The following is a 288,358-nucleotide window of genomic DNA, read 5'->3' on the forward strand; positions in this document are numbered from 1 at the left end:
AAGGGCCCAGAAGCCCCCAGAGAAGTAGACTCACCTTCCTCTCCAGGCTCATCTCTAAGTGGGAAGTTTCTCCTGGAGTCTAACCCAGTGTTTCCCAAACTTGCCTTATTATAAGAGTAACAGATTACTATACCCGTTCCCTATAGATTCTGGTTCAGGAGGCCTGAGGGAGGGCCTATCTGTATTTTAACAAGTTCCTCAGGTGACGCTTTTGACCAGGTGAGTATGGGGAGTATGGGCCTCACTTAAATCCCTGTTGCTATACCTGCGTGCCTCTCCTCCTCCCGCTGTCTCCTGAACCCCCAGCACCCTTTCTCCAGAGGAGAGTGGGGTTACTGGGGGAAGCTGAGGTCCAAAGAGGGGAGGAAGGAAGTTCTTTGGAGGGACTGGTCTGTGTCCTTGGTGGCAGAGGCCACTAGGGGTGAGGTGGGGCAGAGAGGGCTGAGGGGAGAGCCAGAGCACAGCCCGTCACATTGCCCACCCTCCTGAGATTGGACAGGAAGCTTCTGGGAAATTAAGCTTGTTCTGATCGGTTTAAAAAAGGATGTGTGTGTGGAGATGGCAGGGAAAATGGGTCTCCTCATTTTACAGAGGAGAAACAGACCCCGGGCAGGACAGAGGGGAGGGGGCTGGCCTGGGTGGGGTGAGGAGTCCCAACGTGGACCCCACGAGGCCGCACAGTGAGTGGGGCACAGTGAGTGGGGCTCCCCTTCCAGTGCTCTCCCCTGGAGGGCCCCGTGGCAGCCTCCTCACGAGTCCCTCCTCAAGGATGGGTGAGCGCTGGGGCCGGGGCCGGGTGTGGAGGGGAACCCCAGGCCCCCTCCTCCTTGCACCCCGCGCAGCCAGGGCTTTGGGCGCTCAGCGGTGGAGGAAGCCCCGCTCTCGGCCAGTCTCCCGGGTGGCGCCGCCCCACTCAGCACCCTGGACAGCGCCTCCTCGGGGCCTCACTTTGGCTTCTCTAGGGTGGCCTCTGTTAATAAAGCTGCACTTCTGTTGACTTCCTTGCCTCCCTACTTAACTCTCCCTCTAAAGTCAGCCCCCAGTCCAGATCTTTTCAGTCACCACTTGTCTCGCTCCTGGAGCCAGGGCAAGGGAACATGGAAAGAAGCAAGGTGGCTGGCTGCTGTAGGCCTGGTGTTTTGTTCCCTTCTCTCACCAGCGGGAGAGGAAGTGGCCTTGGAGGAGTCCTGGACCCTTCCCTAGTACCTGCCAAACTGGATCTTCCTCGGAGGGTTTTGATGAATTCTGAAGGGCACAACAGAGATATATTAGAGTTAACGGGGAAGGTAGGACTGGGGCACACCAGTGGCTGGGGGTCCGGGGAGAGGTGAGTGGTGCTGGCCTGAGCAAGGCAGTGCAGAGGCCACAGCCTGAACCCAGACTCCAGCTGAGAGGTCCTGAGAAGATCATCTGGGCCATCCTCTTGTCTTCAGGCAGGCTGCCTGCTGCTGGTTCTGCTGGGCTTTGGACTCCCAGCACCTGCTCTTTCTGATCCACCCCTTTCTCTCTCCATCCACTGCCAGGTCAAGTTGGGTCCCAAAAGCAGCCAGCACGGGGTAGAAGCAGTGGCTGCCATGGATGAGGATAAGCTTCTATCTGCACTGCCTGGGGAAGATGGTGCCACCTGCGACCCCAGCCTGGAGCCTGAGGAGGAGCCTGGGGTCCAGAATGGAATGGCATCCAGTGAGGACCTGAACAGTGGCCACACCAGCCCAGGGCATGAGATGAGGGGCACCCTGGTGCACACTGAGGGGCATACAAAGGGCCTGGACATGGCCCTGCACGGCCTCAGCCTTGGCCTCTCCCTCACCAATGGCCTAGCCCTGGGGCCAGACTCAAACATTCTGGAAGACTCTACAGAGTCCAGGCCCTGGAGGGCTGGTGGGCTGGCGGAGGGGGACGATGCCTCCAGGAGCCTCTGTCCAGACACTGAGGATCCTCCACTGGGGTAAGTGGGTGTCTCGGGATGGGGGCTCACCACATTTGCTCCAATGCTGCGTGGCCTGGGCCTAGCCACTTACCCTTTCTGGTTCTTGTTTTTCCTCATACATGAAATGGGAATTTTGTGTCCCTGTTTTGGGAGGATAGGGCCATAAGAGATATTTCAAAGGCCAGCAGGGCTGTTGTGCCCCCACGCCCACCCAGCCCTCCTATTCACCATGGGCTGTTTCTTTTTAAAAAATTTTTTTCTCTTCCATTGTGGTTTATTACAGGATATTGAATATAGTTCCCTGTGCTATACAATAGGACCTTGTTGTTTACCCATTCTATATATAATAGTTTGCATCTGCTAATCCCAAACTCCCAATCCATCCCTCCCCCACCTCCCCTTCCACCGTAGGCTGTTTCTATGTGGGGTTGGAGGGCCACACTCCCTCCATCCCAGGCTGGACATCAGAGTTCCAAAATGCCTTGATGTGGGAGGTCATCTGGCCTATCCCTCTGCTTCTTGGAGATGAGAATGTCCCAATTCTGCAACTCACCTCAAGAGAGTAGGCTTATGTGGATTAATCTTTGTCAGCTACTCCTCCCTGAGTGCCATCTGGGAGTTCGACCAGGAGCTCCTACTTATTGGAATAAGTCCTACTTCCTGGAGTTACAGCCCCATTTCTGTTATCCTCAGCTGGAGGTGGAGAGGCCCGGCGTCTTAAAGGTGCCAGTTGCACAAGGAGGCGAGGATGGGGCAGGGGAATGACTAGAAACCTCCAGTGTGGGCTGAGAAAAGAAAGCATATAGAAGGCTTACTGTGTACCACTGCAGGCACTGGCCCGGGCACACAAGGGTGTAGGAGGTGTGCGAGCATGTGCTTGTGGGGCATGCACGTGTGTGTATACTGGTGTGTGCACGGGGATGTGTGAGCATGTCAGTGTGCCTGGCCTGTGCATTTGAGTTGCACGTTTGGGTCTGCACGGGGATGTGTGGGGCTGAGTGTGTCTAGATCTCCAAGGGCAGGAATGTGAGTACGTGGGGTCAGATGCCAGTGTGTGCCGGGTGTGCCAAGAGAGAGTTTCCATCTGGGCCTATGGGGGGCAGGGCCTATGGGGGCGGGCCGGAGGCTGGGGCTTCTTGGAGCACGCTGTTTGTATTTAGGTTGGTATAATTTTGGAGGATGGCTGAAGGTGGAGGCAGATGGAAGTTTGGAGATTAAGCTGATGGTCTTCAAGCCCCTGTCAAAACTACCCCTCAGGTTTGCTCAGGTACATGAGAGGGTGGTAGATATGGGGACCGTTCTTGGCTCTGACATGAGATGAGAGCCCCCAAGGGCAGGACTCTGTTTTGTTGTTCCAGGACCCAGCATGGGCCTGGCAGAGAGAGCTGCTGGGCAGATTTTGGGTGTCTGCTCTGGCAGCCAGGGCAGTGGCCCTTCTCTTCCCTCCCCTCCTCCTGGAGGTCAGTAAAGGCAACTTCCATCCCAGCCCCCTGCTGGGCATCCTACCGCCTTTTCGGTTTCTGCCCTTTCCCCACTTCCTTCTCCAAATGAGTCTGCCGTCTCAACTCCTGGTGGGACAGGGGTGGCCGATGGCTGTGGCCTCAGCTTTTCTCTCTCAGGTCAGCATTTCTCCAGGAAGCACTCAGGGATCAAACTTAGGCACTGGGGGTCCAAGGAGGGGTTTGAGGGGGTGGGGCACTTCCCAGTCCTCCAAATATGGCTCAGTCTCTGCTAAGCCCCAGGCACTAGGGGCTAAGCAGGGCATAGCTAGATCCTCAAGGTTACCAGGGGTGTGCTTCTTTGCAAATGGTGGGCCTTGGTTTATCTGAAATGGGCTGGGCTCAGCCTGCTTCTTTCTTTTTCTGTGTCTCTTGCTTTTGCTGTCTCTATGTTTCTCTCTCTCTCTCTCTCTCTCTCTCTCTCTCTCTCTCTCTCTCTCTCTCCGTGTGTCTCTTTATCTCTGTTACTTTCTGTCTCTCTGTCTTTGTTTTTCGTGCTCTCTGTATCTCTTTTCTCTGTTTCTTTCTTATCTCTCTCTTATTTCTCTTCTTCTCTCTCGTTTTCTCTATTTTTATCTCTTTTAGTCCTCTTCCTTGCCTGTTTTCCCTGCTTACTTGTGCATCTCCCCAGTGGATAAGAGGCCTCGGTTCATCTATGTGTGATGCTCGATTTTAGGTGCTGGGGCTACATCAGTGAACAGAATATACAAAAATTCCTACTTTCATGGAGCTTATGGTCTAGTGAGGAGACAGATAATGTGTCATAAAAATAATAGATAATTACATAGTATGTTGGAAGGCAACAAGTGCCTTGGAAAAAATAAAGCAAGAAAAAGGGGCTGGGGTGTTTGGGGGCAGGTCCTAGTTATAAATAGGGCAGTCAGGGTGAGAAAGGGATGCGAAAGGAAGACTTCAGCCTGAGGAAAGAGCACTCTGGGCAGAGGGAACCACTGGTGCAAAGGCCTTTTTTGGGGGCAGCACAGGGCTCTGCAAGGGCTTAGGCAGTGTAGTGGGCTGTGGGGCTGGTAGGCATCTGTCCATTCACCCAGTGCACCACTCAGCAGGGTTTAGAGGACTTACTGTGTGCTGGGTGCTTCCTGGCCTTGTGTGTGGGGGGGGGTAAACAGGTGTAAACAGGGGAACAAACAGAATACTACATGCTGAGAGGGGCTGGGAGGAAATGAAGAGGTACCCTGAGGATGGACACTACTGAGGGGCCAGTGTGTTGGGTGGTGTGGGCCTGCCTCCTGCAGTCTCTCTGAGGAGGTGACATTAAAGTCAAGCCCTGAGAGCTAGAATGTGGCAGCCAGGCTAAGAACCACCCAGGTTGTGGGGACAGCAAAATTATGACCCTGTGTAACACTAGCTGTGATGGGGAGCCTGGAGGAAGCAGGCCCCCACCCCCTTCCCAGGCCAGGCTGAGGGAGAGTCTCACATTCATTCATTTAGCTCAGTGATGCCCACTGTGGGCCAGGCACGGTGGGCAGGGGCGCCAGGACCACGCCTGTCCTTTCACTGCTGTGCCCCGGTACCCAGACCAGCATCTGGCACCTAGTGCTCAGCAAGCGTTGGCAGAAAGAACAAACAGGACACGGTCCGTGCCCACTCCCTGCCCCCAGGGAGCTCCCAGACATGGATTGGTGTCATCCTAGCACCTGTAAGGGGGACACCTGGCAGGATGGTGACTGGTCCTCGCATCCCACAGGCCAGGAGAACCAGATGTGCGGGACGGCTTCAGCGCCACATTTGAGAAGATTGTGGAGTCAGAGCTGCTGCGGAGCACACAGTACAGCAGCCTGGACTCCCTCGATGTGCTGAGCCTCACAGATGAGAGCGACAGCTGCGTCAGCTTCGAGGCCCCCCTCACGCCCCTCATCCAGCAGCGGGCCCGGGATAGCCCTGAGCCAGGGGCTGGCTTGGGCACTGGGGACATGGGGTCTGAGGGGAACATGGGGGCAGCTGGCGGTGATGGGGAGCTGGGCAGCCCCCTGCGGCGCTCCATCTCTGGCAGCCGCTCCGAGAATGTCCTGAGCCACCTGTCTCTCACGGCCGTGCCCAATGGCTTCCATGAAGATGGACCCCCGGGCCCAGGTGGGGATGAGGAAGACGAGGAGGAAGACATGGACAAGTTGCTGAACTCGGCCAGGTGAGGCAGGGCCCAGGCTGGGAGCCAAGAGAACCATTGAGCAGATGGGGAAACTGAGACCCAGAGGAGGCACAGCAAGTTAGGACATCCGGGGGTCTGGAGTGAACAGCCCTCTGCAAGGTCATCGTGCCTACCCTCTGCACCCCTAGCCTGAGGTTCCATTCTGCCCTTCCAGGCCTTTCTAGCCAAGGTGGGGTCAGGGAGCTGATCATCTAATTATATCCTTTGAGGACTTTTCTAAAAGTCTGACTTGATTCTGTCCCGATGCAGTGGAGCTTCTTTCCCTGGTCTGACCCCTGGATTTTCAGAGGCCTGGGGAGACCTTCCAGCCCCCAACCATGGCTTCTGACCCCCTCCTCCCCAACCCCACCTTCCCTCCGCAGCGACCCCAGCCTGAAGGACGGCCTTTCGGACTCAGACTCAGAGCTGAGCAGCTCGGAGGGGCTGGAGCCTGGCAGTGCAGACCCACTGGCCAACGGGGGCCAGGGCGTGAGTGAAGCTGCCCGCCGGCTGGCACGCCGCCTCTACCACCTGGAGGGCTTCCAGCGTTGCGATGTTGCCCGGCAGCTGGGCAAGAAGTGAGCTCATCTCCGCACCCCCACCCCAGGCAAACCCGGTGTCTTCCTCGGCCCAGGGCGGGGTGTGGGTGGCTGCTGTCCGGGGGGCCTGGTTCTAGGGGCTCCCAACAGTCCCCAAGAACTTTTCCTCCTGCCACTGACCTCATTCCGGGCCTTGCCCTAAATCTATTTCCTTTCTGGGCTGCCTGGGCGAGGGCGCCCCCGGCTCTGAGGGAGGAGAGGTGTGGCAGGGCGGCCCCTCGGGGCTGGGGGAGTGGCATGTGGCACGTGGTTATGGGGCCGTGGTGGATGGTAGTGAGGACAGAGCAGCCGGGCAGAGGCTGGTGGGCCACCTAATGGGGCCAAGGAGGGAGGGGAACCTGGGCCTGGCTGGGACCTTGGAGGACCCAGGAGCTGGGGAAGGGGATCCTGGCCCTCATTAAGCCCCATTCACTGTGTGTCTGTTGGGACCAGCTGAAGGGGTGGGAGCCACCAAAGCACAAGCCCCGGTCTTTGGACTTGGGGGAAGGGAACTAGCCAGGTTGAAGTCCTGAGGGGTAGGGGACAGTCAGCTGTGAAGTCAGCTGGTGTGTCCTGAGCAGGTCCGGCCAGCAGCATGTCCACCTGCCTTGTCCTTCCTGCCTGGCCATCCAAAGGACCCCCAACACCCACATAAGCCTTCAAGATGCACAGAAGCAGGCCGGGCCTCTGGAGAGAGCTGCTCCCAGGCTAAGAGAGGCAGCCCAGACTCTAGATCCCAAGTCAGAGCTGACTGGGGCTTAGGCCACAGGGAAGTCCTGAGGAACCCCCCTTCTCCCTCCCTCCTGACTCCTCCACCCTCCGTTGCCTCCAGGGCACTCCTGCCCTGGGCCTCCCCCAAAATTGCATCACCCACACCCTTACCTCTCCCACTGGGCTATAGTCCCCGAACCTAATGACATCCTCCTTCATCACGGTTGATCCCCACCCTCCCCTGTCTTTTCAGTCACTCCCTCTACAAGAGTTTTCCCATCAGCATTTAATTGTGCTTAACTCTTTCCCATCTGAAACAAAAATCCTTCCTCAAATCGTACTTCCTCCCCCAGCCTCTTCACAGCCAAAATTCTATTCTCTGCTCTGGATGGCCTCTGTCCCCTCCCCTTCTGCACATTCAGTTCCTCCACGTTGGCTTCTTCCCCTGGAGGGGCCCTTCACAAGCCCCTCTTACTAGAGTCAGTGGCGGCCTGGTGTCTTTGAATCCGGTGTCTGCTACTGGGCCTCAACTTTCTCCCCTTCAACAGCCTTGACACACCGGTCACTGCTTTCTTTTTCTTTTCTTTTTTTTTTCTTTTTTGTGGTACGCGGGCCTCTCACTGTTGTGGCCTCTCGCGTTGCGGAGCACAGGCTCCGGACGCGCAGGCTCAGCGGCCATGGCTCACAGGCCCAGCTGCTCCGTGGCATGTAGGATCTTCCCAGACCGGGGCGCGAACCCACTGCCCCCGCATCGGCAGGTGGACTCTCAACCACTGCGCCACCAGGGAAGCCCCTTTCTTTTTCTTTAATTAAGCTTTTTATTATGAAAATTTCAAGCATACACAAAGGCAGAGAAAGTAACTTCTTAAACTTCCATGTACCCATTACTCAGCTTCAAAGTTATCAATATTTTTCTATTCTTGTTTGATCTATTTCCCCCACAGCTTCTTCCCCTCACATTTGCTAGAATATTTTAAAGCATATTTCAGACTCTCTATCATATGATCCATAAATATTTAGTATGTGTCTCTGACTAGGGTATTTTTTTAGACAGTCATAATTCCATTATAATTTCTGACAAAGTTAACAAAAATTCCTTAGTATCTCTAACATTTGGTCTATGCTTAGTTTTCTCTGGTTATCTCAAAAATGTTTGTTCAAATCAGGATGCAAATAAGGTACATACATTACATTTGGCCAATATATCTCTTAGGCCTCTTGTAGCCAACAGCAGTTGCCAGTCCCCCTCCTTTCTGTAATGCCATGTATTTGTTGAAGAAACGGAGTCATTTGTCCGGAAGAACTTTCCACGTTTTGGATTTGGTGTCCTCATGGTGTTACTTCACTTGTTTCTGTAAACAGGAGGGAGAGCTCGGGGCTTGATTGTATTCAGGTGGAAATAAGCTCTGTTTTTTGGCAAGAATTCATCACTCCAGTTTTGAAACACTCTCTTCCTTGGCCCTCAGGACAGCATACCCCTACCTCTCGGGCTGCTGTTTGTCTGTCTCCTTCTCTGGCTATCTCTTCCCTCAGCTCACCCTGACAGGGGTTCTCCTCAGATCTCTGACCTGGATCTGCTGGCCTGTCTGTGCCCCCTCCTCTCACATGTGCTCGTCCCCCTTCCTACTGAGTTGTTAGTCACCAGTTAAGGGCTGATGACTCTCACATGGGTGCTTCTAGCTCTACCTGTTGTCCTGGGCTCTGGGCATCACCCCAGGGGCCACCCTCTCTGTCATGCCCCACACCCACTCCATCCCTCTCCACGTCCTGTGGATTCTGCCACCCAAACATCCCTCCCCCCCACCCCTTCCATGTCTCTCGTGGACAGCTCCTACCCCCATGGGCCTCCACTCCACAGGCAGTGTTCCAAATACAGATCTGGCCATCTCACTCACCCCTTCCCTGCTTCAAACTCTTCCAGATCAAGTCCCAGTCCTTGCCTCGGCCCTCAGGCCCGGTTCCCTGCCTTATCTCTTGCTGCCCCCATTCCTGCTCTCCAGCCCCGGCCACATGGCCCTGCTGGTAGCTTCTTGGACAGTTTCCCCTACTGCGGACACTGTGTATCATCTCACCTCCTACTTCCTTCACGTGGGTGGCTCTTCCTTTCCTGAAGGTATTGGATGAGACATCACCTCCTCTAGGAAGCTTTCCTGACTCCCCCACCTCCTGGCCCAAGGTTGAACTGTCAGAGCCCAACCGGCCAGCAAGGGAGACAGCAGAGGAACGGGCAGGTCTGGGTGGGTGGGTCAGCATCCCCAGGGGCCCACTGCCACGAACCCCCGCTGCTTGCTATGCCCTGCTTCTAATGGATAACCCCTGCTCTCCTGGCAGCAACGAGTTCAGCAGGCTGGTGGCCGGGGAGTACCTCAGCTTCTTTGACTTCTCGGGCCTGACTCTGGACCGAGCACTCAGGTCAGTGGGGCTGGGATGGGATAGTGCCCACAGGCGATACAGCCACACATCTGGATTCTCCTGCAACTCCACTGTAAACTCGTTGTGCAAGACCTTGGACAAGTCTCTTGACCCCTCTGGGGAGGCTGAGGGGAAGGGGTCATGAGAGCAGCAGCAATGCAGAGACTCAGTGAGTGCTGGCTCTGCGGTGGGCGCTGAAAATATGAAGGTGGGAATGCAGTCGTGACTCTTCAGGAGGGGAAAGGGCCAAAAGGCTTGCCTGTACTGAGCACTTCCTGTCTGCAAGATGTACCCTTTACACACCCTGCTGACTGCATCTTAGCAACCCCCCTGTAAGGTAGGCGGTATCATCCCATTTACTTGTGGAGAAGCTGTGGGCCAGTTCCCCACAGTCACTGAGGGAGGAGATAGCCAAAATGGAATTTGCCCTCAGGTCCTGTTGGTATTTGGACCTGGGGAGTGGCCCTCAGGAGGGGCAGGTGCAGGCCCCAGGGAGCAGAGGGCGGGAATGGGAAGATGCAGCCCAGTGTCCAGCGGACCCGGCGGCACGGCCAGTAGGGAGACCCTAGGCCAGAGCCCTCCTGGGGAAGGGCAGCGGTCTCTGAGCTGAGGTGTGGGTGGTCCCATGTATGTTAGATCTGTTCACCTCCTACGTGCCTCTCACACTTTTAAAAACGTTATTTCCCCTTCTTTTTTCTCTGTTTCAGTTGGGATATTTTCTATTGACCTGCTTCCAGTTCACTTACCCTTTCTCTGTGTCTCATATGCTGTTAGCCCCATTTACTGAGTTTTCACTTTCTATTGTTTTATTTTTCAGTTCTGGAAATTTCATTTTATTAAACATTTTTTTGGGTAGGTTTTAATTCTCTGGGGGGAATTCTTCATCTTTTGATTTATTTTCTACTTACTTTCCCCATCTTTCCCTCTCTTTCTTTGAACATATTAGTCGCAGTTATTTGAAAGTCCTTGTCTGCTTTTACCCCGATATCTGCATCACCTGTGTCTGTTTCTATTGTTTCTCTCTTGGCTTTCCATCTTATATCCTATTTCTCTGTGTGCTTAGTAATTTTTTTATTAGATGCTGTACGTTTTGTATAGAATTACAGTGGCTCTAGATCATTATGTGTTCCTCCAGAGAGGGTTTACCTTGTCCCTTGCTAGGCAGTTAGAGGAGGGCAGGGAGGCGCAGTCCTAATCCATCCAGGGCTGAGCTGAGGAGAGGCAGCCCTGAAGTTTGGTAAGGCTCAGGATTCACCCCGATCACAGGGTGAAGGCCGCAGGGCTTTCCACTGAGAGCGTGGTGTGTTCACTGGGGCCTCTCCCTTTGGTTGGTTCTAAATCCTAATTTTGTCTCCTCGTTGCGGCGAGACTGTCAAAAAACCAAATCCCTCTACTTCTCAGAGAGGCCTTCCTACCCATTACATCTTTAGGTTTTGGTAGATATCTCACAGGGAGAACTGGCCACATGTTTACAGCCCCTCAAGTCTCCCAGTTTGTCTCTCCAGCTCCGTGAAGCGACTAATTGTTCTGCCTCTTGTCTGTGCCCGTGATTGGCAGTGTCCCCGGGGAGAAAGCAGCTGCAGATCAGCCCACCTCTCCCCAGTTCTCTCCTCTCCAGAATCTTGGTCCTATTGGTGTTTGCTGCGTCAGCAGTTTTCTGATAGCGTAAGAGAGATGTATTTTGTCTGGCTTTTCTCATTGTTCTCAGCGGAAGTGTTGGTCGACTGCAAGCTACTCTATCCTGAGCTGAGTCTGAATTTTCACACTGGGTGATCGGGTGGAGAAGGTGTTCGGTGGGTTGGGCTCGCAATCAGAGGCATGAGTGCTGGGTGGGAGGGAGGACCTTGTATATCCAGCCCAATAGATTGAGGCTCGACTCTGCAGGCCCTGGGGAGCCCCAGAAGGTACTGGGTGTGAAGCAGTATTCTGGGAGGCAGTGCTGGCAGCAGTGTGCTGGTATGGCCTTTGATCCAGAGGCTTCTGAAGAGGGTCAGGTGGGAGAGGATGAGGCCTGAAGTTGGGCTGTGAGGCAGAGGAATGATTGGTGTGAGAAGCACAGAGGATACAGCAGACAGGCCCGTGGTTCCAAGATGCAGGGGAGAGGGTGGGCAGTAATGAGGCTGATCCTGGGGGGAAACCTGAGTTTAACTGGAGCTTGGTGAAGACCCCTGAGGAAGGGGTGTTTGGGCTGGGGAGCCGGAGCTGGGATGGATGACTCCCAGGTAGGATAGGCTACGGTTGGGATGGGGGATGGGTTTTAGAAAGTCCTAGTGGAGTATGAGGAGACGAGGGAGGGGCCAGATGCAGGGAAGAGAACGCGGAACAGGAGAAGCAGGGAAAGGAGGAAGCCTAGATGGCGGATGGAGTGTTTTTATACAGCAGTTGATTGATCGGGATTGAATTAGAGAGTGGTCTGCAGTTTTGGAAGCCTCCAAGGGTAAAGATTGGCCAGAATGGGGCTCACAGGTCCCAGGGTGCCTTAGAAGTGCTTGAGAGAGGATAAAGCAAAGTGAGCATTACAGAAGCCAAGTGAACTGTGGCAAAATCAGGGACAAATTAGTCTCATTGAACCCAGGATGGATAGAGGCCCACAATGTCTCAGCTTGCTGTTTCCCTTCCCAAGAAGGGGTGTGCCTATGCCGCAGGTGAGGGACCCCAGCCCCATCTCCCAGCCCCTCTGGTTTTGGCATACTCTGCCAGGGACTTCTGAGAGCTGGTGACCTTTGAATTTGGCCTTGAGAGGGACTCAGAGCTGCCCAGCAGAGGAGGCTCAGACTTGGGGTGGGGGGAGTGAGGGAGGCCAAGGTTGGGCCTGGGGCTCAGCTGGTAGCGCCTCAAGTGAGGAGTGGGAATGGCTGAGGGAGAGCGGTCTGAGGAGCGGCGTGGATGGCCCAACCATGGAGGAGGGAGCCAGGAGTGGAGCGGATGCTGGCACTGAGGTGTTCGTCTGCCTTTGCTCTTCACAATCTGGCCCCTGCATCCTTCCAGAAGGGCCCTGGAGGGTGATGAGGGCTGAAACTCCACACTCCAGAGGCCATTATGGGGGTCAGGGTGCCTCCCTGGGCTCAGATGCTGGGGCTCTGGGGCCTCAGCCCCCTTGGGCAGGTTTGGGTGGTGTGTGTGTGTGGGGGTCCTACCCTGAGTGAGGATTCAGACTGACTCAGGGGCTCTTGGAGGCCCTCAGCATCCTTGCATTACCCTCCAGAACCTTCCTGAAGGCCTTTCCGCTGATGGGGGAGACACAGGAGCGTGAGCGGGTCCTTACGCACTTCTCCCGCCGGTACTGCCAGTGCAACCCTGACGACAGCACTTCGGAAGGTACGCCTCGCCCCACTCCCTTGCCCCCCACCCGGGCCCTGGCTTCTTCCTACCTCTGGTCCACCTGCCACTTCTGTCCCGCTCAAGAAGCATCAGTGAATGAACAATGGCAGGTGGCATGGGGACTGTCTGCTGGAAAAGGAACCTCCCAGCTGCCCCGCCTGTTGTCACTCCCTGTGCCTGAAAGTCCTCCATCCTGGAGTCAGTCCTTTGGGTCCTCATTCTCGGTGGTGCCCTGTTGCAATGCTGATTGTTGGTGTGGTGGGAGTCCTGGTGTGGAAGTCTGGGTTGGGGTCCTCTTAAGTGCAGGACTTGTCCTGTGGATGGACCTGAGTCCCAGGAACTGGGGAACTAGGCTGGTTATTAGAGGAGACACGGGCCATGGAAGGGATATAGCCCAGGACCCAGAGCCATTCCTGGGTCTGAGATTCAAGGTGAGTTTGGCCACAGCAGGCAGGAATCTGGGCTAGAACAGGCCCAGGGTGGTCTGGTCACCTCTGAGGGAGGGGTTGGTCCTGACCTGGGGCGAGTGAGTGACTCTGATGCTGTAATGGGGGTGGGACACAGAGCATCACGCAGGCCCTGGGCCCTGATGTATGGTTGGCAGGTGGCTGGCTTCTTCTTGTCTCCAAGGCCTCCAGGCTGGCTCTGACAGGAGGCAGGTGGGAGCCTGGGGTTGGGAAAGAGCTGGGTGCTCATGCTGAGGGTGCCACCATCTCTGATTTAGATGGGATCCACACACTCACCTGTGCCCTGATGCTTCTCAACACGGACCTGCACGGACATGTGAGTTGGGGAGGCAGGGAGTGGGTGTGTCCTCTCACTGATTCATCCCGAGTTATCCAAGGGCCGGTCCTTTCTCCAGCCCCCTTCCCGAGACCTCCTGCTCACTGGCCAGTGTTTCTTTAACAGACCTGGGAGTTGGGCAGCTTGGCTTCTAGACTTGGCTCTGCCCTAGTTTTATCCACTTGAGATCTGCCTGGGTCCCTGCCCCCAAGCAGGGCAGTAAGAACAGCTGAGGAACATGGGAATTTAGGATGTGCTAAATAAGATATGTGCCCCTAGCCGTGTCCATGCCAGACATTGCTAAAAGATCACATGTTCTTCCTACCCCTTGTGCTGTAAGCCTGAGTGCAGCCCTGTTGAAGTGCCATGCCCCAGGCAGCCCCTTCGGTCAACTGGTAGATTGCCCTCAAGAGGCATTCTCGTCATGCACCCCTCACCTCCCCGCCCCGACTAGGCAAACAGAGAAGTGATAGGTGGGTGCCCCGGGCTGTGAGCCTGTGTCTGGTCTGGGATCTGGGCATCTCAGTGCTGCTCGTGGCTCAATAATTCCTTCTTCTTTCCTTTCTCTGCTCCGGGGACCCCCCCCGCCCCCTTTGGGCTCTCTTGCCCTCTCTCAGGTGGTAAGTGTAGCTGGTGGTCTGCATGCCCTGTCAGCCTAGACCCCATCTCCATGTTCCCCTTCTGTGTCCCCCATCACCCCATCTGGCCCACTGATCACTGCCCTGTCATTGCTCACCCCATGGTGGTCAGAGCCCCTCTGTTGGGTTGGGGATATTTCAGTGACTCATGGGAAAAACAGCCCAGCACATCTGGTTCCAAAGTTAACCAGGAAAGTCCAGGACATGTAGGGTGGAAGAAAGACCTGGGATAGGTCCAACTTCAGATCCTACTCTTGCCTCCGGGTGGTACCTCTGTGACCCTGGGCAAGACACTAGCCTTCTCTGCGTCTCAGGTTCTACATCTGTGAGGTGGAAATAATGATTTCGCCCATAGCGTCCTGGGGAGGCCTGAGGGAGGGAGGTATCACCAAGTGTCAGGGTCTGGTGCTTAGTAAGGATTTATTATTTAATATTATTATGAATAATATTATGATATGATATTATACATTATAACAATATATTATAACAATATATTATAATAATAGTATAATGTATTATTTTATACAATGTATTATAGCAATATATTACACTAATATTATAATATTATTGCACAGTAATAATAATAATCATATGTATTATTAATATTAAAATTTAAATAATGGAGAGCCCAAAGCCCCAGCCTGTAGATCCCTGGAAGATCAAGAAGGTGAAGTGCCCCGCCTCATGGCAGCCTGAGCAAGCGTGGGCACACTGGGGTACCTGGCCTGGGGAGGGTGAGAGCCTCGCTGACCTTGGCACGAAGAGTAGTTGTGTGACAACTTTGGTTATGTCCGCCTGGGCTGTCAGCCTGGGTGTGGAACAGGAGAGAAGATGTGTGTATTCCATGGGAATATCACCAGAGCAAATGCCCATTAACGGGTTGACGTTCTCCCAAGACTGCTTACTGTTTGTTTACGGAGAGCAGGTGTTGCTGGCTTACCTTAAAAGGAGCTTTAAGCACACTCCTCGTCTCCCCATCCCCACCCTTGGCGGGGCCGAGGGCCATCTCAGGACCCAGTCACTCCTTTGCCAGCCCTGGATGCCTCTCCCCCTGGTTGAGAGCTGCTAACAAGGGCAGCAGTCAGTGAACCCCGGGTCGAGAATACTCTCGAGCTTGGTGGGACTTAGCTGCCCGTGGCACCACCTTAATGCCCACAGCTGAAGAGAAACATCACCACCTTCGTAGCTCAAAAGCGGGTGGGGCAGGATTGTTCATATTTGCAGCCAACAGACATTGAGGATGCTGTCTCTCTCTTGAGGCAGCATTGCAAAACATCAAAAGCAAGCGTTCTGGGTTGGAGTCCTCTGTATTTCTCCACACAGTAGCTTGTGACCTGGAGTGAGTTATTTACTTCCCTAAACCTCAGTTTCCCCATCAGAAAGTCCCTGTAAGACTTAAGGAGACAGCACTTGGAAAGTGCTTAGCCCGGGGCCGGGTTGTTGCAGTTACTGTGAGCTTTCCAAAGGACCCCAACGGAAGTGGCATCACCTGCTTTGTTCTTTTCCCCCTCCCTTCCCGCTCTCATTCTTCTGCTCTTTGACAGAGACTGAGTGTCTGGTGGAAGGTGGGGATCTCAGGAATGTGGGGCCTGCTAGGGCCCCCAGAAATAGCTCTGGTCAGAGCAGGAGGCAATACAGGGGCTGGCAGATGGAGTAGGTACACCCTCTTCAGATAGACACAGCCTGGTGGAGGAATCTGGAGGACTTTCTGTAGGAGGGGCGTTTGGACTCTAGGGGCTCAGCACCTTCTGTGTTCCATAAAAAGCAGGAAAGAGAACCCCTGCCTCAGGATGCCTACCTTCTAGTTAGAGGAGATAGAAAATAAAGAAGTAAACAAGTGATTAAAGTAGTGATAGGTCTGTGAAGGGAATAAGCAGGAGGGTGTGTTGGGGCTGGACTGGGGGTCAGGGAAGGTGTCTCAGAGGAGGCACGGTTGGGGCAGAGACCTGGAGGGTGAGCAGCAGCCAGCCATGGAAAGACCAGGGACAAAGCCTTCCAGGCAGAAGGACCAGTGGGGCTGGTTTCCACCTTTTGGCTATTGTGAACAGTGCTATGAACATATATGTACAGGTTTTTAAAAATCTAAAAATTAAAATTTTTATTTTAATTTTTTAATTGAATGAAAAATTCTTTAAGTTCTATAGTACTTTACAATTTTCAAAAGTTTCACACACATGATTTCATATAATCTCATAATAACCCTTTTTCTTCCTACCGTATATTACCCCTTGCCCTTCCTGGTAATCACTGGTTTGTTCTCTATATCTGTGAGTCTGCTTCTTTTTTGTTTTATTCACTGATTTGTTGTATTGTTTAGATTCCACATATAAGTGATATTATATAGCATTTGTCTTTCTCTGTCTGACTGGTTTTACTTAGCATAAGTATTTGTTTGAGCACCTGTTTTTAATTCTTTTGAGTGTGTACCTAAGTAGTGGATTGCTGGGTCTGATGGTAATTCTATGTTTAACTTTTGGTGGACAGTAAAACTGTCCATAGTGGCTGTTGTTGGAGTCCAGGTGGGAGATGATGGTGGCTGGGGCAGACAGGGCAGTGAACATGGAGAGAAGGGACAGATGACGGAGACCAGTTGAGGGTGAGCCTGACAGGACGCGCTGATGGGGCTGATCAGGGAAAGAGAGGAGTAAGGATGGCTTCAGCATCTGGCTGGATGGGGGTGCTGTTTCCTGAGATGTAGAAGGAGCTTCCGTGGGTGGGTGGAGGGCGTGGTGAGTGGGAGAGCTGGGGCTCAAGTCCCATTTGTGACATATTGTGTTTGAGATGCCTACTGGACATGAACATGGGGATGCCAAGGAGCTGGTGGGATAAACGAATCTGGGATGCAAGAGAGAGATGGGGTGAGGAGGTCATTGTCATCCTGGTAGAATGAAAGCCACGGGACTGGCTGAGTGCCTCAGGGAGAGAGGCAGGCTGGTGACCTCGTCCCAGGGCATGGCCTTATTTAAAGGTCAAGCAGAGCAGCAGGAGAGGCTTTGAAAGCAGCCATGGAGATGAGAGGAAAACCAGGAATGTGCAGTGTCTCAGAGGCCAAGAGAAGAAAGTGTCTCAAGGAGAAAGGAGTGGCCAACTGCATAAAAGGCTGCCATGAGGTCAAGAAAGATGTCAACAGAAAAATGACCATTGAGGTTGGAATGCCCATCGGTGGGTCATTATCACTGGATGGTCAAGGTCATTGGAGACCTTCACAACAGCACTTTAGGTGGAGTGGAGAGGACAAATGCCAGGCTGGAGTGGGTGGAGATGAGGATAGGAGGGGAGGAAGTGGAGGATGTGGAGAATTCTTTTGTGATATTTGGCTTTGAGTGGGCTCCTGAAATGAGCCACTGGCTGGAGGGGTCTAGGAGGAACTCTTTCAAATCTGACAAGGGCATGTGTGTATGTCAGTAGTATGCACTAAGCAGGCAAGGAGAAACTGATGATGCAAGAGAGAGAAGGGAAATTCGAAGCGTTCCTTGAGATGAGCAACAGAGCATAGGTGGAGAGTGGCCTTAGCTGGGAGTAGGGATATCTCGTTCCCCATGACAGAGTGAGCTGGAAGGGGAGGATGTCAGAGGAGGGTGATTTTTTTTTTTTTTTGTGGTACGCGGGCCTCTCACTGTTGTGGCCTGTCCTGTTGTGGAGCACAGGCTCCGGACGCGCAGGCTCAGCGGCCATGGCTCACGGGCCCAGCCTCTCCGCGGCATGTGGGATCTTCCCGGACTGGGGCACGAACCTGTGTCCCCTTCATCGGCAGGCGGACTCTCAACCACCGTGCCACCAGGGAAGCCCAGAGGAGGGTGATTTTAACCTCCAGACAAGAGAAGGTGGGAGCTTGGGTTAGAATTGGAGATGGAGACAAGGAGAGTTATTAAAAATGTATTTTGGATGTGCAGTCACTAGCACTGGTTAATGGAGTGAACGCTGGGGTGAGGGAGGGAGAAGCATCTAGGCTGAGGCCAGTAGAGGGGGTAGGAGATGGATGGAAGAAGCTGTGCCATGAGCTTTCAAGCTGAAACAAAGATAAGTTGTTTTTCAAGAAAAGCTTAATTTCTCTCAAACTTGGGTTACCTGAAGGTTAGCAGTGGGAGTGCTGGGGAGGTGGGCTGGTGCTGGATGGTGGAGGACTGGACAAATGCAGGGGTTGGGATAGTATTCTGAAGACTGGGGGCAGGGGGTCCTGCCCATTCTCAGATGGCATCTGAGAGCCATCTGAGCATCATAGAAAAACTTTAAAGGAGCACTGAGTACAACTCAGGTTTAGTCTAGATTTGCAAATAGTGATGAGGGTTTCCCTGCCCATGGGACTTTCAGTTGGCCCCTCTCCTTGCCCTGAAGGATGACATCTACTTTCTTTCTTCTTGGCCTGTCTGATTCTGCTCTTGGGGGGAGACTTAAAGACAGGCTGGGATTGTTCTGACCCCAGGGCTGTGCAGGCAGGTCACGCCAGACCAGTGGAAAAGGCCTTGGAATGGGGCTGTGTCCAGGCCAACCATAACTCTTTTCTGATTGGAGACAGAAGCTGTGGGAACAGTTTTGAGGGTCAAGGCAGCAGGGAGGCCCTTTTGATCCAAATGGTAGTGGGAGGAAGGGAGGAACTGGGAACTTGGAGGCCCCAAATCATCCATGTCAGTTCGCCTTTGGAGTTTCTGGACACACGTCTTTTCCTTCTCTCTTTCCCTTTTTCTCTCCCTCCCTCCCTTCCTTCCTTCGTTCCTTCCTCTTTCTTTCTTTTTCTTTCTTTCTTTCTTTCTTTCTTTCTTTCTTTCTTTCTTTCTTTCTTTCTTTCTCTTTCTTTCTTTCTTTCTTTCTTTCTTTCTTTCTTTCTCTTTCTTTCTTTCTTTCTTTCTTTCTTTCTTTCTTTCTTTCTTTCTTTCTTTCTTCCTTCCTTCCTTCCTTCCTTCCTTCCTTTCTTTCTTTTCCCTTCCTTCCTTCCTTTCTCTTTCTCTCTCCTTTTCTTCCTTCCCTTCCCTTCCTTTCCCTTCTCTCTTTCTTTTTCTTTTCTGATACATGTCTTTTTGCCTGGTTATTGTTGTTATTTTATTTTAAATCAGGTAATTTACCCAATATGATTTTACTTTTTTGCAGTTGATTATCTTACTTTCCCATCCAGAGAGAGATTAATTTTAGTAGATGAAAGTGTATTCTGCAGTTGTTGGTTGTAATGTTCTATGTGTTGATAAGGTCAAGTCTTTTAACTGTGTTGTAAAAATCTTGTATATCCTTAATGCTTTTTTTATTATGGTAAAATATACAAGACATAAATTTACCATTTTATCCAGCTTGAGGTGTACAATTCAGTGGAATTAAGTACATTCACACGGTGTGCAACCATCACCACTCTCTTGTTCCAGAACTTTTTCATCACCCCAAGAGGAAACCCCATACCCATTCGCAGTCACTCCCCATTCTCTCCTTCCTCCAGCCCCTGGCAACCACTAATTTGTTTTCTGTCTCTATGGATTTGCCTATTCTGGATATTTAATGTGGATGGAATCATATAGTATGTAGCCTTTTGTATCTGGCTTCTTTCACTCAGTGTAATGTTTCCAAGGTTCATCCATGTCATAGCATGTGTCATAATTTCATTTATTTTTATGGCTGAATAATATTCCATTGAATGGATATACCACATTTTGTGTATCCATTTGTCTTTTAGTAAATGTTTGGATTGTTTCTACCATTTCGATATTGTGAATAGTGTTACTCTGAACATTTGTGTACAAGTTTTTGTTTGAACACCTGTTTTCAATTCCTAGGAGTAGACCAGCTGCATCTTGTGGTAATTCTATGTTTAACTTTTTGAGAAACTGTGAAACTATTTTCCATAGTGGCTAAACCATTTAAAATTCCCGCTAGTAATGTATAACGGTTTCAATTTATTCACCTCCTTGCCAACACTTCTTTTCTTTTCTTTCTTTGTTTTCTTTTTTAATGATAGCTGTTCTAGTGGGTATGAAGTGGTATCTCATTTTGGTTTTAATCTGTATCTCCCTAGTGACTAATGATATTGAGCATATTTTCATGTGCTTGTGGCCATTTGTATATCTTCTCTGGTGAAATGTCTATTCAGGTGTTGATACTTTGCCCATTTTGGGGGGTTTTATAATTTTTATTTAAAGTTGAAAAAAAAGTTAAAAATTGTGGTAAAATATGCATTACGTAAAATTTACCATCCTCACCATTTTTATATATATAGGTCAGTAGTATTAAGTCTATTCACATTGTTGTGCAACCAGTCTTCAGAACGTTTTCATCTTCTCAAACTGAAACTCTGTATCCATCGAACAACTCCCCATTCCCTGCCCCCCAGCCCTTGGCAACCACCATTCTACTTTTTCTCTTTGTGAATTTTACTACTCTATATACCTCATATAAGTGGAATCACACAGAATTTGTTTCTGTGGCTGGCTTATGTCACTTAGCATAATATCCTCAAGGTTCATCCATGTTGTAGCATGCATCAGAATTTCCTTCCTTTTTAAGGCTGAATACTATTACACTGTATGTATATACCACATGTTGTGTATCCTTTCATCTGCTCATGGGCATTTGGGCTGCATGCATCATTTGGCTACTGTGAATAGTGCTGCTATGAACATGGGTGTGCAAATATTTCTTTGAGACTCTGCTTTTAATTCTTTTGGGCATATACCCAGAAGTAGTATTGCTGGATCATATGGTGATGTTATTTTTCACTTTTTGAGAAACAACCATGCTGTTTTCCATAATGATTGCACCATTTTACATTCACACCAGCAGTGCACAAAGTTTCCAGTTTCTCTACCTCCTTACCAACATTTGTTATTTTCTGCTTTTTGATAATAGCCAAGTTATATCTTATTATAGTTTTAATCTGCATTTACCTAATGATTAGTAATCTTGAGCATCTTTTCATATGCTTATTGATCATTTGTATATCTTCTTTGGAGAAATGTCTATTTAAATCTTTTGCTTTTCTTTAATTGGGTTGCTTCTGTTTTTGTTGTTGAGTTGTAAGAGTTCTTTATTTATTCTAAATACTATACTCTTATCAGGTATATGGTTAGAAAAAATTTTCCCTTTTTATAGATTGTCTTTTCATTCTCTCAATAGTGTCTTTTGGGGCACAAAAGTTTTATATTTTGATGCAATCCAGTTTATCTATTTTTTCTTTTGTTGCTTTTGCTTTTGGTGCCATATCTAAGAAACCATTGCTAAATACAAGGTCATGAAGATTTAGCCCTATGTTTTCTTCTAAGAGTTTTATAGTGTTGGCTCTTACGTTAGATCTTTGATCCATTTTGAGTTACTTTTTGTATATGGTGTGAGATAAGGGTCCAACTTCATTCTTTTGCTGTGGATATTCAAATTTCCCAGCACATTTGTCCCAGCACCATTTGTTGAAGACACTATTCTTTCCCCATTGGATGGTCTTGGTACACTTGCCAAAAATCAGGTGATCATAGCATTACAATTTATAAATGTATCGAAGTAACACAGTGTAGGGACTTCCCTGGTGGTCCAGTGATTAAGACTCCATGCTCCCAATCCTGGGGACATGGGTTTGATCCTTGGTCGGGGAACTAAGATCTGACGTGCTGTATGGTGCGGCCCCGCCGCAAAAAACAGCAACAACAGAAAAACAAAGTAACACAGTGTACACCTTAAACTTACACAATGTTACATGTCAGATTTACTCAATTAAAAAATTCAATTGACCATAGATGTATGGGTTTATTTCTGGAGTCTTAATTCTATGCCACTGATGTATATATCTATTCTCATGCCAGTGTCCCACTGTTTTGATTAGTCTAGCTCTGTAGTAAGTTTTGAAATCAGAAAGTGTTCTTTTCCAAGATTGTTTTGGCTCTTGGGATCCCTTACAATTCCATATGGATTTGAGGATAAGCTTTTACATTTCTGCAAAAAAGGCCATTGGGATTTTAATAGAAATTGTATTGAATCTGTAGATCAATTTGTGAAGTATTACCATCCTAACTATATTAAGTCTTCCAGTCCATGAACACAGGATGTTTTTATATTTATTTATGTCATTAATTTCTTTCAGCAACCTTTTTTAGTTCTCAATGTACAAGTCTTTCACCTCTTTGGTTAAATTTGTTTCTGAGTACTTTATTCCTTTTGATGCTACTGTAAATGGGATTGTTTTCTTAATTTCATTTTATGATTGTTCATTACTAACATATAGAAATGTAATTGATTTTATATGTTGATCTTATATCTTGCAACTTTACTGAATTTGTGTATTAGCTCTAATAGTTTTTTGGTGGGTTCTTTAGGATTTTCTGTATATGAGATCATTTCATCTGTGAATAGAGATAATTTCACTTCTTTCTTTCTAATTTGGGGGACTTTTATTTTTCTTGTCTAATTGCTCTGGCTAGAACTTCTAGTACAATGTTGAATAGAAATGGGGGAAATGGATATTCTTGCCTTTTCCTGATCTTAGGGGGAAAGCTTTCAGTCTTTCACCAGAGTGTGTGATGTTAGCTGTGGGTTTTTCATAAATGCCTTTTATCACGTTGAGGAAGTTCTCTTCTATTCCTAGTTTGTTGAGTGTTTTTTCCATGAAAGAAGTGTTGAATCTTGCCAAATGCTTTTTCTGCACCAATTGAAATGATCATGTGTTTTACCCCCCTTCTTTCTATTAATGTGCTGTATTATGTTAATAGATTTTTAAAAAATACTTATTTATTTTTGGCTGCATTGGGTCTTTGTTGCTACGTGTGGGCTTTCTTTCGTTGAGGTGAGTGGGCTTATTGCGGTGGCTTCACTTGTTGGGGAGCACGGACTCTAGGCGGACGGGCTTCAGTACTTGTGGCTCACGGGCTCTAGAGCGCAGGCCCAGTAATTGTGGCGCACGGGCTTAGTTACTCCATGGCATGTGGGATCCTCCCAGACCAGGGCCTGAACCCATGTCCCCTGCATTGGCAGGAGGACTCCCAACCACTGCGCCACCAGGGAAACCCCTGTTAATAGATTTTTATATGTTGAACTACCCTTGCATTCCTGGGATGCATTCCACTTGGTCATGATATATAATCCTTTTTTAAAAAATAAATAAATTTATTTATTTATTTACTTTTGGCTGCATTGGGTCTTCGTTGCTGTGCGCAGGCTTTCTCTAGTCGTGGCGAGTGGGGGCTGCTCTTCGTTGCGGTGTGCAGGCTTCTCATTGTGGTGGCTTCTCTTGTTGTGGAACATGCGCTCTAGGCGCACAGGCTTCAATAGTTGTGGCACGTGGGCTCAGTATTTGTGCCTTGCGGGCTCTAGAGTGCAGGCTCAGTAGTTGTGGTGCACAGGCTTAGTTGCTCCACGGTATGTGGGATCTTCCTGGACCAGGGCTTGAACCCGTGTTCCCTGCATTGGCAGGTGGATTCTTAACCACTGGGCCACCAGGGAAGTCCATAATCCTTTTAGTATGCTGCTGTTTGCTAGTATTTTGTTGAGGGTTTTTACATTTATATTTATAGGGGATACTGTTCTATAGTTTTATTTTCTTGTGATTTTTTTGTCTGGTTTTGGTATCAAGGTAATGCTGGCCTTATAGAATGAGTTAGGAAGTGTTCCCTCTTTTTCAAGTTTTGGATAGAGCTTAAGAAGTATTGGTGTTGGGGATTCCCTGGTGGCGCAGCGGTTGGGAGTCCGCCTGCTGATGCAGGGGTACGCGGGTTCGTGACCCGGTCCGGGAAGATCCCATATGCCACGGAGCAGATGGGCCCGTGAGCCATGGCCACTGGGCCGGCGCGTTCGGAGCCTGTGCTCCACAGGAGGCCCACATACTGCAAAAAAAAAAAAAGAAGTATTGGTGTTAATTTTTCTTTAAATGTTTGATAAACTTCCCTGGTGAAGCCATCTGGTCTTAGACTTTTCTTTTGTGTAGTTTTTGATTACTGATTGAATCTCTACTTCTTTTTAGGTGTATTCAGATTTCCTATTTTTGCTTGAGCCAGTTTTGGTAGTTTCTGTGTTTCTAGGAATTTGTTTATTTTATCTAGGTTTTCTAATTTGTTGGCATTAATTAATTGATTGCTATTAACAAATTAATTGCTTAGTATTTTTGTTCTTGTTACTGAGAAAGCAGTGTTAAAATCTCCAACCAAGATTGTGAATGTCTTTCTCTTTTTAGTTCTGTCAATTTTTGTCTTTTATTTTTGTTTTTTTGCGGTACGCGGGCCTCTCACTGCCGTGGCCTCTCCCGTTGTGGAGCACAGGCTCCGGACACGCAGGCTCAGCGGCCATGGCTCACGGGCCCAGCTGCTCCGTGGCATGTGGGATCTTCCCAGACCGGGGCACGAACCCGTGTCCCCTGCATCGGCAGGCGGACTCTCAACCACTGCGCCACCAGGGAAGCCCCTGTCTTTTATTTTTTGAGACTGTGTTATTAGGTGCATACAAATTTAGGATGCTTATATCTTCTGGTAGATTGACCCTTTTATCATTATGAGATGTCTCTGTTTCTAGTAATGCTTCTTGCCTTTAAGTCTATTTTGTCAGTTATTAGTGTAGTTATACTGGAGTTCTTTTGCTAGTGTTTGCATGTATATCTTTTTTCTGTCCTTTTTCCAAGATTTCTGTCCCTTTATATTTAAGAGGTGTCTATTCATCTTTGCCTTTTAATTGTACCATTTAATGAATTACTAATATATTTGAGTTCAAACATACCAGGTTACTCTTTGTTTTCTCTTTGACTCATCTGGTCTATATTGCTTTTTTTTTTTCTCCTTTCTTGCCTACTTTTGGATTATTTAAGTATTTTTTTAGAATTCCGTTTCTCCCTGTTAGCTTGTTAGTTGTGAATTCTTTTTGTGGTTTGCAATATGCATCCCTGACTTATTAAAGTATTTTTTACCACATCCTGGGAAATGAAATAACCTTAAAATGCCTCAACTTAATTTATTTGTCTTCTCAACTTACATACTACTGTTATCATCCTTTTAAATATTATATCTCTTTCTATATTTTATTCCCTAGAAAACTTTATTATTTTGCACAGGCAATATTCATTTAGACTTAGCCACCCTTTTTGTTGCTCTTCATTCCTTTCTGCTTCTCCATGCTTCCATCTGAGATAACTTTCCTTCTGTCTGAAGAATTTCCTTCCTTTCTTAATTTCAGATGTTTTGCTGAAGTATGACCAGAGTGTTTCCCAGGGCCCCTTGTCCTTGGTGGGCCCTGAATTCCAATTTTTGTTCTCTAGTCCTATTGACCACTCAGTTGCTCACCCTTTTGGCCACTGCTTGAGAATTGACAAATGCTTCAAAGAGGAAAGCTGCTCCTAGTCAGCCTCACCACCTCTGTGTTTCCCTTATTTGCAGGATCTTTAGCCTTGAAGTCCTCATTGCTCTTATATTTCTCCAGTGTCTTCACATAGATGTTTTATTAATATTTTGACCAGCAATTGTTTCTGATGGGAAGGTTCATCTGCAATAAGACAGTCTGTCATTACTAGGATTGGAAATCTTGCCTGGTTATTTTTTGATTTTGCACCCCTGACTGATGGCTGGGGAATGTTCAGCGTGTGTGGAACTCAGGCAATATTATCAACGTTACCCTCATACTCCTCAATTACGAATGTACACATAAATGACCATATACACGTATACATAATACATATATGTACATGTAAAATATACACATAGACTTATGAAACATACTATATTAAGGCACACATAGGTCATTTCTCCTTAACCCTTTGGGAAAGGTATAGAAAATTCTTGCTTGCCAGCTACTTATAAAGCTTTCTATCATTGTTTTCTGAATTATTTTCTGTGGTGTGTGAATGTCCCACATGATGTTAATAGAATCTTTGCTAAAATGGTGCCAAGGTCAATAAATTTGAGACACTGTACGTGGAATCCTCTCCTTGGAGGCTCTTAACACACAGAAGCACATTAAAAACTCTGAAATATATAAACTTATTTGATTATGAAATCCTTTCCTGGGGGGAATTCCTATTCCCATCTGTAGGTGAATCTTGGGAAACACTGCCTTATAGCAAACCTAAATCCACAAAATCCTACACCAGTAAATATCTAGTGTTCAAGGGTCTTTGTCTTCTCAAAGGTGAAGCGCCACCAGCGTTTCCTCAAATGTGGACACTGCAGGTCTGAAAGTATGCACATCAGCTGTTGGGTTTGGAGGGCTGGAGCCCCTCTTCTAATCATTTGTTAAAAAATGAAGGCAGAACTTTGGGGTACACTCATTCCCAGCTCTTTGTCTGTGCCTCCTGGAGTGAGACCATCTGCTTGGGCTCCCTTGGTCCCAGTACAGCTCAGCGTGGGGTACCCATGTGTGTTGGTGGAAATTGATTTTTGATTCTCTTAAGACCAAACTCTCCCTCACTTCACCTACCTCTTGGAGGTCTTGCCACCCCTCTGTACAGGTGAGAGGGTGAGACAGTTGTGACGGAATACACAGAGCTTCTGCTCAGGAGCCAAGAGGCCTGGGTTCAAGTCCTGGTGCTGTGTGACCTTGGGAGAGTTAACCATGGAGTAGCGGGTGAGAGCATGGGCTTTGGTGTCAGACACACTCAGCCCTTCTACTTCCTTGCTGTGTGATCATGGGCACGTCACTTCACCTTCCTGCACCTCAGTTTCCTTACCTGTCAAGTGGGGATAATAACAACACCCACCTCACCTTCTCTTTGTTGTGAGAAGGAAATAAGATAATGCATGTTGAGTACCATACCTGGAACATGCTAGGCACCCAGCAAATGTCAGCTATTACAATACATCATCTAACCTGACTCCTTCATCCGGGTTTGAGGAGAACCCCGACCTCTCATGACGCTTGAGGATCAAATAGAATCTTGAATGTGAAAAAGAGTTTTGTAAACTCTTGGGAGACAAAGGAAATCCAGGCAGTCTTTTTTCATTACTGCCCTTGATGCTGCCTCATCCCTTCTGGCCGGGCAGGGCAGGGCAGGGTGTGGGGACCACACCAACCACCATCCCTACTCTCAGGCAGAACCATTTCTCCATTATAGAACATTGGCAAGAAGATGTCCTGCCAGCAATTCATTGCCAACTTGGACCAGCTGAATGACGGACAAGACTTTGCCAAAGACCTGCTGAAGGTATAAGTTGCTAAGGGTCCCCATGGCCCCAGCTGTGTCCAGGGTGGGTGGAGAGGAGAGAGGTTTCTGCCCACTAAATCCTGATGGTCCAGATTCCTAATTCTGGGGTCAGGGTCGTGATGACTTTGGGACAGAGGTAGAGACCATCCAGCTCAACATGTGACTGTTATGTGTTCCCTGAGTTAGGCAGAGGGGTAGGCTCTGTGAGATTTGTTTTTAGTGCTCCACTATCATTATTGCTGTCATGGTAATCCTCAAACTTGCCACCCATTGTCACAGCTGCCGCCACCATCACCACCACCTTTATCACCACTACCACCTTCGCCACCACCATCATTATCATTACCACAGGGAAAAGCCCACTCATTCTTTCAACATCACCAGGAATCTAATTTTCTTTTGAGGCTGAAGCCCAAGGTGGAACTCTGGCCTTTCAAGCCCTGTCAGTTCTCCACCTTGGAGGAAGAGGAGCAGGTTTCTGGGGGGTAGATGATGAGTTCAGTTTTAGACAGTGAGTTAGGGGGACCTGATGATATCAGGGTGGGCAGTTGAATAGTGAGTCCGGAGGTCAAAAAATAAACATTGTTCTTACCATAATTATGTTCTTCACTGTCAGGAAGCACTTAAGAGTGTTTTTGTAAGTAAGATCAAATAATCCCAGTCCCTTCACCCACCTACTCCCTGTCTACTCATCCACCCATCTACCCATCCTCCCATCCACCCACCCACCCTGCAACTCAATCATTCACCTGCCCATACACCCACCCATTCACCCATCACCCACACATACACTCCTACACAGTCCCCTATATACACTCCACATCCACTCACCCATTTCCCTGCCCATTCACCTACCTACCAACCCATCCACCCACTCATCCTCAAGTCTATCCAATCATCTAAAAACGAATCCACCCCCCCCCCATTTATTCACCCATCCAATAAATAAGTGTGAATCAAACAGCTACTTTGTTCCACTGGCTGAAAAGATGCTCCCTCACTGCATCCACATTGCTAGATGGAGATTTCTTTGACTGTTCATTGAACTCTCTCTCTTTTCTCCCCCTCTTCCAGACCCTTTACAACTCCATCAAGAATGAAAAGCTGGAATGGGCCATGTGAGTAGTGCCCATGGGCACAGGTATGGGGAGACTGAATTACGGGGAGGGGGGAGGGGGAGTGGCTGGGGGTACTGGGAAGTCACGCCGGTTACTCTCCATGGTGCTGATTTCTCCCACCCCGGGCCCTGGTGCCCCCTGGCCAGCTGGCCAGCTCCTGGTGTTGAGTTCCCCTTTGGGTTTGTTTCCTGTCTTGATAAAAAGTGTGCAATGTTTACAGCTCTGGAGTAGATGGAACTGTGAGTTTAGTTTCATGATGTTCACAACAGGTTTTCTGTTCAGGGGATTTTGCCACTACTCCCAATGACAGCTCTTTCCCCTCGGGGAGGTAGGCAGGCATGAGCTATGAGTCCCTTTACAACTCCAGTAATCTGACCATGTAGAGGTGGTGATGCTGTTGCCAATGGGGAGAGGTGAATGCCCCCTAACTTCCTCCCCTGTGAGGGCAGTGAGACCTGGAGGTGCCCAGCCATCTGGAAAGAGGTGTGGTGACCTTGCTGACTGGGGAGACACAACAGCCTCCTGAGGAAAGTTGCCACTCCACTGGGGAGTTGCTGTACTCCCCAGGGCAGCCTGGGTCTTTGGCTCCATGAAGAGGTCCCAGGCAGGGATTGTTAGGAACCCCAACCCAGCTGGGGAGAGCTGGCATTCTCATACCAGGGCTCCTAGGCTGGGGAACCGAGACTTTAGAGGCCTCATCTACTGACCTTCCCTCCCTCACCATGTCCCTGGGGCTTGGGCAAGCTGGCCATGGGTTACTGCTCCCTGGGGCTGGGCTTTCAGAGAGGAGAAGGAAGACGAGGAAGGAAGCCTGAAGGTAGTAAGGTCTCCAGCTTTGTGATCAAGGGTGAAGATTGGAGCTTGGAGGCCAAAAATCAAAGCTCAGAGGAGAGATGTCAGAATTGAAGACTCAGGGGAGGGGACAAAGGTCTGGACCTGTGGTCTGGAACTGAAATCTCGTTATCTCTGCTCTTTACCTCTAACTGGCTTCCAAAGGAGCGTTTTGTGGGGAGAGGGCATGTTGACGTGGGGATGAGGCCTCCGTGGAGGTGGTACTCAGGCCTAGTACTTTCCTAGTGATGAAGATGAGCTGAGGAAATCACTGTCTGAGCTGGTGGATGACAAGTTTGGGACAGGCACAAAGAAGGTGACACGGATCCTGGATGGTAGCAACCCCTTCCTGGATGTCCCACAGGCTCTCAGCGCCACCACCTACAAGCATGGTGTGCTGACCCGGAAGACTCACGCCGACATGGATGGCAAGAGGAGTGGGTGTCAGGCGGGGAAGGGGCATGGGGAGGGATGCTAGTCCAGAGGGGGTCCACAGCCCCTTGGCCACTCCTCTGGTAATGCCCATGCAGGCAGACATGTAGGGGACACAAGGGAAGAGATATCGGGGTGGTTGGTTGTGGCCACACTACCTGTGCCCCCCTCCCCAGCGCCCCGTGGGAGGCGTGGCTGGAAGAAATTCTACGCGGTGCTCAAAGGGACCATCCTGTACCTGCAGAAGGTGAGAGACTACCCCAGAGTCCTTACCCAGAAAGGGCCAGCTCAGCCCCTGCCTTATGGTGTCCAGAGGGTCCCGGGCAGGACCTAGGGCTTAGGCAGATTCTGGGTCCTCCCCCATCAAAGGCCTTACTTGGGCTCACGAAGGGCTTTGGTGGTTTCAGGGAGGGGTCTTTTGAATGTTCAGGGGTTCAGAGGATACACAGTGTAAGGCCTGTTCAGGCTTCTGAGACCAACTGGGGAGGAGTGCCTGGTGAGTCTTGTTGGGGTGGGCATGGCATCAGAGTGGCAGCAGCTTGAATAATGGTGGGATGTACAGGGACAGAGAGGAGAGCAAAAGGGAGGGACAGTGAGGGTGGAGGAAGTACGGGTCGGTAAGCCAGAGCCTGGTGATGACAGAGGCTTGCCCAACCCCTGCCTGGCCTGTCCAGGATGAGTACAGGCCTGACAAATCCCTGTCTGAGGGCGACTTGAAGAACGCCATTCGTGTGCACCATGCTCTGGCCACCAGGGCCTCCGACTACAGCAAGAAGTCCAATGTGCTGAAGCTGAAGACAGCCGACTGGAGGGTCTTCCTCTTCCAGGCACCGTAAGTAGGAGTGGGAGCACCCTCGCTCCCACCCTGGGCTCAGGACCGCCCCATCCCCTTGCCTCGTCCACCTCAGGGGAGGCGCCCTTAGCTTCCCCTGCACAGCAGCCATGAGGGTGAGTGTATCCATAAACAGCTTGGGTCCCTCCCCATGAGCACTGGTTCTCAAGTGTGGTCCCCTCAGCATCGCCTGAAAAACCTGTTAGAAATGCAGTTTCTCTGGTCCCACCTTAGACCTCCTGAATCAAAAATGCTGGGAATGGGCCAGCAATTGTGTTTTAACAAGCCCTCTAGGTGATTCTGATGTGCACTGAAGTCCCTAAATACAGGGCAGATGGGATCTTTATCATCCTCCACTTAAAGTCGGGGGGATGGGTGCAGAAGACTGACCCTACAGTTTCTCCGTAAGACCTTCTTTCCACTCCCCTGCACTCCATCCTCCTGTGACTTGAGATTGGGGTTTCATGTGTCAGATGAGCTTAGAGGGGTGGGGGCTGGTAAGTGAGCTCTCTGGACAGGAGTGGACGTGCCGGGCCAGGTAGTGGGGCAGGGACGAGATGGCCGAGTGGGGGTGACCAGTTGCCCAGCTGCCTCTAACAGTCCCCTGCTGGTCTCTCACACTCATTAGCTCCAGGCTGTTAGCTCTGAACCTGGCTGGGCAGCTTTATTTTCACATGAAAATCCAGGTCTTGCCTGGGAGCTGGGACAGAAGGGGAGCTCCCTACACAGATGTGACCAGGCCCATCCAGCCCCCATCCTGCCATCCTCCCTCACTCCTTTGCCCACTTACACGGAGGTCTTCATGCCCTCTCTGTGCCAGGCTGGTGCTGGGTACTGGGTGCTGGGTACTGGGCGCTGGGTGTGGGATAGGGAGTCCTATTGTGAGAAGCCAGTGCGCTCTCCCCTCCCATCCTGTCCCCAGGAGCAAGGAAGAAATGCTGTCCTGGATCCTTAGGATCAACCTGGTGGCTGCCATCTTCTCGGCGCCCGCCTTCCCAGCTGCTGTCAGCTCCATGAAGAAGTTCTGCCGGCCCCTGCTGCCCTCCTGCACCACTCGCCTCTGCCAGGTACGAGCTCCTGGGGTCACAACACCACCTCCCGAGGCTGCCTCTGCGGTGCCAGGCCCCCATTCAGCAGCCCTCCCCTCAGCGCCTATCCGGCGCCTGGTCCTGGGCTAAGAGACAAGCCGAAGGGGTAGATGTTCTCCTCCATCTGCACCGCACCCCACCCCTGTTTACAGATGGGGAGACTGAGGCCACACGCCACCCAGTGGCCTGGGTGTGCCAGTGGCAGTGTGTCCTGTGGATGTGGTTGTGGTCTGTGGGCATAATGTGTGTCTGGGACGAATGGGAGAGAATGTGTGTGTCACAGGGAGCGAGCGACAGGTGAGACTTGGCTGCCCCTTCATCCAGGGCTCTTTTGCTGCCCTCACCTACCCTTAAATATTTTATTTGTAATCCTTAAAAAACTCCTACTCATTAATACTCCATTTTTCGGAGTCTTTTTTTGAGAGGGGAGGATAAATGGTGGGCCACTACTTGTGAGGTGGAGGGCAGGGGCAGCGCCATACTTCCCTTCCTGTCAGGGCCCTTGTCCGGGGTCTTCTCCACAGAGCCCCTGGGGCTGTGCAAGCGGTGCACACTTCCCCCACGTGCACACATGCCATTCAAGCACACGCATGTTTATACACACGTGTTGTTAACCCACACCTACACCATACTTGTGTCTGTGTGCGTGCACACACACACACACACACACACACACACACCACACAAATGCGTGCAACCCAGTGCCTGCATGGCACAAAGGGGTCTGGCTGTGCTTTGATGGCTGGGGTGTGCTGTGCACTTGTCTGTGAGTGACAGTGTCTTTGGGTGTGATCCTGGGTCTGTGGCCATCTGACGTGTCCGGGCATGAATGTGAGAGACTGTATGCGTCGTATGAAGCCAGGGGGTGCCGAGGCCGGGCTGCCCCTTGGTCCAGTGGGTTTGTGTGCATGTGAGGGTTCATAGGAGCCAGGGGCTGTGTCTGGGTGACTGTGTGTTTGTGTAAGGGAGTGTCTGCGTCCACACACAGTGTGAGGGTCTCTCATCTCCTGAGCCTGCTGGGGAGGCTCTAGGAGAGCTGATGCCAATGGCAGGAGGGGAGGAAGGAAGGCAGCGGCGGAACGCTCCCTTGGGCCTAGACCCGGCTCTGCCCCTGTGTATTTGACGACCCTGGCCAGGCCTCAGTTTCCCTTTGGTGAAGCAGCTCCTGGTGGGACAGCCCTGTGACCTCCTGAGAGTGGGACCTCACAGTCCATGACTTGTCCTTGCAGGAGGAGCAGCTGCGTTCTCATGAGAATAAACTGAGGCAGGTGACTGCAGAGCTGGCTGAGCACAGGTGTCACCCGGTCGAGCGGGGCATCAAGTCCAAGGAGGCTGAGGAGAACCGGCTGAAGGAGCATTATCTCACGTTTGAGGTGGGCCCTTCAAAGGAGGGGTTTTGAAGGACAGGGCTAGAGCAGGAGGAAGGGGCCGGCTCCTGCATTCCACATCGTTCCCCGACCAGGGGCTCCTGCTTTGGGGGCTCCCCTGAGGTAGTCATGGACCGTGGTCTCCTGTGGGCCAATCTCTGCACAGTCCAGCTGCACAAACAATTGTGCCCTCACTTACGTCTCTCAAAGGGCACCAGACGGGTTCTACCAGAGACCCCTGTCACCCCTCTACATCTTTCTCCAAGCCCCATCCTCACCTCCCCTTTCCCCATAGGCCCAGCTTCTCGGGAAGTTTTTACGGCCAAACCACAGAACTCATAAGCCCGCTCCACGTGACTTTCCCCCCTTGTGTCTCATGTGCCTCTTTCACATAGGTTTATCAAGCAGAGCGCCTTGGTCTCTCCTTCTGAGCTCTCCCTGCTTTCCATCTTGTCTCTAACCCCTCCCCTGGTTCTGCCCCACCATGGGGTGAAGGATGGCGGGGTGGACTTGGGGGAGGAAGGCAGGGACCACGTGTCCATTTTGGACCGACCTGCACCAGGGGGGTGGACAGACACAAGAGAGGCTGAGACCAAGTCAGGAAGCCCCTGGAGCAGGAAGGGTGGGAAGTCGCCCCTCTCAGTGTCTAGATTTCCACTCTGATTTTCTACTGCAGCACAGAGGAGAGAGCAGAGCTCCCAGGATAGAGCCTGACCTTTTGAAAAACATAACACTTTATAGCTTTCGGAAGTCTTCTCAATTTCACTCTCTCTGTGATGTAAAAAAAGCCACACTGATTGGCAGGTGTGATTCTCTTCACTCCCCTTGTATTGATTGATTTGATCCTCATATGAACTCTGTGACGTGGGTTTTGTTATTATCCCCATTTTACAGGTGGGGACATTGAGGCTTGGAGAGGTTGGATCACGTGCTTGAGGTGACACAGGAAGTGCAGGAGCCAGGATCCTAACCCAGGGAATTGACTGTGGCTCCAGAGCCCTGGTCTTTCTCACCCCCTGCCTGGCTTAACTGGGGGTGGTGGGGAGTGGTGGGGAGAATGAAGGGTAGGGGAGGTGAAGCCCCAAATGAAGGGTCTTTCAGCTCCTGTGGCAGAGCTGGGTGAGAACAGGGTCTCGTGACCCTTAGTCCCTGCCTCCCCTGGGACTGCAGTGAGGACCTGAAGCTCAGAGTCAAGGCCTCAGACAAATCTCCCTCCTAAATGTTTACCAATTTACAGCCCCTTTAATAGCTCATGAATGTGCCTGTCTCTCCAAGCCCTCACCAACACTGGACATAGTCTTCATTGATCTGATAGGTTTAACAAGTGGTGTCTTATTGCTGTTTTAATTTGGATTAATTTTTTTAAAAAAAATTGTGGTTAAAAAGCATAGCATAAAATCGATCATCTTAACGTCATCTTATCATCATTTTAAAGTATATAGTTCAGTAATGTAAAGGCTGTTCACATTCTTGGGCAACCAATCTCCAGAACCTTTTCACCTTCCCAAACTGAAACTCTATAACTATTAAACAAAGACTCCTCAGCACCCTCCTCCCAGCCTCAGCCCCTGACAACCACAGTTCTACTTTCTGTCTCTATGAATGTGACTACTCTCTAGGTACTTCATATAAATGGAATCATACAGAATTTATGTTTTTGTGACTGACCTGTGTCACTCAGCACAATGTCCTCAAGGTTCATCCGTGTTGTAGCAGATGTTAGAATTTCCTTCCTTTTTAAGGCTGAATACTATTCTGTTGTATTTGTATACCACGTTTTGGCTGTCCTTTCATCGACTGATGGACATTTGGGTTGCTTCCATCTTTTGGCTACTGTGAATAATGCTGCCATGAACATGGGTGTGCAAGTGTTTCTTTGAGATCCTGCTTTCAGTCCTGCTTTTATATCCAGAAGTGGAATTGTTGAATTGCATGGTAATATTATTTTTCACTTTTTGTGGAATAGCCGCACTGTTTTCCATGGTAGCTGTACCATTTTACATTCCACCAATAGTGTACTTGGGTTCCAATTCTTCCACATCCTTACCAACACACTTCAACACACTTGTTACTTTCTGTTTTTTGGGTTTTTTTTTTATAAATTTATTTGTTAGTTTGTTTTTATTTTTGGCTGTATTGGGTCTTTGTTGCTGCTCATGGGCTTTCTCTAGTTGAGGCAAGCGGGGGCTACTCTTCGCTGCGATACGTGGGCCTCTCACTGTCTTGGCCTCTCTTGTTGCAGAGCACAGGCTCTAGAGCGCAGGCTCTAGAGTGCAGGCTCAGTTGCTCCGTGGCATGTGGGAACCCCCCGGGCCAGGGCTCGAACCCGTGTCCCCTGCATTGGCAGGCGGACTCTCAACCACTGCGCCACCAGGGAAGCCCTGTTTTTGTTTTGATAGTAGTTATCTTAATGTGTTTGAGGTGATAACTCATTGTGGTTTGGATCTGCATTTTCCTGATGAATAGTGATGTTGAGCATCCTTTTGTGTGCTTATTGGTCATTAGTATATCTTTTGTGGAGAAATGTCTATTGGAGTCCTTTGCCCATCCTGAAATTGGGCTGTTTTTGTTGTTGAGTTGTAGGAGGTTTTTTTTTCCCTTTAATATTCTGGATACTAGACCCTTACCAGATTTATGATTTGCAAATATTTTTTTTCCCATTCTGTAGATTGCCTTTTCACTCTGTTGACTGTGTCCTTTGATACAGAGAAGTTTTAAATTTTGATAAAATCCCATTTGTCTATTTTCACTCTTGTCTGTGCTTTTGGTATCATATCCAATAAGTCATTGCCAATTAATTTGGATTTTTAAAAATTATGAGTGAAATTTCTGTGCATGCCCCTTGCCTGATATTTTTATCGGGTTGTTTATCTCCTTTTTATTGATGTATGAGAGCTCTCTAAATATTACGGAAATTAGTCTTTTGTTATATAAGATACATTTTTTCTCATTTTGTTGTTTGTCTTTTGACTTTGTTTTTGGCCTTTCTCTGCCCTTTCCCCAGAAAAGCCGTTATGAGACCTACATCCACCTCCTGGCTGTGAAAATCAAAGTGGGCTCAGATGATCTGGAGCGGATTGAGGCCCGGCTGGCCACCCTGGAGGGGGATGACCCTTCTCTCCGCAAGACACACTCGAGCCCTGCCCTCAGCCAGGGCCATGGAACTGTGACTGGCAGCAAAGCCACGAGGGATAACACTGGGCCTGATACTTAGCTGGCATGGATGGGCAGGTCCCAGAGGCAGGCAATGCCCCCAGAGGGGTCAGTGAGCACAATTCCAGCCAGGGGCCACTCGGATCAGCTCCAGGCAGTTGTTGGGCAGCCAGGGGAGTGTGGAGAGCCCTGTGGGCCGAGGAGATGGAGATGCTATTCATGGTGTCGATCTTGCATCCTGGGGCTGCTCTGGGCCTCCGACCCTCTCCCCAGCTCTCACATCCCTCTTCACCCCAGAGCCTCATTTTCTAGGCCAGTTGTGTGCATGCTCTAGACATCATCTCAAGAAGTGGGAAGGGTGGTTGACTTCCCAGGCTCTCCTCTTCTCACAAGTTCCTCCCTTCGTCTCCCTTGTTTCCGAGGGCAGGTCTTGACCCCAGGTCTCAGCTTGGACTTCCCACCCTTTCTCCTCCTCCTTCCTCTGAGTTGACCAGCAGCAGGTCTGCAGACCACCAGCACTATCCTCTCCTCCTCCACTCAGCAGCCTTGGGAACCACACCCCATTCTCCTGCCTCACCTGGCAATAACCCAGGACCCAGGCCTTTCCCTCAGTGCCAAGCTCTCTCCACTCAAGTGTGTGTCCACCTCATCTTCCATCCATCGAGGCCACTACTGCTTTCTTTTATATGGATATAAATGTATATATATAAGAATTATTTATATATATATATAAGGAACCCCTTTAGAGATGGTTTTGGAACTGCTATCAGTTAGAGGATGAAATAAGAGGTAGGAAAAGCCTATTTCAGAATGCACTTGTTAGCAAGGAGGGCTGCTCTCTGGACCCTGGAGGCCCTGACACTCTGGGAGGGAAGGTAGAGATAGTATGACCTCCTCTCACCCTATTTCCCCCCCTTCCGGCTGACCTGTGACTTAAACTGCTCTTACAGTTAATGCTTTGGAATAAATAGTGTGTGTGCGTGCTGCCCCGTCTGTCCCACAGGCATCCTGGGGTGTGAGTGGGATGGGACCGTGGCCCTGTTTATATTTTGGTCTTTATGTTGGTGCTGCCGGGTCTCTGAGCTCCAGAGGTGGCCTCTTGTACAAATCTACTGCTACAGGAATAAAAGACACTCTGCCTTGCAAATAGCCATTTGTCAACAAGCCCAAAGATGTTTGGTGGGGGAAGGTTATGGAAGCCATTAATTCTTGGTCTTGGGAAAAGGTGGAATGACAAGTTGTTGCTTGTTTTTTAGGTTGCTATTTCTCGTACTCTTCTAGTGACTCAGAAACGCTAGTGAAGGACATGTCTGGGAAGAATAATTTTCCATGTGATGATCACAGACTAGCATCCTTTAAACCCTGCAATCCTCAGACTGACAGTGGTGGGGGTGATGGCACCTGCAATACAGCTGTGATGAGCAAATCCTTTCTATTTTTAAAATAGATTACTGTAGTTTGGCCAGCAATTTGACCTCAGTGGTAACATATTTAGTTAATAAGCCAACCTTGCAACTAAGCAGCCAACGTTTACAAGCCCACTCACATTTGATACAAGGGACCTGTGAGCCTGTGGAGAGATGTAGTGATTTAAATCCAGGTTATTTAATTTGGATCAGCTGAGTGTATTTTATAACCAAACCATCTGGCACCTTCATTTTGCTGAGTGGAAGTAAATGTTCATTTAAGTGAAATTGAAAGAGCAATGTGGCAACATAAAAAAGCTCTCTGTACTTTTTTCTCTGTCCTTTTCTCAAAGGTCCTTTGAGTTTGGGGTCAGCTTCCCACCCTCTACCTCATGAGGGTGGGTGAGTGAAAGCAGAGGAGCAGGCTCCATCCGCTGCAGACACGTGTGCTTCCCTGAGCACTAGCTGTGCCTCCCATCAGTAAAAAAACTTTTAGTTCACTTTCTTAATTGTATAATTATTTATTGTAAATTATATACGTGTACTACTGTACTAAAATATTATGTACATTATAAAACATACACAAAAGTAGAAATTTTAAAAAGATGAGTTGAAAATAAATCTAAAGCAAAGTTCTTTCTTTTTCTGCATTCTAATGGACCATCATATTCCCTCCACAACCTCTGCCCCTAATATGTCCATTTTCCAGGACTGTCCAAATCCAGAGACTTGGAGGACTGCAGGTGAGATGTGATAAGTGGTTTGCGCCACCTGGTGGTCCTGGGAAGTGTCCGTGGGCTCAGGGACTCCTGGGGGCCGACCCTTGAGGACAGCGTCTCTTGAGCCTCCATCCTCTCATTCAGTGAAGGTGAACAGTGCTGCACACTGTGCTGGGTGCTGGGGATACTGTGGTGAGAAAAGGATTGACCAGGTCCCTGTCCACACGGGGCTCACAGTCTAGTGGGGAGGGGGACAGACAGTCACCATTTCCATTTGGGACTCTGGAAGGGCTGGGGAGACAAGCCAAAAATGACCTGGCAGAGAGAAGAAAAAAGAACTGGAGAAGTGGGGAAGACTGACTCAGGAAGCCACCCGAATGTCCTAAGTGCTCCTGGGGGACAGGGTAGTAGTAGGAAAGTCACTTAACAGGGCTATACCTCTTCCTGACAGGCCATACTAAAGATGCCGCAAAGGCAGAATTTGAGAGGTGAGTAGAAAAGGGGCCTCTCTGGCCACACCTGCTCCTAGGTTCCACTCACACCTGTGAATGAATAGGTGGCTGATATGATGGAGAGTCAAGGAAACGGATTAGGCTCTGGCCTTAGACTCTCAGCAGGTAACTTAGAATCCAGAGCAGATAATGAAGGTACCAAATGGGGTCATGTGAAAGTCAATGAGTTAATCAAGGGGCCATTCAGAATTACTTGGGGTTACATAGAGGTAGATGGGCTCCCTGGGGGTCATGGAGGTGGTTTCTGACTAAAAATTTTGAAGGTAAAAACTTAGGGCCCTCAGAAGGGTCAAATGAGGATACTAAACTGGGTCATGAAGAGGTCAGTGGGTTCACCAAGAGGTCATTCAGAATTACTTGGGGGTCACATAGAGGTCAATAGGTTCACCAAGAGGTCATCCAGAATTACTTTGGGTTACATAGAGGTCGGTGTGCTCATTGGAGTCATGGAAGTGGTTTGAGTGAAAATTTAGAAGGTATTAGCAACTCAGGCCCTCAGAAGGGTCAAATGAGGACAATAAACTGGGTCATGGAAAGGTCGGTGGGTTCACCAAAAGGTCATTCAGAATTACTCAGGGTCGTACAGAGATCATAAATCACATAGAGGAATTACTGGCTCTCAGAAAATTTTAGAGGCAATTTAGAGGCAATAGCAAACTCAGAGCCGGCACAGGGATCTGGATGAGATCGTCACGGGCTAGAGAAGTCAGTGATTTGCAGGTTTGTGTAGCATTTAGTTCATTAATTTCCTTTTTTTCTTTGTAACAGGTACTTTTTCTCCCAGCGTCCCCACATGAATATGTGTCTAGTTCTTTACTTTTCTCCATCACTTCCCTTTCATCCAGTTTTTGCCACTCTATGTGTGACTCAAGAATGCAAGGCACAGGATATGGTCATCATCATCATCATCAAATTAGCCATTAATAGACATCTATCATGTGCCAGAAGCAATCCTGGGCGCTCTATATAATCTCCACGGCAACCCTTTGAGGTAGGTATTAGCATCACCATTTCCCAGCTGAGCCAAGTGCAGCCTAGAGAAGTCACACAGCTAGTGAGGGGCAGAGCTGGAATTTGAACTAAGGCCCTGTTGATACCTAAGCCCTTTCAACCCTAAGCCTCTCTGTCCTTCCCATGTGTAGGTCTCTGAGCTGACTACACACATTCCGGGCTCATTTGTGCACACACCCACACGTCAACCACGGGAGCTCTTTGGATAGCTGACTCCTTTGTGTCTGGTTGGAACCTAGTGGTTCCTGGTGCTGGGCATTGGCTTAGTAACATTAATCAATGAGGGGAAAGGCTCACCCTGGACACTATCTGCCTTCTCCATGCCTGAAATCATGTACCCTTCATCAGGGACTGCAAGTTTAGACAGGCCCTGGCTTTGAGGGGATATAAAAAAAAAACCCAGCACCCTGTGGGCTTACAAGCTGCAGCAGCTGTGGTCCTCTTGGCAGCTGAGGGTACCCATTATGCCACTTTTCATGTCCACACATTGCCTGTGACACGCCTGAGGCCCCAAGGGTCATCTTGCCTCAGCTGCTTCAGTGCCAACCTCACAACCCTTCCCTCCTCACCCACCTAGGCCCAGAAACTCTTGCCTCATTCTGGCCCCTGTAGCTCCAGGGCAGGAACTGGGCCAGGGCTCTGAGGCTGAGCTCGAAGCAGAGTAATCTGCGTCAGCCCCTTGGCCAGGTTCCCCAGCAGCGGGGGGTGGTGGGTGGGGAGCTGGGGGACACCTTGTGAACGTTCTTAGAACAGGGAGGAGGGCTGGAGCCTGTCCTGGGAGTCGAAGGCAGGGAGACTGAAGGGAGGGTCTCTTCTCCCAGGGACTGCTCTGGCCCTCTCCAACCTCCACACCAACATCCATCCATCTCTATCACAGGTCTTCATCCTCTGTCTCCCTCCTCACCTGGGGGCTAGGCACACGCAGTCAAACATTAGTTATTACTGATTTTATTTATAATATAAAAATGTTCAAGTGTCAACAGTCAGGTGTTTGGACATTTCAAGGGGCAGGTTTCCCATTTGCTTAGGACTTTTTTTTTGTTTTTAAACAATTACCTTTTTGACAAATTAGCAGTGGACCCAGTTTTGGAGGGTGGTGAGGTCAGGGCTGGAGAGGGAGTGGAAGTCATGGGTGGGCTAGAGGCTGGGAGTTGGGCTGTAAGAAGGAAATGGTGTTACTTTATTGCTAAGAGGGGAATCAGATACACTGTCGAGTGGCTCTTCTCGGTCCCAGCGTGACCATGCATCCAATCTAAAGAATCTGAAATGCAAAGGACATGCAGGCATAAAATAGAAAAGACGACCTGTAAACGAAGGTGCTGCAGAGGACGGAGGGGCGTCCTGGAGGCCATAGGGGAGGAGGAGCCACGAACATTGGGGCCCTGGCAGAGCTGCCCCCTCCCAGGGCCGAGGCTGTTGGGAAGACCTCTTTCTCAGTGCGCCCCTCCCTTAGCAGCTGTGAGGAGTGGGGAGGCCCCCTCCCCATTCTGGTTGCTGTCGCTGGGCCTTAGTCTCCCCCTGGACGTTACCTGACCCCAACTCTAGCTCCAAACCTAGGATCCCCGCCCTCTCCTCAAGGGGCCCAGGACTTCAGATCTTGCACTGGGGCAAAGCTACTGCGGACCTCATGTCGTTCGTTGGGGCCCCCAGCCTCACGCCCACCCGAACCCAATCCCGCAGCCTCCTCTCTCCTGCTTTCTCTCACCACCACCTCCCACGACCCCAGCCAGCTTGGGATCCTACATTCCCCCACCCCGCAACCCAGACTTCTCTCCAGGAGCTCCAGATTAGCGTACAGCAAAAGGCACCACAATATAGGTTTCTATTAAAGAGTCAAAAAATTGGCCCATCTCTCTTTTTTTTTGTTGTTTCTTTTTTTTTTCCGAAGCTGTAAATCAGGATGTCACATATAAATAGTTTCCCTATAAAAACGTCTTTGCCGTTAGCTAGTATTATAAGACAATTTTTGCTAAAATGAAAATAAAACATTTTGTTATACCTTTTTCCTTTTATAGAAAATAAAAATATTTTTATTTCTTTTTTTCCCTCCTTTCTCTCTCCAGTCGGCGGTCTCTGTTCTCCTTAAAGACAGTGGGGCGGGCGAGGCGGAGGGGGCAGCGGGGGCCCTAGAGGGGCCCCGAGTCCTGCTTGGCCCGCGGGGGCGGCCCGCGGCTGTGTCTGCTGCTGGCCCGCGTGCTGTGGCTGTCCAGGGAGTAGTAAGTCCTGCTGTCGGCCGCCGGGCAGAGCGGCGGCGAGTCCGAGCGCAGCGCGTCGTGCGCCGCACGCAGGCCGAGGAAAGGCGTGCTCTCGGCCGCCAGCGCCCCGTCCGCGTCGTCCGCTTCGTCGTCCGAGGCGGAAGCCGAGCCGCCTCCCGAGCCGCTGCTCAGCGACAGCGAGTCCCGCGCCGCGCGTGCGCGCTGCGCCGCCAGCCCGTTGAGGCGCGAGCGGCGCCAGCGCCGGGGTCCAGCAGACGTCCTACGGGACGCGCCACGGGCGCGCGGCCGCGGCGGCGGCGGCGGGGGCGCGCACTCCTGCGTGGTCTCGTACTCGTCGTCCTCGGGGATGCGGAAAGGGCTGGCGGGCAGACTGCCCAGGCTGCCGCCTAGGGCGCAGGCCCCGCGCCGCGGCCCCGGTCCCGCCGCGGGGTAGTAGTAGCTGTCGTAGCTGCGCTGCATGTCCGCACCGGTCCCGGGCCCTGGACCGGGGCCGGGGGGCGCCGGGTGCCGCAGGAGCGGCTGCTGCTCCGCCAGGCGGTAGCTGATGGGCGCGGCCGGCGGCAGCGACACGGCGTGCGCCGAGTTGGGGGACGTGATCTCGAAAGTCGGCACCTGCGTGGCCAGCGAGTAATGGAAGTCCACGGGAGACAGGCGCGCGGGCGTGGTCAGGGCCGACACATACCTGCGGGGAGAGGCAGAGACGTGGGCCGGTGGCCAGGGGATGGGGCGGACCTGATGCAAAGCAGTGGTCTTGCCCAGGATCCCTCTTGCAAGAACCATGCTGGTATTCCTCAGTGACCGTAATAAATTTCCTTAATTTCTCTGAGCCTCAGTTTGCTTATCTGTGAAACGGGAGTAACCACAGTGCTCATTCCGTAGCGTTGTTGGATGATTCCATAAACGTATCAGTGGTCCTTGGCTGTGGGGATGCTCACAGTCACCAGTGTTCCTGAATGGTTACTTCGGGTGAGGCTAAGGCTGGGGCATTTTACATGTGTGATCTCATCTAATACAGTAATTCTATAAGAGGCTTCTGTTAGTCCCGTACTACACACGTGAGGAAACAGACTCAGAACATTTAATTGACTTACTCAAGGTTCACACAGCCAGGAAGTGGTTGAGCTGGGATGTGAACCCAGGCCAGGCGGGAACCAGAACTCATACTGCCCAATTCCTCATTCTAGTCCCTGCATTCAGCCACCCCTGTGACTTGGACTTACCTCCCCTCCGGGACAGTTCATCCCATGGCTGATGGCTACAGTGGGGAAATATTTTCCTTTTTAAGTTGAAGCTAGAAGCTGCCTCAGGGAAGTGACTGCTCCCACCTCAGTTAGGGTCCTCAGCCCAGAGCTCACAGTTACCAAGACCTCACTGAAGTGTCTCTGCTTGGGGCTAAGATCACCAGTTCCTTCAAAAGTTTGCCCTTGCTAATATCTCCCACTCTGGGTCCCAGGCACCTGTCCCTTTTCTTTCTCCACATTTCCCTTTCTGAGTCAACTGGCCTCTTGCCCAACCATTATCCACCTCAGGACAGGGACCACCCACCTCCCTGCCTCTCTTCCCAACTGTAAAGCTGGGCACCTCATTGCTCTCCAGAGTCCCCATTACTGTTTTTCAGAATCATCTGACTCCTCTCTCTTCCCTCTCCCACATGCACATCCATCACGTCCTACCCATTCCCTTTCTCCTGGAATACCCTCCACCCTGCTCCACTCCATCCTGGGACTAGATGTTCACTCTGGTCATTCCCCCACCCCAGTGTCTTTCCTCCTCCAGAACAATCTTTTTTTGGCCACGTGGCATGTGGGATCCTAGTCCCCCTACGAACCTGCGCCCCCTGCAGTGGAAGCATGGAGCCTCAAACCACTGGACTGCCAGGGAATTCCCTCCCAGAGCAATCTTTTAAAGTCATATCTCTGCTTTAGGAGGCCCTTCCTGCTTACCCACCCAGGGCCACTGGCCATCTATCTGGCCCCAGCCCACCTGTTCAGGCCCAGCTCCACTCTCCTCACAGCCCACCCTGCTCTAGGTACCTCACCAGCCATGTCCTTAGTGCCTCTGCTGGAACAGCTCAAGTTGTTCCCCTTGCCTGGAAGTCTTTCCCTGCCTTGCCTCTCTACCTCCCATCCATTAAGGCAGGGGTCCCCAACCCCCAGGCTGCGGACCAGTACCCGTCTGTGGCCTGTTAGGAACCGGGCCGCACAGCAGGAGGTGTGTGGCCGGAGCGACTGAAGCTTCATCTGTATTTATAGCCACTCCCCATGGCTTGCATTACCACCTGAGCTCTGCCTCCTGTCAGCATTATGGTGAGTTGTATAATTATTTCATTATATATTACAATGTAATAATAATAGAAATAAAGTGCACAATAAATGAATCACCCCGAAACCATCCCCCCACCCCCGTCTGTGGAAAAACTGTCTTCCACAAAACCGGTCCCTGGTGCCAAAAACGTTGGGGGCTGCTGCATTCAGAAGTCCTATTGCTCCTGTTACTACTAACCATAGCTCCACCTAGTGAGCACCAGCGCCATGTCAGGTAAAAGGCGAAGAGCTTTGCGCGTGATCTTAGGGTGGCCTTCGTAAGAACCATGCACTATAGGTGTAATGCTCCCTGTTCTATAGCTGAGGAAACAGGCGCAGAGGTGATCAACCTGCCCCAAGTCACACAGGTGGTGGGGCTGAGCTTGGAAAGGTTGGTCTTGGAAAACTAGCTGCTTCCCAGGGCCTGCCGTCAGACTGGGTTTCTCTGCCCTGGTGGGGTGTCCTATGCTTAGCACTTTCCATAGGCAGCTGTGAGCTTCAGCGGTTTTGTGTCCACGACCGGCACGGAGTAGGCTGAATTGAAGCCTTCTCCACCCCAGCCTGGAGTTCCTAGTACCATGCCCCTTTTTCTGCTCTCCTCCCACAGATCCCAGTTGCCAAGGGGAGAGCAAGATGGAGGCTGGCCCCCTGCAACTCCTGGCTCGGAGTCAGGGAAGAAGGGAAGGTTCCGGGTTCTCACTGCATTCATTGCTCAGGAACCCAATGGCATCTTGATCCATGGGGGCCTAGTTGCTGATACTTCCAGGGCCTTCAGGCATTCTTGGCTCATTCCCATCCTGCACTCATCGGTTTACTCACAGACAGCCTCCCCTCCCATTCTTCAGTCTGCTCAATCTTGGTGTCTGTTTCTCCCGGGACATGGGTCCTCTAGGTGACACCAGGGTAGGGCAACTGTGTGTTCTGGTTTGTCCAGGCCAGACCCTGTTTGTTCCTGATGTTCTACCGCAATTATTAATAACATCCCCTTCTACTCTGAAAAGTGTCCTAGTAGAACAATTAAATTAAATGGTCATAACACACCAGGGTCTACTGGCTGTAGTCCCAGCCTGTCATTAACATGTTGATGACCCCGAGCAGACCATTTAACTTTTCAGGGACCTTGCTTACGCATCTGGAAAATGGGGATGAGGCTCTTTGGAGTGTTTCTGAGGTGACCTAAGGGTCAGCCCTGGGTCAGTGGTGCCAGCTCTCTGGCTACAGTGGGGCACAGGTCACGGGGTAGGAACTGACCTCTCGCTGTGTGGGGAGTCACGCAGGGAGTCTATGGAGTCGTGGTAAGGTGGCACAGCAGCCCTGCGCTGCTCCTCTAGGCTGTAGGCTGCCGCCCGCCGTGCCCGCGCCTCCACACATGCTGGGCTGTTGCACTTGCTGGTGCCCACTGATGACAGCATGATGCCCGATTGGGAGTCGGAGGTCAGGCTCTCAGAATGTTCCAGGCTCCACGTGTGGCTCTCATGCCTGGAGAAGCCAGGTGGAAGTGAGGTGAGGTCAGGAAGGGGCCGGGCAGCCCAGCACGTGTGGTCCCAGGCCCACCCCTTCCCTGGTTCTTCATTCCATCTCAGGCTCCCTCAGCTCACTGCCCTTCACTCTGGGCTGATGTGTAACATCATAAATGCCAAACCCCGATTTTGGGAAGAGGAGAGCTGGAGGCCTGTGGATGGGTGAGCTGCAATGTGCAGAGGTCTCGTCCTTTCCTCTCTGCAACCAACCTCTCCTTAGCCTCCCTGTCTGGGACCCTTCCACTCCCACGGTCCTTAGCCACTTGCCTTAAGAGCCCAGCCCCAGTGGCCAATATATGGGGACCCTCCCTATTCTGTGCTGTTCCCCAGGGAAGAAAGGGGCCAACCACGTTCTTTCTTGAGCTGTCTGAGCCTGCGTGCTTGTGTGGAGAGAGGAGGCTAAGGTGGACTAGGCTCACGTGGGAAACCCAGGAGAGGGCGTCAAATGGCTGTGGGTATCCGAGTGAGCAGGTGCTTTATGCCAGTGAAGTGGTGCCGATGAGGCCCAAACAAAACCAAACGTCAGGCGGGAGCACAGTGATGCTGCTGTTCCTCTGGGGCTGGTTTAGACTAGAAAAGGGAATCCGGTCTGTGAGGACCTGGATGTACGTTTGGTGGCGGGCTCTGGTTTAAAGCCCCCCACCTCCACCCTCCTGCTCACAGGGACCCTCAATACAGAGCCCAGCCTGGCTGGGGAGTTTGGTGTGTGTCCCCAGGCAGGTGTGTGGTGCGCATGTGCACGCCCTGAGGGTGTGCATACAGGAGTCTGCAAGGCTGCGTGGGCCTTGGTGGTGCCCACCTGTGGCTGGAGGTGGGCGTGGCTGTGGAGCAGTGGTGAGAAGGAGAACAGGAGTGGCTCCCAGAGAAGGTAGTCTCCGTTTCCCTCCGGATGACATGGTCTGTGGCTGGCACATTCTTGGAGATATACTGGAACAGACAGAGGGTTTTTTGGCAGGGGGGCAGTTAGTGACAGATGACCAAGTTGACCCTCCTTCCTGGTGGGCAGGGGAAGTGAGGCAGTAAGCTCCAGGTTGCAGGGGCGGTGGTGGTCCACTGGATAAGCAACTCGGTGTTAGGGCAGCAATGGCCCCTGGAAATCAATCCCCCGACCTCCCTTAAGGAAGTGGGCCAAGCGAGTCTAAGTCATCCTGGTGAGGCGAGGCTAGGCTAGCAGGCAAGGCTGAGCACAGGATGGGCCGGCCGCCTCCCTGGCCCATTCTTGCAGGGGGCATAAGAAGGCGGGCTACACAGCAAGGGGTCAGAGTGGGGCCTGGGAACACCACTCACGTCTGCCATCTGGATCTCCTCGGGGTCCAGCCGGGGGTGGCTGGGCCCATTGGCCAAGCTCCGGTTCTGGTGGGCTGGACACATGTTCTGTCGAAGGTGGTTATGCATCTGCTTCCGCTGTTTTCTGCACAGGGGAAGGTGCATTAGCCTGACACCCCCTCCCTGCCTCCCCTGGCACACACGAAGTATGAGCTTCCCTAGCTGTTACTCCAGGGAACTAGTCTACGTGTGCCGGGACTGGACTGCCGTGGCAGTCTCCTGCTACTGCTCTTTCCTGTGCTCAGGCTGCCTTCAGCCAGGACCCCTTCAATCAACCCCCTACATCATCACTACCAGCCGGAATTCAGCAGGACCTGAGCGTAGTGGTAATGAGCTTTGGCTCTGCTGAGAGAGCAGAACTCTACTACTTTCTAGCTGTGTAACTCTGGGCAAATTACTTAAACTACCCATGTTTCACTTTCCTCATCTGTAAAACGGACTGATATCTACGCATTCCAGAGACCATCGAGGATTAAGGGTAGATAAAGTATTCAAGCACAGTGCTGGCCCACTTCATGCATTCATTTATTTGGTATCTACTGGGTTTTTACTATGTGCCAGATGCTCTTTTGGAGCAGAGGAGACAGATATGGTTCCTGCCCTCATGGAGCTTGCAGGCCAGTAGGAGAGGCAGATGATAAACACAAAAACAAATAAACAAACAAGATACTTTCAGCAAAGTGCTATGGAGAAAATAAAACAGGACGCTGTGGTCAGGGAGTCAAGAGCTGTGGGGCTACTTCACTTCGGCACCTATTAAGCGCTCAGTACATTTGTTTTGTAATCAATAAGTTTAATCAATGTCACTCCCCTGTTAAAGCCCCTTCATTGGGCTTCAGAATCCTGTTTCCTCTCCCCAGCCCTGTCTCTCACTGCCCTTTCCCCACCCCAGCTTGCTGCATCCTTGGAGGGCTTGTTTCTGATCCTACACTGTGCCTCTCTGGCCTCTGGGCCTTTGCATCCAATTGCAGCACATTCTCTGCCTCTTCACCTGCTAACTCCTGCTCATCTCTCAGGCCCGGCCTAAACTGTACCTTTCTCAGGGAAACCCTCCCTGCCCTCTAGCTGAAGTTAGGCACCCCTGAAATACACCCTGTAACACTGGACCTCTTGCTTAGAGCACTGGCCATGTGCCTGGTACAGGGCCTGGTGTCCAGCAGGCATTGAATGAAAGTTTGTTGAAGAAATAAGTAAATATAGTAGGGGTTGGAACATGAGGCTTGCTTCTCCCCCCAGTTCTTGGCCTCAATTTTCCTGTGTGGGCCCAGTCTCCTCCTGTGGGCTCCCTGAACCCTAAAACCGAAGGCTGGCAGGGCCTTAGATCTCATAGATAGGGGCAGCAGGAGTCAAGACCCAGGGGCTCAGTCCCCCACATGGTGGCTATGCCCAGACTCTTGCTTTCCGCATAAGAACAGATATGACAAACTCTTTCTGTACCACATCACTCTACAACCTGCAATGGCTCCCTATCATCTGTAGGATAAACCCAGGTCCCCAAGCTTGACATTCAAGGCCCTGTGGTGCCATGCAGGTTCCGGCTGTTCTTTTAGACTCGTGTACCTTTTTAAAATTGACCCCAGCCCTTTGCTCCAGCTAGCCTCGGCTGCTCAAGCTCCATGAACACAGCTGACCCTCTCCTGCATTTGTCCTTTAGCTTGTACTCTTCTACTGGAATTGTCCAGCCCCTTTCCTTGCTCCAAGGTTCTGATGCCACCTTTCCTTTGCCCAGGGGTGGCCCAACCCCATCTTCTCTGTATTCCTGCTTGGACTGCTCCTAGGTGGGATTAGGCAGTGCCCTGTGAGGTCTCTTTTTCCCCTGAGAAGGTGCCTCCCTCTCTGTGCTTGCCCACCCCCAACACTGCCCCAGTGCCTGCCTACTTGACGGGGCAGATCCTCCCTCACAGGATACTCTGAGGTACTAGAGGATCACACTCATTTTATAGATGAGAACTCAGAGAAGCTCATCCGTTTCCTCGGGGTCACAGGAAATGCCCGAGCTGAATTAGAACCCAGATCTATCTTCTTCCACCGCCTGGGCTTATGACCGTTCTTGTGCAGTCCTCTGGGGCCTGTCTACCCCACCCTCTGCTCCTGCTTCTTGGCCCAGCCCTTTGGCCCCTCACCAGCTGCAGATGGGGGCAGAGGGGCATAGGAATGGGGGAGGCTCCGCCAGGCATGGTGCGGTGGAGAGGAGAGCCTGTCCCTACAAAAGCAGTCCCTGGTTGCTCTGAGTGCCCGACAACTCACTTGGTCTTGCAGTAGGCGACCACGCAGACGATGCCCACGACCAGCAGAGCCACGCAAATGCCGGTGATAGTCAGGACCCTTTTCTGGTACAGCTCCTCGGCTTCTGCAGAGGTAGAGGGCGTGAGGGGGCAGGGTGGGAGGCAGACCCGTAGAGACAGTGCTGCAGACCGTCCCCCTGCCCCGCAAACCCCGGGCTCTCTCCAGCTCGGGTGCTGCCCGGCTCCTATCCATCTCACCCCTCCCCAGCCAGTTCCCTCCTTCCTGCTTTCCTGAACTCCACCCACCTGTGGATCTCATCACAATTGACTACACCTGAGTTCACCTTCCCAAACCCGTGCTCTGCCTGGAGCATGTGAGTGGAAAATGCAGGGGGATGGGTGGAGGAGGTGGGATGGAGGTGAAGTTCCCAAGGTCATAGGGGAGGGCAACCCACTATGGCCTGGTGGCTGCAAAGAGCCTTGATGGGCTGGGGGAAGCCGGTCTTCATGGTGGTGAACATGCTGACCCTGGGCAAAGGCCTGGCTGGCCACTTTGGCTTCCTTAAGAAGGTGGAGAGTGGCTTGTTCTGGGCTGGAGACAGGACATGAGGCCCAGAGGCTGGACTTAGGAAGGATGCCAGGACCAAGAGCAGGAACAGAGCAGACCAGGCCCACAGAGGCGGGAGAGGGGAGAAAGGCCTTGGTTTATCCCAGCAGCTTGGTCAGGGTTGTGGCCCTGGCCCACTCCAGCTCTCCCCGTCTCTGCTTGTCAGAGACCCACGAGTGGCAGCACGGCCCCCTGGCGCCTAGGACAGCCCTTGTGCTCAAGGAGCAGCCTCCACCCTTCTGAAGGAGCTGAGCTAGGCTGGGCCTCAAAGCCCTCAAAAAGACCCAACTATCCCCTCTACCTCTACTCCCACTTTTTGGCGGGGCAACCCCTACGCTTCTAGAACAGTGAAAGCCTGGAGGAAGCAAAGGAAAAAGGTGACAGCACCAGACATGGTCAAGGCCTACAGCCTAGACATCCCGCCCTTGCTCCGGCTCCCATCTGCTGGCCGGCCCCTCCCCATCGCTCCCCTCCCACCAGCACAGGGGTAAGTGGGGGCGGGACCCAAAGCCTTGGTGGAGCCCTGGGCAGTGTCCTTAAGCCCCCAGGCTTGCAGGGTCTCCTGTGGCAAAGGTACGCCCAGCAGCAAACACTGGGTACAAAGCCCCAGGCACACATACCTGGAGGACTGTGCCCGTCTGACACACAGACAGACCCTTCACAACAATACACACGGCCGCCACGCACGCGATCACACCCACTGACATAGTCATGCAGAGTCTTGAACAAACAGCCCTCCACCCCAGATCCCCACCTCCAGGCTCTGTGGTCCTCGTCCTGCCTCCGGTTCTCATCCCCAGCCACGCCTCAGTCCTCCACTCAGGCCTCTGTCTCCAACATTCCTTTGAGACTGCTCTAGTCATGGTCACCAACAACCCCACCCCGCCGCCAAGTCTGTGGTTCGCTTCCCTCTCAGCAGACTCCCCCTGCTGGGCCCACTTCCCGGGATGGTGTTCCCTCCTGGGTTTCCTCCCCCTGCACTGGCTCATCTCTCTGTCTCAGTTGCTACTTCCCCCTCTTCCATGTGGGCTGCAGGGTCCAGGCCCAGAGCTCTCAGGCTTCTTCCTCTCTCCACCTGCCCTTTCTCCCTCCGTCATCTCACCCAGACTCAGACTTGAAATACCATCTGTATGCAGCTGAATCTCACGTTTCTCTCTCCTGCCCTGACCTCTTCCGGAGCTCTAGATTCCTACATCCAAAGGCCATGGCCAAGCAGAAGCACTGATTCCCCACCCTCGTTCCCTGCTCTTCCCATCTCTTCAGTGGCGACACCACCTTTCCTGTTAAACCAGCCCCAGACCTTAGAATCATTCCTGATCTTCCCACCCACTCTGGTACCTGATCCATCAGCAAGTCGTCTCAGCTCTCCCTCCCAAGTAGATCCCAGATCTGACCACTTCTTCCCATTTCCACTGCTTCCAGCTTCATCCAAGATGATGCCATCTTTCACTCGACAGCTGCCCGCTTCTGACTGGTTTCTCTGCTTCTATTCCTCCACACCCTGTCCCCTCACCCAGTCTATCCTCTGCCCCAAAGCCACATTGATTTCCAACGATAAAGCAGGTCATTTTACTCCTCTGCTTAAAAACCCACAATGGCATCCCCCTGCGATTCAAATACAACCAAAAGCCTTACCATGGTCCACGAGGCCCAGGGTCACCTGGTCCCTTCTTCTAGATCCCACCTGTAGTCTTCTTCCCCATGTCTGCTGTGCTCCAGAGGCACTGGCAGTCTTTCCATCCATCGAACAAGGCAGGCCCATCCACATCATCCTTAACTTGCTGTGCCCCCTGCCTCAAACACTCTCCCCCGATTGTTTGCAGGGCTGGCTGCTTCTCGCCAGGTTTTAGCTCAAATGTCACCTCATTGGACAAGGCTTCCCTGGCCACTTAGCTAGAGCAGTTCCTCACCCCGGCTAGGCGCCATCCCATTCCATTTTATTTTCTGTGTAGCACTTACCCCCACCTGCTATCTTTCCTGTTTGTTTGTTGTCTGTCTCACCCTGTGAATCTGAGCACCAGGAGGGCAGGGGCTCTGCATGCTAGATCGCCAGGGTCTGGCCAACTCTGGGGTTCAGTAGAGGTTTGTTGAGTTGGCGTATGAACGAATATACAGACCACCTTTACAGACAGTCGCATATTTACATACGCTCACCCTTGCCTCCGCACCTACTGCTCATGCTCGACCCTTAACAACAAAGATGTTCCACTGCACCCCTCTGTGTGCTCACACCCCGCACTGAGAGACCCAACAAGGTGTAAACATGTCAACATAGACACGCACACCTACAGATTCCCCCCCCGCACCCCCTGCCATGATCACACAGACACCACAGACTCGGCCCCTCTCCTCCCCACCCTGTCACAGCAGAGAGACAGACATACTCTTACACACAGACTTTCAGTTCCATCTTCTGAGAATAGCTGATGATGGCTAGGTGGCCGGGGAACTAGGGCCTCCCCAAATCTGCCACGAGAACAGTCTTTTCATAACTGCAGGCTCTGCACACATCTGGGGTCTGACCCCATCGAAGGCTCAACCCCTCTGAGACCCTGCATCTCTCCTGCTATACGTGTGGACCAGGGTGGAGCCTCCCAGCACAAAGCCAGAGAGCTGGGAAGACTGACCCCTCAAAGTCCCTCCCTGCCCAAGGCATCTTCCTGGGGCCTGAGGACAGTCAGGAGTGGGACGTGAGGTTCTCAGCTGGGAGGCAGGAGGGCAGGCACCCGAAGCCAGCCCACCGTGGACCCTCGCTGGTGTTGCCCACAAACACATGTGCCACCGTGGGGACAGATCGTGAAGGGAGTAACAGCCTCAAGCAGATGGCAAAGCCTGGCAGACAAACACGGGGCAGGCGGCAGAGACAAATGGGTGTTATCAGCTGCCAGCCTGGTGAAGAATGAAAAGCAATGGAAATGGAAATGGGAAAAGGAAGGAGGATTAAGGTCAAATTGAAAGGGATGCCTCTCTGCACAGTTCTCCAAACCAGGATTCTGTGGCTTTCAGACACCTGCTCTCCGAGGGCTCGTCTGGCCAACCCACTGGGTTGCACACAGCTCAGGGGTCCCGCTCCCCTCAGAGTACCCTGGCGACTGGCCCCAGGCAAGGGGGCACTACTGCACACGGGGGCGCAGTCTGAACGCCAGGGTACTCTGCCATTCATGAGCTTTTCTTGTCTCCCCCAAATCAATGTAGTTTATTACAGGACATCCTGATGGGGACAGGGGGATTTTTGAAATCATCCCTTTTCCATTTGGGGGGAAAGGAAACCAAACATCCAGCACACATGGTGTCAGAGGCTGTGGAGAGGGGCTGTGTGGTTGGCGCTGACCGATACATAGAGGCTCCGTACCCTTTAGTTCAAATCCAAGGTGCTCTGGCAAGTGCAGAAGAAAGGAGGGTCAGAGAGGGGAAGGGATGGAGGGAGAGATACAGACAGAGAGAGAGATGGGGGAGGGGGCGGGAGAGAGAGAGAGAGAAACGTTGGTCAGGACTCTTCAGACACCAGCAGCCAGCCTGTGAGGTGAAAGCAGGTTAGTGGTGTCCCCTCCCAGCCTCCTGAGCCCCTTCCCTGGCACCCAGTCCCCAGGAGCCCTTGATTGGGGTAGAGAGAGGAAATGTTAGGATCAGCAGGCAGGGCAGGTTCTTTAGAGATGAGCTGTGGGGTTAGTACCTGGTGGGGAGGCAGAGGCGCAAGAGTCAGTTGGCAGATGTCCCCAGAGAGGAAAGGTGAGTGGGGGCAGGGGGCGGAGGAGTCCCCATCCTTCCCCTCCCAGCTCCAGTGCCAGGCCTTCGACCCTTTCGAGCAAGCTGGAGACAGCTTGCTCAGCCTGAGCTCATTCATGGGGCCCTTCTTTCTGTTCAGAACTAGGGCTTGGGGTACCCAGACCGGCCCCTTGTCCCTGTCCTGCCCCCATGGGCCTCACTGGCCTGCCCATCTACTAAGAGCCAGGCATGGAGGCTCAGAGTTTGTGTGGCGCAGGACTGGGGAGGGGGAGAGGCCCCAGGCAGCAGGTCACTTCTCCACTTGACACCCCCAACACCCTAGAAACCTGCAGCGGCTAGGCCTCGGGTCCCAGCCTGATCACACGACTTAGGAAAGCAAACTGCAACTTGGAGAAAGAGACGAGTGGGTTCACCTGTAGAACACCTGTGCCCCCTAAATGGCAGCCAATTGCACTCTTTGAAGCTGGATCATGTTGTAAATGTGCAAATTCACGGGTCTTCGAGGTAGACACCCAGGCCATCGAAGGGTTGGATAAAAGGGCCCTGCCCAAGGGTCAGCTCTGTCACTGACCCACCGTGTGACCCCATAGTATCCCGCCTATCTAGCTCTCAATCTTTCATCAGTTAAATGGGGATCAGGCCTGGCCACGGGATCTCTGAGGTCTGCAACTCGGCTGTCCTTCAGAATCATCCAGACCAATTCAAACAGGCTCTGGGGTGGGAGCCCAGAAATCTCCCCAGTGCTTTTGAAAAGCTCACCTACCATTCTAAGGTAACAGCCAGCACCTGATTGCAGGCCTCGAGTCTCAGTTGTGTCCCTAGTTTGCTGTGTGCATGTGGGCAAGTCATACATAGTCTCTGTTTCCTCATCTGTCAAAAGTGCCTGTACACGGTGAGAGCAGAAACTAACACATTTTAAATCAACTAGACTCCAATAAAAATTAAAAAAAAAAAAAAGACGGGCGAGGCGATGTGCAAGGGCTTGCTCCACTGCCTCCGCACGTGCACAGCAAGTTCCGCTAGACCCAGGCAGGAGGTGGAATTGTGTTCTGATGTTCTCATCTCCTGCAGAGGGAGCGGAGCACGGGGACATGAGCAGGAAGTCCTGTGCACTGTCTAGCTCTGGATCTCTCTCCTGCTTCCTGATAGGGATTCCAGAGGGTTATGCAGTTGGAAAAGGGCAAGAGAGTAGGATGGCTCTGACTGAAAGAGGCTTGAGGAAGATCCTGGGGTTCTGACCCCCAGTTCCATGCAGAGACCACACCCCTGAAGCAAGAACCCCAGCTCTTCTAAACATGAGCCCTTCTGTGCACTCCTGTTAAATCTGAGGCTGCAGGTGATCTTGAATGGGGTTTCTTTGCAGTCTTATGCTTACTGCTTCGAGGTAGGAGTCACCATAAGCACAGCAAGTCCACTCCTCTCCCAGGGCCTCCCAGGGCTGGCCAACTGTGCTAAGCAGGCAGTGCAAACTTGACAAACTGAAAGGGTCCTCGGGGACAACCCTCACTGAGCAGTTAATCCTGTAGCCCCAGGGACCCTCCAGGCAGCTCGAAAGAGCTCACAATGTTTGGATATCCAGCCAGGTTCCCCACAGAGAACAGTCCAGCTTGACCACAGCACCCCAGACACTAAGAGAACTGTGGTTCACAGAGCGGGTCTGGGCTCCACTTTTGGTGGTGTTTGTATTAGATGAGGCAGCTAGGGCCCAGTAGTGCTAGGACACTTTCCCAAGGTCACATAGCAAATTAGGAGGCGGAAGGGAGACTGGAGGCCAGGTCTCTGGTCTCTTGGGGCTAAGCCATGGCTATTCCTGCCCATTGAGTCCCTGGGCAGACCTGACTGGCTAGTCCTCAGGACAGTGACCATCTGGAGAAGTGAGCAGGGCTCCCAAAGCCATTTAAGAGTTTTCTCCTGCATCACTCCTCTGGGAACCGAGTAATAGCGGCAGCAGCTTTTGGGACTCCTGACTGGCCTCCCCTTTGAGTCAAAGGCCAGTACTGTTTTGGGTGGACAGTGATGGCTGGCAGGACTGGTGATGTCACTGAGAAGTCACTAAAAGGCAGCCCTGCTTCCCTCTCCCCAGGGATAGATTCTGAGGGGCCTTCAGCCATGTCAGCCCCAGCAAAAAACAAAAACAAAAACACCCCAAAAACCCCAAATCAAAAAAACAGTCTCTTGCTCATCATATTCACTGCCTGCCACTCAGCCAGGATGGAGTGATACCACCGAGTCACAGGTGGGTCCTACTGAACAGAAATTTGCATACTGACCAGTAACCATGGCAGCCTGATGCTGGACTCCCAGCAGGGCCAGGCTTACCAGACAACAGACAAAGTCTTCATCCTGGACATGTCCTACGACACCTGGTCATAGGCACCTGGACAAGAAGGCCCTGATGTTGACCCCGGAGCATGTGCTTGTGTGCTTGTGTGTGTGTGAGCAGGTGTCAGCAGACGTGTGCTTGTGTGCAAGCGCAGGCATGTGTTTGTGTGTGTGTGTGCAGGTGTGCGTGCTCTTGTATGTGGTGGGTATCCAGGTGTACAAGTTTTGAGTATTGGGAAGTGGAGGGGCTGTCAAGGGAAGAAGGAGAAGCTTTTAAAGGGCTACTGCGGCTGCAGGCTCTGTTTCCGTGGCCTCCGCAAAAGGTAACCTGGTCTAGAGGCTGTCTGGGCAGAGGGGGAAAGTCAGACACTTTGCTCAGGATGTGCTGGGAGTCAGCCTCCAGGGGACTGATGCTGCCCCTCTGGCCTCCACTCCCACGCCAGCAGTAGCTGGAAGACGAGCTCAACTGTGTTCAAACAACAGCAGGCCCTTGACTAAGCCCTTGGTGTGCATCACTTCACTTCATCCTCACAGCAACCCTAAAGGCATAAATGCCACTATCCCCATTTTACAGATGAGGTTAAATGAGGCCCCAGAACAGGAAGCTCAGCTGCTGGCAATTTTATTCAGGTCCATCAGAATTGAAGCCTGAACACTTAGGTTAGCATTTTTCACTCCTTTTTCAATAATTATCTGATAGAGCAGTGCATGAAGTGCTCTGGGCAAAATGCTTGGAGAGTATAAATCCTTTACCAAAAGGTACCAGCAAGGATCCCAGTAACACTAGGCAGAAAGGCTGCATTTCCAGGCTCCTTTCTGGGCTCCCGGGGCCCTGCTGACCCTCCCAGAAGATCTGAGCTGCAAGCTGAAGCAGCCCAGCTGGCAGAGAAGCTTGGACAGTGGCCGAGTTTTGGAGGCTCTGCTGCTCAGATTCAGGATGGGCTGGGACTCCCTGTCCAGAACAGTCCCATAAGCTAGGGGGACTCTGGGCCTAAGGGTGAAAAGGAATAGGCCCTCCATTGCCTCTCTCCCCAGGTCCTCAGCCCCACCTGGCTGCTCTGTCCTCCTGACCTACGGTCCTCCAATTGGGCTGGGTCTGACTCTGCAATTCCTCCTGGAGCCTGGGCTCTGGAGAGTTCTGTTGGGCCACGTGCCCACAGGCTCTGTTCTTATCCCCATGGCCTTCCTCCCTGGCCTCCAGTGGGAGGGGCCTGAGGACAGCGCTGCCCCCAACACTCTATTAAGAGAGTTGACCACCTGGGATAACCAGCCCCGACCTCCCCGGCGGCTCTCCTCGTCAAATCTTGGCTTCCAGGTTCCTGTGCAGGGAATGTCTAGGCTTTTGTGCTGTGGTCTGAGAAGGATCGGAAGGCTCCTTTCTCTACCCTGAGCCCCAAACCCCTTTTCTCTAAGGGTTACCTAAATGGTCCCCTGGGTCCCTTCCTCGGCCTCTTCATGCCCAGGCACCATCAATCTAGTTCTAATTCGTCATGGGACCCATCTGTCCTCCCTGGAGAGGAGGAGGTGAGTGGTGGGTTGAGCAGGGGCCTAGCGTGCTCTGGAGGACGGGGGACACGGTCCCGCCTTGCAGGCCAGTGGACCGCTGGGCCCCAAATGGATTCCATGGCCAGCCTGTGGCTTCCTGCTCTGCTCCACCTCCACCTGATGGCACTTGAAGGCACTGCTCCCAGCCCCCAGTAAAACACGCCACAGCTAGGGCCTCATCCTTCAGCTCCAGGGGTCACACTTTTCTCGGCAGACTGTGCAAACCAGAAAGCTCCAACTTCAGAGATGGAAGAAAGGAAAGGAGTGAAGTAAGTCCTGGATGGGGACTGAGACCAGAGAGGGCCTGGAGAGAGTCACCAGTTACTCCTTGATTCCTTCTTCCCTCTATGCCTTAGTATTTGCGGCAACCCTCGCCCCTACTCCAACATCTAGCTGCACAGATGACTCTGGTCTTCACGGAAACCACTGCCCTGGGACCTGTTTTCCCTCAATCCGCCTTCCCCACTCTCCCCCATCACCCCAAATCAAATCAAAACAAACTCTGGCCAGATGGAAAGGCAGGCTTTCTGAGAACTTGCTTCTTTCTCTCAAACACACGAGCACACATGTGCACACACTCATTGCCCGGCCTCACCAACAGCCTGACATCCTCAGACAGGCTCTCAGAGGCAGGTGAGGGCTCTGCAAATGCTTCTTCCCATCCTGGCCAGGCTGCCTGACCCCAGTGGTGAAGCGGCCTGAGCCTGGCTCTGAGCAGCTGCAGAGAGAATTCAGTGTTACTGCGACCAGGCAGTACAGCAACATGAGGCAGGGGGTGTATCAGTCCCCTCTGTGTGAAACCCAGCAGGACCCTGCAGGTGCTTCCCCAGGAAAGACCCCGCCAGTGACCCCTGCCTCTTGTTTGTAGAAAAGCTTTAGCCTCCTAGGCCTTTCTCCTTGAGTTCCAAAGAGCAAATTTAATCACAGAAGTGAGAAAATGCAGAAACAAAGGAAAACAAACAAGACAAAATAATAAGAGTTTAGCCATAAGACAAAGTCAAGGACCTTTGGTATATCCTTGAGTTGTTTTGCAGATACTAAAACCCCACCAGGTGTTAGAAGTTAACTACATGATGACCACCCCCAGCCCTAGGCTGATTGGAACCAGAAGGTTGATGATTGAGATTCCTGAAACACCCTGTTACCTCACCATCAACCAATCAGAGGACTGAGCATGAGCTGATCGTGCACCTCGTGACCCCACCCTCCCACAGTCTTTAAAAACCCTTCCCATGAGCCCCTTGTATTCTTTGCTTGACACCTTACGACTAGCGTTGTTCTTTCTTTCACCTCCAGCCGGTTTAGTAGGTTAGCTCTGCTGTGTGTTTGGCGTAGGGGACCCAAGTTTGGTTCAGTAACACGCACAGGCTTCTGATGAGGACTGAGAGGGGCCTAGGACAGCCCCCTGCGTTTCCCGGCCCACCCCAATCTCTCTAAGCAAGGCCCCATCCTTCCCACGGGGTCGGGGGTAGGGTGGGGGAAGAACTGTCAGTTACCAGGGAAGGAAAGAAATAGAAGAAAGAGACATACTGGAGAAGTTGACCATTGCGAACTGCTGACACCTGTCCCCGGTGTATCCCACAGGACACCTACCAAAAGAAAGAAAACCAGAAAGAGAGAGCCAGGATAGCAAGACATAGGCATTGCAACACCCCGGCACAGGCTCCTGCCAATGCCAGCTGGGTTCCTTGCCACTGTTACCATTTGTACCGGCCTTGCCACTCTGCCCCTTACCTGCAGCCCTGAACTTTAAACCCAAGGATTAGGCCAAAAATGAAAAAGCAAAACAAAAGAACTAACAAACCAAAATACAAAAAAGAAACAAAACAGCCAAAGATCAAAACAACCAACACCCCTGGCCCTATGTCCTACAACGGGGTGAGGAGTGGGGGGGACTGCACCCGGAAGCTTTCTAAGGAGCAGGGACTCGTGTTTGTATCTTCAAACATACTTTGCTTAGGATCTGGCATGTACAATCGCAAAGGCAGTTTCTCCAAACATCTCTGTCCGAAGAATCCGTTTGGACATCTGGAGAAGGAAAAGGGGAAAAATCACAGAACAAACTGGCATCATCCGCGAGGCTTAGGTTAGAAATCAAAGTGCACAGTGATGAATGAGAAAACCAAGTCGAGCGCTGGGGCACACTCGTTGCTGAAGGGGCTGGAGTCGGGGCTGGGTGGAGGGCTCGGAAATCTCCTTCAAAATCTCTCTAATAGATGTGGCTCCAGGTGGTGGGGAAGCGGGGAAGGGGTAGGGAAGAAGATGATTTGGGGAAGCAGGGTGGGGAAATTGGGAACTTACTGCCTAAAGGTCCTAATGGTTATTGAGACTTCCCTTCTGACCTGCCTGGGGCCCCGTGAAGCCAGAATTGTAGACCCTTGGTGCCAGGCAGTCAGTAGGCTGGGGGGCTGGGAGTCTTCTGGAATACCAAGTTCTGGGGAGACATTCCTTCCAAGCCCTACCAAAGGGTTCTCTCCAGGGCCCTGGGCAGGTTTTCTCATCCATGAAACAGACCCCAGAAAGCTCAAAGAAGAACTTGGGAATGCTGTTCCCAGACTGTGTGCCTCCAACAGAAGGGGCCTTGGAGATGTCTCATCTGTTCTTTCAAAGAGGGCTCTGTGGCCAAGTAAGTTTAGGAAATCCATTCCCAGGCTTCCTTGTGGAGTTGCAGTGCACGCTAGCACATGAAAGCCTATGAAAAGTTTTGTAGGAGGAAAGAGCTGAACTTTCCAGTAGGTTCCAAATGTATTTGACCTTGGAAGTTGTTTTTTGAGGAATCCTTGTGAACATACAGTTTGGGGAAGGCTGCCCTAGAGCAATATACACGGGAAAAGCTTATGGGGAACAGGTGAGGGTGGAGAGAAGGCTGAATTACCAGCATCCCAAAGCTGGTGGGCTGAGGGCAGGCGTGGGGGCCTCTGGCCTCAGGTGGCAAGAATCACGGTGGCGGGGTGGGGGCGGGGCTGCAGCCTGTTCCGCATCAGGGGGTCAACTGGCTGCCTGGGACCTGCCCTTTCCCCACGACCTGCTCCTCCATCACTGCCTGGCTCTAGCGGGAGTTCATTCTCCCACGTTGCCTCCTGCAGAGAACCACCCACTCCCATCTCCCTGACCTTGTCCTTAACTCCCAAGGTCCACTTCCTTCTGCTCCCTGGCTGCCACTCTCCCCTCGAGTCCCTGTCTTGTAGATTTCTGGGAGACATGCCCAGCCCTTGTACTCTCTTCTGAACCCCAGCAAGGCCAGATACTTAAGGGAAGCTTACAGATAGGGCCAGACTGACCCTCCCGCACCGCCCCCTACTCGAAGATGGGTCTATGCTCTTCTGCCTCTTCCAAATTAGGACATTAGGTAAGCCCATCACCAGCGTCCCCTCAATAACAGGTCAGTGACGTTAATTAGTAAACTTCCCCAAGAGGTGAGTGTACTCTACCTCTTAGCATGCTAGCGTATACCAACCATCAGTAGCCCCTTGAACTTATAGGGGGTGATGGCGATTGGCTGTGACAGACCCTCACAAAAACCCTGTGGCCTCCAATCTAGCCTGGAGGATTGGGAGTGGTTGATGAACAGATAGCTGGAGTCTCTCTGGGCCTTACTGTATCTCCCTCAGGGGAGGCAGGAGGCTGGTCCTTGTAGCTGGGGCAGTGTGTGTGCAGGTGTGCCTGGCTAATGAATGGCAGTGGAGGGGGGGAAGTGTGTCTGGAGACGGGGGAGAGCCTGCACGTGGAGCTGATGCACGCGCATCCCGCTGAGCAGGGTGGCTCGGAGGAGGAGGCTACACCTTTGTCAGCACGCCCTTTTCTGACCCCTCGCCCTCGTCCCCAGTCATCCCAGCCCAGGAGAATGGAGGCAGTGGCTAAGGCTTTCCGACCAGCTCCACTCAGGCTCAGCCCTTCTTCCTCAGCTCTCGGAAACTGATTCCACTTGGGATGGGACTAGAGGCGCAGGAGTGACTTTTCAAGCAGCAGCATCGTTGGGGGTGGACGATAAAGACCCAGGACGTTGCCAAAATGACTCTTGCAATCAGGAATAAGAAAGAGATAGGCTTGACTGTGTCCAGTGTCTGAGATTAGCCCGGCTCCTGGAGACAGGAAAAACCTGTGTGTGTGTGTAAGAGAAAATGGGGGAGTGCAGGGGCAGGAGGGGACAGAGGGGAGTTTATCCCCACTGCTGAGAGTCACGATGCTTTCCTGTGGCTCTTGGAGACGGAGGATAATTGAGCACATCCCTGCGTTCCCGGCCCCACACCCAGCCTGGACTACCCCGACTCTATCCTTGTATTATTCGTGGGCACAGAGTTGCACAGCTCCAGGTGGTGCTGTGGACACCGTGTACAACACGAACAAGCCCCCTGGAGTTGTGCGCTATAGTCCTAACCTTCCTGCCCTGGGAAAGTGCCCACTAGCTGAACAAAGGAGAAGGTGTGTGTGGGGGGGGATGGGCACTGCACGGGGCTGGGATGACTAACACCTGAGCTGTTCCTCAGGCACTGGCTCCTTTCGCGGGGCTTTTGGACACTCCTGTTCTCTCGTTAGCCCTGCTTGTTGAGGATGAGCCACGTCCAGGAAGCTGGGGCTTCCCTAGAGAAGGCTCTGGGGGTGGGCCTACAGCCTCTCTACCCTGCTGCTAGGACCTGGTAACAGGGTACAGGCTACATTAGCCTATCAACCAGGAGCAGGGCCTGAACTTGGCGTGGGTGGCTGGCTGGTAGTGAGTTCCCACTCAAACAGGGATTGACCCCCTGAGTTTCAGGGACACAGGGGACAGATTAGGAGGAGCGGCAGGTAACAGGCTTCCCAGCCCTTCCCCCCAAGCTGTTATCCTTGACTACGGGAAGGTCTGTGCTCAGGGCTGGAGAAGAGCAGGGGTGAGAGAGGGGCAGAGAGGAGAGCCCACGGGCTGCATCTGGGGTGACAGAGAGGCTGGGACTCTGCCTCCCCGTTTTCCCACCCCACCTCCCGGGCCTCAGTGTCTCCTTTTGGTAGCCTGGGGATAATGCCATGTGTGCTGCCCTCACCCAGGGGAGAGGGAGGATGAAGGATGAGGGTGTGCCCCGGGCACTGGAGGGAGTGAAGGGTCTCTGGCCTCATGAGGGGTGTGGGTGGAGAGGATGAGCAGGCAGATGGGCATGGGATGGGGGAAATCACCTGGACATGGGAGCAGAGGGGATGGGGGGGGTGAGCTGATGGGAAAGGGAGGCATGCCACTGGTATGTGCACAGGGCTGGAAAGAGAGTCTTGTTCTGTCATCATCCCCTGAACCAGTCCCCAAGAGTCACGCACCAACCGTGCTCTATAAAAACACGGAGAGAAGAGGAGAAAGCAGCAAGAGGAAGTGCAGAGGCCCCTGTCTGGCCCAGACAGGAGACAGTCACCTTGATTTGGACCCCCGTTTTCAAATCCCCCTAAGCTTTCCTTTTTTAAAACAAAATTCAGTATCAGTGACACTGTTTCTTTTGGCTCTGAATTCTAGAAAAACAGGAGGGACGGAGTGTGCCTGCTTTCCAACACTCCCCGCAGGGCTCTGAACCAATACACAACAACAAGTGTCAGAAAACCAGGAAGGAAAACTGATTTTTGTAGAAACTGGAATGAAACTGACCAGTCTAGTTTCATTATCCAAGCTAAGCGGAAATGCAAAAAAATCAAAATAAAAGTAAACAAACAGCACAAATGGTACGACGTGAGTTCCGTTTCCTAAGTTCTTTCCTTTTTATTCCATGCATTCCATTCAGGGTGTCATCAGGAACCCCAAGAGGCCTACCCCCCTTCCCTCCCAGCTCACCCACCCCCAGAATGGCCTCTGGGTTCTGCCCTGCCCCCCTCCCCCCTGCCCTTCTCCAGCACAGCTCTGAGGACCTGCCCTCCTGATTGCAATCCCCGCCAGGGACGCCCCTCTCCCCTGAGGGCTCAGGGCATCAGGGAAGTTAGCTCCAGGAGCCCTGGCTGGGGCTGACCCAGGACAGGCTGAGATGGGGAGGTGGTGGTTCTAGGTACCAAGCTCAGGTTCTAAGCAGTGAACCCCAGTTGCCCTGGTGGGGCAGGGAAACAGGACAGCATCTTCACAGTGGCTCAGGCTCCTGCCCTCTGCTCCTCTCAGACTTAGCTGGGCAGGACCCAGAAAGTCCTAGGGGTACAGCCTTGCTGGCAGGGCCCCCTGGGAATCCTATAGCTCACTACTCTTTCCCACACTAAACTCTGGCACTGGAGTCCTGGGTCCCATGGCCCTCCTCAGCCCCGACACCTGTCCCGGGTGGCTGAAACCTTTTCTGTCTGGAGCCAGTGACAATGCTGGATCCCTTCAAGGTTCTGGGATCCAAGGGGCTAGGGAAGAAGAGAGGCCTGGGGTGTATGTGTTTGTTGTGGGGGACAAGAAGAAGGGGTCCAGGGCTAGGCCATCTCTGTGAGGTATTCCAGAATGCTTATGCATTTCTATAGATCTATTCCAAAGTGCTCAGAGCATTTTCAAGGCTAGAATGTTCCCCAGGGTCTGTGGCACTAATGTGGCAGCTTCCTAGAGGCAGAAAGAGAGAGGAAGGATGAGGGGCTGAGTCTGGACTGAGAACTTCCCTGGGGGACCTGCTGTTGCTTTTGGGACTGTCCCTTGAGATTCAGGATGGGGGAGGCCGGAAGGCGGATGGCAGCAGGTGACAGGTGGAGCCGAGGTGGATGCTGGCAAAGGAGGCCAGCTGGAGCAAGAGGCACAGGTGTGCCTGGCAGCCCAGGCTCAGCTCACCCAGCACTGAGGGGAGGGCGTGAAGGAGGTGTGGCCCCTCGTTCTCACGCTGTGAGGTGGAGGGGTCTTTGGCCAAGGCTCCCTCCCAAGGAGGGAGATGCAGCTCTGGAGCTGGAGGCCAAAGGCAGGAAAGCCGAGAGGAGTGCTGAATCTGACCTTATCTGTGGAGAGGGCAAACGCCTCTCTCCGTGAATCTTCATCAGTACTTTGCTGGCCCCTGCCCAGATGCCACGGCAATGGGGCAGCTTCGGCACATCGTCAGCGCCCTAGGCTTGGGCTGCCTTGAAACCCAAAGTTGTGAACTAGGCCTCCCTCCCTCTACTCAGGATCCGGCCAGAACCTGTGCTGCCCTCACCAAGCTGCCCTACCTGTTCCTTGCTCACCTACCAGAGAATCTGTCAAGGGGGCAGTGGGGGCCCGGCTCCCAGAAGATGTGGCTGGGCCTGAGCAAGCCCTCCCTGATCACTGTGCTCCCACCTACCCTGTTTGCTAAGGGTGGGGAGCAGGGGGTCCTCAGCTCCTGGGAGTTCCTTCGGGGCAGCTCTTGGGGGGAGGCAGAGTCCCAACATGAGCTTTTCCTCAACCCTGACCTCCCCCACTCAGCCACACCCAGAGTGATGTCCTTGCTGGTGGCCCTTCACTCCCCAGAGAGGGGCTAGGGACTGAAGTGGCACAGGCAGCAGCCAGAGCATATCTGGGCACTGGGGTCCTGCTGGGCAGGGAGAAGAGCCAGGTCCTGAGGGGAGCACTGGGGGCAGAGCCCTCTTCTTCCCTCAAGGCTATAAGAGCAGAGCTCAGCTAGCAAGGGCTCTGGGACGTGTGCCCTACCTGACCCTGCTAGGCTCCTCACTGCTGGGGAAGATGCACCCTGGGCAATGTTCATCAGAACAAAGTTTGGAAAGTTGCTGAGAGATAGGGAGGGGAAGAGAGAGAGAGAGAATCCAGTGCCCCGGGCATAGACTGGTCTCGCCATCTCCCTAGAAGGTGTTGGTGGAAGGGTGGACATTGGAAGATGGGGTGGGTAGGGGCCTGGGAAACTGGGACTGCAGAAGCCCTGAGCCCTTTAGAGCTTACATCTCCCTGTATTCCAGGAAAGGGCTAGGAAGTGGGGCAAACCTCCCTGTCTACACCCCTTGGAGACCCCTTATTAGTATCTTGAAGCTCACTTTTCCTAGAGCCCTCCACTTCTGCCCCAGCCTCTCTCCCCCTGCTCCTGCCCCCATGCCTGCCCCCACTGGTGACTTACTTGCAGGAGAGCTGGTTGATGCCCTCGATGTAGTAGCAGACGCCTCCGTTGACACAATAGGACTTGGCTGTCTCGTTGCACTTGCGGGCGTGCCCCGACCAGGATGATAGGGTAGTGCTCACTGGAGGTACGAGAGACACGTGCCGGTGACCCACCGAGACCACCTCTGGGCCCCAGGAATCACCTCCTTCATGGCCCATCGATCAGAGACTGTAGGAATGGCTGGGGTGGGGGGAAGGTCTGGTGGTCCCTCCCAGGTCACCAACAAGGCCAAGGGGAGGCCACCGTGAGCTTGGACCATCTGCCCAGCACCACCTTGCACCCTCGCTCCAGGCAAACCTTTAAAGGCTGGGAAGATTTTTTTTGGAGGGGATGAGAGGCTAGCAGAAACTGCTCCGTCTTCTGGCACAAGGGCCCACCTCTGCTGCCTGCCTGCCTGCCTTTCCGGGGGCTCCGCTGCAGGTGGATGAGGCTCCATGTCTTATGTGGGGGGCAAGTCACAGGGGTTCAGGGAGGAGACATTTATATCTGTCTGCACTGCTGGGGCTCTCATGGACCAGGGCGTGATTACAGGGAGCTGGGCTTTGAGGGGAATGGCACCTTTTTGGGCACTGTAATTTTCTGCGATCTAGGGACTTGCGGCGAGAGCCCTAGCTTCCGTCTCTCCCCTCTTTGTCCCAGAGTTGGGCCAAGGTGCCCGGAAATGCTACAAAGGCCACTATGCGCGTCTCCATAAGCATCCCAGGCCGCCTTCATGTCCTCCCTCACCAGGCAGCCTCCACCTCCCCCACCCGGTCAGCTATTGCCTCTGGAGGGAGCCTCCAGGCCTTGGACAGCCCAGGCCGTAAATCCGGGGCTTCACGTTGCTGGGGAGAGGGCTGGGGGACAGCTGGGATGTGGAAACTAGGTGACAGTAAGACTGGGCTTCAAGGCTGCTAACCCAGACTGCACACCTGATGGATCAGATTCATTTGATAAGTGAAAGTCACAAAAGCACTGCTCCCCAAAGGGATGGCATCCAGGAGCCTGGCTTCAAGTGAAAATTCTTGCCCCAAATTTCAGTCTTTATCTACTAGCTAACCTCTTAGGCTGTGTATCCACATTGGGCAGCTAGAAACCGGCTCCTGCTCCCCCCTCAGCTTCTGTGGCTCTGAGGGCCTCTCATCCCCACCCAGCCATGGCCTCCTGACTGAGGTGGCCCATCCTACCTTGGCCGGTCCTGTCTACTCAGGGGTACTGAGTCTCCACCATCCCCCGAAGTAAGTGGGGGGATGAGAGGAGGAGGAGGAGGGCCAGCACTTGGCGCCCTGAGTGTTTAGACGTGTGGAGAGACGGATGAAGCACGGGACTGGGAGTGTATACACAGCTCTGCCTCTGTATATGTCTGAGGAGCTCGCTGATAAAACCCAGCGGGTAGGGCCAGCTCCCACCTTCCCTCCACATCATGCCTGCTGCTGGTCTGGCATCCTCGAGCCCCACCCCTGCTGACGTCTCCCACCTCTGCTCAACCCCACACAAGGCTGGGACCCACATGCTTCTGGGTCAGTGAGACCCAGGGAACTAAGAAAGGGACAGAGAAGACAAACAGCTGAGGTGACCACGCCTGTGAGTTATAAAATCTCATTGCCGGGAGGATCCTAGAGGTTGTCCTGCCCTTCAGTTACACTGCCAAGGAGGAGTGAGGAAAGAGAGCAGGGAAGGGCCTTCCAGAGTCCAGTGTGTGTTGTAACAAGGCCTCAGGGCTCCTAACATCTGGCTGAGCATTCTCACCAGGCACCTGGTCCCTCGTAGAAGAACACGTCAGCACCAAGGCTTGACGGGAAGATGCAACACGATGTGGACCAGGGGCCCGAGTCCTCTCGTGGGCCTTGGCCAAGCCAGAGAAATCTCAGGGCAGCCTGATGCCCTCTGCAACCAGGGGTGGAGGAACCTGCCCAACGATGGGCTGCATGAGCAGCGGGCAGGAGCGAGGATGGTGGCAGGACCACAGCTGCGTGCTTGGGCCTGTCTACACGCACGTCTGTGCTCACTGAGGCCTTGGGAGGTAGAGGACGACTCCTGAGGGAAGACAGGTCCCCATCTTGGGATCCGTGGCCTAGGGCTGCCAGAACCATGTCATCACGGGGACTAGGCTGGGGCCCCAGAAAGGTAAAAAGGGAGGGCAATGGGGGAGCCGGTTGTAGAAGGTGTGGAGGGAAGTGACCATAGGCCTTTCCACCTCAGAAAGAAGTACCTTGAGGCCACCCCTGTGACGGCAGGGCCCTCCCAGCTCACGGCAGCCAACTCTGCTGGTGGTGAAGGCTCACGCCAGAAGCTTTCCACACCGAAGAGGTGCATTCAGGCTATTCCAGCACACATGGGCCCCTAAGGCAATGCGTCACGCTGCCTCGTCAGCCTATTCGTATTTCTTCACTGTGCTCTCCCGTGTTTGGGGATGTGAAGATGACAAATGACCTCCAAGTGGGAGAATCTGGCCGCTCCCTGGATACCACCGCGGGGATGGCGCTGATCCACCCCAAACTCAGCTCCCGCTCATCTGCCCCAGCCACTTGCTCCTCTAGCCTTGCTCATCTCAATGACTGGACAGCACAAACCAAAGGCCTAGAGGGCATCTTTGATTTCTGGTCCTTCTCTGTCCCCCTAGCCGTCCATCACCGAGGGCTGCCTTCCTACCTCCTCCTGAGGCTCTGTCCATGTCTCAGTACTGCCTCCGTGGTCTCTTTCCTGGATGGCCACGATTTCGCCTCCTCACTGGTCTTTCTGCCCTCACTCTGGCCTTCATCTCTAACCTTTTCGCTTTGCAGCTGCCACCAAAGTGGTCTTTAAAATATGTAAATTGATCGATCGCTTCCATTATCAAAACCCTCCAATGGCTTCCATTCATGCTCATAATGAAGTCCCCCTCCCCCTCCCCAAGTCTAATCTGGGCCTAACCACCTCTCCCACTTCATGTCCTGTCCCTGTCTTACAGCATATTCAGACTCCACTGGCTTAGTCCAGCTCCTCTAAGAGGCCACGAGCCTTCTTATCCAGGACTTTCAAAATATCAGTGTCTCAGAGAGGCTGCTCAGGCTCCTCCTTCATTCCTTCCCTCAGCTTTGTAACTTCTCCTCGTAGTGCTTATTCTAACAATTAAAGGACTAGTTATGCAATTACTAGTTGTCCAAAGCTTAGCTCCTCCACTAGAATGTGAGCTCCATTTGGGCAGAGGCCACGTCTGTCTGCTTCACTGGTGAACGAACCCCAATGTCGAGCACAGCGCTTGACATGTAATAGGTGCTTAACGAATATTTACAAAGATTTCTAATGAGCAAATGGACATCTGATTCTTGAGAGAAAGGTACCTTCTTCTACCATCCCAGGGTCTAGTCTGGTCTCCTTGGCCGATGATGATATCCTTTCTGTAGGTTAAAGCATTGTCTCTTACTAAATGCAAATACTCCTGGAAGGTCATTAGGGAAATGAAAATCAAAACCACCGTGAGATAGCACTTCACACGCCCTCAGGTGGCTGTATTTCAAAAAAAAAAAAAGATGGATAATAACAAGGGGTGGTGAAGATGTGGAGAAATGGGAACCCCCCATACTTTGCTGGTGAGAATGTAAAATGGTGCAGCCATTTTGAAACACAGCTGGTCATTCTTCAAAAAATTAAACAGTTACTACATGACCCGGCAATTCAACTCCTAGGTGTATACCCAAGAGAACTGAAAACATATGTCCACACAAAAACTTGGACACAAATGTTACAGCAGCATTTTCATAATAGTCCAAATGTGGAAACAACTAGAATGATGCAACAACCACAGTTGATGAATATATAAACAATGTGGTAGACCCAGGCAATGGAATTATTATTCAGTCACAAAAAGGAAAGAAGTACTGACCCTACTACAACATGGAGGAACCTTGAAAACATTATTTTACGTTGAAAAAACCAGTCTTGAAAGGCCACATATTCTGTGGTTCTATTTATATGAAATGTCCAGGATAGGTAAATCCATAGCGGCAGAAAGGAGATTCTGGTTGCCAAGGGCTGGGGGGATTTAAAGAAAACACCTGGGAAGGATAAACCCAGGCAGCCTCTATCAGCCATTAGTGTCTTGGTGGGAGTGAGTTTATTGGATCTCTGAAGAGAAAATGGGCCGGGAAGGAGCTGATGCTGCAGAGATGTTCTGCCTGCTGCCAGCTACTGCAACTGCTTTTCTCCCTTGCTCTTGGAGAAAATCTCTGCTCATCTTTCAAGGCCCAGATCGAGTATCTCTTCACCCTGTAAGGCTCCCCTCCCGCCTGCCTGGGATGCCCCCTCTCCCGTTGTTAAGTTGCCTGTCTTTCCTCTTCAGTGTGTTAAAACAGGCAGACGCTTTGAGTTCAGGTTTTAGCTTCCTGCCATTGGAGGGGACTTCGGGAGCCAAGACCGTGACCCCTCAGCGCTCAGAACAGCGTCTTGCTGAGTTAGGCCTCGCTGAAGGCTTGAGTTGACAGTACACATGGGTGCACCTGTGACTAAACAGCTAGCCTTTCTAAGCCCCCAGGTAAGGGGCAGACCCAGAAGCCTCTCCAGGGCTTCCACGATCCTGTGACACCCCAGGTCATACCTGCCTGCCCTCTGGGGCAAAGCCAGGCCCCGCCCGATATCCCAGGACTTGGTACAGCCACCCCGGGACAGTCCACCCAGAAGGCCACACCCGCAAAGAAAGTTCAGCAACAGGATGAGAGCTGAAGAATGATCTGATAGAACTGGAGAGAGATACACAAGACCACAGAGGGCTGAGGAGTGGCCCAGGAGTGGGGCCTGCACTGGGCGTGCCGCTGCGGTGGGCTGGACTGGTCAGGAGGATAGCTGCCTGGGAGAGATGGCGCAGGAGGAAGAATAAAAATGGGAAGGAGAGGCCGACTACAGTTAGGGTCGGAAAGGTCATTTGGGTCGGATTTGTGAGAGCTGGGCTGTGGGACCGAGTCCTTGTTCTTTGGCTCCATGGGTCGGGGAGTGACAGGGCGAAAGCATCTTGAGGCTGCTGCTCTGGTCCAGGTTCAGCAGGGATGAAACCTGGGCCAGGATTGCCCCTAAGGTGGGGCTGGAATGAAAAGGACAGACGTGAGTGAAAGATCCAGAAAGAAGATGGACCAGGACTCGCAGACTCAGACCTGGTAGATCCAGTGGTAAGGGAGATCGAGGAGCTGAGAGGCTGGGAGGACAAGGGAGGTCCCTTACAACACGGCAGACCGGGTCTGAGCCAGGCTCTCCTCTGAGGGTCACAGGGCAGGGTTCTTGTTAGACTGCGCTGGGTGTAGGGGGTTACTGGAGGGCTGTCTGGTGGAAACACAGGGAATGAAGGGAGATGCAGGACTGGGAGTGAACCCAACAACCAGGTAGCCAAGTGGTACGTGGAGGCTGGGTGTCAGGAGGAGGAACGAGAGCTGTGGGGTTCTGAGGACTCAGGCTAGAGTGGAGGGGGCGCGACCTGAGGACAGGCAGCCTTGGTGACTTTCCAGTCAAGGGCAATAACCAGAGGACAGCCCAGCAGGGAGGCCGCCTCCATGCCGAAGCCAGAGCTGCCTCTGCGGAGGGGGGAAGCGAAGGGTGCCGTGGGCTCCTGACCTTGCACGTTTCCCAGGGAGGGGATGACCTGTGGGAGAGGGTCCTGCCATCCCTGAACTGAGGCTGCCCCCAGGGGCCCGGGGCACCCAAGCCTCCCACCCGTGGCCCCGTGGAGCAGGCTGCCTGCACTCGGGCGCCCAGCAAAGCAGCGGGCAGGCAGCTTGCGCGCACCCTGGGTCTGCCTCTCCCCGGAGCCCTGCTTCAGGCAGCCCAGCCTCCCATAATTGCCTTCTAAAAATATCCTTCCCCCCACCCCCACCTCTTGATTTCAAAATATTTAGTTTTCAGGGTATTTAAAACGAGAGCTGGCGGCTCTTCCAGGTCCAGATAACAAAGCTAAACATTTATGCTTCGACTGCATTTCTCTGAATCGGCTCAGATCTTGGGGCTTGATACGGCAGTGGCAGGAGGGAGAGGAGTCAAGTGCAAGATGGATCATGTGCGGTCCTCCCTAGGGCTGGGGGGCAACTGGCCCACCCCCACAGAACCCCTCTAGGACCCCTCCCTTCGTTGGGGGACCACCTACCGCTGTTGACGAAGAGCCGGCCCCTGACGGTGTCCTTCCCCAGGATGTTCTCAGCCTCGCAGACGTACTCCCCAGCGTCCTCCACCTTCACCTTGTTGAACTGTAGTCGTGAGTTCTTTCTGGTTAGGGAGGGGATAAGAGGCGAAGAGGCGTGAGCCAGGGCTTAGGTTGGCCGTGGCTCCCCAGCAGTCACCCAGAGGTCACCTCTCCCTGCACAGCCACAGCGTCTACGCAGCGTGGACGGGAAGTAGATTCCCTCCGACCAGCCATTGCTGGGGTCCAGGTGGAGTGCAGAGTCCCCAGGGCTGGAGGGAGACCTGGGCACCCAGGACAACATTGGGATTCTAAGTCCATGAATCCTCACATTCACTTTTCCAGGGCTGGGCCTTCTCTGTAACCATTTTTCTAGGGGAGGAAAGTGGAGTCCTTAGGAAGTCGCATGGCCACCTCCCTCCTTTTCCTTTAGTGCCCTTCTCTCAGGCCCGCTGTGTCTCCCCCCACCACCTTCCAGTAGAGCAGCTGCTGGCTCACAGCTACCTCAGCCTTCCCTTAGAAGCGGTAGCCCGTCACTCTAGATAAGCCAGGCCTATTTCCAGATACCCAGCAGGGCCACCAATCTAACAGGTTCCCATGGCAACTGTGCCCAGCCTCCCAGTCCAAACCTGTAGCTCTCTCCTGCCTTTGTGTCGGCCCTGTCACTCAGGGGCACTCTGTGGCCTCCTCAAGGGGTTTCGCTTCATTCATTCAACAAATGTTCACCGAGTGCCTTCTGCGTGCTGGGAGCTTGGATACCACAGGGAACAAAAAGATCCTATCCTCAAGGCCTGACTTGACCCTTGTGGCTAATCTGGAAGAGGACAGGACAGGACAGATGGGAAAAGTGAGTCCCAGAGGGGCTTCTGGACTTGTTCAAGGGTACCCGGCAAGGCAAAGGCAGAGGTGGATAAGGAGCTGGAGTTGGTGAGGACTTGGGCCCCAAGCAGCTCGTGGGCTGTCTCCTGGAGCCTGATGCTGAGGCTGACCCCTCTGTGGAGGGCTTTGCACCCAGCCCTGCATGCCACGAGTTGTGGGGCGAGGCCTGGGCAGAGACTTCAGTGCTGTGGGTGACTCCAGGGCACCTGGCCCTGCTTCCCCTCTTCTTTCTGAAGATGCTGCCAAACCTCTCCTTCCGTGGGCTTCCCTGCACTTGCCCGCGGTGCCTGGGTTCCGTAGGCTCTGTTCACACCTCCCATCCTTCCCCCTGCCCCAGTGCTCTTTAGGGCCAGTCTGAGCTCCAGATTAAACCCTGGGACCCCAGCCTGGTCCCCGGGGGAAACAAAAAGTAGCATGAAAATTTCTTAACATGATGTAACCTCCTCCTCTTTTAGTCCCGAGTTAAAAACTCAGATTCCCAGAATATGGGCAGTGGGTTGGAGGAGTGGTGGCATGGGAGGTAGGGTAGCTGAGCTGTCCTGCCCTGGGGCCAGGGATGGAAAGACAGATCCATGAAGCTGATGGGGGAAGGTGTGGATGGTGAGAAGAGAGGCTGCACCAGGGATGGAGGAGATGGCAAAATGACCCACATCCCTCCCCGGGCTGTGCTTTGGGGACCTACCTGTCTCCTGAGCTCCACCTCAGCCTCTGATGCTGGGCTCTTCCCAGACCTCCTCATTCCAAGATCCCCCAAACCAGCCTCCACGAGCTTGTCTTGTCAAAAAGGCCCTGTTGCCGTGGTGATGTCCTTGCCGACGTTACAGTGACAGCTGCCTGACTCCGTTCCACCCCTCCCGGCTCATGCCGTTCTCTGTCTCCTTGGCCTGGTGTCTGCCTACAACCCTCTTCTGTCAATTCAAGTTTGTTCTCTTCATTAAACAGAGCCCTGGAGGCCCCTCTGGCTAAGACAGCATTTCCTTCCTGGCTCCAGCCTAATTAGATGCCACAGATCTCAGCTGTCCCGAACCAGGCTTCTGCTTCCTGACCACCAGCTCTTCCCTGACATTAGATGAGCAGAGTAGGGGATCACCTGAGGGTCTCGGGGTCAAGAAGGTATAGGGGACACAGACTCAGAACCTCCTTGTCACCCACCCACAGCTGAGTTCCAAGGAGCTTCCCTTACACGACATGACATGCAGCAGGACAAGGTGGGGCTAGGCTCACAGTTATCTGGAGGAATGAAAGCTAAAACCAGAAGGAAGGGCTTCCCGCAAGAAGGGGTGTGAGATGTGTGGAAAGGTGGGGGTGCAGGGAGAGCCCCTCCCCTTTGAGGTGCCAGAAAGAGGCAAGGGGACATAAACAATGACGCCTAGGTTTGCTGGCTGCAGACATCTTGGGTTACCAGGTGTGTGATGACCTCCTCAGTTCCAGGAAGGTGGCCCCAGCCTTGCACAAGAGGCTCTGGGGTCAGGGCTGAAGGGTAGGGCTCTGTGGGGCTCTCAGGCCCCTAAAGAGTGCGGGCAACTACGTTTCTCCTCTCCTCACTCCTAGCTCCAGTCTGAAGCCCCAAGGACTCAGGACTCCCTCCCACCTTCTGGCAGGCCTAGTGCCCGCTTGCTAGGCTGACCCAGGTCTGCCCCTGTGATGGACACCCCTCCCCTCCTTCCTCAGCCAGTTTTCTGCTGGCAGGGACTAGGGATCTGGGTGGCTGCTTCCTCCACCCGTCCGCATGTTTTCCTCAGTGCCTATCTCCTGCTGCCTGCCTGAGGGGCCAGTTCCAGCCTGCCCCTCATAAATAAGGGAACACTCGGTTCTGCACGGGTGGGCTCCATGCCCAGGGCTGGGGAGGGGGACGGTTTTCTCCTGGCACAGGAAGCCTTGGGTGAGACACCTCAGCGGGGCAGTCCCAGAGACAGGCGGCACCCACCGGGAATGGGCCTCCGTAGACCAAGAGTGATGTCAAGACAGAGTGTGGCCTGGGCAGAATGGAGTGCTGGGAGGGCCAGAGTGCAAGCTGCAGTGTGGGCAGAAGGAAAGAGAAGATTTTGCCAGAAAGGAGACTCCCGCCCCTAACCCCTAGCCCCCATGCCAGGTGAAGTACGTGTCTAGAGGCGGCAGCTCTCTGAGTCACAACACGGGAATCAGAAGTTCTCCATCATGGCCCCTCCTCTAACCCATCGCCTCACTGCAGGGAGCCCAGGGGCATGACGGGTGGAGCAAGGCAGTTTCAGAAATGCAGCAGATGGGACAAGGTCCTGACAGGAAGGGGGCAGAGGCACACTTCAGGCTCTCAGGGGTCCTTAGTACCCAGGAGGAGACCCAGATGATACGACCAGGCCGTTTCCGGACTGGGTGACCCATTTGTCTGATGACACTGAGGCTTGACCAGGACAGCAACTTGTTCAAAGGCCAACCCAGAGGGTGTCCTGCCCAGTCCTAGGGGCACCCTGCACCCAGGAGAGGAGAGCTAGTCCTGCAAGAGCCTCATCAATTCACACCGGAAGTAGACCTCCTCTGCCAGGCCACACAGGAGAGAGGGTGTGTCTGGGCGGTGGTCTTGGAGGCTCTCATGCTGGGAGAGACAGCCCCCCAACCATGCCATGAAGCCGTGTCTAAGGCACTGTGGGAGGAGACGGTGAGAGCTTGCTGGAGGGCTCAGGAGGGTGACCCAGAGGATGTGACATTTAAGCCGGGCCTTGGAGAATTTTGCAGAGGACAAGGTGAGAGGAGGGGGGCGGGCACTGCCAGCACAGAGAACAGTCTGGGCCCAAGGCCAGGGGTCAGGAGCACCGAGGTGTAGGGGAACAGCGAGGCAGTGAGTTACAGGCCAGGAAGGGGAGCGTCAGAAGGGCCCCAAGACCTAGGCTGTCCTGGCATACTGCAGGCTCTCGAGATCTGTCAAGCAAATGAATGAATGATCAGATATGTGCCCTGTTAGAAAGATCATCCCCTGTCAGAGTCACACGGGTCAGTGACTCTGTGGACCCCTCGAATTGCAAGCAAAACCAGGTGTATAAAGCGCATGTTTTCTGAAGCAAGGGTCAAGGTCTTTACCAGATTCCCCACTAGAAGCTAGACTAGAAACTCCGTGAAGGTGGGGACCATGTCTGCTCCGATCCTTGGTGCATCTCCAGCCTCTGATAGAGTGCCTGGCACACAACTGTTGCTCAGCACATGTATGTGAGATACAGAAATGAATTCACAAAGGGGCCTGTGGCCCCAGAAAAGGTGGGGTGTGGTCAAGAGTGAGACCGTGGAGGAAAAGAGGCTAAAGTCAGGGAGAGCAGAAGTGAGCAGGGAGAAGGGTGCCTCCTTCCAGAGGCGGGGTATCCACCTGGAGGGGACGGCACGGGGGTAGGTGCCGGCCAGCGGGCAGTCTGGTTCTGCCACAGCTGAGAGGAGAGCACAAGGGGCAAGGCGGAGAGGCTAGACTGGGCCATTCTGGGTTAGAGATGTCTGTGGAGCTTTTCCGGTAAGCAGCCTGAGGTGACTTCTAAAAATTCACTACTGACCCAGAAAACCCCATAAAAATTGTGCCAATCATAGAGGTTCAAGTCTTCGTGTTCACTTTAAGAACACTCGTGAAAATGCCCAGCCCATTAAGGGTATGCATATCCGAAAAGCCACCAAGCATCTGAAGGATGTCACTTTACAGAAATAACCTGTACCATTCCATCATTACAATGGTGGAGCTGGTAGGTGTGCCCAGGCCAAACAGGGGGGCTGGAAGCAGGGTCGGTGGCCCAAAAAGAGTGCTGAATTTTTACTGCACCTGCTCACAAATGCAGAGAGTAATGCTGAACGTAAGGGCTTAGATGTAGATTCTCTGGTCATTGAGCACATCCAGGTGAACAAAGTCCCCAAGATGCGGCGCAGGACTTACAGAACTCATGGTCGGATCAACCCATACATGAGCTCTCCCTGCCACATTGAGATGATTCTTACTGAAAAAGAACAGATTGTTCCTAAACCGGAAGAGGAGGTTGCACAGAAGAAAAGGATATCCAGAAGAAACTGAAGAAACAAAAACTTACGGCCTGGGAATAAATGCCGCAAACAAAACAAAACAAACAAAAAAAAGAGATCTGTGGGGTATCTCCGGGGTGGTAACTAAGTGTTTACCTGGCAGCATGGGTCTGGAAAAAGAAAGGCCATCAAACTAGAGATGGAGGCTTGGGGGTCATCAAATATAAGAGGGTGAAATCACCTACCGGTGGAGAGGGCAGGGTGCTCAGAGGCACAAGAGGACCAGCAGGAGGACCACAGGGGCAAGGAAGCAGGTGGCACCCATGCCAAAGGCTGCTGAGAGGCCTGGCGGCCGGGAAACTCTGAGGTCACAGGGTCGGTCAAGAGCCACAGCTGCAGAGAACTGGGGCTGTATTTACAGGGCAGATTTCTGCAGAGCAAAGAGGAGTGGAGGATGATCTGTGTAGAGTCAGTGGGTGTGAAACTCCCTCCACGTGGTGATCGAGGGAAGGAGCAAGACGGGGCAACAGCCGGAGGAGGAACGGGAGGCGGTAACGTGGAGGGAAAGCTTTTAGAAGAGAGGCAATGTTAGTGGTTTGTTGGGGGGGAGAGAGAGAGAGGCTGAAGTCACCAAAGAAAGGAGTTTGTTGGTGGCACAAGGGCTGTGTGTGTGCAGGAGGATGTGGGTGAGTGTGAGGGCCACGTGCGGATCAGGAACGGGGATGAGGATGGGCCACGTTGTGGACTGTTTGAGAGTAATGCGGTCGGCAAGGAACACCCCGTCTCCTGACTTCTGCTGTCTCAGTGAAGTAGGGGGAAGGGGAGACGGGGCCCCCCACAACTGTAGAAGCCTGTCCACTCCTCTCTCCAGCTCAGGGCCAGGCTTGGCGGGGAAGGGGTGAGGTGGCCTCAGAAGGTGAGCTTGATGGGCACCCTGTAGACTGGTGACACCCCAGACCCCCCTCCCAAGTTCCCTGAGGAAGCAGTGTTCTTTCAGCCATAAACCTTTGATCTGCACCAAATCCTCTTAAATTACTTTCTGTTTTCTGCCTGGACCACTTTCCAGGGTGACCAGTCCTGTCTTTGCTCCCTGTTCACAGAGAGAGAGTCAGAAAACTGGAAGCCCTGCCCAGACCCCTGACCCCCACTTCCTCTTCCACAGGTTTCGGAGACTAAGGCCTGAGGGTAGGATGTGTACATCCGGGGTCACCTGACAAACCAGGATCAGCCTGAGCCCAGACCCTTTTTCCATCACTTTCTGTTGTCGGACAGGTTGGAGGGTCCTCTAACGTCATCTTCATTTGCATTTTGCAGGGGTGAGGAGGAAATGATAGCTCCTCTGGAGGGGCAGGAAAGGCGGGGGCGTGCCTCAGCCAGAGAGGGAAGTCCACAGGGCCCTCAGGGCCCGCAGAACAGACGTCAGGCTTGTCCTGCCTTCTCACAGCCCCTCAGGAGAGAGGTGAGGGGCTGCCCTTGGACGTCTGGCTTCTCTGGTGCCTGGAGCCCCCTGTCTGGCCAATCCAAGATGGAAGAGAGGCCACCTTCCACAGCCCAGAGACTCTAGAGCTTCAGATTCTCTTCCCTGGAGCACTGACTCAAAGACTAAAGTCAATTTCCATGTCACAGGGGAACTGTCTGAGATACAGACTCCTTGGGCACCAGTCAAAGCCATGTGCCTTCCCCTCACCTGGCTGTCTGCCCAGTGCCAGCTTGCTGGGCTGAGGAACCAGCCCATCATCGCACGTGCCCTCCCAGACACAATCCAGGGTCAGGGTCCTTCACCAAAAACTGCCCAATAGTGGGCTTTCCGACCCTGTGGCAGGTCCTTTGAGAAGTTTTATGCCCAAGATGGGACTCCACAGTTAAAGCTGATTTGGACAATCAAATTGCCTTCAACCATCCAGGGACATTAATTAAGCAGGTACCGTCGTCTGCAAGACGCTGGGGCAAGCATCACCAGAGGGGCTGGAGCTGCAAGGAGAAACTGGGCGCCACAAAAGAGGGGGGACTGGAACTGGTTCCACAGGTGGATCTGGGGGAACAACCCTGGGCTCTTCCCGGCTCAGGCCCCTCCTTCTGAGGAAGGATGGGGGGGTGGCTGGGTGGATGGAGGGAGGGATGTCGCTCACCTGCCATTGCCGTACTTGATGCGAATGTCGCGGCTGCGGTTGAGCTCCTTGCCATCCTTGAACCAGCGGTAGGAGGGCTGGGGGTTACCAGCTGCTGCCTCACACTTCAGTGATTGCTTCTCACCCACCTGTCCCGTCTGGCTCTTCATCTTCTTCAGCTTGGGCCGGGTGGCTGTGGGGATACAAGGCAGGAGGTGAGCGTGTTGGTGGTGGGGCAGCGCCAAGCATGCGCAGCAGAGGAAGGGCCACTGTCCTTGGGGGGTGGGGAAGAGGGTGAGCCTGGGGAGCCACCCCTCCTGGTGTCATTTCCTAGTTCAAATCAACAAGCCTTCACAGAGGGTCTGCGTTGATGTCAGTGTGGGTACCGCCTATGGAGAGTTTTCCTTCATGCCTGGAATGGTACTCAGAGCTTGATACACATTAGCTGATGAAAATCACCCTGTGAGTTCATTGCAATGATTAAACCCATTTACAGATGGGGAAAACTGAGGCTCAGAGTGGTGAAGTCACCTCCCCAAGGGGCTCGAACTGGAATTCAAACCCAGGTCTCCTTGACTTCAGTGCTCATGATCTAATTCCTGTCCCAGACCCCCAGGCCTATGCTGAGCCCAGAGGACACAAGTGGACCAAAATGACAGACACAGCTCCTGCCCTCAGGAAGTTCAGTCTAGCAGAGGAGCTGGAAGCTGGCATTGACATCACAGCGTGGTTTATGGAGGCCTGGGGGTGCTGAAGCCCAGAGGCGTGTCCCCAACCTAGACTGGGGGAGGAGCTAACTCAGCTGAGAGCTAAAGGATGGGGGAGCTAGAAGGGAGGGAGGTGGCCCAGGCTGTGGTTTATCAGAATCGCACGTGGTCAGCAAGGTGAGCTGCCCTGAACGGGTGAAGTGGTGTGGCTGTGTGGGGGATGGGGCCTGGGGCTACACTGGTGGGCACAGGGCTGCAGGGCTGCAAATGCCAAGCTAAGAGGTTTCTCCCATTTTTCTTGAACACCATTCTATTTCCACCTGCCCTGGTCTCCCATGTTTCATCTCCTTGCCCCCCTCCCTCTAACAACCTAAAAAAAGAAAAGGAAAAAGTACTCTGTTCTTAGGACAGTGATGGCAAGTCCCTGCTCCCTGCTGGGGTGTGTGATAATTTCCACTGGGACAGCCCTGTAAAGGATACTCGGTGCCTTTGTGTGTGCTCTCCTTTGGTCACCGAGCTCTGTAAGGCAAGTGTCATGCTAACATAAAGGGTGAAGATGAGACTCAGGTTAAGAAACTTGGCCAAGGTCACCCAGCCAGGCAGCCACAGAGCCCAGGTATCTGGATTTGCAGTGTGTCAGGCTTGTAGCAGGCCGGTGTCTGCTTTTGCAGCCTCAATGGCTCTCTTTGAGGAACAGAGAAACTGGTTGAAGGGAGGGTCTGCTGGGGCCAGAGAGTTGTCTGGGGACTGACTGACCCTGTCTAGGCCATTGGTCCTTCTCCCACCAGTTCAGAGTCACAGCTCAAGCTGGCTCTGGATAAAGACAGGTGAGAGGGCCTGGCTACAGGGGCCCCTCACTGAACCTAACCCTGGGATGCTGCTTTTAGTAGGGAGTAGATGAGCGTGGGGTACAGGGGTAGAGGGAGCATGGAGAGAAAGTGCTCCCAAAGCCTTAAAAAATATAGTACACAGATTCAAAAAAATGGTGCTTGTGAAATGATTTTGTTCATTTTAGAAAATTCGAAAATACAAATGGATAAAAGAAAATAAAATCATCCATTATCCTAGTACTTACCAGTATTTAAAACACACACACACACACACACACACACACACACACACATATGCACCTACACATCTATTTTTAAACAAAGTGGGATCCGTGCCAGTAACATGTTTCTTTCATGTAATGAAACACTGTAAGCCTTTCACCTTGGCATTAACTATTAATAACATTTTGCAAAGTGACTTCTATAAGACAGGCATATCCAGAAAGAGGATAATAGATACTACTTAAGAAAACGGTTCCACGAGCAAATCAGTTTGGGAAACATGTGGGTAAACATTAAAGAAGTGTCTTCATTGACTTCAGTATGATTCCCCAAGTAAGGGTCTTGGAGCTTTGTTGGGAAACCCTTGACTTTATTTCCTTGAAATGCTATTATCTGGAATAAGTTCTATAACATAACAACTTATGTGTGTATATATTTATAGATATATAAATATTTTAATAGAGAATATATTCACATGATTCAAAATTCAAGAAGTGAAAAGGGGTATATTGGCTTAAAAAACAGATCTCCCTCTAACTTCTGACCAAGGCCACACAGTTGCCTTTCTAGAAGGCAATCAATTTTATCAGTTCCTTTTATATCCTTTCAGAGACCTTTTAAGCATAAACAAAAACCCCTAGTATTTACACACACATTTTTTCCCTATAGCACCATTTTTAGGGTTGCATAATATTCCTGAATGGGTGAATCAGAACTTATGTAACCAATTCCTACTGTGGAGCATTCAGCATACATTCTCCCCTGCCTCACCACACCCCATCACAGACAAGCCCAGAGGAACACCCTTGCAGCTTCATCCAGTGTATATATCCAGTGCACATCAACCTTTGCACATATCCAGTGTATACTGCTGTAAGGGCAGTGAGGCTCCTGACTCAGACTGCCTGTATTCAAACCCAGGCTTTGCTATTTGTTAGTTCTATGTCCTCAGGCTATTGCCTTAATCCTTCTGTGCCTCAGCTTCCTCATCTGTAAAACACAGGTGATAAAAACAGCTCCTACCTCATGGGATGATGACTGAGGATTATATGAGATAAGGGATGTAGAGCTCTGGCACGCACAGAGCATTTAATAAAGGTTAGCTATTACTGTTATTATTATCCACGATTATTTCCTAAGGCAATCTTCCTAAAAGTGGAATTGCTGCACCAGAAAGGTGTGCAATTTTCCTCAGCTTTACACGTTGCCAAACTGCGTTCTGGAAAGGTTGCACCAATTTGCACTCCCACCAGTGAACGATGGTGCCTGTTTTTTCCACACCCTCACCAACATGAGGTATTATCATGTATTTAATCTCTGCCGATTAGCTAGGCAAAAGGTAATGCCTCTTTGTTGTTTTCATTTGCACTTATTTGATACCTGGTGAGGCTGACCGCTTTTCATAAGTGTATTGGCTCATTGTATTTCTTCTTTTTGAATTGCCTGTTCTTGTCTGTACTCTTGTTTTTCTACTGAGTGCTCATCTTCTTACTGATCTGTAAGAGTTCTTTATAAATAGTAAGGCTATTCACCTTTTGCTACAATGTTTTTCCCCAATTACCTGCTTCTTACATTTTTAAATGCTGGTTTATTGTTTTGGGTTTTTTTTTTTTTTTTTTTTTGACACTCGGAGGTTTTATGTGTATCAACCTATCAATCTGTGGGACTTTCTGGAACTTAATTATTCTAGTGTGATTGAAGCTCTGCCTCAGCATCCTTCTCCCTTACCTACACCCCACTGTCCTCCGTCTGCTTGCTCTCGGGGCCTGTCACTCCTTATCAATAGTTATCAACCCTAGATGCTAATGAGAACCATATGGGAAGCTTTAAAAAGTGTGTCAGTGCCAGGGACATTGTTCTGGACATTCTGAAGCAGGACCTGTGAGGATGGGTCCAGGTATGTGGGTTTTAAAAATATATAATAAATATGTAACATACTCTAGACAAAAGCACATATTGTAAGTGTAGAGCTTGACAGCTGGCTGCAAGCTGAACACACCTTCACAGGCGGCTTTGCTCCAATGTTGGGTTGACACCCAGTGATCTAACCTCTTGGTCACCTGGTGACCTGCAACTAGGCTCCTCCCCCTCCTCGTGAACTGGGGACACAGAGAGCTCTTCTCAAGTCCTAAGGTGCCTCCTTCCCCTGCTTGGAGAGTGTTGACCTTCCCTGAAGTTCTGAGGTTAGGGAGACCCCTGACCCCACCCTCCCCAACCCAGGCTCCCTTCCTCCCAATGAGCCAGGGTGGGGGTGGTGGAATACCTGGTGGGAGGAGGTGGTGCTTCCTGACAAGTCCTGGCGCCCTGTGCCCTGAGCCCGAGGCCACTGCTTAATGGTGGTGGTAATGGTTACACAGAGACTGACCCAGAAACAGCAGACATGACCCCAGTTCAGAAGGCCCGAGGAACTGGGGGCTTCAAGGTCGTTCCCTGCCACCAATGGGAAACCCAGGACAGCATTTCAGATGACAAGGAGCAACCCCATCTAGTGAGAACCTTGTGTGACCTGACCCGAGTGACAGTCCACTCACTTCAGAACAACCCCATCCAGTTCACTTTTCCCCCATTCATTCACCCTACTATATACCAGGCACTGTTCCGGGCCCTGCATGTACAGTGGTGAACAAGGCAGATAAACTTCCTGCTCTTGGGAGCCTGCATTAGAGTGAGGAGAGTAGATAATAGCAAACAATCTCAGGAAATATGAGGCAGTAATAAGCTCCTGGATAAAGGCCTTGAGGGGTGAATGAGCTTGGTGAGTTCAAGGGATAAAAGAGGCCCAGGTGGCTAGAAGATTCTGGAAGGCAGGGGAGCCTGGAGAAGTAGGCCCAGGTGACTGACATGAGGCTGTGTGAGCTAGGACGAAAAGTCTGGGTTTGTTTTGCCTCCCCCCGCCACTTTTTATGTGCTTACTAGAAAACTTTAAATTACATATGTGGATCGCATTATATTCCTGTTAGACAGCACTGGGCTAAAGGATGGCAATAAAAACCACCATACATTTCAATCATGCTGTGTTCTTTACGAAGAGTCTTCTTTTCTGTCTCTTAACAGTTCCTCACGAGCATCATCTGAGATACTGAAAGCCTATGTCTCCTGCTCTAGCAGCATCCAGTCCTGGTCCCTGTTCACAGATACCTTGGTTCACGGCTCTTTGAAAGCCAAGGATGTGTGTTTTGAAAAGGAATGGGACCCCGCGAACAGGCTGCATTTTTTACTTCAAGCAAGTCCCTTGGAGAGAGGAGCGGCAGCCCAGGAAGAACATCCCACAGGTGGCACTGGGAACACTGCCCAGAGGACCTCTGTACCCTCACTCCTGGGCCTGGAGCCCTGTCAGGCTTTCTGCAGTGAGGAGTGTGGACAACCTGCGCAAGATGGCCCTGGAGTTTTGTAGATGTGATGGGAGGTATCAGAGGCTTATAAGTCGGGGAATGACTTGATCTTACTTTACTTTCTGCATTTTAAGCTCGTTCTTATCCTGAGCCACCATTGCTTCTCCCACTGCATCTCATTGGATTCAGTACCAGACCCTGGGAACACCTGGGACAAGGCTAAGAGGCTGCTGACACAGCAGACTTTGAGGAGCTGAAGATAGAGCTTACCAGGCCTCAGACATGAGTGGGCCAGCTCTAGCCCCAGCCTGGGCACCATCTCTGAGCCAGGTCCGGTATTGTCTGGGTCATTTTTATAGCCCAGGGCCCAGAATGCAATGCTAGTGTGAGGTATGGAGACCACTGTACCGTGTCCCTAGAGTGTCTTGGGGTCAGAGCTGAACCAAGCAGAGACACAGTCTTCCTGGGGTAGATGGGGTCTGTCAGCACAAGAGCTGAAGTAACCCAGTGGGTAGGCTCTCAGCCCCTAGTCAGTCAAACCTGTGTTTACTAAGTGCTACTATGTGCCATGTCCCGTGCTGTCCCAGACAGAAATGATCTAGCCCTGTATGGAGCAACCACTCCTACCCACCAAGGAGCTTAGCTTGTTCCTCTCTGTTATTGTTTTGTTACATAAGAAATACATTCTTGATGTAGAAAAATTGCACAGTGTGGGCTTCCCTGGCGGCACAGTGGTTAAGAATCCACCTGCCAACGCAGGGGACATGGCTTCGAGCCCTGGTCTGGGAATATCCCACAAACCGTGGAGCAACTAAGCCCGTGCGCCACAACTACTGAGCCTGCACCCTAGAGCCCGTGAGCCACAACTACTGAGGCCACGTGCCACAACTACTGAAGCCCGTGCGTCTAGAGCCCGTGCTCAGCAACAAGAGAAGCCACCGCAGTGAGAAGCCCGCGCACCGCAACGAAGAGTAGCCCCCGCTTGCCACAACTAGAGAAAGCCTGCGCGCAGCAACGAAGACCCAACTCAGCCAAAGATAAAATAAATAAATAAATAACTTTATTTAAAAAAAAATGCACAGTGCAAGTAAGGAAAAAGAAAAGCACATTTAAATCCATTCAATTACCACCAGAGAGAAAACCACTGTCAACATTTTCAAATACTTCCTGCAAGACTCTTCTCTTGAAAACGTTTCATAGCCTACTTTTCTTGGTTAACATATTATGAAGACATTTCCCCAAATCTAGAAATACAGGTCTAAATCATTTTAAAGGCTGCATAATATTCTGTTGTTCAGAGGAACTTGTTCAGTTGTCTCCAACGTTCTGCTAATGTTAACAATACGGCCATAAACTTCTCTATAAATTCAGCTTTGCAGCCAAAGGGAGGGCTCACAGTCCTGAAGGTCTGTGCTTATTTCCCCACACAGAGAGGGCACCCTAAAGGCCCAGCACACAGGACAGCGGACAGACGAGAGGCATCAGGTAGAAGCAAGAGGAAGATCTGTGTTCAAAAGAAGGGGGTGGAGATTCCCAATTCCCTGCTTCCCCGGGGCTGCTGCTTCCCCCCCCACCCCGGGTGCTGGGGCAGACAGCAAGTTGATGGCCTAGGTGGCCCTAGGGTGTTGTTCAGCCCGCCCTTCACCACCTCTAGTGTCTCCTCAGACCAAGCCCTGTCTACTGAGCTCCCATCCTCCTTGAGAGGTCACTTCGTCCCGTTCCCATCCCAGTCCTGCTGCTTAGGGCCCACCTAAGCTCTCTGGGGTAGGGGTGTGGGCGTGTGGGCACAGCTCTTTTGGCAGCTTTCTAACAACAAGAGGAAAGTCTCTCAGGGATGACCCAGGTCTCCACAAAAAGATCTCCCTTGATAAGGGATCCCGTAAAACCTTAAGACACATCTCAGTTGCCACGAGTCGGGCCATGGTTGATCTGGGGGCTTCTGCCTTCTCATCACCCGATGCCAAGCCGGGGCACCTGGCCCGCATCTGTGTGGCAGGGAATCCCCAGAAAGCACCTCACTGAAGAGAACAACAACAGTAAGAACAACCAGGGCTGCTCCTTTCCCACATCCCAGCCCCGAGGCCAGGCAGTACCACTGCTGCCAGCAACTTGACCTCATTCCCCTCGGCAGTGGGCGGTGGGTGCGGAGCCTGCAGAGATCTGAGAGCAAGACGGACGCCTGGGACAGGGCCAGGCAGCCCAGCCAGGCGGACCAGGCCCAGCCTCCCTCCCGACAACCAGGGCGCAGGGGCAGCGGACTCCTAAAAGGGTTAATGGTCCCCACCTCATGACTAAGGCTGAGCAGTCCCCTTTGCAGGGCAATACCTGGAGACAATGCGGCCAGCCTGCCTGGCATCAAAGTCTCCCACTGTCCTGCTGCTGATGGGCTGTGGGCCAGCCCCCTCCCCACCCCTCCCCCACCCAGAAGTGACCGCGACCTCTGGGAGGTTAATTACAGACTCCAAGTTCAAATGAGAAAGAAAGAAGAAACAACAACAACTAAAAACACAGCTGGCTTAAGTGAGCACAGAGGGCCTACTCTGAAACCCGCCCTCAGGTATCCTCCCAGGAGCCTGCAGAAAAGCCATTTGATACCCACAGGCCAGGCCTCCCAAAGGGAGTGTGTCCCTGCTGGGCCTCTTGGCTTTCCCTGAGCCACCTTTCCTCAGCCAACCAGGCCCAGCCTGGTGCCTGGGCTTGCCTTGCCTGCTTCTCACACCATCCAACAAATACCCACCTCAGTCCCTATGACGTGCCAGCCACCTACCAGCCATCAGGGATATGGTGCTAATAAGCAAGACAACGTGGCCGCTGCCATGGGCTCCACTGAGGCTGGGAGTGGAGTGAAAGCCAGCCCAGACCTAATGGGCTCTTAGCTCAACAGGCCAGGTGCCTGACACCTCAGCTACAAGGTAGAGAAGAGGGGCCAGGGCTGGCTGGGGATGGGAGCTAGAGAGAGCAGACGCTGGTCCAGGGGCGTGGGTGAAGAGAGGGGAAGGGAGGAAGGAGGAGGACACAAAGCTTGGCAGCTCCAAGAACAACTGAGATGGTTCCTGCCTTAAAGCCTCGCCTGCCCATCCAGAAGCACCCATCCACCGACACCCAACCCTACAGTGCGAGGGCAGGGCAAGAATAGGCCTGTCTTGACCACCAGGGCCAACACTATGCCCCTCCCTTCCCCCAGCCCCCTCTGCCAGGAGCCCGACGGCCTGACAGAAACACTGCCGCCTCGGGACCCTCCCGAGACAGAGATGCCCAGCCCCGGGAGTCAGGCAGGTCTACGCCACAGTTCCTCACCTAGGTTCAGGGCTGAGACATGGGGACACGAGCAGCAGAGATGGGGGACTGCAGGGGATGCCACCTATGTCTGGGGAGACTGCACAGGTTCACAGAGCAGGGGCACCAGTTGCTGGGGTGGCATACGGCTCCCTGGTTCTTACCAGTGCTCGGGGGCACAGACCGCAGACACCTAGAGTTGGCACAGAGGAAGCCGTGCATAGCAGAGGAAAGAGCGGTAACCGAGGACACGGTAGTTCAGGTCTTTGTCCTGGTCTCCCAATTTTCCAACTGTCCGCCCTTAAGTAAGTAGTTTAGCCTTTCTGCGCCTCAGCTGACTCATCTATAAACCACACTCTGCCTATTTTAGAGGAATGGGGCAAGAGAAAGCTCTCTATGGAGGGATGGAAGAGATTAGCATCTCTTTGGCTGCTGGAGGTAGAGGTAGGGACAACAGAGATGACCGTCCTGCAAGGCCATTACCATTTGCCCAACTCTGTTTAAGCTCCTCACTGGGCAAGGATGGGCCCTGGCCTCGGAGAACCCTCTGGAGAAGGCCTGCTGCTGATGGACTAGGCTACCCCTTGTTCAAGGAACCCAGAGAGAAAGAGAGCTGAGGAGGGGAATCCTAGAGACCCTTTCCCCTTTGGGACAGGTCTGCACTTCCCACCTCATCAGCCTGGTTGGAGAAAGTTGTTCCTGAAGCTCTAGGTCAGCGGAAAATGAAGTGGGGGTGGGAAAAGGGGAGGCACCTTATACACCAGACAAGACTGGCTTCTCAACCTGGGATGCAGGCAAAGCCACAGGATGACCTCAGGGCCTCTTTCTGAAGGGTTTGCCAAGCTCATTAGTAAGGAAAAGCAGCACCTTTGTATTAAAACAAACAGATCTATGGTGGAGTACACTTGCAAGTTCCTGTGGATTTTTAAGATAAAATAAAAATACAAGAATTCAAAGAAATGTTGGGTTTCAGGGGAAAAAGTCTTAGCAGGCCTGATACAGGTAAGGATACAGGCCTACGTGCTCACCAAATGCAGATACCTCAGTGGGTTCTGGGGTCCCCCACGTTGCCAGAGGCCTGGTCACCCTCCCTACAAGTTATCCTTGGAGAGTCCTGGCCTAAGCACTCTGGAGTCTGGGAGGGCTGAGTTGTGGTCTTTGTGGTCCAGGCTAGTGAGACGGGGGGCTGGAAAGAACTCACCCTAAAACAAATCACTGTCTGGATCGGCAGTCAGTAGCTCACGAACAGCACGGGGGAAAACCAGTTTCTCCATCTTCTCTCCCAAGACTGCTCTTTCTCCTGAGTTCCCACTTTCAGTCACCTTGTCATCTGTGACAACTCTGTGCCTCTCCCCAAAGGTGGAGACCAATCACCTTCCACCAAGCCTCACCCTCCTAAGCCTCCATCGTCTGCCAGGCCCTGGTTTAGGCTATATTGGTCCCCCAGCCCAGAGTACCACTCTGGGAAGATTCACCTCTGTGTGCCTCTCCGACATTCAGAAACCCTCCTTGGGCTCCATGATGTCTGTAGAAGGAAGGCTACGGGCCTTCCTTGGCTGGCAGCCAGGGTCCTCAGGGGACGCTTGCTTGGTCAGTGAATGGCCCCTTCCCAAACACAGCTCTCTGCCTTTTCCCCTACCAGTTCCCTTCAGGAATTCTATATTCCAGGCAAACCAAATCACAGGCTGATCCCCAAGTGTGCCTGTTCTGTATTCTGCCTGCCTCCGTGCCCTCTGCTCATATGCTCCACCACCATGTCTTTCCCCACAGAAGCACAGTTGAGAGTGTCAGACACACAGGCTGGGGGTCAGACCAGTCTCGGCTTGCATTCTGGCTCTGCCCAGTGTCTTGTATAACTAGACAAGTTACTTAACCTCTCTGAGCCTTTAGTCCCTTGTCTGTAAAACAGGAACAATCTCACCCGCCTCTTAAGATTGTGGTGAGAATTAGATGGGGATAATGTATGTCAAGAACTTAGCACAGTGCCTGGAACAGAGAGACAGCTCAACAACTGGCCCTTCTTATTCATCTAAATCCCTCGAGATCACCTCAGATGGCATGGCCTTCTCTAAGCCACCGAGCCAGGAGCAACCTCTGCCTTGCACAGACTCCCTGAGCATTTCACCTGCCCTACTTTGGGCTTTCCACCTCAGAGCAAAGTGGGTTCTTATCTTTCTAGACTGTGGGACCCTCAGGGAGGGGATGTGTGGGAGCACAGCCATACTCCTGGTGTCTGGCACTGAGCAGGCGCTCACTGATCACTGGCTGAACAAATAAGTGATGTAAAGCTGGGCTGTGACTGATGGGTGCCTCACAGTGGCCCAGGTCAAGACTGCTGCGAGCATTCAGGGGAGGGTGGGGTCCCTTGACGGCTAATCCCAGGGCCCTTTCCCACCCAACACTCCTCCGCAACTCTCCTTTCCTTCCCCCTCAGCCAAAACAGGCATCTGCCCCAGGACAGCAGAGCTGATGGTACAATTGGGGCCTCCCTGAAGGACTACCCTTGCTCAGCCCACCGGGCTGCTCGACAGCTGAGGGGCCCCCGGCCGTGGGCAGGAAGCTCAGCCAGGGCAGCCTCTTCCCATGAGACTGCTCTTCTTCAAATACGAGAACGGGCCACAGGCGTCTGTGTAGAGGGGTGAAAGAGCTTGATAACGGCCTCTGTCATTCATTCGCTCAAGCATGTACCGGGCACTCAGGACATGTTGGGTACTGAGGGTCACGTGACACGGTCTCCCTGGTGGGGATTCCAGCTGAGCGGGGTATTGCCCACACAGTGGGGTCGGTACTGTGATGGGGAGGTGCTGGGTGATGTGAGGGCACAGACCATACACCTCAGCCTCCCTCCTCACCCTGAGGGCCAGGGAGGGCTCTGCGGAGGGAACAGAGCCTGTGCTGGGCCTGAAGGGTGACAGGAGTTGGCCAAGAGGAGGGAGACAGTGTTCCAGGCAAAGGGTTCAAAGGACCAGGGCAGGAGACCACAGTGCACTCGGGGAACTGAGACCCGAGGCTCCGTGGTCGGCGGGAGGGGGCAGTGTCTCAGGAAGCTGTTGCTCTCCTTCTTGCCCGGTAGCTGCCAAACCCTTTACCTTGTGGTGTGTGAACTTCTCTGGGCCTCACTTTGCCCACCTGTACCGTGAAGGGCCTGGCCCATGAGCTCAGATCCAGCCTTGCCTGACTGGGCTAGAAGTCGCCGACCTTTGGCCAGGCCCGAACCTCCAGAATCCTTCGAAAGTGCTGCCAGCTATCCCAAGGCAAAGCTCACGCCCCCCTGTACCCACCCATCACCATACACACATCCTGACTAATCGGCTGGGACTGTCGAAGGAGCCCTGGCCGTGGCCTCCCCTTGCCCATCCTGCCACAAACTGGTGGTGGCTGACGATGCCTCAAGAGCGGCTCTGGGAGACCAGGTCAGCCTCCTGCTCAGAACACTTCACTCCGTGCTGTTTCAGAGAAGTCTAAACTCACCAGCCTGACGCTCAGAAAACCTGTTTGGCCCTGTTGAGCTCTCCCTCCTACACACCATGTTCAGCAGTGTATCTTTGGGATTGCACTTTATTTCCCAAACACCCTCTGTTGCCCCCTTTTGCTCACGTGGTTTCCTCAGCTGGAATGCCAAGCCTCTTTAGATCTCTCCAGCACAGTGCTTCCTTTCGCCAAGGTCTACCTCAACCCCATCTCCTCCAGAAAGCCTGCCCAGATTCCTCTGATGGGAATGAGTCTTTCCTCTTGCCACTCTGTGTCAGCCCTTGCCAGGCTCGACCTAGCAGCTCTAGGTCTGTCCCCATCTCTCTCAGCCCACAAGGTGGCGACCCCATTCCCCTGACAGCCCCCAAGCATGATGCCTGGCACAGGTGCCGTGGGGCTGGCATGCCCTCTGCAGGGCTCTGCCCTGGGAGGCTGGGCCACAGCTTAACCAGTGGTTCTCATGCTTCAGCACGCATCACAGTCAACCAGAGGGCTTGCTAAAACTGCTGGCCCCCATCCCCATGGTTTCTGATTAGAAGGTCAGGGATGGGGCCCAAGAATTTGCATTACTAGCAAGTTCCAAGTTTATGCTTTAAACCAGGTTCCCACTGGTTGAAACATTCACCTTTTGCACAAGGGGTTCCATAGGACCAGAAAACTACCCAGACTGGTGCTAGATCTCACTGGACTCTGGATCCTGAGCTTGGTTTCTGCTTAGACTACTGACCATAATAACTTCAGGCTTCCCAGGAGCTCCTCCTGCCTGTCGGTACAGCCTCAGGGCCTTGGGCTGCCCCGCTGTCAGTGCTCCACAGTTCCTATTCACACCTTACTGCCACAGTCACACTGCAAGCTCCTTGTGAGGGCAGGGACACAACCTGCCCATCTCTGTATCCTTAAACCCTGCCCAAGAGCCCAGGAAGTAAATATCTGACCAGTTGTGGGATGGGAAGGACCTGCTCCAACAAGTGGACCAACAGAGCATCCTATGTCCTTCACTGGTTTGTCTTGAGAGGCACGGACTGTGGAAGAGCCTGGAGCCAGGTGGAATGTGCATGGAGAGGCAGGGTGGAGGGGGCAGACCTGAGCCTAAGATCCCATGCTGCCATTAAGTCATGCTGGATCACAGGCCAGTCGTGGACTCTCCCCCTGCCTCAGTTTTCTTATCTGTAAAGTGGGGATGATAAAATAGTATCTCTATTTTATAGAACCAGGACTGACATGTAGTAAGTGCTCAGTAAACGATAGCTGCCTCCTTTCTCCCTGCTCCTCTCCCACCCCCCAGCCCCAAGCAGGTTGGGTATGGAACGTTCCTACCTCTCGGAAGGCGCTTTCTCACTCTGGTGAATTCCTACTCACCATCCAGGCTCAGCTCAAATGTCACCCCTCTCAGAAGCCTCCTCTACACCCTCCCAGGAGAACAAATCATTCCTTTCCTCTTCATATACCTCATCACATACAGATCTCTGACTTTACACTTGGCTGCAATCACAGGTATTTTGTAAGGATCTGTCTGAGCTTCTCGAGGGCAGGAGCTGCGATTTATTTGCATAGGAGGAGCTCGATGAACGTTTGCAGATTTATTTGCATAGGAGGCGCTCAATGAATGTTTGCAGAACTGAATACACTATAGTGAATGAGAGCACGTGCAGTGTGTATAGTTCCCACGTGGCCACGACCTGGAAGTCTTGGTGAATGGATGGATGGCTAGGCCAGGGCTGGGCTGGAGAAGACAGAGAGCATACGCAGCACTGTCCCCTGCTAAGTTATAAACGGTGAGCTACAGGCTCAGGCACGGTGGGAAACACAGTGGGCACATGGTTCTGACGGACCCCAGGTCTGAAGTTTGGGCAGCGCTTTGCCAGTATTTAAAAATAACCCTTCTCTTCCCTATGCCAACTGTTCGTCAGGCCAGCCTTGTGGGCTCGGATGCAGAGGAGACTTAGAAGGGGGAGTGGGGCTGACAACCAGGCATGGGTAGCCATGCTGGGAAGCCCACCCGAGGCCAGGGCTAGGGCCTGCCAGTGCTGGGCTAGCACCTTTTCCTCCATACACCCCTCACTCTGGCACCACCTAAGGTCAGGGCTGGCCTGACTTGGCCCTGAAGCTCCCAGCACCAAGGGCAGAGGGCAGAAGTGGGGATCACTTAGGCATTCTCGTCAATATCCGAGTCCAAGGGCTTCTGCTTCCCAAGAAGCTGCTGCTTCTTCCTCCAGCGGCTCATAGAACCCACAGGGGCCAGAGGGCGCCTGAGGGAAGGAAGGGCCCAGCTCATACTCTTTTTTTCTTTTATAAATTTATTTATTTATTCTTGGCTGCGTTGGGTCTTCGTCGCTTCATGCGGGCTTCTTCTCTCTAGTCGCAGAGAGTGGGAGTTACTCTTCTTTTCGGTGCGCGAGCTTCTCACTGCGGTGGCTTCTCTTGTTGCAGAGCACGGGCTCTAGGCGTGCGGGCTTCAATAGTTGTGGCACATGGGCTCAGTAGTTGTGGCTTGCGGGTTCTAGAGTGCAGGCTCAGTAGTTGTGGCGCACGGGCTTACTTGCTCCGCGGCATGTGGGATCTTCCTGGGACCAGGGATCGAACCCGTGTCCCCTGCATTGGCAGGCGGATTCTTAACCACTGCGCCACCAGGGAAGCCCCACCAGCTCATACTCTTTTAAAGGAAACTATCCCCTCTGTTTGCAGCCTGAAGCCCTCGGTCCAATTTTACTTCTATCCCAGACTTACTGGCCACTGGATTCCCCCACAGTGGGTGACTCACTGTGTGCCCCCAGCCCCACTGCTGGGCCAATCTGGAAAGGCCAGGGCTCTCTGTCCCGTCGTCCCCACCGCCGAGTGTCTGGGACCTGGGCTGAGGACCTATAAGTCCTGGGGTGTGAACTGTTTTGAGCTCTCAGGATGAAAGCCTGCTGGGCAGTACAAAGTCACTCTCTGCTCGCTGTTCTTGTTCCTAATGAACAAGAGGTGCCAGGGAGACGGAGCGGAGTGTGAGACACAGGCTGAGCCCCAGAGGCCCAGGAGGACCACTCCAGGTACCCAGCTCAGCAGGGTCATCCAGGGGCCAAGGCCAGAGGCAGAGGCTGCCAAAAACAACTGCCAGATGTGGCTCAGCCACGTACACGTAGGCAGGCGCGTGACCACCTCTGACCTGACCCCGGACAGCCTAAAGACAGGAGTTGATCCTAGAAGTCTGGGTGCTATCTTCACCAAAGGCAGGAGATGGGAAAGATGAAAGAGAAAGACCTTGCAAGGATTTTTTGTGCCCATTCAAATGAGATGTGTCCAGAGCGCTCAGCTAGTGATGCTAATCCCCCCCCTTCATATCCCCATGAAGACCAAAGCCTGTCCCCTGCCCTACTGTGGGCAGACACAGAGTCCAGTTCACATGGGAGCTCCAACAGAAGGACACTTTCCATCAAACCCTGACCGGACTTTCAGGGGCACATGGAAAAGGCCAGTTACTTAGAATCAAATTCCAAAGTCGTTCTTCAAAACAACACAGCACTTTCAGGGGTTATCAGTTTCTTTGGGGCCAGCTTTCCCCCTTCCTCCCACCCTAATCCCATAGCTCTCCTCCTCTCAGGATTCTCAGAGACACAGGGCCTGAGGGCTGAGGCTCTGCCGTTGCTGTGGAGAAGGTGAGAGCTGAGAGCAGAGCACATTTCCTGAGGCCCAGAGAGAGGGAGGGCAGTGCCCGGGGCCACACAGAGGCTGGACCCCAGGTATGTGAGTGAGTTTATTATCCACCCCTCCCCCCAAACACTGCTGCTAAGGCTGGCAAGGCTAACCAGCCACCCCTACCCCAGTCCCCTGGGATAAGGGAAAATGGGGGGTGAGGGGGACCCAGCCCCAAGTAGGGATACCAGGCATTGGCCCTGCGAATTCTCAGTGAGTCATGGGGCAGAGTTCACACCTGCAGTTCAGTCCCCCCCGGCACCCCTGTGCCCGTTTCCCCACGCCGGCCTGGGTTTTAGTATAGGGGTACCCTTTTTGCTATTTGCCAAGGAGGAGACAGGGCTGCTGGATGTGTGGTCAGGGACAGGGGAGCCAATTAATTAATGTTCCCTCCTTTCTCCCTCCCACTTTCCAGATTCCCTCCCCCGTCTAAGCTGAAGATTTTAATGGATAACTTGCTCACACTCTCCATGTCTGCACCTCCCAATCTTTCAACCAAATGTGGCTCCGCCCTGGCTAAGACCCCTCTCCAGCTGCCCAGTGTCCGTGTTCTCCCTGGTGGGGGCACTCTGAGCAATAAAAGAGGAGGACCCTGCAGCCTCAGATGGGCAGCTGTGAGGGAGGCCTCCCGCTCTGTAGGCCACTGTTGGCTTAAGCACTCACCCTACCAGGTTTGAAATCAGACCCACCCAGTTGCGTAGCAGGGATTTAAGACCGTTGCTTCTCACTGACATGGTTTCTTCTGATATCTTGTTTCAGAGCATGATCGTCCCCCATGATTCCCCCATTCCACAGTGTCCCAGGTCTCCAAAAGTCCTCTAGCTTACGCCTTTGGTCTGTTTGGTATCTACTGATCAGCCAACTCCCTGAAAGAAGCATTCTGAAGAGCTGCTCACGGGGAAGCAGGAAACAAGAGAAAGCAGAGAAGAAAAGACAGCAGGAAAGATTATAGTTAGACATCAAGAAGGACTTTCTCACAGGGGTAGAAGATGCTGGAAGAGATCACTGAGAGGCCCGTGGCATCTTCTACTCATAGCCCTCTTCCACCTCTGCCCCAACGCGTACTCTACCCTCTGCAGCTGCTCGTTTCCCGGCACTATTGATTCTCACCAGCTGAAGTCCATGTGGCTTGCTACCAGCTTAGCTCCTGCAACCCTGACATTGGAGGTGCCCTTAACTAGCCAGCCTTCCAAGGTGCCCACATTAGGATGTGTACGGTGGGGTGGGAGAAGAGGGTGTCTCACTGAGCCAAAGCCATGCATTCTGATCCTGAAAATAGGCACCCTGAATTCCTTCAGGTCTCAGATTGGAGGTCATCCACACTACACGAACCTAGACTAAGTTGCCTCGCATTAGTATGGTCAGGGCAGACCCACAGTGTCCATTACCTTACAGAGGACTCCTAGACACACTCATCCGGCAGAAATGTGCAAAGAGGCTTTCTTTATGAAGAAGAGAACATAGCCTGGCCTTTAAAATTCCCTTAGTTTCTTCTCTCTACTGGGCTTAAGGCAGTGTTTAACTCCTAGGCTCTTCCCAATAGAGACCTCACCGGCTACCTTGCTACCCCTTCTCTCCCATTACACAGAAATTCAGGAAAGGAAAGGAATTTGGCCAAATTCTCAACCACAGTTGAAGCTTCCCAACTCCCAGTCCAGTGCTCTTTTGAAGACATTTTTATGTTGCAGCTCTGGCAGGAACTTTGGTGAGGGACAGAGACACTGTAAAATAGGCATCATTGTCCAGGAATGCTGATTGGAAGCCCCAAGACCTATCTCTGGAACTTACTTTGTGACTCTAACCTCAATAAGCCTCAGTTGCTCCTTCTGTAAAATGGGGCTGGGACCACCTACCCCCAGGATTATTAAATGGAGATGAACCATTTGAACGTGCTTGGCCTGCTTACAAGTACAAATAGGCATTAACGAAATGCTTGCCTGAAAAAGAAAAAAGTGAGAACCCGAGGTTTCCCAACTGCATCCCAATAGTGCAAGCCTAGTTCTGGAGGGGAGGACCTGCACACCTTAGGCCCATCCCTGAGAAGCCCAAGGCCAGTGCACTGAATGGAGACCCCCTCCTCCTTCCCCCCTGCAGCTGCCCAGGGAGGGCACCAAAGTGGGTCTCAGCACAGGCTCTGCTCACTCAGAGCAACTTCTCACCTCCCAGAAACCAAGGGAGTCACTCCCGAAGACCAAAGAGGACAACTGCCTGATGCCTGGTCCAGTTCTAAGGGAAATACCTGTCACTGAAGCAGGGGCTCCCTACTCCCTGGGGCTCTCCGGGACAGGGCATCCCTTCTCAGGAGGTGGCAGGCAATGCTGCCCTTGCTCCAATGGCTGAGCAGAACTCATGGAGGTGTGGCACATGGGTGGCAGCGAGCCCAGAACACACTCTGAGGACGGGAAGACAGTGACAGCTCCCTGAGCACTGCGGCCAGGCCAGGCCCCGCGTCTGCCTGTCCGCTGTCTTTTGGTCATCGCCCCGGCCCCACTTTGCTACTTGCTGCGGGGTCCTCGCGGCAGGTCGGTCCGCTCGGGTTGCGCCTCTTTCCCGCCCGCTCCGTCGGGACGCGGCGGCCCGGGGACAGGCGCACACAGCCACCGACCGGCTCCGAGTGCGCAGTCCCTTGCCTGCCCAGCCGCGGAGACCCGCTTGCACGCAGGCACCCGCGCCCCTCGGTGCCTGTCACCTCGGCGACCCCTCGCACAGCCCCGGACTCACCCGCGAGACGCTGGGGGCGGGTGAGAGGGCGGCAGGTTTCTCCCAGGGAAACGGGGTGTCTGGGTGCGCCGAGGTGCCCTACCTTTCTCCCCGGGTTCGAACTCCAGCTTCCTCCCCTCTCGGTGCTTCTTGGCGCGGCCTCGGCCCCTCCTCCTGGACTCCGACATTCTGCCCCGGGTCCCGGGTGATGGGACCGACGCGAGATGCGAGGCGCGAGGCACGGGAGGCAGGGGGACGGCCTGAGCTCTCCGCAGCCGCGCTGCGCCCCCGCCGCCTGCAGCCCCAGTGCCGGAGCGCGGCGCCTTTCTTATAGGCGGTCACACCCTCCGGGGGAGGGGAGCGCCAAGCCTTAACTCTTCCCCTCCCGCGCCCAACGCCTTCACCACCCACACCCCCGCCCGCTCCGGCTGCCGGGGCTGAGCGCGGCCGGGTTTGGCCTTGGACCCTTCCCGGGGCCCACCGAGGGAGGCAGGACCGGCGCCCAAACAGAGCGCCACGACCTCCTCGCCCGGAGAGAGGGCTGGAGCTGGGCCGGGGGCCTGAGACGTGACTGAGGAGGGGGAGTAGAGATCCCCCAGCGAGGGCCAGGCTGAGGACAGCATGGGGGTGGGGAGACAGCGAGAGTACAGCCCAGGGAGGGACCGAAATGAAGCCCACTGACCAGCCCAGCGGAATGAGAAGCACTCTTGCTTTTTGCAGTCTGTCTCCACTGCTTCGTGCGCCCACCAGCCTGCCCGCCCCTGCCCCCGACCTTAGGGGCAGTGTGCCGGTGCCTCCTTATCCCTGAAGGTCTGGCTGCAACCCCCTGGGATCCCACCAGCCGGGGGAATACCGTTTATGGAGCACCATTTGTGCCTGGCTGCAGGGGTCTGTGGCCCAGGAGCCCCTCCCAGCCAGCGCAGCCTGCAGCCAGAGAGAAACCCGGGTGTCCCAGGTGGCTGGTAGCGCCCCCTCCCACACACACTGACAGCCCAGGCTGCCAGCACCAGCTGGCTCTTCTCTTCAAGGCCTGTGATGGTGAATTCAGACACTGGAACCCCCCCTGCCCGCCAGCACACCTCGCACAAGCCAATGGACAAGGGCTGTCAGAAAGGACAGCGTCCTGCCTCCTGCCTGGGTGTGGTGCTGAAAGGGTTACATAGAAGAGGCTCTCCCTCTTCTGGCTCCCAGAAAGCCTGAGCCTGCGGTTTGCCTGCCTCACTCTGCCTGAGGTGTCCCCTTACAGCCATCCCAACTGGAATCAGAGTCAAAGATCATCTTAGCCAGTCCTCTGTCTCCTCAGGAGAGGGTCCCAAGGCTTCTCTGGACAGTGTCCTCCTTAGGAGAGCCTGGAGCAGGCTAGGGCTCTGGGTCAAGGCCAGAGACTCTGAGGCTCCAGGGCTGCCTGGGGGCCTGGCCGACCTTGAGGCCAAATGGGGAGGGGCGGGGGTGGGGGAATGGGGGGGGGGTGGACACAGAAAGAGAAAAGATGCAGGCAATGTCCACGCAGACGGCTGAACTCTAGTGCTCTTGGGGCCTCAAGCCTGTCCCGTCAGGGGCCAGCTCTGGGAAGACCAAGTGTAAGACATCTCCCTCCTCCCACATCCCAACTGGGGTACAGTGAGCACTCACTTCAATTCAGGTAGCACTGTTCTCTGTGAGGTGGGCAGCGAGGGGTCCTGGGCAGAGCCAGAGTCCAGGTCTCACTCCTCCCCTAGTCGTTCAGCTTCCAAGTTGGCATTCACATCCATCCCTCCCCAGCCACCCGGTCACTGCCTCAGTTTACTGTCTCCTCCTGTCCCACAGACTCTGGTCTCCTTGCTTGAAGTCTTGCCCTCTCAGTTCTGACCTCCTCAAGGCCATCAGAGTGAGCTTGCTAGAACACAAACCAGATGACTTACTACTGCCTACAGGTTAAACCTAAGCTCCTCATTGATATCCAAAGCCCTGTTCCATTGGGCCCCAGCTCAAAGCCTTCTAGCCTCTAACGCTGTGCCTTAGCCACATTTACTTACAAGCCAAACACACCATATTGTCTCCTCTCCATATCTTTGCACAGACTAATCTCTCTTCCCAGAATGGCCTTCCCCCCTTCCTGCCTCCCTGGCCTGGCCTGGCCTGGCCACCCTCTCTGTTCAATCATTTAGCCAATATGTAGTAAGGCTTATTGTGTTTCAGGCCCAGTGCTGTGTGCTGGGGATTGGCTGTGAGCAAGACAAACATGGGCCTACTTACATGAAGATTACAGTCTTGGTGGGGATGGACAAACAACTAATTACACAAATAATGAATTAATTAAAATTTGTGTTGAATACTGAAGAGACGCTCGCCCAACAGATGTTTCTATATGTTGACATACAGGTTGATAGAGGAAACAGATTGTAGTGAGGGAAGTCATTCCCTAGGAAATATTTAAACTGGGATTCAAAGAATGAGCTGGAGTTGGCTGGACTAAAGGAAGGTGGGAAAGAGCATTCCTGGCAGAAGCAACAGTACCTCCAGTGGCTGTGGGGCAGGAAGGAGCTTTTGTGCCTTTGCAACAACAAAAAATAGTCAGTGTGCTGAGGGGTGTGTATGCATGTGTATATGGGTGTATGCGTTTGTGTGTGTGTAAGTGTGTGTATGGGGTATGTGTATCTATCTGCATGTAAGGTAAGTGTGTGTGCATCTGGGGTGTGGGGGGATGTGGGGTGGCACACACGTGTGGAAGGAGCCTGGAGAGAAGGCGAGCAGCGGTCAGATCAAGCAGGACACTGTAGGCACAGTAATGGTATTGGGGTTTATCCCAAGAGCAATGGTCTGCTTCCAAAAGCTTTTAAGCAGCGTTTGTGAGGGGTGGGAGAGGGCAATCATCCGATCCTCTGCTTCCTAGTACTTTTTATGTATCTCTATAAGAATACATCACTGTGGGGCTTCCCTGGTGGCACAGTGGTTGAGAGTCTGCCTGCCGATGCAGGGGCCGGGAAGATCTCACATGCCGCGGAGCGGCTGGGCCCGTGAGCCATGGCCGTTGAGCCTGCGCGTCTGGAGCCTGTGCTCCGCAATGGGAGAGGCCACAACAGTGAGAGGCCCGCGTACCGCAAAAAAAAAAAAAAAAAAAAAAAAAAGAATACATCACTGTGTATTGTTTTTAGTCCCCCCTCCCTTGTTTTTTGGCCGCACCACACGAGGGGATCTTAGTTCCCTGACTAGGGATCGAACCCACGCCCCCTGTCGTGAAAGCGCAGAGTCATAACCACTGGACCGCCAGGGAAGTCCCTGTTTTCTAGTCTCCACCGCTAGAGTCAGGCCCCTTTAGGGCTGGAAACCCAGCACCTGGCACATGGGAGGTGGCCTGTACCTCCTTGTGGGTCAGATGAGTGACCCCCTCCCACTAGTGAAGAAAGGCCCAAGGGCAGCAGCAAGACAACATGGCTGCAAGTAGGAGCCTGCAGCCAGAGCTCTCATGGCTCAGTATCGATGCATGATACAAGTCAGAAATGCCACGGCAACTCCAAGGGGGCATGACACTCTCCGTGGGCTGGGATATCCACACATACTCCTGAGGGAGGTGGGGCTTGAAGAAGGGCTTCCAAGGTGGGGAGGATTTCGATAGGGGGCAGGGGAAGGGTTCCAGTGGGTGAGATATGGCAAAGACCTAGGGGAAGCAGTCTCTAGGCACTGGCTCAGGAGACCATGAGCAGACAAGGTTGATATGAGGAGGCTATGGGAGTTACTAATAATTAATATGGCAAACACTTACTGGGCACCTAGTGTAAGCCAGAGCTCACAGCACTCAGCAGGTCAACCATTAACTATCTTTATTAAATAGAGCCTACTAGGGGACAGGCTCTGAACATTGTGAGGGTCAGGTAAGAGCTTGAACCAGGGGGCAAAGGCGATGAAAGCAGTAGTTGAAAGAATAGCTAACATTATAGTATTAATTCACTTAATTCTTTACAACAACACTATAAATAAGTATCATTATCCCCATTTTGCAGAGGAAAATGGGAAACTGGGGCACAGAAAGGTGAAGTTATTTTTATTTGTCCAAGTCAAACAACTAGTAAGTGGCAGAGAGGGGTGAGGCACCTAGGCGGTTGGGTACCCAGAGCACAGACTCTTTAGCACAGCTCCACGGTGTTGCTCAAGAAGATGTGGAAAAGGAGAGAGTAGAGAAACGGCCTCCTCAAGGCCACCCACTGGCCTCGGGCCCTGCACAGTCCCCGTAGCCCTGTGATGGCTACTCGAGGCCTTGGTCACAGGCAGGTGGAGAGTCACAGGGCACCATGAGGTGTGCCGGCAGGGCTCCCATGGCCCCGCCCCCCAGTTCCTGGAGCAAAGGCTTCCTGTCCTTCCTGGAAGGACAGCGGGCACTTGGAGCATCCCCAGCCTGGACCAGGGCTCCTGCCATGAGCCTGAAAATGACCCTGGAAGCCAGACCTGTTGCCATGGGAACTCCTCCTTCTTACCACAGGTTGTGCAATGCCCTGTACAACCTCAAGTGGGAGCGAGCTGAACCTGGGGATGGGCCCAGAGACCACATCACCCAGAGAAGAAGCCTCTCCCCAACCCTGGTTTCACAATGGGACACTAACAGTAACGTAACAAGTTAATTCAATTCCTTTAAGGAGCAATAACACAATGTTTAACTGGCTTACAAACTTTTTTTTTTCCTTTTTTAACATTTTCCCCTCCACTTTGAGGCTGTACCACAGGCCAACTTTGAAGTTTAGCAAAGTTTAGACTTGTTTGAGTCATGTGCAAAAATGCCTTTGAGTGAAAAGGGAAAAAAAATACTACCCCTTTCTCCACCTGAGACTTTGGGGCTCCGAGAGGATTACCTGTAAAGTTCTCCTGCAAAGGGGTCTCAGGGACCGAGACCCCTCCCCTTGGACTCACTGCTTGGTAGGGTTCTCCAGGAGAGTATCAGTGACCTCAGGCCAGGGAGAGCCTGATGCCCTTCCTTAGGGCCACCTCCAGCCCAAGAAAGGGCACCCCTGAGCCAGCCCTGAGCCACTGCATGTTCGCCTGGGGAATGAAAAGTCTCTGGAGAAGATGAAGCTACTCTTACTCTCAGCCACTCCCATTTTAGTGCCTCAAAGTTGCGAGGCTCCTCTCCCTCACTCCCCACCCAGTGAAGCTGCCAGAGGAGGAAACAGATCAATATGCCACTCCCTGTAGGACCGGAGAACTTCCCAGCCACCCTGGAGGATTATGCAAGAAAGGGCCTGGGAAGCCCCTTACCCCATGACTCTAGGAGACAGTGGGATCCTGGCTGGAGCCAGGTGTGCCCTGAGAAGCGCCTGAGGGCCAGTCCCAGCCCACCAGGCCCAGGGAGAGCCTCTCCCAGAAGCTGTACCCGGCCTGCAGCTTCAGCATCCCTATAAACAGGCACAATTCAGCCCCTGAGGGAATCAGGGGCTGGCACAAAGCCTGGGGCACGGGTATCAGGCCCCGCCGCGGGGGGCCGGGCTGCCCTATAAGTGACAGATTTCTTCTCCTACATACAAGCTCGGTCATGCTACCACCTCTCTCTGACAGCCTGCAGACAATCGGGCAGCCAAAGAGAAGGGAGGTGCTTAGTCTGGACAAAACGGAGGGGCTGAGTTAGATGCTAGGACACTTGGGCTTGAGCCCAGTTTTGCCCCTGAGATTAGGTTCATCTGAGCAGGTCAGTTCCCAGCTCACCAGGGACTCAGGCTACAAAATGAGGAGAAGGGCCCCCAGATCTCCCTGCCCCTCAGCCTGGGAAGGCCACTAGATCCTGGGTGATCAAGGGGCTCGAGATCATTGCAGAAAACACTCGACTGCCGGGTGAGAATGCCTCTGGAGCCACACACAGCCCTGCAAGCCCTGGCTATTCCCCTCCGAATTATGCCTGCCCGCTCAGCACACACACTGGCACCCACACCTAGGTGCATGAACTCCCCTAAGCCCTGGCACCGCAGAGAGATTGAACTCAGTCATCCATCCCACCCAGGCTCCAAACCAGTCCTCTTAAGACTGTGATGCTCTGATCAAGACTTGGTTTCTCCTCGAGGGGAGAACAAAAAAGAGCCCACAGGCCTTTCTCACAGAGATTCCACTAAGCGGATGAGGAAATTAATTTCTGATCTTCTAGAATGAAGACATTTGAAAAGGGCTCAGCCTTGGGCAGCTCCCTAGCCTCAAAGGCCCACACCAACAGTGCCAAGGTGCAGGGCCACGCCTCCCCGCCATGCCCTTTTGACCCCATCCCCTTTCCCTTGGCTCCTGCGGGGACACAGGTTAGCTGTTCCAGAGCCTGAGCTGGGCCTGACTGGGGGGCTGATGGGTGGGCACCTCTGCTTCCATTCCCATTGTTTAGAAGCATCTTCCTGCCTCAGCCCACCCAATCCCAAACCCAGGAGAGAATTCATGCCTCCTGCTGGAGAGTTTATCCTTCCTTTCAGCCCCTCTTGGAAGAGAGAAGGAGGTGGAAGGGAAGGGGCAGGCCCATCCCAGGAGGAGCCCCAGGACAAGATGGGAGGGCCCAGGAGAGAGAAGAAAGCATTGGCCAAAGAGAGGGTGGAGAGACGCCCCTGGCTTCAGGGGCCGGGAGAAGAAAGCCGAGGCAGCAATGGGAGAGCAAACCAGGGGAGAGGTGAGGCGACAGGCAGGCCTGGGCAGGGCTGGAAGCAGGATGGAGAGAGGAAGTGAGAAACTGGAGCAGCCCCAGTGATGAGGGTGGGGGTGGGGGGGTGTGATCAAGATGACAAAGAAATGTGGGCCTGGACGGAGGCGGACTAGGTGCCACTTCCAGTGTCCCTAGACACCTGCTGGGTGCCCTTGGGCAGGTCTCTTTCCCTCTCTGGCCTGCCTTCCCGTCTTGAAAATGTGAGATTGGACTAGATGATCTTAAGAGGTCCTCCCGTGTGAGGAACCTAAGGGTTCCATGCCTACCAGCAAGAGGGGAGGGGGCTGGGAGCAGACAAGTGAGTGGCCCCAGTCTGACAGATGGGGAAGGGAACTGGTCCACAGGCCTTTCTCCCAGCCGCACGCTCTCCCTTAGCTCTTTCCTTCTGTGGCCACTTGGCCTGGCAGAAGCCCTGAGTTGTTGTCTGTAGCCCCTCTGTTAGGCTGCAGGGAGGGAATCAGGGGCTGGCACAAGGCCAGGGGCCCGGGTATCAGGCCCCGCCGCGGGGGGCCAGGCTGCCCTGGATTCCTGCTGCCAGCCTCTTCCAAGGCACAGCCTGGGGGCAAACTGCCCCATCTGCATGGAAACACCTGGGAGACTCTGGCGCTTCATCTAGTGTGACCCAGAGCCACACTTCTCCCTGGGGTGAGAGGTGGGAGCCTGTTTACCCTTCCCAGTAGACAAGGAAAGGGGTGTGATTCAGTCCTTCTGCCTGCCTTCTTCTTTAAGCTAACTGTGTAATTACACAGCAATAATAATAACTGGCACTTACACACCGAGGCCTGTGAACGTACATAATTTATAACGACATAATGACTTGTTTGCTGGCCTGGGGGCTGTGGGGACCATGCACAAGGGCTTAGCTACTGTCTACACCATCTCGGGGACACAGTGACTGTGTGCATCAGCAACCCATGAAAGCCAGCACTCCCAGAAGTAATTGTCCCCCACCCTGCGGGCCCCGTCCAAGTGTAGCAGGGATAGTGAGGGGCCAGCCCTCTTATATGGAATCGGCTCACTCTGGGAGGTCAGGCTGGAGGGGCCAGTGTCCATCCCCACCCCCTTGAGGACTGAGGGGGCTCATCTAGAAGGTTGCAGTCCCTTTCCGGGCAGAGGGAAACAATTCAAGCCAGACTGGCAAATTTGGAGAGACTCCTGGTCACCGCCCAACGAAACAAGAGGCCTTGCCCAATATAGGCATTTATGAGCCTGGAGGCAAAAAATTCTCTTCTCTCTCTCAGTCCTGCCCAGCCTAGCCCTACCCAGCCCAGCCCTGCCCTGCCACCCCAGGCTTGGCTGTTGCCGGGACCACAGCCCAGCTTCCCTAGCCTGGTCTGGGTGCTGGTTCACATGCCAGACTTGGACCTCTTAGAAATTCCCAAAGACAACTTCACAGATGCTAATTTCATCGTAGCTGTGGCAGCCCTCAAGGACCCTGAAGACCCAACTCTCTGGCCCTGTCCTCTTTCTTCTTCCTGCCCCCAATCACCACTTTCCTTCTCCTCAGAGCCCCTCTTTACAGCTGATGGAAGTCCCAGCACTAACCACAAAGCAAAAACCATGGAAACTTCTAGGCTTTTGGCTCTTGAAACACCCTGGAGTGGGAGTATCATAATTCACTCAGGAGCAAGGTCTACAAATTCCAAGTGATACGATATCAAGACAGGGCCAGGAAACCTGAGTTCTCTTTTCAGCTTGGCCAGTTTTTTTCTGGTGGTTCTTGAAGTCATATTTTCCCTTTGGGCCTCGATGTCTGCTTGACTGTGAACCAAGGGAAACCGAAATGCTAGCCAAGGGTCACTCTAGCTATGAGCCTTCAGAGAAGAGCTCTGAGTCTCCAAATGTGTTCCCATCTCTAGGAATTTCATCCCTGGCCATCAGCTGTTGCCCCTAAAGCTGGCTCTCTAGAAGCCTCCCTCCTGCCTTTGGAAGGTCAACCATCCATTGCTGGAAAACTCTGCTCTTGTGAGCCCAGCCTGTGGGTGTGTATGGGGATGTACATGGGAACCAGCAAGCTCCCCTCACAGCCTCAGGAGCTCTGAGCACCTGCCCCTGGCCATTGGATGCTGCAGAATTCCATTCAGTCTTCCGAGGGCTGCAGACCACAGCATAGAATCATCCACCATCCTCCCACCGTCGTGACAATGGCAACAACGAGGAGGAGGATGTCCATGATGGTGACTTCGATAACCCTCTTGCACCCATACTCACCCCTAAATCCATTTCCAACACCCTGTCCCAGTCACATCCAGGCTTCTGGTGAATCTGACTCTCTCTCCCTCCCTCTCTGAAGCAGTGGCTTCTGAAAACTGTGGTCAGCGAAGTGCCTACCACAAGCCTTTGTCTAATTACCCACATTGTTCTGGGTTCTGAATGATGTCCAACCAACTGCTTCCTTTTTTTTTTTTTTTTTTTTGTAGTACGCGGGCCTCTCACTATTGTGGCCTCTCCCGTTACGGAGCACAGGCTCCGGACGCGCAGGCTCAGCGGCCATGGCTCACGGGCCCAGCCTCTCCGCGGCATGTGGGATCTTCCCGGACCGGGGCACGAACCTGTGTCCCCTGCATCAGCAGGCGGACTCTCAACCACTGCGCCACCAGGGAAGCCCCAACTGCTTCCTTTATGTCATTTTTATATACAGTATTGCCCCCCAAATCAGTCCAACAGCACCAACCCACCTCCTAGTCCCTGAGGCTCACGTCTTGGCCAGCGGCTTCAAGAGTTCGGCTGCCTGAGGGGATCTGCACCAGAGACTTTGTGCAGACTCTGCTTTGCTTTCTTTTTTTTTGCTCCTTGGAGTCAGACATTGCACGCTCAGCCCCTGCTCTGTGACAGGCACAGTGCTGGGCACTGCAGGGACACAAAGGCCCTGCCCTCAGGCGCTCATGGTCTAGAGGGAGGATAATACTTTCACAGATGGACAAAAATCACAGTGCAAGACAGCAGCAGCAATTTATGGATAGTTTCCTGTGAGAGGATCATTCTAAATATCCTGGAAGTTCCTTGGGAAGAGTTAGCGTGACCCGTGGTGGTCAGTCAAGGTGGGCTTCCTATAAAGGAAGGGGAAGATTCCAATTAGCAGAAGGGGTTGGAGGTGAGATGCGAACTGGGGATGGGAGGATGGATGTCAGAGGGAGGTACACTGACTTATAAGGGAAATCAGGATGCTTCACACCCTACACCTGGGCCCTCTGGCAACTTCCCTGTCCCTACCACCTCAGCACCAGGGAGCCCGCACATTTGGAGTGGCCTTAAGGCCACCGTGGGCCCGGAACTCAGCCTCTCTAATAGAGCTACCTTCCTCTAGCTGCTTTCCACAAAGAAGAATGACACCCCCTCCCCAAAATGCACACGTACACACATGCGCACCCACCTTAAAGACAACAGTTTCATGAGCTTTTCTGTCAAATCCCCTAGGATCCTCCCACTATATGTATTCTCTCTGTCCCTCCCTCATTCACTCATACCTATCTATACCTCGCAGCCTCAGCCCTCCTATCATAGTCCTCCAATCCATTACATAACTCTGTTTGGGATTATTTTTGCCCAGAGGTATGAGCTGCATTTCTGCATATTTAAGCTGTCCTTGATTCATTCCTGCCCATTTCTTAGTTCTGTTTGCCCAGGTGGCCGCCCCACCCACAGGCTCCAAGGCCCCTGGGAACATGCCCACATCGGGCTCAGCCTGCCTCACAGCTAACCGGCTGCTCCACTCCGGACCCAAGAGAGCAGACACAGAGCCATGCGGGGCACCGCTCAGGTGGGCCCCAGGCCAGGGTAGGCCCTGGGCCTTGTTACACCAGAGTCACAAAGACTCTGATGCCTTTCATCGTTCTCCATTCCCTTGGCCCTTGTATCTCCTAGTCTTTTCCACCTGCAGGAGTTGCACTCCAACTATACGGCCCCAGGGTGAGGCCCCAATAATTCAAGGGGGAAGGAACAGTGGGAGGAAAGACAAAATGCTAATTAATGGTTTGTTTCCCATTAGCTTCTCACAAATAGAATGGCTTAATGTAATTACTGAAATGGTTACAAGGGAGCTCTTGTTGCACTGTAAAACATTATCTGACAATCATTTTATTTTTAAGAGCTCATTACCAAATAGACTGGAAGTCACTCTCCAGCCTTCCCTCCTGCTGTGGGATGGGGTGATTTGGTGGACAATAAGATGGGGGAGAGTTTTTGCTCAAGGTCACCAGTTGAAATGAGGATTCAACCCAGCAGTTTCCAACTACTGCGAGCAGCCGGTGCCAAGGCTCGCCGGGCTTGGTGGTGGCCCGGACCCGCAAGCCCTGCCCACATTACTGTGTCTCCTGCAGGCCCCTGACTACTGGGTCACCAGGGAGGACACTGAGATCCTCAGGACAGACTGCCACCCGAATTTTGCTCCTCGCAGGCCAGCACTACCACCTCCACACCTGTATCCTGTGCCTGAAGGCTCTGTCCCAAGGCTCCCTTCGCAGTTATTTTGCTCCTACCATGTGCCAGACTGTGCCGATGGATCTGCATGTGTCTCTCATAACACTCTGAGTATTGTTATCTGATTTACAAGCAGCAGAATGACATAGCCTAAAAGTTTATGAAAGACTCTGTGAATTTTAGATGATCACCTAGTTAAAATGAAAGGATCATGGGAACATTTGTACTGCGAAGATGTGATGGGAATATAGGAAAGACTTTCCTGGAACACGGGACAGCCTGGACAAAGGCACAGAGTGGGAACTGGCAGAAAGGGTTCAGAGAATGATGACTATCTCACTTTGACATCAAAGACACAGATAGGGAGTCATAAGAGAGAAGGCTGGGAAAAGTGGTTGGGAACCAGGCAGCTCAGAGCTTTTGGAGCTCATGCCAAGGAAATAAGAGGACATAGAAGGTTTCTGAGAAAGGGGGTGACCCAACCCCCGTTCTCCTTTTGGAGGCTCATCTGGCAGCAATGTGGAGTACTGATTCCCTCCAATACATTCTGAGTTACAGTCTCAGGGGTGGGGTCAGACGGTATTTGTAGCTATCCTGATGCAGATGGCATCTGAAACACACTTGGAGAAAATTGGCCCTAGAGAATCCAGTCCCCATTGCTCAGCTTGGCATTTAGTTTTCCGCAACCTGTCCCCACTATCAATTTTTTTCCTTACAACTATATTTTTCAAAGTTAATTGAGGGCCTTCCTGGTGGCGCAGTGGTTGGGAGTCCGCCTGCCGATGTAGGGGTCACGGGTTCGTGCCCCGGTCTGGGAAGATCCCACATGCCACGGAGCGGCTGGGCCCGTGAGCCATGGCTGTTGAGCCTGCGCGTCCGGAGCCTGTGCTCCGCCAACGGGAGAGGCCACAACAGTGAGAGGCCCGCGTACCACAAAAAAAAAAAAAAAAAAAAGTTAATTGAGACAATTTACATACCATGTAAGTGACCCATTTAAAGTACAAAATTCACTGTTTTGGGGGAGTATATTCACAGAGTTATGCAACCATCACTACAACTAGTATTAGAACATTTTCATTACCCCCCAAAGAAACCCTGTACTCTTTAGCACCCCTCTTCCCCCATCCCCTGCAGCCCTAGGCAACCACTGATCAACTTTCTGTCTCTATAGGTTTACCTATTCTAGACATTTCATATAAATGGAATCATACAACATGTGGTCTTTTGTGACTATCTTCTTTCACCTAGTATATTGTTTTTCAAGGTTCATACATCTTGTAGCATGTATCAGCGCTTCATTCTTTTTTATGACTGAATAATATTCCATTGTATGAATATACCACATTATTTATATATTCTTCAATGATGGAATGATGGACATTTGGGTTGTTTCTACTTTCTGGCTATTATGAATAGCTTGTCTATGAACATTTGTGTGTAAGTTTTTGTGTGGATGTATGTTTTAATTCCTCTTGGGTATATACCTATCTGGGAGGAGGATTGCTGGGTCATATGGTAATGCTGTTTAACCTTTTGAAGAAGTACCAGACTGTTTTCCAAAGTAGCTGTACCCTTGTACATTCTCACCAGCATTTATGAAGTTTCCAATTTCTCTATATCTTTGGCAACACTTGTTATTATCTGACTTTTTGAGTTTAGCTATCCTAGTAGGTGTGCAGTAGTATCTCACTATGTGTTTTTTTAAAGTAGATTTATTGAGATATAATTCACATACCGTACAATTCACCCACTGATACATTTCAATGGGAATATTACATTATTTCATTGTGGTTTTGATTTACATTTCCCTAATGAACAATGACACCGAGCATCTTTTCTGGTGCATATTGGCCATTTGTTTATCTTTCGAGAAATGTCTATTCAGATCCTTTGCTCATTTTTTTTTCTTTGCTCATTCTTAATTGGGTCATTTATCTTTTTATAATTGAGTTGTAAGAGTTCTTTATATATTAAAGATACGTATCCCTTATCAGGTATGTGATTTGCAAAAATTTTCTCCCAATCGTGGGCTGTCTTTCACTGTCTTGATGGTGTCCTTTGAAGCATAAAAATTTGTAATTTTGATGAGTTCCAATTTATTTTTTCTTTGGTTGCTTGTACTTTGGGTGTCTTTTTTTTCTTTTTTTAGAACCATTACCTAATCCAGGGTCACAAAGATTTACAACTGTTTTTTCTTCTAAGAGTTTTGTATTTTTAGCTCTTACATTTTTATCTTTGATCCATGTTGAGTTAATTTTTGTATATGGTGTGAGGTATCCATGTGGATATCCAGTTGTCCCAGCACCCTTGTTATACAGACTATAATTGCACTTTTCATCAGTTCATCTCAGTGATTCCTATGTGGACTACTGTCTGAGAACCACTGAATTAAAGGATACAGAACTAGGCTAGGCAATGAGTGAAAGGGTTTAAACTTTGGTGGTCATATTAAGAATTGAGATAAAAGGACAGATGAGAGATATAGGGATGAAGGAAATGGTAACACAAGGTGACAGAGTGGTTGTAGCGACCCATAAAAAGCCGAAGATGACAATACTACAATTACACCTTTTCTTTGTACCCTTCTACAGCTTAAAACATGTTCCCACAAACCTTGCTTTATTCCGTCCTCTTAGTGAGATAGAGAGGGTTACCATCTCCGTACAACATTGTCCAAGATGTGGTTTGTAAGCAGCCAAGACAAGCCCCGAGATTCTGAACATCAGTGACTAGAACACTGATGGCAGCTGGCAAGATGGGGGCAAGAGCTGCTTGAGTTGTTTACGCAGGTTGGATTTGGGCTGCCAGCTGGACATGACTAGCGGACATCTGAAAACACAGCAACAGAGTGGGCTCAAGAGGTGGGAGTTGAAGATGAGGTTTGAGGAGTCACTGTTGAAAAGCATCGTTAAAGTAATCGGGGCAGGCAGGCCTGCCAGGGAGGAAAGTGTAGACAGAAAAGAGGAAGGCGGAAGCAGTTCCTTGTGGGAAGAGACCTATATTTAGAGGCCAGGAAGAAATCACCAGTGTAAGAGGCCAGGAAAGGTCAAGACAGTGGATGGGAAAAGAGCTAGGAGAAGAATTTTCTGAGAATAATAGGGTGGGTCAACCAGTAGCAAACACTGAATAAATAGCCAGGAGGGAGAAAACTTCCAAAAGGCAAGGTGGGGGGATGGAAGGGGCTGGGGTAAATGTCACAGATCATGGTTTTGAAGAGCTGGCCAATGAATCACACTTCAGTGCTTGATGGAACTGTTACTTGAAGGAAACGCTTCGTGATCATCTTGTAAAGCAAATAATCACTCTCTAACCAATCGATGTCTGTCTGTCTATCCATCTATCTTAGAGAATTTTCACATAAAGGTTTTGCTTAATGTTAGCTATAGCTGCCTATGGAAGGGATCGCAATGTGCTTCTGAAATGATTACCTTTCCAGGGGCAGAGGAGTCAGACCAGGTTTCTGCAGTATGAGTACAGATTAAGCAAGCAGTTCTGTGAGTTTAGAGCTTGTATTCAAAGTCATGTATGGGGAAGGGAAATGGCAGGTAAGGGGCCACTAACCCTCCCTTCCCCATGCCCCCTGGGCATCATATGGCCCTGTGTTACTAACATCAAGAAGCACTTGCCAGGACCTGGTCATTATGTTTAACCTGTATACATTAGCTCCTGAGAAAATGATCTTCAAGGTTCCCTGAATCTCTGTAGCTAAATGACAGTCTGGAGAGAGGAGGGACCATGGGAGGCAACAAGATGAGAGACGCAATGTTAGCGCGATCAAGCATCTGGAGAAGGGTACTGGATACTCTCTTGTTCCACATCTTAGCCCTTATGGGTTTAGTTTGCATCAGGGTAGAGGTGGGGGGTGAGTTACATGGCTAAATGCCTGGCTTTGTGATAGTTTGATTCAACTGAGCAGAGCTCTCTGAGCATCTAGTCCAAGCAAGCTAAGCACGGTGGGGGAGACAGTGATGCTGAAGACAATCTGGTCTCAAGGAGCTCACAGCTGCCACACTAACAGACAAGAGATGTGGTCTCTTGCACATATCTGGCATGCAAATATTTGTGAAAACAAAACTGAATTAAAATATACAACACAGGGCTCTAAAAGAGAAGCAATGAATGTACATGGAACACTAGGCAACCACTTCAATGACAAATATGTTGGCTATGTCAATGTATGAAGACTGTAAATAAAATACAGCAATTGAACAGGGCAGAGACCACACCACAGACAGGTGTGCAAGGCTCTCAACCAAAATCAGAGAGACTACGGAGGGCAGTAGGGATTTACCTGTCTAGTGTTCCATAAGTGTTCTTCCTGTAAACTGGCTTAGGTTCATAATAAAAATGAGTGGTCTAGAAAACAGGTGTTATAGAACTGTGGAAGATGGAGTGGTCATGGATGCAGCTGGGCCTTGATGGATGGGTAAAATTCTACCGAGCCAAAGCGGGTAGGGAACATTCTAAACAGGGAGAATAACATACACAAGGGTTCAGAGGCAGGAATGTGTAGACTATAACAAGGCATAGTGAGCAAACCAGCTTAGCTTGGAAAAGTAGATGTAGACCCTGATGCTGAAAGCTTACATGCCAACGTAAGGTATCTGGATTCTATTTTATAGGCTGAGGAGGATTCCTAAGGGTATTGGGCAGCAATTCTCAATCTTTACATTTGTGAGGATTAAATGAGTTAATCCAGGTAAAGTCCTTAGATCAGAGCTAAATGTTTATTATTATTATTATTATTATTATAACCTTTGTGGCTTGTCTTCCAAATAAACCGTAAGTTTCTTGAAGGCAGGGATTCTATCTTCCAGGGAAGGAGAGAAGTGTGTATGTTGCGGGGGGGTAATCATCTAACCTAGACTCATAGGGTCACAGAAGGCTTCCCAGCATAAAACATGGATTCTCTGAGACCTTGAAGACATTAATCAGGCATGATGAAAGGCATATCTGGAGTGGAGATTGGGGGGAGAGAAAGGAGATTATTCCAGACGAGAAAACAGCGTATAGGAAATCCCAAAGGAGAGAGAAAGTACATGAAACTAAAGAAAAGTTTAGCTACCATCCTCTGAGAAGTTTTCTGCTTTAAAACAAATGACAAAATGATTATAGCATTGTTGCAGGATACAAGGTTAATAGACAAGAATCAGTCACTTTCCTATGTACCAGCAATTAACAAGTGGAATTTGAAATTAAAAATGCATCACCATTTACACTGGCATTCCCCTCAAACGAAATATGTAGAGATAAATTTAACAAAATGTACAAAGTGTACAAAATGTGTATAAAACTCTGATGAAAGATATCAAAGAACTAAGTAAATGGAGAGAGATTCCACGTTCATGAACAGGAAGGACTCAATGTTGTCAGGATGTCAGTTCTTCTAATCAGAATCCCAGCAAGTTATTTTGTGGATACTGACAGACTGATTCTAAAGTTTATATGGAGAGGCAAAAGACCCAGAATAGCCAACTCAACATTGAAAGAAGAGAACAAAGTCAGAGGACTGACATAACTCAACTTCAAGACTTACTGTAAAGCTTACAGTAATCAAGACAGTGGGGGGGACTTCCCTGGCGGTCGAGTGGTTAAGACTCCACACTCCCATGCAGGGGGCGAGGGTTCGAGCCCTGGCCTGGGGGATCTAAGATCCCGTATGTTGCACAATGCAGCCAAAAAAAAAAACACAAGGAAACCCCGCTTTAAAAAAAAAAAAGTGTGGTATTGCAAAAGAATAGACAAATAGATCAATGGAACAGAGCCCACATAAATATAATCAACTGATCTTTGACAAAGGAATAAAGGCAATACAGTGGAGCAGAGATGTTTTCCTCAATAAATGGTGCTGGAATAATTGAACAGCCACATGCAAAAAAATCAGTCTAGGTATAGTCATTACACCCTTCACAGCAATTAACTCAAAATGAATGATAGATCTAAATCTAAAATGCAAAACTGTAGAACTCCTAGAAGATAATGTAGGAGAAAATCCAGATGACCTGGGTTTGGTGATGACTTTCAAGATATGACACCAAAGGTACAAGCCTTGAAATAAATAATCGATAAGCTGGACTTCCATTAAAATTTAAAATTTCTGAATGTTCTCACCACAAAAAGAAATGGTATTTATGTGATGTGATAGAGGTATTAGCTAAAACTATGGTGGTAGTTATATCACAATATATAAATGTATCAAATCAACACTGCTGAACTTTTTTTAAATTTTATTTTTATTTATCATTTTTGGCTGTGTTGCATCTTCTTTGCTGCATGTGGGCGTTCTCTAGTTGTGGCGAGCGGGGGCCACTCTTCGATGCAGTGTGCGGGCTTCTCATTGCGGGGGCTTCTCTTGCTGCGGAGCACGGGCTCTAGAGTGCGGGGGCTTCAGTGGATGCGGCGCATGGGCTCAGTAGTTGTGGCTCTTGGGCTCTAGAGCGCAGCCTCAGTAGTTGTGGGGCACGGGCTTAGTTGCTCTGCGGCATGTGGGATCCTCCCAGACCAGGGCTCGAACTCATGTCCCCTGCATTGGCAGGCGGATTCTTAACTACTGCACCACCAGGGAAGCCCAACACTGCTGAACTTCTTAAACTTACACAGCGCATGTCAATTATATTTCAATTAAAAAAACAAAAAACTTCTGCTGTGTGAAAGACAATGTCAAGACAATGAGAAGACAAGCCATAGACCGGGAGAAAATATTTGCAAGAGACACATCTGATAAAGTACTGTTATCCAAAATAAACAAAGAAGTATTAAAACTCCACAATAAGAAAACAATCAACCTGATTTAAAAATGGGCAAAGGACATGAACAGATACTTCACCAAAGAAGTTGTACAGATGGCAAACAAGCATGTGAAAAGATATTCAGTATCACATGCCATTAGGGAATTGCAAATTAAAACAATGAGATACCTCTACACACCTATTCAAATGGCCAAAATCCAGAACCTGACAACACCAAATGCTGGTGAGGATGTGGAGTAACAGGAACTCTCTCGTTCATTGCTGATGGGAATATAAAATGGCACAGCCACTTTGGAAGACAGTTTGGCAGTTTCTTACAAAATGAGACATACTCTTACCGTACGACCCAGCAATTATGTTCCTTATCCAAGCGAGGTGAATACTTATGTCCACACAAAAACCTGCACGGGGATATTTATAGCAGCTTTATTCATAATTGCCAAAACCTGGAAGCAACCAAGACGTCCTTCAGTTAGGCGAATGGATAAATAAACTGTGGTACATATAGACAATGGAATATTATTCAGTGTTAAAAAGAAATGACCTATCAAGCCATGAAAAGACACAGAGGAACCTTAAATGCGTATTACTAAATGAAAGAAGCCAATCCGAAAAGGCTACTTACTGTACGACTCCAACTATATGACATTCTGAAAAGGCAAAACTATAGAGATAGTAAAAAGATCAGTGGTTGCCAGGGGATACAGGGAAGGGAGGGATGAATAGGCAGACTACAGAGGATTTTTAGGAAAGTGAAGCTATTCTTTATGATGCCGCAATGAGGGATACATGTCATTACACATCTGTCAAAACCCATAGAATGCACACCAAGAGTGAACCCTGATGTAAACTGTGGACTTTGGGTGATAGTGGTGTGTCAATGTAGGTTCACCGATTGCAACAAATGGACCACTGTGGCGGGCCATGTTCACGTTGATAGTGAGGGAGGCTGTGAATGTGTGGGTAAGGGATATATGGAGCTCTATACTTTCTGCTTAATTTTCCTGGGCACCTAAAACTGCTCTAAAAAACAAAGTTTATTAACAGTAACAACAAAGCAAATGACAATTATGAAACACTGTTTGTGCCACATGATCGCTCTTTAAAATGTATCTTGTGTTCTCCAGAGGTCTCCTAGGCATGTCTGTGGTAGACAGCCCCGAAACAGAAAGACAGAGAACAGTGAGCACAGGGCAGAAGTGAGCTCCCAGGACTTGCTAAGAAACCTTGGTTCCTGTCCTGCTAAGCCACTAATTAGCTCTGTGGCCTCAGATGGGTCTCAGGCTCTCTCTCTCTCTCTGGAGTCCAGTTTCCTCCTCTGCAACAAAGAGTTTAGATGGACTACCCCCCTCAGCGAGGCCTCTTCCAGCTCTTGTGTCCTGCGCCTGTACCAAAGAACTTGGGAGCTCTGGCTCTCTGGTACTTAACTGGAGAAAAAGCCCTTGGGAATCAACCTCCAAGGGCTCAGCCAAACCCAGAGCCCCAGCTGTCATTCACACAAACAAGAGACCAGCAAAATTCTGAGGGCTGATGGGATCCGTTTGGCCACGCGTGGGACCTCTAAGCTCCCTGAAAGGGGGCACCAGCCCAGATATGTGAGCGCTACCCAAACAAGTGGTTCCCAGGCCCCTATGACCAGATGTCTCTGTGCTGCAGTGGCAGTCCTGTTGGTCATTTCCCCCTTGTGCTGGCTGCCAACAGGGCTCACTAGAAAGATGGGCACCGACAGCTCCAGGGAGCAGGCCCTGGGCCAAGGACTCCCAACTTCAGGATGGCAGGAGGAAGCAAAGAAGAGAAGATAGTGAGCACCCCAGGCCTGGCCCAGCCCTGCCCAGGGTCACTGGGACAGATGAGTGAGCCTTGTCCCTCCTTCTGCTGCCATCTCCCACAACCCCGCAGGTTAGGCAATGAAAGCATCTTCGAGGGGCCCCTGGTCCTGGACAGGGGAACGACCCTGGCTCTCTGGGCTCAAGCATCTCTTGTGGATTTCCATTTCTTCTGATCAGAACTGAACTCTCTTTAATAAAACATTCTAGTGCTAAATTAATTAGGTTTTAACAAGAGTACATGTTTTTGGTTTGCGAGACAATATCAAAAGTGCAGAATTTCTGGTAAACAAGAAAAAGAAAAAAACCCTGAATATTTTTTCTTAAGGGCAATTAATTATGCCTTCCTTGTTGTGTCCTACAGACGAAATTACTCAACCGGCTTGTTCTGTTTTAACTAACCCAGCTAATAATTTCCCTGCTGGATTCCCTTGTTCATAATTTCTTGGTTTCACATAATAACGTGTTTGTTTCTTCCTTTGTGTTCTAATGAAATGATAATAACCTTCCCTGGCATTCATTTCATCCTTAATATCCGGAGATTTCATTAATATAAACCCTCTTTCCATCTGCTCTTGCTCCCTTTTAAAGGAAATATTTCTGTGTTCTCTTTACTTGTCTTCTTTGGGGAGGCTCAGCTAATCTCCTCTTTCCTCCAGAAAGAATCTTTCCCTAAGCCTTCCCCGGGCCGATGGGGCTTTGGCACATGGTCCATCAGCCACTCCCTTTCCAGGGCCTCACTGATGTCTCTTCGCTGTTGCTTCTGGGACAAAGTCCATGGCTCACTTGGAGCCTCGTCCTCGGAGGGAAGGCAAGGGCATTAAGTTGCTGACACCTTTGGGGCAGGGTCGAGGTAGAAGAGGCGGTGACCGCTGCCCCAGGGCTTGCCTGAGTCTCGGGTCTTGGGACAGCAAGAGATGTCAAGACCAGGAACAGCCCATGGGGAGGACACTGGGAGGCAGGAACAAGAGGAGAGCCTGAGGTCAAGGAAGGTGTGAGGTTAGCCAAGGTATTGGGATAAAGGAGGGACGGTGCAGTCTGTTGGTTCATCAGTGACTTCTGCTGTCTGGCTGTCTGTCTTCTTTCTTGTTTTCTTGGTCAGGAGCTAAATTCTGACTACCAACCAGTGTCAAGGTAGAAAAATTCCTATGGAGTGAAAGTCCTGGGTTCATTATGCAGCACCAAAGAATCTACTGGGGTGACCCCCTGCACCGCACAAACTCGGCACTTCTTTGTATGCGGTCTTCTACTACTCTTGCCACCATGCTGGGTCAGGGGAACCCACCACAACCCTCAAGAAGTCTCTACACTGGTGGGAAACTGAGATGATGCTCCCCAAAGCACTAGCAACCCCAGATCCTGGGGGCTGGGCCTGCTGAATGTGCCCCCCTGAAGGTCACAGGAAGGGAAACTTGCACCCAAGTGGCCAGGAAAGTCTCCCCCCTTTCCTGGCGACTATTTCTTTGATGCTACTACCATGTAGACTAGAAGTCTCTCCAGAGGTCCTTCTATCCTGTGGATCATCTAGACCCCTGGAGTGCAGAGCACTGCTGAGAGCAGAGCAGTTCAGGCCCTTGAGCCACCCCACTGAGGGGAAAAGCAAAGGCCCTGCAGCCACACCAAGCTGAGGGAGGAACCGCGCTGGCAGAGGCCGCGGGCAGATGCCTACAGTGAAGCTCCTGAGGTCTGTAGAGGACTCTGCAGCAGCCGAGAGCTTGAGGGACGACGCAGGGCACTGTTGTGGTCCATCTATCCTCAACTGTCTGGCTCCCACAGCCCAGCAGGCCCCAGCACTGCATCCACTCCACAGGTCTTCCAAGCGGCCAACCATGGATACAGGGAGGCTGCACCCACCAGCTGGCAGGGCCCATCCTCGCTGCCCAGGGTGCCTTCACCTTGTTTCCTTCCACCTCGGCCCCTGCCACACGCACCCAGCAGGCGCAGCAAATGTGGCCATCGCAGCCTCTGAATCATTCCATTGCCCCTAACACAGGAGCAGGGTGGGGGAGAGCCCAGAGTCTTCTTCCGACACAGGAAGAGGGTAGAGAAGAACCTTGACCATCCACAACAGATTGACTTCTTCGGGTCCCAAGAGATAGTGTGCCATGTCACACATGCTCCGGTTGCCCTGCTGGGGTCAGGATGCATGGGTGTGGGCATCTTGGCTCCATGTGTTTAACAGTTGCCTCTGCACTTTCTGAGATGGGCATAGGTGCCCACCAGGGAAGGATGACACTACAGAGGCAGCACTAGTGCTTGAGTCCTCTGCAGGGAGCGGTGCACACAGGGCAGGTATGGTCATGCTCAGTCACATATGATCACATAAGCCTGGCTCTCAATGGCCCTCCAGACTAGCTACCCCTTCCTGATTCTCCCTGCTTCCCAGACCCCAGGCTGGCAGCAGCGAGTGACGGTGCTGTGCTTACGGCCTCGGTAGCCTGGCCCCTGGTTGCTCAGTCTGTCCAGAGATCAGGGCCATGGCGTCCATCAAGTGTGCTGCCGAGTGGGAATGAGGAGGGCTCCTGTGCAGAGGTACGTCTGGGCAGGAAAATAGTCTAACTGTGCTGTTTTCTTCCTTACTTCATTAGTCTAGAAGTGGTCAGCCTCCAGGCTCCGGGCTCAGGCAAGGCTGCCTCCAGCCCAAAGGTGATAAATGAATGCTCAGTAAACTCCTCCAGGGATAGAACCCCCGTTCCCTCTTCTCTGGGAGGTCTGATCAAAGTGGAAGCAGTGAGCCCCATCTGTGACATCACCTGAGCTCACCTTCCAAGCACATTGCATCCAGACCTTCCACCAGACAGTTGGCCACAGCACCCTCTGTGACCATGGAAGGAAGAAAAGCTTCCTGGCTCCTGAGGGGATGGAGCTCAGGGTCTGTGCTGGCCACCCTCTACCAGGACTTCACGTTAGGATATCCCTAACCTTAGTGTCTTCCGCAGAGTCAAGATTCTAAGATCTAATAAAAGGATGTGGTACCTGGCAAGGGTCACAGCTGCCTCACCAGGAGACCGTACTGGGAGAGCATGCAAGTGGGGGAGTAGCAGTCTCTCTTCCCGCCCTCTCCCGGCTATGGTTATTCTTGGCTCACTCTGGGTCCAGAAGCCTCACCCCTGCCCTGTTGCCCCAAGCTATTTGGAATCTTCACTGCAGGGAGTTCCAGGCAGCTACATCCCCCCCTCCCCTCACCCCACTTTTACTCTCCCTCTTGTACCTGAAGCCCTCCAGTTCCCCGCTTAGAGGCTGTGGTATTGCTCCTCAAAGAATACAGCAGACACGAAAATGAAAATTATAGAAAAGAAACCTGGCACGGCCTACAGGACAAGTTTTGAATAGTCTCTGGCCCTACTCTCCCCTTATCTCATGTCCAAAGAAAACCATCCCCAGAGTTACTCCACTGGCCTTGGATGGGATGGCCACCAGCTCACAGCTTTGTCTACCCTCTCCCTGTGAGGCCAAGATGCAGTCTTTACAGAGATGGGAAAAGCCTCTTTGTCTTAGAAAACAGAATCATCTCAATCCTCATATTGTCAGCTCACTGCATGCCCTGTAGTCTCCACCACTGGTCAGAGGCAAGAGACAGAAAGGAAGTCCCTCACCATCAGTCAGCCCCCAGTACTCTCATGACTGGAGCAGGCATCAGGACCAAACAGGAAAGACAACAAGATGGGCATGAATGCCTGGGCCCTGAGTCCCATCACTGGCGCGAGCTATGGGACTTGCCCAGTTCATAGCAATGAAGCCAGCTGTCCTGACAGCCTTCCAGGGAGCTCCACTGTTTTGCAACAATGAACACTGTGGGCCACCTCCTTCCTGAACGTCTCCCCTCCTGTGTCTTCTTCCTCTCCCAGGGCTCCTCTTTCTCCTGGTTCTCCCAACTTTCTGAAGGCTCTTTCTCCCCCTCCTTCAACGATAGGCTATTCCTTTTTGTCTCACTCTGTATGTGTAAGTGCTTCTCAGGGTTCTGCCCTTGGCTCATTCATCCGTTCATTTACTTCTCTCTTCCACAGGGATATGAGAGCTGCTCTGGGCCAGGTACTGGGCTTGGCATTGGCCATTTATTTCCCATTCCCCTCCCAAGGACTTCCACAACCCTCACAGCAACAACCATGGCTTCTCGAGGACACCCCGAGTGTGTTTCCAACCCTGGCTCTTCTGATGGTCAATCCTGTGTTCTTAACTCCAGCTGGATACTGGAAGGTGAAGCCCAAACACTGCAAATGGAACTCAACATCTCCTCCCTCAGCCTTCTGCCTCTGGCTCTCTGACTTCTACTACCTGCCTCAGCATTTTCTTGGCCACTGGAGCTGACGATCAGGAGTTGTCTCTGACTCGCATTCAGTCACTGGCCGTGTCTGGCTAATTCTGCCAGCACGATGTTCATCAAACACCTCTGCCCCTTCCTCTCTACTCATTCTCATCGCTACCACCACACTCAATCAAGCCTTCCACGGTCTCCCAGCTTCCCCCCTTCATCCTGGCTCTCTGGTCCCCTGCCCTCCCCAAAAAAAGTCCCACACAAAGTTGCTGGATGAATCCTTCCAAAGAGCTTTTATCTTGTCACTCCTCTGCTCAGAGGCCTTTAAGTTCTCTAACAACTCTCAGGTAGTGTCCAAATCCTCTGGCCTGTCGCTCAAGGCATCCATATTGTGTCTTTTCTCATTGTTCTGGCCACCTGGTTCTCAGACACACCCTGCTCCTTCCCAAGAATGCTTATTCTGGCTCCTATGCTCTTTATGCCATCTCTTTTATTTCTAAATCTACCTGTCCCTAAAGAACAGGATCAGATGTTGCTTTGCTCCAATGAAACATGCCATGCCTTCTACCACAATGATTCCTGTGGCCTCACTGGCCTGACTAGACTGTCATCTTTAACTCACAGGGACATTTTCTCCTTCCTCACTGCCTTCCCAGCACCTAACGCAATGGGTGTTCCTAGTACTTGTCAGGTGAATGAAAATATAATTCTTGCTTCCTGGGGAAGGCAGGAGAATACATGAGATCAGGTGTGGGCTAGGAGTTCCTCAGAAGGAAGGTGTGAAGAGTGGTCACAGTTGTACGGAAATGTCTACCAAGTAGAGAAGCCACACTTCCATCTAACTACCAAGGAAATGGTACCCCCAGGAGGCTACTTGTAGTGTCTTTCTTGAAATGTTTTTAACTGCAGGATGGCTTCTCCCCTTTACCAAAACATTAGATACTGTGACTTCTCAAGGACCCCTCTGGCTCTCAGACTCCTTCTTCCAATGGGGCTTGGCATCTCACAAGCCCCTTACACATCAACCCTCCTGTCAGCTGCTGGGTCATTCTGTGAGTGAGAAGAATCGCCTCCATATTCCAGTCAATTATGACTCCACCTTGAGGACAAAGGGAGAAAACCACCACCGGGGACATTTACCGCTCATTTGTTTGAATACGTGACGGCACTTAGCATGAGCCATTTCAACATAGTTCTTAACCCAAGACACCCCCTTCAGCTTCAGAGAGGGCTTCTGTACTGACATATTAACATGGTTATTTGTGGGACAAACCAGGATTAGAGTGTTTTCCCATAGCACACTCCCACCTTTCCTAAATTTTTCCCACTCCAAGTTGGGACTAGATTTATTCCCTCTCAGACCTAACCAGAGAACCAGCTTAAAGCAAAATTGACTTCTTTCTACAAATTTGCTGTTTCATGCCTTCTCTGGGGGAAGGGATGTAAATGAATTAAAAAAGAAGGTTTTTCTTCCAGTTTGCTGATTCTGGGGGAAACCAAAGGACCTGACTCAGCAGCGCAGAGGTGACCATGTCTATAAGGCACTGAAAGCAAGATGTTTCCTAATGAACTCCTGCAAAGAGATAGTTTATGTATGATCTGTTTTCGCCATGTGTAGGGTATGTTTGAAAAAGGTTTCAACAAAGAGGACCAAACTCCTCCAGGTCTCAGAGACAGAAAAGGAGCAGAGCTCAATTCAAACTTTTACATAGGTTCCTGTTAGTTTGTGCTTCTTCTCCTGGCAGGAGGTCTGCTTTCCATCTCTACCAGAACACACCTCTGCTTCTGATGATAAAGTGCGTGCCTCACTGGCTTCCATATAGTCACTGTCTGCTGCTGGCCTTGCTCAGGGCCCCACTTGGCAAAAATGGCTAGGGAAAACCCACCAGGGGACAGCGAAGCCATGTGGGCTACCAAGTAGGGGTTCAGGGAGCGGCAGGCCATGGGTGGATCCTGACAAAAAGCGTAGCCTATGCTAGAGCAGACAAGCAGGCCTTCTATCTACAGTAACAAGAGGTTTACAGAGAACGATAAGCCACCAGATATCATCCAAAGAACAAACAGATTTATCTGGGTCTGTTTCACATGGTGACAGTTGGACTAGTGGCCAGCCAAGAGCAAGAGGTTACAAGTCCAACTAGAATTAAAAAGCCAAGGGTACATGGGCTTTGAGTCAGATGGATCCAAGTTTGAATGCCAGCCTAGTGATTCAGTCTCATTAGCTGGTGCCTTTGGATTCACCATCTAACCTTGCTGAGCCTTGTTTCCTCATAGGTAAAATGAGGAAAATGATACCTACTTTACAAGGCTGTTGTGAAGATGAAATGAAATGATAATATAAAGTGCCTAGGACAAGACCTGACATGCAGAAGGAACTCAATTTGCTGATATTATAGAAGGAATAAAAAAATAACCCTAATCCTGAGGGAGTTTTTATCTAGTTAGTAATACAAATTATATGAACATTAGTAAACAAACAGGATATGATCAAGCCTTAGATTGTGGGGTATAACTTTAAATGTAGCAGTTCAGAGATTAAGATGACCTCCGAGGGTCACAGTCATCAGGGAAGTCAATCTGGAGAAGGTGGTATGAGAGTAGGTCCTTGAGAGCAGGGTATGAAAGAGAGAAGTAGAGAAGGGGTCTTCCCCTATTACCATGCCATAGGGGAAATACTGGAGCCAAGTTTCAAGAATGAAGTCCAGGGGCTTCCCTGGTGGCGCAGTGGTTATGAATCCGCCTGCCAATGCAGAGGACATGGGTTTGAGCCCTGGTCCGGGAAGTTCCCACATGCTGTGGAGCAACTAAGCCCGTGTGCCACAACTACTGAGCCTGCGCTCTAGAGCCCGCAAGCCACAACTACTGAAGCCCATGTGCCTAGAGCCCGTGCTCTGCAACAAGAGATGCCACCGCAATGAGAAGCCCACACACCGCAAGGAAGAACAGCCCCCGCTTGTCGCAGCTAGAGAAAGCCCATGCACAGCAACGACCCAACGCGGCCAAAAAAAAAAAAAAAAAGTCCAATGGGCCAAGTACAGTTAAGTCATTTTGAAGGTCAGCAAGGTAGGGGGAGACAAAGTTTGTAGGCCTTGTATCAGGTGCTGGGAGTACAGTGATGAATGATGATTCTTGTGTGTGAAACATGCCATGTAATAGGTGTTATGATAGCTCTCATACATTGCTGGTGGGATGTAAATTGGTATAACCTATATGGAGGGACATTGGTTAAAGCTATCAAAAATTTAAATGCACATAACCTTTGAAGCAATTTTCATTTATAGGAATTAATAATGTTCATTGATAATCTTAACAGCAAAACATTGGAAATAACTATCCACTAGAACAAAACCCCAACAATCCTAATTAACATTCATGGAACATTCCACTGAACAGCAACAGATCACAAACTAGGCCACAAAACAAGTCTCAATACATTTAAGAAGATTAAAATTATATCAAGCATCTTTTCTTTCGTTTTTTTTTTTTTGTGGTACGCAGGCCTCTCACCGCCGTGGCCTCTCCCGTTGCGGAGCACAGGCTCTGGACACGCAGGCTCAGCGGCCATGGCTCACAGGCCCAGCCACTCTGCGGCATGTGGGATCTTCCCAGACTGGGGCACGAACCGTGTCCCCTGCATCGGCAGGCGGACTCTCAACCACTGCGCCACCAGGGAAGCCCCAAGCATCTTTTCTGATCACAACAGTATGAGACTAGAAATCAATTACAAGGGAAAAAAGAAACCAAAAACTGCAGTGACAGAAAGCAAGTCAGTGATTGCCAGGGGCATGAGGAAACTTTCTGGGGTAATGGAAATGTTCTATAAGATGATAGTGGCAGTGTTTTACGTGGCTGTATACATTTGTCAAAACTCATAGACTTGTACCCTTAAAATTAGTGAAATTTATTGTATGTAAATTCTATGTCTAGTTTTAAAAAAGTATGAGGTAACTCTACCTAATACATATGGAGTAAACTCCAAAGTTTCCACTCCAATGTAGGTGGGAAAAAAAAAAACTAGGTGCAGAACTACATATATAGTATTCTTTTTTTCCCCACAAATGATAGCAAACATATATATATATGTCTCATATAGGCAGAAAACATCTCTAGAAGATACCCAGGAAAATGCAATAGTGATAGCCTCTAGGAAGAAGAATCAGTGCCTGAGTCTGAGATAGGCAGGAGACTTTACTGTTTATCATGAATTCTTTGACTTTCTGCCATGTACATTTTTAAAAAGATTACTGATGCAGGAGAGGTACAGGATGCTGTGAAATTTCACAGAAGGGATATCTATCTCACATTGGTGTGGGGGGCGGCAGTGTTGGAAAATACTTCCTTGAAAAAGTTATACCTAAGCTAAGACCTGAAGGACAACAAGGAGTCAGCCAATGGAAGTGGGGAAGAAGAGGAAAAGCATTCCAGGCAGAGGGAATAACATGTGCAAAGATCCCAAGAAAAGAAAGAAAATGTGAATTAGGTAAACAGGTAGCAGCCAGGTTTTCATCATGTAAGCTAGAGGTCAGGAAACTTTTTCCATAAAGGGCCAGATAGTAAATATTTTAGACCTTGTGAGCCAAGAGGCAAAATCAAGGATATATTGTAGGTACTTATATGAGAAGAGAAAAAATTAATTTCCACAACTTTATTGATGAAATTCAAAATATAATAATTGAGTACAACATTTTATAATACAGGTCTACTAATGAGAATAATGGAATTTTTTTAGGGGGGGAGGAATAACATGGCACTTAATTAGAATGCAAAGTTAGTGTTCCCTATCATGAAAATTGATTGCAAATGTTCACCTGTTAATGCTGATCTGTAATGAAATTTTATGTATTTCAGCTTTGAAAATGTCTTTTCACACACATAAGTACTAACAGATATTGCTATCAATCCATGAGCATGTGATTTTAATTGAGTATATTCATCACTTGGAAGGTATTTATAGAATACTATCAGATTCTTCTCTTGATATTTGCCTTTTAGCCCGTTTTTACATTGCAGATTAATCACTTCCAATTGAAAGTTAGGTGGAAGCTCCTCAATTGCACATTTAAATTAATTTTGAAATATGGAAATTTCCTTTGCACTTGCATCAACGTTGGAAAAAACACAGATGGAACTATAGTTTGAGCTCAGAAAATACTCCACTGCAAATGTCTGTGGGAATGGAGCTCCTGCTTCTTGTTTCAACTTCTGACAGTGTGGGACGTATATAAAGCAGCTTGACATTACATGTGATTCAAACAACATAAGTTGTAGTTGAGATTATTTTACCACAATATAAATTTCACAAATAAGCATTATTTTGCTTTGTAATTTTAGGTTTTATTCATTAATAAATATCAAGTCTGCAGCAAAAGTTATCCAAAGCCATTCAGGGTTTGAGTAGTAGAAGGCAGATTTTCTTATTCAAAAAAATTTCTATCTCAGCTCTGAGCTCAAAAAAATCACAGTAAAACTTTACTACTCTTAAGCCATCAAAATGCTGTATAGTAGGAGAAGTTAACATATTCAGCTCTTATTTCTGACAGAAATTCATAGAAATATCAATAGTTAAGTTCCCAAGAGTGTATATATTATATCTAGATCTATATCTATATAGAGAGAGATAGAAAGCTCACTGTTGTCACTACTGGTTGAACAGCATATGATAGATTAAAATGTTTTCCTCAAAGTACCTGCCAATGAATACAATGAAAAATGATATGCTTTAAACACCTTTTCCTTTTTAACAAGTTTTGTAAATTTGCTTAAGTAAGGCTTTTTCTGTTTTACACATATTTTTTGCCATCATTAGTTATAACACATCTTAGCGGATTCCACTTCAGGTTGTACTGAATTAGTGTTTTCTCAACTATTCTCACCTATAGTTGCTCTATGCAGACTATATTTAGAGGCTAATTCTTCAGTCACTTCACACTTGGCATCCATTCCCTGAATAAACAATAACTGGCCAGTATCATTAACATCTATCAACTCATCCAGAGCCAAGGAAAACCACTTGAAATCATTTGCCTTGTCTTTTAGTTTACTATTTACATGGCTCCTAATGTCCTCAGCTCTTTGAATGACTGTTTTTTGTTTTTTTTTTCTGGTATGTGGGCCTCTCACTGTTGTGGCCTCTCCCGTTGCACAGCACAGGCTCCGGACGCGCAGGCTCAGCGGCCATGGCTCACGGGCCTAGCCGCTCTGCGGCATGTGGGATCTTCCCAGACCGGGGCACGAACCCGTGTCCCCTGTATCGGCAGGTGGACTCTCAACCACTGCGCCACCAGGGAAGCCCAATGACTGTTTTTCCTGAAAGGCTAATAGTGAGTTTATTTGCTCTGGACACATTCTTCAGTTGCTACAATCAAACACAATTTAATTAACTCACCATTTGTAAACAGTTTTCCTTGCTTTGCTAACAAATGGGGCACTTGGAAACTTACTTTGATTGTAGCCTGATTTTCATTTTTTATTTTTGTGAGGAATTCTGCTATAATGAGATATTCCACTTTAAATTTCCTAATTTTTTTAACCATTGCTTTCCTGTGAATTAGGACTACTGTGATGAAAATTTGTTTGGTAATGTTGACGTATACTGTATTCTTTTAGCATAGCTACAATGTCGTTGCACAATAAATAATTCTTTGTCATTTAATTTGATAACAAAATATTCCACAGTTCACTGTGGCCTCAAAATTATGACAAAGTCTACTTTTCTTTTCTCGTTTTGACCTGAGTGTGAACTGATAATAAAAAATAAAATGCCACAGAACAGTGACACACATGTCACTTGATACACTGTCAAGTTACAAGCGAATCACTGTAATTTATAACGGAGCAAAGTGATGACAGCATCATATGTGGTCTTCATTGCAGCTACTCAACTCTGCTATTGAAGCGTAAAAAACAGCCATAGACAATATGTAAACAAATGGCATGGCTATACATTCCAAAGACATTTTATTTATGGGCACTAAAATTTGAATTTCATAAAATTTTCACATGTCACGAATATTGTTCTTTGATTTTTTTCAACAAATGTATAGATAAGAAAATTAAATAAAAGGCATCCAGATTGGAAAGGAAATAGTAAAACTATCTCTATTTACAGATGACATTACCTTTTATATAGAAAACTCTAAGGAATCCACTAAAAAAAAAGAAAACTATAAGAATAAATGAGTTCAGCAAGGTTACATGATACAAGAAATATATACCTTATATTTGTAAGAATAATAAAATATATATCATATCATATTATAATATTATAAATATATATAGTATTTCTATACACTTGAATGAACAATCAAAAAATGAAATTAAGAAAATTTCATTTAAAATAGCATCAAAAAGAATAAAATATGTAGAAATAAATTTAACAAATGAAGTACAAAACAAACTCAAAATTACAAAATACCTTGTTGAAATAAAGAAGATCTAAATAAAATGAAATACATCTTATGCTCATAATTCAGAAGACTTAATATTGTCAAGATGGCAATACTCCCCGAATATATAAAGAATGCTTACAGCTCAATAATAAAAAAAAAAAATTTAAATGGGCAAAGGACAACTCAACAAAAACAACCTGATTAAAAAATGGGCAAAAGACTTGAATAGCCATTTTGCCAAAGAAGATATACCAATAGACAGTAAGTACATGAAAAGATGTTCAACATCATTAGCCATTAAGGAAATGCAAATCAAAACCATGAGACACTTGGGTAGGACACAGGCAACAAAAGCACAGGCAACAAAAGCAAAAATAGACAAATGGGACTACACCAAACTTTAAAATTTCTGATCATTAAAGGACACAATTAATAGAATAAAAAGGCAAAATATGGAATGGGAGAAAATACTTGCAAATCGTATATTTGATAAAGAATTAATACCCAGAATATTCAAAGAACTCCTAAAACTCAACAACAAAACAAATCAAATAACCTGATTAAAAAATGGACAAAGAGAGCTTCCCTGGTGGTGCAGTGGTTGAGAGTCTGCCTGCCGATGCAGGGGACACGGGTTCGTGCCCCGGTCCGGGAAGATCCCACATGCCGCGGAGCGGCTGGGCCCGTGAGCCATGGCCGCTGAGCCTGCGTGTCCGGAGCCAGTGCTCCGCAACGGGAGAGGCCACAGCAGTGAGAGGCCTGCGTACCGCCAAAAAAAAAAAAAAAAAAAAAAAAAAAAGGACAAAGAACTTGAATAGGCATTTCTCTAAAGATGATATGCAAATGGCCAACAAACGTATGAAAAGATTCCCAACATCACTAAACATCAGAGAAATGCAAATCAAAATCACGACATGTCACCTCACACCCATTAGGATGGCTACCTTCCAAAAAAAAAACAGAAAATAACAAGTGTTGGTGAAATGGTGCAACCACTGTGGAAGACAGTATGATGGTTCCTCAAAAAATTAAAACTAGAACTACCGTATGATCCAACAGTCTCACTGCTGGTGATATCTGCACACCCATGTTCACAGCAGCACTTTTCACAGTAGCCAAGAGGTGGAAGCAACCCAAATGTCCATCAATGGATGAATCGATAAATAAAAATGTGGTATATACATACAATGGAATATTTTTCAGCCTTAAAAATGAAGGAAATTCTGACACATGCTACAACATAGATACCTCGAGGACATTATGCTAAGTGAAATAAGCCAGTCATAAAAAGACTAATACTGTATGATTCCACTTAAGAGGTACCTAGAGTAGTCTAATTCATATAAACAGAAAGTGGAACAGTGGTTACCAGGGGCTGGTGGGTAGGGGAGACTGGAAGTTGTTTAATGTGTACAGAGTTTCAGGTCTGCAAGATGAAAATGTTCTGGAGATCTATTTCACATCAATGTGCATCTGAACTGCACTCTTAAAAATGGATAAGATGGTAAATTCTGTTATGTGTTTTTAGTCACAATTGTTTTAAAAAGCCATCACTGACAAGTGGCAGGACAGTCTAAAATGGGGGAGGATGAATGGGAATTTGGGTTTCAAAGAAGCAGAACCCAGCTACAAGTATATCAGTGAAAGCTGAGGAGACTTTTGGAATATCAATACCAACCCTTTATTTATGTGTGACAACCTCTGCTGCCCCTGAGGACTTCTGATGCCTAAGTCTAAAGTCCCAGAGTAGTAAAGTGTATGTTCCCGGAAGGACTTTTCATGCTAAGAGGCTCAATGTTAAAGTTTAAATTGAGTAGAGATTGATACCAGTCAGGAATTAATGAAAAAGGTAATGCCCCATATCCATGTGTTTATTTCTTTAAATCTGGCACTATTACAGACCACGAATTTAAATGTAATGAGTTATAATTTGTGTTAACAGTCATATCAAGTTAATCTAATAAAGAGCTCTACATAAAAAAAACAAACATAAAACATCACTTCACGTCCACTAGGATGGCTAGAATAAAAGACAGGTAATAACAGTGTTGGTGAAAATGTAGACAAACTGGAACTCTCATACATTGCTGCTAGGAAAGTAAAATGGTACAGCTGCTTTGGAAAACAGTCTGGCAGTTCCTCAAAAGGTTAAACTCAGAGTTAACATATGGCCCAGCAATCCCTGTCCCAGGTGTAAATATACACCCAAGAGAAATAAAAACATCTGTCCATACAAAAACTTACACACAAATGTTCATAGAAGTATTATTCATAATAGCCAAAAGTAGAAATAACCCAAATGTCCATCAACTGATGAATGGATAAATGTGGTATATATATATATACACACACACACACACACACACACACACGTTTACATACACTGGAATATTATTTGGCAATAAAAAGGAATTTAGTACTGATACACTTACAACATGGATGAACTTTGAAAACATTATGCTAAGTGAAAAAAACCAGTCATAAAAGACCACATATTGTATACTTCCATGTATATCATGTATATGAAATGTCCAGAACAGGCAAATTTATAGAGACAGAAAGCTGATTAGTAGTTGCCTATGGCTAGGGGTGATAGGAGGCTACAGAGTACGGGGTTTCTTTCTGAAGTGATGAAAATGCTCTAAAATTGATTGCAGTGATGGTTGCACCACTCCATGAATATATTAAAGACCACTGAACTGTACACTTTACACGAGTGAATTGTGTGGTATGTGAATTATATCTCGATGAGACTGTTCCCCACCCCCTCGCCCCACCCAATGTACAAAATCTAGCTTACTGGACCATACCAGACCAGGCAGCAGGCTCCTTTCTTGGGGAAACTGAACAGTCAGAATTGAACCGGGGTCCACACAGTCTCATTGCACCTGACATCTGGTCACATCCAACCTCAGGGCTCCCGCATATGGAGCCCCTTCATTCCAGTGGTGCGAAAGAAGTTCAGCTCTGGACTTCCTGAGAGAACTAACCCGAATGGAACATTCTTGTCTCCAAAACAGGTCCACTTCACAAATCATTGTTACCATCACTTTGATTATCACTGCCACCATTCTAGTCCAGCATCTCAGCCCCTATGCCAGCCAGCATCCTAGCTACATTCCAACTACTACCATAGCCAATATCCCGGCCACTGCTGCCAGTAGTAGCTCCCATTTTTTGAGTACCTGCTATGTTGTCTTTAATCTTCATTGCAAACCTGCATACCAAGAAGTCTGGACTTTATCCTGAGTGCTATGGAAAGCTACCGAATGGTTTTAAGCAGTATAATGTTAAGGTTATATTTGCATATTAAGATTTACTCTGGCCGAAGCCTGGAGAATAGAAGAAAGACTGTTGCAGTAATTCCAGGTGAGATAAGGGTGGTGACAGTGAGGATGAAGAGAACTGGTATGATTGAGAGATATTTAGGAGAGAAAATTTCTAGAACTTGATTGCAGATTGGACATGGGGGATAAGACAAGAGGCTAGAGTCAAGATTCCCTCGGCACAGGTAAGCTCAACAGCCAAGGGCAGGAATTTGCCGTTAACTATCAAGGTCTTTGAGTCTTGATGACCCAGAGGCTCCCAAGGCCAGATCACTCAAGTCTCTATCAATAGGGTTCCCCAAAGATCCATACTGTAGGCATTTCAGTGAGGAACCAAACTGACAGAACTAATGTGACCATCATAGAAATGGTCTCCTTTCTCTCTTTTCCCTTTAAGAGAAAAAGAGGCTGTTTACTCTGCATATCAAAAGGTCTTCAGGAGGCCCAGTCTTTCTTCTACCAAATTTCTATCATTTCCACCTATCAGTTCTTAAAAATCAATCAGTAAATTAATTCCACAGACATCTGATGGTCCTGCTACGTACCAGGCGTGATACGCTGTATTAGGTTTAAGGATTCAGAGGTGATCTCCCTCCCTCTAGCACATCCTGTTCTTAGGAAAAGACCCAGAGCTAATTTATACTGAAGCACAATTGAGTGATGTCTTAATGCAAATTCCCCTTAAAGAAAGATCACATTACATTTTTTCTTTTATAAAAGATAATTCATAGATAAGTACAAATAAGGCAATCACTAGAACTCGTACCACCTAAAGATCATTATTATAAACATGTTAGCCTATGTCTTACCAGACTTCTATGATATTTCTCTCTTTGTTTTATTTTAACTAGGGAATTAACATGTTACATAAGAAGAACATATTAGGCTAAGGAATGACCCCAGTGTGGCTGCTATTTAGTGCAAAGAGCTTTCCTCAAGGCCTCAAAAGTCACATCTCTCAGGTTTTCACATAGGTGGTTGCTTCCACATGAGACCCTGCTGGGTATCTGGCCACAGGTAGGCGTTCATATTCACCAGCTTCCTCTACACAAGCCCTGCCCACTTTGGTTTTGGAGACTAACAAAAAGGAAGTAACAGACACCTTCAAAGCCAGGGCAGGGGGCTGGTCAGGGGGTAAGGTCTCCCAAAGGACAGCTAGAATTGCTATATTCTCTGCATGGCTCCTGCCTCTGTCTAAATTGTAAATTGCTGCTAGGACTGGCCCATCTGTGACAAAGAGACCAGTGCAAATGTGTTGAGAGTGGTGTCCCAGACTCTTCCTAGGGGAAACCTGATTAAAAGGATTATTTCAAAGGACTATTAGTAGAAAAAGAATTTCTGGCTCCCCAGGATAGAGCCACCTTTGAGCCAGGCTGTTTCAACACTTCTAACTTGCCCCCCAAAAGGTCAGCTGGAGTGAGCCACATAGCAGAGAACAAACTCCCAATGGCAGGGACACAGATGGTCAACACTGGCCCATCCCTGACTGGCTGGACCTTCCTGACACACTCCAGGGGAGAGCTGGATGGTTTGCCCATCCCTGGGAAACTGAAATGCAGCACTAGAGGCTCTAAGACTTCCCCCACACCCAGGGGTATGATATGCCATCTGGAGAACATTTAGCTTCTTCTAAAGTAGACAATTCCTGACGCTGAGAGAGCTAAAGTCTCTCCTTGAACTGAAACCTAAGAGCACCTTCCCAGTCCCACCTCTTTAAAAAGGTGCCGGTCCTAAGGCTGTGCTGTGACCTGCTCTTTCCCGGGGAACCAAGAAAGCGGTAGTCTTGGCCATCCCCAGGCTGACCATTCCTCCTGCAGATGCCTAGACTCACAGCTGCCTCCCTTCCCGGGGAAAAACTCTCCACAGACAGAACTGAACCAGGGTCCACACAGTCTCACTGCACCTGACATCCGATCACATCCAACCTCAGGGCTTTCACATATGGAGCCCTTTTTTCCAGTGGTAGGAAAGAAGTTCCTCTCTGAATTTCCTGAGAGAACTAACCTGAATGGACCACTTTTGTCCCCCAAACAGGGTTCACTTCCCAAATCATTGTCACCATCACTTTGATCACTGCCACCATTCCAGCCCAGGATCTCAGTGCCCATCCCAGCCAGCATCCTAGCTGTGCTCCACTACTAGCATAGCCAGTGTCCTGGCTGCAGCTGCCAGCCACAGCTCCTATTTATTGAGCACCTGCTACATTGTCTCTAATCCTCACTGGAAGCTTGGAATTTCACTGAAGCTTGGAATTTCACTGAAGCAGAAACGGTGGGTTCAAGATGATGAGTCACAGCACAGAGAAGAGGTGGAGCTGGGCTTTCAATCTAGTCTGGATGACTCCCCCAACCGGTGCTGTTCCCACTGTCACATGCTGCCTCCTTATGGTGGGCCAAGGTCTGGATGCAGACTGAGAAGGATAAAATACACATTTGCCGGCTATGTGACCTTGGACAAGTCACTTACCTTCTTTGTGCTTCAGTTGCATCTCCACAATGACAGTTTTGTACGAGGCAAAGACACAGAACAGTATTTGTATGTGCCTGTGGGTAGGGAAGGAGTTTGTGTGTGTGTGCCTACGTCTGTGTATTGGGATCAGGTGAGGTAGGGATGAGGCCATGTTCCTGCTCTATAAGCCTAGGGAGGGGCCAAGTACTAGAGCTGCCATGGGGACCTAGTCAGTCATGGTCAGGCTGGAGGGTGCCTGTCTACCCCTTGCTGCCTGTCTATGATGTCACATTCTGTGGTCAGGAAGAGGGGTCCCGGGAGTGCCACTAGAATGTGCCATCTGCTGGGAGCCCCTTGGACAGTTGATGGATGATAAGGCGACAATAGCAGCCTGGGCTCTGTGGCTCCCTTCTTTCTCTTTCATGAGGTTCCTTCTGCCCCATAGCCGTGGAAAGCTCCCAAGTTCCCCACAGATGCCTCCTTGGCCAATCTGCCTGCCTTTTATCCTACACCACCCAGTTTTCTCAACTCTTAATTCTGTTTCGGAGACCTCAGTCACCGTGCCCTTGACCAACCATGCAGAAAATCCACTGGTTACAACACTGCAACCTCAGCCCAGCATCCCCTTTGTGCACACCCTCCCCCCGGCTTATCCCAGCAGTCCTGCCTGGCCTGGCAGGAAGGCCAAAGCTCACAGCCTCAGGGTCTCAGCTCTGGAAGATCCAGAGAACACAGTGGCCAGGAAGGAGGACCTGCAGATGCCTAAAGGCATTCATTCACCAGCAAAGCTGTCGGGGAGACAGCACGGTATAAGGGCATAAGATTTGTAGTCAAATGGACTAGGTTTAGAATTCTGGCTCTGCCTCTTCCCGGCCATGTGACCTTGGGCAAGAGATTTAACCTTTCTGAGCCATGCTTTCCTCATGTGTAAAACAAAGATAATAATAACTACCTTGCAGGATGGTTGCAAGGATTAACCAAGATAATATATTTGAAGCACCTAGCTCAGTGCCTGACACATTGCTGGCACCCAATAAATGTCAGTTTCCTTTCCCTCCTCCATCCCCCTGCCCGGCCTCTGCCAACACCAATGGGCAAACAGATTTGGCAGGTCACCTCTCAATTATCTGAGGGTCCAGAGCTCAGCCTCTGCACCTTTAAACTGCCCACGCTGTGGATGACAAAAGGCGGAAACAAGGAAGACGAGACAAGGTGGGATGGGGGTGGGTGGGCAGCCGAAGGGTACAGAGGGGAGTCTCAGCATGAGACGGGAGAGCTTAAGGCCCGGAGCATCTCAAAACAAGTGCACAAGAAACTTGTTAAGAACAGCTGGCCCCTGGGTGGGGTGGGGGTAGGCTCCAGACTCAGAGCCTGGTTTCAAGTGGGTCCGTCCCACCAGCCTGTCTGGGCTAGAAGCAGGGAACCTGATATTTACATACTCCTGCAGATGTGTCCCAACGGCCGGCCTGCCCTACCACTGCCCTACCACGGTGCTGGAGGGGAGGAATAATCGCACCAAGGCCGAGTTCCCCGTGGAGAGCCAGATGACCTCAGTGCTTCAGTGCTCCAAATGGAGGGGGTGGGGTGGGCTGTGTGTGAGCGTGCGTGTGTGCGTGCATGTGTCTGTGTATGAGCGTGTATGTGTGCGTGCGGCTCCAGCCCCTAGCAGACAAGGCTGCAGGCCTGGGTTGACAGGGATGCAACATCTGGCCAGCTGTTCGCCTGAGCCAGACGCACGCCGGCCAGATGTAGGGCAAGCTCCCCTGGGTGGGGGCCGCACAGGAGGGAGTCATAACCTCATTGTACGGCCTAATCTTGAACATATTACTCTGGAATATGTGCGCCATCAACGGTATCGCCATAAAAAAAAAAGGCCTCAATAAAGAGAAGAAAGAGCAAGTCCTTGAGAGTCCCAGTGGCCTCTGACACACTTTCTGGGGGAGGGGACAAGTGGGGAGAGAGTCTGGACCAGCACTTACCCCTGGGCCCTCACAGCGCCTGAGCTTGGGAAGAGCAGAGGGCTGAGCAGGGAGGTGTATCTCCCACCCTGCAGAGAGAGCTACTGAAAGCTCAAAGCCCTGGATGTGGCCACAAAGAGCCTTTGTGACTGAGGTTTAAGGGTTAATGGATCTAGGGGAAGGGGGTGCCTGAGTCTGGGAAGCGCTAGAAGAAGTGAGCCAGAGAACAACTCTGGGCCTCTTTCCCTGGCCTTCCTGAAACTAGGTATTCTGGATGCTTCCAGCAGGGAAAACACTAGAATGAATGTCTACTCCTCCCCTCTCCACTGTCCCCACTCCCATCTGCACTCCGCCCCCAACCCCCTATCCTGAGAGAACCAGCCAGACAAGCCACAAAGACTCAAAGCCAGGATATCAGGGCTGGGCTGCCTTGCTACCTGGGGGCATCGGGCCTGGGCCCAACCAGCTTTTCTGGAACAATGACAAGGTGCCGGTGGTCACAGCAGGCTTTCTGGAGGATACGGGGTCTCAGAAGATAAGAGGGATTTGGCTACATGATGAGAAGAGGACAGGACCTGTCCTATTCAGCTAAGGAGGGCCTTGGGCCCTTGAGAAGCTGAGGTGGAGAGGGAAACACACAGAAAGGAAGAGTGAAAGAGAAAAATCACACGAGAACCAGGACCTCAGCGTCCCTGTGGCCCCAGCCCTTTACCTGACAGTAGGGAGAAAGAGAAGAAAAAGGTGTAGAGAGCAGGAGGAGGCTGTGAGAAGGACCCCAGCAATGGGCTTGCAGGCACTTGGCGAACCCCCAACCCACCCCAGGCAGCCTTCCTGCCCTGGAAACCCAAAGGGAGCCAGAAAGAATAGGCAGAGTTGAGGTCAGGTAAGTCTACCTGGACAGTCGTCCAGCAGGAGAGAAGGGGAGGTGGTGGCTGGAAGCTGGTGAGGAAGGAGACCCAGGGAGGCTGGAAGGCACACAGAAGCAAGGAAGGGGCCACCCAGGGTTCTCTCTGTCCACGTCTTACGTGTTCGAGGCAAGCACAACTGCTTCTCATTAGCAAAAGTGACGGTGGAGGAGAAATCCAGCCCAGCCCAGGTCATGGTCGCAGCCCTGAGCAGCCAGCCTCAGCCAAGCCAGAGAGGAGCTGGCTGGGGCCCCAGGAGACCTGCAGCTGCTGTCCAGCCCTGGGGTCCCTGGGCCACCATGTCAGCGCCGTCGTGGGCAGTGATGAGAGGGAAGGATGAAAATGGCTGGAGGAACAGGGAGGGAGGGGAGTTATGCCAACACTCTCCTTCTGGCCATCTTGCCTGTTTTCTTCCTCCTAATTCATTCATCAACATCATGGCCAAATCCGACCCCACCAATGTCCTGCTGAGAAAGCGGCAATGGCTTCCCAACGCCTAAATCAAGACAAACTTCTCAGCCCAGATGTAAAGATTCTCTGTGATTTAGCTTCCCTGGACCTCATCAATCCTCACTCCCATGGCTCCTGAACCAAGCCCTCCACTCCAGCTACTCTCCGAAAAGGTCCCCACGTGTATCCTGCCAAGTCCCTCTGTATCTTTACTCTCGCAGTTTTCTAAGCACTAAATGTCTTTTCGTCTCTACCAACTCATTATTATTCTCCTTTTACATTCCACTCATCTGCAAAATTGGGAGAGTGATAATGCCCACCTCATAGGGTTTTTGTAAGGATAAAATTAGAAAGCACTTGGAACGGAGCCTGGCACTGAGTAAACATTAGCTATTCGTATTATTCTATTCATTCCCCTTCTAGTCCAAGCCCAAGTTCTACCTTCTCTACAGAGCACCATCTCCCTGACTTGCCCAATGGTGACTGTCATCACCCTCCTTCTTACATTCACCAGCTCAACTCACTTCTGTTCAAACGATGTGTTTGGCACCCTACAAGATAGGCACCATGCTGGGCAGCAGGGAGGAAATGCGGAAGAAGGCAGTTCTCCTGCCCTCAAAGAGCTTACAGCCTGGAGGGAACCAAATAAGCAAAAGGCAGTTACAAGAGGGTGTACAAGTGCTGGGCTCAGACTACCTACTCACAGGGTACCATGGGAGCCCAGAGGCAAGACTAGCACTGAAGATCAGGGAAGGCTTCTCAGAGGAGGTGATTTACAAATGGGCATCTGAAAGCTGAATAGGAGTTAGCACGGTGAAGGGAGGGAGAGGTGTTGCAAACAGTAGGAACAGCATGAGGGGAGGAAGAGGGCGATGGATTTGGAAAGTGCAGTGAGCTCAGTAGGGTTAAGCATGGACCGTGAGGAGGACCGGTGAAAGCTGAGGCTAGAGAGGTTTGTCAGGAGCAAGATCTGGAAAGGTTGCGTGAACTGAACTAGGACGCTGGGGCCGAGGCCTGTGGGCAACGGGGAGTCATGGGAGGGGCTGTGCTGCTCACTTTGGCCCTTACCACATGTGCCTGCAACTACTTTTAACTGTTTCATGTCTGTCAGAATTGTCTCTTAGGAGATTTACAACCTGGCACCTTCTCACATGCCTTTTTTCAATGAGATAGAATATAAGCAAGTGGATACCTACTAGATGCTCCTTGAGGGCAGCAAGGACTGTGCCGGGCTGTGCACAGAGCAGGAGCTCAGCGCACGTTTCGGACCAGGTGGTGTAGCAGGGGTGCTCTGCAGCGCAAGTGGTGGGGGGGTACCGTGGGTCAGCACCCAGCCACAGGCAGCCTGGGGACAAGCCACTCAAATGCCCCAACACACGGTTTCTTCATCTCTGCCATCTGTCTACCTGCCTACCACACATGAGCATGCAGGTGAAAGCTCTGCAAAGGTGCACCGAAGGAGGAAGCAGATGTTGAGACAGAGGAAGTCTGGACCCCACTGCGGGGCTGGCTCTGGAGGCTGAGGAAGAGAGCCCGAACCACGAAGAGCAAGAAACAAATGTGTGCCTCTCAGCAGCACCTCCACCCCATCCACGGCGCCCTCTCTGTCCATTTCTCTCTCTCCAGCTCGTGGGAATCACGGTCGACCCTGGAAGCTGTCTAGTCGTCCTTCCCCCAACACATCCTGCAGTGACTGAGGACCTGAAGAAGTCAGGTTATCGGCTCTGGGCCGTCCTTGTCCTGACCAGTTAGCACCTCCTCCAGGAAGCCTTTCCTGACACCCAACTCACAGTGCTCTCTCCCTTCTCTGACTTTCTGCACTTCCAGGTAGCACCATTCGTGAAGTACATGACTGTGACTTCCCTCTCAGGGCTCTCAGACCTCACAGGGCCCCCTCCCACCCTCAAGAGTCTAAGCTCCTTGAGGGCAGGACCCAGCTGTTGCCTCCCCAGCATCCTCCATGGTCCTCATCATGGGCTTCCCAAAGGTGTTGGGTTGCTGGTTCCTGCTTCTTCCTCTTTGAAGCTGAGGAAAAAGATCTGGGGGTCTGGATGGTCCAGAGCTGGGTCCCAGGGATGGAGAAGGAGAGAAGAGTGGCCTCTCCTGACATACACGCACTCCGCTTTCACCAGGCAAGGGCCATAAACTGGGAGCAGTGGTTATGTGACTGTCAGATGGAAAAGCTAAAGCAGCTGGGCAGTAAGTGTCGAAATCCCAATCGGTAGGAAGATGAGGTGACGAGGCAAGGAGGGAAGGAGGGCAAGGAGGGCTGGGAGGCCACCAGCTGCCCAGCAAGAGGGCTGGGAGGCCACCAGCTGCCCAGCAAGAAATTTAAATGCACTGTGGGTTCCAGTGCCAGAAATTGGTTTAAGGCAAGGCCCACTCCAGGCACCTGCCCCCAACCCCTCCCCAGCTTCATGGTACAGTTGGGTGTGCCCAGGGAAGCACAGCTGAAACACGGGCTACCATCTGGAGAAGATGACAGGGTCTGGAAGACAGTGCCACCAAAGGCCTTCTCTTTGAGGCAGTTAAGGTGGCCTCGTCAGCACTTTGAAATGGGCACCTGGCTGATTCCAGATGTGGAACCAGATGGGAGAAAGTGACATCCTGGCATTGACTGGTAGGCAAGTTCAGGGTCCATCCTCCACCCTTCCAGCTGGCAGGGCCGTAAGGTCTTTCTGTCCATGCCCCTGCCTGCATATCTCTCTTGGTCTCCTATCCCTGGCTGCAACCACCCTTCCAGCTGGCAGGGCCTTCTCAAGGTCTTTCTGTCCACGCCCCTGCCTGCATATCTCTCTTGGTCTCCTATCCCTGGCTGCACGAGTCTCATGGTTGTCCAAGTGATTCCTGATGTCTGGCTTTGGTCCACCCCAGAATCAGTTTATTCTCTTGTTCCGGGGAGATGGGAACTAGCTGGTCACCATTGTGTGTGTGTGTGTGTGTGTGTGTGTAAATATGTGTGTACATATGTGCACATTCACATAAAGAGTCCTGAGAACACAAGGTCAAGTCAGATCCCTGGCCCTGAAAGGGGCGTTGGAGAGGATGTAGCCCTGTTCACTTGCTATTCAGGTAAGGACACCAAGAAGAAGGGAGGTCTGCCATGTACGAAGCAGGGAGTGGATCAGGTTGACTTAGATCTCGGCCATCAGGCTTCCAAAGGTCTCTCCGCACTGACACATTTCCCCCACCCCACTCCAGCCCCGCCCAGCACACCCAGCTCCAATCTCTGTCTTGATCTGCAAGGTGAATTGGGCCTGTTTCCTGGCATTGAGGCTGTCACTGTCCAGAGCTGCCAGTGTTGATATGCAGATGTCAGAGGGAGGAGAAGCAATTGAAGGATGGAATGTCCTTTTCCAGGTTGAAGCGAGCAGGATTGAGAGCTTGAAAGAAGCCAAGAGGGATTTGGGAGAGGGGGAAGATGAGAGAAGAGAGCCCCCAGACAATGGGTTCTGAGGGATGTAGCCCAGGGAGTGTGGCCTGATGGGGGAGGGTTCCCTTGCTCAGCCAAGGGAGAGCCCCTCATTTCCTCTGGACACTTGAGCCATCACCACTTCATGCCTCAGGACGCAGTCCTCTCTATTCAGACCCCTGGTGGGTCCTGGGACTCCAGAATCAGTGGCTGCTCAAAACTATAAGGTGTCGCCTGGAGGTTTCCTGGGACAAGGACTTTAAACATAAGCTTTCCAAAGACAGGTTCACTTCACCTTACAGAGCAGTGTATGCCTGACTCCAACTTTGCTCAGGCTCAGCCCCTCAGCCTGCGAAATAGGCAAAGGCCACCTAGGGTGGCAAAGGAAACAGCATCTTTAGGCAGAAGGCGTGGCCACCTCGCTCCTGAATCACCCCAAGTGAGCTACAATTTGAGACTGGGGGTCTACCCTGGCTTTCTTAGCAGGGACTGCTCTTGAGAGGTGAGGTCTAGCACGCAGGGAAAGAATGCAGAGCTTTTTCAAGCATCGATGATTTTCTGAATTTGAAACCTCTTTTTTTCAAACTTTGCAGAGCACATACTGTACGGTCCCCTTCATTAAGGATTAATTACTGGCCAAGTCTGAAGTCTTTAGAGTCTTTTGGGAGTTATTTGAGCTGAAACAGAAAACATAACGATGTTGTTGTTTCTTCTAAATGGAAAAAGAGTATCTTTTGTGGGTGTCTGCAATGCTTACCAACAGCTGAAGGGGTTTTTACTCTATCTTTCCAAAAACTGTTGCTCCAGACCATGACCAAACATGGGAAATGTGACCAAAAGAATAAAGATCCCCAAACCATGAACTTTTCAGAAAGTTACAAATAGCTGAAATAGAAGCACGTAATAGAAACGGCCAATGGCCTTGCCTAGCACAATTTCCCAGTATTTCCTGTCCCCCCTCCTACCCACACCCACCCACCCACCACTCAGGTCTGTGATACCCAGTCATCTCTCCCTTCTAGGCATCCAAGAACCATGGAACCAGGCACAGAACTGAGTGCTGGGGAAGATCTCAGCACTGGATTATCATTCTCATCTCACAGGTGAGGAAACCGAGGCCCATCAGAGGGCATAGTGACTTGGCCCAGGCCCCAGAGCAAGCTACGACAGAACCAGATCCCCAGGCTGGCTTTTACCTGGCTGTCATCCCATGCCCAGAAATGTTGCAGGGCAGACCAGGGGTCTCTGGGCCTTTGGGAAGCCAGGACAAGAAGCCATCTGTGGCTATGCTTGGGCCATGCACGTCACTGAGAGTAAGGTGGGCATTGTAGAGGAGAGGGTGTCGGCTTGGGGACAGGGACAAAGACTTCTTCCCTGTCTTGGAAATGGGGGTGGCAGGCTCTCATGAAGAACACACTGACTATGCTAGCCACCGCCCCAGGTAGCTCCAGAACCCCCCACCCCACCCAAGCTCCTGGACAGCTGGCATAGAGGAAAAAGGGAGTAGGGGTTGGTGATGCTGCACCCCTTTCCCTGGATCCCAGGCTCCGATATACCAGAAATTATGCCAAATCAGGAATCTCTCCCCGGCACCCCTCTAACCAAGGTCCAGGCCAAGGCTTTTGGGACGTCATTCCCCAGATCTATTTCCCCCAAGGAGGAAGAGAGGGGACAGGGGCTTCCCTCTCCTCAGGGCTTAGGTTGGAGTTCTGCCTTGGCACAGAGCTTCTGTCCTAGGTGTGGTCCAGAATGCTAATATAATTTTGAGGTTAAAACTCTGGCACCAGACTGCTGGGGTTTGAATTCTGACGCTATCACTTCCCAGCTGTCCGACCTGAAAGTTACCTAACTTCTCTGTGACTCAGTTTCCTCATCTGTAAACAGAAATAATACTAGCACCTACATCCTCTGGTTCACAGTAACTTTTGTTACCGTTGTTATCTGCTCAATGTCGGCAACTTATGGAAGAGAGAATAAACAAGTGGATACCTAAGAACCCAGAACGTACTTCCTAAGTTGGACAGAACCTGCCCCTTCCCAGCTCCTCCACGAACCTGGAACAAGTTGCTAGGATCATCTGGGCCTTGGTTTCTCCATTAGTAATATGGGGATAATAGAACCCTTTGCTGTTCTCTCAAGTTCTTCGAGAGGCTTGGATGAAAGGCACCAGCATCGGGGTGAGATGCTACTATTACAGCTAATGACAGAACCAACGTGCTCATAAACTGCTTCCCAGCTCTGACTCAGGCTGTTTACAGTTCTAGGCCTTGCTCGTGGGGAGGCCCGGGTGGGTCTGTGGTCGGGGGACGGGGGAGCCCTGGCCGGTGCCCTCACCTGCCCTACTGTATTAGTGCATCTGCTGTGACCTAGCTTCCTGCAGGCTTCCTCTCCCTGGGTTGAACCTCTCCTGCCTGGTCTCCCTGAGAATCCCAGCACTCCTCACCCCAGCACCTGCCCCCTCCCCTCCTACCAGGACGCAGGCTCCAGCCCTGCGTGTGACACATCGCTCCAAAGGACTATGAAGCCTGTTTAGACACATGTGGAAGCCATGGTCTTAGGCTCCTGCAGCCAGAAGATAAGACACTCCCCAAGGCCAGGCCCTCCCTCTCCCACCAGCCCAGGGACAGTGACCCAGAAGGGGATGCTCAGCATAGGGCTGGACTCCCTCTGTGACCTCAACATCTGGTCAGATGCTGCAGGTCCCTCCCTCCTTTGGGGAGCTCCTAATGGGAGGCTGACCAGGGAAGGGAGGTTTTTGTAAATAAGACCCCCTCCAGAAGGCCCTGCCAAGCCATTCCTGTTATGTTATCACCAGCTCAGTTTCTAGATTGAGGATGGCCCCCTGGTTCCTTCTGAGAATGAGAACTGGAAGTGAAGGGGGGGGTGGTGTTGGTAAAGCCAAAAAGCAGCTGATACCAGGCCATCTCCAGCTCCTAAAAGAGGAGCTCTTTTCTTGGCAGTTCAGTCCAGTTCCAGGAAACCCATGCAATGGCCTCTGTTCTAACCTTAGCACTGGCCTGGGAACACACAAACCCATCCAACCTGGTCCCCAGGATGACTGGGGGCCAAGGCAGCCCTAAACAAACATCCCTTGGCCTCCCAAAGTGCGTGCTCCTCACCAAAGCTCTCGCTTTCCTGACCAATCCAAAAAACAATAAGTCACTGGACAGACGGATGGCCAGATGGCAGGAGGTACTGGCAACAAGGGCCACCAGCACGCCTCTCCCAATCTAGCTGTCTCTCTGGCCCCAAGAACTAGTCCTTGACCCCCCAGAATCCTTTCCCCGTCTCCACGTTCCCTCAAGCTCCTGTTACTCCCAAGACTAGCCCCTGACAGTCCTTCCTTCCACCAATGCTACTAAGCCCCTATGGCAGACCACGTGGCAGACACTGAGTTAGGGATATGCTAAAGCGAGCATAGAAAGAGGAACATGATGCTAGAGGCAAGATATGGAGGACAGAGTGGGGAGGAAACTGAGCCTCCAATGGGAGATGGGCTGGCCAGAAACCAGCAGGCTTGAACCAGTGAGGACAGAATGAGATACACTGGGAGAAGGTTGAGGAGAGCATTCTAGGCAGGGGTAATGGCACCAGCAAGAAATGGGGGAGGGAAGTCACTTGGGATCTCCAGGAGAATCAGCTCCTACAGGGCACACAGTTTTGGGGGAAATGGAGAGTCACCCCCAGATTATGCTTTGGGGATCCTGAGCAGTGAAGGAAGCACATAGACTGGGGGTGGGGTGAGGGTGTAGCCAGGGAAGTCAGCACACATGATCTTCACAGGAACTCCCTGGAGGTAAAAGATAGGGACCTCTTTTTTCTTCAGAAATCAAAGCAACCTTGTAGAGATGGGCTCCTCGCCCTTCCCAAGCCCTGGAAGGCAGGGAAGGAGCTAAAAGGAAACACTCTTGTCACGATTTAAAAGAGAGGGAAACTGAGGCTCATTAGTGCTTAGTCATCTGCCCAAGGTCTTAGAGTAAATCAGCATGCAAGCCATTGGAATATTCTAGACGCCCGGGTGTGGAGGGGTCCTCAAAAGGTCACCTACTCCACCGCTTGCCCCAGGCAGGCTGGATCCCAAAAATAGGGGCTTCTGACCATGCTTAACCATGTCTGGAAGCCTTTTAAATTTTTTTTTTTTAATCATCAGTGCCAAGTATTTGTTGAATTCAAATCTAGCCTGAATCCTTCCTGCTGCGGTTTAAACGTACAACTTCTCTGGTTCACAGGCAAGACGGAGCCCTCTCTAGACTTGAAGGGTGTGTTTGGGCTCCACCTCAGTTTTCTCTTCTCCAGGTTCAGTCGCAACAGTTTCTTTCTCTCTAGGCCCAAGCCTCCCATGACTGACGTGACACGTACACTACGTGCTCAGTAACTATCAAATGACTGAATGAATGGTGAATAAATGAACAAAAGAACCAACTGTTTCTAGATAAGCACAAAGTCCTCCGTGAATTAGACCCCTCAACACCCCTAAACCTGGCATGATACACATAGAGCCGCTGCCCAGGGTAGTCTGGAGATATTCTTAGGCCATATTCTTACTTTAAAAACACGGTGGGAGAGGGGGGAGATAAATTAGGAATTTGGGATTAACAGATACACACTACTATATATATATTAGGTAAACAACAAGGGCCTACTGTATAGCACAGGGAACTCTACTCAATATCTTGTAGTAACCTGTAATGGAAAAGAATGTGAAAAAGTATATATATATATATATATATATATATATATATATATAAAACTGAATCACTTGGCTATACACAAGAAATGAACACAGTATTGTAAATTAACTATGCCTCAGTAAAAAAAATTTTTTTTTAATTAAGTTAAAAAAATAAATAAAAACATGGGTACCTTCCCTCCTTATCTATAGCAGTGCTTTTCCACCTTCAGAGCCTTTGCTGGGCTGGCGCAACATGTTTTCTCATTGCTTCCTAAGCCCCACAATGCACTTGCACATGACATGTGCCCACACAGGTGCTTGTGTGTACAAGTAAAGGATGGGCACCGCCTCCACGGGCAAACCCATCCCCGTCTTAACCAGGTTGGCATTTCTGCTGGGCTTTTTTTTTTTTTTTTTTTTTTGCGGTACGCGGGCCTCTCACTGTCGTGGCCTCTCCCGTTGCGGAGCACAGGCTCCGGACGCGCAGGCTCAGCGGCCATGGCTCACGGGCCCAGCCGCTCCGCGGCATGTGGGATCTTCCCAGACCGGGGCACGAACCTGTGTCCCCTGCATCGGCAGGCGGACTCTCAACCACTGCACCACCAGGGAAGCCCTGCTGGGCTCTTTTGATAAAGAGGGTTACTTCTGCAGACAGCTAAGACCTATGTCCTTACAAATCCTCCTTACCTTCACCCCTATGATGCTGACACACAGAAAGAACTAAGCCCTATACGTATAAGTGCCATTTATGTTCACCATTGCCAGGCACTGTGCCCAACACTGTATATGTATTTTCTCACTTGGTCCCCAAACCACCGTATAGATTATAGAAGAGGAAACCGAGACTCAGGCGAAGTTTGAATCATAAATAACAGAGGCAGGCTTGGACTCTGGTCAGCCTGACTCCAGAGCCCCCTTATACCTCGGTTGCTGTCCTGCTCCCACCTAGGCCTGGTGGTGAAGGTGAACTTGGCTCTCCCCACTGCACCCTGCCGCTCCCCCACCCCAGCATGCAGAACCACATCTAGGTAAGAACACTGCGCCCAGTGGGGCACGGGGCGTTGTTCACGTCCAACAACTTGTCTTTGTTCAAACTGGTTCCTTTTCTGGATGTTTCCGTTTCTCCTAATCTCAGATTGAAGACCTATTATTTCCAAGCCAGGTAAAAAGAACAAGAGGGGAAAAAAAGGGAGCTCTGTTCCAGGAACTATAACATCTCTCTCTCTGTGCTGCCCAGTTTTTCACTTCTCTGATTCTCGGACAAGCCCAGCCACGCCTGGCCCCCAAATTTGGCAGGACCATTGGTCACAAAGCCTTTTTAGGGTCTTCTCTTCCCCCATATACCTCCAGGACAAGACTGGGGTGAGAGAACAGAAAGGTGGGGGGGGGAGAAAAGCAGAGCAAGGAAAAGGCCATGGAAAGTAAGAAGCTCTAGCTCCCAGCCTAGCCCTCCGATGTGTACCCTACTCTCTTGCGACTCTACTGTGTACGCCCTTCCTGGCCTAGAGAAGTAGCTCTAGAGAGAACCTGTGGTTAGTCCCACACAGAAACACATACACACGCACACACGTGGGTGCCCACACCAGAATGGCAGACTATTTTATAAACACACATCCCAGCCTGGGTCTTATTCACAGAGGCAGTCGGAGCCTCAAGAGACACAAACCCCCCTGAGGCTAAGACACATAATCATGAGCACATGCGCTCCCAATCACACGTTTCCAACACTGCCATAAACATGCCCTTTCTCTTAAGCACAAACATTGTCACATGCACGCTCGGGGAGTGCAGACCAGGTCTGTCGGCACAGGCCTCTGTGGACGGGCCCAAAGAACAAAGGAGTCTGGAGCTAGACCCTTTAATCAGATGGGTTCCCAAAGTTCATGGGCCTCTTTTTCTCAGCCCCCCACTCCATTCATCTCTGAAGTTCATGAATTGGCTGGGTCCCCTCCAGTCCAGGGATGGGGCTGGGCCTTTCCCAACACTACCCGTGGCCCCCACCCCAAAGCACAGCCCATCCACCCTGAGCCAATAGAGACCAAGCTTCTGCCAGGAGGGATGGTTTGTGGCTGGATGTCAGGAGATGCCACTGTGTCTCCCTGGGACAGAGTGGAGTTTCTAGTCTCAGGCCAGCAGGAGCCCCTAACCTGCAGCTGGAATCCACTGTCCCAGTTGAAGGAGAAACAAAGGTGTCTTGATGCAAGGGAGTTACAACACTAGACACTATGCTGTCCAGGGCAGGAACCTGCCACCATCCTGTTAACCCCACAGGGTCAGGTTGGCCAGCCAACCTCTCCACCCAGCTCCACAAAGCCAACCCCCCTTGCTCTGGATACCAGTTGGCAATGCTCCCCTCTAAGACCTCCAAGAGCCAGTATGAGTGACCCGGAGGGGAACTGGGTCGGGGAGACAGGAGCAGCTAGACAGCTCCCTATGTTCCAGGTTGGGTCAGGGGAGAGCACCCTGGAGGGACACCCCAACTCTTTCAACATGAGTTCACCCAAAACAAAGCCTTCCAAGAAGGCAAACAGCTATTCAGAGGAGAAAGCAGCCCAGGCCCGCACAGCTGCCAGCAGAGCCGGAGGGCACCACGTTGCCCAGACCAGGCCAAGGAGCAGAGTGACGTGGTCCTCCTGGACAGAGCTGGCACCTGCCACAGGAGGCGATGGTTTTCATGCCATCCACGCCGGTCCTGCTGATGCTCCACTATGTCACCAGGAAGCGAACATCTCCAGACCTCAGATAGAAGGACTCCGACACTCCTGGTGATGAATCTGGGCCCTCCTGAAGGCCTCCCCAACTGCAGCAAAGCAAGGCGTCCCTTTTTCTGCCCAGACACATCTCCTTCCCACCCTGGAGAGCCCTCCATCCCAGATGCACTCACTGCTAAAAGGAAAAGTTCCTAGGAGGACTCATTAGTACCACTTTTACAGAGGCCAGAATGTAACTCCGAAGTCAACCCAGCAGAGGTGGGAATATGGGGCTTAAGGCCTCAGCAGAGAAAGAGGTGTGCTGGCCACAGGGGGAGAGAGTATTGTGGGCACAGGCCCTCCTCTTATTCTGTCATCAGCCCATTCACTTCCTTTCTAGGACATATCACAATATTTAACTGTGTTATTTTCATATTTGGTTTCCTCCACTAGGATATAAGCTCCATGGGGTTAGGGACCGTGTTTGTCTTATTTACTGTTGTGTTCCAGTGTCAGCACGGTGTTGGACACACAGGAGGGACTCAGTAATGTTTACTGAATGAACGAGTGGTCTCTGCCCACAGAACCTCTGCACACTGAGCTCCATCGCCCAGAAACACAGGAGTAAGGTACCTAAAGGCTCAGAGGGTCCAGATCAGAAATGGCAGGAAGTGCTGCAAGGAAGGCCTGCTTGCTCCTCATACACCTGTCAGCTTGTACCACACTCCACAAATCTATCCTGAGCACCTATTATGTGGCAGTGGGAGCTGAGGGCACCTCCATGTAATTAAAAAACAGAAACACCGACCCCCGCCCCCCCAAACTGGCCCCTTTCCTTAAGGAGACGATGCCACTTTGGTAAGGGAGGTCTATCAGGAAACAAGCTACTACAACTCAGTCTGACAAGGGCCACGAGAGAGGTAAGAACAGAGGCGCTACCCTGTTCTTTGGGAGCTGGAAGGTTTCCCAGAGGGGGGACATCTAAGATGGGCTCTAAGGAGTGGTGTGAATTAGCCAGCAACGTTGGGGTGGGGGAGGAAGAGGATCTCATAAAAAGGGATCAGTACGTGCAAGAGTCCAGAAGTGAGAGAATGTGGCTTAAAGAGGGAGAGAAGGGAGTTCCGTGTGTCCAGTGATGGTGAGGAAATGCCAAGAGAGGGGCTGGAAAGGCCCTGGAGGGCCTGGAAAATGGTGAGGAGAGCCACCGAAGGGCTGTAAGCAGAAAAGGAAAAGAATCTAAGCTTGCAATTTAGAAAATTCCCTAAGTCCTCAGGAAAGGACGCTCAGAGCATGCAGGCTCAGGCAGAGGGCGAATGGTCCTCCCTCTATCCCTAATGGATGGGCAGAGTATGGGAGCTGCTCAAAAAGAAGCCTGGGAGGAGACAGGGTTGTGCAGGGCACCCAGCCTCCCCCAGTGGCTCAGTCAGTAGATCCTCCTTTGCCCCCTGCTTCAAGAGGTAACCCCCCTTGCGGGACAGCAGGAGACCTGAGATGCCAGTCATGTGGGAACCGTGCGTGAGGGGCCCCCTTCTGCATGGCCCATGGGGACAGGGTGAGAGGAAGAGGAGGTGCAGAGTGATCGTGCAGTCATGGGAGCTACTCAGAGTCAACCTGCTCCCTAGATTCCAAGTACCTTCAGAGACCATTGCCACTGATCTCACATCCTGCTCAGCCCTGGGCTTGAGGCAGAGGCCCAAGAAGTGTTCCTCCTGGACAGAGGAATAGAAAACCCACTCAAGCACTCTCAGGATACAGATCACTCCTCTCCCCCGAGAGTCCCCCTCCTGAAGAACAAGTCCCCGACTCCTCTTTCCACAGCCCACAGCCCACAAAGGCCACGGGTGGCCAAATGCACCCTCCCACCAGGTCAGAACAAAAGCCGGCAAAGATGCTGCTACCGTGTATGCAGTGGGCCTGGAAGAAAACAGTCAGCGACCCAGTGTGAAGAGAAGCAGAGACACGTATAAGGAGAGGCTGGTAACTCAAGGCCTCATCAGAGACGTAGAAGACCTGAGCTTTTAGTCAGAGATCAGTCACCAACCTGTCGTGTAACTTTGGAAATTTTTTCAACTCTGAGCCTCGATTTTCTTACCTATAAAAGGAGAGCTGGACCATGTGATCTCTCAAGTCCTTCCAGTGCTTTGATCGAGGGGAGAGGAGGCTGTGTGGACCCCCAAGGCGACTAAGGGAAATGTCTTGTGGTTTCCTGGTGGGCACTGGCACCCTCCTGTCAGGCCTTCCCACCTCGACAAAATACCAAGCCGGGGCCCACAATCACCATGTCTACTAGACTGTGTGAGGAGGGGTTAGAAGGGAGGATGTGGAATCAAGGAGCTAGAAGCAGCTGTTGACAGAATACAAAAAGAAAGGGACTCCACTGGTCTGGGCCCTGAGCTGAGAGGGCCTGGGTGAGTAGGAGCTAGGGCCTAAAGCCCCAGGAATCTAGGAGCAGCCCAGGATTTGAACAACCTCCCCACAGAGAAGAGGCCTGTAGAACTCATCATTTATCCGGCTCTGCAAGCCAGCCCCGGGCCGTTCTCCTACTTGTGTGAAGGGAGGAACAAACGCAGAAGGGGGAGGAGGGCCAGCAAGACAGCAGCAGCTTCCCTCCAAGACCTGCAGGGGTTTGGAAAGAGGAAGGAAGGCTGGAAAGGGCAGGAGGGGTGGCTCCCAAGCTGGAGCATCCATCAGCCATCCACACGGGAATCTCCATCCCACTAACGTGCAGTGAGGGCCTGCTCCCCGCAGGCTGTGTCCTAGATAACACCCTGATGAGCAACAAGGTAAATTCCCTGACAGGCCAGGACTCAGACAGCAGGGCCACCAAGAGCCTGCCTCCACCTCCTCCACAGGGCAGCAGGGACATCGACAGGCCCTAAACTGGGAGGGAAGCAGGAGACCTCTAGGGGCACCTACAGCCAGGTTAGGCTTTCCAGGAGGCCTTGGCCCAGGAGGAGGGGACCCGCTTCCAGAGGGCAGGGCAGCATCTGAGACACAGCCTGCCCCGCCACCTGGTGGAGAAAAGAGGAAGATGCTGGAGACGGTGCTCAGCCAGGTAGTGCCCTGCCACCTGGTGGAAAGCTGGGGCGGAGGGTTCCAGAGCTTCCGAAATCAGCCCCAGCAGCCTACCACCCGGAATCACTCAGCCCCTAGGCAGCCTGCTGTCCCACGCGACAGTAGGAAGGGTGCAGCCTTCTGAGGCATGACCCCGGTCCTTACGTCATTTGGGAAGAGACAGAGCTCATTTACATGAAAGACTAGACAATACAATTATACATGCTCAATCATCCAGTTCAGCTCATTCACCCAACCAACCACCCATTCATCTATCTAAGGAGTCAAATACTTCAGAATCTCATACTAGATGTAAGGTGCTGTGGAGATTATGCAGGGGAATAAATTACAAAGCTTGATCCCGACCCTCAGGAAGCTTAAGCTCTATTATCCTTATCCAAACAAGGCTTTTTCCCCCCCTAGGACCTTTTTCCCAAAGACTTTCACGTATATCATCTCCCTTAATCTTTGCAAAACCCAGGAGATACATATTTTTATTCCCCTCTTACACATGAAAACACTCAAGCTCCAAGGAGTTAAATGATTTGTCCAAAGTTTCACAGCTGGTAGGTGGCAGAGCCTAAATAGAAACCCAGGGTTTTTCATTTGTTAAACAAACATTCCTCCAGTGCCTGATGTATGCCAGGCACTGTGGCAACAAAAATGAATGAGAAATGACCCTTCCCCAAAGGGTGCTCATGGTCTAGTGAGTGACAAACAAAGACACCAAGAAATATACACAGGACATTGGGCAGGGCTAAGGCAGAATTTTTTTTTTGTGGTACGCGGGCCTCTCACTGTTGTGGCCTCTCCCGTTGCGGAGCACAGGCTCTGGGCGCGCAAGCTCAGCGGCCATGGCTCATGGGCCCAGCCACTCCGCGGCACGCGGGATCCCCCCGGACCGGGGCACAAACCCACGTCCCCCGCATTGGCAGGCGGACCCTCAACCACTGAGCCACCAGGGAAGCCCTAAGGCAGAATTTTATACAAAATTCTCTCTACAGCATGAGCAAGAAGAGCTACAACTTTAATAAGGATAATAATAGCTACTATTTATTTAGTGATTACTATGTGCAAGGCACTGTGGTCAGTGCTTTATATGAAGTAACTCATTTAAGCCCCTGCAGGTGGGGGAGAGGCAGTGTTAATCCTACTTTGCAAATGAGGAAACTGAAAGAGAGAAAGATTAAATAACTAACGGACAGGGCCAAGATGCAAACCAGCCAGGCATTCTGGCTCCAGAGCCTGCACCCTCGACCATTATACTATATGGCCCCGAGGTAATGGCAAATGATTAGCATGTGCCCCTGCACTGATCTGGGGGAGAATGAGGGGAACTCGCTGGAGCAGAGGCTCAGAGGCTGTGTCAGCCTTCAAACCCAGGAAGCAGACTCTGGCCCTGAGGCAGTGCTGGGAAAGGACCATTCTGATTTAACCCTCCAAGATTAGGGCCAACATGCTTGACTTTTAATGACCCGTGATGACTCTGACATAGTCTCCTACAGACGTTCTGAAGTGAGTTCTAGATCTGGCAGAAGGAAGTAAGGAATCAGAGCTATCTTCAAAAGGAAAGACATAAGACCAGGGGGTGGAAGTTCAGGGGAAGCAGGCAAGGCACGATCGCTAGTTGGTGGAGGTGCTAGAAGGGCAGTTTCTATACAGGGATCTTAGTGTCCCTTCCAATGCTGAGATGCCACACAGGCTTCTCCCTTGCTCCCTCCCTTTCTTTACAAACATGCATTGAGTAAACCTTATGCTAGACAACAGAGGTTTCAGAGGTGACTAAGACACAACACGTGCCTTCAAAGATTTTAGAGTTCAGTGGGGGTAGTGAGCCTTTAGACCCATCCCAAATGACATATGATGACCTTTGGCTTACCACATTTACCTCTCACATAGGAAGGGAGAGGGCCATATGTGCCCTTTCTATCCTTATTGGAACAGTTCTACACCTCCAGTTAATATTTTAACTTAAACAATACTGAAAACCAGTTATGCTATCATGACTTAAGAATGGCGATATAAATAACAACATAAAAACAACTAACATCATTTTACTGTGTACAAGGCAGTGTACACCACACCTAACAAGTATGATTTTTACTTGGTTGTGCTGGCAAAAGTTCAAAGGCAAACTTAATAATCCTTCAAGGTCCTAAAGGGCTCTACCAAAAAAAGGTGTCTGCCTGTTCTCCACATTCTCTAAGTCATGCCATGGGATAATGGTTTGATATTACAAGATTGGCCTAGTTGTAAAATAGAACATTCTGGGAACAAGATGGTCGCAAACGCTGGAATAAAATACAACCAAGGCTGTGCTGTCTCCTTCTTTGGAAGATGTAAAAGGACATGGATTTCCATTTGGTTCTAGTGGTAAAAGGAAGGGAATAGAGGGAATGATCTGGTTTGGATAAGGTCTGGGCACATGGCCAGACCTTTAAGACTTGGTTGATAAAAGTCTACATAATAAGGAGGTGGCCTTCATAGGACCACCAGGACTAGAGCAATGTCCCTACCTTGACTGGAAGGACACTCAGAGAGAGGCACCAGGAAATGCAGGCAAGGCTTATTTGGGCCCTGCCCTGAATAAGAGCCACCACAGAGTTCTAAGCTCCATGCCCCCCTCCAACCCTCCATGTTCATGTCCATGTCCATGGGCCCGCTGCTTCCGCCTGTGCCTCCATGTCTCTCCCTAACTATTCCAGCCCTGTGTCCCTCTGCTGGGCTGATCCTCTCTGCAGTACCGCTGGGGCCATCTTCTCCTCCAGCTTTCAACCCCTGCCAGGAGCAAGGAAGAATGGGGGTGGCCATGGCAGGGAGCGGTGGGAGGGTTGAGAGGGTGTGCATCACCGGGAGGCAACCCCAAGTGCTAAAACGCAGAGAGAAATGGCAGAGCGAATCTGTTCATTCAACCAAAGTAGACAGTGTAAAACCTGATGGGGACTCCTTAGTCTGCACTCTCCACGACATCTTTCCAAACGTGTTTGCTTCAGACTTAACAATGAAGACAGTCTCCATAACCAGTTTTTCTTTTTTGGCCCCAAAGTTTTGAAGGTTAATGTATCTCCATCCTTCTTAGAAGGAGCACATGGCTACAATACCACCATCCTGGAGTTTTCCTGACCCTGGTTTCTCTAACATGGGGAGAAAGGAAGTTGATCCAGCCCTGCCTTTGGGCCACAGTGAGGATAACCTCACACGCCTTCAGCCATCCCGTACGCCAAGTGTATGGCACTTATATAGTTTCCTGAGAGCTCCCAGGGGTGGCACCAAATTTAATCTAAACACGCTACATCCCTCGTGATCTCTCCACCTGCCTCAGCTTTGATGTGGCACCTATTTTTCACTGGCTGGTAAGTCTCTGTTTCTCAGCATCCAAATCGCTGGGATTGGAGTAGGAAAAGAACTAGGTGGGCATCTGTTTCACGACACGTCCATCCTTAGGAGGCAGCTGACAGGGAGCAGACTGTGCCTGCCATTCTTTCCCCAAACTCTATGCTATGGCCACAGGGGATGGCTGGGAGGAGCTATGGCCCCGATCCAGAAGGAAATTAAATCGCCTCAAATTAGGTCAAACACACCTTTGGCACCAAAGGAAAAACTGGAAGACAGCATGTTTCCCTTCCAGTTACAAAACCAATGTATAAAAACCAAGTGCTTTCCTGTATATGAACAATATACAATTAGAAAATACGATGAAAAAAAATCCCAATAACAATGTCAATTAAAAACATAAAATGATAGGAATAAAGTTAGTAAAAACATACAAGATCTACCAATAGAAAACTATGCTCTAGTTCTACTAAAGGAAACAAACAAACTGAAAGATATGAATTGACAGAAAAATGTAGTACTTTACAATGTAAATCTTCCCAAGTTAATCTCTAAATTTAACACCATTCCAATCAAAATCCCAAGAGCATAATGATTCTCAAATTCATCTGAAAGAATAAACATATGAGCATAGCCAAGAAAAACATCAATACAGAAAAACAATTAAAAAAAGGGAACTTGCACTGTCAGATATTAAAATGTACTATAAAGCTACAATAATTTAAAAGTGTGGATCAGGCTTCAGAATAGACTGATCGATAGAACATATTATAAAGGCGAGAAACAACTGCAATGTCTAACAGAGGCTTCATTAAGGGTGCCAGTGCTTGTATAAAATGTAATATTATAAATAAACACAGGATGAAAGTGACATTTCATATTGTCCGATAACACTGCTGGGATAACAAGTTAACTAAATTTTTTAAATACCATACTTATTATACACAAAAATAACTTGTGGATGGTTAAAAGATTTAAATGTTAAATAAAACACTAGAACATTTATGTGGATGTTTATGTAACATAGGTGTAGAAAAGACTTTCTAAGCTTCATCAAAAGGCAGTCCAAAAATAAATATTGATGCTTATTGATGCTTACTACTTTAAAAAATGTAAATCTTCTGTGTCAAAGGATGTCACAAAACTAAAGGCAAATAATAAAGTGGAAAACTGTATATCAAACAAAATAAAGGTTAATACTCTTGAGATAAAAAGAACCTTGTAGGGCTTCCCTGGTGGTGCAGTGGTTGAGAGTCCGCCTGCCGATGCAGGGGACACGGGTTCGTGCCCCGGTCTGGGAAGATGCCACATGCCGCGGAGCGGCTGGGCCCGTGAGCCATGGTCGCTGAGCCTGTGCGTCCGGAGCCTGTGCTCCACAACGGGAGAGGCCACAACAGTGAGAGGCCGCGTACCGCAAAAAAAAAAAGACTGGGTAAAGACATAAATGAAATACAAAATGCTAATAAACATATTAAAATGTTCAGCCTACATAGTAAGCAAAGTAAATTAAAATAAAATAACATTCTACATATCAGATTTGTAAAGGTGGAAAAAACACATTGGCGAGAGCATGCAGAAATGGGCACTCAAATACTGGTGGTGGAGGTAAATTGGTATAATCTTTCCGAATTATAATTTAGCAAGAGGTATCAAAAGCCTTAAAATGTACATAACTTTAGTCCCTACAGTTCCATCTGGGAATTCATCCTAAGGAAACTTTATCTAGAAGCACAACTGGCATAACAAAAAATTGAAAACAAACTTAATTTCTAATTATAAATAATTGATAAAATTAATTATAGTTGTATTTATAAAATGAAATATCATGTGACCTTTTAAAATGATGGCACAAAAATACAACTATTGCCACAGAAAGATGTTTCTAATATACTTCTAAATGAAAAAAGGGGCAAATTATGAAACAATAGGTACTGTATGGTCCCATTTTTCAAAAAAATTGTTTAAACAATTTTTTATACATAGCAGAAGGCCTGGAGAAATTTACTCCAAAATGCTTAGTTTTGTTGATGTTGGTAAGATTTTAAGTGTTTGTTATTATTTTCTTCTTTTTGGTCATCTGTATTTTCTGACTTTCCTATACTAAGCTCTTCTTGTGTAATTTTTAAATTTAAAAAAAAGAGAAAAATTAGGAGCCCCTGGCAATTCCTAGATATCCAGCACTCTCTGGCCCTGTTTGATCTGGGAGATAAAAAGGCTTCATTAAGGAGAAATGATCCCATGGCTCAGAAATACATACCTCCCATCCCGAATCGCTTCATTCCAGTTCCTCACTTGGGTTCCTCCTCCTCATCAAAAGAACTGCCACAAAGTCTATAACGTGGCAAGGAGTCAACCTTCCCCGCTTTCCTCTTCCCCTCCCCCCATTCCCAAAGTGAGGACACACCATAGGCAACAGGGTACTCCAAAAGGCATGAACCACATGGGTCGCTCTGAGCCAAGGGAAGGGAAGAAGACCCTGGGCCAGCAAAGAAAGGATCTGGGTTGGGTCGGCAGTACATGAATCTGAGTGTCATGAGCTGACACCTCCACCGTAAAACAGCAATGGGGGAGGTAGCAGAGATCGGGGCTCCCTGAAGGGCTGGGGGCAGAAGCAAGGCAACCGCACGGTCAGCTAGGGTCATAATTATATATTTTTTAATAGAATAATTTACCAATAGCTTTTTCCTGTCAGTCAGAGACTAAATTAAACATTTCACAATCCAGCCTCCTCTTCTTCCCCAGCTGTCACCACCCTCAACTTCTCTTCCCCACACCAGCCTCAGAAATGGCCTGATCCTCAGGACCAACAGTTCTCAGCACCAAGGCCGGGGACAGCGGCTCTCTAAATGAGCCCTCGCTGGGGGCTCCTCCCGTTAGGGGGCCTTGGCTGCCAGGCCACAGGTCTAGGCCTCTTCCTTCCTAAATCCAGAGGGGGACAGGCCCACGGAATGACTCCTTAGACGCGGTTAGTGTTCCTTGGATGTGGAAAACCCATTTCCTGGTCTGTATGTGAGCTTAGAGCCTCCTAAGTGGGCTGGCAGCCAACCTCCCTCTGAAAAAGAGGTTTCTTGAACACAGATACACAAGCGCCTCATGGGTGTGTTACAAATGTCTATTTATCATGTGCACCACCTAGGTATGGATGTCCAGGCCACCCTCAGTAATATACTAATGTTCCTGAACCTCCCCATTCTTAAATCTCTTGGAATCACTCAGCCAATTCTAACCCCAGGCAACAGTGGACTTGGAATCAAAATCAAGTCCAGCCTCTCTGGTGCTGTGCCTTCCAGTGAAAAAAGAAAAAAAAAGGACCTGGTCTAAACACCTTTCCCAGCACTGCAAGAACGCACAGTGAGCTCCCTTTGTCTCTATTCTGCTAGCGCCTGGGGCCTCAGAGGCACAGATGGGAGCCTCCTGCTAGAGGAGTTGACCCATCTGTGTGGCGCCGCCAGGCCTCGCCTTCTGCCCCGGTCCTACTGTCATGGAGGGCCTGCTCTCACACACCCCCACTGAGTCTAGTATCCAGGACTCCAGGCTGGTACACAGCACTCAAGCCTCTCTGTGGAGAGCCAAAGAGGCCAACACAGAGCCACTTGCCAGGTCTGGGAGGTGCCCTGCAGGGGAACCCTCCGGACGGTCCTCCTCACTGCACAGGGGAGGTGGCCCTCAAGAGCCCAAGGGCCATCCGGGGAATATCAGACAGCACCAAGGCAGGCTGGCTGGGGCAGTCAGGACCGGGCTGGGTTTGTCCTGCCAAAGCTACAGGCTTCCTTTGCAGCTGGTGGAGAAAGAGCTAAATGGAGAAGCTCAACACACTCCCCCCTCCACCTCAGTATGTGAGAGCAAAGCCCCCTGTCTCCTAGAGCTGCACTGCTTCTCAGCAACTGGTACTTTCTGGCTGCTTGGCACTCCAATAGGGCAACAGACCTCAGAGTCAAAAAAAGAATCATTTTTAGAGCTGGAATTAAAATCAGTCTACTATTCAAACAAATCCTAAAAATAACTACTGTTTGTTAAGTATTTATTTTGGGTTTAATGTTTACATAAATTATTACATTTAATCCTAAGAACAACTCCATGAGGTTGCTATCCTTATATTTTCCCTATATTACAAATGTGGAAATGGAGACACAGAGAGATTGAGACTTGTCCAGGGTCACCAATGTGCAAGAGGCAGGCCAGGTCTATATGACTATCAAGCCCATGCTCTTCCCCCACTTGGAGACACTATCTCTGGGATGCTGACAAGTCACCCTTTATAGGAACAAATTCTTTGCACAGTGCGCTTGTCCTCCTCAAAGAGTGTGTTTCTTTTATGTTTCAGGAAAAATATTGTTCAGAGTGGCTTCCCTAGAGGCCTTATTCCCGAAGGCTCCTGGACTAGTTAAGGGCAATAAGCTCAAATACAGAGCCGACAGCCCTGGGGTCTTCACTTCACGGACAGCCAGGTGGTTCAATCTTATACAATGACAGATCTATCAGACCCATCTGCAGGCTCATTTCCCAGATGCCAGTGACACTCTGTGCTTGGGAAGCAGAACCCACCTCCTTCCCAACTTTCCCACCAGCAGCCCCCAGATCCTTTGGACAGGGCTCTGAGATAGACCTACAGGGTTGCAGAAAGTCAGATGCGGAAGAGACCCAGGGTCATTAATCTGATCCTATCAGCCCACAGATGAGAAAGCTGAGGCTAAAGGAGGAGCCACTGAAACAGTCTCCTGGCATCCTCTTATCTTTCCCATAAACTTAAGCCTTACGAGCAGGGCCAGATGTTCGTGCTTACGTGTATAATTCCTTTCCTAGAAGCAGGAGTCAGGGGATGAGAGAGAGGAAGAGATGCATAAATAGTTGAGGGCACTACATGGGGGTGAGGGAGACCACAGTTCAAATGCTCACTTGGCTTCTGCACAGCCCTGTGATCTTGACAGGTTACTTAATCTCTGTGCCTCACTTTCCTCTTCTGTAAAAAAGAGATATTAATAGTGCCAACATCATAGGATTGGTCCGAGATTCATAAAATAATGTATAGCCCAGTGCCTGGCTCAATTACACAGGAGCAATAAGAAAATCTGAATAAAAGATAGGCTTTAGCTAATGATAATGTGTCAACGTTGGTTCATTAATTGCAACAAATGTACCATACTAATGTGAGATCTTGATAACAGGGAAAACTGGGTTAGGATATATGGGAACTCTCTGGCCTTCTAAAACCTCTTTAGAAGGTTTTAAATAAACCTTCTAAATTAAAGGTTTATTTAAAAAAATAAAAAGGAGTATAATAGAAGTTGTGACTGTTATAGAGGAGAATGATTATGAGCTATGTCCCTGAGAATCTGGAAACAGCCAGAAAGAATCAAGCAGCAAATCAGCCAGTATCAACGTCCCTGATGCTCAGTCAACTCAAATCTGCTCCAGCTCCTAACCGGGGGCAGTGGATTTGACAGGCGTCAAGGCATCTTGATGAGAAAGACCACTAGATCTGAAGTCAGACAGACATAGAGGTTCAAATTCTAATCTACCACTTGGTTCTCTGTGATCCTGGGCAGATACCCTCCCCTCTCTAGAGCTCCTTTTCCTCTTTACTGGTGGACTATTTCTCCTTGTCTACAGCATGGGGTTGTTGTAAGGCTGAAATGAGAGTTGGGGCAGCCAGCCTCTAAGATGGCCCCTGATAATTCCTGCCTCCTGGGATTCATGCCCTTGTGTAATATCTCCCCTTGGGTGTGGGCTGAACTTACTGACTTGCTTCTAACAAACAGACATTGGTAAATTGCAGGATGTTGTATCCGAGATTAGGGTATAAAAACACTGTGGCTTCCCTCTTGGATTGCTTGTCCTGGGGAAAGCGAGCTGCCATGTTGTAAGGGAGCCCTGTGAAGAGGCTCCTGTGAGGGAGTTAGGAAGCAGATCTTCTGAAGCCTGCCCATAACACGTGAATGAGCTGAGAAGCAGATCCTTCAGCCCCAGTTGGACCTTGAGATGAAAGCAGTCTTGGATGACAGCTGCATTACAATCTCAGGAGATGCCTTGAGCCAGAAGCACCCAGCCAAGTCACACCTGGATTCTCAATACACAGAAACTGTGAGATAACGAATGTTTGTTGTTTTAAGCCACTGTTTTTTTTTTTTTTTTTTTTTTGCGGTATGCAGGCCTCTCACTGTTGTGGCCTCTCCCACTGCGGAGCACAGGCTCCGGACGCGCAGGCTCAGCGGCCATGGCTCACGGGCCCAGCCGCTCCGCGGCATGTGGGATCTTCCCAGACCGGGGCACGAACCCGTGTCCCCTGCATCGGCAGGCGGACTCTCAACCACTGCGCCACCAGGGAAGCCCCAGCCACTAAGTTTTGAAGTCATTTTTTAATGGAGCAATAGATAACTAATAGAAGGACTATCTGTGAAGACATTTTGTTGGAAACTAAGAAATTTGGTAAAGCCATAAACAAGACAAAACAAAACCCTAAGGTCCATCAGATTCCATGGAAGTTCCCTCTACATTGTCACCTCTGCGCGGCATTTCCGCCGATCACCGCCTCTTCCTTCCCCTCCCTCCCTGAACATCCGGAGGCAGATGAATTTGGTGATGACAGCCCATGAGATTTTCCCCACAGATTGGGGAGGACTCAGCCATCTGGGAGCCAGGAACACTGGTGAGGAAGCCCAGTGCTCCCCTGACTTGAGGCAGGGGCCCTGCCTCAGATCAAGCCAAACAGTTTTCCCAAAGTTATTCAGCCCCAGCTCTTTGGGGCGTGGGGGGTGGGTAGATTTCTCTCTCTAATTCATAGGATGTTCACTGCATCATCAAAAAAACAGAATTCTATTTTCCTTCTACGTTGTTTTGCTCCCTTTGAGGCTGTCCTCAGGATAAAGAGACACTCTGCAAACAACAGCTCGATCCTTAGACACACAGGAATGTCCAGGCAGATGAGCTCTGCTCCCAGCGCAAATCTGGTCCCAGGGTGTCTCCTCTAGGACAGACACCCTATTCCCAGGCCCACTCTTCCCAGGCAGATGTCCTTGAAGGGTGAGGAAGAGGAAGATCATCTGCCTTCCAAGAAAAGACCAAGTCCTCCAGGGGCTCTTTAGCACCCCAACTCCACTGAGCTCTGGGGAAAGAACGGCCTCGAAAGGATGGGGCCTCACTAGAGAGAGAGCCATCTGTTCAGACATGACGGACTTCACCTGACACCAACCCCACTCTCCACAATCATTTGGCTCCAGTACAAAATCCACCCCCTGTCACTTTCCCTGTCCCTCCCTCCTAGTGCTACAAATCCTCCCCCAACCCCAAACTTTCCTGAGCTCGCCAGGCAGCTCTTTTTTCCCTGGGGAATCTCCCTCCTACCTTCCTTTCCCAAATGGCTGAAATCTGTGCATCTCTTGACTTGATTACCCCCTACAAGGAGCCTGGTTGTACAGAGAAGAGGTTTCTGTAGAGGCTTCTCCATGGGGGCAGGAGAGGCATGGAGACTAAGTCACAGCTCCTGGGGTGCAGCTGTGGCTGTGAAGAGCTGGCCAAAGCGTCAGCAGTGGCTCCCCACTGCGGGGCACAGAAGGGCTTCCTGGGGTGTGACTGATCTAGGCAGGATTCAGGTGGCGTTCCCTGTACAGGCTCTCTGGCCTGGTAGACAGCGCTGCCTCTGAGCGCAGGCCACCACTCGCACCTAGCCCCAGCCTGAGAGGGCTGCTTATCTCGGCCTGGGTCCTGCCCCCTGGCTATCCTCGTGTTCTTCCAATAGCCCCTTTTCCCAGAAGCGGTCTCAATCATTCTTCCCACAGGGAGGGCTGGAGTTCAAGGCAGGAAAATGTAGCCTACCCACCCTACGCAGCCATGGGGGAGGGGACCAGCCTTTCTAGCAGCCACTTCCCTCCCTGCTCTGTCTCTCCCTCATGTGGCACTCTTTTTTTTTTTTTTTGTGGTACGCGGGCCTCTTGCTGCTGTGGCCTCTGCCGCTGTGGAGCACAGGCTCCAGACACGCAGGCTCAGCCGCCACGGCTCACGGGCCCAGCCGCTCCGGGGCATGTGGGATCCTCCCGGACCGGGGCACGAACCCGTGTCCCCTGCATCGGCAGGTGGACTGCCAACCACTGCGCCACCAGTGAAGCCCTCGTGTGGCACTCTTACAGGGCTGTTACCCACCATGCTGGCCAGCGTCAGCCATGCCTCTGTGGCCTTCCCCATTCTCTGAACACAGGCGTGCTAAGCCAGAGAGAGTCCAGGGGGTTGGTAGAACCCAGCTGAAGTTCTCCTTCTAACCTAGGTCCCTCAAGAATAAGGAAGTAGTAAAGGAGCAGGTTCCAGAATGCCATCTAGGGTGCCCTGGTTCCAGGGTGCTGTGAGGAAGACCCCATTCAGCATTGCAGGCTCTAGGAAGCCTAAAGGGAGCCACCTGTCAAGCTCAGCATGTGGTACTGAATTTGGTGCTACCAGGCTGTAAGCCCCAAAGACAGAGGCTGGGTCCTGTTCATGTCTGTGCTCCAGCACAGAGCCAAGCTCCAAGCAAGCCCCGAATATGTCTGCCCTCCCCTCCGCCCCTGTTGCTGACAAGCCCTAGCCTGCCAACCTCGAGACAGGAGTGTAGGGGAGAATGGAGATGGAGCCATATGTACAGGTCCTGCTGGAGAAGGAGGGGCTTGTGGCCATCCCCAAGGCTGTGCCAGCCACAGTACAGCTTGGCTCTCAGAAGATGCTTCTATGGCTCAGGGGGTTGGGAAGCCTCACTGAGGGCAAAAGGAATTAATTCCATGGGAGTAATCAGCAAGGCATGGCTTTCTACACTTCCTCACACTAGGGATACCTTCTACACAGTATTTGCTATAGAGTCAAGACTAAACTCCTCTGCCTAGAATTTGAAGCAATCTACAATCTGGCTGCCTCCCTGCCCTCCCACTGCTCCCCCACCCCCAGCATCCCCACACAATCCTGGGTACCAGGTGGACTAGCCTCATCGCTGTCCAGGCAGACACCCATCTTCACTAACACCGCTCCCTTCTTCCTCCCTCCCTCTTGACAGCAGATCCGAACCTTCAAGCACTGGGCCCTGGCCCTGTTCTCTCTGAAGCCTCTTCTGATCCTTCAGTCCACACGGATCTCTGCCTTTTCTGAACTCCTACAGCACTCCTAGCCTGCACCACATGACCGAGCCTGTTTGTAGCATCTCCTGTTACTCATTAGATGCTTTTCTGGAAGTCACAGTCAACCAGAACAGAGGAGCGGCACGATGACGAGCAGAGTGCCTGCCAGGACTGTACAGCCAGGTTTAAGTTCTTTGAGGGTCGGGACCATGTTCTTTGTGTCTCTCCTGGCTCAGGATGGGCTCAGTGAACCCCAGTAATTCTTTTCAGTTTTTAGGTTCTATCCTCCTCCCATTCCCCTGCAAGGTGCCTGCTTTTCCCCGGGACAGGCTTTGAAGACCAGCCTTTCTGTCTACAGACTCTCAGCTGACCGAGAAGCAAAGGGTAACTTTTATGAGCTGCCTTAACAGGGGTACATACCACCCCCTCTGCATCTGTGTCCTCCAGCGGCTCCCCTTCATCAGGCTTTATCAGCCCCACTCCCATCTCTGCCAGGCCGAGCCCTGACGTCTGGGGGATTAACTGGCCCAACTGCTCAGTACCACGACCTCTGTTTATGACTCTCGGTATCTGGCCACCGCGGGTGGAGAGTGTTGCACATTCCTGTGGACAGGCAAGACCCATGTCATACAAGATATTCCGTAAGGAGCTTCCCAGCTGCTGAGCTGGAGGTAAGCAGACGGATCAGAGTGGCCTCCCTGACCCGTTCCCACAGCCCAGGACGCAGCCTATCTTAAGACTTGAAAGAGAAGGTGGCTGTGAGTTTGACCAGACAAGCCACTAAAACTGCCTTCTAGAGGGTGGAATCCCAAGGCACCAAGGGACAAATGAGAAAGGTCTCTGTTTCCTGGGATCCATCAGGGCTTTAGGCTGGGAGTGGTCCCCGGGACAGAGCTGACCCAAGGCAAGACCCAGCCTAAAGGGTGGCCTGGCCCATCCTGGGGCTGCTCCTCCTCAGGGCGATTCTATGCCAGGCCTCGAACATGCTCCTCGTGAGGTTTCCCAGCCTCCCTCAGTCTCTCAGACGCTTGCCTTTATTTCCTCTGTTTTCTCTCTTGTTTCTCCTCCTCCCACCAGCCTGCAATCTCATTATGAGAGAAGGCAAAAGAACAACTTTTCCTGCACTGCTACATTTTTAGTGAGTTCACACACACACAATTTCATGTCATCTTCAAAACATTCCTTCATGTCGTCTCCGCAAGCCCAGGAGATAATGTGACCTGCTCGCGTTATTAACAATTTCTGTAAGGTGTGGACTGGAACCCAGAGTTTCAAACACTTAGGCAAGAACTTGTTTGTTTGTTCTTTTTTAATGATGCTTTGCCTAAACTACCTGCCCTGTCATACTGAAAACTTTCTTACCATAAATGATTTGTTTTCCTGGCATAAGGCCATTCTAAAAAAGAGAAATAGGCACAAATTCTATTGCAAAATTCTACCCCTACCCTTACCCATACCTCCGCACCAGGATCATGGAGACATTCACCTCACATACACAGAAATGCCTATTGCAATGGGTGTATAAGGATATAAATTCATGATGAATAAACTGGTATTCATCATCGTTCTCATCAATGCTGTGCAGCTGTATCATATACTATATATATAGTATCAGCTGTCTTTTTTTGGTGGCAGGCTAACATTTCATTTATTACACATCAAGTTTAACACATTAAAAACCATTCAGTTTTATTAATTCACATATAGTCTAAAGAAAGGCTTTCACAATCCATCGTATGATCCTCATTGAAAATTCAGATGACAAGAAGTCAGAAAGTTTCTTGTTCTTATGACATAATGATCTGAGAATTGTGATTTTTATGGTTAACGTAACATGGGATAATTATTTAGTAAACTTGGATGTACATTAATTTTATGACCTCACAGGGAACGGTTACGTATACTTTTCTTGGATATCTGTGCATATGTCTTTATTTCAACTATGTTAACTAATATTTATGACTTCTATCTATTGTTTTTATGAAGATTTATGAGTGTATCAGCTTTATGCTTGGTCCATTTCTAAGAATTTACTGTAAGGAAAGAGAGATGAGTACAGAGATTTAAATACAAGGTTGTTCAATATAGCATTCTTTACAATAATGAAATATTTAATAATTTATAAACAGCCTACACTTGGGGATTTGTTAAATAAAAAGTTTGGTTCTTTCAAATGATGGAACATCAGCCATTAAAAATCAGGTTTCTGAAGAACAATTAATGGCTTGGGTAATTTATAATACTTTATAATAATGGGGGAGAAAAGCAGCATATAAAATTATATGAACATTAAGATCTAGTAAGGAAGAAAAAATGTATACATGGAAAAATGACTTGGAAGGAAAATTACCAAGACTTCATAAGAGGATGTATTTTGGCATGGTGAAATTGTGAATGATTTTTCTTTTTTTCGTGATATGTTTCTGGGTCTTCCATATTTCCTACAATGAGCATTTATTAACTTTAAAATAAGAAGACATAACAAATGCTAATTTCTGTCAAATTCCTTTTTATTTTTCAAAACAGCCACCGTCAGTATTAGGACAGGGGAAGTTAGCCCATTTTACAGATGGCATAACAAGCACAGAGAAGCTAAGTGACAACCAATGTCACAAAGTGATTGATTTAAGGTCGACATCAGAATCAGGACCCAGGTGCCCTCAGACCCAGCCTAAGATCCCTTCTGCTTCCCCAGATGGCCTCCTCACATGACTATTTTCACAGGCACATGCACTCCAGCCTTGTCTTCTAGGTTGTGCCCACACAGATAAAAATCTTCACTTGGGACCAAACATCAGACCTCAGAGGTAGCGGATGGGAGATGAAAATGAGCCAAAGAGCATTTCAGTTCCACCCCAGGGGGGCTGACAGTGCTGGGCCTTGGTAAGGGCTCATTAAATACTTGCTGGCTGGGCCCTTCTGCAGGGGTGGTTCTAAGAGCTCCACTCAAAACAGCTTCCCTCTGATCTCCCGGGGAAGCCTGGTCTTCACTGCCCCTCTCCAAGCAGGAATGGCAGCTCCTCTCCTCAGTACCCACAGGGCCAGGCAGTCAGACCTCCAAAGGTAATGATTCAGAACCTCTTGATGTCTTGATGGTTACTTAACTCTCTAGGAACCTGATGAAAGATATGGACCCTCCACAGAAAAATGCACGCAGGCTTGTACCCACATACTCTCATTCATAATTCTCATCTACAGACCTTCTGAAGCTAACGGATCCTAGGCTTCCAGGTCTCAGCAGACAGTTTGCCCGGGCAGCGTGAAAGCCAGGCCCCTCCTCAGCCCTATCTAGAGACGCTCCGTTGTCCTTTCAGCCTGCCACCTCTCTGCTTCAATGAGCCCTAATTAGCTCCTCTCTGGGAGGTGACTCAGGGCCAGTACCCTTCCTCTACCCCTGATGACCCATTAGGAGGAGAGGAGAGGTGAAGAGACTTACACAGTCATACCGTGAGTCAGTGCACAAGCCAAGACTCGAATGTGGCATTTGGGGCTCCCAGGGCTGTGTTTAGGACACTGGGAAGAGCTGCTTCAACAGCAGGGTCTGGACATACGCAGGGCCTGGACATGGGCAGATGCTGAGCACAGCTCTAGGGTAGCAGAAAGACAGAACCTGGAGCATCATTACCCCTAAGCACTCCTTTCTTGCGTCTTAGGATGCAGCTCCATCCTCATCCTGCACAAGAAGAAACTGAGGTAACAGGAGGGAAGGAATTTCTGGCTCCAGTCTAGCATTCTTCCTTAGGATCACTGCAAACCCTGGCAAAACCTCAGGCTGTTTGCACATCAGGTGTGGCCCCCGCGATTTCCCTTCCAGGACCATGCACTGGAGGAAAAGGGCTTTGGCCTAGTTTGGTCAATGTCATGAACTAGCCATCAGATTTTTCTTATAAAACACACTACACACAGTTCTTAAGACATAACTGTGACAGAACTGGAGTCCCCTGCTCAGGGCCAGTGAAGAAAAGGTAAAAAGAACCTAGATTTGATGAGAACTGATTTCTGGACCAACAAGGAGAAATCTAGCAAGTTATATTGGTTGATACCAATAACTTTCACCCACCCTCACTGACCATCCCAACCCCACACCTAAAAGGACTGCTGGGAATATTTCCTGAGCAACACAACTTCAGCAGTGCTGTCCAATATAACTTACTGTGGTGAGGGAAATGTTCCATGTTTGTCTTGTCCAATATGGTGACCATAGCCACATGTGGCTATTGGGCACTTGAAATGTGATTAGTGTAACTGAGACTCTGAATTTTAAAATTTTATTTATCTTTAATTACTTTAAATTCCAATTTAAATTGTCTCTAGTGGCTACTGTATTGGACAGTGCAGCTCTAGAGGCTCTGTGAGGACATGAATTTTAGTAATTAATTGATTAATTCTTTTATATATGCCTGCTTAACCTTTACCCAAGTGATTCAGAAAAACTCCCAGACTTGTTAGAAATCCCCAAGGGTCTTTAAGGACTGGGGGTGGGCAGAGTCTGAATGGAAGACTCATGCAGAAAAGAAGGGAAGGGATCTCTTTGATACATGCATTATGAGTCTTTCCCAAGGAGAGGGAGATTATGCCATCTCACATCCTGGACTGCATGCTCCAGAGAAAGACCCCATGCAGGAGTCCAAAGCTCTAAAGATGCCCACTGCAGGAAGCAGGGAATATTCTCTGAATGGTAAGGATCCTGGCCAGAGGGAGACTAAGCAAACACAAAAAAATCATTCCTGGGGAAATTACTAGGAAGACACACGTTCCTTCAGCTGCAGTGAGACCGTTCTGAACTCAGAGCTCTTGATGGAGAAGAGAAGGATGGAACAAGCCTCCCTGGTGGGTCATGCCTCATACTGCTAGTGGGAGCTGAAACAGTACAGCCTTTCAGGAAGGTAATTTGGTAACAGGTATCAAAAGCCTTATTAAATGCACATATCCTTTGGTATAACAATTTCACTTCTGGAAGTTGAATTTAAGAAATTAATTCAAGATAAAAAGAAAGAAATTAATTCAAGATGTATGAAGATTAAGCTACAAGGATGTTCATTTTAGACTTTTTATGAAGCAAAAAAATATTGTAAACAATCTGGATTACATGAGCAGATTGTTAAATTATGGTAGCTTTGTGGAATAGAATATGCCTTACCTCCTACATCAGAGCAAGTCCTCCCTTACCTCCCAAATGTATTCTTATTCCATTACTCTCCAACACACCTGCCATCATCTGAGTACAAAGCACCCCCTTTCCCCTGCACTACTCTTTAGCCTCCTAACTGGTCACCCTGCTTCTACTTTTACCCCCTTCAACCCATTGTCCACATAGCAGCCAGGGCTGGCGAGCTTGCCGATTGGCTACCTAGGTAACTGTTTTTGTTTTAACGTAATAAGCACGTGTAAACCCACCACCTAATGTAAAAGTTAGGATCCTGACAATCACTTGCATCTAACCATTTGGCTCCCACCCATCCCATCTCCTAACCTTCTCCCATGCCAGGCAGCCATCATCCTGAATCCTCATTCCCTTTTTAAATTTTTTTATATAGTGTTATTGCATCTATAAGAATTCCTAAATATGCATATTTTATTAAAGTTAATTTTAATTTAATGAAAAGAACATGTGACATGCACTATCTTTGGTCCACTTATTATATATATGCAAGAGTTTCTCTTAGATATGTACCTAGGAGCAGAATGTCTGCATTTTAGGGTATGTGAATGTTTAACTGTTTTCCAAATTGTTCACTAATTTACACTCCCATCAGCAATTTTGAAGAGCCTGTGAATCTACCTCCTTTCCGACACTTAATATTACAAAACTTAAAAATTTTTACCAATCAAATGGGTGCTAAAAGTTATTTAACTGCAGTCTTAATTTGCACTTCCCTGATCCACTGACAATGTTGAACATCTCTTCATATTTCTATTGATCTTAAGTGTTTCCTGTTCTGCGAAACGCTTCTTACGCCATTCATCCTTTTTTTTTTTTCAGTTGGGTTGTTAGTACTTTTCTTAACTTGTGGAAGTTATTTTTATGTATTTCTAACATTAATCCTTCCCTGGTTGTGTGTGTTGCAAAGACCAATTCCCAGTCTGTAAACTGTCTTTTCACTTTCTTTAAGGTGTCTTTTGATATATAAAAATTCTTAATATGGTCAAATGTATCTATTTTTCTTTTGTAGTCAACATTTTTGTGACTTATTTTAAAATCTTTCCCTACTCAAATTGTAAAAAAGAATCACCTATATTTTCTACTAAGAGTTGTAAAGTTGTGGGGGTTTATTACATTTCAATTCTTAGTTGATATTTTGTATACAGTGTGAGGGAGGGATCCAATTTCATCTTTTTACATATGATTTTTTTTCAAGTTCCATTTGTTATACAATTCTTTATTTCCCTACTGATTTAGCACTCTACTTCTACCACATACCAAAGTTCCATATCTATGTGAGTCTGTTTCTGAACTCTCTATTGGTCAATTTGTTTATCTTTGTGCCAATACCACACACTGTCTTAATTACCTTAGTTTCATAATAAATCCTGATATCTGGTAGGGCAAGCCTTCCCTCGTACTTTTCTTTTTCAGAATTTCAGAAACCCTATCAAGTAATATGAAAAACCCTATTGGGGTTTTAATTGAAACCTGTAGGACAAATAGGGGAGAACTGGAGAACTGACATCTTTATGATATAAAAATTTCCTATCTATGAGTGTGGTATCTCCCTGCAGTTATTTAGTTCTCCTTTTAATACCTCAATGAAATTGCACACATTTTTCTGTTGAAGACTTGTACACCTTTTGTTAGATTTATTCTTAAGTATTTCGTTTTGTCTGATCATGTTTTTAATTCTTCTCTTTATGTTTTCTAGCTTGCTGTTGGTGTATAGAATAAAATTGCTTTTACATATTAATCTTATATAAAGCTAACTGGCTAAATCCTATTATTTCTAATAATTTGTATATTGTTTGGGGCTTTCTATACAAATAATGACACATAATGCAAATAATGACTATTTTATTTCCTCCTTTCTAATTTGTATGCCTCTCATTTCTTTTTCTTGCTTTTTTGCACTGGTGATAATGGGCACTTTTGTTTCATTCCTGATTTTAAAGTGAATAGTTCCAAAATTTCCCCATTTAAGAATTTGTTTGCTGTAGTATTTTTATAGTCACTCTTATCTGGTGAGGAAGTTCCCTTTCATTCCATTTTATCACGAATGGTTGTTGATTTTTAAAAACTTTATTTTACAGCTAAACTAACACAAAGGTAGAAAACAGCAGAAAAGAAATATGCAGCTTAATTATTATAAGACTAACACTTCAGGAAAGTCTTTCCTTGGTCCTGAAACAGAGAGAGAGAGAGAGAGAGAGAGAAAGACACTAACACCTTTGTAACTACCATCCATTGATGAAGATAAAACCAGCCACCCCAGAAGCCCCACTTGTGTCCCTTCCCATATAAGCCCCTCCCTCCTCCTACCTAAGAGTAACTGTTCTCTTGACTTTTTGGTAATCACCTCCTTACTTGTTGGGGTAGTTTTATCACCCCAAAATGAATCCCTAAACATTATGGTTTAGTTTTGCCTAATTTACCTTTTATTTTTTATTAAGACTCCTTTTTTAAAAATGATACAAATGAAGTTATTTACAAATCAGAAACAGACTCATGGACTTAGAGAACGAAGTTGTGGTTGCGGGGGGTGGGGGAAGGGGGGGGAGGAGGGATAGTTAGGGAGTTTGGGATTGACGTGTACACACCGCTGTATTTAAAATGGATAACCAGCAGAGACCTACTGTATAGCACAGGGAACGAACACTGTTCAATATTACGTAACAACGTAAATGGGAAAAGAATTTGAAAAAGAATAGATACATGTATATGCATAACTGACTCACTTTGCTGTACTCCTGAAACTAACACAATGTTGTTAATCAACTATACTCCAATATAAAATAAAAGTTTTTGAAAATTTTAATAGAAGTATTAAAAAAAGACTCCTTTTTTAAGAGCAGTTTTTAGGTTCACAGCAAAATTGAGGGGAAGGCACAGAGATTTCCCATATACTCTGCCCACACACATGTACAGCATCCCCCATTATCATCATCCCCCACAAGAGTAGTACATTTGTTACAACTGATGGACCTATATTGACACATCATAACCACCCAAAGTCCACAGTTTACATTATAGCTCACTCTTGGTATTGTACATTCTATGGGTTTGGACAAATGTATAAGGACAGTATCCATCACTGTGGTATCGTACAGAGTATTTTTACTGCCCTAAAAATCCTCAGTGCTCTGCCTATTCATTCTTCTCCCTGCTCCAAACCCTGGCAACCAATGATCTTTCTACTGTCTCCATTGTTTTGCCTTTTCCAGAATGTCATATAGGTGGATTCATGCAATATGTAGCCTTTTCAGACTGGCTTCTTTCACTTGGTAATAAGCATTTACCTAATTTTTAAATATGTAGTTCGAATGTCTTTTTTTTCCCCCTCTTGTAATCTATTTGGTGAGGACACCAGCTCACTTGTTGTATGGTGTTTTCCTCTTTTGGATGTTGATTTTTATCAGAGTTTTCTTTGAATCTAATGAGATAATGAAGTGGGGATTTTGTCTCTTTTAATCTGTTAATGAGGTGAATTACATTTACGGAGAGCAATCTTCCTAAAACAAATCCGATCATCTCACTTTCCCCCAACAGCTTCTCACTGACCTTAGGATAAAATCCAAAGTCTTGACCAGGGCTTACAAGGCCCAATAGGGCCCTACAAAAAGTCCCATCTACACCCCCCTTTTACTTAATACACAGTTTCCCTCTTCCTCACTCTCTTTTAGGCACAGTAGCTGTCTTAATAGTTCCTCAAACATGCCACGCTTATTCTCAAGCTTTGGTCCTTAATTAGCTGCTCTTTCTTTCTGGTATGTTTTTCCCCCTGATCTCTACATTGTAACTTTCCAGCATCATTAAGGTCTTAATTCACCATTTCCTTCTTCAAAGAGACTTTCCTGGACCATCTGATCTAAAGTAGTTCCCCAGACACACTCACATCACTTGTTTTTAATAACCCTTATCAGAATCTGGAGTTATTCTGTTCATTTAATTTATCATCATCTCCCCTCATCCCAACCCTTAATGTAAACTTTAAGCAAGTTTTGTTCATTGTTTTATTCCCAACATTTAAATTGGTGCCTGGCACAGTGTAGGTCTTTAATAAACATTTATTGTATCAAAATTATATTATAGAAATTTGCCTAATGACAGGTAAAGATATACTAAACTGATAAAAGGAGTATGTATCCATGATAGGATTTTATTTTTGTTTAAAAATGTATCCAGGGACTTCCCTGGTGGTGCAGTGCTTAGGAATCTGCCTGCCAATGCAGACGACATGGGTTTGAGCCCTAGTCTGGGAAGATCCCACACGCCGCAGAGCAACTAAGCCCATGCGCCACAACTACTGAGGCTGCTCTCTACAGCCCAAGAGCCACAACTACTGAGCCCACGCGCCTAGAGCCTGTGCTCCGCAACTAGAGAAAGCACCACAATGAGAAGCCTGTGCACCACAGCAAAGAGTAATCCTCGCTCGCTGCAACTAGAGAAAGCCTGCGCGCAGCAATGAAGACCCAACACAGCCATAAATAAATTGAATTAATTAAGTTTAAAAAATGCATCTGTTTGTGTGTCCAAATCTGAAGAGTCAAATATCTGGAAGGACAGAGCACAGAGTTCACAGCAGTTACCTCTGGGTGAGTGAGACTACATAGATTACTGACATTTATGTTCTTTTGCTTGCCTGTATTTTCTGCTTTTTTACTTCTTTGACAAGTACATATTGTGTTTATTGTAAAACAAAATAATAAGAGTAACCTTGTTATGAAAGAACAGGCAAGATTCTTTCTTTTAAAAAATTCACAGTCTAGTTAGGAGCACATAAAGACCCCTCAAATAGCTCAAGAACACATTTACATCAGCACCTGCAATTACCAAACAACACACAGTAAGTGGATGCCTAGCCCTATTCTGGGTGTCATAGGGGATCCAAGGACTAAATCTGCATTTATTTAGCATTCTCCCTTGTTCCAAAACAGGAATTGTTGTGGCTCATAGCAAGATCCCTCCCATATCACCTATTTAGGGAGATGAGACATACACAAATGACACGGCAAACTCTTGTTCGATAACAACTGTGAACACTTTGTGTTTGGTGGCTGCGTCTCGTCTAGCTTCATGTTCCCCTAGAACCTACCGAGGACTTACCTGGAACACTGGAACTCACTGAATGCTACTTGAAATAAACAGTTCAGCATTTATGATATCACAGCAGGATCCTTGATCCTTGATAAAATGCCAAAAAAAAAACGAAGTGGGGTGTAGAGTTTCAGTTTTGCAAGATGAAAAATTCTAGAGATCTGTGACACAACAACGTGAGTAGACTTAACACTCCTGAGCTGTACACTTTAAAATGGTTAAGATGGGAAATTTTATGTTATGTGTTTTTTACCACAATTTTTTAAAATGCCAAATAGAATGGTAGAGGCTGGTACAGACCGTAGTGCTAAAAGCATTTAGCACAGGAGGGATCACTGTGCACTCAAGGGGTCTGGGAAGACTTCAGGAGGAAAGACTTGAGCCAGCCTGGGAAAGAAGAGTAGAACAGACTTGGAAGACAAGGGAGGGCAATTCAGAGAGGGGGCATATAGGAGCCAGTATGCAAATATATTTGGGGCCAGCGAATAAATGGATGGGCTCCAACGAACTGCAAAGGGTTACAGAAGGCCAGTAGTGGGAATAAGGGTGTAAAGGGGGGTTGGGTTAGAATGTGGAAGGCCAGGCTGAGGAGTCTGGACTTGAGCCTAGAGGCAATGAGAGACGGAAGGTTTTAGATTTGGGAAATGATGTGATAAAAGGGGTATTTAAAAAACACTAATGAGCATTCAAATTAAAATACTGTACACATTAATCTCAAACCTGCTAGAAGGGAAGAAAAAGCAAGCACCCAAATCTCCTAAAGTGACATTCAGATGACAGCTATTGTTGAGACAGACAGCATCCAGACCAAATAGGTCATCAGAATGAGCTTTTTGGGGAACAGAGACGCTGTCCCCCAACACTACTGTCAAAAGATGCATTCTATCACTCTTGCCTTGTAAGCTCTTCTCAGTGGCTTGGAATCTCAAACACCTTTTTCTTCCCAGCACTGTAATTAGCTAGACAGTGGGCAGCAGTGATTCCCTGACTAGAATGCAAAGTATAAAGAAGGCTGGATTTAAAAAATAGAGCTCCCACATATGCCAACAGGAGCAATTCAGCTCCAGCTGCCGCATGCCTAGGAAATACGCAGGTTCCCACAACTAGAAGGAGCACTTGGAGGCTTCCTCTCAGGCATCGCTCTCTGGAAATGAGCAGGCTCCCCAGCACCTCCCGTCCCTGCCAGATAACTTGGTCTTTTCAGGAACTGAACACCAGTGTGAACCAAGGGCAATCATCCCCACAGAATAAGGGACAGGTGACTCCACTGGACCAGTCCACCCACAATTGTTATAGGACATTCCAGTTCTTTTATTGAAAAAAGAGGGAATACATCAGAAGTTATCTTACTGAGTACTTAATGGACGTGTAGCAAAAAATCAGAAAACGGATAAGCCAAAAAATTAATAAAACCGTCACGTTCTAACATGTTACTATGTTAACAAATACGAATGAACTCCTACTGGACATATTATTTTGGAACCTGACTTTTTTTCACTGACCAATCTATTGTGAATACTTTTTATGTCAATTAGTGAATTTCTGCAAAAATGATGTGTGGTGGTTGCATGGTTATTCCATAATATGGGGAATATGGGAGGTCATAGGCTAGTCAACCAATGTCTCATCGTCGGATATTTAGGTTGTCCCCAGTCCTTGGTATTATAAACAATGCTCTGATGAACATCTAGGAACTAAATAACCTCATCCCCAGGATCCTAACACTGTTGGTGGTGAATGTGTTAAAAACGTGCAGTAAGGACCTATTCCAACGGGAGACTGCTGTAACACCTACTGTAAGAAAAGCTCGTGTCCTTCAGGGGCCTGACTCAAATCTCAGTTCTTCCAGGAAGGCTTCTCTTGACCAGATCTATCCAAAGTGTTTCTCTCCCTCCCCAGAACTCTGATCGCTGCTTAGCAGGCGTGCCCTTCCTCTGGCACTTAAAACCCGCCTGGCCTGGCCTTTGCCATGTGTCCCTTGTCTTTCCAATTAGACCAGAAGCTGTTTGAAGACAGAGATCACACTGAGTACTTCTCTGAAGTCTTGAAATAATGGCACATGTGATTAGCACCCAATAAATATTTGTTAAATTATTTCATTTAAAAGCCTGAGGGGAATCTGTAGGAAAACCCTCAAATTTTAATTAGGGCCTATGAGTGGTCACTGGGAAGAAAGAACTAAAAAAAAAAAAAAAAAAAAAGCCCCCCCTTCCTTTGCCCCTCCAAAGGCACTACTAGAGCTCAGTCCCCCGCTTTTGACCTGCCTCACTTCCTTGGCCCTAAACTTTCAAATCTCTGACGACTCAAAGAATGGCGGGAATAAATGGAATGATCTTATAAAGACCATTGGACACACGGTCTGGCAACATTGCTCTAAGGGGTTACACACAGTGAGCTGCTTCTGTCTTCAAAGTGTACTTCCCATGCTCCTTAGTGAAGGAGGGGTTAGAGCAAAGGTCAACAAAACAGACCCGCCCTAAAGGTTAAGGGAAGATACGACTGCCTAATCCCTCGTGAAGGACAGACACAGCAGAACGACTCTGCCATATGGGGCGTCATCTGCCAAAGAGCAGAAATAGATGAAAGCAGCCCCCAGAGCAAGGGCTCAGTAGCCCTAAAGAAGGATACCCTCCCTCAGCCCAAAACAGACCCTAGAATGGAGCAAACTTCCAGAAAAGTGAGCAGGTAAATTCTGCTTACCAAGAAGGCAGAACTTCCAAGCCGGCTGCCCACAGGCCAAGGTCTGTTGTACAGGGACATGGACTCCCTCTAAAGGGGCCAGGGTCCTACCTGGGGAGGGGCCGAAGTTAATCCTTCCGGGCACTCTGCTGCTCTGAGCTTTGTCCCTCCAGGGAGACCAGGATGCTTTTATTGAACATCTGCTCTGCCTAGACCTGGGCTAAGAGTGGTGAGGTATGTGGGGAAAAAAAAGCCTGGGCCCTCTCTGTATAGAGCTATAATCTGGCTAGAGGTCTGAAGTTAGAGACAGAACAAGGGGAAAAAAAAAATACTGTTTCTGTGTTGGCAGCTAGGGTGGGGGGTGGGGATGGGGAGTGGAAAGTCAGGAACTTTAGGTCAGAAGTCCAGAGGCCGGGGTTCAGCGCCCTCTGCCACCAGTGACAAATGACACAGCTTTGGATAAATCACTTAACCTCTTTGGGCCTCTAGTTTCTACACTAGAAAAATGAGAGACCAATCCTAATGCTGCCCACAAAAGAGCTTACAGGTCAGGATACGGTTCTGAAAAAACCTCAGAGGGCTGCAAAAATGGCTTTACTGTGGTCGGTACTTATATATTTACACCAAACCAGAAGCCAAGAAAGCCCTGGCAGGCTGGCTACGGCTCCATCTCAGGCACACGCAGGTGAGCCTGTGCTGGGGCCTCTCGGCAGACCAGCCCCACACCAGAGCCACACTGGATCGGCTCCACATCAGAATCAGAGCCCTGCCCAGACAGGGGGATGCAGCTCAAGACAACCCGCCTCTCCTTTCTCCTCTTCTCACGCCATCATCTCCAGGTCTGTCTCTACTGGAGATGAAGCAAGGAGTGCAGGACTCAAAGTCACCTGCGGTGGACGAGCTCAAGTCTCAGAGGCCTGATGCTTGCTCCTGACGAGGCTGAAATCAGAATTATGAGCTAAGGATTTCAGAATTGGGGAGTTGGCTGAAAACAAACAAACAAGCACCATCTACCAGAAGTCAAAGAAACATACTGTCACTTGAAATATGGGATAAGAGCAGAGAATTGTAGGAATGGGGGAAGATAGGAAAAGGAGTTAAGACAGGGGAAGGGACTGGCTCCAGTCAGCAACACCAAGAAGGGTCCTGGCATGACCTCTGAGGCTCCACATCACATCCCCCTGGCCCACCTTCTATTTCCACACGGCTGTCCTGTGTGAGCTCAGACCCATCTCCTGCCGACAGGGTCACACCTCAAGCACACAACCCCATGGGGCCTTTTCTGACACGTGAGAACAACACTCAGCCAGTGGGGAATGGGAGCTGGTGGATAAATGCTCCAGGCTCGCAACCTGCCAGCAGACAACACCACAGAGCACTCTGTGCGATTCTCAGGAAGTCCTGGTAGAAATGAGTCCCCATTGCCCACAGTGGGAACCTTAATGTCTCCCCCTCATATTGGCTTCCCCTCCTCCCTGCCTCATTCCCACTCATGCTGCTCCCTCATTCCCACTTCCTGGGATTTCCTCTCAAATAAACTGTCCCTGTGTCCTCATATCAGGTTCCGCTTTCAGGTGAACCCAAACCAAAAACATCAGTAGATAATCTGGAGCTTACAAGCTGGTTAGAGAGGTCGATGGCACCTTGGCATCTTTTTTCAAGAGATGCCACGTTACTCTGAAAAGCTTTCTTGGTAACGCTCATGGCTCTCTGTCCATCCACCAGGGCCGGTTACTCAGCTCGAGGGCAAATCTAGCTTGTCACTGCCCCATCCAGCAAGGCTCATGGAAAGAGGGAAGGGACCGAAAGTCCTCTCCTGGTGCTCTGTGGCTCTCTGGGCAAAATTATTATACCACCGCGATTTCATCGTCCCCACTGCACACCGTCCCATGCTGAGCTCCTCCAAACATCACCCCATCCTGAAAGAACCAACAGTCTTTTAAAGAAGCACGATTTCATTTTTTTAAAATGAGGAGAGTCATAGGAGGGAAACCACCCAGACTACATGGGAAATACACTCTGAGCGAGAACACTTGGGAGTGGAGGGTGTGTGTAGCGCTGTTCTAAACCCACCCGGAGGCAGGGAGCCTGGGCAAAGATGACATGCGTGTGCACCATACACAAGCCTACACACACCCTGGAAAATACACACGTACATAGATGTAGGAAAAAAGCAACATCAAAGTGTTAGCCAGAGTTCCCTCTGAGTAATGGGATTATGGGGCATTTTAATTCTTTTCATTATACTCTTGTGTATTTTCTACAATGAATGTATAATACTCTTAAGTTTTTAATTATAAAAGAATGACACTTGTTCCTTCCACATGATATCTGCAGAGCCCTGAACATGACCTATAAATGCCCACAGATTTAGCTGGGACAATGGCAGGTCTTGTGTCGGGAGGTTCTTAGACAAGAAGTGGAAACACAAAATATTATCATTAGCAAGCATTTTCTCTCTCAGTAACTCGGCCTTTCAGAGGAAGTGAAGCACAGAAACACGAGTCAATTGCCTACACACCTCTGTGCCTGAACTCTGACATTTCCCGTCACCACCTCTCTTTGCTTCCAGCTTCTGAGCCACCCTTTCAGCTTCCCCTGCTGAAGAGTCTTAGGGGGAGATAGCCTAGCATCCTGGCCACCCTACCAAACAGTGAGGGGACTGAAAGGCAGCAGTCAGTGAGCTAGGGAGCCCCTGAACCAAGCCAGTTGTTAAGTAGGCGTGAGAACCCATCAGCTGGAAACACCGAAGGCGGGCAGGCAGGCGGAATGATTCTGGGTGAAGGAACATTGTAAATGTTGTCACCCAAAATAGAGCTGAGCTGAACTCGGCTCCCAGGCACTGCAAGCCTCCTTCCGGGCCCTCAGAGATGCTCCCCAGGCACCACATCTCCTCCTCCCTGCTGCCAGGATTGGCCTGGTCTGCACTGCTCCCGACGCTGGAGGTTGTGGGCAGAAGAGCAGCTCTGACCTGGAGCTCCAGGAGTCAGCCCTGGGGACAGGCTCAATCCTTCCTGGCCCAGCGCCCATTCATATTCTATAGCCAGACCTCAGGGAACTCAGTGAGGTGGAAGGCACATCTACCAGGGTGATAGCACGGACCGCCTATCTCTACCATCACCTCCACCCTCCCCACTCCTGCCACCCCTACTTCCAGCCTCACTCTTCTTTCCATGGGCTATGAACCAGCCAGTTGCCCAAGTTTCAAACCTCAGCATTATCTTCACTAAATCCTTCTCTCCTACCCCCAGAGTAATAATTCACTCCATGTACTGACTCTCCCTTCACACTCTCTCCAGTCCATCACCTTCGTTCCTTTTTACAGCTCCTGTTGTACTTCAGGCCTTTGTCATCTTTCCCCTCAATTGCTGTAGGAACTTCTGAACTGCTCTCTGTAACTTCAATCCTTTCTAATCTATCATTGGATCTGATCCAACATCACATGTGATCACTTCAATCCTCTCTTCAAAAGCTTTTCAGGGGCTCCTCACCACCTACAGAATGAAGTCCAAACTCTTCAACATAGGACCCAAGGCCCTTCACCAGCTCTCTGTGACCTACTTTGCTAGCCTCATCTTTTGTCTCTTCCCTACCCTCACATCCCATGTTCTAGCCACATCAGACCTCTCAGAGTTCCCTGGATTTTCCAGGCCCCAGGTGTTAAGGTGAGACCTTTTACATGAACCCTGCTGCTCCCAGCTCCTCTGATGAACCACGCCCTCCTGGTTTCCTGTCAGCATCCACACCAATTATATGGCACTTGCTCATCCAGTCGGGTAGAGCTTGTTTTCCTTTGCATCATTACAATTAGCCTAGAAGAGCTTGAAAGAAGAAACTGTGATTTCACATTCATTTGTCCCTAATACGTGCCACTGTGCAGAATTTTCTCTACTTTACAGAATTTAATATACACTTGCAGTTTATGGAGATGATACCATTAGTTATCTTCTCACATGGGTATCTTATTATCCCAACCAAATTATAAGCAACTTGAAGATATAGGCCTAAGCAGGCCTTGTATACCTCATCAAGCAATTGATAAATATACAACCCAATTATAAAAGCACATATTCATTCATTTCACAAATATTTATTGAGCACCTGCTATTTGCCAGGCACTGTCTTAAATACAAGAGATGTGACAGAGAACAAAAAAAGACAAAAAACCTTGTCCTCTTGGAGTCCATAATTCTAGTGGAAGAAGACAGACAACATTTATAAGATAAATCAGTCAGGGACTTCCCTGGTGGTCCAATGGGTAGGACTCCGCACTCCCAATGCAGGGGGCCAGGGTTTGATCCCTGGTCGGGGAACTAGATCTCACAAGCATGCTGCAACTAAGAGTTTGCATGCTGCAACTAAGAGCCCACGTGCTGCAACTGAAGATCCGGAGCAGCCAAAATAAATAAATTAATTAATTAATCAATTTTAGAGAAGATAAATCAGTCAAATATATAGTATTGTTAGATAATAGTAAGAGCTAAGGTGAAAATTAAAACAGCAAGAGGGGTAAGAAGTAATGGGAGTTGCGATTGTAGATAGGATGGCCCGAGAAGTCCTCATTGATGTCACATTGAGGAGGGAACTTTTTTTTTTTTTTGGCAGTACACGGGCCTCTCACTGTTGTGGCCTCTCCCGTTGTGGAGCACAGGCTCCGGACGCGCAGGCTCAGCGGCCATGGCTCACGGGCCCAGCCACTCTGCGGCATGTGGGATCTTCCTGGACCGGGGCACGAACCCGTGTCCCCTGCACCGGCAGGCGAACTCTCAACCACTGCGCCACCAGGGAAGCCCGAGGAGGGAACATTTGAAGAGGTAAAGGCAGCAAGCGAACAAGCCATGCAGAGTTCCAGGTGAAGCATATTCCAAAGAGAACAAACAACATGTACCAAGTTTCTGGAGGCAGGAACACATCTGGCAGGTTCAGAAAATGGCAAGGAAGGCCATGTGGGGTAAAATGGGAGAAATGAGGAGACAAGGTAGGAGCTGGAGTCAGAGAGGTAACAGAGCAGAACATATAAGTGGGCCTTCAGTCATTGTTATCCTGGGTGAGGAAGAAAGCCACATGAGGCTTTGCACAGAAGAACCACATGAGCTGACTTATTTTTCATTTTTTGGTTAATCTGACTGCTGTGTTCAGAATAGACAGAAGAGGGGTAAGAGTGGAAGCAGAGAGACCAATTTGAAGGTTATTAAAACAACTAGGCAAGAGATAATGGTGGCTTGGATCAAGTGGATAATTGGGAAGGTGATGAGAAAAGAGGAGTTTGTCAGTTAATGGACAAAACTGCCTGGATATCTCTTGTAATTATCCCCAACTCAAAAAATGGCAAGGCCCGTTGTTTGGGTCAAAAATCTTGGAGCCATCCTGCACTCCTCCTCTCCTCTCTCACGCCACATCCAATCCTTTCACAAATCCTGTACATGCTACCTTCAAAATATATCCAGAACCCAACCCCTTCTCATCACTTCCCCAATTATCCAGGTGACCCAAGCCGCCATTTTCTCTTGCTTAGTTTTCTTTTAATAAATTAATTTAATTTATTTATTTATGGCTTGTTATGCGTGGGTTAGCCTGCATGCAGCCAGGAAGACCTATCTCTAGTTGTGGCGAGCGGGGGCTACTCTCCGTTGTGGTGCGTGGGCTTCTCATTGCGGTGGCTTCTCTTGTTGTGGAGCACAGGCTCTAGGTGCACAGGCTTCAGTAGTTGTGGCACACAGGCTCAGTAGTTGTGGCTCACGGGCTCTAGAGCACAGGCTCGGTAGTTGCGGCACACAGGCTTAGTTGCTCTGCAGCATGTGGGATCTTCCTGGACCAGGGCTCGAACCCATGTCCCCTGCATTGGCAGGCGGATTCTTAACCACTGCGCCACCATGGAAGTCCACCTAGTTGTTTTAATAGCCTTCAAATAAGCTAGGTAATTTCCTACTTTTGATAACATATTAATGTTAATAACATGTAACATGTTAATATTAGGGGAAGTTGGGTGGGGGAGTGTATGGAAACCTGTACTATATTTGCAAGTTTTCTGTGAGCACAAATAGGAAACTAGTAGAGGTCTAAGGAGATAAATATATCATATTTGGAAAGAGCTACTGCTCTCAAAGACTTGATTAAGGAATAATATATTTTATCAAGATTATGTATCTAGCTCTACCTTACAGTAGACACAATATAATACTCTACAATTAGTAAATGGAGAAGGCACAGAAGAAATAGATATCATCAGGCAAACACCGCAAACAATTGTTGCAAACAGAATCCACCGATGGATGCTAGAACTAGTGGTCAAACTTCAGAAGAGAAAAACGATTTATGTAGTTTCAAAGTATGTCTTCCAAGATATTTGTTAATTATAAAGGAAGGGATAGTAACTTCACAATGGAGCAATTCGGCAGACACCACCTACCCAAGTGATCGAGGTTATCATCAGTAAGACGCACTGAGAAGGAGACAACCTCACTTCTGTGGCAATTTTGTCAAAAAGGCATAACCTCACTTCAATAATGAGAAAACATCAGACAAATCCAAACGGAGGTTCATTTTTCAAAACAACTAATCAACACTCTTCAAAAGTGTCAAAATCATGAAAGACAAGGAAAGATTAAAAAACTGTTACAGATTATAGAGGGAATGAAAGAGGAATAATAACTAAATGCAATGTGGGATCCTAGGTAAGCTGGTGGATCAGAAAAGGGACATGAGTGGAAAACTGCTGAAATTCCTATAAGGTCTATAGTTTACTTAATAGTATTGCGTCAATGTTAATTTCCCAGTTTTGATAATCTTACTATGGTTATGTAAGATGTTAATATTAGAGGAAGTTGGGTGCGGGGGGTGCAGAAACTCTTTCCTATTTTTGCAAATTTTCTGAGTCTAAAATTAGTTCAAAATTTAAAAAGAAAGATTATGTCTCTAGATTAAACATTACCCCACAACTCCAGGCATCTTTCCCTCAATTCTACCTGTAAAGTAAGATGAACCTGCTATCCTCTAGGAAATGTATCATTGCGTGGGTCTCACCGAAAAATATCTATTAGACCTTGAGCTCCCTAGGGTCAAAAATGAGGATTTGAAAGGAAAGATCCCCAAAGTTTTAAATACTTCTCTTTCCATGTATAAGAATTCCTCCTGTTAACATCAAAAGACTGATGACAGATCTGAAATTGCCATTAACAAGCACCAATTAGCAGCTCACCAGAGACCTCCACCCTAAATTCTACTGTCCAGAGAAAGGTGGTCAGGGACTAGAAGCTGGTGCTCCCCCAGACGCAGTCACCCCACTAGCACAGCAGGGCCAACACTGCCCCAATTTGCCTGTGTCATACACTGCTGGTATGAAATGGCAAAACCATTCTGGAAGGTAACTTGATAATATGTATCAAAAGCCTTAAAAATGTTCCCATCCTTTGACCCAGCAATTCTACTTCTAGGAATTATCTTAAGGAAATCAAAGTTGCACACAAAGATGAATGCGCAAGGTTTACCATCCCAGTGTAAATTCTAGTAGTAAGAAACTGGCTGCCATAAACATTACACAACCCAATGTTGATCAAATAAAATATAGGACATTCGTAAGATGGCCTTCTATGTGTCCATTAAAATCACATATTTCAAGAACAGTTTGCTATATATATGATCCTGATTTGGTGTGGGAGAGGAGAGGTATGCAAATTTAAAATGCAGGGGAAAAAATATGCCTTATAGTAGTTATCTCTGGGTGGTTGAGATGCTGACAAAGCTTCAAATTTTCTTCTTTATACTTTTCTGTTGCTTCTAAATTTTCTCCAACAAACATATATTACTCTTCTAATAAGGAAAATGCACTCCCTACCGCCCCCCCCCCCCCCCCCCCCCCCCCCCCCCCCCCGCCAACTTGCAGGTGAATAAACAGAGTTATAGAGAGCCTCATTAACTTGCCCTGGGTTCTTCAGTGAGTCAGAAGTGAAACCAAAAACAAAGACCCTGGTTCTCAAAAGCCTCGCTCATCTCACAAGCTGCCAGCATGTGTGCAGTGGTAGTTCGAGGACAGTGTTCTTAACTGGGACGATTTTGCCCCCTAGGGGACAGCTGGCATGTCTAGAGACATTTTCGTTTGTTGTAACTGGGGGAAGGGGTGTTACTGCTGCTAAACATCTTACATCTCACAGGACAGCACCCCTGCAACAAAGCATTGCTTTGCTCAAAATGCTGAGGGCTACTGTTAGAAGCCCTGCTCTAGGAGAAGGGAGCCACAAATGTATTCCCCCACACTGGATTTTGAAAGAGCTCAGGTGGCTCAAAAGTACATTGGGAACCTCCAACCTGCTTCACATCCTGTGCGAGCTGTAGTGCCTTCTGTTTCAAACAGGATCTGACTTGACAGTTAATGGGCCCCGGGGTGTACGCACCAAGGACTTTATTACTTATATTAAGCAACCTTCCTCTTCCAACTGGAGAAAAATAAATTGTTCATTTCACACAAGAGCCATAACAGATACACACAGAACACAGCTTAAGATCAAGAGTTCAAATATGGGAGATGGGCCAATGTGGGGAGAGGGAGTGGTATCCTGACAGCCAGAATGAGGGGCAGGAGACCTGTTTTCATGTCTTTCCACTGCATTTTCACTTCCGGCACCTCAAGAGTCCTGGGGAACCATGCCAGACTTAGCTTCCTTCTAAGTATCTTTAGGAGAAAAGGAAAGAGCCCCAACCAAACCCTGAGACAGATTCCACTCTCAGGAAACTCTCTCCTCTATCAAAGGGGCCACCTGCCTGGACTTCTCCACGAGTTTCAAGGGGACAGAGATGTCATGCTAGCGTTTCCTGTGCCCTTGGGTCCAACTTACAACTCCCAGGACTCAAGAGCTGGAAAGATCACAGATGCAGAAAACAAACTTATGGTTACCAGTGGGTAAAGGGGGGGAGGTATAAACTGGGAGATTGGGATTGACATATACACGTTACTATATATAAAATAGATAACTAACAAGGACCTACTGTATAGCACAGGGAACTCCACTCAATACTCTGTAAAGGCCTATATGGGAAAGAGTCTTAAAAAAGAGTGGATATATGTATACGTACAACTGACTCACTTTGCTGTACACCTGAAACTAACACAAAATTGTAAATCAGGTATACTCCAATAAAAATAAATTTTAAAAAAAGAGCTGGAAAAAACATTGGCCAACTCCCCCTCCCTTTACAGATCAGGCAACCAAGCCCAGGAGGATCTAAGGATCAAGCCCAAGCCACACAGCTATAACAGAGTCACCCTCTGATCCCAGACCTTCCATTCTCTCTCTTCCTTAACAGCATCTCAGCCACCAGGGAGTCCAGTGCTGTAGGACCACAGACACCAGCCCTGTCAGAGGAAGCATTACTCTCTGCTGGCATTTCAAGTGAGAACAGGTGTGCCCCCTGTTCTCACACAGGAATGTGTACACAGCGGGTAGAATGTCATCCGTGTATCCCACTTGGCTGCAGCCACTGAGGGCAAGAGCAGTGTCTGTGCAGAAGACGTGTGGGAAAATCAGAGAGGTCCCATAACAGGTGTGAATATTTAGTGTTGCTACTGCCACACCCTTCAAGTAGCTTGATTTTAGCCAAAACAAAAGGGCTCTGTTCCCACTGGGGTTGCCGCTGGTCCCCTTCACTTGATAATTGATTACACAACTGTTGGCTGCATCTATTCAACAAATATTTACTGGGCACCTATTATATGCCGGAAACCAAGCCACTTGGGTCTGATCTAGTCTCTCTAAGGTCCAGCCCTGGTTAGGCCCTATTCATGGATTGCTTTGAGATCCCAAACATCTCACCACTCCAATTTTCCCCAGAGTAAGTACACCTTTACCTGAGCTAGCTTAGGAGAATCTAACTTTGGCTTGTGACCAAAAGAGCACAACTAACCAAATGAAATGTGTATATACCACAATGAATCCCACGTGGGTCAGCACTTAAATGCCAACTTAAAATCTAGGAGGAAAAATAGCCTATTTACCCCAGCAGTGGAGGGAAAATAATCTTCTGACAAATGAATATGATTAGAGACAAGAGTGATGGGCTCAAATAAATAAAAGCATAAAGACAGGGGACGGGTGGTAACATGGTTAGAATATGGGCTCTAAAGTCAGACAGGCCTGACTCTACTTCTAACTAACTGTGTGGCCTTGAGCATGTTACTTAACCTCTCTGAGTCTTACTTCCCCACGTGAAAATGTGATAACAGCAATAGTACCACCTTCTTAGGCTTGTTGTGAGGACTAAATGAGATAACATATGCCAAACGATTACATAACACTGGTACCTATTCAGTAGCCATTATTTCTGGCACTTAGGAGCAAATTAGCACTCACGTTCAAGAAGATACTACCAAGATGGCACCACAAACCTCCCTGGGCTTCATGGTTCACTGCCCTATGGACTAAGGCCACTGTATCTCTCTGCCCTCTCAGGCACAAGCAACCTGCATGAGCCAAATGGCAGGTTGGAGCCCAGAACCATCTTGGGGTGAAACTGACTGACTCAGAAATCCTGGGAGACCAGTCTGGAATGTGGTAAGGAGAGGACGAAAGTCCTTGCCTCACCAACACAAGTGGAAGCTCAGTGGCCCAACCACACCATGAGGATCCACCACTAGTCAAAGACACGTGGAAAAAATCTTAGAGTGTTGCTGCTACTGCAGAATTGGGGCACATGGAGTCTCTCGCCTGCCCTGCCTCAGAGAGCAAGTGTCCCAAGTCTAAATCAGATCTCTTCTTTCCTAGAACTGGGCTGAAGGCTCTTCAGGAGTAGGGTTTTGTACTCTGTATTCCCCATAACACTCTGAATGGGATTCTATGCACAGGAGGCACTTAAAAGATGCTCTGGGGACTTCCTTGGTGGCACAGTGGTTAAGAATCCGCCTGCCAATGCAGGGGACGCGGGTTCGAGCCCGGGTCTGGAAAGATCCCACATGCTGCAGAGCAACTAAGCCCATGGGCCACAACTACTGAGCCTGCGCTCTAGAGCCTGCGAGCCACAACTACTGAGCCTGCGTGCCACAACTACTGAAGTCCGCACACCTAGAGCCCGTGCTCCGCAACAAGAGAAGCCACAGCAATGAGAAGCCCATGCACCACAATTAGACAAAGCCCGTGTGCAGCAATGAAGACCCAATGCAGCCAGAAATAAATAAATAAATAATAAATTAATTTTTTAAAAAAAGACTTTAAAAATGGTCCACATCAAAAAAAAAATCTTAAAAAAAAAAAAAGAGACCAAAAACTAATCAGGTCACTTTCCTATACAAAAGACTTCAAGGGATTTTCTCTTGGGACAAAGAGCAAAGACCAAACTTCTCAGCATAGCACACAAGACCCTTTCCAATGGGCCACAGTCTGTCTTAGCAGCAATATCTTCTACCACTTTGAACACATAGTACGTTGCACGCCTCCCCATCATTGCCCATGTTATTCTCTCTTCCTTAAAAGTTCTTCTGTGCCATCTTCTCCTAGTTGTTCCTCATTTTTTCTCTAGCAAACTCCTTAGCCTCCTTCAGGACTGTGGGAAGCAGCATCTGAGGTGGCCCCCAATGATCCTGCCTCCTAATATCCCTGCTCCTAAGCAATATCTTCCCCTTGAGTGTGGGCTGGGCCTAGAGACCCACTTTTGATAAATATAATATAGCAAAAGAGATGGGATGTCACTTCTGTGGTTGAGGTATAAAAAAGACTGTGTCTTCAATCTTGCTTGCTCTCTCTCACTCTCTCCCTTGCTTGCTTGAGGGTAAGTCAGCTGCCATATCATGAACTACCCTATGGTGATATCCAAGTGGCAAGGAATGGATGTTTCTGGCCAGCAGCCAGTGAGGACCTGAAGCCTAACAGTGACCGTGTGAGTGATCTCGAAAGCTCCCTACTGAGTCTTGACATGACTGCAGCCCTGGCTGACACTTAGTTGTAACCTTGCGAAAGTCCCTAGGCCTAAGGACTCCATCAAGTCCCACCTGGATTCCTAACCCACAAAAATAGAAAGTTTGTTGTGAGAAAATAGAAGTTTGTTGTTTTAAGTCACTAAGTTTTGGGGTAATTTGTTACGCAGCCATAGATAGCTTATACAAGGACCCAACTCAAATGTCACTCATCCGTTAAGCATTCCCCAACACCCTCTTCTACTGCCCAGTCCATCTCCACCTCTCCCATTGCTCATGGGATCGATCCAAACTTCTTAACATAGCCCTCAAGGCCCCACATGATGATTCAACTCAACCCACCTTCCCAGACTCATCTTTCATCACTGCACATGGCACCTGGGGTTACTGATCTTCTTTCAACTGCTCCAACTTGTCCCAGTCTCAGCTTTATCCCTTTACACATACTGTTCCCACTTTCTGGAATACTTCTTCCCTCTCTCTTTACCTAGTTCACTTCCATTTGTTCTTCAAAGTCCCAACTCAAATCTCCTTCCTCCAGGAAGAAGCTCAACTCCCAAGGCTGGGTTTAGGTATCTTCCATTTGTGCCAACCCCTTTCCCTGTACTTTTCTACTTAGAGCATTTATCACTTTGTGCTGTCAGTGCCTTTGACTTGCTTACCTCCTGGCCTGGACTGCAAGTTCTTTGAGGGAAGGGCACATGTCTGTCATTCATTTACATATGTATACTAGTCCTATCTTAACTTTTAGTTTAAATACAACCTAGTACTTGCACCCGTGCAACTGAATGCAGCTGGAGAAGAGCACACAGCCACGTAGACTGGTCTCACTTTAATTGATAACCATGAACCAAAGATGGGCCCTTAAAGATGCCTGATAATATTGCATCTCCCTAGTTTATTCTATTCACTCACCTACTCTCCTTGATGACTATTTCACACCTTCGTTCTTCTTAAACCTCTCACACTCCACCCCCATACTCTCAGCTGATGACTTTGTTTTTACTTCACTGAGAAGACTGAAACAATCAGAAGAGGATTTCCACAGACTCCCACCACGTTTATGCACCTACCAGCATCCATCCACATAACTTTGCCTTTCTTCCTGTTACTAAAGATGGATTATCCATGGTCCTGGAGCCAATCCCTCTGCTTGTGAACCAGACCTCACCCCTCCCCTACTCTAGAAAATCATTCCAACAATCTCCCCTCACCCTCCTACATCATTCATTTCCCCCCTCACCCAGATTGTTCCTGCCAGCATTAAACATGCTGTTACTTCTCTCATATTATAAATAAATAAATAAATAACAATAGAGTTTCAATTTGGGAAGATGAAGAAGTTCTGGAGATGGATGGTGGTGATAGTGGCATGTGAATATACTTAACGCCACTAAACTGTACTCTTAAAAATGGTTAAAATGGGGGCTTCCCTGGTGGTGCAGCAGTTGAGAGTCCGCCTGCTGATGCAGGGGACACGGGTTCGTGCCCTGGTCCGGGAAGATCCCACATGCCGCGGAGCGGCTGGGCCCGTGAGCCATGGCCGCTGAGCCTACGCATCCGTAGCCTGTGCTCCCCAATGGGAGAGGCCACAACGGTGAGAGGCCCGTGTACCGCAAAAACAAAAAAACAACAACAACAAAAAAAGGTTAAAATGGTAAATTTTATGTAGGTTTTAGTACAATAAAAAATAAAAACCCTCCTCCTGATTCCACTTCCCCTACCAGCTACCACCCCATTACTGTTTCCCTCTGCAGCGAACTTGCAATAAATTCTTTCTTTCATTTTCTGTTAAATCCACTCAAACAAAGTTTTAACCTCCATGAATACACCGAAACCGCTCTTGTCAAGATCCCCATTGACAACCACATTGCCAAATCCAGTGATGAATTCTCACTCCTCATCTTCCTTGATTCCTCAGCAGTACTGGAACCAACCAGTCTCTCTCCACCTATCTGGTGCACTTCCCTTGCTTGGCTTCAGGATCACCACACTCACTTGGTTTTCTTCCTGCCTCACCGGTCACTTCTTCTTTGCTGACTCCTCCCTCCCCCAACATCTTACCGTTGCAGTGTCCAGGGCTCACTCAGGTCCTCGCTCTGCCTTTCTTCTCTACCCATATTCGCTCCTCTGTGATCTCCCTTATGGTCATGTAAGTAATACCACCTATATACTTAGATGATTCCCATATTTATATCTTCAGCCCCGATCTAACTCTCCACTTAACACATCCAAACAATCTAAAACCAAACTCCTTATCTCCCCCTAAAAGTTGATCCATCCACAGTCTTCTCCATCTCAATGGCAATATCACATTTCCAGTCGCTCCGGTTAAAAAGCTTGGAATCATTTTCTACTCCTCTTTTTCTTTCCCACCCTATACATTATCCATCAGGAAATCCTTTGGGCTCTACCATTTTAAATTATCCAGAATCCAATCTCTTCCCAACCCCTCCTCTGCCATCGCAATACTTCAAACCACCACCATCTCTCACCTAGTCTGCAGTGGCCTGTTTCTCTGTTTTCACCCTTGCTCCTGAAAGTCTATTCTCATCACAGCAGACTTTGTGATCCCTTTCAAATATAAGTCAGATCATAACACTCCTCTACTCAGAACCCTCCAGTGGATCCTTTTTTACACGAAAAGAAAAAGCCAAATCTTCACAATGGCCTACAAGGCCCTTACATGATCTGGTACCCATTGCTTCTCTAACCTCAGCTCATTCCACTCCAGACATATGGGCCTTTTTGCTGTTCCCCAAACATGCCAGACATGCTTCCACCTTAGGTGAATTCCCTCTGTGTGAAATTCCTCTCCCCAGGCTATCCATATGTCTAACTTCCTCACCTCCTTCAAGTCTCTGCTCTTACATCACTTTGTAAATTAGGTCCTTCATAACCACACTATATAAATTGCAAACCACACCCCCTGCACCCCTTTCACCCTTTCCCATTGTTTTTTTTACTTTTCATAGTATTTAACACTTCTAAACACTATTTAATTTACTTACTTATTATGTACAATCCATATTATTAGTCTCACCAACTAGAAAGCAAATTCCACAAGGGGAGATCTTTGTTTGTACAATATTCCAAGCACCTAGAAGAAGTCTTGATATACAGGAGGAACTCCAATATTGCTGAAGGAATGAATGACTAAGCCCAGCACAATACCTAGTGCATAATAGATGCCTACCAAATATTTAATAAACGAATGAATGAATAAATGAATGGTCCATCTGTCACCAAGCTGTAAGCCTTCCATGGGCAGAGATGTAACTTACTCATCTTTGTTTCCTCAGTAACCAGGACAGTAATGGAGATTCAATAAATGTAGGTGAAATTAAAAAAAAAAAAAAAAAAAAACCTGAACATGAGTGAGGTGAGACTGGAAATGTGAGGTGCCAGCATGCTAAGGTTCATATGTTAAGTATCCTGTTTCTTCCATGGCCACTCCCAGCTTGGAACTTTCCATTTCCGGATCTTTCAGGATGTAATTCTCAATGACTAGAATGAAGAGGTCGGGTAAATGTGAATGAGGAAGGGCCACTTTACTGAAGAAGGGCTTCCCTGCAGCCCTTAACTAAGGCAGCACCGTCAGACCGCACAGGTAGGGTTTGCAGGTGGGCGCACCGTGAGTCCATAAGTAATAGATGCAAACCAGGCTCCCCTAGGCTTTAGATCCAATGTCAGGCTTCCACACCCCAAATTCGGATAACCTAGAAACTGGAAAATCAAGTTACTTCAACACACACGTGCCCTGTTTTCCTCCTTTCAGGGCTCACATCTCAATGGGTAAGGCTGGCATTGGCTCAGATACCTTTGCAGCTCATCACTCATTTCTAACACAGGGAGAAAGGGGGTGAAATGGCTCCTTATATGCTTCGTGGGGTTGGCTGCTCCTACCTGCTACACCCTCATGTCAAGGAGGAAACAATAAGCCTTCCTGACTCCAGAGCCCTGCTTGCTCTGGAGAACGTAGAGGCAAGAGAGCCAGGAAGGGGGTGGTGCCGAAGGAGAGCTGGTGCCAACCTGGAAGTCAGGCAGAAGGAGTGAGAATTCTGCTACTATCTCATTCTATGACCTTGGGCAAGTGAATTCACTCTCTGGGAATTCTCATATTTAAAACTAAAATTTTGAACCGGATAATTTAACTATGTGCTTGTTATAAAAATTAAACTCGGGGCTTCCCTGGTGACGCAGTGGTTAACAATCCGCCTGCCAATGCAGGGGACACGGGTTCAAGCTCTGGTCCGGGAAGATCCCACATGCCGTGGAGCAACTAAGCCCGTGCGCCACAACTACTGAGCCTGCGCTCTAGAGCCCGTGAGCCACAACTACTGAGCTCATGTGCCACAACTACTGAAGCCCGCGCACCTAGAGCCCATGCTCGGCAACAAGAGAAGCCACCGCGCTGAGGAGCCTGTGCACCGCAACGAAGAGTAGCCTCCACTCGCCACAACTAGAGAAAGCCCGTGCGCAACAAAGACCCAACAGCCAAAAATAAATAAATAAAGTAAAAAAAAAAAAAAACTATTATTAACTACTCTAGCTTGACAGTTTGAGAGGACCGCATTGTCTGCAAATACCTCCCAGCAAATTCATCTTAACCCCCTCGTCCCTGGCTCAGCTGTCATTTATTCATAAAAGTAAACAATCCTGGTGCCAGCTATGTGCCAGGCATTGTGCCAGGCCTGGGCGTACAGCTGTGAATATGGCAGGCACAGTCTCTGCCCTCCAGAGCCTATGGTCTAGCAGCGAGATAGACATCTGATGTCCCACGATGTTTCAGTCACTACCACGAATCAATTTGAGAGTGCAAGTGATCATGGCAGTGCTGATGCAAGTGGATGGAGCATAGTCTGGGGTTTCAGAAAGTCTTCCTGAAGGAAATAACATCTGAGCTGAGCTCAGAAGGACAGATAGGAATGAACCAGGGGAGAAGAAAGGGCATTTGAGAGACAGAAAAGAGCACATACGGGTGCCCTGAGGCAGGAGACATATCTTGTCAAGGCCAGTGTGGCCCAAGTGCAGAGTGAAGACCAGATGGGCAGAGAGGTAAGGCCACACAGGCACAGGTGAGCCCACACATAGCCCCTTACAAGAGGGATGTGGTCTTAATATATGTTAAAGACAGTGAAAGAAATCGGAGCAGAGTAGGGGTGGTGTGACTGGACATGTGCTTTTAAAAGCTCACTATGTGGAAAATGAACTCTAAGGGGCACAAGTCAATATGAAAAGGCCAGTAATGAAGCAACTACAGTGAAACAGGTGAAAAATGATCAGTATTTGATATGGGTGATATCAGTGGAAAAACAGATAAATTCAAGAGAGATTTAGGAGGTAAAAGTGATGAGGGGGAGTTGCAGGGGGCAGGTAATAAAGAAGAAAGTACCAGAATGCAACCTAAGTGGTAAATTAGGAAACACTATCAGAGGACCAAGTTTGGAAAGGGGGTGATATTATTAGTTCAATTTGGGACATGCTGTGAGATACCAAGTAGAGAAGATGAGAAAGAAGGTGAAAGTATAAATCTGGAGCTCAAAGGTCTCCAACTAAAGAATTGAAGGTGTGAATTTGAGAGTCCCCATAGACACAATAAGTGAAGTTGTGAAAAGTGTGTATGGAGAGAGTATAGGAGAAATATAGAGAACCGAGGATGGAGACTTGAGGAAATCCCATATTTAAAAATTGAGTAGAGAGGAAAGAGCTAAAAAAGAGAGAATGTAAAGGAATGGTCAGAGATAGGAGGAAAACTAAGGGTTTGACATCAGGGTAGCCAAGGGAACAACATATCTCAAGAAGCCAGGATTAGATAATTGTATTAAAGTGCTGAGAGATGAAAAAAGATGGGGAATGAAAGATGTGCATTAGGGTTAGGGGCTTGGCACTTGCTTAGAGCAGTTTTGATGGCGGGGGAATTGGGGAAGAAGCCAAAGGGGTGTGAGAGGAGAGGTCGTGAAATAGAGACAGGGTGTATAGACTGTTCTTACAGCTATGAAAGAAGAGAGATAGGTAGGCAGTGATTGAAGATGGGAGAGACTTGAGTATGTTGAGAAATGGATAGAAAGGATTCAGCAGAGATAAAGACAGAGGAGGGACAGTGGAGAGAAAGAAAAGTGGACAGTATCAGGATCCTGAGAAGGTGGGAAGGGCTAGACTACAGGGCAGAGCTGGAGAACTGGTCTCAGACGACAGGACAGCTCCTCTGTGCGTCAGAAGGGAGGGGGACAATGTTCAGAGCAGCATTACTTACAATAGCCAAGGTATGAAGCAAACTAAGTGTCCATCAACAGATGAAGGGATAAAGATATATATAAATGGAATACTACTCAGCCATAAAAAAGAATGAAATTTTGCCATTTGCAGCAACATGGATGGACTTGGAGGGCATTATGCTAAGTGAAATAAGTCAGACAGAGAAAGACAAATACTCCATGATATCACTTATATGTGGAATCTAAAAAATAAAACAAAAAAGAAGCAGACTCACAGATATAGAGAACAAACTAGTGGTTTCCAGTGGGGAGAGGGAAGGGGGGAGGGGCAGTAGAAGAGTAGGGGGAAAGGGTTATTATGGGATTATATGAAATCATGTGTGTAAAACTTTTGAAAATTGTAAAGCACTATAGAATTTAAATAATCTTTCATTCAATTAAAAAAAGAAAAGAAGAAGAAGGGGGGGGAGAGGACGAGTGAGTATGAACGTCAGTGTATATTCACCCCTGCAAACACACAGTCATAAAGTCAGCTCTGCTAATGTTTTCCAGAGAAAACCTCAAAGTCTACAGGCCCGTGTACTCTTGGTGAGCGGTGTGGATCCCAGGAAGAAAACAGCCCCTGTGGGCCCCATCTTGACACCTAGTACAAATCACACTGCCTCCTCTGCCCTTCTCTTGAGTCAGAACAAGGCCAAATGGGAGCTGCTTCCAGCCCTGCTGTCCACAGGTGATGTGACAGGATCTCTGCAAGAAGGCTCAGGTGTAACCAGGTCAAATCTGGGGACATGACTGAAAACAGCAATGAAGGAGAAGAGACGTCACAAAGTGCCAGCATGCCGACGAGGAATCAGATGGGTGTGTTGAGGGGAAAACAGCCCCACTCCTTCATGCAGTAACTCTGGAAGGGGGAAGAGGCTGCCTAGCTGCCTAACAGACCACACTCTTAGTTTACACACTATAGTCCTTAGTGAGATGCCTCCCATGTCACTGCCGAGGCACCTAACCTACAGCTCCCCAAACCTGGAATCTGGAGCAGTTTCTCCGGCTCACTGTATCACAACCATGACTGTAACTCTAGGACCAGAATTCAATCAGCATCTTTTAGTCCAAAGCGCGGAAACAGCATTAGGACACAAAGATTTAAGAGGACAAGTGCTTGCCAAGGTCACAGGAGAGGGAGAGAGAAAACCAAAACACAGAGCCTGCCAAATCCCGGGTCAGCACTTGACCCCTACAGATCCAAACCAACACCTCGTACCCCCCGCAATCCAGGCCCTGCTCCCCCAATTTGCTGTCTTTTCAACCCTTTGGGCACTCCTTCCTTGGACCGTAGAGAGGATACTTGTTTATGGTGCCAGTGCTTCTAACAAAAGCTCAACCCTGAGGGAAAATCAGCAGAAACGCTTTATTCCACATGAAGAACTGTAGAAGGAACCTATTTAAGAATGCAGCCTCCTGAGTCCCTGTCACCCAGAGTCTCCAAAGCACTGGGAAAGACAGAAGGAGAAGAAAAGGCAGGGAATCACAGGGAGGTGATAACTGACACTTAGCAGACTGTCTATAATAAGCAAATGACATAATAGAAATAAACACAGCTTTGGGGAGAGGTGCTGCAAGCACAGCCCCGAGAAGGCCCAGGGGATCCAGGGAGTCACGCTGGGCTAGAAACCCGGTTATTTCTAGGGCACCAAGCAGCATCTGCCCTGAATCAGGAGCCTCTGGAAGCAGAGGCCAGAGGACCAATCAGAGGCCGAGAAATACAGCACAGCTCCAAGCCAGGGGCCTTGGTCACCGGCCTACTTCCAAGGTTGGGCAGGAAAAAAACCCCACAGAACTCTTCAAAGAACCCCGTCCAGTCATTTCGAGTCCCTGCATTAGCCAGGAAAGAATGCCTGCGTAATCAGTAAGAGCAAGTAATCCCCTTATCGCTTCTCTTTGTTTTCAGACTGGCTCTGCCTAGAAAGCATGGGTTCAGATGAGCTCTATCACTTATAACCAGTGTGGCTTATATAACCAGCTTATAACCAGCTTGGAACTCACCTCATTGTTTCGTTCCTAGATGTAACGTAGGGAAGGGAAGGCCCACCTTCGTAGGTTGTTCTGAGAATCAAATGAAGTAATGTCTGTAAAAAGTACCTGCTTGGGAAATGTTAGTGCCTCTTCCTTACCCCTCTTTACCTGAGGATTTACATTTATAACTACAAGGTCTTAGTCTACATTCCCTGAACCTACAGGAGAGGACAAGGTGGGCGGCAGGGTTGGTGGGGGGGAGTGGATCAGAAGGTTCCCCGCCATTCAACTTAAAAGATGGAAAGTCCAGGGACTTCCCTGGCGGTCCAGTGGTTACGACTCCAAGCTTCCACTGCAGAGGGGGTGCAGGTTCGATCCCTGGTTGGGGATCTAAGATCCTGTATGCCAGGCAGTGCAGCCAAAAAAAAAAACAGGTGGAAGGAACACACCCATATACTCAAGAAAAGACTGAAGACTCAAGAATTGGTACTAAGAAAGAAGCTCAGAATTTGCAGTTGAATCTGAAGAGCTTTCAAAAGGTAAAAGAAAACAAGAACAGGATTCATTCTAAAGAGAAGCCTCACAGGCAGTGTATTGATTGTCCTATCTCTTGGAGAGTTTAAGTTAGGGGTTTATAGGACAGGGATAGGAGACCTAGCCCCCACCTTCTAACACCCCAGGGCCCAAGACAGTCAAATCCAGGATAAAATAAACTATCCATGAACCAAAATGCATCTCGTCTTCCACTTTTAGGTAGAAGCAGGAAATGATGACAAAATTGTCACTAGCGATTTTTTCTTTAATCAACAGGCAGGATATGTCCCAAGATCAGGACATATATAGTCAAATCAAACTTCTGTTTGCAGAGATCTGTGCAATGAGAAAAGATGACGATGACACATGACAAGATACTCAAGGACAGACTGAATTCTACAAGTACTGAGGCAGCAAAATGCCCCCATGCATTTTAGCAAGATCTTTTCTAGCAAAGGTTGACAGAAAATAGTTTTTCATGTAGAAAAAAAGAAAGTTTGTATATGTGGCCCACCTAGCTCCAAAAAAAGAACTAGCTGGCTTCCGGCGCTTCTACTATGCCGTCCTTCTAAGGCCCAGCCAAATTTCAGAGATGTTAATGTACAGAGTGGGGGGAAGGGCATCGGAGAGCCAATGAAATAGGATATACCTGCCCGAGGAAATATTCTATGCTGCAAATCAAACTCCCACTCTGTAGCCTTGCCCTGTAAGTCCTTGGCAGAGGGACTGTGAAGAGGTTGTGCAAAAGGCACTCACTCTCCAAGCATTAAATCTTTAAGAGTAAGCAAACTGGTTAGCTGTTGTAATAATAACAGCACACTCTGATACAGCACTTTGCAATCTCAGAGCACTTTCACAGACATTATTTCCTCTAAGCCTCACAATATCCCTGCTAGGTAAGAAAAGCAAATATCACTAACCTTTTTCAGTTAAAAAACAAAACAAACAGAAAACACAGGCTCCCAAATGTCAGTTGTCCTGAGATCCCAGAGCTAGTAAGTGGCAAATTGGAGTTTAAAGTGACATCTGTCTCCTAGGACTGTGTTCTGGGTTTTATGAGACGGAGTCTGAGGTTAGGACCATTCCAGCATGTTCACTGAAGAAGTTCAAGAGTAATGTCGGATCTCTGTATTTTTAAGTTCCGTCTCTACTCAACACTTGCCCTAAGAATGATCCTTAAAGGCCTAAGGGGGTATGGAATACTAGAATGGACCATGCTTTGCTTCTCCTCTGGAGGTCACTACCCATGACCTAAGAGAGCAATCTCAACCACTCACGTGTTGCAGCACACAGGGATTCCCTGAAATATCACCTCTGCATCCATAACATGAGCATGGTCTCATGTCTTTCTAATTTCTCCTTCAGTCCAGGCAGAAGGGTCCTAGGACTCCTGCCTACATCTACTTAGGGAACAAAGACAACCAGAACTTTATTTACCCCTGGGGGGGGGCGCGGTGCAGGGGCTGGGGCTGGAATGGAAGGCTGGGAGATGCTTGAGGAGCAAAGGCAGAGAGCCAGGATGGTCTCCCCATCTAGAAGAGGAACAACCACATCCCACAAGCCAACAGGCCTTATTTTAGGAAATATTTAGGCTCATCCCAAAGTAAGAATAGCCTAGATATTTGCATGCATAAAACAAAAAGGCTCCATCCTCAGCTCTCTACCCTTCCGTTCCTATAGTCTTCCCTCCAAGAGTGTTCTGCTCTTCCAGCATCAGCTATGCATTCCTCAGCCATGGACCAGGGATTTGACCTCTCCAGTCCGATCCTCTCACTTAGGCTCCAGCCCTCTATCAAGGGAATCTCAGCCTTCTCTCCTACTGCTTCTCCAACTCACGCTTTAGGTTGCAGCCTAACGAACCATGTCCCATCCTAGTTCAGGTCAAACACTTACTGAGCTAGGTACTATGCCGTGTGCTGATCCCAGAATATATTTTGAATTTTCTTTCTTCCATGATTTTACCTTTTATCTCTACCAGGAATAACCTACCTTCCCCTACCACCAACAACCAAAGTCCAACTTGACCCACCTTCCAAGCTGCTTCTCCTTTGAGTCTTTTCTGATGTTTCTAACTAGACATGTCTCTAATAAATATGTATTTATTATACATGTTATTTATCCTCCCTCTCTCCTTAGTTATGTGCTGCCCTCTCTTGTAGCACGAAATATATTACCCTTAACAACGTTTTGACCATCTGCCATTCCCTCACTAGAACTTTACAAGCTCCCTGATGGTATATCCATGTCATACTCATTTTAAATTTCCTGCAGAGTTCTGCACAGAAGATGCACCCAACAAATATCTTGTTTTCTATTGTCTATTGTATTTTCTCGCTGGGTCTCCCATCAACCAGAGGAAGCCTAGAATAAATGGTCTGGGTTCAGAATCCCGGCTCTGCCATTTATTTATAGCTTCATGACCTTGAGCAAGTTAGTTCACTTCTCTCTATGCTTGAGTTTTCCCCTTTGTAATAAAGAGGGTAATAACAGTATTTCATACAGTTATTATGAGAACTCAATGAGTTAACACTTATTAAGTGGTTAGCACAGTGCCAAGTACATAAGTGTCAAGTGTTTGTTAAGTAAATAAAATCACTGCCAAACTCTTCATTTTCCTCCTTAAAATTACTTTTCCTCACAACTTCTCCATTTTTGCTAATGGCACTATTATTTTCCCCAGCTTTCCAAGATTAAACTTTGACCCCTTTTACGCCTGCTTCCCAGTTCATCACCATGTCTCACAGATTCTGGGAAGAAACAGGAGCGTTTACGTGCCTTTTCTCCCAGTTTCCATGGCTTCAGAGACTTTATGATTCCCTCCTTGATCTCTCAAACATCTCTCTCTCCCCAAATCCAGTCCACTCTGAATTGTGTATACAAAGTATTTGCAAACATTCCTCTCTTCATATCCTATCTCTGCACCAGTACCTACAATGGCGCCATATCACCTCCAGAACCAAGTCCAAACTCCTCTGCCTGTCTCTGGAGACCCTCCTTAATCCAGTCCTTCCCTCCTTTCCTAATCTTATCTCCCCTATATCTCTAGCCCAAGCACACTAATCTCCTCATGGTTCTGGAAAGACATCTTCCTTGTCTCTGCCTCTGTTCATACTGCTCTTTTGGCCTAGAAACCTTTCCCTTATCCTCCTAAATCCCCCAAAGCTATTCATTCTTCAAAACTAACCTTTGGCCCTAACTCTATCCTAGAAAATTTCCACCCTAATTGATCTTCCCCATCTCTGAACTCTATTTTCCCTTTTGCAACTATTATAAACTTTTTGCTTTACATCACTTGTTATTGATTCATGTTAATCTGATATCCCCAACTAGACTGTAAACCTCTCCAGAACAAGATACATGACTACTAGACGTCCCCAGTATCCTTCAAAGAAAAGAACAATAAAGGAGCTAAAAATGTACATCTATTAGCCAACACTTGATGATGAGCTTGCCTCTCCCTTTCTTTGGGAGGCAGGGAGTGGACAAGAATGGGACTGCTTACCCACCTAGCTGACCCTATATGCTGTGTTCACAGATGGTGTGGGTAGCCCTACCCGGGGGATTTGCTACAGCCAAAAAGCCTGTTCTCTCTGTTGACAAATGCCAGCAATCACTGTAATCTAGGCTGCCATATGGTTCACCCAGCCCTGTAGTAAAATCGGTTCCTTGGGGATATAGAGAGACCAAACAGGCCAACTCTCCGATATATGGAATCTAGGGAGATCACCTTGAGCTAGCCCCACAACAAACAGGAAGGCACAGAGTGTCCAGGACAAGCCAACACCCAAGCGGATGCAAAACCCACGTACCCTGAGGTTCCTGTCAACTCCACCTACCCCTTGCCTGGAATCCTTACCATGGGCCCAACAAGTCCCCTCCCTCAAGACTCTTGAGACTCCCCTAGAGGAATCCACGGGCGGGCAAGGGCAGAGAGAAGAGGTGGCCCTGCTCTCACTGTGTGGAGAGAGCTGCCCAAAGTCTTAGTCTAATTTCTGTTTTCATAGCATCTGGTCCTGAGGGCCATTAACAGAGTAAGACAATTTCATCCCTGAGCCAGCTCTTCTAATTTAGGAGGGACACTCCCCATTTTTTGATCAACTATTCATCATTTTCCCCATTCTTTCTCCTTTGTGTATTTCAAATGCAGGAAGAGGTCAGGCCCCCATCATCTTCCTAAATTGCCCCAAGCCCTCCCATCTAATTATCACAATCACAGACTTGGGGAGGCTGTTCACATTTGATACTCAGAATGGAATACAGGGGAGGTCTAGCTTCAAGAAAGAAATTTAGCATTCTAGGCATCCAGACTGTCCCTCAGCCCAGGATTTTGCTAAAATTTTCAAAGTACAACTATAAACCCCTGCAGGCTCTATTTTGATGGCATGCCACTTACCCAATTAGCTTGAAACACTCTCTCCACCCCACTTCTCATAGCTGAAGAAAGCCCCTTGTCAGCTCAAAACAAAGCCCAGGGTATAAGGACAGCCTGCGCAAGGTCATACAGAAAGCTGTGGGCTGAGACTGGACCAGGGAGGCTGATTTCCAGGAAGGACTCTCATCATTTGAAAACAAAACAACAAAAAACCTCACAAAGCCTGCATAGTCTCCTCTTCCTTAACTAAGGACACTGCTCAGACTCCCCTCCTGGCCACTTAAAAGAAGCTCCTGTCACTTCTGACTGCTTGATTCAGATTGCAATTCTGCCATCCACTTGCCCCGAATCACCCTGTCTACATCTTAAGGCCCTAATATCTCCTACTTGTCTGTGGCAAAGCAGAAAGCTCTGGGTACCAAGAGGACCCTGGATAAATCACTTGTGATGAATAAGCCTTCTCTTAACTTGAGCTGATTTTGAACCAGCTCTCCTGGCCATGCTCGTTGGGTATGGCACATGTAGGTACCTAGAATCACACAGGAGAAAAAATCATTTCTTCACTCCTTTCCCCCTCAATTAACATTTATTGAGCTCCTATAACATGCCAAGAACCATGAAGGTGATAGGGATACAGTGGTACACAAAACAGCCAAATTCTCCTATCCCTGAATAATCTTTCTAAGATACTTCTCATAGAAGCTAATAAAACACAGACTCCAATCCACATATCGGAGATTTGGTATTTTTTTGCTATAAATAGCAGCAACAATGACAGCGTAAGAGTCCAGGGCTTCCCTGGTGGAGCAGTGGTTGAGAATCCACCTGCCAATGCAGGGAGGACACGGGTTCGAGCCCTGGTCTGGGAAGATCCCACATGACGCAGAGCAACTAAGCCCATGAGCCACAACTACTGAAGCCCATGTGCCTAGAGCCTGTGCTCTGCAACAAGAGAAGCCACCACAATGAGAAGCCCATGCACCACAACGAAGAGTAGACCCCACTTGCCACAACTAGAGAAAAGCCCACATGCAGCAACGAAGACCCAATGCAGCCATAAATAAATAAATAAATAAACTTATTTTTTTAAAAAAAGGGTCCAATGTATGCAGCACTATTTACAATAGCCAGGACATTGAACCAACCTAAATGTCCATCGACAGATGAATGGATAAAGAAGATGTGGCACATATATACAATGGAATATTACTCAGCCATAAAAAGAAATGAAACTGAGTTATTTGTAGTGAGGTGGATGGACCTAGAGTCTGTCATACAGAGTGAAGTTAAGTCAGAAAGAGAAAAACAAATACCGTACGCTAACACATATATATGGAATCTTAAAAAAGACAAAAAATGGTACTGATGAACCTAGTTGCACGGCAGGAATAAAGATGTAGACATAGGGAATGGACTTGAGGACAAAGGGTGGGAGGGGGAAGCGGGCGAAGTGAGAGTAGCATGGACATATATACACTACTGGATGTAAAAGAGTTAGCTAGCAGGAAGCAGCAGCATAGCACAGGGAGATCAGCTCGGTGCCTTGAGATGACCTGGAGAGGTGGGATTGGGAGGGAGGCTCGAGAGGGAGGGGATATGGGGACGTATGTATGCATATGGCTGACTCACTTTGGTGTACAACAGAAACTAACACAGTATTGTGAAGCGCTTATACTCCAATAAGGATCTATTAAAAAAAAAAAAAGAGTCCAATGTAGCACTTTGTAACTAAACCAGCCTTCCCATTTTCATCTAAAGTGGCAGCCTCAATTTACCACTTTCATACCTCTACCAGCATATTGCATACCTAGGCCAATCTCCTTTCATGCACCAGATGCTTATTCCCAGTTTCCAGTTCTAATCCCAAGGTAAAATCCATTCTCTCAAGTCACCATGCAGCTATTAGTCATTAACTTATATAAGGCATCAAAAAATAAGTGAGATACATCCTTTGCTACAGTTCCATCTTGCACTCAAGAAGCTCTCCATCTGGAGGACCATACACACACACCCTGCTTCCCCAACCAATTACGCTAAGTGGTAGGATAGACCATTATGAATACAGAAGAGCTATGAACTGCTACAGAAACATGCCATGGTCCATTTGGACTGAGGGGATCAGAAAAAGCGCTGAGAAGAAGTGAGATCTGAACTGAGCCTTGAAGGATCAGGAGGTTAGCAACTGACAGAGAAGGAAATGAAAACACGCCAGAAAACAGAATGTGCAAAAATGCTATGGAAGAAAAATGTAAAACGTGTTTGAAATGTTCAAAACACTACATTTTGGCTATAGCAAACAGTAGTGTGGAAAAGCAGGCTAAAGGCTTAACGGCAGGTGGGTGTCGGTTGTGGAAGGCCTCGCATGTTATGTGAAGGAGTTTTCACTCTATTCTACAGATAATAAAAACCTATTGAAGATTTCTGGGTTGGGCAGAGAGAATTACTTTTAGAAAGCTGATGCCATCAATAGATGACAGATGGAAGAGAGCAGAGACTCTGAAAATTGGGGATTCCATTTAGCAGCCCAAGTGAGATATAAGTACCCAACTAGAGCCTCATGAATGAAAAGAATTAGATTGAAGGTACTTGCAATAGTCAAAATTGTCATCACTTCACAATGTACTATATACAGGGGATGGAGGTGAGAAAGGAACCAAAGATGGTTTTGAGGTTTCTAATGGCTTGGAAGAGTAGATGGATTGTTATCTAGGATGGGAGTGTCCTAGACAGAATAAGATATGGTAAGGAGACTATAATGAGCTTAATTTGAGACACTGTGAATTGTATCCTTTGTTAAGACCTCAGAAAGATCAAAGGCAATGCCTTTGACTTGCCTCCAGGCCCTTTCCATTAAAGAATAGTGATTCCTTTAGCCTGAAGAATAGTGTCCACAGCAGCCCCACAGGGAGCTCAAGGTAGAGAACAGCTTATCTTGATAAGATTTGTAGGTATGGCTTTTGTCTAATGTAGGGAACCTTGATAAGATTCATAGGCAAACCACAGATTTTTTAAAAGAAATATAGTAGCAGGAACACCATCAGTTTGGACTAGGAGGGACCAAACAGTGCAAAATGAAAAGAAGCTTTTGGGCCCCCAAACATCTACAAGTAGGAATCAGCCTGAGTGCACTGTACAAAATTTTTACTTTTTATATATTATGTTGTTTTGACATCTTAAAAAACCATTTCTGGCTGGGGAGGGACTGCCCCTCCCAGGGCTAGCCAATTCTTAGAAACAGCAAAGGACTCAGCCAGGAGAAGGCCTTTGATGTACAAACTAACCAATCCAGAGCCATGTCTCCTCTATGTGCCCTTTAATCATCCCAGGGCCAGGTACCAGGCAACCAGGAACCACCCCTATAACTTAGAGCCCATCAAAATTATTCAAACAAGCCAACCCTAAACTGTTCACCCTGCCCTGCCTTCCCCTCCCCAAGGACACCCCAATAAAGGTTTCCACCTAATGTTTCCCCTTTCCAGTCTTCTGCCACCTGACCAAAACCTGGTACTTCCCTGTGTTCCTGTGTGGCAGGCAGTGACCCCCCCCCCCATCTCTAGGACCAATCAATATAGTATAGTTAGCTCGTTGTCTTGTGTGCGTCTCCTGTATCTCCTCCTCTTGTGGCCACACTTGACTAGACATCACCTAAAAGAATACAGAACTGAGAACACTACTTAGCTGCAAACACAGGCTACATTTTTTGGAAAAGGAAGGATAATTAGAAGGCAAAACCATGAGCCCATAGGGTAAAACCAAGAGCAATGGAGAATCATTCCCAGGCAATAGGACTGAGCCCTACTCATATGCCTGGCCAGATTTCAGAACTGCTATGGACTAGGACTGCTGGTTCCCCCCTCTTTCTAAATGGGAACATCTACCCCAGATAGAAGACTAAGAAGACATAAAAACTAAATGTGATGTGGGAGAATTCCCTGGTGGTCCAGTGGTTAGGACTTGGTGCTTTCACTGCCGTGGGCCCACGTTCAATCCCTGGTCGGTGAACTAAGATCCCATAAGCTGCTCAGTGTGGCCAAAAAAAGAAAAAAAAAAAAAAAAAAACCAATGTGATGTGGGATCCTAGACTGGATCCTGGACCAGGAAAAGGCCATTAATAAGACAATTGGGAAATTCTGAATAAGGTCTATATAGATCAGTTAATACTATTGTATCAATACTATTAATTTCCTGGTTTTGATAATTTTACATAGTTGTCTAATTTGGGGAAGTTGGGGAAAGAGGATTCTTTGTACTATTTTTGCAACTTTCTTATAGATCAATTTATTTATTTTAAATTTTAAGTAAAAAATAATAAAGTCATTTTACAATGTTCACGTATTACCAGTTTTTAAAAGGGGGCATCGGGCTTCCCTGGTGGCGCAGTGGTTGAGAGTCCGCCTGCCGATGCAGGGGACACGGGTTCATGCCCCAGTCCGGGAAGATCCCACATGCCACGGAGCGGCTGGGCCCGTGAGCCATGGCCGCTGAGCCTGCGCGTCTGGAGCCTGTGCTCCACAATGGGAGAGGCCACAGCAGTGAGAGGCCCGCGTACCGCAAAAAAAAAAAAAAGGGTGGGGGGCATCTATAGCAGTTATCCTATGTCTATTCCAGCATTGTATGGGGGTTGGGGGGTGGGGGAGGTGGAGGGCAGATGACTTGTCTTTTTCATTGACATCCTTCAGGTCAAGAGGAACAGAATTTGAGTTGCTGTCCCCAAGGAACCGCATGAGAGGAGCCTCATTTGTACCCAGACCTAATTTAGATGATGAAACCCTGGCTCTTGAACCTAAGCCTGAGGCCACATAGATGAGACTTTTTGGAGGGAGGAGGGTCTTGGGTGAGGATGAGTGTATTTTTTTTTTAATAAGTAAGTATACATTGGAATTTGAATGCAATGACCAGGATGAGTGTATTTTTCATGTGCAAGGAATGTAAATAATTTGTGACCAGAGGGCAGACCGTAATTGTTTCAAAACATGTCCACAGATTCTTTGACAATCCGTCCATTGAGAGGTAGAGTCTAATTCTGCTCCATTTGCATCCAGTCAAGCCTTAGTAACTCTCTTCTGAGAAACAACGTGGTGGAAGTGATGCTAGTGACTTCTGAGGTTAGATCATAAAAGACAACACAGCTTTTGCCTGGCGCTCTCTTATGCTCACTCATGGACCTTGCCACCATGTTGTGAGGAAACCCAGGCAAGGTCAGTCTCTGGCCCTCAGTCCCAGCTAAGCTCCCAGATGAGAACCAGCCAGCATCAAATGCTAGACACGTCAGAGAGGAAACTTAGAAATGACCCAGTCTCATCTATCAACTGCTCAGCTACCATCTGGCCAAAAACTACATAAGAGATACTAAATCTCCTAGCTGAGCCCAGTCAATCTCCAAACTGTGAGCGATAATAACATACAATGACTGCTACTTGAAGCCACTATATTTTGAGGTGGTTTGTTATGCTGCAATGGATAACTGAAACAACGTGCCATCGCCAGTTGGAAACTGGGACTCAGAAAAATTAAGGGACTTTTCCCAAGTTCACATAGCCAGTAAGGAAGAGTCAGGATTTTAATATCAGTCTGAATCCAAAGCCATTCTCTTTCAACTAACAATAGACGTGGCAATAATAGTAATTGCAGCTAGTCTGCATTGAATGTTTTCTACAAGCAGGCACTGTTCTAAGCACTTTACAAGGAGTAATTCACTGAATCCTTATCACAATGCTATGAGGTAGGTATTATAATTAGCCCCATTTTACAGTTGAGGAACCTGAGACACAAAATGGTCAATTTTTTTTTTTTTTTTTTTTGGTATGTGGGCCTCTCACTGTTGTGGCCTCTCCCGTTGTGGAGCACAGGCTCCTGACGCACAGGCTCAGCAGCCATGTCTCACGGGCCCAGCCGCTCCGCGGCATGTGGGATCATCCCAGACCGGGGCGTGAACCTGGGTCCACTGCATCGGCAGGCGGACTCCCAACCACTGCGCCACCAGGGAAGCCCCAAAATGGTCAATTTGCCCAAGGTTATACAGCTAATAAGTCATAGAACCAAGATTCACTCTTCAAAGTTGGCTCCAGAGCATGCAGCCTTAACCACTATGCTATGTAGAGTTGAAAATTCAAAATAGATTATGTAAGTTGAGAAGAGAAGCAAGGACAATCCGTTAAAAATTGTACCCTTTACAAGAGGCTGAAAAGAAAAGCCAGTGATGGAAGGACCTGAGAAGGAAGCGGGAGGGGAAAGAACCAAACACTACACCTACAACATAGTGGAGGAACTCATGGCAGGATCCACGAAGCAGCTTCAGTCTTTAAGGTTGAACAGGTCAACTGCAAGCCAACCATGACCTCTGCCCCAAACTCACAGTTGGCAGTAACAAACTCTTTCAAAGAAAGGAAGCTTTGAACCATAGAATGGAGAGTAACATCCATTGGATTACACCCGACTCACGTAGACAGAGCAGCACTACTGGCCTTTTCTACTCTTCCTCTTTCAAGGGTAACGCTCACCCCCTACTCTGGAATTATGAAGCTGCTACTTAACTTCAGAGATGAGAAAAGTAAACTCTTATACTTCCTTTAAAAAATATAGTTCGTGGGACTTCCCTGGTGGCTCAGTGGTTAAGAATCCTCCTGCCGATTCAGGGGACATGGGTTCGAGTCCTGGTCCGGGAAGATCCCACATGTCGTGGAGCAATGAAGCCTGTGCACCACACCTACCGAAGCCTGTGCACCTAGAGCCCGTGCTCCGCAACAAAAGAAGCCACCACAATGAGAGGCCTGTGCACCAAAACGAAGAGTAGCCCCTGCTCGCCACAGCTAGAGAAAGCCCGTGAGCAGCAACGAAGACCCAACACAGCCAAAAATAAATAAATTTTAAAAAAATATATATGGTTCGTGACCTTGGCCCAATGAAGACCATCAAACCCACTGGGACCCTTTATCAATCTGATGTTTTCTTTTAGATACAGCACTAAAGTTTCAAGTGATCCCTTCATAGAACTAATCTTAAACCAATGCCTTTAATTCCTACTTCTGTACAACAAGCTCTGGGCCTAGTGCAGACCCTTCACCAGAGGCCCTGAGGCTGTGACACCACACAGAAGAAGCACAAAGCCCACATTATGTGTGGGCAAAGGTAGAAGCTGGGGTAAAATCGGCAGAGGTGACAACAGTATTCCCAAGGGAACCAGTCTCAGCTCCAGCTCCCATTTGCCCTCTCAGTTAGCTGAGTGCATACCACGCACAGCAGAAACCTACTCAGGTGATTTACATACTGAGAAACAAAGACAGCCAACTCCCAAACTGGGGGCCACCCATGTGCCTCCCTTCAACCTACAAATTAGATTCTTTCCCAGCAGCAAGGAGTTTCTCTCAGAGGTGGTGATGTCTTGTTCTGCCCAGAGTATACTACCTGGCTCCACATCCAATGGAGCCTGGCCCAGTATTGGCCAGAATCACTTGGGTCGAGCCCCAGAGGTGCCATCTGAAAGGGATTACTGTCAGTACTTGGCCTGGACAATTTAATGCACGTGTTACTAAAAGGCCAGTGAATGTTACTAGCCTTTTTGGAGAAAGCATTTCCTCTTGAAAAGGAGACCTAGAAATATAGGAGAAGCTTTCTTGGGAAAAACCCATATTTTGTCTAAAAGAACCAGACCTGAGAAAAGTTTAGCCCAATTTGTTGGATATAGTCCCACCCACGTAGGTACCTATCTCTTGCCTTGTTCCTATTTTCCCACTAGGTCCATCAGACCTAAAGTCCAAGAAAGGATTGTGAACTTTGTACTAGAAATTTCTGGAAACTTCTCTGGTTCTTGGGAACAGGGGCTGAGGGATGGCTGTTACATTTATGACATAAGCAAGTATGACAGCAGGCCTAAGTAGAAAGGTAGGAGCTAGATGGGATAAGGTGGGAGGGGTGGAGCCCCAGGTAAGAGGGTCTCAGAAGAGAAACCCACCTGAACAGACTGTGAAAAGGAAACCATCTAAGAGTGAGCAGTCAGACAGGCTGCCTTTGGAAACCCCAGTGTCCTTTGAAAAAAATCTTCACCTGTGGGCCTTGGTTTCATTCTGTGACAAATGAGTCATGTCGTGGTCTGAGTCTTCTTTCTTCCTTTTAAAAACATTCTTCTTTTTATTATTATGTTTCTCTGAAATTCAATCAACCAATGACAATGTCGGGAAAGTCGTACTGTATGCAGCCCTGCTGTTATTTTATTTCTCACTCAGAGACAGGAATTCAGACACAACAGATCATCTACTTAATCTACCTGTTCCGTCCTGACTGGTAAATAAACTCTCTTCTCTAAAGCCATATAAAGTTACTCCAGAGGAGAGCCATCAATTGGGTTGTGCTTGTGAAATTCATTACTGGCCTAAGCAACATGGTGAAGTGCTGTACTGAGATTTTATGTATGGCCACAGGCACCAGTGAAAGGAACTCTGACTCGCTGAAGCTGAGGGCCACAGCCTTCTGCAAGGTGATGACTAGGGGCCCTTAGGAGCCCTAGGCTTGAAGAGAGCTCCCTCTGGAGAGGCCCCTCCCATCCCCACCCAAGGGGATTCAGCCAAGGAGATATGGCAGAAAAATGTCTCATTTCAAGGCAAAGACAAAAGAATGAACATACTAAAAGAGAGATGTGAAGAAATATTAGGTTTCTACTCCCTACCTTTTCAGAAGAAAAGAATGATCTAAGAACCAGTACTGGCTTCCAGAAGGCCCTAAGCTGCCTATAGGCAAAAAGGTACAACCACTCCTACCTAATTTGTGATCTCAGCTTACTACAGAAGATGCCTGGTCACACCTCTTACCTCTTTAAGGTATTCAGCCTGAAGCATGAACAGGCCAGGGTAAGAGACTCCAACTGACCATTCCAGTGAGAAACCAGAATGGGGAATAACCAAAAGGCTTGCATGGCAAGTGAAAATGGAGAATTTTGCAGAATGCGAACTAACTAAAAGATAGGAATGAAACACAAGCCAAAATATTGACATGTATGAGGTAAACCATCTAGAGATAATTCTAAAACTCAAGAACAGAAAATTACTTGCAAGAAAATGAAGAAACTATGGACTATCAAGAAAAAAAAAAACCTGAAACATAACTGAGAAGCAAAATTCTGCCCTTTATCGAAATGTCTGAAGACATTTTCCATGGTTGGTCTAGTCCTTAAGCCTGAGCTGTCATTTGAGGAATCTCGAAATTTGTCTAGGACAAAGTGGTCTTTATAAAGAGAAAGCAAAGGTCTCACTTTTCCCTTACTTGGCAATAGCCAGTAGTCAAATATTTACTAAAACATATTTTAAGTTTCAGGCCCCAAAGATCTTACAATCAGGTGAAGGAGCTAAGACACTGACCCATCAAAAGATAATTAACAGTGCATGGCATTAAATGATGTGTCATATAAGTGATACAGGCCATAAATACTAAAAGTCTAAGAACAAGAAAAAACAATACTTCCTAAGGTCAGGGATGTGTGGCCAGTCCAGGATCTGAGGGGTAATAATACCCAACAAATATTTAGAGGAGTGACTCAAAGCAGAGTCTTTGTCTTACAAACATTTAAGGAGCAAAGTTTCATACTTCCAATGGGTACCACACATCAATTAATTAATTAAAATTAAACCCCACAAATTCCCAAAATGCCACCTGTTACATGCCCATACCTGTACCCCTCTGACCCTGGGCAGCCACCAGACCCATCCCAACCCAGTCCAGAGAAACAAGGAAAGAGTACGAATGATTCAGTGTGAATCCACCCCCAACTCTGAAAACCCCCAAATCAAAGCAGGATGAGTCAGGGACCTTCTTTCTTTGAAAGAAAAAAGGATGCTTTCAGCCATTTTCCAGTGACTTTCAGCAATTCCTCCTAACAATACAATGTAAGATAAGACCTGCCGAAGTAAAAAAGCAGACCTGGCAGAACTCCAGAATGTGGACCCTTGGTTGACCCCACAAGCATGATGAAATTTTGAAATGGTCATTTTGAAGTTTGAGTCTTAGTCCTCCCATTTGTGAAACAGAGAAAAGCAGTTTCCATCCGTGGGCTTCTCAAAAAATTGACTAAAACAGATCCATGGACACATCAAGATTTGCAGCCTACTTGGGACCTCTATAGGACCAGCATTCATACCCTGGACTCACATGGGCTTCCCTACAATTAGACCGCACACATAATACAGTTTTCAGTAAAAATTTCTCCCCTTGTCTGCCTCCAGTCCTCCAGAACTTAATATTTTCATTTACTAGTCTTCCTGCTCACATTGGTCTAAGTTAATAAGATTTTGTTAATAACACTTATTGAGCAGGTGCTGTATTTATTTTACATGCATTATCTCATTTAATACTCATAGCAATCCTATTAAGTGCTATCACTATCCCCATTTATAGGAAACTAAGATACAGAAAGTAATTTGCCCAACATCACCCAGTTAGAAAATGTAGAAAATGGTTTCCAAACCCAGGTTCATCTGGCTGTAGAGCACAAACTCTTAGTCATTACACTATATTTAGCAGACATTTTTTTTTAAAGGAAGAGCATCTATAAAAAACCTTCAGCTAACATCATACTTAATAGTGAAAGTCTAAATGCTTTCCCCCAAGGATGCTCATTCTCACTACTCTTATTCAGCATTGTACTTGGCAGTTCCAGCCAGTGGAATAAGGCAAGAAAAAAATAAAGGCAAACAGATTAGAAAGGAAAAAGTAAAAATGTCTTTTTTTTCACTGACAATACAGTCATGTACATAGGAAAAAAATCCTTAAGAAATCTACCCCCAAAAACGTTACTGAAATGAATAAGTGAATAACTAATATAGGATACAAAGTCAATATTTTAACAATTATCTTTCTATATACTAGCAATGAATAAGTGGAAAACAAAATTAAACAAAAATACCATCTACAAAAGCATCCAGAAAACAAGAAGTACTAAGGAATAAATTTAACAAAATGTGACCCATTCACTGAAAACTACAACACGTTATTGAGCTGCTTTTAACTGAAGCCTTCAAATACTACTTACATAATTACAAATAAACTCATCAGTCTAGCACTCAAGATGGGTGGGAATATAATCCTAATTTACTAGGACCTTTGCCCATTTGCTCCTTTCATCCTGGTTATTCTGTATACTACAAACATGCCCCTCGGCCACTGAGAATGCTGCTCTGTCTGCATGGAATTGATTTAATCAATCAGTTCATCTCTCTCTATCCCTAAACCACCTCTTCTGTCTCTGACTATTAGAATCCCATCTCAAACTGCTTCTCCAAGAAACTTTCTTTAATCCTCTAACCAGATCTTTCTTTCTTTCATGACTCTTCCCCTCCTGCCAAAAGCACTATGTTGGTGTATCTTATGGCATTTGTCATACTCTAGACTGAATTACTGTTATATCTTTGTACTTCTAGATTGTAAGCTCCTTGGTGACAGGGACTGTCTGATGCAATTCCCCTAAAGTACCTAGTTCTTTACACAGAGCACATTTGTTGAAGCAAACATTTGAAAGACGGAAATGAAAGAAAGCTCTTTTAGTAATACAACCTCTGGGATACCAAATTGCATCACTGTCGCAATCAAATTAATGATGTCCTGACTTTCCCATGGTTGGACCAGGTATTTAGCCATGTGGTAACCTTCCTTATATTTAATTCTGAGGAATGTTAGTTCAGCTTGGCTTCTGTTAGTTGGACCAATATCAAGATCAAGACCAAGTAAAACATCCCAGCCTAAAGGACAAAGACAGATCCTCAGTCTGTATAAACAGACAAGGGAGGGAAGGAGGAGGGGGAAGCCAATGTCCTAAGCACAACGCAGGAAATCATTGAAGGAAAAAAAGAACCATTAAAGATTCTGCTTCCTAAGAGAGAATAAAAAGTAACCTGAACATCACATCTTGGGGGTCTGTGTTGCTAGTAGAATAAGGAAACTCCCTAGGATACCTGTGCCTCTGCTACTCTGGAAACATCTGCAAGGGCAAATGGAATGTTAACTACCTCCAGCCCCACCCCAGGAGGCAAGCAGCACAATCAGGTTCTGAGCAGAGGCACAGAGAAGAGCTAGAGGCTCTGTCCCAGAGAAGGTCCCTGGAGAGGCTATTTGGATCTCACTGCATGTACAAAGCAGGAAGGGAATGTCACTGTAAAATGGAGCTTGCATGCCACACTCTGCCAACAGCAACTAGCCAGAGCAAGAAGGCTCCTTAACTCAACCTCATTTCATAATTATCAAAAACACCACAGCTGGTTAGCAGCAAATGATCTCAGTCAAGTGTGGAATCTCTGTCTTTTGACCCCAGATTGGCAAAAGCTTCCCAGCTCTTTGCCTGGGTACAGCATGTCCTCTTTCATGTCATCCTAAAGCCTTTTAATCATCCTCCAGGTTTGCTTCAGTTCCTACAGGCTTGCTTGAAACATTACTCACCAAGATTCATTTGTGTGTACTGTTGTTTTTAAAGGAGTCTACTTGAACTTCACATAAGACAGTCATTTTTTCAAACGTCATAATTTAGCACGTCCACTGCTCAATTCATCTACTTTCCTCAGTTTTCTAAAGAGCTCCCTATATCATCTCTTGAAATTCACAAACTGGGTTTATCTCTATGTACAAATTCCAATAAGTAAGTGGGGAGGGTTAATTCACGGGAAACAAGTAAGACAAAAATCCGCATTTCACACACATCCATCCAAACTCAAAATTTGGAGGGAAATTTCTTTTACCTTTGATGTAAATTATACTAACAACGCTTCAGACCCTGAAAAGAAAGACCCAAGAACAAGTGTCAAAGACTGCACGGGGGAAACTTCATTGATAGTGAGATCATTCCTTTTTCAAGTCAATGTTCAAAATTGCCATATGCCACTAAACCAACAGACTTTAGAGGGTTAAGACGTCCCACTGTTTAGATTTGCATATTTGCTTTCCCCTAGTTATCCAAATGGAAATTCCTCGATCCTCTGAAATTTTAACACTATGTTCAAATCAGTTACCTTAAACATACTTCAAAGTAGTATTCAAGTGGCTAATTCCCCCTGGAGTCATACCAGCTATACATGAATATGATCAAAATCAACCTCTTCATCAGCAACTGGGGTCTTTGGTTTCTAAGTGAGAATCAAAGCAATCATGCACTGTGGAGTTTTCTCTTCCCATGTATGGGATCATGTGATTTCCCACATGGATGCTATTGTGAGATTACCTACCAAGAGTGTAAACAGTGGGAACTGCTGTATGGGCAGAGCTGCAGCCCTAAAGCTCAGTGATAAACCTTTGGATCTCTCCTTTGAGCACCCCAATTAAGACTCACAAAATTCACTGCCATAGAAAACTTCTTAACGGCAAAGTATCTGAAAAATAAGTTGGTATTTTTATTCCTCACTCTAGGGTTATATTTTTAAGGTAGGATATTGGTTAAGATCTTGGATTAGGTTTAAAAAAAAAAAAAAAAAATATATATATATATATACACACACACACACACTACTTGGGAAGAATTTACCATAATATTGGCTTAATGGCAAAATTAACATTCTCCATCTGTTAAGAAAAAAAATAAGATTACTTTGAAAAACATTTTGCTTTTAGAGAAATACACATTTCAAGAATATGTTATAATTGCCTAAGAGCTGGGTAGCTGAGGACAGGGGTAAGAAGAAGACTTTGCACCGTATATTTTTATGTGCTTTCTAAGTTTTGAACCATATGAAAGTGTTACATATTCAAAAATATAAATACAACTTTATAAAGGAAAAAAATTAATGACATACTTGCTATTAGGAAATGAAATTAAAATGTCATAGATAGGGACTTCCCTGGTGGTGCAGTGGTTAAGAATCCACCTACCAATGCAGGGGACATGGGTTCCAGCCCTGGTCCGGGAAGATCCCACATGCCCCGTAGGAACTAAGCCCATGCGCCGCAACTACTGAGCCTGCGCTCTAGAGCCCAAGAGCCACAATTACTGCAGCCCGCACATCTAGAGCCCATGCTCCACAACAAGAGAAGCCACCGCAATGAGAAGCCCGAGCACCGCAACGTAGAGTAGCCCTCGCTCGCCGCAACTAGAGAAAGCCCGCACAGCAACAAAGACCCAACGTAGCCAAAAAAAAAAAAAAAAAAAGTCCTAGATAATAAAAGATGGTTAAGAGCCTTGGGACCAAGGAGAAGTTAGTCACCTAGCTAGTTAATATAACACCCTCTCTAGCCCCCAAACCTTTTGTTAATTCAAGTTGATAGTTATCTTAATTTTGTTTAAACATGAGGGGGGCGGTGATAACCTGCCTTCCAAAAAAAAAAAAAGAGGGTCTTCTTCAACAAGACCTAGATTCTCCACTGCTCAAATCCCATTAACACTAATCAGCACAATGATTAAGCACATTGTGGTTAAGTACTCTAGTTGATTACGACTCCTTCAGAAAAAAAGGTTCCCATAGCGACAGGTAAGGGCTATCATCAAACTCAGCTTTTCAGCACAGGACTTGATGTCACAGATAGGAGAGTTAAAATTGTTTTAGTATTAATCTGGAGGCTTGCTTTTTGAACTTCACTTGACTTCATCCATTCAAAAGACACTTATGAGAATCCCTCTGTAAGCCACCAGCAGTACCAAACATTGAAGGGCAGGAGAGCTAGGAGAAAGACCTCAAAGATAAGATATGGTTCCTGCCCCCAAGAATCCCAGTCTGCTGAGGAAAGCAGCCACTGAAAGAAATAATGACATTGTGATGGTAATTCTACCCCTAAATCTATAATCAAGCCTGTCCTCACCACTAGGACTGGTCAGTTTCTAATCTAGTTTCACTTTCCCCATCTTCAAGCTGCAGCACAGCTGGGTTTCCAGCTGGCTGGGGAAGAAAAGATTCTTTAAATAAACAGCACTTTAAAAATATGCAGTCGCTTTTGCTATACTGAATTTTGTAACCACCTTGCTCTAATATGTGAATCTGGGTGCCACATTAATTTAAAACTATCCTAAAGAACATAAAGTCCCCCAGGAATACACCTTTTCTAGCTTTAACAACAAAGTACACTATACGTTGGAAGAAAAAGGCAAATCATAAAGTCCCAAAGGAAGAATGATCTTTCTTTAAAAAAAAAAAAAGATATCTATTGCATCTATTCAATAAGGAAACAATTTTAAAAAAAACATACACATATAGGAAAGCAAATGATAGAGTGTGATTAAACCAAAATATATGCAACCGTCATTAAAAATGTAGAACTATTTGCAGGACAGGATGCTTTCATAGCATTGTACAGAGTTGCTAATCCCTGAGGGTCCTTTTCAAATCTTTTTCCTGTTCTTTCCTCAGAAGGCACAGAAAACACCTCCATGTATGTAATCTGAGAAATGCAAAGATTTTACTCCACTCTTTACCACCAGAGGTAGTAATTTGGGATGAATGATACACATTAGATCTATAAAAATGCCCCTCTGGCAGACAGATATTGCTATTCCAGAAGGACTTAACAGGCTACAAGTCAACATTTCATAGTTGTGGTAAAATGAGCCATTTATGAAGACCTTTATCTCTCTGTATGGTACCTTATCCCAAAGTCCTGGCCCACCAAAACACAGCTTTCTGGACAATCTCCCTAGGAACCATACCTCTCAGAGCCCAGACAGGCTCACAGCTGAAAATGGCTAAATAAAGTAACAATTTAACCACAGTTGCTCAATATAACGGCCATGATGACAGTTTCCAGGTGCCAGTTTCCCTATTTTGCAATGGGCAGATCTGCTCCAAGGAGAAAATGTTCCCAATGACCCTGTGGCCCAGACGGCTTTTTTTAGAGATAGAAAACAGAAAATCAATTTGTTAGTTATTTCCTGCTGAGCACAAGTAAGGTGTTGTAGTTAGTTAGGAAGATTTGTTTCCTTATTTAATATACCATTACTAGTGCATGTTTTCTTCAACCACATTGTAGAAAATAAGAAAATGTAGTTTATGCTCTTCTGTCATATTATCACCAGTTCCACAAGTTTCCTCTCACAAAAATGTCCTTTAATTTCTAATCCCCTTAGATAAAGCCACCAAACTGACTTGTATCTATATACTATCAACTCAAAGCAAAAATTTTTGCACTCTAAAATGTTTACTCCCATACACTTTCCTGCCCCTTGATAATTTGTGACGTATGAGGGCCCTCTCGTAAGCAGTGATTGCAGTCCTAAATTTATCTTTTTGAGAACGATATTGCACATGCTATGTTCATAATATGAGATGACCACAACCTAAAAGCAGACTATATTTCTGAACCCCAGATCTTTCATGATCTCCACATTCAACTATTAAGCTATTAAACACTCACTAAAACAAACAAGGTAGAATTGATGGAGGAAGGAGGAAAGGAGGAGGAAGACAGGGGACGATGACCATTGGGGCTCAGTGGACCAGACAAGGGATTATGTGGCAATGTGCACGATGCACATTCAGGAGCAACTCACTGAAAACCAAAACAGAAGCTGTCCTTGGATAAGGTTCAATAAATGTTTTTACTATCTATTTCCCACTGCACGATACAGTTCCACAGCTCCCCAAGGGATCTCAGACAAAATGCTTAACACAATAAAAAATTAGAAATTTTTAACTGGTCTCAATTTGTCATCATCAAACATTTCAGAGCATAAAACCAACATTAAAGAGCAGTCAACAATATTCCTCAGGACAATGTCAGAGAGATAAACTGCTGTTATCACCAAAGTTTCTTTCTTCTTATTAAGACACTGCAAGAGTCTTCTGATTAAAGTGGTCACAGTTTAACATAATACCTAGATATACTCTCGCCACTAAACTAAAATTCGTCTCCTGAAGGACAGGGGTGGGGAGGGGGCGGGGGACGTGGGGTAGAAGGGAAGCTTTTGAAAGTCAAAGGCATTGATCTAGAAAGATGAGGGCAGCAAAACTTCCTACAAGCTGTTACACGTTCTTTGCTACTCAAAGCCTATTTATACTACCCAGAATCACTTGGTAAACTAGTAAACACACCAACTTCTATGACAGACCAGGACATCTGTCACAATTCAGTGATTACACAGCTCAAAGTCACACTGCAAACACCAAATCCAGCCTTTGGGGATAAAATGAAACCCCAATATGAATAAGCACAAGACAAGCTAACATCAAACACTCCAGTCTGGGGACAATTTGGTTTGAAATATCTTACTGAGAAGTAAGTACTGGATTCAGGGACAAGAAAAAAAAAGATCTTAAACTGACATTTCTTTGACTTTTGACATTGGAGACCTCCATTCCCAGCTGCACAGATCTACAGATTTCAGTGTTTTGTTTCTAATCACCTGCATTCCTGTTCAGCACCCAACATCATGAAGGTGAGATATGCAGTCAACACATCCTGCTGGTGAGATGTCAGAGCTGAACTTACAGCATTCAGCAGAAGTTACTCTATTTTGCCGTCATCACAATCAACAGACCTAGGAAGATCTCCCAGAAACTGCCAAAAGAGGTGTCTGCTCACTAGTCGTGGAGGTTAAGAGAGGGCTGTGCTACCAGCTTAGAAAAGACAAGCAATCACGATGCAGAAAAAAACCCTGAGCCACATGGGGGACAGAAAACAGTAGCAGAAAAAGTCCCAACTCTGCCTGCGCCAGCGGTGTGGATGAGCTGACCGGGAGCCCAGGAGAGGAAGGAGGGGGCGGGGGCCATGATTCCCTAGGAGAACTTGTAAGCGGAGGCCTTCACAGCCTGGGAATCTGCCCAGCTGCTCCTGCAGACCCTGCCAGCCTGGGCAAGGCAGGCCCGTGGGAGCAGAGCGGGCAAGGCCTCCGAGGGTCACTCCTGACTCACTGAGCCTAGGGCCAGCAACACCAGGACCCCTCCGTTTTTCCTGCCGCTACTGGGCTATGATGGCAGTTTTCCAGCCCCACATGCCATACATCAGCCGCAGATCCCTGCTGGCACAGGCCAGCGCGTGCCCCCGCCCCCACCCGTGGCACACTTTGAGCCTGATCCTCCTTCTCCCCAGCCCAACACCCTCACCCACCATGCCAAACGCCCTGCACAGGGGCGGCCCCACCCCCCAGCGGCCGGCCGGGGCGCTGCCAGGCCTGGGCACCTGCAGCACCTCCCGCCCCACCCCCATTCTCCACAGCTTCGCCCCTCCCCCCTTTCTCTAGCAGAGGGAGGGGGCGACTCACCGCAGTCAGTGCACAGGATCTTGCCCACCTCTTTCTTGAGGTTTTTGCCGTTGGTGTCAAGAGGGGCAAAGGCTGTCTTAAAGACCAAGGGCTGCTCCGTGGGCTCCAGGAAAAAGATGTAGCGCTGGTTCCTTTCGAGCGGCGCACAGGAGCCCACGCTGATCACCTGCTCGCGCTGCAGTCCCCCGCTCCGGAGCGGCCACTTGTCCAGCACCTTCACCAGTGCCACCCGACCCGAGGCGGGCGGCTCACGGGTGCCGTTGGAGCTGGAGCCGCCGGCCGGGGCCAGCCCCTGTACCTTGCCCTCCACCACCACGGGTGCCTTGTACGCCTGGTCCTGCACCGACTTGAGGCTAGGCGAGTAGCAGGCGAGTGACACACCGAAGAGCAGCATAGAGAAGCCGGGGGCCGGGTCGCGCCTCATGCCGCCGGCGGCTGCGGCTCGCGAGCGGGCGGCGGTTCTCGGGGCTGCGGGGCTGCGGGGCTGCGGCTGTTGCGACGGCCGCGGCTCTGGGGGCGCAGCGGGACGAGAGATGCCGCTGTTGCTGTCGCTGCTGCTCCTGCTGCTGCTGCTCTCGCCGCCGCTGCTGCTGCTGCTCCTCTCGCTGCTGCTGCTGTCGCTGTAGCTGCTGCACCGAGCCTTCTCCAGTGGCGGCGGCGGCAGCGCTGAGCAGCAAACCTGCCGCATCTGGCCAGGCCATTTGGGGGGCTCCGCCGCTCCGCCGCCGCCGCCGCCGCCTTGGGAGGGGAAACCAGAGCCCGCTGGAAAACCGGAAACAGCGTAACGTTAGCGCCTTATAGCTCTCCACCCGCAGCCCGGGGAGGCGGCCCAGCTAGGGCAGGGGGCAGGCGGCAAGCGGGCCGCTATGCGCAGCGCGGAGGCGCGCAGCGCTCCCACCCTGCGCGCCAGGACCTGGAGGTGGATGCGGAGGATGGGACGTCCGCCCACTTGCTCTCTCGCGCCCCCTCTACCCCCGAACCGAGTGGGGAGCGCGGCTTCTGCAGGGGAAGCTTGGGACTGCACTGCTTTAGTGCCCGGCTTCAGGGCCCGCAGGGACGCGGGAGGAATTGTGCTACCCTTTGCTCTTGGGATTTATGGGCACGACAGTGGGGTAGTGCGTGAGCAGAGGGCGGAGTAGAGATAACAGATTCTGGCACCGTCCTATGAAGGGGGAAGTGGGACACAGGCTGTGACCTGCCTTTGGACATCGGCTGTAGGAGCCAAGGAGATTGTCACGGCCCGGGTGACTGGCCAGCCTCCTGCCTCCTGGGGTTGTATATCCCCTTCCCTGGGAGGACCCTAGAGGCCAGCCCTTAATCGGGCCCACGTGCTTGGCCCTGCCACCGCCAGGTGAGCGCTGGAGATTCGAGTTAAGGTGGGGGAGGATCCCAGCCCCGTCATTTGGGGGAGAATTGGGGCTACATGGAGTCTTGCCTCGGCGTTGCGTTGAGGACACCTAACCCCGGGTGGTGGTTGAGAGAGGGTCCAGTCCCCAGGTCTCTGGGCTTTCTCCAGGAGCCAGGCGGGACCAGGTTACACGGTGTACAACCTCATCTTCTTTTAAAAAAGCCTCTTCCTAAAGGAGGTGGGGGCTTCTTGGGAGCCAACCTAAGAGCCAGAGCCGGTTAGGGCCAGAGCTGCCCCACAGGAAATGGTTTCTTTTTAAAAGTGTGCTGCTTGCAAACAGGCAGGAGAGTTTGCTCCACTGAAACCAGCATCTGATTTTAAAAAGCGAGTTAGGGATCCGTTCTCCTTCTATCAATAAGGATACAGGGAGTTTTTAAGACCCAGGTTATATCCCTGAAGCATATGGAGCTCAGGAATTCCAGTGAGGTCTTGGAGAATCTTATCCCTGACTGGGGACTGCAGGAAACTGGCCCGAGGATGTCTGACTTTGGCTAGGAATGCTATTCTGGAAAGGCAAGAGGGAGCTAGAGCTTTCCTCCTGGCTAAGAGACCCCCCAAACGTAACATATTCAAAGCCAGCAGCATTATTTCTCCCACCCAACTCCTAATTCCATATAATCATTAATGGAACCGTTTTATACTTGGCCACCCAATCCAGCAAGTCCCTCAGTCTCATTTTATTCTCCCTCATCCAACCAACAACCAAGTCCTTTGCCACTTCTTTTTTTTAAAAAAAAATCCCCGATTTATCTAGCTCCTCTCCAACTCTGCATGAATACCCGAGGTCCAAGTGCTCCTCACCTCTCACCTGGACCACCACAAAGCCTTCTCACTAGTCTCCACACCTTTCACCTCATTACCCTCCTCCAGTCCTACCACTGCCAGAGTGATCTTTCTAAAAATAAAATATAAATATGATTTGGCCATGCCACTGCTCTCAGGAGTAAAGTCCAAACTCTTCAGCATGGCTCTTCACGGGCCCCCTCTACTTAGCCAACTCCATCCTCTGGGAGCCAAGCCCCTACCCTAGCAGTCCTCAGCACATCATACTGTTTCTTGGTGTGCTTCTGCACATGATGTCTCTTGTGTCCAGGAAGCCTCACCTCTGCCTTGTCCACCTGGAAAACTATTCTATCCCCAAGGCCTAGCTCAGCAGTAAACCTCATCCCTCCCTCCCTACATATGCACCACCATCCTCACCACCATACGCATACAAGATGGAATTAATTCCTTCCTCTTCTGTGTTACCATGTGCCTCATACATATTACTGTTATGGCAAAGACCTATACTGTACTTCAAGCAGCTACTAATGGGTCTGCATTAGACCCATCAGACTAAGCACCTTAATGGCAGAGACTATGTCCTATTAGTCTTTACATACCTATCCAAAGGAACAACCAACACAGTGCCTAGCGTAAAATAAGGATCAGCAAATCCTTAGTGAAAGAAGGAGGGTAGGAATTAAAGAATGGAAATCAGCTCTCTTAAAGGCATCAAGCCAATCTTGTTGGCCCCTTCAGTGTCTCCTTTTCCATTTGCATCGATCATAGCTATAAGGAAGATTACTAACTCCACCCTCGCATTTTGCAATGGAAGAAACAATCCCAGGGAGGAAAAGGGAATTACTCAAGATCATACACAGCCAAGACTGTACTCAGTCTTCTGTTTCTGAGACCAGGGTAGTGGCGAAGAGCTTGTGCTCTAGGGTCAAGCAGTACTGGGTTTTAAACCAATTTTGTAAGTTACTAATTTTGACTTGACTCTATTTCCCTCTCTAGGGCTTAGCTTTCTCATTCGTATAATGGAGATTATACTAGGGTCTACCTCATATAATTGTTTTTTGCTCATTGTGTACTTAATTCAATAAACATCTGATGGAATGGCTCCTCTGTGCCCAGCACCGAGGCATGGGACTGGTCACTGGATATACTGCAGTGAACCAAACTGACACTGTCCCCGCTCCCAAAGCTCTTACTCCATTCGGGAGACAACAGTAAACAAATAGGTGAAATAGGACGAATAGGTAACTGTCCTGAAGGAAATAAACAGGATGAAATGATAGGAAATAATGGAAAGGGGAGAGGGTAGGTCTTCTTGGATAAGGGAGGGTTTCTCTGAGGAGATAACATTTAAACTGGGATTAGAAGGATTTGAAGGATGTGGATTATGTGATATAACAAGTGTAAAGTGCTTAGAACAATGCCTGGTGTAGAGTAAGGGCCAAAATTAATGTTGAACGTTATTGATATTTTACTTATACCGGTGGTTCCTAATCTAAGAGCTGAGACTCTCTATGTGGTATGTAGTTAATGCACACTAGGATTTTCTGTATATTAAAAATGCAGCGCATTCAGGGAGTTGGGGTTCGACATGTACACACTGCCATATTTAAAATGGATAACCAACAAGGACCTACTGTATAGCACAGGGAACTCTGCTCAATGTTATGTGGCAGACTGGATGGGAGGGGAGTTTGGGGGAGAATGGATACGTGTATATGCATGGCTGAGTTGCTTTGCTGTGCACCTGAAACTCACAGCATGGTTAATTGACCGTAGTCCAATATAAAATAAAAAGGTTTTAAAAATGTAAAAAAAAATGCAATGCAATTTTTCAATACTAGATGCCAGTGTGGGGAATAATAATACATATTCCATCTCTTTTTTTCACATATCCATTTTAAAGTATAACAAGACATTGTTAAGTATGCAGAAGAGTGCAACAAGGTGAAGAGGAGTGGCAAGGTATGTTACCGTTTTGTCTTTTTTTAAAGGATACATACATAAATATTCGTAGATCGTAGATTACCTTTGAAAGGACACAGCAGAAATGGAAACAATAGCAGGCTCTGGGGAAGGGCACTGGGTGGCGGAGGTATGTGCAAGAAGAATGCTTTTCATGGTGTTCCCTTTTGTACCTTGTGAATTTTTTAATCAAGTTCATATACTACCTATTCCCAACAATGTTTGAGAGAGAATCCTCTAATTTTTTTTACTGATGCTGATTTTTTTAATCATGTATTTTCTCAATCAGAAGCGACCTAAAGTAGAACTATTATTATATGGGATTCCTTGAAATTTTTTTAACTTTAAAATGAGATTCTGGTGCTAAAAAAGAGAATTATTAGGGAATTAAAAGGTTGGGAATTATTGCACTATAACTTTATCTTCTTTAGAATGCAAAGATAAGTTTTGAGATCCAAATTGTCCACTAGAATTCGTGCGGCCACAGAGGGTGGAGACTTAGGCAGAGATGTCTAAAAGGAAGAGAGGTCCTTGTCCAGATTTCCCCAAGGTGTGGTGTGTATGAAGATAAGCTTTACAGAATTAACATCAGCCATTTAGTAGAGAAGAGAGCCCAATTCTCTTCCGGCTTTTCCTTAGGGATCAAAGTGAATTGGTACACAGTCTCAGAAAATAAAGCTTGATATTCTGAACCTGCTAACTCTTCAGTGTAATTCAATAATTGATAGTCAAAATAATAATAGCCACCATATTTAAATGGCCTCTTGTGTGTCAGGAGCTTCATGTTTATATTTCTATGCCTCAACAACTTTGCATTTTACAAACTGAAGAGACTTACAGAGGTTTAGTAACTTGCCCAAGTGGCAGGCAGTGTTGGGATTCCCATTCAGGCTTGCTCTATGCACAACACCGTGTCTCTCTGAGGGGAAAGCGTCTTGCAGCCTCGCTTTCATTGTCATCTGAGGGGTCTCCAATCTCTCCAAAATACTTCCACCAATGTCAGACTATTTGAAATGTACAACACTGGCAAGCAAATGGTATAAGCATCATTTTACAAAAGATGAGGAAAACTGAGACTCTGAGAGAATTTGACTTTCGCAAGATCACAGAGCTACTGATAGGACCAAGGTTTCTCACAAACTCAAGCTCACATTTTGGGGCATTTTTTGGTTTTCTTTTTTTTTTCTGTCTTTTATTTATTTTTATTTAATTGATGTATACTTGATGAAATTGTCATATATTTAAAGTGTACAATATGATAATTGGATACATGTATACATTGTGAAAGGATTCCTACAATTAACTCATTAACATTATCTACCACCTTCTATACTCTGCCCCCCCTTTTTTTATGAGAACACTTAAGTTTTACTCTCTTAGCAAATTTCAACTATACAATAGTTATCAACGACAGTCACCATGCTATACATTATATCCTAAGAGCATATTCATTTTATAACTGAAAGCGTATACCCTTTCACCAACCTCTCCCCCTTCCCCCACTCCCCAGTCCCCGGCAGCCACCATTTTATTCTCTGCTTCTATGCCTTTGTTTTTTTTTTTTTTTGATTTCACACATAAATGATACTATGCAGTATCTGTCTTTCTCTGGCTGACTTATTTCACTTAGCATAATACCCTCCGTGTTCATCCATGTTGTCACAAATGGCAGGACTTTCTTCTTTTTCGGGCTGAATAATATTCCATTATATATATATACCACAGTTACGCATTCATCCATTGATCTTGTTGTTTCTGTAACTTAGCTACTATGAATAATGCTGCAATGAACATGGGAGTACGGAAATCTCTTCAAGATAATGATTTTGTTTCCTGTGGATCAAGCTAATACTTTTGAACAGAACCAGACAGAGAAATGGAAGGCAGACCTGTTCACTATACAGGCTCCCCACATGCTTGTGAAAAAACTTGTTCATGGTAGCAGTGGGCTGTGTCACTACATAATAATCACTGAGAACAAAAACAGAAGTAGACAGAATGGTATAGACATACTGAATTCAAGATAGAACACCCACATGAAAAGCTTGGCTTCTTCTCCCAGATCCCTCCCACATGAGGATGGACTTCTTCCAGCTTTAGCCGATTCAGTGGCCAGAAATGGCCACAGACCCAGGTTACATGGCTTATTACATCCAGGAGAACTGGTCCATCAAGGTGATGTGTATGGCCTTTATGTGGTCACTGGGTCTCACAAATCAAGCCAAACAATTTGCAGGACAGTCTCATTTTCTAAGTAAAGATATTTTGTAAACTCCTTTTTTTTCTCCTTTTGAGATCTGTTTTCTAAATTTGGCTTCCAGAGTCACTCTCAGGTTCTGTGTGGTTAATTTCTTTTCCTCCAAGGATTTTTAAACAAGGGACCAGATAGAAAACAGATATTGAGACTCTGAGGATATTAGCATTGGGAAGGAATCAGCGTCAATGTAGCCCAATGGCTTCCTGTCACAGAGGAAGACCTGGAGACCATGCAGACTATTGGATTTGCTCAAGGTCACACAGCCTAGTTAGTGGCAGAAACATCACTAAAACCCTGACTTCCTGCCTAGTGTTCTTTTTGTTTATGTTGCAAAATCCTGGCTCCCCACATACTGGAATGGGAGCTTGGGCAAGTCACTTCACCTTTCTAATCCTTACTGTCCTTCCCAAATAAAATCGGGATAATAATATACCTACCTCTAGAGGTTTTGTGAGGATTCAGTGACATAACGCATGCAAAATGCTTCACAGTACCTGGCACGGAGTAACTGGCTAAGAGCATGGGTAATGGACTCAGGCTGCCTACATCCAAGTCTCAGCTCTGCCAATTACTTAGCTGACATTTGGCCTAGTTACTTAACTTCTCTGGGTCTCAGTTTCCTCAATGGTAAATGCGTAAAGTGATAATAGTTCTTACCTCATTAAAATTGCCGCGAGTCTTATAGTCAAAAATATTATATTGCAAATTTGAACGTTGCTAAGAAAGTAAATCTGAACAGTCCTCATCACAAGAAAAAAAATTTTGTAGCTTTGTATGGTGACAGATGGTAACTAGACTTATTGTGGTGATCATTTCCCAATGTATACAAATACCGAATTATAATATTGTACACCTGAAACTAATATAACGTCACATGTCGATTATACGTCGATTAAAAAATTGTTGTGAGGGGCTTCCCTGGTGGCGCAGTGGTTGAGAGTCCGCCTGCCGATGCAGGGGACACGGGTTTGTGCCCCGGTCCGGGAGGATCCCACATGCCGCGGAGCGGCTGGGCCCGTGAGCCATGGCCGCTGAGCCTGCGTGTCCGGAGCCAGTGCTCCGCAACGGGAGAGGCCACAGCAGTGAGAGGCCCGCGTACCGCCAAAAAAAAAAAAAAAAAAATTGTTGTGAGTATTAAATAAGAGAATATATATAGCACACTTAGAATAATGCTTAGCACATGTTAACTAGTATTAGTCTGACTAGAATAACCATTTTCTTACTTTAAGTAGACACACTTTACCCCAATTCAGCAGTTTTAAAACCACCCATTTTCATATTTTTTGAACACATGCTAAAATTCTTAAGCATAGAGCCTGATGTTCTACTTTGTATGTATATTTTTAAAAGTCACATCATTGGTAGTCCGAGCTCCCAATCAATAGAGGACATGATTCAATAATTTATAGCCTAGGGCTGCATCAAGAGTCCAAGGGCTTACACTCTCCAATTTGCTGAAGAGGGCAGCAGCCCCTCTGTCTGAGTTGTTCCATCTGGGATAATAATACTTATTTCTTTGTAAAGTGCTTTGAGACCTTTGAATGAAAAGCACTATGTGAGCACAAATTATTATCTCTTTTCCAGATATCAGTTTTAGATTCAAATCCAGAAGCTCCCTAAAATAGACCACAGCAGAAGTACAATCTGGACACAGATGTATCTGTCCTGTGTTATTTCAATCAGATAAAACATTCGTGCTTCGCACCAGCATTCGTTTTCTTTTAAGCATCATAGCCTGTCTAATTTGGATTGAGAAAAAATTAGATGTCTTTCAAGCTGAATGTTTTTGCTGTTTAACATTCAAAGATTTTCCTCTCTCTGTTTTCCTGATTTGTGTATTTGGGATCCTCTCCTGAGGTCAACAGGAATTCTGAGGTTGATTCAACTCTGGGGGCGTGAAGCAGGATGAGGAGAAGAAATTAGGCCCTTACTCCCAAATCCTCAGGCTAGTGTACCTTTGAGTGTCCAATTCAACCTTGCTTCTACTTCATAATTTCCAGTTCATGTGCCTTCTTTTTCATTTACTTCCCAGACACTTCCAATATCATCCAAGGTCAGAAATTTGAAGACTTCACTTTTCCTGAGTTTTCTTTAAAATTCATAAATTTATTTATTCTACCAAAAAGCATTTATGGAACACCTACTATGCATACTGACCTAGATACAAAGAAATAATAGCCATGGTTGCTGCTAGAGCTAAAATCTAGGCAATATTAGAGTCAGGATCTATTATCTGTTGAGCTAGCACCTGCCCTGGGCCTCTTCCCTACCCCCACTCCCCACTTTTCTTCTTTAATGTCATCCCTCCCCTTTGCCTCTCAGGCTCAGTGTCCCACTGTTCTCTCAGCTCTCCCAATTCTTTTTTTTTTTTTTTAATATAGAACGCTTCACGAATTTGCGTGTCATCCTTGCGCAGGGGCCATGCTAATCTTCTCTGTATCGTTCCAATTTTAGTATATGTGCTGCCGAAGCGAGCACCAGCTCTCCCAATTCTGAGGGCAGAGAGAGTATGCTCTGTAAATGCTAGGTCCTCAATATTTGCTGAACATGACAAACTCAATCACACTAAGGGATTAATATCTACTAAGGCCCAATGCATAGCTCCTTAAGTTATGCCTTAGTTTCTAAGACATTTTATATTATTCATCCCAAAGTGAATTTATTTATTTCCCAAATAGTTTTATTCATTCTTTTCAAAAATCCATTTGATTAATATTAATTTTGCAATGTATCACTCAAAACTATCTTTAGTGTCTACTCTGGACCAAGCTTCATACCAGATGCTGAGGATGCAGGCGCAAATAAGACACACGAGGTCCCTGCTCTTGAGAGCTTATACTCTTCAAGGGAGACAGACACTAAAAAGGAAACAAATACATAAAACATTTCTGTAAGAGAAAGAAAAGAAGAAGGAAGAAAGAGAGAGTGTGTGAGATGATTAGATTGAAAACGACGAGGACAGAATACCACTTGCAAGGATGGCCTTTTTAAGTAGGCTACATTTGAGCTGAGATCTGAAGGATGGAGAGGCATCAGCCCTGCAAAACTCTGGGAGTAGAGCATTTGAGGCAGAGAGAAGAATACCATAGGAAGGGCCTGAGGCAACAGCAAACTTGACATGATTCAAAGTATGGAAGGAAGGCCAATGAAGTTGAAGATCATTATAAGAAGGGGAAAGAGTGGCATGGAATGAGGTTAGGGAGATAAGTAGGGACCAGACTTATGCTGGGCCTTGCAAGCTATGGTAGGTATGGATTTTATTCTAAGTACAATGAGAAGTCATGAACAGCTTAACTAGAGGTCTGTCATGATCTGGTTTATATTTAAAAGAGATCATTCTGAGATATAGAGCAGAGACTGTATTGGGAAAAGAGTGGAAGCAAAGAGAGCAGTTGGGAAGCTGTTACAGTGGTCTGGGAGGTGACAGTGGCTTACACTGGGGTAGCAGCAGTGGAGATGAAGAAAAATGGATGGAATTCAAAATATATTTGGAGGTGGAACCAACAAGACTTGTTGGAAGATTGGATGAAATGGGTAAGGAAAATAGAGTGATCAAAGATGACTCAATTTGTGGTTTGAACAACTGGACAGATAATGGCACCATTGATTGAGATGGGAAACTAGCAGGGGACATAATAGGGCTGGAGAAAAGAGAAAATTCCATTTTTGACATATTGATACCAAGATACCTTTAGACATTCAAATGGAAATTCAATTCCCAGCTGATATGTAAGTCTGGACTTCAAATGAGAGGTCAGAGTTAGAGGTTTAAATCTGGGAGTCAACATATAGATAGCGTTTAAAGCTATGGCACTAGATAAGTTGATGAAAAGAGAAAGTTGATAGGGAAGAGGATATAGAAGAGCACAGCCCGATACGTTATATGTGAGCCACATATGTAATTTTGAGTTTTCTAGTAGCCACAGTAAAAAAGTAAAAAGAAACAGATGAAATTAATTTTAATAGTCCAGTATACCTAAAATATTATTTCAATACGTATTCATATAAAAATTATTAATGAGATACTTTACATATATTTTCATGCCAAGTCCTTTTTAATTAATTAATTAACTTATTTTTGGCTCTGCTGGGTCTTCGTTGCTGCACGCGGGCTTTCTCTAGCTGCGGTGAGCAGGAGCTACTCTTTGTTGTGGTGCGCAGGCTCCTCATTGCGGTGGCTTCTCTTGTTGCAGAGCATGGGCTCTAGGCATGCGGGCTTCAGTGGTTGTGGCACGTGGGCTCAGTAGCTGTGCCTCGCAGGCTCTAGCGCACAGGCTCAGTAGTTGTGGTGCACGGGCTTAGTTGCTTCACAGCATGTGGGATCTTCCCGGACCAGGGCTCAAACCCGTGTCCCCTGCATTGGCAGGCGGATTCTTAACCACTGTGCCACCACGGAAGTCCCCATGCCAAGTCTTTTAAACTTAGAGAGTATTTTATGCCTACAGCATGTCTCATTTCACACTAGCCACATTTCAATTACTCAATAGCCACGTGTGCATAGTGCAAGTTTAGAACTTAGCCCTGGGACAACTTAACATTTAGAGGTTGAACAGAGGAGGAGGAGTGGTCAGGAAAGGAGACTGAGAGAATGGTGCCATGGAAGTCAAGAGAAGAAAGTATTTTTTAAAAGAGACTGGTTAACTGTGTCCAATGTTTATAAGAGGCTGAGTAAGATGAGAAAGAGCAATAGAATTCAACAACATGGAGGTCACTGATGACCTTGACTGAAGCTGTTTCAGTGGTGTGATGGGTTTCCTGGAAGGAAGCCAGAATGGAGTCAATGAAAGGTAAGGAAGTGATGACAGCCAGTGTAAACAACTCTTTCCAAAAATTCTGCTGTTCACACAAGCAGAGAAATGAAGCACTAGTTGGAAGAGGATGTAGAGTTGAGGGAGGGTTTTTACCAAACCAGGAGATACTAGAGCATGCTTGTAAGCTAATGAGAATGTTCCAATAAGAAGGAAGAAATAGTTGTGGGGAAAAAAGGGGATAATTGAAGAGGGAAACCCTTCAGAAGACAAAAGAGGGTGAGCATAATAGCACAAGGAGAGGGGCTGCTCTTGGACAGAAAAAATGATTCTTCTATTATAATAGGAAGGATGATAGAATATGGATACCATATCTGAGTAGAGATACAGACTTGTTTATAGATCTGGGTAACAGGAATCTTCATTTTACTACACGGCTGAAGCCATAGCAAAAAAAAAAAAAAACCCACGAAAAACATAGTGTGCTTGTGGAAGGGGAAAGATGAGGAAGTGCATTCTTTTTCTTTTCATGATTAATGTTAAGTGAAGACTATACTTTTTTCATGGTCTGGATTATTGGTGTCTACTACCCTCCAGGGTACCCCTTTCTCTGGATCAGGTTACCTGGGAACCAGTTTAGTAATCACAAGGTTGGTTTTCTTTTTGTTAGTTAATTAATTCATTTATTTTGGCTGCATTGGGTCTTCGTTGCTGCATGCGGGCTTTCTCTAATTGCAGTGAGCGGGGGCTACTCTTCGTTGTGGTGCATGGGCTTCTCACTGTGGTGGCTTCTCTTGTTGCGGAGCACGGGCTCTAGACGCACGGGCTTCAGTAGTTGTGGCACGTGGGCTCAGTAGTTGTGGTGCACGGGCTTAGTTGCTATGCGGCACATGGGATCTTTCCGGACCAGGGCTTGAACCCATGTCCCCTGCATTGGCAGGAGGATTCTTTTTTTTTTTAATTTTATTTTATTTATTCTTTTATACAGCAGGTTCTTATTAGTTATCCATTTTATACATATTAGTGTATACATGTCAATCCCAATCTCCCAATTCATCACAGCACAAACCCTACCCCGCCGCTTTCTCCCCTTGGTTTCCATACGTTTGTTCTCTGGGCAGGCAGATTCTTAACCACTGCACCACCAGGGAAGCCCTCACAAGGTTTCTTGATGATCAGAGTCCCAGGGCAAAGAGAATGAATAATCTTGAGGTCATTTCATTCAAGCTGTAAAAAGAGCCTGAGGAACTATCTCTGATACATATAACAGGGTACACACGTTTGTCACATTCAGAGTCTCTCTCCCCAGAATAATCTTGGAAATGGAGTGATAAAATCACCTGATCCAATTTGTGGGACAATCCACCTGAGGCCTATTTAATCTTATCCCTAGTTGAAAGTCTAGGCCTCCTCCATGTCTTTAAGAATTTTGAAAGACTTCTAAAGGGGAAATGTACTGAGCAGGGTCCCAAGCAGGAAATAATATTCTACTCAAAAAATTTCACAGAGAATAATTTATTAAAGGGCCTGTTTACAAAGATGTGTACAGTTCAGGAAATAGCAGGTATGTAGAGTCACCCAGGGATGAGCAAGAGTTTGCTAAAACCTTCCCTTCCCCAGACATGTGGGGGCAAGGTGAAGAAAGTGTTATGGGAGCCCAGTGAATGCTGGAGCGCTGTAGGAGGGGCTGTCAGGCAGCTACTTTGAGAACATGGTAGTAAAGTAGGGAGAAAGAAGGGAAAAGAAATACCCTGATCTCTCTTTCTTCCTGCTCTTCTTTCCACCCCTGTGCCAAGCTTCTGCTCAACCCATTGGAAGCCAGAGGGCAGGGGAACCCAGGTGATGTAACCCATAGAGATCAGTGCTCCATGGTTCAAAGCAGGATAGGGAAGGATGGAGAGTGACTCTAGGAAAGGGGGTGGGTCGGGGGCAAGCAGAGTATAATTAGCACAGGAAGATAAGATATCCTTTCATAAAACAAAGAAACAACTAAATGAAAGAACATATCAATATTAGGAATATCAACTATATAGGACTATGTATGGAGCACTAAATATGTGACAGAGATGAAGGGAGGAGAGAGGGAAAGCTGAATAAAGCTAGCTAATTCTTAAGGCTTTAGTAAATCTTAGCTTTCTTTAAGTTTTCTTACTAGACCAGAGGTTTGGAGAAGGGGGGATTGATTATTTTGTGTCTTGTTTTATCAAAGAAAATGCTTTATTTTCCCTTTATTATGTACAAGGCAGAAAATCCTAGAGGCAAAAATATATGTTTGACTTTTGGAGAAAAGGGATCCTCTGTAGATTTTCATATCCTCTTATCCCAGTCTCCCTCCACCTGCACCACTGGAAAGAGGTCTAAACCTCCAGGAGACAGTGGCTTACTGAAGCTTAAATTTGGACAAAAGCTTGATGCAGACATTTGAGGTTACTAAGCTTCTGTCACCATATGGACACAATCAAACAGAAAGCAATACTGCATTGTGGTTAAGAAGGTAGGCTCTGAAGTCAGATTGCTTAGACTTAAATGCTTGCTCCACTACTCACTAGCTGTATGACCTTGGGCAAGTTACTCCTCTTTTCCTCCATGCCATCTGTAAAATGGGGATAATAATAGTACTTATTCCACAGGGTCATTTTATGAGGATAATATAAGACACCACATAAAGTACTTAGGATACTGTCTGGCATAAAGTGAGTGCTTAAAAATCTTATTAATAAAGCCAATTTCCTGATTCCAAAGTTTTCTGCAACCAACTCCATTTCTCTTGAATAACCTGGTCTTGGTATCATCTCCACATCTTTAGATTTGTCTCTGGAAACCGCACCCCCTCCAAGCGTGCGCGCGCGCGCGCGCACACACACACACACACGCAGTAGATAGTGGAGTCCACACTTATAGCAAAGGTATAATCATATACTTTTTTTTCCCCCAGCGGGTTCCCACCTCCCCAAGGGACGCGGGGCGCGCGCGCGTGCGCGCACACGGCCCCAGCCAACGCGACGGCCGCCGGGTAGCCCCCTCCCGACGGCCGCGGCGGGGTCGGGTGGGGAGACCAGTGGCGCGCAGCGCGGCGACCCGGTGTTCATATACTTTTAAATTCATTCATGTGCTCACATATTTATTGAGCACCTGTTATGTTCTAGTTACTGGATTAGGTGCTGAGCACAATATAAAACTGAAAAAAAACAAACACAGCCCTTGCCCGAGGAGCTTGTGATCCAATGAGGTATACAGACACTAATCAAATTACTACAAATAAACACTGTATGATAGGGCAATGATAGGATCATTAGTGAATCATGATATTACAGCTCAGTTTTTTCAGATTCTAGAGAAAAGGAGTTAAGCGGGCTTCTGCGAGCTACAAGTGAGACATAAGGCTGTGATGTCCAGTAGGGTAGCCACTACCCACATGTGGCTATTTACATTTTAATTGTAAGCAATTAAAACTAAATAAATTTAAAATTCTGTCCTTCATTTGTACTTGCCACATTTCAAGTGCTCAAGTACCATATATGACTAGAGGCTACTGTATCAAACAGTAAAAATGCAGATTTCCTGTAGAAAAATAGGCAAAAGGCATGAACAGACGATTCACAAAGAGATATATAAAGATAGTTTTTAAATATATAAAAACATATCAACTTCATTCATAATAAGAACAATTGACATTCTTAAAGCATATTGAGATATCATTTTTCACTCATTAGATTGACAAAATAATCAAAACCTTGACAGTACACTTTGTTGATAAGGATATAAGAAAACAGATACTCTCATACATTGCTGGAGGGAATATGGCAAAACTACATACAAATTTACCCTTCAACACAGTAATCCCATTTGCACAAATTTATCCTGAAGTTACACCTTTAATAACATAAAAATACACCTGAATAAGATTATACATTGTAGCATTATTTGTAATTTCAAGATATTGGAACCTCTCTAAATATCTAACTGAAGGAGGTTGTTTGAATAATGCACTCATACAATGGAGTACTATGCAGCTGTAAAGAAGAATGAGGAAGATCTCAATGAACTGATATGAAATGATTTCCAGGAGATATTAAATGAAAAAAGCAAAGTGCAAAAGAACATATATAATATGCTACCTTTTGTGTAAGAAAAAAGGGAAAAACAAGAAAACATGCATTATCATTACAAAAAGAAACATGAAGGATAAACCAGAAAACAACAAAATGTGTTTCCTACAAGGAGAAGGGGTGGAAGGAGTAAACAGAAGGGAGTGACCCTTCTCTGAATGTAAATTTTTATATAGTTTTGACTTTTGAAAGCTTGTTAATATCTTACATACTCAAAAATAATAAGAAGGGAGGAAAAACTAAAACCAAAATCCAATCATACAAATGAACACACTTTATTTCAAATGAATACCATGACCACACTAAATGGGAATAAAATTTAAAAAGGGAACTAATCCAAGGAATTTATGGACACATTATATCCTAAGTTTTGGAGAGGGTAGAGAGAGAAAAGGGCAAACAAATCCTAAACTCTTTTTAGCATGATTGTTAATTATAATGGTATGGGCAAAGCAATTCTGAAACAATTTTATATGTAATCTAAGATTGAGGAAATTGTTGGGAACCAAGTTTCTCACTGTGGAAGAAAGGATACGTAAGTATAGAATAGGGAGGACAAGAAAGAATCCTGCAGAGATAGGTTGGAATTAGAGAAACTGGTGTGAACTCATGATTTCTAAAATATGAATATGTGTGTATATACATGTTTATGTCTGTACCCATGTATATGTACATATATGCCTATATTTCCTAGCTCTGGCTATTCAAAGGAAAGAATAGCCAAAGTAGCAAATATAACCCAATAGCCATGAGCATATCTGGTGTCCAGACCTTGGTTTCTAACACCATGCCCCACTAAAAGGAACCTGGGCTCCTTTGAGAAATGGCTGATACCAGGGCTGGGGCAATGTAGGTACAATTGGAGCCTGGAACATCTTGTTATGCCAGATAGTAAGTGCTAGAAGATGACAGGAGCATATTACTGGCCAAATCTGGGACAATCTGAGCACCAAACTAAGTAAAAACAATAATGAACTATACACCATTGAGAAAAATAGCAATCCATGAGTCCATAATCTTAGATAAATAGATAGACAGACAGACAGGTAGATAAATAGTCAGATAGATAGATAAATGGGGGAGAAGGGAGGCCTCTTGCGTAGTGCAGAATACTGAGGGCCTAGAGTCAACTTACCCATTAGGCACAGTGTCTAAATACCATGATACTTTTTAAAAAATTAATTAATTAAATTTATTTATTTATTTTTGACTGCATTGGGTTTTCGTTGCTGCACCCGGACTTTCTCTAGTTGCAGCAAGCAGGGGCTACGCTTTGTTGCGGTGCATGGGCTTCTCATTGCGGTGGCTTCTCTTGTTGCAGAGTGCAGGCTCTAGGCACGAGGGCTGCAGTAGTTGTGGCTTCAGGGCTCTAGAGTGCAGGCTCAGTAGTTGTGGCACACAGGCTTAGTTGCTCCGCGGCATGTGGGATCTTCCCGGACCAGGGCTCAAACCCGTGTCCCCTGCATTGGCAGGTGGATTTTTAACCACTGAGCCACCAGGGAAGTCCCAATTCCCATGATACTTTTAAAGGCCAATGAAAATGTTTTAATTTTTATTTCTTTTAAAAGAAACCAAAAGAAAAATAAATGTAATAACAATAAATCTAGCTTGGATCATATTAATCTTTATACCAACATAGTCATAAATACAATTTAAAAAAATTTTTATGGAGTAAAGGGCCCAGGAAGGCAAAATATCATAGGGCTCATGAAAGTCATAATGCAGCCCTGTGAGGTACTAGTGGTAAATATGGACAGGGTGCTAGATGGAAAATCATCATTTGGCAGTGTTCATGGTAAAGATAGGATCAAGAGTCATCCAATAGATGCTAAATGTAAGAGAAATTTGGGGGAAGAATAGAATATATGAATGGTCTTAAATTATCCCCCCCACTTCTTATTAGTTGCAAGGAAAAAAATTAAAAGATGATTATACAGTGGAGGTAGTGGGTACCACCTTGACTGCATGATGAAAATTAAAACTATTACCTGTGAGGGACAGATAGACATCATGTGCCTTCAGATGTAATATCCTGAGAAGGTTATGACATCATCTATACAGTATCCCTACTAAAAGTGTATGATGATATAATCACAAGGAAACGTCAGACAATGAAAAATGTTCTATTTTTTTAAAAAGGTGGAGGTGGGGCGGAGTTACTTTCTTCAAAAATGTCAATGTCAAAATAAGGCAAAGAAAAACTGGGAAATGTTCAAGATTTAAGGCAGCTGAAGAGACATGGCAACTAAATACTGTACCTGACCCTAAAATTGAGCCTGTCCTGGAAAGAGAAAAGCCTATAAGGGACATTATTAGATCAACTTAAAAATTTGGAATATAGACAGTGAATTAGATAAAAGTATTCTACCATTGTAAATTTATGAAGTCAATAGCTATAGGGCAAAGCCCTATTCTTCAGAAATATATGCTCAAGTATTTAGGGGTAAGAGCTGTGATGTATGTAACTTACCTCAAGTGGTTCAGGAAAAAAATTGGTATTTATTATGTGTGTGTATGGAGAGAGAGAATAAATTACAAAGCAAAGGGGATAAAATAACAATAGGTGAATCTTTGTAAAAGGTATATGACTGTTCTTTGTACTATTTTTATTTTTGCAACTTCTTATAAGTTTGAAGTTATTTCCAAATAAGTTTTTAAAAACAAAAAATAAAAAAACATATTAGACTGTCACATACAGATGTATAACTAATATTGTATGCATAACATTGGCTAGATTTTTCACATTATAAATAGTTTTCCATGTTATTACATAATCTTTGAATCTATCATTTTAAATGTCTGCATAGCATTCTAACAAACTGACACTCTAGAGTTTACTGGGCCATTTTCTTTATTGTTAAACATTTAGACTATATTCATTTTTTCCTGATTTAAACAATGTTCACAATGATTAAGCTTAAGAGCCATAAAAAAAAGAGCTATAGGACCATACTACCTATATTCAAATCTCAGCTCTGTGGTTTACTAGCCCTGTAGCTTTGATTAAATTATTTATCTCTCTATGCCTCAATTTCTTCAAGTCAGGCATAATATATAGTATTTATAGAAATGATGTGAACATTAAACGAGATGCTCATGTAAAGAACTTACAGTGGTGCCTAGCACGTAGTCAGCATTCAACAAATATTAGCTATTTGTGTAATTTTTTGTGCATTCAGCTTTTTTTGTTTGGGGAGATCTAACCTTTTGCAATATTAATAGTTTAAAATAAAAGCAATACTGATAGTTTGGGATATGGAAAAAAGTGCATAATATAGATATAATAATGGCAATATTTTGAACAATGAAACCAATGGTTTTATAATCCTTGATTTCTTTAATTTTTAAAAAAGTATACAGGAATTCATCTAATAAACAAAAACACATCTCCTGCTATCCTAAAGTACACCACTAGGTGGCGATATAACCAATTAATTGACAATATTAATTTAGGTAAATTTCAAACTCAAATTTACAAAATCCCAAAATAGAAAGAGGGTTCTTTGAAAAGAAGTGTGGTCACAGCAGACACATTAAATCTACGGCTGGTGACTAAGCTGAGGTACATCTGTCCCAATACTTCACTAGTGTTAGGTTGCCCAGACGTCTCTGAACTGATTCATCTTTCCTCTGACCCCATTTCCACCCAGCTTAAAAACCCTTTCCTCTTTCAGACTTTCCTATCTCAGTAAATGGCACTATTACCATCCACCTATGTGTTTAAGGTAGAAACTAAAAGTTACTCTATTGTGGGGTGTGGGGCTTTTTGTTGTTGATTTCTAGTTTTGTTATACTCTTGTAAAAAATGGTTGTAGTCCATGTGATATCAATTCTTTTGCTATTTCTTGAGACTGGCTTTGCAGTAAGATGCTGTAAGTTTTCCCTGTGTACTTAATAACATGTAATCTCTGTTAGGTGAAGGATTCTGGCTATATCCATGAAATCAATCTGGCTAACTGTGTTGTTCATATCTTCTAATCCTTATTAATATTTTGTCTGCTTTTTCTGTTTCTGTAGGAAATGTGGTTAAAAAAAACCTCCCACTGTAATTTAAATTGTGTTTATTTTATGATATTTTATGATATTTTTACTTTATATCTGTTGAAGATATATTGTAAGTTACATATAGATTCAGAATTGCTATATCTCCTTGGTAAATTATTCCTTTATTACTTATCTTAAAAATAAATTTATGGGACTTCCCTGGCAGTCCAGTGGTTAAGACTCTGCCTTTCAATGCAGGGGACATGGGTTCGATCCCTGGTCGGGAAGCTAAGATCCCACATGCCTCAGGGCCAAAAAACCAAAAAACATAAAACCGAAGCAATATTGTAACAAATTCAATAAAGACTTTTAAAATGGTGCACATCAAAAAAAAAAGAGGTACCTTTAAAATATAAATAAATAAATAAATTTATTCCTAACAGTGCTTTCCACCTTAAAGTCTATTTTGTCCGGTATTAATATCACTACATTAACATTCTTTTTGGGTAATATTTGCCCATCATATATTTTTTCCATTCATTTGCTTTCAAATTTCTATGCCTTTATGTTTTAGCTATGTCTATGGCAAACACATATAGCTAGGTTTTTTCCTTATTATCTAATATAAGCAGTTCTGATTTTAACTGACAAGCTTAATATATTTATATATTTAAATTATTGACATATTTTGACTTATTTCTACAATTCTATGATGTGGTTTTATTTTTCAATTTATAATGCATCTTTTAAACTTTTTTTCCTCCTTGCATGCCTTTTATTGGATGGTTCTGGTTTTATTTATTCCTCTTTCTTCACCTTTATTGATTTAGAGCCTTTATGTTTCTATCCTTTTGATAATTATTCTCACCTTCTTAACATGCACATTAGAAAGTCTAAAGTTAATTTACCTATTCTCTTCCCGAATAATCAAGGGCTTTGTAAAACTTTATCTCCAATCACTTTCCTTCCCATCTTGCTCACTGTCGTTATCTAATATTTTAGTTTTAACATCTTCTCAATCTAGACTTTAAAATCATTGTTAATGTTGTTTACAATAAATGCTTATTTAGATATGTTCACATGTTTAGCAATTTTCTTGCTTACCACTTCTTGCATTATGTTATTCCCTTGATTAAAATTCTTCAGTAGCTTCACATTAGAAACAATAATATCCAAACCCTTTGCCATAGTATACAACACGTCATATGACCTGGTCCCTGCTTGTTTCCCCAGCCTCCTCTCTATCACTCTTCCCCATTGCTCACTGACCTCCAGCTATAGTCATCTTTTTTTAGTTTCTGGAACATGCTATAACTGAACACCAATTTTTTTCCCCACCTCAAATACTATGCACGTTCTTTTCCTTCAGTTCAGTATGGTCTTCTTTCTATTCTCCCTATTGCTGGCTCTCTCTCATTCTTCTCAGCTTAAATGTAACCTTCTCAAAGTGTTCTTTTGCCATTCTATATAGATTAGGTCCTCTCCATCCCATATAACAGCCCTCTGTTTATTTCCTCTATGTACTGATTGCAAGTCATAATTACATATTCGAATATGTGATTCCTTGCTTGGTGTCTGTCTCTCTACCATATTGGCTCTATAAGAACAGCAGTGGGAGTAAAAAGAAAGCAAATGTGAATGAGAAACATTTTAAAAGAAGGGCTTAAAATTTTTTATATCAAATTAGATGAGAGGGCAAGTAGAAGGAAAAGTTAAATGTAATTAAGTTTCTCTTTTGGAAGACTATAAGGATAGAGATACCACTTGACAGAAATAGAATAATTGGAAAAATAATTCAATTTGAATGAAATTGAGGAGGGAGAAAATTACTTCTGCTTAGAAGTATTAAGCCTTAAGTAACAGTGGGACATTTATGTGAAGATATCACATAGACAATCTGAATTATGGTAAGTAGAACATAGGTATGAGGTCAGAACTGGAGATGTAGTTTGGGGAATAACTTACATATTTTTCATCCCTTATCAATTTAATATTCAATTTCTCATTTAGCCATTCCAAACCTTCTGCTTTATATATTCAACAAATATTCTTCCTGGCTCTGTGCTAAATACAAGGATACAGTAATTAACTAAGATGGGTGCTATTCCTGCTCTCAGGGAGCTTACAGCACAAAAGAGGAGAAACGAATAAGCAGTTGCAATAGCGTATGATACACTCTGCCATAGGGATTAGATAAGCATGCTATTAGGAACACACAACAGGAAAAGTTAACCTAGTCTATGGGCCAGGGAAGTCTTTCTGGGGGTGGGGGGAGTAATGCTTTACTGAAACGCAAAGGAGAATATGGAGTTATTCAGGAAAAAAGGAAAAGGAGAGACTCCTTAAGTGAAGGACACATGTATGCAAAAGCTTTAAAGCAAGAAAAAACGTGCGTGCTCAAGTGTTCCTACCAATACTTTTTCCCAGAAACTATTCTCTACCCAACCATTTAAAATTGTTTTTTTTGGACTTCCTTGGTGGTCCAGTGGTAAAGAATCTGCCTTACAATGCAGGTGACGCGGGTTCAATCCCTGGTCCGGGAACTAAGATCCCACATGACGGAGGACACGACTAAGCCTGCGAGCCACAATACTGAGCTTGTGCGCCTCAACTAGAAAGGCTGTGTGCCTCTACTAAGACCCAACACAGCCAAAAATAAATAAGTAAATATGAGAACTATTATTTTTTTTAAAATTGTATTTCAAGTTGATTGAGGTATAATTTATATATAGTAAAATTCATCCTTTTATGGTGTAAGTTTCTGTGCATTTTGACAAACTTATGCTGTCATGTAACAATTACAACAATCAAGATATGTAGTATTTCTATCACCCTAAAAAGTTCCATCACACCTCTTTGTACCTCCCCTACCCTCAGCCCCCTCGCAACTGCTGACTGGATTTCTGTCCCTATAGTTTTCCTTTTTCCAAATGTATAAATGGAACCATACAGGATGTAGACTTTCGAATCTGGCTTCTTTCGCTGAGCGTAATGCTTTTGAGAGTCATTTATGGTGCTGCATGTATTAGTAGTTTGTTCCTTTTTACTGCTAAACAGAATTCCATTGTAGAGGTGTACCACAGCCTGTTTCATGTTGATGGACATTTGGCATGTTTCTGGTATTTTTAAAATATGGACAAAGCTGCTATAAATATTCCCATAGAGGTTTTTTTAAATTTTTGATTAAAGTACAGTTGATTTACAATATTGTGTTAGTTTCAGGTGTACAGCAAAGTGGGCCAGTTATATATATATATATATATATATATATATATAATATATATATATATTTTTCAGATTCCCATAGAGGTTTTTGCGTAGGTATAAGTCTTCATTTCTCTTGAGTAAATACCTAGGAGTGGGTTTGTTAGGTCATAGAATAAATGCATGTTTAACTTTATAGGAAATTACCAAACTGTTCTCCAATGTGGCTGTACCATTTTGCATTCCCACCACCGATGTATGAGAGTTCTAGTTTTTCCACATCCTCAGCAGCATTTGACATTATCAACTGTTGGTTTTGTTTTATTTATTTATTTTTAAGTCATTCTACTAGGTATGTAGTGATGCCTCATTGTCATTTTAATTTGCATTTTCCTAATGACTAATAGTGTCAAACATCTTTTCATGTACTTATTTGCCATCCATATATCTTCTGTAAAATGTTTGTTCAAATATTTTGCCCATTTTTTCTTTTTCTGTTTTTGATTGTTTTCTTATTATTGAGTTTAGTGAGTCTTTTACATATTCAGGTTACCAATACTTTATCAGATATGTGTTTTGCAAATGTTTCTTCCCAGTGTGTGCCTTGTCTTCTCATTTTCTTAGACTGACTTTCAAAGACCAGAATTTTTTTCTATTTTGTAAGGTCTAATTTATTAATTTGTTCATTTCTACCCAAAGTTTTAATCCCATTCCTTTCCATTTCTTTCTAGAATAATCTTCTTTTTCTGCCTCCCATCATGCAGAAGTCTCCCACTTTTTGCAAAAATCTTCACTTGCAGTTATTTCCCACCCTACATTGTTACTGTCCTTTTTCTCCTTCATTTCCCTGCCACATATTTGGAATGAATGTTCCTTACTACTTAGTCATTCCTGAAATCCCCGAACATTTGCTTCCATTCACAACCACACTACCAAAACTAACCTCTGGATGTCACCAAAAAACCTCTTACGTGTCGATTCCAATAATAGTTTCTAGACCCTAATTCTCTACTTCCTTTTAGCATAACCCTTCCTTCCAAAAATTATTTTTTAACCTCTTACTTTCAGCGTTCCCAAAATGCAGATCTAAGGTGTATAATAGCCCCTTAGGGATTAATTCAGTTGTTGAATGCCATGTAAACAAGAGTTTCTTTACTGAATAAATTCAACATTTTTTTGGTCTGAATTCAGACAGACGCAATAAATATGAAATAGGTGTTAAATTATTTACAGGTTATTCATTCCCTTAAATGACTTGAATATCACCATTTGTTTTTTCAATGACTTCGTTGTCATTTTTTAAAAATCTATACCCCCAATAGCATAAATTTCAGCACAACCCACAACTGATTTTTTAAATTCTGAATTACTAGAGTCCAAATGAGTGAAATTTTACTCTAGCTTTTTCATTATAATATATATGTTCATATATATTATATATTTGGAAGAAATACAATCCAGGAACAATCTCCAAGCACAGGGACAGAAGTAGTTATTAAAATAGCAAAGTTTGTTTCTAATATTTATTAGGTAGAGAAACTGAAATACAGTGAAATAGATTTTCCCCCTAAAAGTAAAATCATAAAGAGGCAGAGCAAAGAAGTTTCAGTTTTGATTTTGCCTCATTGGGACCATAAATAGCAGTTTATTTCTCTCAGGTATTCCCCTAACCACCACTGTTTTCCTTTCCATTTGCCTTCCCTTTCTTTTTAATTTCCTCTAATTAGCATAATGACCAGACAATATGACTAAATTAAATCATTCCATTTCTCTCAACTCTAGGTCAAGGTAATTACTTCTGGTTACCCTATCTCTTCTGCCAGCTTCCCTTTACCTGCTGAAAAGTCTGCTTTCAGATGGACAGCTCCTGCTTTGTTCTTGGACAGAGCAAAGGCTGAAATTTTCCTGAAGTTAATTAGTGTCATAAGGCCAGGCTAGGGAAATCAGTGCTCTGAGGTCTTGTACGTCTCTAGCATGAGAATATCAGTACATTCTGAGCATATTGGGAGGCAGCATTATATAGTAGAAACAGCTTAGGAGTTAGACCCCAATTCAAATCAAACTTGACTGACACGTAAATAAAGTCAATAAATCCTCTGAGCATGTTTCCTCATCTGTGAAAGAAAGATAAATAATATCTACTTTAACCGGAAACATGAGTAAAGAATCTGATACTTAATAAGTACTCAATACAATTTGGTCCTTTCCTCCCCTCTCCAGCAAATTCTTTTAATCGAGAATAACTTTTTATTCATTTATTTATTTACTTGGCTGCTTTGGGTCTTAGTTGTGGCACACGGGGATCTTTGTTGTGGCACACGGGCTTCTCTAGTTGTGGCATGCGGGCTCGGTAGCCCCACGGCATATGGGATCCTAGTTCCCCGACCAGGGATTGAACCCACGTCCCCTGCATTAGAAGGCGGATTCTTAACCACTGGACTACCAGGGAAGTCCCAAAAATGACTTTTTAAAATGTCACCCTTTCTTGGTCCACTGATGCCAGGCCAATCCTTTCATACTTTCCATAGTGTACACTGACATAATAGTGAGATAAGGGGATATACTGCCTCCTGAACATATTTGTGTTTTAACAAGAACTCTCAGGATAGGAGCTTTTGATGTGGCAAGGGCAGTGCTAGTGGTGATTTCTGTATTATGGTCTGGGAAATCTAAAAGTTCTATGAGGCATCTCAAGAAGTTTCTGAAAACATGGTAACAAGAGACTTATTTCATTTCTGCCTGCTCTGTGACCTACATACACCACCTTGACAATAGATACATTGGTCATCAGCATTCAATTGTACTACTTTGCATATAAAGGGCTTACAGTGTTCTATGAAGATCACACAGGAAATACAAGTCTATAAATAAAGTTCAAGGCACCTTGTATATTTTGTCCTGAAATAGTGTACATTTATTATATGAAATAAATTACACATTAACATTAATTTGAAATTCTTTTCATCAGATTAAGAGTACACATGATATTTTTTTTTTTTTTTTTTTTTTTTTGGCCGTGCCTCCTGCAGTGGAAGTGCAGAGTCTTAACCACTGGACTGCCTGGGAAGTCCCAAGAGTACACATGATATTTGACTCAATAATTATACTTCTAGGAATCTCTCCTAGAATACACTCATACGTGTGTACAAATATGTATGTAGAGCCATATTTATTGCAACTTATTTGTACCAACAAAGACTAGAAACAATTGCTTAAGTATTATAGAATAGTCATACAACAGAATACTATGAACCCATTAAATAATAAACAATTATTAATTAAATAGCAACTACATGCTCAGAACCTTATTAAGTGCTGAAGGAGAATCAAAAGAACTATAAGCCATGGTTCTTATCCTGGAGGAGCTTCTGACTTGGTTGAGAAGGGTCAAAGATGCACAGATCCCTGGCTTAAATTATATGTCTTCTATGTGAGTAAACCTTTTGGTTTGCGTTCTTTTCAATGTTTATTTATTTATTTATTTAGGCTGTGCTGGGTCTTAGCTGCGGCAGCGGGATCTTCGTTGCCTTGTGTGAGATCTTTAGTTGCAGCATGAGACCTCTTAGTTGAGGCATGTGGGATCTAGTCCCTGACCAGAGATCAAAACCGGGTCCCCTGCATTGGGAGCACGGAGTCTTAGCCACTGGACCACCAGGGAAGTCCCTGGTTTGTGTTCCTGAAGAAGAATCTTCTGGACTAGAGGATGGCAAACTACAGCCCATGGGCCAAATCCAACTCCTTGTCTATTTTTTGTAAATAAAATTTAATTGGAACACAGCCATGCCCATTCATTTACCTATTGTCTATTCTACTTTCCTGATACAGAGTTGAGTACTTGCAACAGAGATCATATGGCCCACAAAGCCAAAAATATTTACTAACTGGTCCTTTATGGAAAAAGTTTAACTCCTCTTGTAGGCCTTTAAAAAAAAAAAAAAAAACCTTTAAAAATGGTTTGGGCACTTCCCTGGTGGTGCAGTGGTTAAAAATCCTCCTGCCAATGCAGGGGACACAGGTTTGAGCCCTGGTCCAGGAAGATTCCACATGCCACGGAGCAACTAAGCCTGTGCGCCACAACTACTGAGCCTGCGCTCTAGAGCCCACGTGCCGCAACTACTGAGCCCACATGCCACATCCACTGAAGCCCACGCGCCTAGAGCCTGTGCTCCGCAACAAGAAAAGCCACCGCAAAGAGCCCGTGCACCACAACAAAGAGTAGCCCCCGCTTGCCGCAACTAGAGAAAGCCCGCGTGCAGCAACAAAAACCCAACGCAGCCAAAAACAAAAAAATTTGTTTTTAAGAATAAAAAAAAAATTATTTTTTAAAAAAAGCATTGGAGGGGCTTCCCTGGTGGCGCAGTGGTTGAGAGTCCGCCTGCCGATACAGGGGACACGGGTTCGTGCCCCGGTCTGGGAAGATCCCACATGCCACAGGGTGGCTGGGCCCGTGAGCCATGGCCGCTGAGCCTGCGCATCCAGAGCCTGTGCTCCGCAACGGGAGAGGCCACAACAGTGAGAGCCCCGCGTACCGCAAAAAAAAAAAACCAAAAAACATTGGAGTTAAGGATGGTGGTTTTAAAATATGTCCATAAATTCTTTGATACTCTTTCCTTTAAAAGATGAAGCTGAAGTGCTGGGGCCCCCGTGTCTGGGCGGTTTGTGCTTGCTGGTGGCAGCCGCGTTGCTTATTGATGGAGGAATGAAGTCGGTGCCTGTGGCTTCTGGGCTGGAATCAACTGTGCTCTCCCTGGAGGCAGAGGAGCTGAGCCAGAACTACGGCCAATACACTGGTAGTCGTTAGACTGACCACTGCTGCTGCAGGATGTGCAGGCTGTTTTGCAAGCCATGAAGCATATGGAGCCTCAAGTAAAACATGTTTCACAGTCTATCAAAATCTGCCCTCACCAGTGGCTGTTACAGAGGTGAGTGTGAACCCAAAATGACAAAATGGGAAGCAGCATTCCTACTAGGAGTAAGCCCTACAGCCAATAAAGGAAAGAGATGCTCATTGACGTATTATGCATTTAAATCACCCAGACAAGGCAGGATCTCCTTAGATAACAGTCAAAAATCAATGACGCTAAAGATTTACTAGAAGTTCAAGCTAGAAAATGAAGTATATGTATGATGAATTTTAAGTTCTTTTTCATTGATGTATATGAGTACCAGCTTTTATCATAAAATACCTCAAAGCTGCAAAAAATAAATAATTAAAAATAAAAGATGAAGCTTAATTCTCCTCTCTGTGAGTGTGGACTGAACTCAGTAACTTCCTTCTAATAAATAGAGTAATGTTCAGGGACTTCCCTGGCGGTCCAGTGGTTAAGAGTCCACGCTTCCACTGCAGGGGGCACAGGTTCGATCCCTGGTCGGGGAACAAGGATCCCACATGCTGCACAGTGCGGCCCCAAAGTAAAATAAAATAGAGTAATGTGCAAATAAGAGTGTGTGACTTCTGACACTAGATCATAAAAGATGTTACAGACTTCTCCTTGCCCTCAGATCACTTGCTGGAGGAAAGCCGATTGCTATGTTGTGAGGACACTTAAGTAGCCCTGTGGAGAGGTCCATGTGGCAAGGAACGGAGACCTCCTGCCAACAGCTTGCAAGGAACCAGGCCTTCTACTAACAGCCATGTGAGGGAACCATCTTGGAAGTGGAGGCTTCAGCTCCAGGTAAGGCTTCAGATAGCTGGAGTCCTGGCTGATGTCTTGACTTCAGCTTCATAAGAAACTCTGAATCAGAACCACTCATTTAAACCACTCCTGAATTCTTGACCCAGAGAAACTGGGAAACAATATGTCTTGCCTTAAGCTGCTAAGTTTTGGGGTAATTTGTTATTCAGCAATAGATAACTAATACAAAACTGAAAGCTATAGATGCTCTAGAGCAGTGGTAAACTTTCTCTAGAAGGGCCAGACAGTCAATATTTTAGGCTTTTGGACCATATGGTCTCTGTGGCAACTACCCAACTCTGCTGTCGCAGCAGGAGAGCAGCCACACACAAATGGGCATGGCTGTGTTCCAATAAAGCTTTATTTACAAACACAAGCAGCAAGCCCGTGGGCCATAGTTTGCCAGCCTCTGCTCTAGAGAAACCAATTTTAATGATATTAAGCAATGATTAGAAAGGAGTCATAGGAGCTGGGGGATTTCTCAGCTAAAGGCTGCAAAGCCAACTACCAAGGAAACTCCTGATTAGAAAAGGGTATGTGCACAATATGGTCACAATTCTTTTTTTAACTTTCCCTGTAAGTTTTTTGCCCAGAGAAGAGAAATAAAATAATTGGAAGGGTGATGAGATTTTTTTCCCCCCTAAGAAATCCTAGAATGAGGACTGAGAACCCACGAGGCAAGAGAATGAGAAAACTGAAAATAGGAGAAAACTGTTCTTACGATCTTTTCACCAAGCTGCTAAGACCTTCGAGCACCAGTGCCAAAGCTGGTGTTTTAAACATGCAAAGCAAGTTTGTTAATAATAGGAGGAAGATTATCTTCCATTAACACCTGGAAATAGGACAAGGAGCTAAAAAGTAGTTGATAACTGTTAGTGAAACTAAAAAGGGACCCAAACTTTACTTAAGTCTATTTCGTACCATTTTTCTCTAAGTGTATCACATTTTCTTTGTGGTCCTTAGAACTTTGTAATTGTTCAGATCTGTACACTTACTAAATGTATTATTATGGAAAAGATTCATAACTAACGGGAGTAACATGCTGACCAGATGTCTGTCAGAAGGAAGCCTGACTGAATCTTACCACCATAGTGAGAAGTCACTATTTTTAGTGGCAACTCCTCAAATTGCAGACTTGCAACCATGCAGCCATGCAACCCTGACCTGTTACAATCACAGCCAAGATTTACTGAATGCCTACTAAACACCAGGTGCTGGGCAAAACACATTACATGCATTATTTCATTTTATCCTTCCAATAACCCTATGAGGCCAGTAGTAGCATTATCTTCACCTTACAGATGAGAAAAAAACTGAGACTCAGTAACTTATTCAAAGTCACTCAGCTAATAAGGGGCAGAGATAAAATCTGAACCTGGGAAGTCAACATATGGAGCCCACAGTCTTGACCTACACCTGCTGCAGACCCTGAGGAGAAAAGTTTAAGTGCAACATTGTGTGATAGCGATGACCTTACATTTTCTTTCAAAGACAGTAAATTTAGTTGGGTGAAGAGAATTCAAGTGCATTAAACAATTGGAAAACACTCTTACAAAACACAATAGTAACAATCATTCGTTGCTATCTAGTAGAATAGCCTCTAATGGGCAGTTGGTTCGCAAATCAACATGTAAGGAAAAAAACTGAACATAGACTAATTACTCTAAAATTCCTTTAAATTGCTCATAAACTACTGTTCCATAGACATAGCTTTGTAAGGAAACAACAGATTCACATCCCCCTTCTCATGCTCACCCTGGGATATATCCAAATTTTGGGTAATGGCTGAGCTGTACCATCAAAATTTGAATTCTCTCTCCTTCTCTCTTTCTCTCCTTTCCTCTTTCTCTCCTTTCCTCCCTCTCTTGTTGTGTATATTTGAACGTACATAATTTTAAAATACTTATGATGTTACTCCATTGTCATACGAACCTAGAATGGAACATAAATGTGAGGGCACCAAAGAAAAATAATAATTTTTCTTTTATAAACACAGCACAGGAATAAGTACCTCAGGGATTAGTCTGACACGTGTCTGTCATGGCATATACACACTGTCCATTCTCCTAAGCAAACCATCCTAGCCTACCCTGTGCACGGACATGATTCAGGCATAAGAGCCTCTATCACAAGCAGAGCAAATTTCTCTTCCCTCCTAGTTGTCTAAAATCAGTACAAGGAAGTCCTAGCCACAGCAATCAGAAAAGAAAAAGAAATAAAAGGAATACAAATTGCAGAAGAAGAAGTAAAACTGTCACTGTTTGCAGATGACATGATACTATACATAGAGAGTCCTAAAGATGCCACCAGAAAACTACTAGAGCTAATCAATGACTCTGGTAAAGTTGTAGGATACAAAATTAATGCACAGAAATCTCTTGCATTCCTATACACTAATGATGAAAAATCTGAAAGAGAAATTAAAGAAGCACTCCCATTTACCATTGCAACGAAAAGAATAAAATACCTAGGAATAAATCTACCTAGGGAGACAAAAACCTGTATGCAGAAAACTATAAGACATTGATGAAAGAAATTAAAGATGATATTAAAAAAAAGAAAAAGAATTGAGGGACTTTTTTTTAAAACTGTTCACACCAATAATGTAGTTTATTTGTTTATTTTTGGCTGCGTTGGGTCTTTGTTGCTGTGCGCGGGCTTTCTCTAGTTGCGGTGAGCGGGGGCTACTCTTCCTTGCGGTGCGCGGGCTTCTCATTGCAGTGGCTTCTCTTGTTGTGGAGCACGGGCTCTAGGCGCATGGGCTTCAGTAGTTGTGGCTCCCGGGTTGAGTAGTTGTGGCTCACGGGCTCTAGAGCGCAGGCTCAGTAGTTATGGCTCACGGGCTTAGTTGCTCCACGACAGACATGTGGGATCTTCCTGGACCAGGTTTCGAACCTGTGTCCCCTGCACTGGCAGGCAGATTCTTAACCACTGCGCCACCAGGGAAGCCCGAGGGGCTTTTTGAGATGACAGATGACAGAACTTGGGTAACCGGGATCAACAAATTTAGGAGATGCTGCTTAGAAAAAGAAAAGTCAAGCAAATAGGAGGACAGGAAAGGACAATTAAGAATGCTCTGCCAGGGAACTGATTTCAGAGAAAGAAGGCAAAGAAGGAAGGTGGAAAGAGAAAAAGCTCTCTGCAAAATCCAGTACATCCTGCATATTCCCAGGTCTCATTATATTGAGCCAAGTCCAGGAGGGAGCTTATTAACTAACAGAACTGTCATAAGGTTAAAAAAGAAAAAAAGGAGGGATTGAAAAAGGACTAGAACTAGGGTAGGGTGAGTGACACACTCCCCTTGGGCACCAAATTTAAGAGGTACCAAAAACTCAATCATCAAGATAAATAATATTTTAATGCAATAGTTTAAAAAATCAAATTGGCAAACTACCCCAGACACCTGCTTTGCAAATAAAGTTTATTGGAAACAAGGTCAGGCTCAGGGCAATTGAGGCAGGGTCATAAAAGTGCACAATAGCATTCTGTCTTCATTTCAGATTTGGTTTTTGTTCAACATAGATTTTTTTGCTCTAATTTTGAATTAAAAAAATACTACACTAAAACATTATTTATCTTGATTGCTGATTTCTGGGGCTCCCCTTAAATGTTTTGCCTTACTCACTGCACATTAGTCCTGACCTGGGTTGTAAAAGAGAGAGGGAGAAGGCAGAAAGAGATAGTCAGTGGTTTAAAGACTTACGCAGGGATTTGGGGTCAAGACCTAAAGCAGAAAAGTTGGAGATTCCATTTTATCCTGCTGTGTGCATTCTGTGCCCTGGGCGCCCTCATGCCAATGAAGGCTGTTCTTTCATTGAGCTCCTTCTCTTGCTTTGGCAGCTGCACTCACTTTTATATGCAGGTTCTGGAATGCTGGGAGCTGTATGGCAGCCAACGTCTCTCTTCTCCCTTCTCAAACATGACATTCTCTGTAATTCACTTACAGACACCTCTTTCCTTAGCCTTCTCACCCAGGGAGCCTGATCAAGGAATCTAAGAACTAAGCCTCATTTGCCTTCTCTGGGTATGCAAGTGAATTTGCATATATCTTGTATCCATTTGCATTCTCCTCACATGGGGCATTTAGAATAAAAACAACATTCATGAATCAAAATGAAGCTTGTTCCATTCTTTCTCTGTCAAAGTATGGTGCAAGTAAAAGGATACCGCAGTGTAAGAAAAGGGCTGAAATTATATTTGCCATGGTTATGTGTAGTTTTAAAAGCAATCCAATTTGGTGGCATTTACCACCACAGAATTGGCGTTCATAGGTTTAGCCTAGAAGAACGTAATCATTCGTGACTGAAATGGCTACCCCCTTCCTCTACCATTCTTGTAGAAATTTGAGCCAAGGGCCACTAAAAGCTGAAACTGCCCTCTTTTCCTCCCCCTGGTCACCACTTAAAGGGTGGGAAGCCTGATGGTTCCAGTTAATTGATTTCTTCATTTGAGATGAAATGCATGAAGAACCAACTAAAAAGGAGAAAAGGAAGAAGGAGTGATGCTTCTCATCCTCCTTCAGCCCTTTGGGAGCTAAAAGAACTAAGGGAAGGAAAAGAGTAGTCTGGTATGAACACTGCACAGAATTTCATCTAAAGAAACAAAGTGAACAGTGGACTACTGGTCTCAAAATGAGAGGGAACCCAAAATGATGAAAACTGATATGATAAATAACAAGGGCAAGTTCATTATAGAGTTGTTTTTTTTTAAAGTAGAACTGTTAAGTAAGAATATGTCAACATGCTTCCAGCACTAAGAGAAAAAGTACCTAGCCAGAGTGTGGGATCCTTATAATCTGTGTGACAGGTAGATAGTTCAGTAAATAAGGATGTCTCAAACCTTCACAGCTTGAGAAAAATCCCCTTAGTGCATTTAACCTCCTTATCTTATAATACCCAGTTCTTGAAGCAACTTTCTGGTTATCAGATGATTTGTAACCAAGAAAAGGGGTGCTCTAGAGAATGGATTTCTATTTTCAAACAGGTACACCTCTTACTATAACTACCGAAGTGACATCCTGGTTTATAATTCAGAGTTTTTGTTTGTTTATTTTTTTGTGTTTTTAAATATTTATTTATTTATTTATTTTTGGCTGCATTGGGTCTTTGTTGCTGTGTGCGGGCTTTCTCTAGTTGCGATGAGCGGGGGCTACTCTTCATTGCAGTGCACAGGCTTCTCTTGTTGTAGAGCACGGGCTCTAGGCACGGGGGCTTCAGTAGTTGTGGCTCATGGGCTCTAGAGCGCGGGCTCAGTAGTCGTGGCTCATGGGCTAAGTTGCTCCACGGCAGGCATGTGGGATCTTCCCAGACCAGGGCTTGAACCCATGTTCCCTGCATTGGCGGGTGGATTCTTAACCACTGCACCACCAGGGAAGCCCCTAATTCAGAGTTTTATAAATTTGGTTTAATTGATGCCTAATTCAGCTCCTGGTTGAACTGATAAAATCAACCTTCTGACCAACCTGTCAACAAGCCTTATCATTTCTGCCTTTAAAATGTCATATGCAGGACTTCCCTGCATGGGAATGGTGAATTCCACCATTTTGTCTTCCAGGTCACTTATCCATTCTTCTGCCTCAGTTATTCTGTTATTGATTTCTTCTAGTGTATTTTTCATTTCAGTTATTGTATTGTTCATCTCTGTTTGTTTGTTCTTTAATTCTTCTAGGTCTTTGTTAAACATTTCTTGCATCTTCTGGATCTTTGCCTCCATTCTTTTTCTGAGGTCCTGGATCATCTTCACTATCATTATTCTGAATTCTTTTTCTGGAAGGTTGTCTATCTCCACTTCATTTAGTTGTTTTTCTGGGGCTTTATCTTGTTTCTTCATTTGGTACATAGTCCTCTGCCTTTTCATTTTGTCTATCTTTTTGAGAATGTGGTTTTCATTCCACAGGCTGCAGGACTGTAGTTCTTCTTGCTTCTTTGGGAACAGTAGATTTTTATAAAATACTTCTATAACCATTTAAATTTTTACAATGGTCATGTAGTTCTTTTATATTAAACATTAATTTATAGTGATTGATAATGTAGTAACTGAAGTAATTCATATACTCTATGTGGATTTATTAATTCAAATATATTACATACACACACACAAAGTGAGTGTAAAAGTAAGCACTAACACATGCAAAAGAAAACATGTCAAACAATTACAGAATTTATCATTAAGTAGTGGGATACTAGATGATTTTTATTTTCTCCTTTAAAATTATTTTTCTAGATTTTTATAAGGACCCTGGTACAGTTTTCTTGCTGCAAATAACACTCATTGTTTATTCTTTCCTCTTTTTTAAAAAAAATTATTTATTTATTTTGGTTGTGCTCGGTCTTTGTTGCAGTGTGCGGGCTCTCCACTGCAGTGCGCAGACTTCTCTAATTGCAGCACTCAGGCTCTAGAGCACGAGGGCTCAGTAGTTGCAGTGTAAGGGCTCAGTTTCGGTATGTGGAATCTTAGTTCCCTGATCAGGGATTGAACCCGGGTCCCCTCCAGTGGGAGCATGGAGTCTTAACCACTGGACCACCAGGGAAGTCCCTATTTATTCTTTCCAAGTTATAAAAATTATTCATTTTCAGAGTAGAAAACTTAGAAAATATATAAAAATTTAAAGGAACACTATCAAAATTCACCTATAACTTCAACATCCAAAGATAACCATTGTTAACCTCTTGGTTAATATCCTTCTGGTCCTTTTGCAGTGTTTTTCTTATTAAAAATATGATCATATCTGCTCTGTGATCTGTTTTTGTTTGTTTGACATATTATCCAGAATATTTCTCCATGTCCATAAAGTATTCTCCAATATGATTTTTATAACTGCATAATATTCCATATAGGAGATATTATAATTTACTAAGCCAACTCTACTTCTGGACTGTCCCAATTTTTTTTAACATTCTAAATAACCCATCAATGAGCATTCTTTTGACTATATCTTCACATCCATCCCATTATTTCCTCTGGGTAGATTCCTAAAGTTGAAATTTCTGGGCCAAAGGGTAAGGCATAAATTTTTTGTGTGTGTGTGCTATGTGGGCCCCTCACTGTTGTGGACCCTCCCGTTGTGGACGCGCAGGCTCAGCGGCCATGGCCCATGGGCCCAGCTGCTCTGCGGCATGTGGGATCCTCCTGGACCGGGGCACGATCCCGTGTCCCCCGCATCGGCAGGCGGACCCCCAACCACTGCGCCACCAGGGAAGCCCAGGCATAAATTTTTTATTGTGGTAAAATGCATATAACATTCAATTTACAATTTTAACCATATAAAGTGTACAGTTTGATGGCATCAAGTACATTTACAATGTTGTGCAAACATCACGACCAACTAGTTTCAAAACTTTTTCATTATCCCAAACAAAAATCTCATACCCCTTTAGCAGTAATTTCCTAGCTTCTCCTTCCCCTAGCCCCTGACAACCACTAATCTGCTTTCTATCTCTATTGGGCCATAGAGACTGATTTGCCTCAGTATCTAGATTTGCCTATTCTGGATATTTCATATAAAGAGAAACCTACAACATTTGGTCCTTTGTGCTTGGCTTCTTTCACTTAGCGTAATGTTCTTAAGCTTTATCTATGTTGTAACCTGTATTAGTACTTCATTCCTTTATATGACTGAATAATATTCCTTTCTATAGATATACCACATTTTGTTTATCCAGTCATCTGTGGGTATTTGGGTTGTTTCTACTTTTTGGCTGCTCTGAACATTTGTGTGCAAGTTTTTGTTTGAACATCAGTTTTTAATTCTTTCAAATATACAATTGACCCTTGAATAACACAGGGGTTAGGGGTGCTAACCCTCCAGGCAGTCAAAAATCCACATATAACTTTACAGTCCCTCCGTATCCTTGGTTACGCACCCTCAGATTCAACCAATCTCAGACCCTGTAGTACTGTAATACATATTTTTTGAAAAAAATCCATGTGTAAGTGATTCCTGGCAATTTAAACCCGTGTTGTTCAAGGGTCATCTGTATACCCAGGAGTAGAATTACCAGATCATGTGACAATTCTATATTTAACTTCTTGAGGAACTGTCAAACTGTTTTCCACAGTGGGCTGCACCCTTTTACATTCCCATCAGCAACGTACAGAGTTCGAATTTCTCCACATCCTTGTCAACACTTGTTATTTTCTGTTGTTTTTGTTGTTTTTTAAAATGACCATCCTAGTGGGTAAGAAGTGGTATCTCATTTTGGTTTTGATTTGCATTTCCCTAAAGACTAATGATGTTGAGCATCTTGTCATGTTCTTGTTGGCCATTTGTGTATATCCTTTGGAGAAATGTATATTCAAATTCTTTGTCCATTTTTAAAAATTATTATAATTTTTTTGCCTGCGTCGGGCCTTAGTTGTGGCATGCGGGATCTTCATTGAGGCATGCAGGATCTTTTTCATTGTGGTGTGCGGGCTCTTTGTTGAGGCGCATGGGCTTCTCTCTAGTTGTGGGAATGCAGGTTTCCTCTCTCCAGTTGTGGTGCAAGGGCTCCAGCTCCAGAGTGCATGGACTCTGTAGTTTTGTGGCACACGGTCTCTCTTGTTGAGGCACGCGAGCTCAGTAGTTGTGGCACGTGGGCTTAGTTGCCCCATGGCATGTGGGATCTTAGTTCCTTGAGCAGGGATTGAACCTGCGTCCCCTGCATTGTAAGGCCGATTCTTTACCACTGGACCACTGGGGAAGTCTCCTTTGTCCATTTTTTGTTGTTGTTGTTGTTGCGGTACGCAGGCCTCTCACTGTTGTGGCCTCTCCCACTGTGGAGCACAGGCTCTGGACACACAGGCCCAGCAGCCATGGCTCACAGGCCCAGCCGCCTCGCAGCATGTGGGATCCTCCCGGACCAGGGCCCGAACCCACATCCCCTGCATTCGCAGGCAGACTCCCAACCACTGCGCCACCAGGGAAGCCCCTCCTTTGTCCATTTTTAAATTGAGTTGTCTTTTTATTGTTGAGTTATAAGAGTTCTTTATATATTCTGGATACTAATCCTTATCAGATATATGATTTACAAATATTTTCTCCCATTCTGTGGGCTGTCTTTTCACTTGTTGATAATGTTCTTTGATGCACAAAAGGTTTTAATTTTTATGAAGTCTAATTGTCTATTTTTTTTCTTTTATTGCTTGTGCTTTTGATGTCATAATTAAGAAACAACTGCCAAATCTAAAGTCATGAAGATTTGACGCTAAGTTTTTTTCAAAAGGCTTTATAGTTTTAGCTCTTATTAAATATAATGATCCCTATCTTTGATCCATTTTGAATTAATTTTTGTATATGGTGTGAGGTCGGGATCCAACTTAATTCCTTTGAATGTGGATATCCAGTTGTTCCAGCTCAATTTGCTAAAAAGATTATTTTTTCCCCAATCGAATAGTCTTGGAACCCTTGTTTAAAATCAAAGTATTACTTTGAGATCAGAAAACAAAATCAAATAAACATGTATATGTAGAATGTGTCTCCTCTTTTCTTCTCTATTACTTCTATTACCTTTCATCATGTTTTTATGCCCTCATACTCAGATTAATGCAATAGCCTTCTAATTACCCTGCTTATCAGTGACAGAGTAATATCTCTTTACTACTACCATGTTATTTCCTTACTCAAGAGTGGGTCAGGTTGCTACTGTCTAAATATTAATTGGTGACTAGACCTCAGAGCATAGTTACCTCACCAAAGTACAGTCAACTGTACCTCTTAGCCTAAAATAACCAGCCAGCTTTACCCATTGCTTCTACTATAGATGGATCTGAAGGAAAATTGAGTTAAAATATATTCAAGACTGAAGGAATAAGGAGATATATCCTTTTTAGCAGGATGTAAAAATAGTATTTTGAGCTCAAAATTATCTGTCATTTATTCTTTCCATAAGCATTAAGTGGACACCTACTACATCTCAGGATTACAAGAAGGAAGAAGATGCAGATGCTGTGCTCTAATTGCACAGAGTTTAGAAGAGGAGACAGTTATTTTAAAAGATAAATTATAATCTAACATTGTAAGTGCAATAATGAAAGTGTGAATAAAACATTGTGGAAACACCAAAGTGCAGCAAGTTTAATAATAGGAATATTTCTTTTTTCCTTAATAGATCTGTTAAATTGCCACTATAATTACCTAGAACTAATTTTGTAGTATTTCCCATCACCAGTTTATCTTTTAATTCATTCATTTATAAATATTTATTAATTGGCTACTCAATGCAAACAAAAGCACAAAGAAATTTCTAATCTGGTTGGGATTGAGGTATGATATATGAAAAGCTAAAAAGTAATATAGCTGTGTAGTTTTCAGTAACTTTTTTTTTTTTTTTTTTTGGCTGCGCTGGGTCTTTGTTGCAGCATGCGGGCTCTTCGTTGAGGGCCTCTCTCTAGTTGCAGTGTGCGGGCTTCTCTAGTTGCAGTTCAGCGGCTCTCTAGTTGTGGCACCCGGGGTTCCAGAGCACACAGGATCAGTAGGTGCGGTGTGCAAGCTTCTCTCTAGTTGCAGCACACGGGTTTAGTTGCCCCACAGCATACGGGATCTTAATTCCCCGACCAGGGATCAAACCCACATCTCCTGCATTGGAAGGCAGATTCTTAACCACTGGACCACCAGAGAAGACCCAACATTCTCCAGTTTTGTGATATGTTTAAAAATCATATAAAATTAATACGTTAGGGGCTTCCCTGGTGGCGCAGTGGTTGAGAATCTGCCTGCCAATGCAGGGGACACGGGTTCGTGCCCTGGTCTGGGAAGATCCCACATGCCGCGGAGCAACTGGGCCCATGAGCCACAACTACTGAGCCTGCGCGTCTGGAGCCTGTGCTCCACAACAACAGAGGCCGCCACAGTGAGAGGCCCGCACACCGCGATGAAGAGTGGCCCCCGCTCGCCACAAGTAGAGAAAGCCCACGCACAGAAACGAAGACCCAACACAGCCAAATATAAAAATAAATAAATAAATAATAATAATAAATCATATAAAATTAATACGTTAGAAAAAATAACATAGTATGAGTCAATAGCTCTGACCTAAGGGGAAGAACCAGGTGAGCAGTATAAATTATCAGTTCTCAACCATGATGCCTCAATACAGCGATATGTTACTATAAATTATGCAGCATGTCATAGTAATGTGTATCCATAATTAAGTTCCATAACGTAACCATTATCAGAGTTTGCACATTATTTCACACACACACACATACATACAGAATTGAAAGTTGTTCTTATGACATCATTCTCATTTATTTTCATCCTAATATACTTACTTGAGTGGTCTAACTAACGAATTCTCAAGGGGGAAAGAACAATGTATCCACAAGAAACTCCATGAGGAATTCAAAAAATGGGTAGTACTTAGAGATAAATTGGAGAAGGTCACAACCCTCTATGTGGGAAAGATGAGAATGTGCATGATGTATCAGGAGGAATAAATAGACTGACCTACATGAGCAGCGGTTTATAGAGAGAAGTATAGCAACAAATAAGTTAGGAAGTCTTATAGTAGGCAATTGGTTTTGCTGCTCTGCATCCCTTTAACCTTCTTCTTGTAATTTCATCTTGCAAATCACCCTCTCCCTCTTTTCTGACTGGATGAACTTTGGGTAGGATTGACTCTAACCAGAGTCCAGGAGTGAATATGTGATTCAGACCTGGTGAATCAATGTCATAGTCCTCAATTTGTAGAGGTGATTCAGGAATGGGCAATAAGACGCAATGAGACTTTTACTAAGAGAGCCACATGGTCTTATCTTCTGAAATTGCTAATAGTAACAATGCTGTGAGCTTGGAGCTGCTGACAGGTGAGTACTTTGTGCCAGGAAATGATTCAATATAGCAGAAGGAAGAACTGAGAGATGAAGAGAGGGAGTAAGTCCCAGTGATACCATCCAGCTCCTGGATCAAAGCATGACTGAAACCAGTAACCCCTAGACTTTGCAGTTATGTTAGCTGATATATATATATATTTTTAATAAATTTATTTTATTTTTGGCTGCGTTCGGTCTTCGTTGCTGTGCACAGGCTTTCTCTAGTTGCAGTGAGCGAAGGCTACTCTTTGTTGCAGTGCACAGGCTCTAGGTGTGTGGGCTTCAGTAGTTGTGGCACACGGGCTCAGTAGTTGTGGCTTGTGGGCTCTAGAGTGCAGGCTTAGTAGTTGTGGCTCACGGGCTTAGTTGCTCCGTGGCATGTAGGATCTTCCTGGACCAGGGATAGAACCCGTGTCCCCTGCATTGGCAAGCAGATTCTTAACCACTGCACCACCAGGGAAGTCCTATGCTAGCCAGTAGATTTCCATATTTACCTAAGCCATTTTAAGTTATATTTTCTGTCATATATAACAAAAGAATTCTAAATTATTTGGGTCTGTTGGCCAGTTATTAATGATCCTATGGGACAAGGTTAGAAATTAAGACTTGACCCTATGAGGGGGCCACTGGAAAAAAAATAGTTTTTAAAGCAGATGTGGGACAGAATGAACATCATTTTTTTCATTATCAAGGAAGCAAATTACCACCAAGAGTAATTTATTTTGAGATGTGCATACAGGAGTAGAAATGAGATTACATCTCAGACGTCCTAGACTATGACCCTAAACTGCTTGCCCTCTATGTCATTCTGTTGTAGCTAGAACTTAGTACTTTCCAAACGTCTAATCCTATCTTTTACTTAGTTCAAGTTAGACACAGAGGTCAATTAGGCTTTGAGCAAGTGAATTTCTTAAAGTATGATCCATCTTAATATGTTCAAAATAATATGGGTTTTCAATGAATATGGTAGTGATAATGTTGTCTATACCTTAACAGCCAATGAAATGTAGCAGAAATATAGTGCCATACAAAGAATGCATCTAAAACCACTCCCCTGAATATGAAATCCATGTTTTCAATGTACATCAATAATTATATCAATAACTGATTTGTTAAAAATAAAAGTTCAAAAGGGAAAACTAAAGAGAGTAGGGTCCTACTCATGATTCCTTAACAGTTTTGTATGATTGAGTAAATCATGTTTCCTTCTCTATGATTCAATTTTCCTACTTCAAAGATAGAAAAATGTTAATACTGAACTTAAAATACAAGAAGATTTAAATATGGCCTTAAGCATCTTCATCTATGTTCATCAGACACTTGAAGAACATCAGGGAAAGGTACTCTAGGAATATAGAAATAATAATAAAAGTTAAAATTGAGTACTTACTATATTCTAGGCACCATTCTAAATGTTTTACATGTATTAAACTATTTATGCCTTACAACAGCCCTATGAGGTAAATATCATTATCATCCCCATTTTGCTGAGGCTCAGAAAAGTTATGATTCTTGCCCCAAAGCCCAAAACTAGCCAAGATTTGAACCTAGGCAACTGTATACTGTCTTTATACTTACCTAATAGTGCAATAGATAATCTATAAAAAGAATAATAAACGTGAAGGAAAAAATTCTGAACAGGCAAAAGCGATGTCAAAAGTTTTTAATGGGGCTTCCCTGGTGACGACGTGGTTGGGAGTCTGCCTGCTGATGCAGAGGACACGGGTTCGTGCCCCAGTCTGGGAGGATCCCGCAAGCCGCGGAGCGGCTGGGCCCATGGGCCATGGCCGCTGGGCCTGCGCGTCCGGAGCCTGTGCTCCGCGGTGGGAGAGGCCACAGCGGTGAGAAGCCCGCGTACCGCAAAAAAAAAAAAAAAAAAAAAAAAAGTTTTTAATGTCTTTTATTTTGTCATAAGGGATTCCCTCAGGCTCAAGGCCTATTGACTTTCATCTTAGGCGCAATTTTTAAAAGCATGTTGATATTTTTTAAACTCATGGAAGGTCAGTACCAGGATGGTAGTATGTGAAAGTGGGGAGAGGTGGTTACATTCTGGATATGTTATGAATTATATTACACTATGAAGCTGGCTTTTTTTTTTTTAATTAGCAATCCTCAATACATGTAAATATTTTCTATCAGTTCAGTTTTCCAGAGAAAGATCTCCCCCTATCTCCTGCCTGGGGATACCAGTAGTCTGGCTGCTAGTTTTCTAGAGCTTGGTAGGGAAAAGAGCAGAGTGTCCTGTTTAGAATGTAGACTTTCATGTTTTCATACCCATTCCTCAGAGCCTGGTATGTCCAAGTCCAGAGCCTCTCTAGTTCAGTTTCTCCAGAGGATGACACCTTCTGTCTCCTGCATGGAAGGAGAGCAACACATCTGGCTACTTGGGGTAGGTGTAGGGAATGAGGATCTAGGTTCTACATGATCCCTACACAGACTTGTAAATAAGCCACCCCCTTCTAGCCCCTTCCCTCCTTGCACATATTCTTTGCCCCTCCAATTCCTGTGGCTTTCTGAGGATCCTTGGGACAAATCTGTGTGCCTATTGCTGGTGTCTGCCTCATCTGCAGTATCTAAGTTTTACCTTTCTCTGACTTAAGCCATTTTTCTTTTGTCCACCCACTTTTAGCCTTCACATACTGTGCCTTGGGGTTAAAGATGTTTCCTAATGTCATTGAATATGGAGTTGATGTTTTTATTTCTTTCTTTTTTTTTTTTTTTTGTGGTACGCAGGCCTCTCACTGTTGTGGCCTCTCCCGTTGCGGAGCACAGGCTCCGGACGCACAGGCTCAGCGGCCATGGCTCACGGGCCCAGCTGCTCCGCAGCATGTGGGATCTTCCCGGACCGGGGCACGAACCCATGTCCCCTGCATCGGCAGGCGGACTCTCAACCACTGCGCCACCAGGGAAGCCCTCATGTTTTTATTTCTTGTTCTCCTCCTACAAATACCTTTAAACATATTAAATATGCCTAATATCACTCATAGAAAACTGCAAATTAAAACTTCAACAAGATACCCCTTTCCATCTATAGGATTAGCAAAGATTATTTGCAAAGTTATTGGCAGGCCTCAGTTTCTCACTGACTGTTGGCTGGAAACCTCATAAGCCTTTCCATAGGTAGATTGAGTGTCTTCAAGACATAGCAACTGGCTTCCTCTAGAACAAGTGATAGAAGAGAGAGAAAGCCCAAGATAGAAGCTACAGGGATTTTTTTAAACAACAACTTTATTGAGATATACATAAAGTTACACACAGGTTTTTGACTGTGTGGAGTGGGGGCAGGGGTGTGGGAAGGGGCAGGAGTCAGGACCCCTAACCCCCTGCATTGTTCAAGGGTCAACTGTAATTCATATACCATACAATTCACACATTCAAAGTGTACAATTCAATGGCTTGTACATTTACAGTTTCGCAACCATCACCACAATCAGTTAGAGCATTTTCAGTACTTCCAAAAGAAACCCTGAACTAGGCTATTGCACCCCAAATTCCCCCACTCCAACCTTCCAGCCTAGGCAACTATCAATCTACTTTCTGTCTCTACAGATTTGCCGATTCTGGACATTATGTATAAATGGAATCATACAATATGTGGAATCTTATGACTGGCTTCTTTCACTAAGGTTGAAGCATGTTGTAGCATATATCAGTATTTCATTTCTTTTTATTACGTGCTCTCTTTTTTTCACTATCTTTCAGTGAAATTCCTACTTATTTATATTTACATATCCAGGTTTTTCTCTCTCTCACTTTTTTAGGTACAAGAAGGACCTGGGCCTTCTTGGCTCAGGATCTGGGTTAGCACTTCCCAACCTCAGAAACAGGTCCCTTTAGAACTGAGGTTCTAGTTTGGCCTATGGTCTTCGGGTCCTTAAAGTCTTTTATAACCTAATCTTGCAAGTGACATACCACTACTTCTGCCATATTCTGTTGGTCAGACAAACCAATTCTCATACAGTGGGGAAGAGGACTACACAAGGGTGTGAATACCAGAAGGCAGGAATCAGGGCCTTCTTGAAGGCTGCCTACTACAGTGAGGATGTTGTCATGTTGCAATCCATGTTAGAAGTAAAGGCTTAAACCTCTAGCTTTGCCTCGTCTTATAGATCACCACTTACAAGATCACAAAAGCAAACAAACAAAAAGCTCACTTACGTTGCATGGTATAAAGGAAAAGCCCCCACTTAGAGGGAGCTTTGGCGGGAGTCAGTCTTACTTCAGCAGCACCTGATGTCCCTTGATTAGTATAGAAGTGAATATCTGGTATTATGGGAATGAGGAAAGGAGGCATAACACTCGGTTTTAAAAGAGAACATTGAAGAAACCAATGGCTGATAGCAACTTGACTAAACACAGTATTAGCTATATAAATAAAGTTGAAAAACACTCACCTGGCATAAATGTATTCACCCTGATGAATGATTATCTCCAAAAATAGCTGTAGTACAATAAAGAAGAAAGTAACTGCAGCTTTCTTATGGTTTGGTCATGAATATTCACTCAGTCATTTTGTCAGTCAACAAATATTAATGATACAGAGGGGACTTTTGCACTCAATTAATATTCTCTGAGTTTCCCTTTGGGATATGACACTGTATTTAATAATATAATAAAGAAACATAAAACAAATACACGGTCCCTGCCTTCAAAAATCTTTCATTCAAAGGCAAAAAAATAGACAAATGACAAACTGATATTTGTTTATTTTTACTGTTATGTTTTATTTGATATTTGTTTTTAAAGACAATAAACACAAGGAGCTATAAATGTTCTTCTTAAGAATATACATATATTGTCACTTGTAAATTCTTTTTCCATCTCCATGTGTGTTTTTTTGTTTTTTTTTTTTAAGGAAGATGTTGCGGGTAGGAGTTTATTAATTAATTTATTTTTGCTGTGTTACGTCTTCATTTCTGTGCGAGGGCTTTCTCTAGTTGTGGCAAGCGGGGGCCACTCTTCCTCGCGGTGCACGGGCCTCTCACTATGGCGGCCTCTCTTGTTGCGGAGCACAGGCTCCAGACACGCAGGCTCAGTAGTTGTGGCTCACAGGCCTAGTTGCTCCGCGGCATGTGGGATCTTCCCAGACCAGGGCTCGAACCCGTGTCCCCTGCATCAGCAGGCAGATTCTCAACCACTGCACCACCAGGGAAGCCCTCCATGTGTTTTTAGTTATTGATGAAAACTGTTTATATACAAGATGAATTTTTTTTCAGTTAAAAAGCACACAAACACATTTTAGGGTACCATCTGTTTGGGCTTATTTTCCTGGTTATTGTGTGTGGGTCAATTCAGTAGGTAACAGTAGTAAGATGAACATCTGGAGTTTTGAAATTTCTTTGAGAGATTAATTTGCATTGCACCATATAACCATGTCAAAAGAGGGCAAGTTGAATCTCTGGTAAATTAAAATACAAGGAAATATACAAAGATATCTTTACTAAACTTGATTCAGTGAAAATATTTCAGATCAACAGATTGTAGGAGCTTTTTACTTAAAATAGTTTTACAGATAGGTTTAACTCAAGACTAGATTAATTTATGATGAGTCAATAGTAAAGAATACAATTTTGCATATTTCCATTTCTGCAGAGCATTAACAAGAAATTTTAGTTTGTGCATAATTTGGTATTTATGCAAAATCAACTTAAAAGCAATATTCAAACTACCCAGTTAGGGGCTTCCCTGGTGGTGCAGTGGTTGAGAATCTGCCTGCCAATGCAGGGAACACGGGTTCGAGCCCTGGTCTAAGGTCCCACATGCTGCAGAGCAACTGGGCCCATGAGCCACAACTACTGAGCCTGCGCGTCTGGAGCCTGTGCTCCGCAACAACAGAGGCCACGACAGTGACAGGCCTGCGCACCGCGATGCAGAGTGGCCCCTGCTCGTTGCAACTAGAGAAAGCCCTCGCACAGAAACAAAGACCCAACACAGCCAAAAATAAATTAATTAAAAAACAGAACAACTCACTCACTTTAAAAAAACAAACAAACAAAAAACTACTCAGTTAGCAGCCTCCACCCTATCTCGGTTTTTATACCCTTAGAAACTAACACACAAATAGATGACTTTCCCTCAAAGGAACTCCCAGGCACAGTAATGTCAAATGAGGCTGTAAACTCTTAATATAGAAAGGAAGAGGAAGTTTAAAAAGCTTTAGGTAAAGATGACTTTCTTCCATCCTATAAAAAGTATATATATACCATTTTATCCCCTCTAGACCAGCAAAAATTTAAGTGTAACAATACCAAATATTGAAGAGTAAGTGAAATTCTTATAAACTGTGGGAATAGGAGAAAACTGTTTGGCATTAATTATCTCACAAAGATGAATATTTGCATACTCTACAACCAACAACTCTACTCCTAGGTATATGACCAAGAGAAACCCTTGCATGTGTGTCCAGGAGGCATACATAAAAAATTGTATAGCAACAATGTTTATAATTATTTAAAAGGCTAGAAACAAGCCAACTATGTATCAACAGAAGAATAAATTGTGATATATTCACACAATAGAATGTTATATGGTACTGAAAATCAACAATCATTATACACAACGACATGAATGAGTCTTGGAAACATAATACTGAGTTAAAAGAGCAAATCCCAGAAAACTATATATTGAGTGAAAGCATTTTTTATAAAGCTCAGAAACATACAAATTAAACAATATATTATTTTAGCACATATACATTTGTGCTAAAACTAAATTAAGAAAAAAAAAACCAGCACAAAATTTAGGATACTCTTACCTCCGAGGGCAGGAGGAAGAGATAGAGGAGAAACACGATTGTAGATGCAATTTACTGGTAAATATTCTAGTTCTTGGGTAGTTCATTACATGATTAAGTTTTATACCCAATATATGTGTTCCATATATCTTTTGCATGTATTAAAAAGAAAAAAAATTAAGAGATTGACCTAATTTATCCTCAGCTTCTCCAAGTGAGAGCTGATTCTTATTCTGCATATAAAGAAACCGAGGGTGGGCTTCCCTGGTGGCGCAGTGGTTGAGAGTCCGCCTGCCGATGCAGGGGACAAGGGTTCGTGCCCCGGTCCGGGAAGATCCCACATGCCGCAGAGCGGCTGGGCCCCGTGAGCCATGGCTGCTGAGCCTGCACGTCCGGAGCCTGTGCTCCACAACAGTGAGAGGCCCGCGTACCACAAAAAAAAAAAAAAAAAAAAAAAGAAACCGAGGGTAATGATATCACTTACACGTAGAATCTAAAAAAGTTAAACCTGTAAAAAAAAAAACAAAACAGAGAGTTAACATAATGGTTATCAGGGGTGGGGGTGGGGGGATAAGGGTGATGGTGTTTAAGGGTACAAACTTGAATGAGTAGTAAATAAGCCATGGAGTCTAATGCATAGTATAATGAATATAGACAGTACTATTGTATTACAATTGTGTAATGAGATAAATACTGCTACATTGGCAATCATATTACAATATATAAATGTATCAAAGTAACACACTGCACACCTTAAACTTACACAATGTTACATGTCAAATTTATTCAAAAAAAAAAAAGAAAAAGAAACTTAGGGTGGTATGACCCTATCTTCAAATAAGGAATAAGACAAAGAGTTCTGCAAAATAGAATCCCTCTCAAAGCTACTGATAGATTTTTAAAAAGAGAATGGTCTGTCTAGCTGGAGCCAAGAAAATACAAGTGAAATTAAATCCAAGTGAATTAAATGGGAATTTTTTTTCTAACATGTGAATGGATTGTGTGATAAACTGAACCTCTTACCTGCCAGGAAATAGTGATGATCCAAGATGGGATCTCAGCATCACTAGGTGAAGTTAAAACTTCCAGAGATAAAAGGAGCAAGAAAAATTTCAGGAAAACGGGAGGTTCGGAACAGAATACCCAGGATAAAATGAGCAAAAAATACAAAAGCTAAATGGATTAATTCTTTTTTTCACTTTTCTTTAACTTAGACTGTGCAGCAGGGAGGGGGAAGGGACAGAGGTAATAGAGATAATTAAGACACAGTCCCAGCTCTCAAGGAACTCATATTCTAGTAATCAGAGAAAAACCTTTCAACGTGTAAATGGAAGAGATACTTCTCTACAGAACCCATAAACAGTTTTTCAGATGGAGTAAAATGGCCCAAAACCTAGAAAAGGGAAGAATACTTGGAGGCTTTCAAGAACAATGCAGGTGGTGAATCTAGTAGTGAGGAAGAGGACAGTTTTAATCTCAGGCCAATGCCGGTAAGCCTGAAATCAGAAGGGAAAAAAATAGAAAGAGAACTTGGCTTGGGCCTTGAGTGAAGGGCAGGAAAAGTTGGTGCCACGGTGGGTGGGAGTTCACATTTATGGAATACTTACTGTGTGCCAGATCCTCTTCTAAATGCTTTTTATGAATTAACTAATTTAACCCTTATAGTATACCTATGAAGCAGTTGGTATTATTACCCTCATTTGATAAATGAGGAAACTGGGGCCTACAGATGTTAAGTAATTTGCCAAAGTCACAAAGTTAGGAATTTGAAAGCAGAGTTTTGAACCTAGGAGATTTGATTATCCAGCCCACATTCTTGACCACCACACTGAACAGAGGATGTTTCACCTAAATAAATATTAGGGAAAACAGAAGAGCTAAAAAAGTATTTCATCATATGAATTCATTAAAGTTTATATACAGTTGAAGTAAACTGTAAATATTAAGATTTTTACCCTGAGACATTATTACATCTTGGTAAATATTAATGGTGTGCCTCAAAACATTTTTTTTTCCAGGTGAGTGAAGCCATTTTTATTTATTTTTAACATCTTTATTGGAGTATAATTGCTTTACAATGGTGTGTTAGTGTCTGCTTTATAACAAAGTGAATCAGTTATACATATACATATGTCCCCATATCTCTTCCCTCTTGCATCTCTCTCCCTCCCACCCTCCCTTTCCCACCCCTCTAGGTGGTCACAAAGCACCAAGCTGATCTCCCTGTGCTATGCGGCTGCTTCCCACTAGCTATCTATTTTACGTTTGCCTCAAAACTTTTGTACTGGGCACTAGGAACATGGAATATTGAAGAACTAGTAGAGAGAAGCTGTGTCTCCAGGGCATGGTCTTAGGAGAAGAATCTCATCTTTTGGATCCCTCAGGAGACAGGAAGTTACTCAAGGTAAGCCTTGGCAAAGACCTCAATTTCTCATGTAATAAACTGATGTACTTTATAGCCAATCTCAACCCACATACATATTTATTCAGTCTCTCTTTGCTTTCTCAGCAATTTAATAACTGACTTGTTGGCTCATTTGCTTCAGCACTATGCTAATGAGGTAAAATTGATGGGTTTAATTCCTTTTTAGCTCTAGTGGCCATGAACTGCACCCCTAAACTTAGCATACATGAGCTGTCGAGTGACCCCAGAGAAACTGTTTGGCTCAGAACAAGTCTATCAACGTTACACAAAAGATAATGCTTTACTGAGTATGTGTCAGAACCTTCATGTTTGTATTCAAGGACAACACATTAATTTTCACAGAGAACAAATAAAGTGATTTGTTTAATGTCTCACAATGGATCTCTGGGACAATCAAGAATAGATTCTTGGAAAGTTCAACATAATACACTTACTCAAATTGACCCTACCTATGTTATACAGTCATAATAAAGTCTTTGCACAACCTCATGACATATACTCAATCAATCTTGATTTTAGGTAGCCAATAAATAACAAGTAAATAAATAAAAGCAGAAACTATCTCAGTTTGTAATTACTTATGGAAGAACTCTTACCTGAGGACAAACTAATGAAAACATAATCAATTCCAACTCAATAACACAAATTTAATATTCCTAGAATAAAGTGATCTGAAGTAAGCTATGTAATTCATTGAGAGAAACTTACAAAGCAGTGACAGAGGTTTAGTTGGCAGATGCTACTGATCAATAAACTAGATCTAAACTTTTAATATGATCTGACATTGGACAAGACCACAATAATAAGGGAGGTGTCTCATAATTATCCAAAGATATTCAAATGAAAAGGATGGTGAAAGATGAAGTTAAACTGGAAACTTGTTAGACTGAGAATGAGAATAAGTAAATCTATAATGTCAGTTTGAAATAGAAACGGCTGAAATTATAGCAGGAGCAAATAAAATGAAAAAAATTGACAGATATTTGTTTGTAAATAAAATGTAAAGTTTTGATGTCTGATACTTCAGAGTAGAAGGAAAAAAAACCATGCTCTTGGAAAGGGCTTATATTCGAAACTTCTCCAAAGAGGAAGGGAGGGTGAAAGGGATGGGGAGAGGGAGAGTTAGTTTAGTGGCAAAGAGTGCAAACTATGAAGGAAAATTGTCTAGGTTTAATTCTTGACTTTGTCACTTAGTAACTGTGTGATTTTTAGGTTTCTTAATCTCTCTGTGGCTCAGTTTTCTCATCTGTAAAATGAGTATAATAGAACTTACTCATAAGGCTGCTGTGAGGATTTTATGAGATAATAAATAGAGAGTATTTACACAGTGCCAGGTACATAATACGAACATTATATAAACATTATACTTTTGAATAAAAGATATCTAAAGATTAACGGCAGTGATGATATTTAATCAGAGAACCAAGAAGAAATCTGATACAGGTCTGCAATCTTTTAACCCAAATCCTTAGGGCGAGATGTGTTTCTGAATTAAAATTCATTTCATATTTTAGGAATGTAAGATATTATGCTACCTATGTTTTACTTAACTTGTGTTGTCTGCGGCAGCATACCTTAATCAAACACATATTTCCACAATGAAATGCATCAATAGTCACACCAAATGGACCAAATGAAGACTTTAAACAGAGTCAAGTCAGTTCAGATCCATTTTTGCCACAAAATGAATTAAGAAAAAAGTTTTTGGATTTTGGAATTGCAGATAAGGGACTGTGAAGCTTTGTCTGTAGAGCCATAAATGTTATTGTATTAAATAATGGAATAATAATCATGGGAAATATAGAACAATGCTGATATTAAATGAAAAACTTTTCTGAAAACCTAATGAATTTTTTTCTCTCTTAAGAAAAAAAAAATGTATACATAGCGTGATGTATATCTAGATTATACATGGGATGTTACCTGGATTGTACTTGAGTGACTGAGTTTATGTGGCCTATATAAACACCTGGAACATCTCCCCAGATCTTCCCATGACTATTTCAGGTCTCTGATCAAATGCTACCTCTTCAGAGAGGCTTCTTTGATCACTCTATTTAAAATATCAGGTGTGAGACATGCACATACACATTCACACACAATCACACAGAAAACTTTTTCCCCTTACCTGCTATTTTTTTCTTTTTAACAGTTATCACTATACAGCACTATATTATATACGTGTTTATTATATTATCTGTCTTACTAGACTGGAAACTCTGTGAGAGCAAGGACTTTGTTTTGTTCGAGCACCTAAAACAATGTCTGCCATTGTCAGATAGATACTGTTAGAACAGATAGATACTGTTCAATAAATGACTCAAGAAAATAAGGCTGATTGATAAACAGTGGTGGGTTCCAAGGACCAGTTCTAAAATAGCAGGTAATACTTTCCAAAAGGAAGTTCAAGGGGAAAAAAGAGAAAAAAAAAGCCATCTAAACTAAGCATCAGTTGTAATATGTTTATGAAATACGTATATTGTGGGATTCCAAAATAGTAATTAAAAAACATTTCTCCTTTATACACATACTTATCAAGTAAATATTGATTTACTATCTAGAAAGTAAAAACTAATCATTACATTATATTTACATTTAATAATTAATTTTGAGTATTTAAATAGACAAGAAGAAAAATTATACTTGAAAGACAAAAATTCTATAGCACAAAATATTAAAGAACTCCCTTTGTATTTTTCCCATGGTATATTTTGATTCTTCCCTTCACACATTTTACTCACAACAGGAAGAAATGCAACTGATCTTCTTCTTCTAATTGCCAAGTGCTACTGCACTGGGTTGTAAAAATGGCCTAAATTAGCCTCAGAGGGCAGTGGTATCTGGTTGCATGTACATACCTACTCATGAATGTATTTAGTCTTGCTCCAGGTAATAAAATGGCAACACATTGATATCCTATAGTATGCAAGCAAACGGTTTTGGGGTCACCATAAAATGTGCAACGAAGTTCAATGGTACTTTCCAGTCCAGATAGATCCACTCTTTGGAAAAGCCCAGCTTTCCTCTCCATCTCTAACATTCATATGTTAGTTCAGACTTGGGAATTACTTTTAAAGAGAAGGAAAGAGAAGGGAAAGGTAAAAATAAGGAGTTAGGCCACAGTCCCTTGGCAAAAGTATCAAGAGTAACTACCTTTTTCAAATGACCATACTTGTAGCCTACAAATTGACATTCCATTGATCATGGTTAAAGGTAAGATGATAGTTTCATTTCAACATGTTACTTTTACTTTTGTCTTTTCCCGCCCATTACTCTTTTTTTTTTTTTTTTTTTTTTTTCCTCCCATTACTCTTAAATCGGGAAGGGAAAAAAAAAAATGTTCCAACAGCACTCTAATGGTTTTCAAATTGTGTTACCCTGGATTATGCAAGGATTTTCTATTAGAATTGCTTGAAAAAAATAATGGAAACAGACTGTTTATATATATTTCCAACAGGACAAGGGACCTCTGAAATACGACAAATTAGCACACATATCTGCACCAGGTATTGTTAACCAATGACTCCAGGATGGGAAGAGGTAGGTAAAAAAGTTGAAGTCAGACAATTGATACAAAAAAAGATCAGAAGCTCATAGTTATATAATTTGACAATGAGATTGAGTTTAAATAATTACTGGCCCCTTTGCTCTCAGTTGCATATTATACTTAGTGAGTTTCATGTGGATAAACACATTTTGCTGGTATTGTGGGTAAGAGGATGAGGAGTGATTTTTCCACAGCTCTATTCCCTCAACAGAGAGGATCCTGCTTACCTGCTTCTGAGAACTGGTTGAATATCATGTGAGTACTTAAGGAGTAAACTAAAGGGTCCACTTCAATAACTCAGACACCAACGAAGAAAAAGTTATTCTTAAGTGAAAATTCAAGATCACTAGCATAGTCTGTTTTAGGGCACATATGAACTATACAAGCCTCATGCTTCTGACCCTTGTCTTCAAGTCCCTAAACTGGAATAAAACCAATAAATGCCTGAGGAGCCACTTCACACCCCAAACACGTGCAAACTTTGTTCAACAGAACACTTTACTGCCAAAACGGAGCTGGCAGAAGTTTGGAGCTAAGGCCCACAGGCTGCATGATTTGCTGGCGCAAGAGAGCTTAAAAATCTTAACATAATACTGCTGAGTTTGAGTTCTACCAATTTGCTTAAGACTCTTTCCCCAAGTTTGACTTAAGAAAAATGGAAGCTGCCATCAAGAAAGACTTTACTAACACTTCATCATCTACTCAGAAATGATTTAATTCCCCACTCCTGATGGTCATACCTCTATATTCCTTGGTGGTTGTATTTATATTGTAAATCTAAAGCAGTCTATTTTGAAATGCATGTAAATTCAGTTTTGCTTGGTTGCTTGGATATAGAAGCACAGGAAGAACGACTGTAAATATACAAGATTAATTACAACAAAGTTCTGCTTAGAAAACACTTGATCCAAATAACCCCCATATATCCCAATTCATTACCCTTGAAAAATGGGGGAGAAATTAAGATACAGAATATCCGTAAATTTTTACCACTTTACATTTGTTTTAGTTCATCTTCTCACATCTCTGAGTTTGAGTAATGGTGTTTTATTTTTTACATGAAAAATGTAGGAAGCCAGGAAAGGAGCCAAGATGAGTTCTTCTCTTCCACAAGGGTCAACAATAAGGTCCTATTTGGAATCTTCATAAGTTTGATGCAGTTTAATGAGGAAAACTGCACCTGAGTTTAAAAATTGTAGTGAATACTAGCAACTATACAACTAACAACTTTAAATTTGTAAACACTTGAAAAACATGCAGTATTGAGAAACTATGGTTTGCTTGGGAAGGTTATCTTGTGCTTTTTCAATAAGAGATCTTTAAAGATGCTGCTTACTCCTCATATAGCTAAAAAGTAAACATAAATTAAAAAGCTTAAAAAAGACCCTTTCTAATCTTTTCCCTCAGTAGCTCCATGTATTTTATTCATTCCTCTGAAAGCCTGTTTTTCCACCTTTAGAACCTCCTAAGTATTCTAATTCTCAGCTATGATTTCATATTTTCACCAGCTTCTAATCTGCACAATATAGTTGGAAGCATTTAGGACAAAACACTCTTTAGGATATCAAGTTGCAGAAGACTGTAGTTTTAAAGATATTTATATAGTAGTGCTGCCACCTAAAGATGAGGCGAATAAAGAAGCAATTCAAAGGAAATGACCCATCATTCTTAAGGCTGTCTCAAAATTTTTCTCATTTCTAACTAGGGATTAATAAACATTTTGCTGTTTTGTTAATATGGAAGTTTGTTTCACAATACATTACTGCTGAGCTGTAATTTTCTATGGCAGAAATTTTCAAATTCAAACTTTTTAGAGTAATCTGTGATTTGGGGTCTCCAGGAAACTCCCCAAATTTGTTTCCCTCAGACATTAGGCACTGCCTACAATACACAACTGTGGGGTTGGGGGAGGGGGGAATCAAAAGATACCCGGAAGTAAACTATTGAGGAATCTCTGGTTTAGTGGATAAAGCAGGTAATAATAGACCTATGGTGTTTCCCTTTATCGGTGACAGACTGCTTGCAACTCTCAACAACTGACATATTTTTGTAACTCAATCTTCTCGTCCATAAAATGGGGTTAATTTCACCTCTCTCCTACTTGCCTCTAAGGCTTAGCTAGGTAAGCTTCTTGGAAGGTCCTATAATAAGTGAGTTGACAAGTCTACTATTAAAACATTAAAAAAAGTCTACTATTGCCTAATAAAAGAATATCTCACAGTGTATTGCAAAGTTACCTCAAAATAAAATATACTCAGTTAAATAAGGTAAAACATTGATAAGTTTTCTTAAATCACAGATTGACTTCTCTGAGAGCTATTTAAATAATGATAAAGATGGAAGGCTGTTTTTTGCTTATTTTGAAGCCGATATTTTTAACTGATCCATCTTCTATGTATGCAGTGTTGCAGGATGGAGATGTGACAGCATACAAAATGAGGGAAAAAGTTAACGTGTACCAAAAATCCTGTCAAACCTGGTCAAAGATTTCAAGAAAACTCTTAAAGGACATTTTATAGTTCTGCATTTCGCCCTAGCATAGTAATTTATGAAAATTAACTCGTCCCTTTTACTCTCTCCCTCTCGGCCCAAGGACGCATAAATAATATTTATCAGGGTTTTGTCCTTAGTCACAGTCCCTCAAAGGGGCCCAGTTTCACCTACACTGCGTGGGAGGCTGGGCAGCAACCCCACGCTTCCTGTCAAGGATTCCTGGGGCTACAGCCTGAACGTGGTCTAGCCCGTTTCTTCTTTATGCTAATTCTGCCCTCCTAGCCCCTCTCGGCGGGCGTCTGAAGGCCAAGGTGAGACCCTCCCGGGAGATGAAAGGCCTATCGCCTCCTAAGAGATGCGGGCGGAACGGGGGCGCGGGGCAGGGTGACAGGGTGGTAGCGACACTGACAACGACGCTGAGGGCCCTAAGTTGGAGCTGACGCAGGCCCTACAGGGTTCCCTCCCCGCCTGAGCCTGGCTTCCGCCCTCAGAGCCCAACAAGGGAGAAGTCCTCCCGGGGGCGCTACCGGCGGTGAGTGGAGGAAGGGTGGGCAAAGAGGCCGCAGGCAGCCCCCTCCTCAGACGCGCCTCAAGGCCTGGGCCGTGGGCTGTTGACGCGCCAACGGCGGGGAGGGCGCGCGCACGCGCGAAATGGGGGGCGGAGGGAGCGCGCTCGGCTGCCGCCGCCGCTGCAACTGAAACGGAGGAACGCGAGGGCGGAGGGCGCGAGCCACGGGAGGAGTGTGGGGGGGAGATGGTGGGTAGCGGGGAGCGCGCGCTGACGTCGCCCGGAGTCACGCACGGAGCGCCGGGTTACGCGCCGACGTCTGGCTGCCACGACTTGCCGTCTGCGGCGGCGGCGGCAGCGAGCGGATCCCGCAGGGGAAGGAGGAGGAGGGAGAGCCGAGGGGGCTGTGAGTGAGCGGGAGAAGCAGGGTGTGAGCCGGACTTGCCAGCGGGAGGGAGAACGAGTGAGAGCCGAGCCAGCCATCCGAGCCGCCTCCTCCTCCTCCCCTCGGCGTCCCGCCCCCGCCTGCCAGCCCGCCCTTCTCCCTCCTCAGCCGGCAGAGCCTGAGTGAGGCGCAGCTCGGCTCGCGCCGCTGTCCAGGACAGGTGTGCGCGCGCGCGCCCTCCTCCCCTCCCCCTTTCCTCGCGCCCGCCTAGCGCCTGCCTCGCGCGCGCCCTCCCTCCCTCCAGCCCGCGCCCTCCCTCACCTGCGGCAGGACAGCGCCCGCCCGCCCGCCTGGGTAAGCCCCTCGCGACCTTCTCTGCTGCCACTGCCACAGCTTGAGGTGCCGCCCACCTTGTCCCCTCTAATTGCCCTCTTATGCCCCAGGAATAATTACTGTAGCATTGTAGACATCCCCGCACCCTTCCTCCGGGGACCCTGGTAGTGCAGCAACGCGCCCCCCTCCCTCCGGAGCGCACGAACGAACGAACTCCTTCCCACCTCCAAAAAAGAAGAAAATCACACGCCCCTTTAAAAAAAAAAAAAAGCAATCCTACCTCCTCTGGCGCTGGAGACCACCAGTGGTGCCGTTTGCTTAGCAATGCCTGAGCCCCATTCCCCCTGACCACCTTTGCCTGGGGCCTGGGACAGTTCGCCAAACCTGGCCGACACTCCCTGCACAGCAACCCTGGCAGGAGAGGAGAGGAAGGAGGCTTCTAGGCTCCACTACCAACCCCTCCTTTCCTCTGTTCAACCCCCGCCCCACCCCCGCAATGCATACACCCTCCCAGTGTGCGTTGTAAAAATAAAAAAGAATACACTGGTGCTGACAGCGCAGACGAAGCCAGGCCCAAAGATGGGTGGCCCGAACAAGGCATTTTTGCTGCCCCACAGAGCTAGGTCAGCTCCACAGTCTCCTCTGCCTTTGTCCGAGGGCAAAACGGACGGATGTGAAGTTAGAGGGTCTCCCCTTTGAGCGACGGTAGGCCCCGGCAGCGGTTATGTCTATAGGGGAAGGGACCCCAACAAATATATTTGTCTTGAGCCTGATCTTGGGTAGAGAAAGGCCCAAGAGTCCGGCTGGGAAAACTTTCTTTGGTTCGTTGCTGTCTACCCCTGAATAAATGCTACTTTAATTTCCGTTGTCTCTGCGGGACCCTCTTGAGGCTTCTAATTCGTTCTTATATGGGCCCCTTTACGTTTCTGTCGGGCCAGGCGCTTTTGGACAGCTTTTTGCAGCGGTGTCTCTGCTGGTGTCCCGTGTCCTTGGAAGGAAGCCCCAGTGCTTTATAATAGGCTGAATTTGGTTTGACATCTTTTGGTAGATTGTCAGAGGAGAAAAGGAATTTTTTGATTACTTCAAGACCCTCACTGTTCCCCGCCCAAACTGACGTTTTCGAATTGCGGCTTTGAAAATTGGAGTGTTGACTAGAGTGTGGAGAGAGTTGCTGATTTCATTCCTTTGGGTACTAGTAAAACCATTTAAGAATCAGCCGAAAGAGAGGGAGCTGTTGACATTTGCATCGGTTCTGTTTGGACCTTTTGGGTACATAAAATGTCGGGTTCTCTGAATCTTTTATCGAATTTAGAATGTGTGCTACATTTATTTAATTCTTCTGCAAATGCTTAAAATAACATTTGGGGAAATGTGAGGATTCTATCACATGGATTGTTCTCTTCAGATTTTAAATGTTTAATTCATATCTTTAACCCTAAACATTGAAATAGCATTGGAGAGGCATAATTTTAAAGATTAGATGAGCTATAGAAAGGGAATAGACTTTTAAAAAATGGTCGGTGAAATACTATTAGTCGTTGTTGTTAAATGTTAAGATTTACTTGAGAGTTTCCCTTAATTTTCCTGGTAGCTAGCCATGAGAAGAAATGGGTAATTCCTCCACTTTGAACAGTTACAGTACAACATTCCAGTTAGTTTTAATGATTTGGGTATTGAAGATAATTGTCTGGTTTAAGACAGGCATTTAACCTAAGTAGCACTTGAAAACACAAGTTCTAATGTTTTTGCTTCTCTTTTATTTGGGAAATCTGTGATTCTGTGAAATATTAATGAGCGTATTGTTTCTGTTGGGAACTCCGTAATCAAAAGGGTTTATTACCCAAAGGTAGATCCCCTCTCTCCAAGTTTATTTTGTAAATGTGTATGTTAATTTTTACTTTTAGATTTAGATCATTTCAGACCGTATTTCAGGCTGAGGAAAATGAGGTTTTTTCCTTCTTGTTCAGCCTAGTATCTGTTTCTCTTGTGAACAGTTTTTTGTTGGTAAGATTTTGTTAAAGATGTAGAGATAGAGGGATTAAAAATAAAGCAATCTCTATTCTTGAAATGTGTGTGTAGTGTTAATAAGAGAGCACACTAAATCTAGAGACGTTTATTAGGTTTTAAAAATATAAGCAAACTTTGAGGAGGAAGGAAATATTTTTTGATAGTTCTTTCATTAACACAGATATTTTGTGCATATTAATATATTTCGTTTTCCCTTTGTTTTTCCTACATTGTATTGCAATTATAATTTTAATTTTACAACTATTTGGTTTAAAATGACAATGCAAACATCTAGACACTAGAACTGGCTTTTCATTTACCAAGTTAGCATATTGTTTTGGTAATTAACAAATAGCTAGGTGTGTTTTTAAATCCACAACTTTGCTAATGGATTTTCAATGTTAGGATGCAAATTTAACTTTGAAGTTCTGTTTAAGGTTAAACTCTTTGTTTTAAGACTTTTCTCTCAGACTGCCTTTTAAGGGTACTATATTCTGTAGCCTACGGAAAGCCGCCTTTCACCACCCCCTCCATTCTGACCAAAAGCCCACACTTACAGGCTTATCCTGAAATAAACTCTCTTGTTTGAGTAGTGAAAATGTGTTAAATATCCTATTTATCATTGTATTATTTTGGGAAAGGCATTATTAACCTTGTTTGCTTTTAGATACATTTATAAAGTAGGCAAGAAGCTAATAGATAAAGGCAAAATTTTATACATATATAATAAAAAACATGAAATAAGTAAGAACATATTTATGTGGAGAGATCCAGGTCTCAGTTGTTTACTGATTTGAGCTTAAAATTCCCAGTTTATGCGTGCAAATGATATTTAACTTGTGTTTTGTCTAGAAACTTCATCAATTGCCTCTGCGCTGGGGAACTAAGAACTCAGTTCCTGGTGACAGTCACTTTTTCAGAAAATCAGGGCATTCCCAAACTCAAACCAATTCAGAGCCCCTGGACATAAACGTTTGGGACAGAGGGCAAGAAATTTAGACTCCAAAGTTGGTTCAAGAAGGCGGGCAGTTTCGAGCCCTACTTTTTTGTCCTGGGGGAAGCGATCATTAGCATGGAAGAGTGACAGGGACCGGCAGGCGCGTGCCCCCTTATCGCAGCCCCACTGGCCTTGCTGCTTTGAGTTCTCCTGAGGGGTCAAGGGCTTGGTTCAGCGCGAAGTAAACCCTTGAGGAAGAATAGCGGCTCTTCTAGAGCGGTCTTAACCAGGTCGTAGTAGTCTCAGCTTACAGGTGGAAGCGTAATGCCCCGCCCAGTTCTGTGCGGAGACCCTGCCACTCAGCCTTTGAGACCCTGTTTGGGGCCGGGGTCTATCCAGGGTCCTGATCGCTACCGTGCAAACCTAGAGGAGCCGCCGCTTCTTACACATGTATTTCTGTGTGGTGGGAAGTGCACCAACAGTTCCTATATCTCCTTCCCGACAGACTTGGGGACAGGGGAGGGAGTGCAGAAAAATCAGCACTGAAAGGGTACTACGCAGTGCTAGAGGATGACCCTAAACTAAGGGGAAGTTCTTTATGGGGCCCAAAATCTGGATTTCTATCTCTCACAGTGGGCCTCCTCTTCAGGGAGCCATTTCAGGAACAGCTGGATAGGTGGGTGGTTCTGAGGCTGGTTCACAGGACTATCCCAGTTTTCTTCTTGGGAGCCAGGGTGCTCTGCCCTGTTTCTTCCTCTTTAGCGGGAGGTAGCGAACGTCAGCCCAGAGCTGAAGTAGCTAATGCTGGGTTGAATGGGGCCCTTGCTAAGAGAAAAAGGTAGCTGTGAATACTTAGCAGGCAGGTTTGCCCAGGAGATGAAGGGATATATCAGGGGGCTTTAAGGTCTCAAGCATTGACAAAGCTTATGCCCTGGGCTGGTCTGGGTTTCTTTATCATTAGTCCTCTCTTTACCCCTCTCTTTTCCAGGAAGCTTGGGCAGCCAGGTACTCAGATGTCTTGGGAGCTAAGAGTGAGGGAGGCAAGTCTCTTTACTTTTGGGGGCAGGGGTTGGGGGGTGTTAAATGGGAATGGAGCCTACAGATGAGATAGGTATATGCTTCTCAGGATGGAGGCAACAATCCATGCTTGAGAAAGCCAGGAATAGGGCTGTGAGGTCTGTATCACCTAAGCCCCTTGCAGAAGGTGATGGGGAGCATGTAGGGGCATAGGCAGGAGGTGCCCTGGAGACAGGCCTTAGCTTTCCCACAGCTGCTAGGACTGCAGACTGCAGTGAGGGAGTATGAGCATTTGCTATCTATCTGGAAGAAGGAAAATAGGCCCTAGTTTATGCCTCAGATCTAGGAAGAGAGAAATCTTTTATTTCTGAGCCCCTTCCTGAGACCAGAGAAGACCCCCTTTAGCTTTCACTGGCTTAGCTGTCATTGGTAATGGTCGGTAACCTAGCTGTCTGCCTAAAAACCAGCGATCATTTAATGTTTTACTTTTTGAGAGATGGGGGCTCTCCTTGACACTTAGGAGTTTCTGGGAGGAGGAGTAAAAGGGGCGAGCGAACCTGCGTTAATGAATCCCGTAAGGAACTGCGTTTCCCAGGAAATTCCTGACATTTTTAGCTCGTGAATTTCCTAAAGCCTGCTTGGTTTTCTCTTCCATCTGGGTCCTTCCAGAGAGGAAGAGTGGGCTAGGGGCTGAAGGCTCGGCAGGGCCTGGTTTATCCGCAGAGCTGGCCGGCAACCCAGGCTGGGCTCAGCCCTGAACAGGGTGCCCCCCTTCCCCAAATCTCAGAAGGAGGAGGGGGAGGCAGGCGGGCAGTCGTTGTCCCAAAGGGGGCTGGTTGAAGGTTTTGGGGTGAGTGTGGGGTTTCTTTTTGATTGTTGCTTGGGGAGAAGGGCAGAGCCAACGGGAAAAGGCACTGCGGGCACCCCGGCCCTGGTGCGGCTGCCGTCCTCTGCTCGGCTCCCCCCTGCCGGTGAGTGCGCCCGCCCGCCCGCCCGACTGTGCGGGGCTGCGGTTGGGGGGAGGGGGGAGCGGGATCATCTGAGGCCAGAGCCGCTGCCGTGCGCGGGGAGGGGGAGCGGCGGGAGCGAGGGGAGGGATAGGGCTAGGTGTCTGGTGCTCCGCGCCACTGCTGCCGGCGCCCCGTCCTCATCCCTGGCAGCCCCTTCTGCAGCTAAGGTTTACTGCTGCACCACCTCTCCTCTTCCTCGCCCGCCTCTGCGGCCAGGGCTCTGCGGTAGGAGACAGTCCAGTCAAGTGACGGGTGGGCCGATCTGGGTCTGGATGGGGCCCGCTGGGGAGGGGGTGGCCGTGACTCGGTGTCCCCTCTCTGCAGCGGGCTCAACTGCGCTGCGCGGGCCCCTCCCCCCACATCTTCTTTGGGGTCACTGGAAAGCAGAGCTCAGGCCCACTCCCTGTGCTTAGTATGGCAGTCCCCTTCTCACGCCAGTCCCCCAACTCCCCGGGCCGAGGCCGCTCAGGGTCTGGCCAACAGCAACAGCCACAGTGGTGGCGGCAGTGGCGGCAGCAGCTGCGACGCGGCGCGTTCTAGTCCCCCCCCCACCCCAACCAGGGGTGCGGGGTGAGGGCCGGTGGGTGGGCGCCGCCTGGCGGGCGGGCGGATGGGGGACTGGCAACGGGGAGGGGGTGCGGGTCACGTGCTGGCGGTCGGGTGGGCGCGTACAGTAGGGCGCCCGGCTACTGTACTGGGGAGTCAGTGCCCTGTTACCGGGTCTCGTCTGTCTCGTCTCTCCCGCAGATCTCGCGAGAGTGGCTGACTGGCTGTGGGGGTTGCGGCGGCAGCAGGCGGAGCCGGGGAGGGAAAGCAGCGGCGGCTGAGGCGACTGAGGCGGCGGCGGGCGGAGCGGCAGGCGGCGGCAGCGCGGCGGCGGAGCGCAGCATCATGGCGGACCGAGACAGCGGCAGCGAGCAGGGTGGTGCGGCGCTGGGCTCGGGCGGCTCCCTGGGGCACCCGGGCTCGGGCTCGGGCTCCGGCGGGGGCGGTGGTGGCGGCGGGGGCGGCGGCGGCGGCAGTGGCGGCGGCGGCGGCGGGGCCCCGGGGGGGCTGCAGCACGAGACGCAGGAGCTGGCCTCCAAGCGGGTGGACATCCAGAACAAGCGCTTCTACCTGGACGTGAAGCAGAACGCCAAGGGCCGCTTCCTGAAGATCGCTGAGGTGGGCGCGGGCGGCAACAAGAGCCGCCTCACTCTCTCCATGTCAGTGGCCGTGGAGTTCCGCGACTACCTGGGCGACTTCATCGAGCACTACGCGCAGCTGGGCCCCAGCCAGCCGCCCGACCTGGCCCAGGCGCAGGACGAGCCGCGCCGGGCGCTCAAGAGCGAGTTCCTGGTGCGCGAGAACCGCAAGTACTACATGGATCTCAAGGAGAACCAGCGCGGCCGCTTCCTGCGCATCCGCCAGACGGTCAACCGGGGGCCCGGCCTGGGCTCCACGCAGGGCCAGACCATTGCACTGCCCGCACAGGGGCTCATCGAGTTCCGCGACGCTCTGGCCAAGCTCATCGACGACTACGGAGTGGAGGAGGAGCCGGCCGAGCTGCCCGAGGGCACCTCCTTGACTGTGGACAACAAGCGCTTCTTCTTCGATGTGGGCTCCAACAAGTACGGCGTGTTTATGCGAGTGAGCGAGGTGAAGCCCACCTACCGCAACTCCATTACCGTGCCCTACAAGGTGTGGGCCAAGTTCGGACACACCTTCTGCAAGTACTCGGAGGAGATGAAGAAGATTCAAGAGAAGCAGAGGGAGAAGCGAGCTGCCTGTGAGCAGCTCCACCAGCAGCAGCAGCAGCAGCAGGAGGAGACCGCCGCTGCCACCCTGCTACTGCAGGGTGAGGAAGAAGGGGAAGAAGATTGATCAAACTGAATGGAACCCCCCCCACATGCATACACACACACACACACACACACACACACACACAGCGCCACACACAGAGAAAATATACTGTAAAGAAAGAGAGAAAATAAAAAGTTAAAAAGTTAAAAAAAAAAAGAACTGTTAACTCCAAGGGAGCACCACCCACAGAACCTCCACCAACTGACAGTTTCTCTTCTTGACTTGCCACCCATCGCTGGATGTTGTCCACTTTATCCACCATATAAAACAGTAAGCAGCTGCTAAAAACAAAAAACAAAAAAAATACAAAAAGTAATAACATTATATGAACTGTGTTTCCTACTTGATTAAAAAATATAAAGAACTGAGTGTTTATTTCCCTAATTAACCAAGAACTTTTGTACACGTTTAAGCTATTATTATTAAAAGTGTTTGCAAAATGGTCAAGATTATAATATTGCTGAATTCTATAAAAGTCCTTTTCATGTTGAGCTAACATTTGACTTTAGCACAAAAAAGAGATATTTTAGAACACGTAAAATAATATTTTTAGTTTTTTCTCATTTTGTTACCAAATTTCAAACCTTACATGGAGGTTATTATAGTATATTTGACACCCTATATACCTGTGATTAGAGATGTGTATATATATGAGGGCTAGGCATGCTGTGTGTCTGAGCTTTGTCTAAATGTTATGCAGAAGTTTGTAGAGTTAAAGGTACGTAGGTTAATTCATGCAAGGTAAACAATAAGTGCTCTCTTTTATACAATATGCATTGCATCTGGACCTTAAACATTTAAAAATGGTCAGTGAAACTTCTGTGAACATGAAGAAATTATTAAAAAAGGCATTTAAATGAAATTTGCTAAGTTGTGATTTTTACGGTTGGAACCAAAGTTATTCAAGTAGTAAAAGAAAAAAGAGAAAGAAAGAAAAGGAAATCTCCCATAATATTTTTCTGCATCTGTTTGCTTTGACTGAGTAGGCGTTTTGTCACTATTGTGTATATGAGATGTACTTGTATCGTTCATAATATATTTTTTTTATTATGTGTAGAAAGATTTTAAAAACTTAACTAACGTGCAGCAATTTCCAGTGAACCTGTACTTGGACATCAGGTAGTGAGTCTATTTGTGGTCACTAGCACTGTCTCCTAAACTTATAAGAGGTCTGAAGCTATCCTTTGATTTTTGCCAGTGCTATTAACTTATGTAGACCCGTTAAAAAGCAGAGCAACACAATTATAGTTATCCTACTGAGCCATGGATTCTGAGCTTCATTTTAAAAGTGAAAGCCAAGTTGGTGTATGTAAAGGATTTCCATGTAGCTGTGGTGCTAGTTATTACTGGCTACATTATATGCTAAGTGTATTTGTGTTCCCCAAGTGTACAAGCCTTCTATCAAAAGTATGTTCTATAACTCATATATTCAAGGTGTAGGGTATGAAAATGCAAAGCTTAGGAGAGCACTTTACTAAGCTGGTGTCCTCCCAACTGAAATTGTTTGTAACGATAGTCTTTTACAGGTTTTCATTTAAAGATGTTCGTGTGCTTTTAATTGACAACTAACTTCTTGCTGCTGTATAGTAAAATATTAATATATTTTTATCATTAAACTGCTGCATGACTATCATCTTTGAGTGAAGAGAAAATGTTATAAAAAAAGATGCCTTAAACAGTACATTTTGGTTTGGAATTCTGTAGAAAGTATTTTGGTTTTAAAAAAATGGATCTTGTCTGACATAAAGAGTTCTGGGGATGGAATTGTTTTCTTGGCAAATCCAGCCATATAGATCTAACTGCTGTATGTAGAAGACACCACCTGTAGGAGCTGGAAGGTATCAGTGCTTCTCACATTGTAAAGCATTGGCCTAGGAAGGTGAAACAGTTGTCTTTGAAGGATTTTTTTTTTCTGCTGGTTCTTTGGGTTTTGATTTGGTATTTTTAAGCTCCCTGGTTGAGTGTGTTGTCTTTGAGATCTACTGTATGTGTTGAATAACAAGCTATTTCCATTGTACTGTGCATTTTCCCATTAAATTGTTTGCTTTTAATATTCATACAATGTTTAATATGAGGTGACCGTACAATAGTTAGGAGTTTCTTTACTTACAAAATCACTGGAAATGATTAAATTGCTTTTCCCCTTCCCCCAAGGTGCATTTTTCTTATTTCCATATAGTAAAGTTGAGCTTTTACAGTGCATAATGTGACATTTGGAATGCTTATCAACTGCATGTAAACATTAATAACCTGCACTTTTTTGTCTTAAGGTTTGTTGAGCTGTTTTGTTCACTGTACTTTAACTGTGATATGGAAAAGACTGCATTCTCTGTGCTGTTACTAGTTAGGAAAGAGAATTGCTTTGATTTTGTCTCTTGTTTACTATAGCTTTTTAAAGTTAAGCCTTGTACTACAGGTTGTTGGAGTACTCCTAGATCAGTGTTTCATAGTAGCCAGCAATAAGTAGTGCAAGTCAACAAAAAACACAGCAAACTTAGGCAAAGTGTCCTTTCTTTGAGATGTGAGTTCTTTCATGAGGTTTTCTTTAGGGTCCGAGTTACCTAAAGTGAAGCCTTTCTTAGCTATAGACTTCAGATTCTGCTTGGAATCCTACCGGATCAAGAAGCACATGTATTGTGCAATTGTCTTTACACTATAACAGTTAAACACAATCTTACTCAGATTTTGAAACCAGTGTCTGAATTATGGTCAGTGGGTTTAAAAAGAAATCCACATGCAGATCTTTTAAGACTTCTTAAGACGTGATCATAGAAAAGACAAATGACTGTAAAGATGCTCTTTTTTTGCATCTCACTTTACCTCCCCAAGTCCCCTCCCAACCTTTCCTTCTCCCCTCTCCTGTTTCATCCTTTTCCCACCCTTCCCCCCAGGTGCTCGGTACTTTACCAAGGTTCTATTTCTCAGTGTTTTATGTTGGAGTTTTTCCTTGTTTTTATTTTACTAGTTGGTAAACCCTGTTTGTGCTGAAACAAAAAAGGAAATGGTATATTTGACCATATGTTTTATTCATAGAAGACAGTATGATCAAATGTGCCAAAAACAAGTAAACAAAACTTAATTCATGACAAGTATGCCTTATTTTTAATGATCTGCTTTGTCTTACAATTAAGGTCCAAGAACTTGGTTAAACTGTATTATTTGCCTAAGTATAAAAGAACACTTGAAATGCATTGCGTTCTTTAAAATGAGAGACATTGTCAAGTAATTTAATCCAGAGATCAGCCACCAGATTTGAAATGCCCATGTAAGTGTGTGTGCTTTAGTGTTGTTCGTTTTTTTGGGTTTTTTTGTTTTTTCTTTTAAGTCACCAAATCTTTTTCTAAGCTACTTTTTATTTGTGCCTCCTATTTATCATGCTGATGTTGGAAACAGCAGTCATCCAGCCACAGAGGGAGCTAAAGTTAACTAACCAGAACTGTAGAAATCATTATACATGCCTTTGACAACAAAGGAAGTTCATAAGAAAAGCCATGTTGGCTTTTCCTCCACTAGATACAGATTGGAGGTAGATGAATATTTGCCAAATGGAAAAAAAGACAATGTGAGTCAGGAAAGACAAACTTTTCCAGCTTCTCAAAAGCCATGGAGAGTAGAAACCAAAACCAACAGGGAAATAAAAAACCTTGAAAGTCTCACTTTCTAGTTGTCCCATTCAGGGGTTGAAATTTGACTCAAAGTGAAAAATGTATCAATGTGTTTTTTAGGTCTTCACATGTAGAGATGGATAACTATTCCAGTTTGATTTTTCAGGTAATGGAGAAAGCTGCTAGTAATTTTAACCCCTGCCTAAAGAAGATAATTTCATTTGGGAGCAAATACTTGTTGCCTTGAAAAATAGCACTGTAATAGCCTATGATAATTAGTTATAGAATAACCTTTATCCCTTTTAAACTATGCAAATTATTAAATAAGTGTAAATTAGGACTCAAAGATAGTTGATTATATTGCAATCAGATGGCATTCACAAACTTAACTGGAGCATATACAAATAAAATCTATTAGTCTAAGAGTTTTGTATGCTAACAGAAAAATATAATTTAGCTACCTATTCTAAAAATGGTGAATATTATTAATATTGTACAATAGGACTGGGAAGACTGCCTCCTTTTTTGAAGAGAGAGATTAAGGATTTTTATAATTGTTTTTCATCAAATTTTAATATTTTTGTCAAATTTTTAGGTATTTAATTTGTAAAACAGTTTGCTTTGTACTGGCATACAGAAAATAGGGTATTGATTTTAAACTTTTTGAAGCCAAGTGATCAAGTACATTTGTAATAAAAGTCAATGGATCTATATCAGTTGTACTCACTGTTTTCATTTCTTATACTTATTAATATAGGAATGCTGTGCTTTTTCTGCAGGAAAACAACTAAATTTGGGTGGAAGGGAGGGGAAAAGATAAGTCTGTTGATAATGAGAATCTGGGTGGGTACCATGGCCCAAATACTTTATGTAATCTTTAAGTCAGTTAAGATTTGGTATATTGAAAAAGATGTATAGGTCACTTTTTTCTCCTTTTTTTCTTATGAAGTGATGTTTGTGGGGGTTGTCTCATTCATTTTTTCTGTGCTTTAACATTTTGCATTTGGCAATGTTGAAACTTTCTAAACTAACACATTTTTCTTTTACGATATTTTGGATTATCTGCCAGCCATGGTTGACCCCACCATGGGCATGATTATTTTTATCTCCCACACATGGTTCACCCTCTCTTCAATATTCCCATTCATTTTTTTCATGTTACACATACACACATTTCCATATGATTTCAGAACGGAGATTTCTGAAATTGTTCTGGTGGCTTTCATAGCTCCACGATTTGTTTTGTTATACATGTGAACATACTTTTAAGACTTTTTCCCCCATAAAAAATGAGATACCAAATCTGATGACTTTTTTCATTTTCAATATCCAGCTTTCTATGTAAAAGGATGCTAAAACAAGAGAATCTTTAGCAACTTAGGTTTGGAAAAATTGGTGATAACTCTGAGTATAACATTTATAGTTGATGATCCCTAAATCTGAATATCTTAATGATATATATATATATATATATATATATATATATATATACACACTTCCCCATGAGAGTGGAATGAATAGGAAAGAGAATTTATTAGAATTCCTTAAGTGAATAAATTCACTAAAGTTATTTGTGCAAAGTTGTCTGTTGAAGTTTATCCACTTTTAAGTCATATAATATTTCTGTTCATTGAAAATTAAGCAAATTTAGGCCATTCATAGTGAAATTAATGTAAAGCTTAAGCATTCACCTCTATTAAAATTACTGTTTTCACTCAGCAACATTAATTACCATGAAGAATTTGCAATAAATTTTTAAGAAAAGCTGATTTTAATATTTGAAGAGTTATATGATCCTAAAACAAAACCTGAATTTAAGGCCTAGGCCATTTGATAGACTCTTTTTGAGCAGAAATTTCATTATTATGGGCTAAATGAAGATCATCTAAACTAACATTAGCATGGGTCAGGTAGAATTTCATAATGCAAGACAACCAGGTGAAAAGTGAAATACATGATTGGTTTCAAGCCAACAGTTTGTCATCTTTCAGCTGCTAAACTGACTACCAGATTTTGATGTTGAATGGTCCTAGGCAATATATGCCTTTAGGAAAGTTGAGTATGGCAAACGTCACTTGTTAGAAACATTTTTCTTGAAAAGAATTTCATAGCTATTCATTTATTTTTATTTTGTCCCCATATTGTGTTTGGCATTTCCTTCCTCCCTACCTTCTTCCTTCCCTCCCTCCCTTCCTCCCTCCCTCCCTTCCTTCCTCCCTTTCTTTTTT

General features: G+C 47.1%; 3 protein-coding genes, 1 non-coding gene and 1 pseudogene across 9 annotated transcripts; 3 read left to right on the plus strand and 2 right to left on the minus strand.

Moving 5' to 3' along the window:
* Positions 1-1,574: 1,574 nt before the first annotated feature.
* Positions 1,575-35,978, plus strand: PSD2 (pleckstrin and Sec7 domain containing 2). The gene is given in 15 exon segments (XM_065873324.1): positions 1,575-1,952; positions 3,606-3,610; positions 5,135-5,575; positions 5,959-6,153; positions 9,196-9,276; positions 12,482-12,594; positions 13,322-13,380; positions 27,007-27,096; positions 28,171-28,214; positions 29,292-29,482; positions 29,654-29,724; positions 30,152-30,309; positions 31,232-31,376; positions 32,627-32,770; positions 35,769-35,978. Coding segments are annotated over 15 exon segments (2,325 nt in total).
* A 5,713-nt stretch (positions 35,979-41,691) lies between these two features.
* Positions 41,692-220,056, minus strand: NRG2 (neuregulin 2). 5 transcript variants are annotated; one of them, XM_065874277.1, is made up of 11 exons: positions 219,369-220,056; positions 78,472-78,643; positions 71,465-71,583; positions 65,338-65,458; positions 58,886-58,944; positions 53,115-53,138; positions 49,178-49,280; positions 46,892-47,015; positions 46,404-46,531; positions 45,336-45,563; positions 41,692-42,463 (listed from the first exon to the last, which is right to left on the minus strand). In XM_065874277.1, the coding sequence occupies exons 1-11, from the start codon at positions 220,054-220,056 to the stop codon at positions 41,692-41,694; spliced, it is 2,538 nt and encodes an 845-aa protein (XP_065730349.1). The 5 variants fall into 5 exon arrangements, with proteins under 5 accessions (XP_065730349.1, XP_065730348.1, XP_065730352.1 ...); XM_065874276.1 differs by lacking the exon at positions 58,886-58,944 and adding an exon at positions 59,307-59,383; XM_065874280.1 differs by lacking the exon at positions 53,115-53,138.
* Positions 220,057-228,149: 8,093 nt separating this feature from the next.
* Positions 228,150-228,256, minus strand: LOC136121819 (U6 spliceosomal RNA). Its single transcript, XR_010655820.1, has one exon. It is a non-coding gene; the product is annotated as a U6 spliceosomal RNA (small nuclear RNA).
* An 18,351-nt stretch (positions 228,257-246,607) lies between these two features.
* LOC136121472 (mitochondrial import inner membrane translocase subunit TIM14 pseudogene) lies at positions 246,608-246,938 on the plus strand (annotated as a pseudogene).
* A 33,779-nt stretch (positions 246,939-280,717) lies between these two features.
* PURA (purine rich element binding protein A) lies at positions 280,718-282,667 on the plus strand. Of its 2 annotated transcripts, none has more exons than XM_065874769.1 (2): positions 280,718-280,908; positions 281,431-282,667. In XM_065874769.1, the coding sequence occupies exon 2, from the start codon at positions 281,575-281,577 to the stop codon at positions 282,544-282,546; it is 972 nt and encodes a 323-aa protein (XP_065730841.1). In that variant the 5' UTR covers positions 280,718-280,908; positions 281,431-281,574; the 3' UTR covers positions 282,547-282,667. The 2 variants fall into 2 exon arrangements, with proteins under 2 accessions (XP_065730841.1, XP_065730842.1); XM_065874770.1 differs by lacking the exon at positions 280,718-280,908 and having other exon boundaries at positions 281,575-281,602; positions 281,687-282,667.
* Positions 282,668-288,358: the final 5,691 nt, after the last annotated feature.

The sequence above is a fragment of the Phocoena phocoena genome, chromosome 3 (assembly GCF_963924675.1).
Source record: "Phocoena phocoena chromosome 3, mPhoPho1.1, whole genome shotgun sequence".
In the NCBI taxonomy this organism is placed as follows: domain Eukaryota; kingdom Metazoa; phylum Chordata; class Mammalia; order Artiodactyla; family Phocoenidae; genus Phocoena; species Phocoena phocoena.

Bases quoted from the DNA above. Each gene is read 5' to 3' on its own strand.
- NRG2 (XM_065874276.1), bottom strand. From the start codon at position 220,056: ATGCGGCAGGTTTGCTGCTCAGCGCTGCCGCCGCCGCCACTGGAGAAG. The intron at 78,644-219,368 runs GTGAGTCGCCCC...GTATCCCCACAG, and splicing joins GATCCTGTGCACTGACTGCG to CCACCCGGCCCAAGCTGAAG. The intron at 47,016-49,177 runs GTGAGTTGTCGG...TCCCCTGTGCAG, and splicing joins GTCGCCTACTGCAAGACCAA to AAAACAGCGGAAGCAGATGC.
- PURA (XM_065874769.1), top strand. From the start codon at position 281,575: ATGGCGGACCGAGACAGCGGCAGCGAGCAGGGTGGTGCGGCGCTGGGC.